A 288,358-nucleotide genomic window follows, 5' to 3' on the forward strand; every position below is an offset into this window, starting at 1 on the left:
AAATGTTTATAGAGAGGATGTCCTTGTGGGGTTCCCACTGTTGCTGCTGCACTTGTGGTTACTGCCCAGTTTTTATGTCTTTTATGTGTCTCTCAATAAAGTTTACATATTTTTAAATTACTCCTTGGTCTGGCACTTTACAGACAAACAGTGTCCCAGTGTCAGTGTGCTGCCAGGTGTGGGATGCATCATACTCACTTGTAGGCCGTAGGCCTCCACTGTCTTCAGGTTTCCATCCTCAGGAGCCACTGCACAATTCAGGGGACACCAAGTTCTTTACAACAAGCAAACGTTTACTAGTTATTTCAAGTCTTCTGTCCACTTCTTTCCACTTCATCATGCACCCGGTCACCTGCCCCCCACATAATTCCACATTCACTGACCTTGAGGTGTTAGAATACCAGGCCCACTCCTTGTTACTTGGCCCAAGCCCTAAGATCCAGATGTTACAGGAATGGGCATCAGGGATATCAATTCCCAATACCTCCAATGATTGGCCCATGCTGTCCCTAGCAGCCCACTGCACCTGAACTTGGCCTTGACCCTGCAATTCTCTAACCACGCACTAGCAGGAAGTGCCCCTTTTATTAACACTAGTTCCCACCCACTGGGCTAGTTATATTATTAACTGTTTCCTATCCTAAAGACTAAACCTATTGCTCTTTTCCTCTGTCCTATACTGTTGCTAAACCACTTACTATATAAACCATACTTAGGCTATCCTAAGCTAGTCCTAGGCTTACCCTGCACAATATACACTACTCATATTGTACATTCAGGCTATGTGCACACGCTGCGGACTGGTGTGCAGATTTTTCCGCACTGATTTTGATAAATGCGCAGGGCAAAAACACTGCATTTTTCCTGCGGATTTACCGCGGTTTTTGTGCAGATTCTACTGCGGTTTTACACCTGTGTTTTTTTAATATTGAGCAGGTGTCAAACCGCTGCGGATTCCGCACAAAGAACTGACATGCTGCGGAAAATAAACCGCAGCATTTCTGTGCGTTTTTTTCCACAGCATGTGCACAGCGGTTTTTGTTTTCCATAGGTTAACATGGTACTGTACACCGCATGGAAACTGCTGCGGATCCGCAGTAAAAACCGCAACGTGTGCACATGGCCTAACACTTTACATGACTTACATGCTGTACATTACCATAGCACAATATGTAAGACGCACATCACTATTGCATGTAGAACAGCATGGCTCTATACACACATGTTGTCTTCAGTAACAGGTTCAGTTTATGCATCTTTTTTTAAAAAAAATACAAATCTTGCAATTTGCACACTGACCATTGGGGATTTATAGACTAACTTTCTGCTTTAAGAAAACTTTTTCTGAAGCTTCATTATAATCAGAATCAGGATAGAATGACTGATAACACCTCTATATACAGTAGATAACACAGGATCCACCATTCACAATAGATGATGTCACAGCTCACCTCCTCCTCCTGTACAATGACTGATAACACCTCTATATACAGTAGATAACGCAGGATCCACCATTCACAATAGGTGATGTCACAGCTCACCTCCTCCTCCTGTACAATGACTGATAACAGCTCTATATAGAGTAGATAACACAGGATCCACCATTCACAATAGGTGATATCACAGCTCACCTCCTCCTGTACAATGTCTGATAACACCTCTATATACAGTAGATAACACAGGATCCACCATTCACAATAGGTGATATCACAGCTCACCTCCTCCTCCTGTACAATGACTGATAACACCTCTATATACAGTAGATAACGCAGGATCCACCATTCACAATAGTTGATGTCACAGCTCACCTCCTCCTCCTGTACAATGACTGATAACACCTCTATATACAGTAGATAACACAGGATCCACCATTCACAATAGGTGATGTCACAGCTCACCTCCTCCTCCTGTACAATGACTGATAACACCTCTATAAACAGTAGATAACACAGGATCCACCATTCACAATAGGTGATGTCACAGCTCACCTCCTCCTCCTGTACAATGACTGATAACACCTCTATATACAGTAGATAACACAAGATCCACCATTCACAATAGGTGATGTCACAGCTCACCTCCTCCTCCTGTACAATTACTGATAACACCTCTATATACAGTAGATAACACAGGATCCACCATTCACAATAGGTGATGTCACAGCTCACCTCCTCCTCCTGTACAATGACTGATAACACCTCTATATACAGTAGGTAACACAGGATCCTCCATTCACAATAGGTGATGTCGCAGCTCACCTCCTCCTCCTGTACAATGACTGATAACACATCTATATACAGTACATAACACAGGATTCACCATTCACAATAGGTGATGTCACAGCTCACCTCCTTCTCCTGTACAATGACTTAACACCTCTATATGGAGTGCCCCCACGTACAAGGGCAATGGGGTAACGAGGACACAAGGTTGCAGTCTCTTTACCTTTTACTGGAAGCTTCAGCATCCACAGTCCTGGGTACAGACCACAGGGTAGGCAGAGTCCGGCCGGTCCGAAGGCAAATCCAGAGTCCCCCTATCCAGGTGGAAATCAGTAGCCTTACTACTAGCGCCTGTGTGTTGTAGTACCTCCCTGCTGAGCTTCCCGGTAAGGTCCTCACAACTTTCGTGGATGTTCTAGATGTTATTTCTTCCTCTCTGGCCCCCAGATGGTATGGATAGGACAAACCCATATGACTGATGGCCTGAGGCTTGTTTATAGGGACCCTAGAGACGCTCCGACCCCCACAATTTGCCACTGTGTCTTCATAGGTATTTAGGTCGGGCAGCCAACTTGGAATTGACTGTTCTGCCGGTCTCTGAAGTAAAGCGTAGAGACAATTACTCCCTCGGTGTTCCGGCCACCGGCTATGCGCCTCGGAAGGAGGCAGCCTACCTCAGGGCCAAACTCCTCCCGGTGTTTTCTCCTAGTGCTGTGATTTCATTCCTCACTCTCTACAACACAGTTCTCTTTGTGTCCTTTCTTAAGATGCTGCCGCACGTGGGGCAGGCGCAGCTCCGTAGCTTTCTATCCCACTAGGCCTCTGTCAGGATCCCATCCCTGACAGGGACCCTCTGTCTGCAGCTCAGATGTTCCTCCTTCTCCCCCTATCTGCCTGACAGGTCCTCTCTGGGTCAAACCCAGTCTGCTTCTCCCTAACTTCCTATCCAAACCACCAGTTTTACCCTTCTGTGAGGAGTGTCCTAATAGATAGGAGCATGGCTCCCCCTGGTGGATTGGAGTGTGAAGTGTGGTGTATGTTTGGCGATACCTGGAAGGATGGACTCCTTTCTTATCTTCGGACGTAATATCACTCCCCCTGGTGGGAGAATGACATTACTGCAATGACCAGGACTCTGGGGCGCTGCCCCCCCCCCCCCCCCCCCCGTTAAGTCCATCACTCCCGGGCCGGGAAAAGAATACAACAATACATCAGCAAAAAGACATACAAAATTTTGGAATGCTGTAAAACAGAATAATATAACAATGCTTCCCTTTATGAGAGGTGAGGACACTTGAACGTTGCAAACAAAAACATATTTACATTGTGCGTATGACTTTAAATAACAATTATTAACTAACTACGAACGACCACTACCCATACGGGTATACTATCGATTAAGTGCAAGTATAAAACAGTATTTCTCTTTCTTTAAGTGCAGGTGCCCTCTAAGGGTATACTATTAAACTTCAACGTATAAATTTACATTTTCTTTATTCTCTTCTTTCACTTTCACATATGCAGGACTATCTATCTACCCCGGGCTCACAGCATTTTTCTTCAGTTTACTTCAATTTTATTTATTAACATTTCCTATTCTTGGCTACATACTATCAGCTATGTATAAACATTATTACTATTTAAGTTCTTAAGGCAACATTGTTTAATAACATTCCCTTTAAGGGAAAACCCAAGTATTTTTGAGGTAGCGCAAAACAATCACATACAAGTCAGTTTAAAGGTGACGTGATGCAAGATGAGGGACCCGTTAGGAACCCCCGAATGTTGGTCTTGGGTGGGCTACAAGACGTGTAATCCTGACCCGGAATTCTGCCACACCAACGGGTTTTTCTTCAGGTCTGTAAGGCAAAGCAGTTATTTTCACAGCATAATTAACAGCAGTTTCTGTTAAGAGGCAGTCTCTGTAAAAGCCTCCTATGTAAAACCAGTAGAGAGCACCTTTAAGAAGGTGCAAACTATTTACAGCAACAGTTTGTGAACCATTCACCGTCCAGGATTCAGTAGTTCTTTTTGTAAAACAATGATGAACTTTGTGCAAAACTTGAAACAACAGAGATCCCGGGTAAATAAAGGGATCCCTTTAAGTTAACCCTAGACGGGTTTGAGCAGCAGGAAACAGTTAACTATTTACATTTTCGTTTTTTTTTAGGTTTATTTGGACGGCTTCCAGGGCTGCACCTGGCACATAACCCTTCTTGGTCTGGGAAGGGTGAGGTCCAGGGTTACACCTGGTGCTGGATAAACGCCGTTAGTCCGTCTTCCATGTACGGTTAAGTCATGCGCAGCGATGGAGGTCTGCGTGGTTTGGTGGTGAGTATTTGTTACAGCAGGGGCTGCTGCAAGATCAGTCACTGGAACCGAGTCAGTAGCGGTGGCACAAGCAGTTGCAGGAGTGGGGTCGGTCACCGGGGCAGGGTTGTTCCTCATACCTGCTTCAGATGTGGTCCCTCCAGTGCTGGTCTGCTCCGTCTCCGCTATGGTCTGGAACTCTGGTTGCAGGGCCTTGTGCTGCGGTGCTGTCATCTCTGTTTGCAGCATCTCGCTTTCCGGCAGGGCCTTGCTTTCTGGCTTCAGAGCGCTGGAACTTCTTTCTTGCTCCGGACCAGATGAGGCTGCCGACAGACGTCTGGTGAGGCTCCCGATGAAGGTCTTCTTCCGCCTGGCCTCAGTGTTCAGCTGCATCCGCAGGAGTTGGTTGTTGAGCTTTTCCATGCCGGCCGGCAGGAAGTCAGGGCCAACGGGTGATGCCGGGCCATGGTGTCTCTCCAGGCGGCTGGGGGAGTCCTCTGCTCCGACCCCATGCTCTGGTCCTGGGCAGCTGGCCAAGGCGTCTCCCACTTGGCTGGCTCCTTCCTGGTAATTTTTCCGCTCTCTCCTTCTGGGGCGGTTTCGCTTTCGTTTTCTCCGCCCGCCATTGAGGATCAGGAGGCGGATCTCGGCTGCTGACGGACACGTCCTCCAGGTACAAAGGTATTTAGACTGGGCGGCCATTATTTTTCGCGCTTCTCAGTTCGTTCACGCCCACAACTCCACGCCCTTCTTCTTCTTCTGCGCTCCTCGTGGCGCTGTAATGGCGGCGATTTTGGTGGGAATCTTTGGTGGCAAATGGCAATACACAGTCTTTAACCCCTTCCCGACATGTGACGGTATAGTACGTCACATGTCGGGACCCCTGCTTTGATGCAGGGCTCCGGCGGTGAGCGCACATCAAAGTCGCGACATGTCAGCTGTTTTTTACAGCTGACATGTGCGCGCAATAGCGGCGGGTGAAATCGCGATCACCCGCCGCTATTAACTAGTTAAATGCCGCTGTCAAACGCAGACAGCGGCATTTAACTACCGCATCCGGCCGTGCGGCCGGATATGAGCGCATCGCCGACCCCCGTCACATGATCGGGGGTCGGCGATGCTTGTACATTGTAACCATAGAGGTCCTGGAGACCTCTATGGTTACTGATCGCCGGTGGCTGTGAGCGCCACCCTGTGGTCGGCGCTCACAGCACACCTGCATTTTAGCTACATAACAGCGATCTGATGATCGCTGTTATGTAGCAGAGCCGATCGGGCTGTGCCTGCTTCTAGCCTCCCATGGAGGCTATAGAAGCATGGTAAAAGTTAAAAAAAAAAGTAAAAAAAAATGTGAAAAAAATAAAAAAAAATATAAAAGTTTAAATCACCCCCCTTTCGCCCCAATCAAAATAAATCAATAAAAAAAACCCCCAACCTACACATATTTGGTATCGCCGCGTTCAGAATCGCCCGATCTATCAATAAAAAAAAAAAGCATTAACCTGATCGCTAAACGGCGTAATGAGAAAAAAAATCGAAACGCCAGATTTACGTTTTTTTGGTCGCCACGACATTGCATTAAAATGCAATAACGGGCGATCAAAAGAATGTATCTGCACCAAAATGCTATCATTAAAAATGCCAGCTCGGCACGCAAAAAATAAGCCCTCACCTGACCCCAGATCACGAAAAATGGAGACGCTACGAGTATCGGAAAATGGCGCAATTTTGTTTTTGTTTTGTTTTTTGCAAAGTTTGGAATTTTTTTTCACCACTTAGGTGAAAAATAACCTAGTCATGTTAGGTGTCTATGAACTCGTACTGACCTGGAGAATCATAATGGCAGGTCAGTTTTAGCATTTAGTGAACCTAGCAAAATAGGCAAGCAAAAAACAAGTGTGGGATTGCACTTTTTTTGCAATTTCACTGCACTTGGAATTTTTTTCCCGTTTTCTAGTACACGACATGGTAAAACCAATGATGTCGTTCAAAAGTACAACTCGTCCCGCAAAAAATAAGCCCTCACATGGCCAAATTGACGGAAAAATAAAAAAGTTATGGCTCTGGGAAGGAGGGGAGCGAAAAACGAAAACGGAAAAAGCTCCGGGGGTGAAGGGGTTAAGCAAATCACAGTTCAAATACACTTCTGGCACGGTTCTTAGGCACACATGACCCGATTTTCAGGCTTAAGTAGATCCTGTTCGTGATGCCAAAGTTGGAGCGCCCCCACGTACAAGGGCAATGGGGTACTCGGCACCAGGTCCTTTGGTTCGGGGAATGTCACGGTGGCCTGACCCGGTTCGTGGCCCTTTGAGGGGTGTCCAATTAAAGGTGTAGTTTGTATAATGTTCGTGATGCCACCTGTGGTATTCGGTCAGGGCGACCGACGCTGCTTAGGGGTCCGCTGGGGTGATGTTATGGCAGCTAGATGGTTTACCTTCTCACAGGTGAAGTGTATCTCCAGGGCTTCCCAGAAGTGTAGGTGGTGATGGTGGATGATGTATGGCGCAGTGAATAACGAGGACACAAGGTTGCAGTCTCTTTAACTTTTACTGGAAGCTTCAGCATCCACAGTCCAGGGTACAGACCACAGGGTAGGCAGAGTCCGGCCGGTCCGAAGGCAAATCCAGAGTCCCCCTATCCAGGTGGAAATCAGTAGCCTTCCTCTAGCGCCTGGGTGTTGTAGTACCTCCCTGCTGAGCAACTCGGTAAGGTTCTCACAACTTTCGTGGATGTTCTAGATGTTATTTCTTCCTCTCTGTCCCCCAGATGGTGTGGATAGGACATACCCATATGACTGATGGCCTGAGGCTTGTTTATAGGGACCCTAGAGACGCCCCGACCCCCACAATTTGCCACTATGTCTTCATAGGTATTTAGGTCGGGCAGCCAACTTGGAATTGACAGTCCTGCCGGTCTCTGAAGTAAGGCGTAGAGTCAATTACTCCCTCGGTGTTCCGGCCACCGGCTATGCGCCTCGGAAGGAGGCAGCCTTTACAGGGCAGAACTCCTCCTGGTGTTTTCTCCTAGTGCTGTGATTTCGTTTCACACTCTCTACAACACAGTTCTCTTTGTGTCCTTTCTTAAGATGCTGCCGCACGTGGGGCAGGTGAAGCTCCGTAGCTTTCTATCCCGCGAGGCCTCTGTCAGGATCCCATCCCTGACAGGGACCCTCTGTCTGCAGCTCAGATGTTCCTCCTTCTCCCCCTATCTGCCTGACAGGTCCTCTCTGGGTCAAACCCAGTCTGCTTCTCCCTAACTTCCTATCCAAACCACCAGTTTTACCCTTCTGTGAGGAGTGTCCTAATAGATAGGAGCATGGCTCCCCCTGGTGGATTGGAGTGTGAAGTGTGGTGTATGTTTGGCGATACCTGGAAGGATGGACTCCTTTCTTATCTTCGGACGTAATATCACTCCCCCTGGTGGAAGAATGACATTACTGCAACGACCAGGACTCTAGGGCGCTGCATTTATACAGTAGATAACGCAGGATCCACCATTCACAATAGGTGATGTCACAGCTCACCTCCTCCTCCTATATAATGACTGATAACACCTCTATATACAGTAGATAACACAAGATCCACCATTCACAATAGGTGATGTCACAGCTCACCTCCTCCTGTACAATGACTGATAACACCTCTACACCTCTATATACAGTAGATAACACAGGATCCACCATTCACAATAGGTGATGTCACAGGTCACCTCTTCCTCCTGTACAATGACTGATAACACCACTATATACAGTAGATAACACAAGATCCACCATTCACAATAGGTGATGTCACAGCTCACCTCCTCCTCCTGTACAATGACTGATAACACCTCTATATACAGTAGATAACACAGGATCCACCATTCACAATAGATGATGTCACAGCTCACCACCTCCTCCTGTACAATGACTGATAACACCTCTATATACAGTAGATAACACAGGATCCACCATTCACAATAGGTGATGTCACAGCTCTCCTCCTCCTCCTGTGCAATGACTGATAACACCTCTATATACAGTAGATAACACAGGATCCACCATTCACAATAGATGATGTCACAGCTCACCACCTCCTCCTGTACAATGACTGATAACACCTCTATATACAGTAGATAACACAGGATCCACCATTCACAATAGATGATGTCACAGCTCACCTCCTCCTCCTCCTGTACAGTGACTGATAACACCTCTATATACAGTAGATAACACAGGATCCACCATTCACAATAGGTGATGTCACAGCTCACCTCCTCCTCCTGTACAATGACTGATAACACCTCTCTATGCAGTAGATAACACAGGATCCACCACTCACAATAGGTGATGTCACAGCTCACCTCCTCCTGTACCTTTGTACCCCCTCATTCCATGATTCAGTATAAAATATATGGACGGGATTAGTGATTGGCCAGCAAGTACACCGCCATTTCAGAGAGCCAGCCACAGCGGCACAGAGGATGTCAGGAGAGCCAGTCCCAGCAGCACAGAGGATGTCAGGAGAGCCAGTCACAGCTGCACAGAGGATGTCAGGAGAGCCAGTCACAGCAGCACAGAGGATGTCAGGAGAACCAGTCCCAGCAGCACAGAGGATGTCAGGAGATCCAGCCACAGCGGCACAGAGGATGTCAGGAGAGCCAGACACAGCACACAGAGGATGTCAGGAGAGCCAGTCACAGCAGCACAGAGGATGTCAGGGGAGCCAGTCACAGCAGCACAGAGGATGTCAGGAGAGCCAGCTACAGCAGCACAGATGATGTCAGGGGAGCCAGTCACAGCAGCACAGAGGATGTCAGGAGAGCCAGCCACAGCAGCACAGAGGATGTCAGGAGAGCCAGTCACAGCAGCACAGAGGATGTCAGGAGAGCCAGTCACAGCAGCACAGAGGATGTCAGGAGAGCCAGTCACAGCAGCACAGAGGATGTCAGGAGAGCCAGTCACAGCAGCACAGAGGATGTCAGGAGAGCCAGTCACAGCAGCACAGAGGATGTCAGGAGAGCCAGTCACAGCAGCACAGAGGATGTCAGGAGAGCCAGCCACAGCAGCACAGAGGATGTCAGGAGAGCCAGTCCCAGCAGCACAGAGGATGTCAGGAGAGCCAGTCCCAGCAGCACAGAGGATGTCAGGAGAGCCAGCCACAGAGGCACAGAGGATGTCAGGAGAACCAGCCACAGCAGCACAGAGGATGTCAGGAAAACCAGCTACAGCAGCACAGAGGATGTCAGGAGAACCAGCCACAGCAGCACAGAGGATGTCAGGAGAGCCAGCCACAGCAGCACAGAGGATGTCAGGAGAGCCAGTCACAGCAGCACAGAGGATGTCAGGAGAGCAAGTCACATGAGCACAGAGAATGTCAGGAGAGCCAGCCACAGCAGCACAGAGGATGTCAGGAGAGCCAGTCACAGCAGCACAGAGGATGTCAGGAGATCCAGTCACAACAGCACAGAGGATGTCAGGAGAGCCAACCACAGCAGCACAGAGGATGTCAGGAGAGCCAGCCACAGCGGCACAGAGGATGTCAGGAGAGCCAGCCACAGCGGCACAGAGGATGTCAGGAGAGCCAGTCACAGCAGCACAGAGGATGTCAGGAGAGCCAGTCACAGCAGCACAGAGGATGTCAGGAAAACCAGCTACAGCAGCACAGAGGCTGTCAGGAGAACCAGCCACAGCAGCACAGAGGATGTCAGGAGAGGAAGTCACAGCAGCACAGAGGATGTCAGGAGAGCCAGCCACAGCAGCACAGAGGATGTCAGGAGAGCCAGTCACAGCAGCACAGAGGATGTCAGGAGAACCAGTCACAGCAGCACAGAGGATGTCAGGAGAGGAAGTCACAGCAGCACAGAGGATGTCAGGAGAGCCAGCCACAGCAGCACAGAGGATGTCAGGAGAGCCAGCCACAGCAGCACAGAGGATGTCAGGAGAGCCAGTCACAGCAGCACAGAGGATGTCAGGAGAGCCAGTCACAGCAGCACAGAGGATGTCAGGAGAACCAGTCACAGCAGCACAGAGGATGTCAGGAAAACCAGCTACAGCAGCACAGAGGATGTCAGGAGAACCAGCCACAGCAGCACAGAGGATGTCAGGAGAGCCAGTCACAGCAGCACAGAGGATGTCAGGAGAGCCAGTCACAGCAGCACAGAGGATGTCAGGAGAGCCAGTCACAGCAGCACAGAGGATGTCAGGAGAGCCAGTCCCAGCAGCACAGAGGATGTCAGGACAGCCAGTCCCAGCAGCACAGAGGATGTCAGGAGAGCCAGTCCCAGCAGCACAGAGGATGTCAGGAGAGCCAGCCACAGAGGCACAGAGGATGTCAGGAGAACCAGCCACAGCAGCACAGAGGATGTCAGGAGAACCAGCCACAGCAGCACAGAGGATGTCAGGAGAGCCAGTCACAGCAGCACAGAGGATGTCAGGAGAGCCAGTCACAGCAGCACAGAGGATGTCAGGAGAACCAGCTACAGCAGCACAGAGGATGTCAGGAGAACCAGCCACAGCAGCACAGAGGATGTCAGGAAAACCAGCCACAGCAGCACAGAGGATGTCAGGAGAACCAGCCACAGCAGCACAGAGGATGTCAGGAGAGCCAGTCACAGCAGCACAGAGGATGTCAGGAAAACCAGCTACAGCAGCACAGAGGATGTCAGGAGAGCAAGTCACATGAGCACAGAGAATGTCAGGAGAGCCAGCCACAGCAGCACAGAGGCTCTCAGGAGACCCAGCCACAGCAGCACAGAGGATGTCAGAGGAGCCAGTCACAGCAGCACAGAGGATGTCAGGAGAACCAGTCACAGCAGCACAGAGGATGTCAGGAGAGCCAGTCACAGCAGCACAGAGGATGTCAGGAGATCCAGTCACAACAGCACAGAGGATGTCAGGAGAGCCAGCCACAGCAGCACAGAGGATGTCAGGGGAGCCAACCACAGCAGCACAGAGGATGTCAGGAGAGCCAGTCACAGCAGCACAGAGGATGTCAGGAGAGGAAGTCACAGCAGCACAGAGGATGTCAGGAGAGCCAGCCACAGCAGCACAGAGGATGTCAGGAGAGCCAGTCACAGCAGCACAGAGGATGTCAGGAGAGCCAGTCACAGCAGCACAGAGGATGTCAGGAGAGCCAGTCACAGCAGCACAGAGGATGTCAGGAGAACCAGTCACAGCAGCACAGAGGATGTCAGGAGAGCCAGCGACAGCAGCACAGAGGATGTCAGGAGAGCCAGCCACAGCAGCACAGAGGATGTCAGGAGAGCCAGTCCCAGCAGCACAGAGGATGTCAGGAGAGCCAGTCACAGCAGCACAGGGGATGTCAGGAGAGCCAGCCACAGCAGCACAGAGGATGTCAGGAAAACCAGCCACAGCAGCACAGAGGATGTCAGGAAAACCAGCCACAGCAGCACAGAGGATGTCAGGAGAGCCAGCCACAGCAGCACAGAGGATGTCAGGAGAACCAGCCACAGCAGCACAGAGGATGTCAGGAGAACCAGCCACAGCAGCACAGAGGATGTCAGGAGAGCCAGTCACAGCAGCACAGAGGATGTCAGGAGAGCCAGTCCCAGCAGCACAGAGGATGTCAGGAGAACCAGCCACAGCAGCACAGAGGATGTCAAGAGAACCAGCCACAGCAGCACAGAGGATGTCAGGAAAAAACCAGCTACAGCAGCACAGAGGATGTCAGGAGAACCAGCCACAGCAGCACAGAGGATGTCAGGAGAGCCAGTCACAGCAGCACAGAGGATGTCAGGAGAGCCAGTCACAGCAGCACAGAGGATGTCAGGAGAGCCAGTCACAGCAGCACAGAGGATGTCAGGAGACCCAGCCACAGCAGCACAGAGGATGTCAGGAGAACCAGCCACAGCAGCACAGAGGATGTCAGGAGAGCCAGTCACAGCAGCACAGAGGATGTCAGGAAAACCAGCTACAGCAGCACAGAGGATGTCAGGAGAGCAAGTCACATGAGCACAGAGAATGTCAGGAGAGCCAGCCACAGCAGCACAGAGGATGTCAGGAGAGCCAGTCACAGCAGCACAGAGGATGTCAGGAGAAGCAGTCACAGCAGCACAGAGAATGTCAGGAGAACCAGTCACAGCAGCACAGAGGATGTCAGGAGAGCCAGTCACAGCAGCACAGAGGATGTCAGGAAAACCAGCTACAGCAGCGCAGAGGATGTCAGGAGAGCAAGTCACATGAGCACAGAGAATGTCAGGAGAGCCAGTCACAGCAGCACAGAGGATGTCAGGAGAGCCAGTCACAGCAGCACAGAGGATGTCAGGAGAGCCAGTCCCAGCAGCACAGAGGATGTCAGGAGAGCCAGCCACAGCAGCACAGAGGCTCTCAGGAGAACCAGCCACAGCAGCACAGAGGATGTCAGGAGAACCAGCCACAGCAGCACAGAGGATGTCAGGAGAGCCAGCCACAGCAGCACAGAGGATGTCAGGAGAGCCAGTCCCAGCAGCACAGAGGATGTCAGGAGATCCAGCCACAGCAGCACAGAGGATGTCGGGAGAGCCAGTCCCAGCAGCACAGAGGATGTCAGGAGAGCCAGCCACAGCAGCACAGAGGATGTCAGGAGAGCCAGTCACAGCAGCACATAGGATGTCAGGAGAGCCCGTCACAGCAGCACAGAGGATGTCAGGAGAGCCAGTCACAGCAGCACAGAGGATGTCAGGAGAGCCCGTCACAGCAGCACAGAGGATGTCAGGAGAGCCCGTCACAGCAGCACAGAGGATGTCAGGAGAGCCAGCCACAGCAGCACAGAGGATGTCAGGAGAGCCAGTCAGAGCAGCACAGAGGAGGTCAGGAGAGCCAGCTACAGCAGCACAGAGGATGTCAGGAGAGCCAGCCACAGCAGCACAGAGGATGTCAGGAGAGCCAGCCACAGCAGCACAGAGGATGTCAGGAGAGCCAACCACAGCAGCACAGAGGATGTCAGGAGAGCCAACCACAGCAGCACAGAGGATGTCAGGAGAGCCAGCCACAGGAGCACAGAGGATGTCAGGAAAGCCAGTCACAGCAGCACAGAGGATGTCAGGAGAGCCAGCCACAGCAGCACAGAGGATGTCAGGAGAGCCAGCCACAGCAGCACAGAGGATGTCAGGAGATTCAGTCACAGGAGGACAGAGGATATCAGGAGAGCCAGTCCCAGCAGCACAGAGGATGTCAGGAGAGCCAGTCACAGCAGCACAGAGGATGTCAGGAGATCCAGTCACAGCAGCACAGAGGATGTCAGGAGAACCAGCCACAGCAGCACAGAGGATGTCAGCAGAGCCAGTCACAGCAGCAGAGGATGTCAGGAGAGCCAGTCACAGCAGCACAGAGGATGTCAGGACAGCCAGTCACAGCAGCACAGAGGATGTCAGGAGAACCAGCCACAGCAGCACAGAGGATGTCAGCAGAGCCAGCCACAGCAGCACAGAGGATGTCAGGACAGCCAGTCACAGCAGCACAGAGGATGTCAGGAGAACCAGCCACAGCAGCACAGAGGATGTCAGGAGAGCCAGTCACAGCAGCACAGAGGATGTCAGGAGAGCTAGTCACAGCAGCAGAGGATGTCAGGAGAGCCAGTCACAGCAGCACAGAGGATGTCAGGACAGCCAGTCACAGCAGCACAGAGGATGTCAGGAGAACCAGCCACAGCAGCACAGAGGATGTCAGGAGAACCAGCCACAGCAGCACAGAGGATGTCAGCAGAGCCAGTCACAGCAGCAGAGGATGTCAGGAGAGCCAGTCACAGCAGCACAGAGGATGTCAGGACAGCCAGTCACAGCAGCACAGAGGATGTCAGGAGAACCAGCCACAGCAGCACAGAGGATGTCAGGAGAGCCAGCCACAGCAGCACAGAGGATGTCAGGACAGCCAGTCACAGCAGCACAGAGGATGTCAGGAGAACCAGCCACAGCAGCACAGAGGATGTCAGGAGAGCCAGCCACAGCAGCACAGAGGATGTCAGGAGAGCCAGTCACAGCAGCACAGAGGATGTCAGGAGAGCCAGTCACAGCAGCACAGAGGATGGCAGGAGAGCCAGTCACAGCAGCACAGAGGATGTCAGGAAAACCAGCTACAGCAGCGCAGAGGATGTCAGGAGAGCAAGTCACATGAGCACAGAGAATGTCAGGAGAGCCAGCCACAGCAGCACAGAGGCTCTCAGGAGAACCAGCCACAGCAGCACAGAGGATGTCAGGAGAACCAGCCACAGCAGCACAGAGGATGTCAGGAGAGCCAGCCACAGCAGCACAGAGGATGTCAGGAGAGCCAGTCCCAGCAGCACAGAGGATGTCAGGAGATCCAGCCACAGCAGCACAGAGGATGTCGGGAGAGCCAGTCCCAGCAGCACAGAGGATGTCAGGAGAGCCAGCCACAGCAGCACAGAGGATGTCAGGAGAGCCAGTCACAGCAGCACATAGGATGTCAGGAGAGCCCGTCACAGCAGCACAGAGGATGTCAGGAGAGCCAGTCACAGCAGCACAGAGGATGTCAGGAGAGCCCGTCACAGCAGCACAGAGGATGTCAGGAGAGCCCGTCACAGCAGCACAGAGGATGTCAGGAGAGCCAGCCACAGCAGCACAGAGGATGTCAGGAGAGCCAGTCAGAGCAGCACAGAGGAGGTCAGGAGAGCCAGCTACAGCAGCACAGAGGATGTCAGGAGAGCCAGCCACAGCAGCACAGAGGATGTCAGGAGAGCCAGCCACAGCAGCACAGAGGATGTCAGGAGAGCCAACCACAGCAGCACAGAGGATGTCAGGAGAGCCAACCACAGCAGCACAGAGGATGTCAGGAGAGCCAGCCACAGGAGCACAGAGGATGTCAGGAAAGCCAGTCACAGCAGCACAGAGGATGTCAGGAGAGCCAGCCACAGCAGCACAGAGGATGTCAGGAGAGCCAGCCACAGCAGCACAGAGGATGTCAGGAGATTCAGTCACAGGAGGACAGAGGATATCAGGAGAGCCAGTCCCAGCAGCACAGAGGATGTCAGGAGAGCCAGTCACAGCAGCACAGAGGATGTCAGGAGATCCAGTCACAGCAGCACAGAGGATGTCAGGAGAACCAGCCACAGCAGCACAGAGGATGTCAGCAGAGCCAGTCACAGCAGCAGAGGATGTCAGGAGAGCCAGTCACAGCAGCACAGAGGATGTCAGGACAGCCAGTCACAGCAGCACAGAGGATGTCAGGAGAACCAGCCACAGCAGCACAGAGGATGTCAGCAGAGCCAGCCACAGCAGCACAGAGGATGTCAGGACAGCCAGTCACAGCAGCACAGAGGATGTCAGGAGAACCAGCCACAGCAGCACAGAGGATGTCAGGAGAGCCAGTCACAGCAGCACAGAGGATGTCAGGAGAGCTAGTCACAGCAGCAGAGGATGTCAGGAGAGCCAGTCACAGCAGCACAGAGGATGTCAGGACAGCCAGTCACAGCAGCACAGAGGATGTCAGGAGAACCAGCCACAGCAGCACAGAGGATGTCAGGAGAACCAGCCACAGCAGCACAGAGGATGTCAGCAGAGCCAGTCACAGCAGCAGAGGATGTCAGGAGAGCCAGTCACAGCAGCACAGAGGATGTCAGGACAGCCAGTCACAGCAGCACAGAGGATGTCAGGAGAACCAGCCACAGCAGCACAGAGGATGTCAGGAGAGCCAGCCACAGCAGCACAGAGGATGTCAGGACAGCCAGTCACAGCAGCACAGAGGATGTCAGGAGAACCAGCCACAGCAGCACAGAGGATGTCAGGAGAGCCAGCCACAGCAGCACAGAGGATGTCAGGAGAGCCAGTCACAGCAGCACAGAGGATGTCAGGAGAGCCAGTCACAGCAGCACAGAGGATGGCAGGAGAGCCAGTCACAGCAGCACAGAGGATGTCAGGAGAGCCAACCACAGCAGCACAGAGGATGTCAGGAGAGCCAACCACAGCAGCACAGAGGATGTCAGGAGAGCCAGTCACAGGAGCACAGAGGATGTCAGGAAAGCCAGTCACAGCAGCACAGAGGATGTCAGGAGAGCCAGCCACAGCAGCACAGAGGATGTCAGGAGAGCCAGCCACAGCAGCACAGAGGATGTCAGGAGATTCAGTCACAGGAGGACAGAGGATATCAGGAGAGCCAGTCCCAGCAGCACAGAGGATGTCAGGAGAGCCAGTCACAGCAGCACAGAGGATGTCAGGAGATCCAGTCACAGCAGCACAGAGGATGTCAGGAGAACCAGCCACAGCAGCACAGAGGATGTCAGCAGAGCCAGCCACAGCAGCACAGAGGATGTCAGGACAGCCAGTCACAGCAGCACAGAGGATGTCAGGAGAACCAGCCACAGCAGCACAGAGGATGTCAGCAGAGCCAGCCACAGCAGCACAGAGGATGTCAGGACAGCCAGTCACAGCAGCACAGAGGATGTCAGGAGAACCAGCCACAGCAGCACAGAGGATGTCAGGAGAGCCAGTCACAGCAGCACAGAGGATGTCAGGAGAGCTAGTCACAGGAGCACAGAGGATGTCAGGAGAACCAGTCACAGCAGCACAGAGGATGTCAGGAGAGCCAGCCACAGCAGCACAGTGGATGTCAAAAGAGCCAGTCACAGCAGCACAGAGGATGTCAGGAGAGCCAGTCACACCAGCACAGAGGATGTCAGGAGAACCAGTCACAGCAGCACAGAGGATGTCAGGAGAACCAGTCACAGCAGCACAGAGGATGTCAGGAGAGCCAGTCACAGCAGCACAGAGGATGTCAGGAGAACCAGTCACAGCAGCACAGTGGATGTCAAAAGAGCCAGTCACAGCAGCACAGAGGATGTCAGGAGAACCAGTCACAGCAGCACAGAGGATGTCAGGAGAACCAGTCACAGCAGCACAGTGGATGTCAAAAGAGCCAGTCACAGCAGCACAGAGGATGTCAGGAGAACCAGTCACAGCAGCACAGAGGATGTCAGGAGAGCCAGTCACAGCAGCACAGAGGATGTCAGGAGAACGAGCCACAGCAGCACAGAGGATGTTAGGAGAACCAGCCACAGCAGCACAGAGGATGTCAGGAGAACCAGCCACAGCAGCACAGAGGATGTCAGGAGAACCAGTCACAGCAGCACAGAGGATATCAGGAGAGCCAGCCACAGCAGCACAGAGGATGCCAGGAGATTCAGTCACAGGAGGACAGAGGATATCAGGAGAGCCAGCCACAGCAGCACAGAGGATGTCAGGAGAGCCAGTCACAGCAGCACAGAGGATGTCAGGAGAACCAGTCACAGCAGCACAGAGGATGTCAGGAGAACCAGCCACAGCAGCACAGAGGATGTCAGGAGAACCAGCCACAGCAGCACCCACAGAGCCAGTCACAACCTGTTTAATCACACACAAAGATAGCCTTCTCAGCACAAGGTGCAAACAAACTGAAAATAGTCCATATAGCACTGTGGGTCTGCCTGGTCAGGGTCTTTAGCAACACACACTGGAGGTCTCCACACCTCTATCCACAGACACTGAATGAGACTCGGCCTCCATTTTATCTGCCAAACCACGCCCCTGGGTTGGGATATGTGAGCAGCAGTCATTCCCACCCATCTGTTATGACCGCTCGACCCAGCCCTGGAACAGCCCAAACAACTCTCTCAGCACTATACATGCTGGAGCATGCTTCCGAGCTCACATCACTGCAGCTAATAGGCGCAATGACACAAATCTCCTGTCCAGGACTCGTCCGGCGGCAATCTTACACTATTATCTATCTACTGTATTATCATCTATCTATCATCTATTATCTATCTATCTATCTATCTATCTATCTATCTATCTATTATTGTGGCACCCCAAGAGTTTAGGTACCACAGTGGTGCTGCCTTCCTCTTGGGGAGGGTGATGCTATGCCTGGAAATGAGAAGAATCCCTTTGACAGGTAATCTGTTTATGCAACACTTTCTGACTCCAGGTCAGAAGGGGGAGCTCTAAACCCGGTTTCAGGGGAGCTTCCCTAGATTGATATACATTCTGGTCTGGAGGAGGAGTTAGGTAGATTGTGTAAGACAGTGGAAGAGGAAGGAGAGCTGGGGCGCTGGAGGGGAGCCATGACTAGGCTCCTTCCAGGCTGAGGCGCGGAAGCTGGGCACTGGGAGCCCGAGGCTGTGTGGAACTACAAGTCCCACCGCAGAACCGGAGGGCAGGAAATTTGAAGTGACTTGTCCATGAAGTGCCCCCAGACGCAGGGCCGTGGGGTACTCGGTACCGGGCCTCTCTGTCTCGGTCCTGGGGTTGTCACGGTGGCTAGACCCGGTCCGTGATCCTGCTAAGGGGCGTCCAATGAAAGGTGTGATGGTGCGTGGTGCAAGTCGCGATGAATAACGAGGACACAGGGTTGCAGTCTCTTTACCTCCTTACTGAAGGCTTCAGGATCCGCAATCCAGAGCACTGCTAACAGGGCTGGCTGAGACCGGCCGGTCCGAAGGCACATCCAGAGTTCCCTTTGCAGGCAGAAATCAGTGCCCACCTTCTAGCGCCTGTGTGTTGTAGTACCTCCCTGCTGAGCACCACGGGATAGTCCTCACAACTGTTGTGTCTGTTTCTGATGTTCTTTCTCACAACTCTCGTTTCTGTTCTGATGTTCTTCTCCGTCCCCCAGATGATATGGCTAGGACGCACCCGTATGACAGGTAGGCCTGGAGTTCTTCCGGGACCCTAGCGTCGCCCCTCTCCCACAATTGCCTCCTATGTCTGCTTAGGTGATTTAGGTGAGACAGCCAACCTAAAGTCAACTGCCCTGCCGCTGTTTGAAGTAATGCGTAGAGCCTATTACTTCCTCGGCGTTCCGGCCGCCGGCTACGCGCCTCAGAAGGATGTTGCCGATCTCGGGGCACGACTCCTTCGCTTTGTGTCCTTTCTTAAGATGCCGCCGCAATGAGGTGCAGGGACGGCTCCGTAACGATCTGTCCTTTGCTAGGCCTCTGCCAGGATCCCACCCCTGACAGGGACCCCCCTGAATCTTCCCAAGTAACGCTCTTCTCTCACTAGATGTTACCTGGGCAAAACCCAGTCAGCTTCTCTCTAACTTCCTATCCAACCCCCAGTTTTACCAGAGTGTGAGGAGTGGCCTAATACATAGAACCTTTTGCTCCCCCTGGTGGCCAGAGTGTGAAGTGTAATGTGTGACTGTGATACCTGGTCAGGTGAACTCTTTTAGTGCAATCAGACGTACCATCACTCCCCTTAGCGGCAGAGCGACGTTACTGCCAGGTCTCTGGGGCGCTGCAACTATGCCTTACATTCTTTACAAACGGTACTGGGCTGACTCTGATATTACCCGTGGCCCAGATAGTGATTTGACAATAGTAGCCAGTAATGGTCAGCCTTTGCCACAAGTGACGTAGAAGGAGGTAACTATTAAGGTGGTAGAATTGAAGGACCAAGTACTGGTGATTGTCGATATTGACTGGCGAGAATGTAACCCCATGATGACCTTAGGTACTAATGTCATAGAAAACTGTCTTGCCGAGGTCATTGTCTTGTTACAACAGGTGGTCGAAACTGCTGGTTCCAGTGAGCAAGGAGTCCTGCAAAAAGAAATCAGAGCCCTGATGCAGAGACAACAGGTAGAATTGTTTGGTGGAGAAGTTGGCCATGTCACAGTGAGTTATCCAATCCCCATTGCAATACCCCCAGGAGTAAAATGTTTATCTGGTGTTGGGCAGCAATAGGTCTCAGAGGTAAAGACTACCAGGCCCTGGTAGAACTTGTGTATTCAGACAGTAGGCCCACCATCCTGACAGCCAGACGGGTGGTTGACATCCGCAAGGGGAGGGTACCAGTACATGTCCTTAATTGTGGAGAGAAAGAGGTCCACTTACCCAGATATGCCACACTTGCTAAACTGTTCACTGTTAATGATAATGCAATAAAAGCAACAGAACCCTTGGTCCTGTCCGACCAGGCGGGGGACAATGGCTCTGCAGGACAGTTGGAGAATTGGTGCCAGAAGTTACACATGGGCACTGACTCTACCCCTTCATACCAAAAACAGAGGGCTTAGCAGGTGGTCCATGAGTATGAGCGGGTATTCAGCAAACACCCACTAGATTTGGGGCAGTAAAAGGGGTTTGAGATCATATCCCCACTGGAGGTCATCCGCCCATTAAAGAGAGGTACCAGCCTGTTCTTCCAGCTCACTACCAATGTGCCAAGAGTTTGATGCGAGAGATAAAGGAGGCTGGGGTAATCAGAGACAGTTGTAGCCCCTGGGCAGCTCCTTTAGGCCTTGTTAGAAAGAAGGATGGTACAATGAGGATGTGTGTTGTCTACAGGCAGATAAACCATATTACACACAAGGATGCCTACCCGTTGTCCAGAATTGAAGAGTCATTAGCTGCTTTAAAATCTGCTAACAATTTCTCCACCTTAGATCTCACTAGTGGGTATTGGCAGGTTCCCGTGGCAGAGGCGGATAAAGAAAAGACTGCCTTCGCGACACTGATGGGCCTCTCTGAATTCAACTACATGCAATTCGGACTTTGCAACGCACCAGGGACATTCCAAAGGATGATGGGGTGCTGTCTCGGGCACAAGAATTTTGAAACCGTCCTGTTGTACCTGGATGATGTCATCATCTTTTCCAAGACATATGAAGACCACCTGAAGCACCTGGCCGAGGTGTTTGAAGCTCTGTCTAACTTTGGCCTGAAGGTAAAACCGTTCAAGTGCCACGTGTTAAAGCCCAAAGTACAGTACCTGGGCCATGTGGTAAGTGCTGAAGGAGTGGCACCAGACCCTGACAAGGTCATTGTAATCAATGACTGGCCGGAACCCATCAATGTCCACAAAGTCAGGCAGTTTCTCGGGTTGGTAGTGTCAGGACTCTGAACATTTTTTATTATCTTTTTGTGCATTACTGCCCTTTTCCAAGATGGCGTCTTTGGACTCATGTGCACTGTGTCTTCCTGCTATAAAACTCCACCCCAGCCTTCAGTCTGTGCTAGAGTATTCTGCCTTGCATCCAGCTCCTGACCTCTGGTGACTCCCTGGCTATATACCTGCTCCTGTGAACCTGTGGGGTTATCCTGCTACTCTGCTCTGAGTTCCTGCTGCATACACCAGTTCCAGTAATCCTCCTTCATCTGCTGCTCGTGTTTACTTCCATCTGCATTTGCTGGACATGTAAGCTGATGCTGCTCTGCAAGAACCTGAGACTATTACCCAGACCTCCCTGGTTAAGCTAAGATATTATTTGAACTGCCTTATAAGCATATCTATCTGTGTTTTGGACTAAGCAAGGACTTATTCATGTCAAGTATCCTCAAGAATAATTGTGCTTCATAGACTTTCTGCGTGATTGCATTTTCCTCTGAAGTTTCCTATAGACTGCTTTTGATATTTGCACCAAGTGTTGTGGACTTGAGTTTCTCTCTGCACCTGTTTGAATCACCGTGTGATAATATAGACTTTACCACTTATAAAACTGTGTCCTGTAGTTGTCTTGTTCCACGGAAAGAGTCTCCTGAGTTATCCCCTATAATTATTACAGGATACTCTAGCCTAAAAAAAAAAAGGAGACTGCTAGAACAATGTCTGCAGAAAGCAGACTAGAGCAGGTGTTTTCCATAATTAGATCACTGCAGAAAGATGTGGAAGGTCTGCAAAAGAAGTTTGGAAGCTTTGAACACAATCAACAAGTGTTTGGACAGACTTTGCAGGACTTAAGCACCCGCATGGCAGCCCAGGAAAACAAACTTGCTGGCATAGAGTCCCAGTATGGACGGGCTTTTCAGGACATAAGCACGCAAATAGCTGCACAAGCGACTTTTCTCTCTGGGCAACCGCCACCAGCTAGCCCACCTAAATTGCCCCCATTCAGATTTAATGGTGATCGCGACAAATTTCGTGGCTTTGTGAATCAATGTATGCTATATTTTGATGTGCATGCTGACCGTTTTCCTAATGATAGAGCCAAAGTATTGTGTGTAATAATGCTGCTGACCGCACGAGCGCTCGCCTGGGCGAATCCGATGATTGAGTCTCGTGACCCATGGTTAAACAACTTGGATGATTTCTTGGCCGCTATGGCATTAATATTTGATGATCCTAATCGCCATGCAACCGCTGAATCTGCTTTATTGTCTTTACGCCAGGCAAAACGTTCTGTTATTGAGTATGCCACTGAATTCAGGAGATTAGCGGTAGATACCAATTGGGACAGTTATGCACAATTGCCTATGGGGTCTGTCTAGTATTGTAAAAGATGAACTAGCTCGCTCTGAGTCACCACAAGAGCTAGAGACATTTATACAGCATTGTGTGCTCATTGACATTCGCCTTACTGAGCGTAGGCAGGAGAAGTTTGCTGCATATAACCGTATTTCTAACTTTTCCCTTCCTTCCAAAGAGCCTGCAGGTAAAACATCTCGGAGGTGGAGGAGGTGCCCATGCAAATTGATTCCATTCGAGATCAATGAGCGCCGGGAGCATCGCCTTCGTGAAAGTCTATGTTTCTACTTCGGCCAGTCTGATCACTTCTTGATCAATTGTCCTAAGTGTCCTAGACGGCCTAACAAGGTGCTAGCAGCAGTAGGGGAGTATGACAACTGTGATGATGAATCTGACATCTCTGAATGTAGCCTGCCTTTAAACGCTGTATTCCATTCACTTTCTATGACTTCACCCCCCAAGGAGCTTAAGGAAAAGAACTCTCACTGTTCTCTCCCTATTAAGATCCTGTGTTCAGGACAGTGGATTTCCAGTGCAGCTATGATTGACTCTGGTGCAGGTGGCAATTTCATGGATATCGCATTTGCCAAGGAACATGGTATTGAAATTCAGCAAAGAGCCTCTCCAATTACCATGGAAACAGTGGATCGGTCACCTTTAATCTCTGGGCCTGTGGATCAGGAGACCATACCCCTTGAAATTTTGTTGGAGCCTAATCATCAGGAGCAACTTTCTTTCTTGCTAATTTCTTCTCCTCATTTTCCTGTGATTTTAGGCATTCCTTGGTTGCGTTCTCAGAACCCAATTATCAACTGGGAGACCAAGGAGATTATCTTTCCAACAAGGAGCAACTCAGCGTTAACAGAAGCTGTCCCTGAGTCCACGGCTACGGAACCACATGTACAGGTATTTTCTTTACCTCCAGCATATAAAGAGTTCTCTGACATCTGTGACAAGAAGAATGCAGATCAGCTTCCTCCACACAGGCATTATGACTGTCCCATTGAGTTGCTTCCTGGGGCAGCTATTCCTTTTGGTAACGTGTACCCTTTGGCGGCACCTGAGATTCAAGCCTTAAAGGAGTATATTAATGAAAATCTGGCCAAAGGCTTCATACATCCTTCTTCCTCACCAGCAGGGGCACCTATCTTTTTTGTAAAGAAGAAGGATGGGACCCTGAGACCCTGTGTTGACTATCGGGAACTCAATAAGGTAACCGTACGAAACCATTACCCTTTGCCTCTGATTCCCGAATTACTGGAAAGAGTCCGCCATGCTAAGGTGTTCTCTAAACTGGATCTTCGTGGGGCTTATAATTTGGTGCGTATTCGTCCAGGGGATGAGTGGAAGACAGCATTCAGATGCCGGTATGGACTGTGGTGTAGTGACCCCTGTGGCAGCTAGGGGGTGCTGTGTGTGCTCCTTGGGATATGCATGGAGGCATATTTGTCATTATAATCGTGGTGAAACAGTGACTAGCAGTGTTGTGAATGGCCGATATGTGTCGCAGAGGGAGTCTGCGTGGTAAGTCTGATGCAATGTTGTTGTTCTGGGACCTTTAGTCCCTCAAGAGTGTGTATATCTATGGTGTAGTTGTTAGGGAGACTTATTAGGCTAGTTGTGTGAGATGGGTGGGACAAACTAGCCACACAAACGTACTCCCATCTAGGGGAGTGGTTGGTAGCATATAATGTGACTAAGGCTGGTCACATGGGCTCTGAGTGTGGATCTGAATGGTCTGTGCTGGAAGGTCCTGGAGAGAGCCCCATGTGTTGGGAGTGTCGGCTCCCTGAAGAGCACATGGCGGGGGCTCTGGACCTCGCACAGACCAGGCTGTGGAACGGATGGAGATCCGTGTTTGTACTGACCGGGGTCAGAGTGAGAATGTCGGAAGGATGCCTCTAGTGAAGAGAGGTATCCGAGAACCTGTGCAGCAATGGCAGGTAACGAATGGAGGTTCGTGTTGTACTGACCGGGGTCAGAGAAAAGGAAAGACTGAGTGTGAACATCTGAAGGATGCCTCTGGTGGAGAGAGGTAACCGAGAACCTGTGCGGCACCAACAGGTAACAAATGGAGATTCGTGTTGTACTGACCGGGGTCAGAGTGAAAGAAAGAGAGAGACATTGTGTCTGGGGCACCTCTGAGGCAAAGAGGTGTCCAGGAACCCGTGAAGGTTGCCAACGGGTAACGGTCTGAAAACCGTGTGTAATGCTGACCGGGGTCAGAGACGAACTGTGGTAAAGTTGAATATGTCCAGATACTGTTCAAGCTGTTACTAAGTTCCTGTGGATGTGGTTTATGTTGTGCGAAATAAACCTAAGAGACTGTGTTTTTGATAGAAAACCGTGCCCGAGTGAGTTAATCCCGTGCCAAGCGAGTGTCCCCCAAGACATGTAGTAGGCGCTATGCTACAGGACACTTTGAATCTCTTGTGATGCCCTTCGGGATTTGTAACGCCCCTGCAACGTTTCAACACCTTGCTAATGACATTTTCAGAGATTTGTTGGACCAGTTTGTGGCGATCTATTTGGACGATATACTAATCTTTTCTGACTCTCTACAGGAACATGAAGAACATGTCAAAACTGTTTTAAGACGTCTGAAAGAGAACCATCTGTATATTAAGCCGGAGAAATGCGAGTTCCATCGTTCTGAGATACAGTTCTTAGGTTATATCATCTCTCCCCAGGGGCTGAACATGGAATCTGGTAAGATGCAGGCTATGCTTGACTGGCCGGTACCCAAGAACGTTAAGGAGGTCCAACGTTTTATTGGTTTTGCAAATTTCTACAGACGCTTCATTCAAAATTTTTCTGATATTGTCCGTACCATTACTTCCTTGACAGAGAAGGAAAAGCCCTTTATGTGGTCATCACAGGCTCAAGAAGCTTTTGATCGGCTTAAGATCTGTTTCACATCAGCACCGCTGTTGATACACGCAGATCCAACACTTTCTTTCATTGTGGAGGTGGACGTGTCTGATAATGCTTTGGGGGCTATTCTCTCCCAAAGAACTGGAGATAAGGGTCTGCTACATCCTTGTGCTTTCTTTTCCCGTAGACTAACCTCAGCAGTAGTGTTGAGCATTCCGATACTGCAAATATCGGGTATCGGCCGATATTCGCTGTATCGGAATTCCGATACCGAGTTCCGATATTTTTGTGATATCAGAAATCGGAATCGGAAGTTCCTATAAGCTCCCAGGCGTGTGCGGTGCGTATGGTTCCCAGGGTCTGGAGGAGAGGAGACTCTCCTTCAGGCCCTGGGATCCATATTCATGTAAAAAATAAAGAATAAAAATAAAAAATATGGATATACTCACCCTCGGACGGCCCCTGGACCTCAGCGGTGCAACCGGCAGCCTCCGTTCCTAAGAATGCAGTGAGTGTAGGACCTGCGATGACTTTGCGGCTTGTGATTGGTCGCGTGAGTGGTCACATGAGCGATCACGCGACCAATCACAAGCCGCGACGTCATCGAAGGTCCTTCACTCTGCATTCTTAGTAACGGAGGCAGATGCTTTCAGCGGTGACAGCCAGTGCTCGTCCGAGGGTAAGTATATCCATATTTTTTATTTTTATTCTTTATTTTTTACATGAATATGGATCCCAGGGCCTGAAGGAGAGTTTCCCCTCCTTCAGACCCTGGGAACCATCCAGGATCACTTCCGATATTTGTGTCCCATTGACTTGTATTGGTATCGGGTATCGGTATCGGCGATATCCGATATTTTTTGGATATCAGCCTATCCAATCCGATACCGATACTTTCAAATATCGGAAGGTATCGCTCAACACTACTCAGCAGAGAAGAATTACGATGTGGGAGACAAGGAATTGCTGGCTATTATTGCGGCTTTCAAGGAAGGGAGGCATCATCTGCAAGGAGCTGCACAACAGATCAAATTCCTAATTCTAGGAATTTAGGACCTGAGAATTACGTCACGGCTTGTGATTGGTCGCGTGGCGGTCACATGGGCGGCCGCGACCAATCACAAGCCGTGACATCATCTAAGGCCCTGAACGCGCTCATTCTTAGGAAGGAAGGCTGCCGGAAAGAAGCCGAGGGTGAGTATATTCCTATTAGGTATATACTCACCCTCGGACGCGCCCTGCTTCTTTCCGGCAGCCTTCCTTCTTAAGAATGAGCGCGTGAAGGGCCTTAGATGACGTCACGGCTTGTGATTGGTCGCGGCCGCCCATGTGACCGCTCACGCGACCAATCACAAGCCTTGACGTAATTCTCAGGTCCTAAATTCCTAGGATGAGGAATTTAGGACCTGAGAATTACATCACGGCTTGTGATTGGTCGCGTGGCGGTCACATGAGCGGCACGCGACCAATCAGAAGCCGTGACGTCATGGAAGGCCGTAAACGCGCTCATTTTAAGCAAAGAAGGCTGCCGGTTACCAGCGGCGATGTCCAGGGGCTTCCGGAGAGGTGAGTATATCAATATTTTTTATTTTAATTCTTTATTTTACACTTAAATGTGGATTCCGATACCGATTTCCGATATCGCAAACATATCGGAACTCGGTATCGGAATTCCGATACCAGATTCAGAAGATCGCCGACCTCATGGCCGACCCCACACAGGGGTCGGGTCGGGTTTCATGAAACCCGACTTTGCCAAAAGTCGGCGACTTCTGAAAATGGCCGACCCGTTTCGCTCAACCCTAATGGTGGTAGTTGATCGCCTGACTAAAGCTGCTCATTTTGTTCCGTGCAGCGGCCTCCCCTCAGCTAAAGATACAGTGAACTTGGTTATACAGAATGTCTTTCGGTTGAATGGGGTTCCGGATGAGATCATCTCTGACCGTGGAGTGCAGTTCACTTCAAGATTCTGGAAGGGGTTTTGCTCTGCACTCAATATTAATGTCTGTCTCTCTTCCGCTTACCGTCCCCAGATAAGTGGTCAGACTGAGCGTACCAACCAGACGCTGGAACAATATCTAAGATGCTATGTCAGCCATATCCAGGATGATTGGTTGGAGTTGCTGCCGTTAGCCGAATTTTCATATAACAATTCTCAGAGCGCCTCCACTAAATTTACACCTTTCTTTGCCAATCTGGGTTATCATCCGTGTATCTTACCTAGGTCTCCAATTAATTCTCCGGTTCCGGCAGTGGAGGAAAGGCTGACTGCGATGAGGCAAAATCTGGAGGTTCTGAAGGAATCCCTGACCACAGCTCAAGAACTTTATAAAAGATAGGCTGATAGATTCCGTAAACCTGCTCCCATGTTCAAGGTAGGAGATTCCGTGTGGTTAGCAACTAAGAATCCGAAGTTAAACGTTCCTTCACAAAAACTTGGACAGAAATTCATTGGCCCTTTCAAGATCAACGGTATTGTGAGCTCTGTGGCCTGCCGGCTGACGCTGCCTAGGACTATGAAGGTACACCCAGTTTTTCATGTATCTTTACGAAAGCCTGTATCTCCTAATACCTTCCAGGGACGTGTTGTGCCACCTCCGCAGCCTGTGGTGATTGATGGGCAAGAACAATTCGTAGTGGAGGAAATTGTTGATTCCAGGATTCACAGGAATCGGCTCCAATATCTGATAAGATGGCAGAGATATCCCCCTGAGGAAGACTCTTGGGAACCTGTGGAAAACATCAATGCCCAACAGAAGATTTCTCGTTTTCATCAGAGATTCCCTGAGAAACCAGGTCCAGGATCGTCCTGAGGCCACTTCTAAGGAGGGAGTAATGTCAGGACTCTGAACATTTTTTATTACCTTTTTGCGCATTACTGCCGTTTTCCAAGATGGTGTCTTTGGTCTCATGTGCACTGTGTCTTCCTGCTATAAAACTCCACCCCAGCCTTCAGTCTGTGCTAGAGTATTCTGCCTTGCATCCAGCTCCTGACCTCTGGTGACTCCCTGGCTATATACCTGCTCCTGTGAACCTGTGGGGTTATCCTGCTACTCTGCTCTGAGTTCCTGCTGCATACACCAGTTCCAGTAATCCTCCTTCATCTGCTGCTCGTGTTTACTTCCATCTGCATTTGCTGGACATGTAAGCTGTTGCTGCTCTGCAAGAACCTGAGACTATTACCCAGACCTCCCTGGTTGAGCTAAGATATTATTTGAACTGCCTTATAAGCATATCTATGTGTTTTGGAATAAGCAAGGACTTATTCGTGTCAAGTATCCTCAAGAATAATTGTGCTTCATAGACTTTCTGCGTGATTGTATTTTCCTCTGAAGTTTCCTATAGACTGCTGAGCTGCATTTGATATTTGCCCAAGTGTTGTGGACTTGAGTTTCTCTCTGCACCTGTTTGAATCACCGTGTGATAATATAGACTTTACCACTTATAAAACTGTGTCCTGTAGTTGTCTTGTTCCACGCAAAGAGTCTCCTGAGTTATCCCCTATAATTATTACAGGTAGGCTACTACCGAAGGTTCATTAAGGACTTCACTAAGATAGCTGCACCCCTTCAAGACCTGTTAGTGGGCCAATCCAAGAAGACCAAGAACAAGGGTCATCTACTTGAGTGGAACAACAGGCTGGAAGGATACTTCACTTGGTTGAAGTTGGCTCTCACGGGAGATGAGGTACTGGCCTACTCTGACTATGACACAGACGCCAGCAACGTGGTATTGAGAGCAGTATTGTTTCAGGTGCAGAAAGGCAAAGAAAGAGTAATTGCCTATGCCGGCAAGAAGCTTCGTCCCACTGAAAAGAACCCCGAAAACTACAGTTCCTTCAAGCTGGAGTTCCTCGCTATAGTCTGGGCAGTAACAAAGCGATTCAAGCACTATCTGGCTTCAGCAAAGTTCACTGTTTTCATGGACAACAATCCGCTGACCCACATGGAAATGGCAAAACTATGTGCATTGGAGCAGCGATGGATGGCCCGGTTGTTCAATTATGAGTTCACCATCAAGTACCGTGCGGGGCACAAGAACGCAAATGCTGATGCGCTGTCCAGGATGCCCCATTTACCTGAAGTGGGAGAAGGTCCGGAAGCACTCGAAGAGATTGAGTTACCAGCCTTCCACCGTCATGAGGTGAGTCAGTATTCCCATCATGTGAAGAACAAGCGCAATGACAGGCGAGAAGCCATGCTGAACCCATTGCCCCACCTGTTATGATCCTTAGTGGTTGAGGATCACAAATTACTCCAGCTAAGTAACAAACATAGGACAAGCTCTAGGGAGGTGGCAAGCTGGACTGACCGCAAATCTGAACCTAACCAAACACACTAGAAGTAGCCGGTGAACGTGCCTGAATTCCTAGACGTCTCGAGCCAGCCTAAGGAACTAACTACCCCTAGAGAGAAAGAAAGACCTCTCTTGCCTCCAGGGAAATAATCCCCAAAGATATAGAAGCCCCCAACAAATAATAACGGTGAGGTAAGAGGAAGGCACATACACAGGGGTGAAAGCAGATTCAGCAAATGAGGCCCACTAATACTAGATAGCAGAAAATAGAAAAGGGAATCTATGCGGTCAGTAAAAAACCCTTACAAAATATCCACTCTGAGATTTCAAGAACCCCCACACCAACTAACGGTGTAGGGGGAGAAACTCAGTCCCCTAGAGCAACCAGCAAGCGAAGAAATCACATTTTAGCGAGCTGGACTAAAAACATAATGAACACTGATAATCAAAAAATGATCAAACAAAAACTTAGCTTGTCTTGGAGAGACTGGGAGCAAGGTAGACACACGGAATCTGAAGAGCACTGAATACATTGATAGCAGGCCAGGAACTGAGTATCCAGGTGGGCTAAATAGAAAACCAACCAAGGATAACGAACCAGCTGATGAAGCCAACCTGCAGAAAGACAACACTACACAGTACCGCTTGTGACCACTAGAGGGAGCCCAGAAATAGAGTTCACAACAGTACCCCCCCTTGAGGAGGGGTCACCGAACCCTCATCAAGACCCCCAGGGCGATCAGGACGAGCTGCGTGGAAGGCGCGAACCAAATCGGCCGCATGAACATCAGAGGCGACTACCCAGGAATTATCCTCCTGACCATAGCCCTTCCACTTAACCAGATACTGAAGTCTCCGTCTAGAGATACGAGAATCCAAAATCTTCTCCACCACGTACTCCAATTCGCCCTCAACCAGCACCGGAGCAGGAGGCTCAACAGAAGGAACCACAGGCACCACATAACCTCCTCCGACCTATGGAACACATTATGGATGGCAAACGATGCCGGGAGATCCAAACGAAAAGACACCGGGTTAAGGATTTCCAAGATCTTATAAGGACCGATGAAGCGAGGCTTAAACTTAGGAGACGAGACCTTCATAGGAACATACCGAGAAGACAGCCACACCAAATCCCCAACACGAAGTCGGGGACCCACACCGCGGCGGCGGTTGGCAAAGCGCTGAGCCCTCTCCTGTGACAATTTCAGATTGTCCACCACATGGCTCCAAATCTGCTGCAACCTATCCACCACAGAATCCACCCCAGGACAGTCAGAAGACTCAACCTGACCCGAGGAAAAACGAGGATGGAAACCAGAATTGCAGAAAAAAGGCAAAACCAAGGTAGCAGAACTAGCCCGATTATTAAGGGCAAACTCGGCCAAAGGCAAAAAAGTCACCCAATCATCCTGATCAGCAGAAACAAAACATCTCAAATAAGTCTCCAACGTCTGATTAGTTTGCTCGGTTTGGCCATTAGTCTGAGGATGGAAGGCCGACGAAAAAGACAAATCAATGCCCATCTTAGCACAAAAAGTTCGCCAAAACCTGGACACAAACTGGGATCCTCTATCAGACACAATATTTTCAGGAATGCCGTGCAAGCGAACCACATTCTGAAAAAATAGAGGAACCAAATTGGAGGAGGAAGGCAGCTTAGGCAAGGGCACCAAATGGACCATCTTGGAAAAACGATCACACACCACCCAGATGACAGACATTCTCTGAGATACTGGCAGATCCGAAATAAAATCCATGGAGATGTGCGTCCAAGGCCTTTTCGGGACAGGCAAAGGCAAAAGCAACCCGCTGGCATGAGAACAGCAAGGCTTAGCCCGAGCACAAATCCCACAAGACTGCACAAAGGAACGCACATCCCGCGACAAGGAAGGCCACCAGAAGGACCTAGCCACCAAAACTCTGGTACCAAAAATCCCAGGATGACCCGCCAACACCGAAGAATGAACCTCGGAAATAACTCTGCTGGTCCATCTATCCGGGACAAACAGTCTCTCTGGTGGACAACGGTCAGATCTATCCGCCTGAAATTTCTGCAGCACTCATCGCAAATCTGGAGAAATGGCAGACAAAATCACTCCCTCTCTAAGAATACCAGCCGGCTCAGAAACTCCCGGAGAGTCAGGCACAAAGCTCCTAGAAAGTGCATCAGCTTTCACGTTCTTCGAACCAGGCAGGTATGAGACCACAAAATTGAAACGGGAGAAAAACAACGACCAACGAGCCTGTCTAGGATTAAGGCGCTTGGCCGACTCGAGGTAAATCAGATTTTTGTGATCAGTCAGGACCACCACACGATGTCCCTCGAGCCAATGACGCCACTCCTCAAATGCCCACTTCATAGCCAACAACTCCCGATTACCAACATCATAATTTCGCTCGGCAGGCGAAAACTTTCTTGAAAAGAAAGCACACGGCTTCATCACAGAGCCCTCAGAACTTCTCTGTGACAAAACAGCCCCTGCTCCAATCTCGGAAGCATCAACCTCGACCTGAAAGGGGAGAGAGACATCTGGCTGACATAAGACTGGAGCTGAAGAAAACCGGTGTTTAAGCTCCCGAAAGGCCTCCACGGCTGCAGGAGACAAATTAGTCACATCAGAGCCCTTCCTGGTCAAATCCGTCAAAGGTTTAACCACGCTAGAAAAATTAGCGATGAAACGACGGTAAAAATTAGCAAAACCCAAGAACTTCTGAAGACTCTTAACAGACGTGGGCTGAGTCCAGTCATGAATAGCCTGGACCTTGACTGGGTCCATCTCCACAGCAGAAGGAGAAAAAATAAAACCCAAAAAGGAGACCTTCTGTACTCCGAAGAGGCATTTTGAGCCCTTCACAAATAAAGCATTGGCACGCAGGACCTGAAACACCATCCTGACCTGCTTCACATGGGACTCCCAATCATCAGAAAAGACCAAAATGTCATCCAGATAAACAATCATAAATTTATCCAGATATTCACGGAAAATGTCATGCATGAAGGACTGAAACACAGAAGGAGCATTAGAGAGTCCAAAAGGCATCACCAAGTACTCAAAATGGCCTTCGGGCGTATTAAATGCTGTTTTCCATTCATCTCCCTGCTTAATGCGCACAAGATTATACGCACCACGGAGATCTATCTTGGTGAACCAACTGGCACCCTTGATCCGAGCAAACAAATCAGATAATAGTGGCAAAGGATACTGAAATTTGACTGTAATTTTATTCAGAAGGCGATAATCTATACACGGTCTCAAAGAACCGTCCTTCTTGGCCACAAAAAAGAATCCTGCACCAAGAGGGGAAGAGGATGGGCGAATATGTCCCTTCTCCAAAGACTCCTTTATATAACTCCGCATCGCGGCATGCTCTGGTATAGACAAATTAAAAAGTCGTCCCTTAGGGAATTTACTACCAGGAATGAAATTTATAGCACAGTCACAATCCCTATGAGGGGGCAGGGCACCGGACCTGGGCTCATCAAATACATCCTGGTAGTCAGACAAAAACTCAGGGACCTCAGAAGGAGTGGAAGAAGCAATAGACACCAATGGAGTAACAGACAAAATAAACTTAGGCTGTATAGTACCAATGGTGACAGGTTTAGCGACCTTTTTTAAGCATTTAGAGCATGCTGAGATAACATGAGCAGAATCACCACAGTAAAAGCACAACCCATTTTGACGTCTATGACTTTGTCGCTCAATTCTGGTCAGAGTTCGATCACATTGCATAGACTCAGGTCTCTGTTCAGAGAACACCGCCAAAGGATGAGCAGATCTGCGCTCCCGCAAACGCCGATCAACCTGAATGGCTAAAGCCATAGAATCACTCAGACTTGTAGGGGTGGGAAACCCCACCATAACATCCTTAATGGCTTCAGAAAGACCTTCTCTGAAATTTGCAGCCAGGGCACACTCATTCCATTGAGTAAGCACTGACCATTTCCGAAATTTTTGACAATACACCTCTGCTTCATCCTGCCCTTGAGAAAGGGCCAGCAACGCTTTTTCTGCCTGATTCTCAAGACTAGGCTCCTCATAAAGCAGTCCAAGAGCCAGAAAAAACGCATCCACATTAAGCAATGCAGGATCTCCTGGCGCCAGAGAGAAGGCCCAATCCTGAGGGTCGCCACGTAACAAGGAGATAACAATCTTTACTTGCCGAGCGGAATCACCAGAGGAACGAGGTCTCAGAGATAGAAATAACTTACAATTATTCTTAAAATTCTGAAACCTAGATCTATCTCCAGAAAACAACTCAGGAATGGGTATCTTTGGTTCTGACATAGGGCTACGAGTAACAAAATCCTGAATACTTTGCACCCGTGCAGCAAGATGATCCACACTAGAAGTCAGAGTCTGAACATCCATGTCTGCAGCTGAGCTCAAAACCACCCAGAGTACAAGGGGATGAAAGAAGCTAAACAGACTGCAGCAAAGGAAAAGCGGGAGGAAGGAAAAAAAAAATAAAAATGTACTCAGGTCTTCTTTTTATCCCACTTCTGCGATGCATTAAACACTTTTTGGCCTGCTATACTGTTATGATCCTTAGTGGTTGAGGATCACAAATTACTCCAGCTAAGTAACAAACATAGGACAAGCTCTAGGGAGGTGGCAAGCTGGACTGACCGCAAATCTGAACCTAACCAAACACACTAGAAGTAGCCGGTGAACGTGCCTGAATTCCTAGACGTCTCGAGCCAGCCTAAGGAACTAACTACCCCTAGAGAGAAAGAAAGACCTCTCTTGCCTCCAGGGAAATAATCCCCAAAGATATAGAAGCCCCCAACAAATAATAACGGTGAGGTAAGAGGAAGGCACATACACAGGGGTGAAAGCAGATTCAGCAAATGAGGCCCACTAATACTAGATAGCAGAAAATAGAAAAGGGAATCTATGCGGTCAGTAAAAAACCCTTACAAAATATCCACTCTGAGATTTCAAGAACCCCCACACCAACTAACGGTGTGGGGGGAGAAACTCAGTCCCCTAGAGCAACCAGCAAGCGAAGAAATCACATTTTAGCGAGCTGGACTAAAAACATAATGAACACTGATAATCAAAAAATGATCAAACAAAAACTTAGCTTGTCTTGGAGAGACTGGGAGCAAGGTAGACACACGGAATCTGAAGAGCACTGAATACATTGATAGCAGGCCAGGAACTGAGTATCCAGGTGGGCTAAATAGAAAACCAACCAAGGATAACGAACCAGCTGATGAAGCCAACCTGCAGAAAGACAACACTACACAGTACCGCTTGTGACCACTAGAGGGAGCCCAGAAATAGAGTTCACAACAGTACCCCCCCTTGAGGAGGGGTCACCGAACCCTCATCAAGACCCCCAGGGCGATCAGGACGAGCTGCGTGGAAGGCGCGAACCAAATCGGCCGCATGAACATCAGAGGCGACTACCCAGGAATTATCCTCCTGACCATAGCCCTTCCACTTAACCAGATACTGAAGTCTCCGTCTAGAGATACGAGAATCCAAAATCTTCTCCACCACGTACTCCAATTCGCCCTCAACCAGCACCGGAGCAGGAGGCTCAACAGAAGGAACCACAGGCACCACATAACCTCCTCCGACCTATGGAACACATTATGGATGGCAAACGATGCCGGGAGATCCAAACGAAAAGACACCGGGTTAAGGATTTCCAAGATCTTATAAGGACCGATGAAGCGAGGCTTAAACTTAGGAGACGAGACCTTCATAGGAACATACCGAGAAGACAGCCACACCAAATCCCCAACACGAAGTCGGGGACCCACACCGCGGCGGCGGTTGGCAAAGCGCTGAGCCCTCTCCTGTGACAATTTCAGATTGTCCACCACATGGCTCCAAATCTGCTGCAACCTATCCACCACAGAATCCACCCCAGGACAGTCAGAAGACTCAACCTGACCCGAGGAAAAACGAGGATGGAAACCAGAATTGCAGAAAAAAGGCAAAACCAAGGTAGCAGAACTAGCCCGATTATTAAGGGCAAACTCGGCCAAAGGCAAAAAAGTCACCCAATCATCCTGATCAGCAGAAACAAAACATCTCAAATAAGTCTCCAACGTCTGATTAGTTTGCTCGGTTTGGCCATTAGTCTGAGGATGGAAGGCCGACGAAAAAGACAAATCAATGCCCATCTTAGCACAAAAAGTTCGCCAAAACCTGGACACAAACTGGGATCCTCTATCAGACACAATATTTTCAGGAATGCCGTGCAAGCGAACCACATTCTGAAAAAATAGAGGAACCAAATTGGAGGAGGAAGGCAGCTTAGGCAAGGGCACCAAATGGACCATCTTGGAAAAACGATCACACACCACCCAGATGACAGACATTCTCTGAGATACTGGCAGATCCGAAATAAAATCCATGGAGATGTGCGTCCAAGGCCTTTTCGGGACAGGCAAAGGCAAAAGCAACCCGCTGGCATGAGAACAGCAAGGCTTAGCCCGAGCACAAATCCCACAAGACTGCACAAAGGAACGCACATCCCGCGACAAGGAAGGCCACCAGAAGGACCTAGCCACCAAAACTCTGGTACCAAAAATCCCAGGATGACCCGCCAACACCGAAGAATGAACCTCGGAAATAACTCTGCTGGTCCATCTATCCGGGACAAACAGTCTCTCTGGTGGACAACGGTCAGATCTATCCGCCTGAAATTTCTGCAGCACTCATCGCAAATCTGGAGAAATGGCAGACAAAATCACTCCCTCTCTAAGAATACCAGCCGGCTCAGAAACTCCCGGAGAGTCAGGCACAAAGCTCCTAGAAAGTGCATCAGCTTTCACGTTCTTCGAACCAGGCAGGTATGAGACCACAAAATTGAAACGGGAGAAAAACAACGACCAACGAGCCTGTCTAGGATTAAGGCGCTTGGCCGACTCGAGGTAAATCAGATTTTTGTGATCAGTCAGGACCACCACACGATGTCCCTCGAGCCAATGACGCCACTCCTCAAATGCCCACTTCATAGCCAACAACTCCCGATTACCAACATCATAATTTCGCTCGGCAGGCGAAAACTTTCTTGAAAAGAAAGCACACGGCTTCATCACAGAGCCCTCAGAACTTCTCTGTGACAAAACAGCCCCTGCTCCAATCTCGGAAGCATCAACCTCGACCTGAAAGGGGAGAGAGACATCTGGCTGACATAAGACTGGAGCTGAAGAAAACCGGTGTTTAAGCTCCCGAAAGGCCTCCACGGCTGCAGGAGACAAATTAGTCACATCAGAGCCCTTCCTGGTCAAATCCGTCAAAGGTTTAACCACGCTAGAAAAATTAGCGATGAAACGACGGTAAAAATTAGCAAAACCCAAGAACTTCTGAAGACTCTTAACAGACGTGGGCTGAGTCCAGTCATGAATAGCCTGGACCTTGACTGGGTCCATCTCCACAGCAGAAGGAGAAAAAATAAAACCCAAAAAGGAGACCTTCTGTACTCCGAAGAGGCATTTTGAGCCCTTCACAAATAAAGCATTGGCACGCAGGACCTGAAACACCATCCTGACCTGCTTCACATGGGACTCCCAATCATCAGAAAAGACCAAAATGTCATCCAGATAAACAATCATAAATTTATCCAGATATTCACGGAAAATGTCATGCATGAAGGACTGAAACACAGAAGGAGCATTAGAGAGTCCAAAAGGCATCACCAAGTACTCAAAATGGCCTTCGGGCGTATTAAATGCTGTTTTCCATTCATCTCCCTGCTTAATGCGCACAAGATTATACGCACCACGGAGATCTATCTTGGTGAACCAACTGGCACCCTTGATCCGAGCAAACAAATCAGATAATAGTGGCAAAGGATACTGAAATTTGACTGTAATTTTATTCAGAAGGCGATAATCTATACACGGTCTCAAAGAACCGTCCTTCTTGGCCACAAAAAAGAATCCTGCACCAAGAGGGGAAGAGGATGGGCGAATATGTCCCTTCTCCAAAGACTCCTTTATATAACTCCGCATCGCGGCATGCTCTGGTATAGACAAATTAAAAAGTCGTCCCTTAGGGAATTTACTACCAGGAATGAAATTTATAGCACAGTCACAATCCCTATGAGGGGGCAGGGCACCGGACCTGGGCTCATCAAATACATCCTGGTAGTCAGACAAAAACTCAGGGACCTCAGAAGGAGTGGAAGAAGCAATAGACACCAATGGAGTAACAGACAAAATAAACTTAGGCTGTATAGTACCAATGGTGACAGGTTTAGCGACCTTTTTTAAGCATTTAGAGCATGCTGAGATAACATGAGCAGAATCACCACAGTAAAAGCACAACCCATTTTGACGTCTATGACTTTGTCGCTCAATTCTGGTCAGAGTTCGATCACATTGCATAGACTCAGGTCTCTGTTCAGAGAACACCGCCAAAGGATGAGCAGATCTGCGCTCCCGCAAACGCCGATCAACCTGAATGGCTAAAGCCATAGAATCACTCAGACTTGTAGGGGTGGGAAACCCCACCATAACATCCTTAATGGCTTCAGAAAGACCTTCTCTGAAATTTGCAGCCAGGGCACACTCATTCCATTGAGTAAGCACTGACCATTTCCGAAATTTTTGACAATACACCTCTGCTTCATCCTGCCCTTGAGAAAGGGCCAGCAACGCTTTTTCTGCCTGATTCTCAAGACTAGGCTCCTCATAAAGCAGTCCAAGAGCCAGAAAAAACGCATCCACATTAAGCAATGCAGGATCTCCTGGCGCCAGAGAGAAGGCCCAATCCTGAGGGTCGCCACGTAACAAGGAGATAACAATCTTTACTTGCCGAGCGGAATCACCAGAGGAACGAGGTCTCAGAGATAGAAATAACTTACAATTATTCTTAAAATTCTGAAACCTAGATCTATCTCCAGAAAACAACTCAGGAATGGGTATCTTTGGTTCTGACATAGGGCTACGAGTAACAAAATCCTGAATACTTTGCACCCGTGCAGCAAGATGATCCACACTAGAAGTCAGAGTCTGAACATCCATGTCTGCAGCTGAGCTCAAAACCACCCAGAGTACAAGGGGATGAAAGAAGCTAAACAGACTGCAGCAAAGGAAAAGCGGGAGGAAGGAAAAAAAAAATAAAAATGTACTCAGGTCTTCTTTTTATCCCACTTCTGCGATGCATTAAACACTTTTTGGCCTGCTATACTGTTATGATCCTTAGTGGTTGAGGATCACAAATTACTCCAGCTAAGTAACAAACATAGGACAAGCTCTAGGGAGGTGGCAAGCTGGACTGACTGCAAATCTGAACCTAACCAAACACACTAGAAGTAGCCGGTGAACGTGCCTGAATTCCTAGACGTCTCGAGCCAGCCTAAGGAACTAACTACCCCTAGAGAGAAAGAAAGACCTCTCTTGCCTCCAGGGAAATAATCCCCAAAGATATAGAAGCCCCCAACAAATAATAACGGTGAGGTAAGAGGAAGGCACATACACAGGGGTGAAAGCAGATTCAGCAAATGAGGCCCACTAATACTAGATAGCAGAAAATAGAAAAGGGAATCTATGCGGTCAGTAAAAAACCCTTACAAAATATCCACTCTGAGATTTCAAGAACCCCCACACCAACTAACGGTGTGGGGGGAGAAACTCAGTCCCCTAGAGCAACCAGCAAGCGAAGAAATCACATTTTAGCGAGCTGGACTAAAAACATAATGAACACTGATAATCAAAAAATGATCAAACAAAAACTTAGCTTGTCTTGGAGAGACTGGGAGCAAGGTAGTCACAAGGAATCTGAAGAGCACTGAATACATTGATAGCAGGCCAGGAACTGAGTATCCAGGTGGGCTAAATAGAAAACCAACCAAGGATAACGAACCAGCTGATGAAGCCAACCTGCAGAAAGACAACACTACACAGTACCGCTTGTGACCACTAGAGGGAGCCCAGAAATAGAGTTCACAACACCCACCATGGATGGGCAGAGAAGCAGGATAGCGACCCAGCAGTCCATCTGGTAAAAGAGCTGCTAACACAAGCCGATTCATACCCTGGTTCAGATGCTCCACAAGAGACTCAGCAGTTGTAGAAGGAGAAGCTCAAATTGTTTATCTATGACGCTAAGCTGTGTCGGAGAAATATTGACCAACACACGCACGAGGTGGTCTGACAAGTGGTAGTCCCGAGACAAGATGTGCCAATGGTTTTTGAAGCGTACCGCTATGAAGCAGGACACTTCGGATGGCAGAAGTTGGAAGTCCTACTTTGTGGGCGGTTCTATTGGATTAGCATGAGAAGAGCCATTGAAAAGTGGTGCTGAGAGTGTGGCCCATGCAACCTGCGCAGAAAGGACCATGACAGCCAGAGGGAACCTCTACTGTCCATAGTCACCAAGCAGCCACTTGAATTGGTTGCTTTGGATCATGTGAAGCTAACCCCAAGCCGGCCAGGCTATGTCTATGCTTTGACCATAGTGGATCATTACTCCAGATTCCTGATAGTCGTGCTTGTTAAGGACCAGACAGCGAAGACGGCAGCCAAGGCATTCCAACAACACTTTTGTCGACTATATGGTTACCCTGAAAAGGTACTCACTGACCAAGGCCCAGCCCAGCCGTTGAAGCAGAAGTATTCCAGGAGTTCTGTCACCTGTACAGATGTAAAAAGATCAGGACAACACCGTACCATCCACAGACAAATGGTATGTGTGAGAGGATGAATCAGGTGGTAATCGACTTACTGAAGACTTTGCCATTGGAAGAGAGAAACTTATGGCCAGAGAAGTTGCCGGACTTGGTAGATATGTATACAATGGTAGATATGATAGATATGTGTACAATCATATCCCGGTGAATTCCACCGACTGCACTCCAGCTTACCTAATGAGAGGAAGACCTAGCAAATTACCTGTTGACTTTGATATGGGAGTCCTAACACCAGAAACAACCTCACCAGATGCAGATTGGGATACTGAGCTACAGCAGAAATACCAAGTACAAGAATGTGTGGAAAGAAATTTGTCCCTGGCAAGACAGAGACAAGACAGAAACTATAATCAACGTGCCCCTGCAATTCCCTTGTCACCAGGTGAGCAAGTTCTAAAGCGGAAAAGAAGGATGTACAAACTTGATGACCAGTGGGAAGCAGAACCATATACCATTCTACCCTCAAACTTTGATAACTCTAAAGTGTGTCTCATAAGCAAAGATGGAGGAAAAACCTCGACTGCGGTATCAAGGAATCATCTTAAAGTGTGCCCTGACTAACTGAGAGACAAGGAGAAAGACCCAGGTACTTCTCAACCCCCAGAAGAAGAAGAAAAGAAAATCCATACCGTTCTTGGAGATTTTCCCCAGTCATGGACTCAGGTAAATCAAGCAATAGTGGTGCCTGTTTTGACTTTTCCCCAGTTGGAAATACCAGAAGGAGATGTGACTCAAAGCCATCCTGAAGCAGAAGAGACTCTACACCAGCGGGCTCAAGCAGCAGATGTCACAGCAGCATCGGAGCCAGAGAATCCACCTCCTGTTGTCGGTGAATCTGCCATGCCCACAGTGATCAGAAGTACTCTTAGTAGATCAAGTACACCTGTGCTACCTAGAATCCCCAGTAGCATAGCCATCAGAGAGTGCATAACACCAGTGATAGCAAGCCTAGTGAATCTGGTCAGATCACCCTCAGTGCCTGTGCTGCGTAGATCTACCCGTAGCACCAGAGGTCAGATCCCAGCCCGTTACAGGGACTAAAAATGTAAAATGTCAATAATTGGTGTTACATGTTTAAAAATGTTTGCTAATGCTTACTGAAAATTTTAGATGGACAATAGGGTAATGGACGGTGAATTGCCCAAAAACTTTACTGTAAATAGTTGGCACCTTCAAGGTGCACATTTTGGTTCTACCCACATTGCCAGCCAGGGTAGGGCCTTGTTCGCTCCCTAAGACAGAAGAAAAACCATCTGGCGTGGCTGAAAACCAGGTCTTGATGATATGCCTTGTTGCCCACCCAAGACCTACATTGGGGGTTTATGACGGGTCCCCCGCATCATTACTATGGTTTATGAACAAGGACACCCTGGTATAAGACCAGTCGTACTTATATAAATTTTGTTATATAACGTTTAAAGCCAAAGTGCCTCCCGTAAGGGAAGAAAAAGTTTGTACCTGTTTAAAACTGTTGAAATGTTTCAAAAACCTTTGCACATTTCCTGACCTGTGTTGTTTGTGTGACTTGTCCACATTACACCTGAGGTACAGCAACATCTAGAGGCCGGAGTCACCGTGGATAGAGACCCCAAGGAAACGGCTCCAGTTGCCTACAGTGCAGGTACTGTCCCAGGACAGGAGAGAAAGAGGACCTTGTCAGGAAGCCACAGGCCGCAAGTGACTAATATTCAGTGCATAGTGGAAGGCTCCCAATCTGACCTGGCAAAGGGGGTTCAATTCATTTCCAGGAAGCCTGGACTCCACCGTCACCTGTTGCCGGTACCCTGGACTGAGACTGTCTACCAACAGTAAACCAGGTAAAGAGACTGCAGCCCTGTGCCCTCCGTGTATTTCCGGCACAATACCATCCTTGCCCAAACACACCAGGAGCCCTGGAGACCCAGTTTCACCTTTGGGAAGCGATACCATCTTTGCTGCAGTACTATCACCCCCAGAGGCCCCCTTTAAGCAGCGTCGGTCACCCCTGACTGAGTACCACAGGTGGCGTCACGAACATTTCCTATTTCTACAAACTTTATTCAAATCCCTTTTAAGACCATCCCTTTTACTTGGGCGCCCAGGGCCACGGACCGGGTCGCCGCCACCGTGACCACCCCCTTAATAACGACCGGACGCCATACCGAGTAATCCACGGCCCTGGCGGGCATCCCATTATCTATCTATCTTCTATCTATCTATCTATCTATCTATCTATCTATCTATCTATCTATCTATCTATTATCTATCTACCTATTATCTATCATCTATGTATCTATTATCTATCTTTTATCGATCTATCATCTATCTATCTATCTATCTATCTATCTATCTATCTATCTATCTATCTAGTAAAAAAGGAACAGCACAATAGTTCACAGCAGGTGCCAGGCGTCCAGGCAAACAGTCTAATACTTGCCAAACTAAACAGAAGAAAAAAATGAAGGCAGCACTCCAATTGTTTCAGGTGGAAAAAAGTGAAAAAACTTTATTCTGCCCAGGATGAGTGGGGCAGAATAAAGTTTTTTCACTTTTTTCCACCTGCAACAATTGGAGTGCTGCCTTCATTTTTTTCTCCTATCTATCTATCTATCTATCTATCTATCTATCTATCTATCTATCTATCTATCTATCTATCTATCTATCTATCTATTCTATCTATCTATTCTATCTTCTATCTATTCCCAGCGTTCTGGCTGTGAATTTACTGTAGTTGGCTGAGGTAATTTCCAGGGTCCTTTGAGATCCATCCGTCCGTTTTTTTCTTGCACCCATTGACTTGCATTGACGAGTCTCGTCCAATATACGCAGCATGTTGCAGTGCCTCATTTAATAACATTGGTCGGAGTGCACTGCGATTTTTTATCTCATCGCACTCATCCGATTTGTACACTTGTGTGAGCGAACCCTAAAAGTCATACATGGATTAAAAGCAAAAACTTAATACACAATTTATTTTTTAAGTGATTTATTTCGATTGGAGGGAATGGAGGGATCAACATCTTTCCAACCAAATTCCCCAAAAATATATATATCTCTGAATTCAAAAGACTCACCTCCGAAACATGATCAGACAACAACAATGAATAAATACATTGAAGACTGAACACTCCGACCTCTTCTTGGCCGCACAACCACAGAAAACCTTCACTGTGTTCCGCAAATCATTTAAGCGACAAACCAAATAAATTATTCAAAAAAAAAAAAACTAAAAAAAAAAATAAGCTTCACATGGTAATGGTAAGAAAATCAGTCCAAACCTAAAATTCCTGAGTGTTTAGGCACAAAAGCCACCTATATGAACCCAGACAATAAAAGGCGACGAGGTACAAGAGGGGCGAGAAAAATTGCATGTAAATTTCACTAATTTTAATTATGCCATTTAGCAATATTGTTCAAGCCCAATCTTTACCTACAAGTTCTGATGCCTCAACCACTTGAACACCAGATTTCAAGATGGTGGCAAGTGACTGCCCATTATTTCAATAGCCAAGTCAGCCCCCTTCCCTGTCTATATATCAGCAGTCACAAAAAAGGGGGCTGGCTTACCTATTAAAATGGACAAAAAGAGTGGAGGCGCCCAGATTAGAGCTTCAACTTCTACTCTGTGTCTGTTCTTTCACTGTTCCAGGACCTCCGGTGGACACAGGCAGGAGAGGCCCCTGTGCAAGATTAAATGGACCCTTTACCGTCCAGTAGCTTACACCTGCTTTGGATGTAGAAGTGGCCCCTATACATCTTGGACCCCTGTTTCATGCACAAGTTGCACCAGTGATATCTCTGCCCCTGGCCAGGACCCTTCTCATGCTAGTTAGGTTACTGGTTTAACTCATACATTTCTATGAGGCTGCCTAGTTTTGGTCAGGAGACCTACGTCCCAGTCCATGAATCGTGCTCCGTATTCAGACTGTGAAAATGGATGGGTTAATGTAAGGTCCTGTGCACATTGCCGTTATAGGGATCTCTGTAGGACAGTTCTGTAACATGGCGCCTCTAGCTTGTCTCGGCTACAATTGATGAAAATCGATACTCGGCCCCATCCGTCGGCCTCGTCAGTAACCGGTGGCGGTTGGATCAGAGCCTTGAGAACTGCTTTTTACCTGATGGCATCCATTGCTCTTCTTTTGATTACCCAGCCTGGCGGGACATCATCTTCGAAGGCATGATGAACATATAATGTAGCGCCTCACGGCTAATCAAAAGAGAAGTCGTGGATATCGTCAGGTAAGTGGTGGTTCTCAGGGCTCTGGTCCAACGGCCACAGATTACTGATGGGTGCAGCATATTGATTCTTAACAACTCTACTTTCTTTGATAGAAACACCATATGGCGTCACTTGTTCCATCTCTGCCGCCATATGGTTCCACGCAACCACCATTTTTCTCTGACCACAATTCCCCTTGAAGCTAGCCAAAGACACTCCAAATGCTTCATCAATGGATGGATAGTCCAGGTTCATAAACTTCAGTTAGTCGAGGACCAGGATTCATCACAAACTGGAAAGTTTTATTGCATTTATCTTAAAAGTGGACGTACTCCCCTGAACATCGTTTCATCCTAGTCCCCAAATTTTGTGCTTATTCATACATCAATAATTCGGTCTGAGCGCTGTTTTTTTGTTTTCCTGGTACAAAGCTCCAATTCCCTTGCACGGTCATAGAGATGCATAGAAAATAAATTGGCTACAAGCAGCTTCCACATGAAGGAACTTAAAGCAGTGTCCTGAGACTAATTTATGACCATTTCTTGGAATCGGTCTTCAATATTCGATGGGTGAAGGGTGAAGGTCCAGCTCTTGGACCCAACGATCAGATAATTGAGGGGATCGTGCCCAACTCATTGGGCATTTTTATGTGCCATGATCTCTTCAAAGAGTTGATCAACATGGCTACCAGGAGATGGGCCTCCACCAAATCAGATAAATGATGATCTACACCTGGAAACGTTCCTCAACCATTTTATGTCCCATGACATACTATTTGTCATGTAGCCTGTTCCACGCAAAACAGTTGTGTTATACAACCGGCAGAGCCAACTCCGATCACTGCTGATGTCTTTTGAAATTTTTGCGACCCCCACTCTCCTTCCGATCATGGAGAGCCGATGGTTCGCCATCGCCTCCATACTTTGGTGCTCCTGAGAAGCCCAGCCATGGGCTGTGCTTCATAGAAAATCAAGATTTTAACTATATACTGAAAAATCAAAGTCTTGCAATATGAAGTAAAAATGTTCAAAGTTTCAAGTCCACTAGGGAAGTCTAAAAAATATAAAGCGCAAATAAAAAATGTATATATTTCAAAATATTAAGTTTGAATCACTCCCTTTCCCACCTTAAGGCTATGTGCACACGTCAGGATTTCTAGCAGAAATTTTCCTGACAAAAACCGGACATTTCTGCTAGAAATCCGCATGCGGTTTTTTTTTGCATTTTTTGACGCGTTTTTGACGTGTTTTTTCATGCGTTTTTTCCAAATGCATAGAATTGCGGGAAAACGCGGAAAATCCGCAAAATGAATGAACATGCTGCTTTTTTTACCGCGATGCGTTTTTTTCGCGGAAAAAAACGCACCATGTGCACAAAACATGCAGAATGCATTCTAAATGACAGAATGCATAATGCATGCGTTTTTAATGAGTTTTTATAGTGTTTTTATCGCGAAAAAATGTGAAAAAATCTGAACGTGTGCACATACCCTAAAACTAAATGACCAAAACACTGTAAAAAAATAAATATACAGTGTATAATATCGCTACATCCATAGAAGTCCGATCTCGAAATATAAAATAATTTAAGCCTAAAATGAAAACACTTCTTCCAAAAAATGCAATACAAAATATCATGTGTACCCCAAAATGGTACCAATAAAAACTACAGCTTGGTACGCAAAGAACAAGCCCGCGCCCGGCTCCATACACGGAAAAATAAATTAGTTCAGAGTCTCGGAAAATGGCGACAAAAAACACTTTTTTTTTTAAAGTTCTGATTTTTTTAAGATACTAAAATAATAGTAATAAAAAACATACAAGTTTGGTATCTCCATAATGGCACTGACCTGGAGAGTCATGTTGCAGGGTCATATTTACTGCAGAATGAATGCCGTGAAAACAAGCCCCCATAAAAATAAACAGAATTACATTTTTTCTCTATTTTACCGTACTTTTATTCCCCTTTTTCCAGTACATCGTATGATAAAGTGAACAGTGTCGCTCAAAAATACAACTCGTCCCGCAAAAAAACAAGTCCTTGTATTGGGAAAAAAAAAATTATGTTTCTTGCAAGAAGAGGAGGGAAAAACGAAAGCGCAAAGATAAAAATTGGCATCACTAAATACTTACAGTATATTGATTGCTGAATGCAATAATTAGTCTGTTGAAATCGCCCCTAGAGGAGGCTGAGAGTAGCCAAAATGTTGACATTTACCTTTATGTTAAAGGGAACTTGTCAGCAAATTTTTGCTATGTAATTTTAGACCAGCATAATGTAAGGGCACAGAGAGTGATACTTATTAGGCTGTGTGCTGTAGTTTAAATACAATCAGTGTTTTATCAGCAAAAGATTATCACTGCAGGACTAATTGTCCTGTGCCAGGCAGTCCAGCTAATCTGTGTAACCCCACCCCCTCCATTGATTGGACAGTATACTCAGGAAGCTGCCAATCAGGGGTGTGGGCGAGGTTATACACAGCTCAGTATTTATAGCACTGCTATATCTACAGCAGAGAAAACAGTGATTCTATCAAAACTGCAGAAAGCTGCCCAGTAAGTGATACATCGCTGGAATCAGGCTCTCTGACCCTACATCATGCTGCTCTTAGATTAAGTATAAAAAAATGTGTTGACAGATTCCCTTTAAAGCAGAGGATTTGGAGCTATGTGTTAGAAAAATGGAGCTCTGACTTTGAGCAAAGTGTTCTTCTCCCCTCCAGGGGTCAGGGTACGTTGCTTGTGCAATATTTCTCTTTTATGCTGTCGCTACATATAATTTCCCGCTTTCTCTGGAAGTTTAAAGGCAGCGACCAGAGCTTAATACTGGTATAAAATAATACAGAGAATCTCCCATTGCCTGCAATGGATCGAAGGCGACAATAAATATACAGTATTGTCAATTCTTACATTAAAAAAATTCTGCCCTGTACAGAAACTGCCGACTGAGGAAATACAACAATTTCCTACCTAAAATCCTCCCAAAATCGCAGGAATTTTTTTTCCATTATTCCCATTTCTAGAAAATCTGTCTGACTACAAATATGGCTTTCATTACCGCTTCCTAAAAAGTTGTCACCCCGCTTTCTGCCCGGTAAAGCAACAATATGGGATAGAAAATGGATCCTACAGAAATTTGGGGTGAAGACCCCCTCGTTACCACTGTGACTGGCCATAATGGTCGTCACCCAGCCTTCTAAAAACAGATATAATGCCTTACTAATATTTTAGAAGATTTTTTTGATTATAAAGACCTAAATTTTGTAGCAAGATGGGCGGGTGTGGAGGATTTTGGGGGGGATGTCCTGAGTTATGGCATTAAGGGGGTTGTAAAGGATTAGAAAAAACATGGCTGCTTTCTTCCAGGAACAGTGTTACTCCTGTCATTGGTTGTTTTTGGGATTGCAGCTCGGCTAGACTCGAGTGAATAGAGCAGATCTGCAATACCACATGTGACCTGTGGACAGGGGTGGCGCTGCATCTGGAATAAAATGGCATTTGTATCTAATCCTGGATGACCCCCTTTGGTCGCACATGTAGGAGGCACATACTGTGCCAATATGGAGCCCCGTCATCCTCCGCAGTGGTTCTGTGATATCTACAATGCCCCTGAAAATGAAAGCAGCAGACGGCATCCAGGAGTGAGCGCTATAAATAAAGCTTCAACAGTGTGAGGAAGGAGGGGTATATTAAAGGACAGGTCCGCCATCTTGGATCTCCTTAAAGGGAGTTATAGCTGCCATGTGACCAGAACACAGCATGATCCAGATAGTCTCCAATATTCCGAATTGATCTCACCGCTTATGGGTTAAGTCGGAATTAAGGCAAGGCAATAAAATATTTGAAATTGCTGTTTTGATTGTTGGCGGAGGTCTGCAGTGCGGCAGCTGATCACTCCGGGGGTCTTCAACCTTGGTACAGCGTCAATAGCCGCAATATACACAATACTCCACAGGAGGCAGGACGGCTTTCTCTCACCACATGTAAAAGCCCCCAAATATCTACGCAGCAGTGGGGACACCCTGAGTCTGATGGGAGGTGCAGAATTCACAATGGAGTCCTCCACTTAAGTCTTTCACCACGCCTTCCCGCACCAAGGACTTCAGCAGCTTCCTCTCCTTGCTGACGTCGTGCATGGGCTGACGGTTCATCACGTTCATGCACATGTTGTCAAAGTAATGTAAGGGTGTGTCCGGCTGACTCATGTCGTAGCCGAAGCCGGCGATGCTCACTTCATCACACAAATGGGTGGCCATGACCATGGCTATGGCTCCAATGGTGGGGACGTTCTACAAGGAAAACAAGAGCAAAGTTACAAACGTTGGAGCCGTTCATTTCTCCATCACAATCCATAAGTTTTGTTCAGGTTGGTCAGACTACAGAAGGACAGAGACCATTAATTGCCCCATACTTGGCTGAGCGTGCATGTGTCATCAATATTTTTCCCTCGAACCACCTCTTTTGTGTCCACCATCGTAGCTTCATTCATTTTATTAACAGTGCTCAAGACAGCAATTATTTCCCCCAACCCTCCCCATACATATGTACTCTGACTCAACCGAGCGTGCACGTGTTCCTAAAAGGGGAGACTGGAGAAATGCACAGACACATCTGACGGCTAACTACAATTGGATTCAACATGACCGATCGTCATCCCTTTTTACTCCTAACGTTTACCATTAAGAAAAAGTCATGATGCCTACATGGCTAGTCCCATCTAAATGATTCCGCTCAGTCAAATGTGTATGCCCAGCATTAGATTGTAAGCCACCATTGGTCTTCACCTCCCACTATGAAAAAAATAACTGATATGTCCACCATATAGTCCCCGCATCAGTGTAGTCTGGTGCCAAATGGTGGGCATTGCTCTCAGTCCGTGACTATGCAGCACGAGGACTGTAGTCGTCACCCGTGAGGTATAGGGGTCAGGCCACCAGCTTTTGGGACAGCTGCATGACAACCATAGAAATAACGATAGAACTTGTCTTTTTACTGGTGTTAACATAACACAAGTTTCTTGTAAAGACCCCCACGCTTATGTCAACAGGAGGCCGAGCAGCTGAAAAACTAGCATCACCACGGCCTGAGAAGTGGGCAGCCTCCCCATCGCTTCAAGGATAATTGATGCCAAGGCTTTCGAGAAGCCACTCATTATAGTCTATGACTTCCTCCACTTCGTCAGTCAGTATACCTTGTCCCAGCCCCACCACTTCTGCCGAGGGGGAAGAAATTGCAGGATATCCATGGCTGTCTCTTTGACTATGAGTGGATTCAGGATCCGGATCTGGTGAGGTTTCAGAGGTAGTTTTTCCGTGACGCTCTTCCAGAAAAATAACCTGTTCCAGGTAGACTGCAAAGAAGAGCAAAGTACGATATTAATCAGGTACCAAGTTCATCGATCCTCATCTATCCCAGCAGAAGCGGTCACATCCTACTCCTGCTGGTGAAAAAGAGAGACCCCAGCGGCTTTCATACATGGAGCTTCTCCTGCTTCAATCCCTGAGACTACAGACCAATGCACTAAGCGATCCGCTGGGTATATGACTGGAGAACGCATATCTTGGGAGAGCAGTTCATGGGTGCGGACCTGGGAAACTACTGTGTGGGGATAGAGGTGCCCTGTTATCCTGCTACTATCCTTCCATGTGAGGTTAGGTGGTTGGGAGATGTCTTAATGGGAAACAATGCTAAGCAAAGGTGGGAAAGGTGGGAAACAAAGCTAGACGAGGGTGGGTGAGGTGGGAAACAATGTTAAGAAGAGGTGGGCCAGGTGGGAAACAATGCTAGGAAGCTGTGGGCCAGGTGGAAAACAATGTTAATCTTGGAAAGGCCAGAGAGAAACAATGTTAGGGGAAGATGGGTGAAGTGGGAAACAATGTTAAGAAGAGGTGGCCCAGGTGGGAAACAATGTTAGAAAGAGGCGGGCCAGGAGGGAAACAATGTTAGGAAGAGGTGGGCCAGGTGGGAAACAATGTTAGGAAGAGGCGGGCCAGGAGGGAAACAATGTTAGGAAGAGGTGGGCCAGGTGGGAAACAATGTTAGTGCAGCGCCCCAGAGTCCTGGTCGTTGCAGTACTGTGGCTCCGCCACTAAGGGGAGCTATGGTACGTCTGATGGCACTGAAGGAGTTCACCTGACCAGGTATCACAGACACCAATACATTTCACAGCCGGGCCTCCAGGGGGAGCTAAGGGTTCTATTCATTAGGCCACTCCTCACATACTGGTAAAACTGGGGGTCAGGCAGGAAGTTAGAGAGAAAGCTGACTGGGTTGGAACCAGGCAATACCTTGTGGCAGAGGGTGTTGTGGGGAAAGATTCGGTAGGGCCCCTGTCGGGGGTGGGATCCTGACAGAGGCCTGGCAACTTGAGAGAACGTCACGGGACCGTGCCTGCTCAGCATAGCGGCGGTGCCCAAGGAAGGATTAGAAGCGAGATAGATTGTGCTGAGTGAGAAACGAGATCAAAGCAACAAGGAGGATACCAGTAGGAGTCGTGCTGTGAGACCGAGGCAACATCCTACTGAGGCGCACAACCGGCGGCCGGAACGCCGAGGAAGTATTCATAAATCTAGCTTCAAGCAATACTTCAAACCAACGGCAGGACAGTCAGTCATAGGCGGGCTGTCTCACCTAAATCACCTACGAAGACATAGGGGGCAACTTGTGGAGAGGGGCGACTCTAGGGTCCCGGAAGAGCTCTGAGCCTACCCGTCATACGGGTGCCGTCCTAACCGTAACATCAGGGAGGGACGGAAGATTAGCAGAACATCATCTAATCGAGTTGTGAGGGAACTTAAGAAACAGACACAACAGTTGTGGGGACTTTCCGTAAGCACAGCAGGGAAGGACCACAACACATAGCGCTAGCAGGAAGGCACAGATTTCCACCTGCAAAGAGAACTCTGGAGGTGCCATCGGACCGGCCGGACTTGCGCAGCCTGGTTAACCGTATTCCGGATTGAGGACCCAGAGATCTTCAGTAAAGAGGTAAAGAGACTGCAACCTGGAGTCCTCATTATTTACTGCGACCGGCATATCACAACTACACCATTATCCTCCACTCTTTCTCCGGACATCCCCCTGACAGGCAGGGCCACGGACCGGGCCTAGCCACCGTGACAACCCCAGAGCAGAGACTCAGAGGCCCGGTACCGGGTACCCCTCGGCCCTGTGGCAGTGGGGGCGCTCCATTAGGAAGAGGCGGGCCAGGAGGGAAACAATGTTAGGAAGAGGCGGGCCAGGAGGGAAACAATGTTAGGAAGAGGCGGGCCAGGTGGGAAACAATGTTAGGAAGAGGCGGGCCAGGAGGGAAACAATGTTAAGAAGAGGTGGCCCAGGTGGGAAACAATGTTAGGAAGAGGCGGGCCAGGAGGGAAACAATGTTAGGAAGAGGTGGGCCAGGTGGGAAACAATGTTAGGAAGAGGCGGGCCAGGAGGGAAACAATGTTAGGAAGAGGCGGGCCAGGAGGGAAACAATGTTAGGAAGAGGCGGGCCAGGAGGGAAACAATGTTAGGAAGAGGTGGCCCAGGTGGGAAACAATGTTAGGAAGAGGCGGGCCACGAGGGAAACAATGTTAGGAAGAGGTGGGCCAGGTGGGAAACAATGTTAGGAAGAGGCGGGCCAGGAGGGAAACAATGTTAGGAAGAGGTGGGCCAGGAGGGAAACAATGTTAGCAAGAGGTGGGCCAGGTGGGAAACAATGTTAATCACAGAAAGGCCAGGTGGGCTGGGTGGAAAACTGTAGTGGGAGGAGGCCACGTACTATAATTGACAGCCGAGGAGGGGTGGTGGATGAGCGGTAATCACTCAGAAGGTGGATATGACTATAGGGGTGGAGGGGAAGCTACTCTGACTACCAATAATGATTTATCAGATTAGTTCAATGTTGGTCGAACCTGCTGAAGTTAGCATGACCAGCCTACCATCTAATGTGTATGGGACCTCCACGCTGGCAGCAGCTTACTTCCTTCTCTAGATTCAGAATATGTGAGCCTTCAGCAGAAACGAGTGTGCATACGTATGGGAGGTCAGGAGTGATTGATAGAAGACCTTCCTGTACACTATCTGCACTCCAATAGTAATCACATTGAAGGGCCGCAGCCTGGGAGCAGCACTTAGTAGCACTACATACAGCTCATCGGTCAGTAAAGCTTTACACACTCACCAGAGTCTCATTCTTCAGAATAGCCTGAAGCCACAAGAAATCCACATGTTTGAAGAGGACGGTGACAAATAGACTATTTCTGCCATACTCCTGCTCTGATACTGGCGCCCCCTCTGGATACGTCATCCTTATAGTGGTCTTGCTCCCCGCATCTTGCTCAAAGCCATGAACTGGAGCATTGTTCAATCTGCAGGGAACACAATGGAATCATCACATGAGGAATATCTAATTCACTTACTCAATACTTAGCACTTGTGTTTTTTCCATGGATGTCCTCCAGACATGACTTGTCAGGGTTCCATCAGGCCTGGATTGGAAAACATAGGTCTAATTCATTATTACTTCCTACTTGCTGTCAGCAATCATTAATCATTTGGATTTCCTAAGACTATTCCAGAAATGACCGGCTGACAGCAGTTATCTTCCCAACTCCCAACTTTCTTGTGCAAGGATCTTCTTAAGTCACCTATCGCGCACAATCGAATCAGTCACCATCCATATGAACATCTACACTTTATCAGAATTGAATAGTGGACCATCAGCATGAATTACTTGGTGACGGTGACACCTCTCCAGAATCTTCCAGGATTTCTTTTGAATATTAAATGCCCCTGGAGCCCCAAGCTCAACGCTATAGGAACACTGATTACACTACCAGGACATGAGAAAAAGAGGAAACAGTCAACATATTCCTGAGGAGGTTAGTGTTCAAAAACCCTCAAGTGACTGGAAAAAAATCCAACACAAGATCTGGAGGCAGCAGGTAAGGTGCATACTAAATGCTAAAGGTCTCCATAAACGGACTCCAAGACATCACCTTAACAGAGTATGGAGGCGGCTCCTTTTGTGCTTTCGGTTCAGCAATGGAGAGATGAAACAAAAGTGAAACATTTCACACCTTTGGATCAGGGTTATGTCTGGAGAAGGAAGAATGAAGCATGTGCTGAAAAGAACACCCCAACTACAGTAAAGCATGGTGGTGGCTCGGTGATGCATACAGTGAAACATGGAGTAGGCTTGAATATTCACGCAATGAAGCATGGAGGAGGCTCAGTGATGCCTACAGTTAAGCATGGAGAAGGTTCGGTGATGCCTAGCATGGAGGAGGCTTGATGATGCCTACAGTGAAGCATGGAGGAGGCTCTGATGTCTACAGTGAAGCATGGTGATGCTTGGTGATGTCTACAGTGAAGCATGGCAGGAGTTCTGTGATGCCTACAGTGATGCACGGCAGGGCCTCAATAATGCCTACAGTGAAACCTGGAGGAGGCTCGGTGATGCATACAGTGAAGCAAGGAGGAGGATCGACAATGCCTACAGTGAAGCATGTAGAATTCTTGGGGATGCCTACAGTGAAGAATGGAGTAGGCTCATTGATGCCTGCAGTGAAGCATGGAGGAGGCTCAGTGATGCCTACATTGAATCATGGAGGAGGCTCAGTGATGCCTACATTGATTCATGGAGGAGGCTCGGTGATGCCTACAGTGAAGCATGGTGATGCTTGATGATGTCTACAGTGAAGCATGGTGGGGGCTCAGTGATGTCTACAGTGAGGCATGGAGCAGGCTCGGTGATGCCTACACTAAGGCATGGTGATGCTTTGTGATGTCTACAGTGAAGCATGGCGGGGGTTTGATGTTGCTTATAGTCAATCATGGTGGAGGATTGGTGATGTCTAGAGTGAAGCATGGTGGGGCCATGGTGATGGTCTGGGACTGCTTTGCTTCCTCTGTCTCTGAAAAGTTGCAAAGTATAGATTAAGTATTTGGAAATACTAGAAGAAAATATGTCTTCAATGAGGAAACTAAAACTTGGGCTTATTTGACCATGCAGCAATTCAATGATCCCTGCCATACCTCAGCGTCCACCAAGGATTGGTTTTGGCAGTAGTCCTTGTAAATGGCTGTCACAGTTGCGTGCCTTGAACGTTGAACCCCATAAAAAATCCGTGGTTTGATGTGAAGAAAGCTCCTGTATCCAAATCCAACAACTTTAGTGATCTGGAGGCCACTGTCCATGAGGAATGGACAAATGTTCCTCAAGAACGTGGCGAGACGCGGTTTATATCAGGTTCTAACAGCCAGAGGGGCTTTCCTAAGTTCTAAAGGCACTGGTCATGAAGGGTTGAATAATTCTGAGACTAAAGGCGTTTTGTGTAGAATTTAGAGAAGCCACTTGTTATATTAGTTGTGTTCAACTATTTTCATTGTTCCGGTTTTATTGGTTTATTGCAAACAGTGGAAAGTTTGTAAATTTTGCTAATAAACCGAATCTGCAATGTGGGGATTTTTATTGCAACTGTATCCATCTACAGTGGAATGTAAAAGTTTGGGCACCCCTGGTCAAAATTACTGTTAATGTGAACAGTTAAGCAAGGTGAAGACTAAATGACTTTGAGGGGCCTATATGAAGAAAATACCCCAAAGTGACACCATTCTAAAAACTGCACCCCTCAAGGTGTTCAAAACCACATTCAAGAAGTTTATTAACCCTTCAGGTGCTTCACAGGAATTTTGAGAATTCAAATGTAGAAGATGAACAATTAACTTTTTGTCACAAAAATTTTACTTTAGACCCAATTTTTTTTTATTTTTGCAAGCTTAACAGGAGTAAATGGACTCCAAAATTGTTTGTGCAATTTCTCCAGAGAAGCAGAGTTAGGCTGGGATCACACATGCGCGATATACGGCCGAGTCTCGCAGGTGAAATCCCTCCTCTGACGCCGGCACTTGGGAGCGGAGCATGCAGCCGCACAGCAACACATGGAGCTGCACGCTCCGCTCCCAAGTGCTGGCGCCAGAGAAGGGATTTCACCTGCGAGACTCAACCGTATCTTGCGTATGTGTGGTCCCGGTCTTACTCTTGACTCTGTTCAGCAGGGTCCTTTTTTCAGAGGTGCATAAAACCGTGCACGACGGCACTTTCATGCTCGCTTAAAAAGATGGACACTGACGGATCACAGGTCAGACAGCGTCTACAGTGCCTCCACCTGCCTCATTAGGGCTCATACTCACTTGCGAGAAACTCAGGTGAGTCTCATACGTCAATATCCGACACTGCACCTGGCAGTCAGGAGCAGAGTGTGCGGCCGCATAGCACTACATGAAGCTGAACGCTCCGCTCCTGATTGGCGGGTGCAGTGCCGGGTATTGACGTGCGAGACTCATCCAAGTTTCTCGCAAGTGAGTATGAGCCCTTATAGGGAATCTTCTGCCAGAGCTTCCGTTTGAATCACGTATTTCAGAAACTTACATATAAACTCCGGTGTAAGTGCTCAGTGCAGAGCACAGGATAAGTGTGCGCCGAGCCTTACTGCGATCTTTGGGAGGCAGAATGAAAAAATCAACAGCATGTGAAGAATTGGTTTTATTTTTTACGCCGTTTCTCCTGCGGTATAACTGATTAGGCGACTTTATTCTTCTGGTTGGGGCGATTCCAGAGATACCAGATTTATACCGGGTTTTTATGTTTGGCTGCTGTCACACACTAAAAGAAGCTTTTATTTTAAAAAATAAATAAAATTTTGGATGGCCATATTTTGACAGCTATAACTTTTCCATATTTAGGACGACAAAGTCATGTGATGGCTTATGTTTTGCGGGCCAAATTTACGCTTCTATTGGTAACATTTTCAAGATCATAACATTTTTGGATCGCTTTGTATTCTGATTTTTGGGAGGTAGAATAAACAAAAAACAGCAATTCAGGATTTTTTTTTATGACCTTCCGTGTGTGGTAAAATTGATAAGGCAGCTTTATTCTTTGGGTCAGTTCGATTACAACGATATCACATTTATATAGTTTTTGTTTTTATGTTTTGCCACTTTTCCACAATAAAAACTATTTTTAAGAAAAAATAATTATTTTTACATCACTTTATTCTGAGAGCTATAACTTTTTTATTTTTCGGCTGATGGAGCTGTATCGTGGCCTGTTTTTGTGGGACAAGATGGCGTATTCAGCAATACCAGTTTTATTTACATTTGTTTTTTTATTCGCGTTTTATTACTTTTTGTTCGCCGGTATGATGATAAAGCATTGTTTTTTGCCTCTTTTTTTGTTTACGGTGTTCACTAAAGAGGTTAACTAGTGGGACAGTTTTATAGGTTGGGTCATTATTGTTTTTTTCATAATAATATTTATTTATGGGTACAGTATAGACCGTATATATTTTTAATTATTATTTTGTTGTTTTTTAAAAAAATATTTTTAGAACTTTTTTTTTTTACTTTTTTACTTAGTCCCACTATGAGACTTTCACTTTCTGCAGTGTGATCACAGTTATAAGGTATAGCGGTGCAGGAGCATTGCTGTACCTTATAGCCTGTCAGCGCTGCAGACACAAGTAAGGTAGATCATGCACTGCGCATGATCTAACTAACTTGCTAGTGCCTGGTGACCTGGATGTCATCATGACGACATCTAGTCACCATGGCAACGATCGGGTCTCCAATCAAAGGTCAGAGAGGCTTTTTTCCCTCTGCCTGCTCGCTAAATGCTGCGATCGCAGCATGTAGGGGCGTTAAGTGCCAGGAGCGGTGTGTCAAATCAGTTAACACCCGGCGGCGATCGCGCACGCACAGTCTCTGTGAGCGCAAAATCACCTAGACGTAACCATACATCCAAGGTCAGAAAGCACCTGGACGTATGGATAAGTCTAAGGTCGGAAAGGGGTTAAAATGTAAAAGATGAAAATATATAAATATTTTTGCCTAAAATGCAAAGCAAATGTGTCATCTTAAACTTTAGGCCTTTTGGAGATCATCTCATCTTCAACTTACTAAACTGTTCACAATAACATTAATTTTGACCAGGGGTGCCCAAACTTTTACATGCCACTGTATTGATCTCATATTTAAGGTTCATTCAGTCCGACATCAGACCACTAATTCGGAGACTGTCCACAGCTCTCCCGACTTGAGCAAGACAGTACCATAGAAATACATGAAGCTGTCACTCTCGGATCTGGAGACCCTTCGCCAGTCCGTGCATTAGTGGTCCAGTCTCAGATTGATGTAAATGTTCATTAAAATAGAGAAATTGCCCTTAAAGGGAACCTGTCATGTAAAATAAGGCTATTAACCTGCAGATATGTGGTTAATCTGGAAGTTAACAACGTTTTGACACCGTTTGGTGCCGACACTGAGAGCCCCTCTGCCAGGAGGAAATTAACTTTATTCCCCCCGGCAGCGTTCGGCTTCGGCAGTATTCAGCTATCAACCTGCAGATTAACCCATATCTGCAGGTTATTAGGGTTATTTTATAACATACTAGATGTCTTCTCCTTGTGATAATTACCTGATGACGACGTCATGCTCATCGATGATGTGTCCCAGCTGCAGACCATGGAGGATTCCTCCGCTTCCTATGACAATGCAGCGCTTGCATTTTTTCGGACTTGGTCCCATAGGCAAATCGTCATCAGTCATAAGTTCCAAAATGTCATCAAGTTCCTCGAGGAACTGTCGGAACCCAAATGGAGGGCCGTACTGGTACATGGATTCGTTCAGGGCCATGCTCTTCTTCATGAAGCTTTCCAGGCCCATGTTGAATTTGTTTGGGAACAGGCGATCCATTTCCTTCTTAGCAAATCCCGGCTTGCACTCCTCCTTCAAGACGCCATTGGCAAACGTGTGGGAATTCTGAGGAGACAGAAGATACATGGTTACAATACAAATACCCAAGGAGGCTACAGACAATATTACATTCCAAGGACAACCTCAAAAGTCCATTTCTTGGGAAACTCCTAATTTGTTGGGAAACCCAAGACACAACTGTTCAATATTTTTTCAGAACATAAGAATTAGAGTAATGCAGAACAGGACAAGCCAACGATAGATAGAGACGCTCTTTGTTAAAGGGATGGTCTATGATATTATTAGACGCAGTACTAGAGTTGAGCAAAAAAGAAATTGGGCTGCTCTAGTGCTAAGTCCAGTCTTGTCCTCCATTTCAGCCGGACCCAGGCAATTTTGAAGCGAGCGCCCTCGGTGTCCTTGGCATTTACTAGGCCCTGCGACATCACACGGCCAAGTATACTGGTCATTATAGCTGAGCAAAAGGACTGTCAGGACCCTGGTGAAGCACTCATGTCTGTAGTCCTTGACCACCATACCAAAGCCCTACAATCTCCTCCTCATTAGTAGGCCTGGCACAAGATCATGCATGCACTGGGCCTACTAATAAGAAGCAGTGCTGGGGATGTTGGTAGTTCTTTTTGCTCAACTTTTCCAGCCATAGAAGTGAAGATTGCCCTAGTCCGACTGCAAAGGAGGACCAGACTGGACAACATACTAGGGCATCACAAAACTTTTTGCTTAACTCCACCAAGAACTGTGCCTGTAACAACGATGTAAGCCCATCCCTAATGGGCTTACATCTTTGATACCCAGGATTCTTTATGGTAAGAGCAGTTAGACTATGGAAGTCTCTCCGAGAGTCAACTATCAAAGTTAATTCATTATAAAAGTTCAACAGGAGCCCGGATGCCTTTATAGAAAAATATAATGTTACTTGTTATGGGCACTAGATTTCTGTACATTGGTCACTGACCCGAGACATTTTTTCTGATTGCCATATATAGAATCAGGAAGGATTTATTTTCCAATAAGAGGAAGGAAATTTCGTTTTGCCTCTTGAGAGTTTTGGAACCCACTGGGTCAATATCACACGAAAATAAGCGAACATGGACGGACATTCCCTACTTCTAACTGGTTTCGAAGTTGGTGACCACTGGAAGTTAGCAGAGATAAAGATCAAGAAGATTTTCCGACTTGTGGTCCAGTACTCTGTTGGAGAAGAACTTCCCTTCTGCAGCCAACATCCTTGATCCAGAATCTCCTGGATGTCTCTTTTGCGTCCTGTGGATATCTTGTAAGGTCTCATCTTTTAAGTCCTCACACAAGGTCATGACATCACAGCGCAGAGGAAGCAACAAAGGCATCCAGGAGACACCGGGCCATATCTGGCTGCAAGAGAAGACTCGGGAAGAAGCAGACGTCTTCCCAGCCATCATCGGGGCTATGACCAGAACTGGATGTCTACAACGACGCGTCCATTCATTGCTATGTGAGCAGTAATGAACATTGTAATGGCCCATTCGGGTATATGTCGCCCCCTGATGACTTCCTTCTGCGGATTTTGATGACACACACCGGCAGATGGGATTTTATTACTTAATATAATGCTAACCATTGGTTACTGTTGGATATTAGCAGTCTGTTTACTCGAGTGTCCCATGGCACAAACTAGCAGGGCTAGGCCGAGTGTAATCATATCCTATGTCACGTAAAGATGAGAGAGATCCCATTTCATACACGCAAACCAGGAGAGCGCTCTATTGTCTTCAGCTGTCATACCACTGCACTAACAGGCAAATATGGACACATAGGAGAACACACATGTAGCACTGGATCTAGAGAATCCAAGCAATGCAAATAAGACTGTAAGCAAATGAGCCAAAAACAGCCGCCCTCAATACACAGAAAATCAGCAGGTTGAGCCCTGGCACATGAGATTGGCAACAGTCACCATTGGCACTGGACCCGCTTTATGCACAGAGGAGCGGCATGAAGAACTTTATTAATTTCCAGTTAGTTTATGGCACTTTTCAACATGCTAAAACTTTGGTGATTTATTATTTATACTATTCATGTTTCACATTTTCACACCTAATAATCTGATGAAATAATTCTTACATAGACTCAGACTCCTATAAATATACGGTTATTATTTTAGGGTTTTTTATTACAGCATTATCTTAATATATACTGTGAGGCTGTGACCCGTTACAGCTAGGGGGCGCTGTTTGTGCTCCCCAGAATGCGCACGGAGGCTTATGAAGGCCGTAGGTGTACATGGCAATCGCAGGTGTAGCTGTGATTGCAATGTGTGGCAGTGACTCGTGTCACAGGTAGGGGTCGCTGTGTGTTCTCCCCAGGTTGTGCATGCAGACAGATGAAGTCCATAGGTGTGCATGGGAGTCACGGATTTCCGGTCTGGGTTTTCCATGTGGCTTAAGGCCACAGGTTTGTGTGTGTTAAAAGCCTTGCAGTATGGGGTATGGGTGTGTCAGGTGTGAGTTGCAATGTCAGTGTCAATCTGGTGTGTGTTGGTGTGCAGAGCAGAGGCCTGCAGAGCGCTGGCTGAGTGCATGAAGGCACAGGCCAGTGGAGCCAGCACCTAGGCCAGCTGAATAGCCTGGCACCCGCAGCGTATACAGCGATGCAAGTTGTCTATGGTAGGTACTGATCTTGGATGTGGACAGTCCTGTGCCCGAAGGAGTTGGATGATGGAAGTCCTGTGCCTGGAGGTGGATGTCCTATGCCAGAAAGAGGACTAGCATGTGTAAGGATTGCAAACAGGTGGATATGGTGCACGGCTGCTATCCGGAGAATATCCTTGGCTGTGTACGGCTGTGTGAGTAGAGACTGTAATACAGCGATGCAGCACACCCACGGGAACTAGTTGGAGGGGGCTGGCGTGTGAAGTGTCTGCAACATATGGGGTTGTGTGTATGGAGACTGTAATATAGCATGCGGTTGCCCAGGGAAACTGGACAAGGGAAGTCTGGCCTGTTTAGGGACTGCAAATCTAAAGCCATATGATATGTATTGCTATGAACTGGTGTAAACTGAATACTGATAATATACACTGAAGTTATATGCATTTGTGTGAATTGGACTTTAATGCTGTGAGGAAACACATTAAAGAGACTTTTTTGTTGGAACTTTGTGAGTCACTACCTCTTCACTGCGTACGATGCTACTGCAGCCTTACAATACTTACCTTGTAATGTCTTCACATCCTGTTCCATCCAGATGTGTCTGGATCCCAGAATTCCAAGCGGTTGAAGTTCACCGACCTCCATATTGGGACACCCAAGTGATGGGTGTTGCAATATGGAAACTGCTGGTGGTACCAGCCTCTCGCGCGGTACCACCAGCGGAACACCGTCGCACCACACACACTGTACATGTCATATGCACCACACACACATACACACTCACTGTATATGCCGTACGCACCACATATACACACTGAGCCTCTTGCGCGTTACCACCAGCGGAACACCGTTGCGAACATGACACCGCCGAGATCAGCTGAATGATTCACTGACTGCTGTCATCTGTGTAAAGGAGGAGCGCATGTGCAGTTTTAATGTGACAGCCGCTATCTGTCTGCACAAAGATGGCAGCGGTCTGATTTACTGCGCCTGCGCAAATTTCGCACAGGCACAGTGAATCATTCGGCTGATCCCGGCGGCAGATACGCAACGTGTCGGTCACATTAAAGGGGTTTTCCCACGAACCAAAGTTAATTTTAAAAACTGTCTGTGTCTCACCGTGTTCGGAGCATATCACATCTCCTGGGCAGGGGAGGAAGCAAAAGACAATACTGACATTACAGCAGGGGTTCACAGAGGATTTCTTTTGTCAGGTAAAATATTTAACTGACTGTTTTTAAACAATATTTTACCTCGTATCCACTGTGATCTCCTGCTGTAGTGTCAGTATTGTCTTTTGCTTCCTCCCCTGCCCAGGAGCTGTGCTTGTGCTATGTTCTCTACACATGAGAGGAGAAGACAGCAGATGGGGGAGAGAGAAAGAAAACAGGGGTGAGAGAGACAGAGCACGGGGGGAGACAGCTGAAACAGGACAGCACATGAGGGGAGAACACAGTACAGGAAGGAGAGAGAGAGCAGACAAGGGGGATAGCACATGGGGTAGACAGGTCAAAGAAGAGAGCACAGACGGGAGAAGTCAGCACATGGGGAAAGAGAGAGTGGCTAGGTGTGTGAGCACATTGGGGGGAGAGATTCTCAATGCTGCAAAGCCTGCCTCCATCATGACATTACCGCACTCCCGATGCCATAGCATCGGGCCTCCATCTAGTGTGTGTGTGTGTCTATATGAATACCACATCCTAGATATCTCTGAATGAAATATTCCAGTTGAAAATTTTTATTCATTGCATAGTGGAATGTGTTCAGAACAATGAAACATAACAATTATCAATGTAAATCAAAATGAATATCCCATGGAGGTCTGGATTTGGAATGATACTCAATATCAAAGTGGAAAAGCAAATTACAGGCTGATCCAACTTCAGTGGAAATGCCTCATGACAAGGAAAAGATGCTCAGTATTGTGTGTGGCCTCCACGTGCCTGTATGACCTCCCTACTGTACAATGCCTCGGCATGCTCCTGATGAGGCGGCGGATGGTCTCCTGAGGGATCTCCTCCCAGACACCTGGACTAAAGCATCCTCCAACTCCTAGACAGTCTGTGGTGCAACGTGACGATGGTGGATGGAGCGAGACATGATGTCCCAGATGTGTTCAATAGGATTCAGGTCTGGGGAATGGGCGGGCCAGTCCATAGCTTCAATGCCTTCATCTTGCAGGAACTGCTGACACACTCCAGCCACATGAGGTCTGGCATTGTCCTGCATTAGGAGGAACCCAGGGCCAACCGCACCAGAATATGGTCTCACAAGGGGTCTGATGATCTCTTCTCGGTACCTAATGGCAGTCGGGCTAACTCTGGCGAGCACATGGAGGGCTGTGCGGCCCTCCAAAGAAATGCCACCCCACACCATTACTGACCCACTGCCAAACCGGTCATGCTGAAGGATGTTGCAGGCAGCAGATCGCTCTCCACGTCATCTCCAGACTCTGTCATGTCTGTCACATGTGCTCAGTGGGAACCTGCTTTCATCTGTGAAGAGCACAGGGCGCCAGTGGCGAATTTGCCAATCCTGGTGTTCTGTGGCAAATACCAAGCGTCCTGCACGGTGTTGGGCTGTGGGCACAACCTCCATTTGTGGACGTCGGGCACTCAGACCATCCTCATGGAGTCGGTTTCTAATCGTTTGTGCAGGTTCTGGCAGTGCTCCTCCTGTTCCTTCTTGCACAAAGGCAGAGGTAGCGGTCCTGCTGCTGGGTTGTTGCCCTTCTACGGCCCCCTCCACGTCTCCTGGTGTACTGGCCTGTCTCCTGGTAGCGCCTCCAGCCTCTGGACACTACGCTGACAGACACAGCAAACCTTCTTGCCACAGCTCGCATTGATATGCCATCCTGGATGAACTGCACTACCTGAGCCACTTGTGTGGGTTGTAGAGTCCGTCTCATGCTACCACGAGTGTGAAAGCACAACCAACATTCAAAAGTGACCAAAACATCAGTCAGAAAGCATTGGTACTGAGACGTGGTCTGTGGTCCCTACCGGCAGAACCACTCCTTTATTGAGGGTGTCTTGATAATTGCCAATAATTTCCATCTGTTATCTATTCCATATGCACAACAGCATGTGAAATTGATTGTCAATCAGTGTTGTTTTCTAAATGGACAGTTTGATTTCACAGAAGTTTGATTTAAAGTTATATATATTCTGTTGTTTGTGTTCCCTTTATGTTTTTTTGAGCAGTATATATATATATATATATATATATATATATATATATAAAAATATATATATATATTTGTATATACAGTATATCTATCTATATAACCCCCTGTACTGTCTCTCTGCAGCCCACCGCCCTGTCCCTCTGCAGCCCCTCACCACACTATCCCTCTGTAGCCCCCTCCACACTGTCCCTCTGCAGCTCCCTCTGCGCTGTCACTCTGCAGCCCCCTCTGTGCTGTCACTCTGCAGCCCCCTCTGTGCCGTCATCCTTCAGTATCCCTACACTGTCCCTCTGTAGCCCCCCTGCACTGTCACTCTGCAGTCCCCTCTGCATTGTAATTTTGCAGCCCCCTCTGCGCTGTCACTCTGCAGCCCCCTCTGCGCTGTTACTCTGCAGCCCCTATGCGCTGTCACTCTGCAGCCCCCTCTGCGCTGTCACTCTGCAGCCCCCTCTGCGCTGTCACTCTGCAGCCCCCTCTGCGCTGTCACTCTGCAACCCCCTCTGTGCTGTCACTCTGCAGCCCCCTCTGCACTGTCCCTCTGCAGCCCCCTCTGCACTGTCCCTCTGCAGCCCCCTCTGCACTGTCCCTCTGCAGCCCCCTCTGCGCTGTCCCTATGCAGCCCCCTCTGCACTGTCCCTCTGCAGCCCCCTCTACACTGTAACTCTGCAGCCCCCTCTGCCCTGTCCCTCTGCAGCCCCCTCTGCGCTGTCCCTCTGCAGCCCCCTCTGCACTGTCCCTCTGAAGCCCCCTCTGCACTGTCCCTCTGCAGCCCCCTCTGCACTGTAACTCTGCAGCCCCCTCTGCCCTGTCCCTCTGCAGCCCCCTCTGCGCTGTCCCTCTGCAGCCCCATCTGAACTGTCCCTCTGCAACCCCCTCTGCGCTGTCCCTCTGCAGCCCCCTCTGCACTGTCCCTCTGCAGCCCCCTCTGCACTGTAACTCTGCAGCCCCCTCTGCGCTGTCCCTCTGCAGCCCCCTCTGCTCTGTCCCTCTGCAGCCCCCTCTGCACTGTAACTCTGCAGCCCCCTCTGCGCTGTCCCTCTGCAGCCCCCTCTGCGCTGTCCCTCTGCAGCCCCCTCTGCGCTGTCCCTCTGCAGCCCCCTCTGCGCTGTCCCTAGGCAGCCCCTCCATGTAACGATGGTAGTTTAGCAGCAGACACCACTAGCCTTTTCTCTTTCTTCTCTAAGGCCGGGGCCATTATTATTTTGCCTCCTCCACAGATCCCGAGGGGCAAAAGAAAGGTCTTAATTATATAAATGGCAACAATAAAGATGTTACTGTGTCACACAAGACGGTTCTCCTTAATGCATCTGCTGGGATCCACCTCAGTGATGACAAACAAGCAATCCCTGAGGACGGGTTCCAGTTTCACGCTGAGGACAGAGTCACTGGTCCGTGTTGTGTTACAGAACAGTTGGCAGCAGACATGTTTTTTCTTTTTCCTGACAATTCTTCCTTTTATCCGTACGTTTATTAAGGTGGATGGACCGACGCATAGTCCGTAGGTATAATGGACGGCATGATTCCCACTGCGTTATCCACCTCCTCCCATATCCCTTCACACCTTCCTTATACTCTGTCACGCATGGTGGCTCCAAGGGCGGCCGTACTGGTTGTGCCACCATTCAGGCATCCATACAATATGGAGGTACGTAGAGGTGGGGGAGCCCCAAAGATCGCTCTCAGCTGATGCCCATCTCCCCGATTTCCCCAGTCGTGCGTCCATGTGTTCTCCATGGGCACAGCTGCTACTATTGTCCACAGCTGCTACTTGCCCTAATTGCCCCCTTTTGATTTGTCCCGATAATGATGGTTAGTTGCATCACGTAATCAGCAGCCCACCTTTAAATGATTGGGGTCCACGACTCGGAGGTCGCACGTCTGGGCGTCCAGTCCCACCTTGCAGATATACAGGATGCATGTCATGAAGCCGACGAATAACAGAAACCTAAGGGCAGACAAGAAGAACAATATAATGCACGCAACTGCAACGATGAACGTAACGTAGAAACTGTCAGCAAGCAGGTGCCCGACAATGACCCACCTACAAGTTGCCATGTTCCCAGGAATTTCTCCCTATGTGTTATATGAAAAAAGCAACAAATGAATACGCAAAGGGTGGATACTCGCCCTACAACCAGAGAAATGTCTGGTCTTAGGCACCAGATGGTTGGCTCTGTCTTGTAGGGCTCCTTTTCTCCATGGTTTAGGTATGTGCACCTGTTATATGGGGAGGAAGACAGGACTTGTGTGGGTGTACAGTCGTGCATCTATACTAGTCCTTTCTTTTTCGCCATATTACAGGTGCACATTCCCAAACCTTGGAGAAAAGGAGCCCTACAACATAGGTGCTCACACCGGTACCCGAAACCCTACAACACCCGGTTCCCTGAGATCTTATACCGTGCATTATAAAGCGGAGAGCTGCATCTTTCAACCGATAAACTTAGAAATGAAAAGCCTGAAAACAAACCATGACACCCCCTGATGGGGCACAGGGACCTTCTTGGCTGTGGAGTGATGGCAGTCTCTGCCCCCTGACGGCCATACCTGGTTCTCAGAATGTACTTTGCTGCAGGGGCCGCACCGTCTCGTGTATCCAGGATTAGGCAATCGGCTATTTTAAGCTTCTGCCAGTTAAAATTATCTACGAGTTTTGGGAGTGGTACAAAATGCTCCTCCGATGAGATCACGATGGTTTCTCCTATTATATGAGACTCCTAGTATGATGTTTATTTTGGGGAAATCTCATTGAAAACAATTTAAAAGGAGAGTGCACCTAACCAAAACCCTACAGAAAATCCCTACCAGGCGATCACCATCATCATCATCACATAGCGCCAGTGCTGAGAACCTCCAGAGCCATTAAGACATACTGATATTTGCCGCTGGTTTGGTATCGCTCATGCGCTCACAGGTAGTATGCAAATTAGGCAGAGAGTGCACTGGGGGCGTGTCGATGCACTTGGAGTTGACACACCCCCTCCGTCCCCAATGCACTGCCAGGCTAATTTCCATGTGGTTTCAAAGCTCCATTTCTCACTGTATTAGTTTGTGTCGCCATTTTCCAAGACCCGAGACGTCTTTGTTTGCCCTGCCGAACTGTAGTACTTAATCGTCCCATATTGGGGAACGTATAATATTTTAATCGCTTTTTGTGAGAGGTGCAAAGACCGAAAAAGGGTAATTCTGAGTTTCTATTTCTTTTTATTTATGGGTTAAATAATTGAATATTTTTGCAGATGCAACGATATTGGATACGCTTATTTTTTTATATCTTTTTTTTTGCTTGGAGAAAAATGGGGGTGATTCAAAGTTTTTATTTTTGAATACCCTTGTTTACAGACCCCTCAAAGTACTTGAACCTGTTATCGTGTGACCTTTACGGCCATTCCACTAGTTCCAATTGTGAAATAGTTCAGACTGGCTTCCCTTTATCAGCTGCATTCATTTATGGCTCATTTAAGAGTTTTAACTTTTATTTCAGAAATCAATAATGCACGTAAAAATAAGAAACTTTGTACTATTTCTTATCACAGAAATCTGCTCCTTTCTCCTCCTGGACTGATCAGTCACTCTCAGCTCATGGGTAAAATCTGTATTCAGCGAAAACAGATTTTCCCATTATTGAGATAGCAGATGACAGTTGGTGCTCTTAAAGTTCCATGGAGAGGGGAGGAGCTAGCGGAACACACAGACATTCTACTGCAAATTCTCCATAGAACTGTCATCTTCTATCTCAGTAATGGAAAAATCTGAACACATTTTACCCCTGAATTGCGAATTTTGAGAATGTAAAATCAGTAGGAGAAAGAAGCGGATTTATCTGATAATATATATATATATATATTCTTATTTTCATGTGTACTATTGATTTATGAAAAATGCAAAAATGAAAACGATGGTTACACTTTAGAGGAAATCTGTCAGGCTAGATACAGTGGAGGAAATACTGCAGCACAGGATGTATGTTCCATGTAGATAACGGTGGGTTTTGGCCCCATGTGGTTAGAAGCACCAGGTGTCTGCTCTACGAAGCGTGTAGTAGTGCCGCCTGGCCGTGCACATCACACTTTTGCGCTCCTCCGGTTGCATTTTTGTTCCAGCACTTGGGATAGTAATTGTTAGAAAGCTACTTTACCAATAAACTGATGGTAAAGTGTCCCACTTCAAGAAGACCCTGCGATCGATCTGGAGATCGGGCAGTAAGTGCTCAATTTGCCTGCAGCACCACCGCAGGAGAAATGAAGTATTACACTTGCTCAAAGCAGGAAGGGATGGGAGTCGCTCTTTATAACCAACTTTGACCCATGACTTTCATACAGGTTTTTCCTCTCCCGGCCAAGCACAAATGCAGAGTGACAGGTCGGATCACGTCCCCTGAGCTCTGGATGCTCCCACTATACAATTACAGTTTGTCATTTATCTAAACCCTATAAACTAAGCGAAGGATTAGTCTCTGACTGGCTTATAGCATCTAATGTTGGAGTTGGAATTACCGCCCTGTATTGTTTCAGCCTGGGAGAATCTGAGAGATTTTCTTTCATGTATTTTAAAAAATTCATTTTTGCAATCAGATTTCCTTAACAGGAATCTGTCAGTAGGATCAACCCTCCTAAGTCGTCTATATGGACACGTAGGTCAGAGGAAGCCGAATAAAATGACACCTTGATATCTGCGATCCGATGTTTTATTCTGCAGAAATCCACATTTTTCTCAATATGTAAATGAGCTGTTCAGATCTATGGGCGGGACATAGATCTCCCTGAGAATCTGACTCCTGAGCTTAATTTAGATGAATGGGGGCATTAGTAGTGTGAGACATGTAATGGCTAACTATCTGTTCTCCTGATCTACATGACTCACACTGGTTTCATGCAACATAAGCTCTGGTGGCAGATTCTCAGGGAGATCTACGTCCGGCCCATAGATCTTAACAGCTCATTTACATATTAAGAAATAAAGTGGATTTCTCTGCAATAAAACATCGGATCGCAGATATAAAGGTATAATTTTATTCAGTTTCCTATGAACTATATGCCCATATAGATGCTTAGGAGGGTTGATCCTACTGACATGCCCTTTAAAGGGAACCTGACTGTAGATTCAGGTCTCTCCTTATGAGTGCACATAGACCTGTCAGTTTAGGGGAACGGGGCAGGGAGAAGCCACCATGGACCAGCCTTGTACTATTCATCTGAGTTGCATAGTGACCGGATGACTTTACAAAGTATACTTTGTCAGAAATGCACAGAGTTTCAGAATAAAAACATATACGGCTCGCAGATGGGTTCTGATTTGTGCTGTCAGTGGTTTGGGCAGCAAGAATCTGATGATGGTTTCCCTTTAAATATTTTGTACCGCTTAGCTTCTGCATCATAATATATAACTGACTGTGGAATGAGTTACCAGGAAATCAGTCAGGGAGCACAAAAATGCCCCCAAAGGTGTCCATAAAGATAAGACTGTGGAATCTGTACTAGGTTTATGACGGTAGACATACGGAGCAATCCCGTTATCTCATGTTGTACAGATAATAGGTGAAAGTCGACCGATAAAATATGGCTGGGAAGATCGTGGCAATCATGCGTTGATATTTAAACTGTGCAGAAGTTTCACCTCTAGAAGTTACTAGGTCATAAAAAAAAGTTGAGTTCAGTCTATTTTCACCTTTACAACCATTTTTTTTTGCATTGCTGCAATGCGACTGGAATAAAACAAAAAGCAACATTGCAAATAGTTTCCTATTGCCATGATTGGGGATGACAGTTGGTGCTTTTAAAGTTCTATGGAGAGGGGAGGAGCTAGAACACACAGACATCCTAGGGAGGAGGTAGAAGAACACACAGACATTCTAGGGAGGAGCTAGATGAACATACAGACATTCTAGGGATGAGCTAGAGGAACACACAGACATTCTAGGGAGGAGCTAGAGGAACACCCAGACATTCTAGGGAGGAGCTAGAGGAACACACAGACATTCTAGGGAGGAGCTAGAGGAACACAGACATTCTAGGGAGGAGCTAGGGGAACACAGACATTCTAGGGAGGAACTAGAGGAAAACACAGACCTTCTAAGGAGGAGCTAGAAGAATACAGACATTCTAGGGAGGAGCTAGAGGAACACACAGACATTCTAGGGAGGAGCTAGAAGAACACAGACATTCTAGGGAGGAGCTAGGGGAACACAGACATTTTAGGGAGGAACTAGAGGAACACACAAACATTCTAGGGAGGAGCTAGAGGAAAACACAGACATTCTAAGGAGGAGCTAGAAAAACACAAAGACATTCTAGGGAGGAGCTAGAGAAACACAGACATTCTAGGGAGGAGCTAGAAGAACACACATTCTATGGAGGAGCTAGAGGAACACAGACATTCTAGGGAGGAGCTAGAGGAACACAGACATTCTAGGGAGGAGCTAGGGGAACACACAGACATTCTAGGGAGGAGCTAGAGGAAAACAGAGACATTCTTAGGAGGAGCTAGAGGAGCACACCGACATTCTAGGGAGGAGCTAGAGGAACACACAGACATTGTAGGGAGGAACTAGAGGAACACAGACATTCTAGGGAGGAGCTAGAGGAACACACAGACATTCTAGGGAAGAGCTAGAGGAACACACGGACAGTCTAGTGAGGAGCTAGAGGAACACAGACATTATAGAGAGGTTCTAGAGAAACACAAACATTCTAGGCAGGAGCTACAGGAACACAGACATTCTAGGGAGAAGCTAGAGGAACACAGACATTCTAGGGAGAAGCTAGAGAAAGACACAGACATTCTAGGGAGGAACTAGAGAAATACACAGACATTCTAGGGAGGAACTAGAGAAATACACAGACATTCTAGGGAGGAGCTAGAGGAACACAGACATTCTAGGGAGGAGCTAGAGGAACACACAGACATTCTAGGGAAGAACTAGAGGAAAACAGACATTCTAGGGAGGAGCTAGAGGAACACCCAGACATTCTAGGGAGGAGCTAGAGGAACACAGACATTCTAGGGAGGAGCTAGAGGAAAACAGACATTCTAAGGAGGAGCTAGAAGAACACAGACATTCTAGGGAGGAACTAGAGGAAAACACAGACATTCTAAGGAGGAGCTAGAAGAACACAGACATTCTAGGGAGGAGCTAGAAGAACACAGACATTCTAGGGAGGAGCTAGGGGAACACAGACATTTTAGGGAGTAACTAGAGGAACACACAAACATTCTAAGGAGGAGCTAGAGGAAAACACAGACATTCTAAGGAGGAGCTAGAAAAACACAAAGACATTCTAGGGATGAGCTAGAGGAACACAGACATTCTAGGGAGGAGCTAGAAGAACACACATTCTATGGAGGAGCTAGAGGAACACACAGACATTCTAGGGAGGAGCTAGAAGAACACAGACATTCTAGGGAGGAGCTAGGGGAACACACAGACATTCTAGGGAGGAGCTAGAGGAAAACAGACATTCTAAGGAGGAGCTAGAGGAGCACACACATTCTAGGGAGGAGCTAGAGGAACACACAGACATTGTAGGGAGGAACTAGAGGAACACAGACATCCTAGTGAGGAGCTAGGGGAACACACAGATATTCCAGGGAGGAGCTAGATGAATACACAGACATTCTAGGGAGGAGCTAGAGGAACACACAGACATTCTAGGGAAGAGCTAGAGGAACACACGGACAGTCTAGTGAGGAGCTAGAGGAACACACAGACATTATAGAGAGGTTCTAGAGAAACACACAAACATTCTAGGCAGGAGCTACAGGAACACAGACATTCTAGGGAGAAGCTAGAGGAACACAGACATTCTAGGGAGAAGCTAGAGGAAGATACAGACATTCTAGGGAGGAACTAGAGGAACACACAGACATTCTAGGGAGGAGCTAGAGGAACACAGACATTCTAGGGAGAAGCTAGAGGAACACACAGACATTCTAGGGAGAAGCTAGAGGAACACAGATATTCTAGGGATGAGCTAGAGGAACACACAGACATTCTAGGAATGAGCTAGAGTAACACAGACATTCTAGGGAGGAGCTAGAGGAACACACAGACATTCTAGGGGGGAGCTAAAGGAACACACAGATATTCTAGGGAGGAACTAGAGGAACACACAGACATTCTAAGGAGGAGCTAGAGGTACACAAAGACATTGTGCTGCAAGTTCTCCTGAAACAACAGATTGTTCTCCATATAACTTTATTAGCGCCAGCTGTCATCTCCTGTCTCAGCAATGGAAAAATCTGTCTTCGCTAAAAACACACAAGCAGATTTCTCTCATAAGATCTATTACAAAGTTATTTTTTATTTTCACGAGTACTATTGAGTTATAAAACATAATTTAAAACAATGAGATCATAGAATTTGTAGATTTGGGTTGCATTACATTTATAAAAATGCATCCATGTTTTTCTAATCCTTGACAATGTCTTTAAATACCGTACCCATTGGAGATATAAACAGAGTCACTTTCCAGTAAATGTTTGTGGGGACCAAAGCTTCATGCATTTTTGGCATTCATTTTTCCAATTCACTTTTTCTTGCAGTGCAATCATGAGGGGTGACCAGGATTACATGGTCAGTTGTACTGCTTGTTCAGGCAGCCCTAAACAGTTACTAGGCTAGCGATTGTTAAGGGCCATCAGGCCATTGGGTGTATAAGTGGCGCTGTACCTTTAAATCTGTGACCCCAGCAGAATCTGTAGTATGCACACTTTGCATGGCTTCTTGCTGTGCGCCAGAGAGGAGAATGCGATTCAGAAGAGTGATAGCACTGTAGGAAGGTGCTGCATGATGGGACTGTATCTGGGGGCTGAGAGCAGCAATGTACTGCAATATGGGGCTCTCTATAGAGGAATGATGTACTATATGATGTGGCTGTATATTGATGGAGCTGAACATTAGTGATATATTACTTTATGAGGCTGTGCATGGGGGTTGAGAGGAATGTTACTCCAGGACGGGACTGTGTACAGAGGGACTGAGAGGAGGGATTTAATGCAGGATGGGACTGTATATACAGGGGCTGAGAGGAGTGATATAGTGCAGGATGAGGCTGAGTACAGTGACGTACTGCAAGATAAGGCTTTATATAATGAGATGAGAGGAGTGATGTGCTGCATAATGGAGGTATATATGGAGGCGTAGATAGGAGTAATGTACTATAGGATGGGGCTCTATGATGGGGACGTATCTAGAGTGGATGAGAGGAGTGATATACTCCAGAAGGGAGCTGTATATGCAGGGGGTTGAGAAATGTGATCTACTGCAGGAGGGGGCTGAGAGGAATGATGTTCTGCATCATAGTATAGAGAGCTGAGAGGCGTAATACACTGCTGAACGACACGGACAGCGCCACCTCTTTCTATAACGCTACCCTCACATCAGCCATACACTCAGTCGCCCCTCTCATGCATGGCAAAGTGCGACAAATCAATAGGCAACCCAGGCATAACAATCTCACCAAAAAACTTCGACAAGCATCCAGGGTCACGGAGCGGCGTTGGAAGAAAACACGCCTTTCATATGACTTCACTGCCTTCAAACAAGCTACATTTGCTTTCAAATTAGCCCTCACCTCTGCTAAACAGACCTATTTCACTAACCTTGTATCTTCATTATCCTACAACCCAAAAACAACTGTTCAGCACATTCAACTCTCTCCTCCGCCCGCCACTGCCACCTCCAACTCCCCTCATCTCTGCCGAGGACTTTGCAATCTACTTCAAAAATAAGATCGACCAAACAAGGCAAACCTTTACTGTTCCACCTCCCCAACCACTCCATATACCAGACCACTGCCCTTCGCTAATAACTGCCCTCTCCAACATCACTGAAGGAGAACTTACTCGCCTCCTTTCCAAATCACACCTCACCACCTGTGCACTGGACCCCATCCCTTCCCACCTGCTCCCCAACCTCACTAACATGCTCATTCCAGCCCTAACCCATCTCTTATCACTTATCGCTGTCTTCTGGTACCTTCCCTTCTGCCTTCAAACATGCCACCATCACACCTATCGTCAAAAAACCTAACCTTGACCCAACTGCTATGCCCAGCTATCACCCCATATCTTTGCTCCCATTTGCTTCCAAACTCCTTGAGCAGCATGTCCATGCTCAACTTTCCTCCCACCTCTCATCTAACTCTCTCCTTGACAACCTCCAATCTGGCTTCCGCCTCCACCACTCCACCGAAACTGTCCTGACAAAATTACTAAGTAATAACTTACTCACAGCCAAAGCTAACAGACAGTTCTCCATCCTCCTCCTTCTCGATCTGTCCTCTGCCTTCCACACAGTTGACCACTGTCTACTGCTACAGATTCTTTCTTTCTTTGGCATCAAAGACCTTACCCTGTCCTGGATTGCCTCATACCTTTCCGACGGCACATTTAGCGTTTTCCACTTCCACACTACCACCTCATCCTGCCCTCTCTATGTTAGAGTCCCTCAAGGCTCTATCTTGGGGCCCCTACTTTTTTCCACCTATACCCTTGGCCTAGGACAACTCATAAAGTCCCATGGCTTCCAGTACCACTTGTATACGGACAACATTCGGATCTACCTCTCTGGCCCAGATGTCACCTCTCTGCTGTCTAGAATCCCGGAGTGTCTATCAGCCATATCCTCCTTCTTGACCTCTCACTTCCTGAAACTCAATGTAGACAAAACCAAACTCATCATCTTTCCTCCATCTCATGTATTCCCCCTACCTGATCTATCTATTATGATAAACGGCATCACGCTCTCTCCATCACCTGAAATCCGCTGCCTCAGAGTAACTCTCGATTCTGCCTTGTCCTTCAAACCACACGTCCAAACTCTTGCCACCTCCTGTTGCCTCCAACTCAAAAATATTTCCATAATCCGTCCCTTCCTCAGCCCTCAAAAACTAAAACCCTTGTGCATGCCCTCATCATCTCCCTCCTCGATTACTGCAACACCCTCCTCTGTGGCCTCCCCACTAACTCTCTTGCACCATTCCCGTCTGTCCTCAACTCTGCTTCCCAACTAATCCACCTCTCTCCTCGCTACTCCCCTGTTTCTCCCCTCTGCAAATACCTCCACTGGCTCCCAATTCCCCAACGAATCCAGTTCAAACTACTAACACTGATCTACAAAGCCATCCACAACCTGTCCCCTCCCTATATCTCTGTACTAATCTCCCAATATCTTCCCTCACGTAATCTTCGATCCTCACGAGACCTCCTACTCTCCTCCACACTTATTCGTTCCTCACACAACCGCCTCCAAGATTTCTCCCCAATATCCCCCATCCTCTGGAATTCCACGCCTCAACACGTCTGATTATCTAGCACCCTCGGATCCTTCAGACGGAACCTGAAAACCCATCTCTTCAGAAAAGCCTACAGCCTGCAATAATCACCTCACCACCACCCGAGCTGCTGCCTCACCAACACCAGAGCTGCTGCACCCCCGACCTTCTGTCTCTTCCCCATTATCCCGTAGAATGTAAGTCCGCAAGGACAGGGTCCTCTCCCCTCTGTACCAGTCTGTCATTGTAAAATGTATTTACTGTAAATGATATCTGTAACTCTGTATGGAACCCCTTTCTCATGTACAGCACCATGGAATTAATGGTGCTATATAAATAAATAATAATAATAATGGAGTTTTATATAATTGGGCTGAGGAGCGATACTGTAGGATGGAGCCAAGAGAAGTTATATATTGCACAATGGAGCTATATATAGTGGTGACTGAGAGGAGTAAATAATCTGTGGTTGCATCACATTCTGGATGACACATCCAAGCAGCAGGATGGCTCTGGGATACTGTATATACCGTAATTGTGGATGGCTGGCTGTGACGCCAGGCGAGATTGATTACTCATCTCATAGTCATACAGTAGTACTCAGGTTGTTGATTGCGGCTGTGAGTCGGCCTCTGGTTTGTACGCTTCTTGCTGCTTCATGCTCAATTAATTGTCTATGGAACTGACAGAAGTAGGCGAGCGCTGTGCTCAGGAGTCCCAAAGACAATGTAGGTAATAAAGCCTGAGCATGAGCTCCACTGCTCCATTCACAAAGGGCTGCAGAGCCCCGCTCTCAGTATCGCTGTGGGGTCCCATCAATCAACAAGTTCTCCCCTATCCTTTGAGGGATAACTTCATTTTTTTGGACTAAACCTTTAAGAATTATACTACAGGGGGTATGTGATTATAATCCCAGGGGGAGGGGAATGATTATTGCAGGGGGTATGTTACAGTCCTGGGGGTGAGTAATAATTTTACTACAAGGGGTATGTGATTATAATCCCAGGGGGAGGGGAATAAATATTGCAGATGGTATGTTACAGTTCTGGGGGGGTGATTAATAATTATACTACAGGGGGCATGTGATTAGAATCCAAGGGGGGAATGATTATTGCAGGGGGTATGTTACAGTCCTGGGGTGATGATTAATAATTATACTACTGGGGGAATGTGATTATATTCCCAGGGGGAGGGGAATAAATATTGCAGGGGGTAAGTTACAGTTCTGTGGGTGATTAATAATTATATTACAAGGGGTATGTGATTATAATGCCAGGGGGAGGGGAATGTATATTGCAGGGGGTATGTTACAGTTCTGTGGGTGATTAATAATTATATTACAAGGGGTATGTGATTATAATGCCAGGGGAAGGGGAATGTATATTGCAGGGGGTAAGTTACAGTTCTGTGGGTGATTAATAATTATATTACAAGGGGTATGTGATTATAATGCCAGGGGGAGGGGAATGTATATTGCAGGGGGTATGTTACAGTTCTGTGGGTGATTAATAATTATATTACAAGGGGTATGTGATTATAATGCCAGGGGGAGGGGAATGTATATTGCAGGGGGTATGTTACAGTTCTGTGGGTGATTAATAATTATACTACTGGGGGTATGTGATTAGAATGGCAGGGGGAGGGGAATAAATATTGCAAGGGGTATGTTACAGTCCTGGGTGAGTAACAATTAGACTACAAGTCATATGTGATTATAATCCAAGGAGGAGGGGAATGAATATTGCAGGGGGTATGTTACAGTTCTGTGGGTGATTAATAACTATACTACTGGGGTTTCTTTTATTATAATCCCAAGGGGAGGTGAAAGATTAGAATGTAAGCCCGCAAGGGCAGGGTCCTCGCCCCTCTGTACCAGTCTGTCATTGTTAGTTTGTTTACTGTAAGTGATATTTGTATTTTGATGTAACCCCTTCTCATGTACGGGATTTGGATGTTTCGCCCCCAGCAGTTCTTCCCCAGCAGGCCCCCAGGATGCTTAGCACCCGCACATTTCACACCCGCACATTTTGCCCCCAGGAGTTCGCCCCCGGATGTTTCGCCCCCGGATGTTTCACCTACACCTACAGCATTTTGTCCCATTGCTGGGGGTTCCTGTGGCTGCCTTAGCTCAACCAGAGTCTCTTTTGGCTGGCCTTAAAGGAGTATTATAACCCTAGAACAAAAAAAAACTGACATACTTACCTGTCGCAGCTGCAGCTCCTTGGGTCACGGAGTGCAGTCTAGCGGTTCCCCGTGACGTCTTCTCCTGCTTCTTGCTGACTTTTCATCTTGCCTGGATCACTGATCCTTGAAGCATGATGAATGCCGCGGCAGTGAGGCTGAATGTCTCCTGGCTGCTCACTCCTGCCCCATTCGTCAATCCAGGGGGCAGGATGCCTCTCCTGTAACCAAGACACTGATGCGCATGCGCAGTGCCGCGATGAGATCAGGCAGAAGAGGAAGCTGGGAAGAAGGAGAGGACTCGTGGTGGCCTCCGGATCCAGCATAGCGATCGATCGCCAGCCCATACAGCCAGGAGAAAATCAGGCAAAGATGAGCAGAAGAAGACCTCCGGGGGCAAACTGCTGGGGGCGAAATGGGCAAACTGCCGGGAGCGAAATGTGCGGGGGCGAAACATCCTGGGGGCCAAATGCTGGGGACGAAATGTGCGGGGGCAAAATGTACTTGGGGGGCGAACTGCTGGGGGCGAATCATCCTATAACCCTCATGTACAGCACCATGGAATAAATGTTGCTATATAAATAAATAATAATAATAAAAGATTATTGCAGGGAGTATGTTACTGTCTTGGGGGGTGACTAATGATTATGCCACAGGGGGTATATGATTATAATCCCAGGGGGAAGGGAATGGATATTGCAGGGGGTATGTTACTGTCTTGGGGGGTGACTAATGATTAAGCTACAGGAAATGTGTGATTATAATCCCTGGGGGAGGGAATGGATATTGCAGGGGGTATGTTGCAGTCCTGAGGGATGATTAATAATTATTCTACAGGGTTTGTGTGATTATAATCTGGGGAAGGTTCAGGGAATTAGGTTTTTAATTTGGGTAGAAGGATTCATTTCTATTCTACGACTGATCATTGCAGGGGGATATGGAATTATAATTGGGGGCAGGGCCGGCGTTTGGCACAGGCAGACCAGGCAGACGCCTGGGGCCCCCACGTACAAGGGGGCCCCCTGCATCTGCAACCCCTGTATGAAGTGCCCAGAGGGTTTTCAGCAGTGAATAATGCTGTGCATTGCTCTGTAGTCCCAGAAGTCCTGGAGCTCTGTGCTGATTGCTGTAGGATCAGGTTTCACAGTCACATACAGCAGCCATCAGCATAGGCTCTGACCACAGTCACTGAATCACTGCTTGTAATCTGACAGGGCGACCTGCTGTCACTACTGTCTGGATGACATAAGACAGGAATATTGTCTGCTGAATCAGGGCATTTATTATATAGAAATAAATGAATTTCCACGTGAAATAATAAGGGTAAATTATACACATATAGTACAGGTGTGCATAGGAATCAGCGTTTTTGGTGCATTTTTTTTGCAGCCACGACATGCTCTCTTGGCAGTAAAAACACTGCTTTCAAAGCACCCATTTTTTAGGGTACGTGCAGAGGATCCGGAAATGGCAGCACTTTGGATGCAGCGGACAAGTGCTGCGTCCAAAGTACTGCCATGTTTTGAACACAGGTGATTCTGCGTGTGTTCATTGATCTGTGCGGAATCCCTCCGTCCTATACATTGCAGGGGTGAAATTTCTCTGGTGGAGACTCCCGTCTGCGCCAGATAAATTGGAATGCTGGGGTCTGGAGAGACGTGCCACATGTCCGTCTCCCCAGGTGAGGTGCGTGTGTCGGTGCGCGCATAGTAGAGATGGAATTCCTTGAAATCCCATCCACTACCCTGTAACATCTGGCCGCTGTGGGTTGGACGCTGCACAAGTACACAGCAGCCGACCCGCAGCGTTTACTGATTGTGGACACACACCCTTAGAGATTTTGCTGTTTGTTTTTTACAGTCTGCATTTTGTCTACAGTACACGTTTAATAAAGTTAGTGTTATTCACAAAAAACGCAGCGAAAAACAACGTTGCAACATTTGTAGCATTTGTTAAACTTTTTCATTGCTTTCTACAGGTGAAAAAAATTGCTGAAAGTGACACGCTGCAGATTTAAAAAACGCTGCAGTTGTGAAATTCAGTCAGGGGAAAATAAAAGGGTGTGCAAGAGATTTCTGAAAATCTCAGTTTTTGCTTGTGCTGTAAAATGCTGTAAACTTAATTGCAAAAGAAAAAGCTGCAAACATTCTGCATATGAACATGGCGAAAAGCTACTTTTCAAAGTGCCAGCAAAACATAGGAGATTTCCGAAATCTCCTGCAGGTGCTTGTTTGTTTTCTGACTGGATTTCAGATCTGTAGCGCTTTTTAAATCTGCAGCGTGTCACTTCTTTCAGTGAGTTTTCACCTGTAGAAAGCAATGAAAGAATAAAAAAGCTGCAGATATTGCAACGGCATTTTTCACTGCAATTTTTTAAGTGGTTTTGGTGAATTAAACTATTAGGTCTCGTTCACATGTTCAGTATTTCACATCAGTATTTGTAATGCAGAAACAGCAGTGGAACAATGAGGCTATGTGCACACGTTGCGGAATCTGCCGCGGATTTTTCCACGCAGATTCCTAAAATTCAGCAGGTAAAATGACCTGCGTTTTACCTGCAGATTTACGGCGGAATTACCGCGTTTTTTGTGTGGTTTTCAACAGCATTTTTACACCTGCGGATTCCTATTATGGAGCAGGTGTAAAACGTTGCGGAATCTGCACAAAGAATTGACATGCTGCAGAAAATACAATGCAGCGTTTCCGTGCGGTATTTTCCGCAGCATGTGTATGGTGGATTTTGTTTTCCATACGTTTACATGGTGCTGTACAACGCATGGCAAACTGCTGCAGATCCACAGCAAAATCCGCAACATGTGAACAAACCCTGAGAAACACGTCACCACTTCTGTATTTCTCACCCTCCTGGTTTTGGCTTGCACATACTGATGTGAAATACTGACCAAATACTGATCATATGAATGTGGTCTTAAACATACTGTAGACAAAGCAAACATCCTCACTCCAAAAAAAAGCTGAAAAAGTGTGAAGAACACCACAAAACAAGATGAGAAACAGGTGCTTTGAACGCAACGTTTTTACTGCTAATAGAAAAGGTTTTGGCTACTGAAAAAAATGCTGCATGTGAACATAGTCTTACTCTGAAATGCTATGTCTATCTGTGGTGTTACATAGGACTGCATGTGACAGCTACTAAATTATCTGTACTCAGAGAGTTATCACTGTATTATCTGTGGTGTTAAAAAAAAAATTAAGAGGGGGTTGGGGGCAACTCTTTGTCTTGGGGCTTGGGCCCCCAATCTTTTCTGACCCTAGCAATGCCCCTGCATACAGCTAATAGTGGCAGACCTATTGGCCGATATAAGGCCCCTAAATCATAGCTCCCAACCGTCCCTTATTGTGCAGGACTGTCCCGGTTTTGAGCCTTTGCCCTGCTGTCCAGCACAGGATGCTCTGCTTCCCGCAGACAGCAGAAGCAGCTGACACGCCCCGTTGTGTTAAGCCATGCCCCGGGCCCTTACCCTTCCTGGCTGCCTGCTTTCTGTGCACAGGACCTGTGATGAGGTCACAGGAGGGGAGGAGTCAGGGGTCACATGATCGGGACCTCCGTGGATTGCTGGAATCGGCTGCCTGTGCTGGTTGCCAACTTGCCACATGGTGCTGCAGCTGCAGGATAAGGTAAGTAATGCCTTGTGTGGGGTCAGGAGGTGTACAGTGTGGATGTAGCAGAGCCATGTGTGTACGAGGTGTATGGAGTAGAGTCGTGTGTGTGCAAAGTGTACAGAGCGCAGCCGCGTGTGTAGGAGTAGCTATGTGTGGCCATTATATGGTACAAAGTATCATGTGCGGCCAATATACAGTATGGAGCATCATGTGCGGTCATTATACAGTATGGAGCATCATGTGTGGTCATTATGCAGAATGGAGCATCATGTGCGGTCATTATACAGTATGGAGCATCATGTGGGGCCATTATACAGTATGGAGCATCATGTGCAGCCAATATACAGTATGGAGCATCATGTGCGGTCATTATACAGTATGGAGCATCATGTGCGGTCATTATACAGTATGGAGCATCATGTGTGGTCATTTTACAGTATGAAGCATCATGTGGGGTCATTATACAGTATGGAGCATCATGTGTGGCCATTATACAGTATGGAGCATCATGTGCGGTCATCATACAGTATGGAGCATCATGTGCAGTCATTATACAGTATGGAGCATCATGTGTGGTCATTATACAGTATGGACCATCATGTGTGGTCATTATACAGTATGGAGCATCATGTGCGGTCATTATACAGTATGGAGCATCATGTGTGGTCATTATACAGTATGGAGCATCATGTGCGGTCATTATACAGTATGGAGCATCATGTGGGGTCATTATACAGTATGGAGCATCATGTGGGGTCATTATACAGTATGGAGCATCATGTGCAGTCATTATACAGTATGGAGCATCATGTGCGGTCATTATACAGTATGGAGCATCATGTGCGGTCATTATACAGTATCGAGCATCATGTGCAGTCATTATACAGTATTGAGCATTATGTGGGGTCATTATACAGTATGGAGCATCATGTGCAGCCAATATACAGTATGGAGCATCATGTGGGGTCATTATACAGTATGGAGCATCATGTGGGGTCATTATACAGTATGGAGCATCATGTGGGGTCATTATACAGTATGGAGCATCATGTGCAGTCATTATACAGTATGGAGCATCATGTGCAGTCATTATACAGTATGGAGCATCATGTGTGGCCATTATACAGTATTGAGCATCATGTGGGGTCATTATACAGTATGGAGCATCATGTGCAGTCATTATACAGTATGGAGCATCATGTGTGGCCATTATACAGTATTGAGCATCATGTGCGGTCATTATACAGTATGGAGCATCATGTGGGGTCATTGTACAGTATGGAGCATCATGTGCGGTCATTATACAGTATTGAGCATCATGTGGGGTCATTATACAGTATGGAGCATCATGTGCGGTCATTATACAGTATGGAGCATCATGTGCGGTCATTATACAGTATGGAGCATCATGTGCGGTCATTATACAGTATTGAGTATCATGTGGGGTCATTATACAGTATGGAGCATAATGTGCGGTCATTATACAGTATGGAGCATCATGTGCGATCATTATACAGTATGGAACATCATGTGCGGTCATTATACAGTATGGAGCATCATGTGGGGTCATTATACAGTATGGAGCATCATGTGCAGTCATTATACAGTATGGAGCATCATGTGCGGTCATTATACAGTATGGAGCACTCTGTGGTCATTATACAGTATTGAGCATCATGTGGGGTCATTATACAGTATGGAGCATCATGTGCAGTCATTATACAGTATGGAGCATCATGTGCAGTCATTATACAGTATGGAGCATCATGTGCAGTCATTATACAGTATGGAGCATCATGTGCGATCATTATACAGTATGGAGCATCATGTGCGGTCATTATACAGTATGGAGCATCATGTGCGGTCATTATACAATATCGAGCATCATGTGCGGTCATTATACAGTATTGAGCATCATGTGGGGTCATTATACAGTATGGAGCATCATGTGCAGCCAATATACAGTATGGAGCATCATGTGCGGTCATTATACAGTATTGAGCATCATGTGGGGTCATTATACAGTATGGAGCATCATGTGCGGTCATTATACAGTATGGAGCATCATGTGCGGTCATTATACAGTATTGAGTATCATGTGGGGTCATTATACAGTATGGAGCATCATGTGCGGTCATTATACAGTATGGAACATCATGTGCGGTCATTATACAGTATGGAACATCATGTGCGGTCATTATACAGTATTGAGCATAATGTGGGGTCATTATACAGTATGGAGCACTGTGTGGTCATTATACAGTATTGAGCATCATGTGGGGTCATTATACAGTATGGAGCATCATGTGCGGTCATTATACAGTATGGAGCACTGTGTGGTCATTATACAGTATTGAGCATCATGTGGGGTCATTATACAGTATGGAGCATCATGTGCAGTCATTATACAGTATGGAGCATCATGTGCAGTCATTATACAGTATGGAGCATCATGTGGGGTCATTATACAGTATGGAGCATCATGTGCGGTCATTATACAGTATGGAGCATCATGCGGGGTCATTATACAGTATGGAGCACTGTGTGGCCATATTTTTTGTTTATAATTATTGTATATGAAACAGTGTGATCAGCAGTTCTAAATGGGTGTGGTTGGGACGTGGATATGGGTGTGACTAATTATGAATGGGTGTGGTCAGAGGCGTGGCCTAAAATTTGACGCAAACTTTGTCCCTCTTTCCCATCTTCAAAAGTTGGGAGGTATGCCTAAATATGGGGGCCACAGTGTGAGCACTGGCTCCAGGCCCCTCCACCAACTGTATCCGCATCCTGCTCATGTAATGTAACTTAATTGTTTGTGTGATTTTACAATGTTAGCATTTGGGGCCTCACTTTAAATTTTTGCCTAGGGCCCCACTTTGTCTAAAACCGGCCCTGATTGGGGGGATGATTTATTTTACTTATTGGTGAGATTATTGCTGGAAGGAGATCTGAATGAGGAAGACGATCAAAATCGCAGCGTCTTTCTACTGTTTAATTAGTAAAAAGCTGTACATTTCTTGCTTATTGTTAATGACCACATGATTTTGCAGCCATTAACGACCAGTAAAGCATTTGTGGTTAATTTCTAATGACAGAGAAGAAAGGAGATTATCTTTAATGGATACAATGGTGCAAAATCTCATTCTCTAGAGGTTAGAATTAAAGGGGTTTATCCATGAAGATGATACTGATGGCCCAGCCTTAAAGTCTGGTGCAGATGACGGTATTTTTACACAATGGAGAAGGTGGAGAAATTCTTTTCTCCATCTTCTCCTCATCACACTCTGATCACGCTCTAATCAAATTGTCATCTGCACAATTTCTCGGATGAGAGAACAAACGCTGATGTGACCCAAGGAAAATTCAGTAGCATCAAAGTCCAGGACAACCCCTTTAAACATGGATATTTTCATACACTATCAGCAAACAGTATAATGCTCAATACTGTATAATGACTGCACATGATGCTCGATACTGTATAATGACCGCACATGATGCATGATGATATTACAAAAAAGACCACAAGATTTGAAAAAGAAAAGTATATCTGAATGTTGCAGAACTAATCGTGATGCAAAAATTAATCCCTTCAGTAGCCAATTTTCATTTTCACAATTTCATTTTTCATAACTTTTTTAAAAAATTTTCCACCCACATGGCCGTATGAGGACATTTTTTTTTTGCCGGGTATTGATGCCTATTGGTGAAAAAATAACTTTGCAATTCCACCATTGGGTTCTGTTCTTGTGTAGTTCATTGTGGGGTAAAAAAGGACCTGGTGACATCATGCTGCAGGTCAGTGCGACTATGGCGAAGACAAACTTGTATGTTTTTTTAATATTTTAATGGTTATAAAAATTCATAACTGTAAAAAAAATATAATCAGAGAACTTTTTGCTATTTTTTTGTGGATGGAGCTGTATGTGGGCTTCTTTTTTTTTGCATGGTTGGGACCACTAGTGTGGAATCTCTGGAGCAACAAGGGATTAAACAGGTCACTATCGGTGGGGGGTAGAGTTTAGGATTAGGGATGAGCAGACCTATAGAAGTTTGGGTTCTGGTACTCGACCCAAACTTTTTTAAAAAGTTTGGTTCGGGTAGGAGAACTGTACCAGAACCCAAACCCCATTGAAAACAATGGAGATCTGAATTTTTGAGCTGGAAATTTTTCTCTCTCACTCTCCAGAACTCCAATCATTGCAAATAAAGTCCATGTTCGGCATTTGCCACCGAACACTAACCGTCCGATACGAACCCCGAACTTTTAAATTTGAGTTTGCTCATCTCTATTTAGGATATCTGGCTGGGAGGAAAGTTTCTTCAGCAGATATCTCCCACATCTTCCAGGCCAAGTTAATGCTAAAGCCCTCCTGTTCCAGCCAGAAAGAGGTCCAGGACCCCCTGTTCCTCCATTTTGTTTTTGCTTCTAGGGCTCACAGGACTTTTTTATTTTTAAATTTCAAGGTTTAATGCTCCTTTAATAAAAACACTGGCGTATGCTTGTCACGGGTTACGCAACTCATAGCTGCAGGCGCTGAGGTTATTGGCAGCTATAACAGGAGGCACAAGGGAACATTGTACATAAGGACGGCAGTAATATAACATTAACCCCATGATGTCCACACCAGACGATCAAGATGACCTCGCAAGGCATTAAAAAAAAAAAGCAAGAAAAAACGTAAAAGAACTGACCTGAAAAAGATCCTGCAACAGAATTTACAGGTCGGCCTTTTCATCTTCCGCCCCTCTGATGGACATTACCGGCAGGTTGGAGGGCACCGCAAGGGGGACGGCGGACGTTCTTCAACACTTCCACGGCCAGACCTGCAAGTGGCACAAGTAAAGAGATGAGGAGGAGATGCAACCTCAACTGCTGCATATTCATGTCGCCATCTAACCTATTTGTGTGGCCGGCACTCCCTGTACAGTGAGCAAACCTGAAATATTCTACTATACGATCACATGTAGGAAGTGGTGGCTGTTTACGCTTTTTCGCCTGCTGCTCTGAAAATATACTGATATAGCATGCGCAGCGGTTTTGTCACTTAACTCTTTATTAGTTGCAGCATTGTCAGAGCGGTGCAACGCGCCAAACACCAGACACCGTAGACCCAGTGAGCACTGAAGGTCAATGGAAGAAGATAGACGTTTCGCGAAAGACCAACGCTCCTTGACGGCACAGAGGAGGATTCGGTGCAGAACAGATAGTAACAGCAACTAACAGTCCACACTAGAGATTGACCACTTCCGTCACAGTGTCCATCACTTTGATGGGTAAAATAAAACTGCTTGGCGAGAATAACAGAATGCGCTACAATGCAAAAACCTGGGGGGGTATTTTATAGAAATGTATCGCTATGACCACATTCACAATAATTGAATTTTTTTGCAATTTCTTCTTTATTTGTTTCCATATTTCATATTCTTTTTTTATCTATATTTGTTCCAACTTCTTAAAAGTTTTTGCAAAGTTTCAGAAACAAGAGTAAGGGCTCATGCAGAGGGGAGAGTATGAATCAGACATGGGCTGAACTAGATGAACTTAAAGTCTTCCTTCAACCTTAATAACTATGTTACTATGTGCTTTTGGATTCTTAATCGGACAGCACACTGACCCATGGTGTTCAATAGTGTTGTTCAGATGAATTAATTTTTTTTCTCAATTTCTCAAAAAATTGCACCATGCACTACTTTCATCCGAGTCTTGGATGGGACTTACCCATTGAAATCTTTGGGCGCATGAAAAAAAAAATCTGACCCCACATTCACCATTAAAGTGGCATCAGATCTTTACGGATGAATTTCTATTATAAACCTAAGAAACTGCATGTGTTTATATACATGTCTTAATCGCACATGGATGGAAAGAAAAAATGGACACACATGGCATATGCATGAAAATCTGATGAAAATTAGAAAAAAAAATCATCCGAGTCTTCTGGATGAAACTCGGAAAATTTTTCAGGCACTCTAAAATATATAAAATGCAACAAAATCCGAACATGCAAATTTTTCGAATACGGTTTCAAGTGCATACTAGAAAATACTAAATACTGCATAAATAATGTGCAAAATGAGAAAGCAACCATTGAAATGCATTGGCAACGGATTTCAATAAGAAAAGCAGTAGCAATACTAGCCCTACCGTAAAGAAAAACCACCTACTCGGCCCCGCTGTGTCCGATGCTTTCAGCTCTCCTATGTCCTATTTCCGCACTTCGTCGTCGGTGATGGGGAAGGCAGATTTTCTGGAAAACATTACTTTCTAAAAAGCTTCTAATTTTCAAAATGCTGCAGGGGGAACTTTTCTACTACGGCGAGAATTAAGCCCCAAGTGATGAAAGAGTCAACATTCACCAACATATCCTTATTGTGTTCATTTCATAGAAACGAATCCTAGAAACCGGTACCAAAACGCGTTACATTATCCGAGAGGATGCCATGATCCACGCTGTTCACACCGTCGTCAGAAGCTTCGAAAGAAGTCGAATTTCTGGGATGGATAGGAATATTGGCACATTTTCCAGACTAAACATTTCTCCATGTCCTGGGAAAGTCTTCTAGCTGAAATCACCTTGTTGTGGCTGCTCCGCCTCGCTCCACATTCTCTCTGCTGAGTGATGGTCATGAGGAGGATCAGATGGTTGTAAGAGGAGAAGGGAGGTGGAGAGAGGCCCGGTGTGGGAGGAAGGACGGATCATTTTCTCCTGCCACTCTTCTGTTTCTGCTTTGCCAGCTGTGACTGTGCTCATTAAGGACCTACGTCACATCTATACTCTAGGACTCAGCTTTCCTTCCTTTAGAAAAATGTGTCCTTCGGGAATGTTAGTCAAAAAATAGCTTCATTCCCCTATAAACTGCACATGAATCCTCGAAACTCTCGAAACCTCTCCTTAATAAACTTTACTCCAAGGGTTTCTGCACGCTTAGTTTTTTGAGACAGTTAAAAAAGTTTTGGGTTTGTGTAGACAGAGTCTTTTTGCTGACTTTTTGGAGCAAAAACTAAGAAGAAACTCCAAATTTTTGAGTTTTGCATTTTTGAGAAAGATTTTGGAAAGTTTCCACTTTGTGTACACAACGGAAACGTATTCAGGAAATTCTCCTTCTTTGGAGAAGTTTTTCATTTTTCATTTCCTAAAGCAGTTTTTTTTCCTTAAGTGTTTTTTTTAGCAGTATTTTGGTTGGATAGTACTTAGTTTGGAGCGAATTTCATCAGGAGTAAATTCATAGAAGGGATATTCACCTTCTTTTGTCCCATCACAAATTTTTCACAACCTTGAAGCAGAAGAAAAGTGCTCTAAAGACTGAACATGTGAACAACAAAAGTTTTGCAATAGAAATAGCCTTTCAGACATTTTTTAGAGCGTACCTGCTCCCAAAAACTCAGTGTGCACATACCCTAAGAGCTAATCAATTCCTCTGTCGTAAGCCTAGATCATGCAAGTGGGTCTTGAAAGAAGATTGCATCTTCTCAAACGTACTGCCTTGACGGGTTAAAGCCCTTTCCAACAGAAACAAAATCCAAATGAGATTCACAATTTACTGTTAAAGAATTAGCCAAGGCAATAAATCAACTGAATTTGTGTAACATCCCAGGGCATTGGAAATCTCTATCCTGAAGTGCTATAATTCAATTTCCGACACAATTCATTTTTTTCCAAAGGAAGCCAATCTCCAGTGATGGTTCTGATCTCTAACGAGGAGGAAGGATTCTTATTCACGTGGAAGTTACTGTTCAGGATGACTTATTATCACAGATATAAACCAGTTTTGCAAATACAATTGTAAACAAGTTGAATTCTAGAATTCCTTGGCATAATTCAACCACGTTCGTTCAGGTTTCTTATTGAGATGCAAATTAAAGAATAACAAGATTAAGGTCTTTTCATTAATTGAATTATTCCCGAAAAATGGGACAGAATATAATTTTTGACAATAGGTGATGAATCGGCCTTCAATAGGCTCAGTTGGAGATTCTTGTTTTCGACTTTAGGTTAGCTTGGGCTCTAAAATTAGGGCAAAATTTCTTAAAAATACAAAAACTTTGCAAGAATTCAATCTTTTCCTCCCTTTGACTGAACTACTTCAACTCTCTATTAATCGATTTCCCTCTTTCTAAACCCTCCCATTTCCAATCCATCTTGAATGCAACAGCCAGAGTCATATTTCTGTCCAGTCACTACACCGGAGCCTCTACCCTGTGCCAGCCATTGCAATGGTTACCCATTAGCTACAAAGTACAATACAAATGTATCACTCTCACCAACTTTCCGCAGTTCTGCACCACCCTATACCTCCTCCATCATCTCTGTCTACCACGCTACCCATGCTCTCTGGTCCACTAATGACCTAAGACTGACTTGCTCTATAATTCAAAACTCGGACTCACATCTCCAAGACTTTTCTCTTGCTGCAACAGCTCTCTGGAATGCACTACCTTGGACAATTCAGTTAATTCCCAGTATCCAAAATTTTAAGGGTGCCCTAAAAACACCTTTCTTTAGACTGATCTATCACCTGACCTTGCTAATGTAAATATTCCCTGTTCTCCCTTCCTAAAGCTTCCTGAGAATCTGGTTGCATCATTTGGTTCCACACCCTCATTTCATTGAATAATACTTTGCACCTCTACTTAGTCACTTGCTGGAAACCAGGTCATGCATGTTATTAGGATGTCCCAATTTATTTATTTTTTGGCATAGCTGCGCCTTTCAGGTTTGAACATGGGTAGTAAGAAAATACAAATTTCCTTCTTACATGGACGATTTGTTAGTACTTACGGTATATCTCAAGCTAAAACTTCACTACCAGTTGGAAGCCTTTGGTTTTTTAGACTTAATTTATCAAAGGGAAAAAAACTAAACTTGTCGGCCCCATAGCAAAATTTGGGCCCTCCAGGATCATTTTTCCTAATATATATGTGCCTTAAAACACAATTTCATGGCAATTTTCAGAAATGGAGAAAAATTAAAAAATATCCATGGTTTGGTAGAATAAACTTGATTAGGATATTAATCCTTCTAAGGTTTGTGGGGTTTTTTTGTTTCCCACAGCTGTTAAAGTGAAGCCATCATCAGAAAATGATCTATTGTTTAAATTATTTTTTTGTGTTATGCTGGGGCTTATTTTAGACTCATACTTCCTAACCTTTCAAGAAGAGTTTTCAGCAGACTCCTTATCAGCAGAGGCATGATTGCAATAACAGGTAATACCTCTGTACACAGCTGATAACAATGGATCCACCAACCACAATAGGCAATGTCGCGGCTGACCCTGCTCCTCCTCCCTTAACAATGACCTTTGCTCACACGTATTAGACACTTTAAGATAAAATTAGGTTGGGGTCTGTTTATTGCAGCCTTTGACATATGTTGTTTTCTAAAACAGGAAGTCACTGAATCACCCTGTTCTTCAGAAATGCCACAGATGTTTGTTTTGGATCATTGTCATGTTGGAAAACTGAACGTCTACCAGGAGCACGGAGTGATGGAGATCTTCTCTTTCAATATAGAGCAGTACATTTGTGAACTCATGATACCATCAATGAAATGTATCTCCTCAACACCAGCAGTGCTGGTAACCATGACCTCGGCATTGACTGACAGCCAGCTTCAATGCAGAGCGACTGTCAGTCAGGGCTGGGGGATCAGTTACAGCCACCACTCTTCATTCTCAGATCGGTGACTGGACAAGCAGCGGCGCTGCCCCCATGACTGAAACCTGAACGCTACAGAGGGAAAAAAGTTGATTTTCTCCCTCAGTTTTTGGCTAAGTGCGGGGCGCTGAGCAGATTAACCACATATCTTCAGGTTAATAGCATTTTTTTCTGGTGACAGGTATGATTGACATCGGTGTCTCTGTGAGATGGTGTCATGGGAAGCCTAGGTGGGCAAGAGTTAATAACCCGGGCCCCTGCAATTTCCCTCAGACTAGGGAAATCCTGACTGACCCTCTACCTAGAGTTTACACTGATGGTGTGCATGTCTAGGCCTCCACCCTCACCCTGTCTGTTACAACCCTAGGCTGAAACCACCACCCAGTGAAGAGATCATACACCAATACCCACAGTTAGCACAGACAAGGATAAAGGAAAATATACACCATGCCGCAGTCACTCAGGAATACACTATAAATGCACAGGGCAAAATAAATACAAATATAGGAAGGAGTAAATAAGACAAAGGGAAATACACCACCAGATACGACACTCCAACTCCTAGCTCACCACTCCAGACCGAGATAACCAAGCACTAGACAGAAGCTATAATCGGCGATGCCCAATGTTCAGAAGAACTATTTAAAGGCCGTGGGCATGGCCCAGCTTCCAATCCGAGCACCAGCTAAATTAACCCCGGACCAGCTAGATAAAATCTAGCCGATGCCACTGAGCACATAGTGGACAAAAGCGGAATTACCGCTGTCTGTCGAACGCCCTGGTATGAACAGCGTCTGACATGACAGTACCCCGCCTTCTATGAGGGACCCCAGGGCCCTCACGGCTTATAGGACCGGATGACGGCGGTGAAACATACTGACCAGCCGGTCCGCGTGAACGTCCGAGGCTGGTACCCAGGACCTTTCCTCAGGCCCATAACCACGCCAGTGTACCAAGTACTGTAAAGTACGACGCACTACACGAGAGTCAACCACCTTGGAGACTTCGAATTCCAAATTACCATCCACCAAGACTGGAGAAGGCATAGGTGTCGCGTCCACAAGACCCACCATCTTTTTTAGCAACGATCTGTGGAACACGTTGTGTATCTTATACACCGTAGGAAGCTCCAATCGGTATGCTACAGGGTTAATGACGGCGGCGACCCTAAATGGACCAATAAACCTTGGACCCAATTTAAGGGATGGTATCTTGAGTCTTATGTTTTTTGTGGATAACCACACCCAGTCATCCACACTCAGGTCCGGACCTGGCACACGCCTACTGTCAGCCACATGTTTGTACCTAGCACCCACACTCAACAGGCGCTGTTTAACTCTCCTCCAGACTGATGACAATTGTGCTCCTAACTGATCCTCCTCCGGAACACCGGAAGAGGCCCTCTGACTCAAAGTACAAAATTGAGGATGTAGCCCGTAAACACAAAAAAACGGAGACTCCACAGATGACTCCTGGCGGTGATTATTGATGGCAAACTCAGCCAAAGGAAAGAACGTAGACCACTCCTCCTGGTTATCAGAGACAAAGCAGCGTAAGTACTGTTCCAAATTTTGGTTCATACGCTCAGTCTGACCATTTGACTGAGGATGAAACGCCGAAGAATGAGACAACTTGATCCCCAGCCGTGAGCAAAATGCTTTCCAAAATTTTGCCACAAACTGAGTACCCCTATCAGACACGATGTCAGACGGAACCCCATGAAGTCTGACCACCTCCTGCACAAATACCTGAGCCAGAGTCTTAGCGTTAGGCAACGAAGGCAAAGACACAAAGTGCGACATTTTTGAAAACCGATCAACAATCACCAAGATGACCGTGTTCCCAGCTGAGGAGGGCAAATCAGTGATGAAATCCATGGAGATTTCCGTCCATGGCTTACTAGGTACCTCAAGAGGAAGTAGTGTGCCAACAGGACGGGAGCGGGGCGTCTTAGCCCTAGCACACATGGTACAAGCTGACACGTATGAGACCACGTCCTGTCGGATCTTGGGCCACCAAAACCGACGTGACACCAACTCCAAGGTACCTCTAACCCTTGGGTGGCCAGCCAGGACAGCATCATGATGCTCCGCCAAAACCTTTAAGCGGAGATGAAGCGGTACAAAAGATTTGTTGATGGGAAGCTCAGATGGTACCTCCTCCTGAGCCTCGGCAATCTCAGCCTCAACCTCGGTAGTGAGAGCCGAAACCACAACACCCTTTTGGAGGATGGGTACTGGATCCTCCCGAGGTTCTCCCCCCGGAAAACACCTGGACAGAGCATCCGCCTTAGTGTTTTTAGACCCCGGTCTGTAAGTGACAACAAAGTTGAACCGCGTGAAAAACAATGCCCAGCGAGCCTGCCTGGGAGACAGACGCTTGGCAGACTCCAAATAAAGCAAATTCTTATGATCGGTAATAACAGTAACCTGATGAACCGACCCCTCCAAGAAGTGTCGCCATTCCTCAAAGGCCAACTTGATTGCCAACAGCTCCCTGTTACCGATATCGTAGTTACGTTCGGCGGGCGACAGTTTCTTGGAAAACTGGACGCAAATCACGCAAAGATGAGCCTTGTGATAGTACCGCCCCCACACCAACCTCAGACGCATCGACTTCCACCACAAAAGCTTTTGATACGTCTGGCTGCACAAGAATGGGGGCCGAAACAAAACTGTTCTTAAGAAATTCAAATGCGCGCACCGCAGCCTCAGGCCAAACGGAGAAATTGGTACCCTTTTTAGTCATGTCAGTTAGCGGTTTAGCAATGATGGAAAAATCCTTGATAAATTTCCTATAGTAGTTAGAAAACCCAAGGAACCGCTGAAGTGCTTTCAGGTTATCAGGACGTTCCCAACGCAGCACCGCCTGCACCTTAGCGGCGTCCATTTTAAAACCAGAAGCAGACACAATATAACCCAAGAAAGGCAACTCTTGAACAGAAAATACACATTTCTCAAGTTTAGCATACAGCTTATTCTCTCTGAGAAGCTGTAACACCTGCCTGACATGATCTAAATGAGTACCACGGTCGCAAGAATATATGAGAATGTCATCTAGGTACACGATAACGAATTTCCCCAAAACATGCGAGAACACATCATTAATGAAATGTTGGAACACTACAGGTGCGTTAGTCAACCCAAATGGCATCACCAAATTTTCAAAATGACCCTCAGGGGTATTAAAAGCCATCTTCCACTCATCACCTTGACGGACTCTTATGAGGTTGTACGCCCCCCTGAGGTGAAGCTTGGTAAACCACTTAGCACCTGCCACCTGATTGAACAAATCCAGTATCAATGGCATAGGGTATGGATCACGAACCGTAATCTGGTTCAACTCCCTGAAATCCAAACACGGGCGTAATCCGCCATCTTTCTTCTTCACGAAGAAGAACCCTGCTGCCACAGGCGAGGATGAAGGCCTGATGTGCCCTTTGCTCAAACTTTCAGCAATGTAATCCTTTAAGGCTTGTCTATCCGGACCGGAGATGTTAAACATCCTTGCTTTAGGCAATTTGGCCCCTGGTTTAAACCTGATAGTACAGTCATAGGGACGATGTGGTGGCAACTCTGAACAACCCTTCTCAGAGAACACATCCACAAAATCCAGAAGTGACTCCGGAACGCTTGAAGTCACAGCAGACACACATGCGGCCAGGCAATTCTCCTGGCAGAACTCGCTCCACTGAATTATGTCCTGAGTTTTCCAGTCAATAACCGGGTTGTGCATAGACAACCATGGAAAACCCAAAACCACCTGAGCAGGAAGATTCCTGAGCACCTTACATGTAACCTGCTCCGAATGTAGAACCCCAATGTGGAGTTTCACCTCAGCCACAAACTCAGTAATCTCCCCCTGTGAGAGAGGAGCAGCATTGATGGTGACCACGCGGATAGGATGAGGCAGTTTTTCAATCCTAAAACCTGCTGTGCGCGCAAACTCCTCATCAATGAGATTTGTGGCTGAACCAATATCCACAAAAACAGTAATTGGCAGCTCACTGCCAGCGATAATAACCTTAGCAGGGAGCATGCATTGAGAAACCACCATGGAGGATATACATAAGCTCAGATTGGCCTCCTCCACACCCTCTGAGCTTAGAAGTTTTCCGCCGTTGCGTTTTTCTTAGACAGCAGAGGACAGATGTTAATAAAATGACCAGTTTTACCGCAGTAAAAACAGGCCTGAGCTCAGGGGCTCAACGCTTCACATGTGACACCCCTGCGATTTGCATAGGCTCCGTGGGCTCACCTGCAGCAACCTCACGTGAACCTAAACGCTCTCCCATAGGCGGCGTCTCATGCTCCCCCTGACGCAAACGGCGATCAATGCGGACAACCAGACTCATAGCGGAATCTAGAGAAGCAGGAGTCTCGTACATCAGAAGGGCTTTTTTAACCCTTCCAGAAACCCCATGAATAAACTGACTCCGCAGCGCTGGATCATTCCACTGAGTGTCGACCGCCCAGCGACGAAATTCAGAACAGTAATCCTCTGCAACTCGCTCCCCCTGGCGAATAGTGCGTGTCTTAGATTCTGCTAGAGCCATTCTGTCAGGCTCATCGTAAATGTTTCCAAGAAAGGAAAAAAAACTCTCCACAAGTCAAATGCAGCAGAATCAGATGGCAAAGAAAACGCCCATGCTTGGGGATCCCCGTTTAACAATGACAACACCAGGCCCACACGCTGAGCCTCATTACCCGAGAAGATCAGGCGCATGCGGAAATATAGTTTGCAAGCTTCACGAAAAGAAACAAATTTACTGCGTTCCCCAGCAAATTTTTCAGGCAAAGGAAACTTAGGCTCAGCAACTCTACCTGTCGCTCCAGCTTGCACATTAGATACTGCTAGTCCCTGTTGCTGCACTGCCCCCCTCAACTCAGTGACCTGTAGGGACAGCGCCTCCAACTGGCGGGTTATGGAAGTCATGGAATCCATGACAAAACAAAAAAAAAGGAAACCCTTTATTTTATTTTTTTTTTCTAAGGCCGATTACAATGTCACGGGAAGCCTAGGTGGGCAAGAGCTAATAACCCGGGCCCCTGCAATTTCCCTCAGACTAGGGAAATCCTGACTGACCCTCTACCTAGAGTTTACACTGATGGTGTGCATATCTAGGCCTCCACCCTCACCCTGTCTCCTGTTACAACCCTAGGCTGAAACCACCACCCAGTGAAGGGATCATACAACAATACCCACAGTTAGCACAGACAAGGATAAAGGAAAATATACACCACGCCGCAGTCACTCAGGAATACATTATAAATGCACAGGACAAAATAAATACAAATATAGGAAGGAGTAAATAAGACAAAGGGAAATACACCACCAGCAACGATACTCCAACTACTAGCTCACCACTCCAGACCGAGATAACCAAGCACTAGACAGAAGCTATAATCGGCGATGCCCAATGTTCAGAAGAACTATTTAAAGGCCGTGGGCATGGCCCAGCTTCCAATCCGAGCACCAGCTAAATTAACCCCGGACCAGCTAGATAAAATCTAGCCGACGCCACTGAGCACATAGTGGACAAAAGCGGAATTACCGCTGTCTGTCGAACGCCCTGGTATGAACAGCGTCCGACATGACAGATGGTTGCAGTTCCTTCTTTGTTAGGTTACTTTCCCATGATCAGTAAGTAGCAATGCTGTGGACGCTGCATTCTAATCACGCAGGTAAATTCGCATGTGTTCACTGAGCGGAATGCGGATTTACCATATCCCGTACATTCTATTGTGGAAATTTCTGTTACGGAGACTAGTGTCTCTGCAACAAAAATTTACATATTGCGGCTCATAAATCCGCACCGTGGGTGAGTTTGTGCAGCGTCAAAAAGAAGCACAGTGGGCATGGGATTCCTATAAATCCCATCCACTGTGCTTGTAACCTAGAACGCAGCATTTTGAACACAGCACAAGTGCACTGCGTCCAAAACGCTGATATTCCAGGTCGTGGCCACGCTCCTTTACATTTTTGTATCAGTTTTGCTACAGTATTCTGACTGATCAGTAAAGCTTTGCTGAGCTTCATGTGTTCTTCATCTTTCTTGTGTAAATAAATCATTTTCTCTTTCTTGTGACATTTCTCTTCTATGTGGTGCCATTGCTGACAGTTTTTTGTTAAGTAACTGCCTTTTATAGTCAACTGTCTGTTGGACACCAATTTAATGACTAAATAGGGTAAGCAAGTTCCTATATATCTAATATTAAAATATAACTTTTATTCTATTAAAGCCTAAAAAAGTGCAAACATATAGTGCTGACAAAAGGTGCTAGGTGCATACATACAACAAGAAGACACATATAGAAACGTATCACCGCCAGAGAATTATAGTGAACTAATAGTAGCTCGTCTCTAATATATATCAAAGTAGAGATGTATAACTACCGAAAGAAGGACAATCAGTCCTGATATTCTGAACACATATATTCTCTAATGGTCAGGTAGGATAGAGTAGCTATAAAATATCATAATTGTAGCTATATACTGATATGAAAAAGAGGGTCCTTTCCTCTCGGGTACCCACCCTTACAGTACTTCCATATACCTGGCGGTGGAATGATAATGATGTGCAACCTTCTGGGTGGGTTTTAACCCGTTTCTGGAGCTATACTTAATCCTCGAGCCATGGAGGCGTCGGTATATAGATATGGTTGGTTTATCTGCATGTGCCATTTTTAGAGACTCGGGAGAAAGAGAATTGCTCCCCCTGTTTATAAGATGAAATACAGCAGTACAGGATATGGTTGAGTGATGGCTGTCCCACCTCTTGTATTGCATAGAGCGCAATGCGCTGGCACACATTACCATTGACCGGGCGGTACACAAGTGGAAATCCCCGCCCACCGGATATGACGTTACGGCATGTTTTGCCAACGTCTTTGTGTCCGGAACTAATGTGCGCACCGTAATTCAGGGTGCACGTGCAGCGCCCCAGAGTCCTGGTCGTTGCAGTACTGACGCTCCGCCGCTAAGGGGAGTGATGGTACGTCTGATGGCACTTAAGGAGTTCACCTGACCAGGTGTCACACTTTACACTTCACATTCTGGCCACCAGGGGAGCAAAGGGTTCTATGTATTAGGCCACTCCTCACAATCTGGTAAAACTGGGGGCTGGATAGGAAGTTAGTCAGAAGCTGACTGGGTTGGATCCAGGCAACATCCTGTGGCAGAGGGTGTTGTGGGGGAAGATTCAGGGGGGTCTCTGTCAGGGGTGGGATCCTGACAGTGGCCTAGCGAACAGAACAGAACGTTACGGAGCCGCGCCTGCACTTGAATGCGGTGGCATCCTAAGAGAGGAAAAGAAGCAAGGTTTATTGTGGAGAAGTGAGAAACGAGATCGCAGCAAAAAGGAGATAAAGCCAGTAGGAGTCGTGCCGTAAGATCGAGGCAACATCCTACTGAGGCGCGTAGCCGGTGGCCGGAACGCCGAGGAAGTATTAGGCTCCAAGCAATACTTCAAACAGCGGCAGGACAGTTAATTTTAGGTTGGCTATCTCACCTAAATCACCTAAGCAGACATAGGGGGCAATTGTGGGAGAGGGGCGTCACTAGGGTCCCGGAAGAACTCCAGGCCTACCTGTCATACGGGTGCGTCCTATCCATATCATCTGGGGGACGGAGAAGAACACCAGAATCAGTTGTGAGGGAACATCAGAAACAGACACAACAGTTGTGAGGACTATCCCGTGGTGCTCAGCAGGGAGGTACTACAACACACAGGCACTAGAAGGTAGGCACTGATTTCCACCTGCAAGGGAAACTCTGGATGTGCCTTCAGACCGGCCGGTCTCAGCCAGCCCTGTTAACCGTACTCTGGATTGAGGATCCTGAAGCCTTCAGTAAAGAGGTAAAGAGACTGCAACCCTGTGTCCTCGTTATTCCTCGCGACCTGCACCATGCACCATCATCACATCTCTCATTGGACGCCCCTTAGCAGGGTCACGGACCGGGTCTAGCCACCGTGACAACCCCAGAACTGAGAGAGAGAGGCCCGGTACCGAGTACCCCGCGGCCCTGCGTCTGGGGGCGCTCCACACGCATCCGAATACACTGGAAGTCGGGCTCCCGGCGTCCGGAAGCACGAGATTGCTAACGCCGGTGAGTAACATATATAAGAAGGCGGAGTACAGACCGCTTTAGCGATATGCTCATCTATTATGCATGAAGGTGACACAATCCCCTGATGATTACAAGCCATATGAAATGCGTTGGGAGGCACTATTCAGCAAGGTGGACCTATAGGGAATGATGCGGTTACATTCAGAGAGCCACTCTAATGGTCCACAACAACTCAAGCTGCACTAAGTCCAGATGATGACCGTGAGAAGGCAGATGAGTATAATACTTGACCATATATGCATGCGATGACGTATAATAAGGCATGCACTCTCTGAGATTGAACACGGAATAGGTTCACATTGCCGTACGATCGCTGTTCTTATATGAGCATTTTTGTAAATTATCATTTCACCGCCAGGTATATGGAAGTACTGTAAGGGTGGGTACCCGAGAGGAAAGGACCCTCTTTTTCATATCAGTATATAGCTACAATTATGATATTTTATAGCTACTCTATCCTACCTGACCATTAGAGAATATATGTGTTCAGAATATCAGGACTGATTGTCCTTCTTTCAGTAGTTATACATCTCTACTTTGATATACACTCACTGGCCACTTTATTAGGTACACCTGTCCAACTTCTTGTTAACACTTAATTTCTAATCAGCCAATCACATGGCGGCAACTCAGTGCATTTAGGCATGTAGACATGGTCAAGACAATCTCCTGCAGTTCAAACCGAGCATCAGTATGGGGAAGAAAGGTGATTTGAGTGCCTTTGAACGTGGCATGGTTGTTGGTGCCAGAAGGGCTGGTCTGAGTATTTCAGAAACTGCTGATCTACTGGGATTTTCACGCACAACCATCTCTAGGGTTTACAGAGAATGGTCCGAAAAAGAAAAAAAATCCAGTGAGCGGCAGTTCTGTGGGCGGAAATGCCTTGTTGATGCCAGAGGTCAGAGGAGAATGGGCAGACTGGTTCGAGCTGATAGAAAGGCAACAGTGACTCAAATCGCCACCCGTTACAACCAAGGTAGGCCTAAGAGCATCTCTGAACGCACAGTGCGTCGAACTTTGAGGCAGATGGGCTACAGCAGCAGAAGACCACACCGGGTACCACTCCTTTCAGCTAAGAACAGGAAACTGAGGCTACAATTTGTACAAGCTCATCGAAATTGGACAGTAGAAGATTGGAAAAACGTTGCTTGGTCTGATGAGTCTCGATTTCTGCTGCGACATTCGGATGGTAGGGTCAGAATTTGGCGTAAACAACATGAAAGCATGGATCCATCCTGCCTTGTATGGAGCATCTTTGGGATGTGCAGCCGACAAATCTGCGGCAACTGTGTGATGCCATCATGTCAATATGGACCAAAATCTCTGAGGAATGCTTCCAGCACCTTGTTGAATCTATGCCACGAAGAATTGAGGCAGTTCTGAAGGCAAAAGGGGGTCCAACCCGTTACTAGCATGGTGTACCTAATAAAGTGGCCGGTGAGTGTATATTAGAGACTAGCTACTATTAGTTCACTATAATTCTCTGGCTGTGATACGTTTCTATATGTGTCTTCTTGTTGTATGTATGCACCTAGCACCTTTTGTCAGCACTATATGTTTGCACTTTTTTAGTTTTTAATAGAATAAAAGTTATATTTTAATATTAGATATATAGGAACTTGCTTACCCTATTTAAGTATTTCCTGGTTCCTTCTAAACCTAGAGTCTAGCTGGTATTTGTTCAATTTAATGACTAATTAAACTTTCTTGTGGTTGAATTCTGGACATATATACTGTATGGTCATGAAAGCTTTGTCATACCTATGTTTATTTCCTTTGGGTGTATTGGAACAACACAAAAAATGAGAAAAAATAGGAACATAATTTCACACAAAACCCCAGAAATGGGGAAGGACAAAATTGTTGGCACCTTTCCAAAATTGTGGGTAAACAACTTTGTTTCAGGCATAGATAAAAAAAAAAGAAGAGCGCAATACGGTCTTATCCTAATACAGTTGTGCTCAAAAGTTTACATACCTTGGCAAAATTTTTGCTTTCTTGGCCTTTTTTTTCAGAGAATATGAATGATAACACCAAAACGTTTTCTCCGCTCATGGTTAGTGGTTGGGTAAAGCCATTTGTTGTCAAACTACTGTGTTTTCTCTTTTCAAATCATAATGACAACCCAAAACATCCAAATGACACTGATCAAAAGTTCACATTCCCTGGTGATTTTGGCCTGATAACATGCACAGAAGTTGACACAAATGGGTTTGAATGGCTACTAAAGGTAACATCCTCACCTGTGACCTGTTTGCTTGTAATCAGTGTGTGTGCATAAAAGCTGAGTGAGTTTCTGGGATCCAGACAGACTCTTGCATCTTTCATCCAGCCACTGAAGTTTCTGAATTGTGAGTCATGGGGAAAGCAAAAGAATTGTCAACGGATCTAAGAGAAAAGGTAGTTTAACTGTATAAAACAGGAAAGGGATACAAAAGGATATCCAAGGAATTGATAATGCCAGTCAGCAGCGTTCAAACTGTGATTAAAAAATGGAAAATCAGGGGCAATGTAAAAACAAAACCGTGGTGAGATAGACTAACAAAAATGTTGTCCACAACTGCCAGGAAAATTGTTCAGGATGCAAAGAAAAACCCACAAATAATCAGCTCAAATACAGGACTCTCTGAAAACTAGCGGTGTGGCTGTTTCAAGATGCACAATAGGGAGGCAGATCAAGATCCGTCTGCTAAAGCGTCTTGTGGACAGAAAAGACCAATAAAGAGCTTTTTGGTAAAGCACATTATTCTACCTTTACCAAAATGGAGCGAGTGCTACAAAGAATAGAACACAGTACCTACAATCAAATATGATGGAGGTTTAAGGATGTTTTGTGATTGTTTTTCTGCCTCTGGCACTGGGTGCCTTGACTGTGTGAAAGGCATCATGAAATCCAGGTACGGACTGGGGCTGAAATTCAGCCCTGGCATTTGAAATCACACAGGCCCATGTTGTCCCCATCTCCATGAACCAGATGGGATATATTACTAATATTACCCTGGATGGAGGAAAGGAAGATTTTCTACAAGACCAATATTTCTTATGATACCCATGGCCTGCAGGAGTGACTGAGTCAGCGACTTTGTGCTCCATCACAAATCTTCACAGTATGAGTGTCTTCAGAAAACCGATCCTGTTAACAACTTAGCATCAAGGCAGCCCATGACTAGACTGGCCTTTCTGGCATTTGCCAGATGGCCAATCCGGCCCTGATGAAATCTGAAGATTACCAATGGATTTTGAGTCGCAATGTAGTGCCCATTGACAGAAAACTGGATTTAATTCCTAGGTCATGGGTCTTCCAGCAGGACAATGACCCCAAACATACTTCAAGAAGCACCCAGAAATGAAAGGAAACAAAGCAGTGGAGAATTCTGAAGTGCACAGCAATGAGTCCAGATCTAAATCCAGTTGAACACCTGTGGAAAAACCTCATAATTGATGTTGGGAGAAGGCACCTTCAAATATGAGAGACCTGGAGAACTTTGTAAAAAAAGAGTGGTCCAAAATGGCACTTGAGAAGTGTATGAAGGTTGTTTATTGATATAGGACGCGATTGATTTCAGTGATTTATTCCAAAGGGTGTACAACCAAATATTAAGTTCAGTGTCCCAACAATTTTGTCCCGCCCATTTTTGAGTTTTTGTGTGAAGTCTAATTTGCCTTTTTTTCTTTGTTTTTTTTTGTGTTGTACCAATACACACAACAACAATAAACATGTGTATAACAAAACATGAGTAACTGCAACAATTTTCTGGGAGAAATACTTGATTTTTTGGAACAATTTCAAGGGTGCCAACACTTTCGGCCATGACTGTATATATATATTACACACATACAGTGAACCTGTCTGCTGACTCATGGATGGGTTCTCACCAGAATGTCATAGTAGAACTACTCCTTTAATGGTGTGCTCTACAATATGCACAATTTACAGCAATTTCTTTCAGGCATCGCATCCTTGGCAGGATTACTAGCTGTGCCCTCCATGCTCCAGGCTGAACACAATGTCATTTTAGATTAAACATGACCCATAAAGGTACACAGTACTCCTCTGTTCGGTGGGAGCAGGCACACAGAGGCGCTTTGTGATGTTCCTGGTATATTGTCTCTGCGTCTGGACACGCAATTGCCCAAGTGCTCTTCTTATGTAAACTCGAAGGGAAATGTCGACAGAATCAATTGTCAATGAAACAATTCACTGTCTGTGAGATTAAGAAATGATATTGTGCTTTATTTAGTGTTGGACATTATTAGACATTGTCATTTATTTGCTGCTTCTGTCAATAACCAAGATCTCAGGAATAGTCATTATGAGGAGCTCCTAGAGATCTTGGGAAACATGATATTGAAGGGATCTCACTATGTGCATACAACCACAGTCCCAGACATCTACACCATGTACATACAATCACAGTCCCTAAGATGTCCACCATCTGCATACAACCACAGTACCTGAGATCTCCACCATCTGCATACAACCACAGTCCCTGAGATGTCCACCATCTGCATACAACAACAGTACCTGAAAACTCCACCATGTCCATACAATCACAGTCTAAGTGATCCACACGATGTCCATAAAACATAGTCCAAGCGACCTCCAATATGTCCATACAACCACAGTTCCAGATATCTACACCATGTACATACAAACATAGTACCTCCGTCATGTCCATACAACCACAGCCCAAGTGATCTCCACCATGTCTATACAATCACAGTTCCAAGATCTCGATCATCTGCATACAACCATAGTCCCAGAGATCTACACCATGTGCATTCAACCGCAGTACCTGAAAGCTCCACCATGTCCATAAAACATAGTCCAAGTGATCTTCACAATATGGGTGCAACCACAGTCCAAGTGATCTCCACTATGTCCATACAACCACAGTCCAAGTGATCTTCACTATGTCCATACAACCACAGTCCCAGATATCTACATCATGTACATACAAACATAGTACAAGTGATCTCTGTCATGTCCATACAACCACAGCCCAAGTGATCTCCACCATGTCTATACAATCGCAGTTCTTAGATCTCGATCATCTGCATACAACCATAGTCCCAGAGATTTACACCATGTGCGTTCAACCACAGTACCTGAAAGCTCCACCATGTCCATAAAACATAGTCCAAGTGATCTTCACAATATGGGTGCAACCACAGTCCAAGTGATCTCCATTATGTCCATACAACCACAGTCCCAGATATCTACACCATGTACATACAAACATAGTACAAGTGATCTCTGTCATGTCCATACAACCACAGCCCAAGTGATCTCCACCATGTCCATACAACCACAGTCCAAGTGATCTTCACTATGTCCATACAACCACAGTCCCAGATATCTACATCATGTACATACAAACATAGTACAAGTGATCTCTGTCATGTCCATACAACCACAGCCCAAGTGATCTCCACCATGTCTATACAATCGCAGTTCCAAGATCTCGATCATCTGCATGCAACCATAGTCCCAGAGATTTACACCATGTGCGTTCAACCACAGTACCTGAAAGCTCCACCATGTCCTAGAGATCCCCACCACAGTCCCACAGATTTCCACAGTGTCTATACACCTGAGTCCCAAAGATCTCCACAATGTCCATATTTCTAGAGATTTTCACGATAAAATTAAAGTCTGCACAATCTCAGACTGTACGATTTAAAATAAAGGATTTGGGGTAAGAGACTTTATATACAAATCCTGGAAAACCCTTCAGATGGTGGAAGGTGCGATCTCACATGTTCACAAGTACCATCTCTAGCGAGTCCCTGACGACGCTCAATTTCCTTGCACTTCTACCTAATAACTCAGGAAGCTGCTTGCAGAGTGCATCCAGCTGTATTCAGAAGTCATATTGTGTCTCTGTGGTTTGGTTTGGAGCCCCAGGGCTTATCAACCATCAAGTGACTGTGCAGTTTTCAGGCACACCTCATTACTCGTGACAGCTCGTGTCATGTGAACCTATGTCTATAAGACCTTTTGAAGGTCAGGTTGAGCCAGTATGTTATGTATTATTGAACACTCTGGGATTCAACCTGCACGAGATACAAGATGCGAAGCTTTAAGGCTCCTTGGTCGCAATGTAAAAGCTTCACCTGTATTTCTTCAAGTACAGTGGCATCATATAGCATGGGATATCAGATTATTTCAAGTTCCTTCAAAAGTGTTGTATGAGCCTGAAAGAATGCCACTCTAGTCCGTAGACTTTAGTATTGCAGCACGGCCCCTTTTTAAGTTAACGCTGCGATACCAGACACAGCCACAAGACAAGAGTGGCGCTATTTGTGAAAAAAGAAAACTGACCACTTTTTCTACTCTCATGATGTCATCATGTAGGTCTTGTATGTTGTTAACCTGTTTCACGTGCCTGATGGAAGAGCCTATAGAATAGGAATAGGTCATCCATACACAAGTCCTGGACAACCGCTATGACACATTCCTCCAAACACCTACTCACCTGTTCCCATTACACCGGGTGCATAGATTGCATACAAACCTGGCACTGTTCTCCAGAGACCCTTTGCAACATAAAGGGTCTGAGCAACACCGGCAGAGCTGTAGTCATTCCCCCACCAAAGGTCTATGGTAGGAAAAAACCCTCTAAGACTATGCATATTGAGTTTTTCGAGAATTTTGTGAAAGAGAAGAAGCTGAGCAGAAAATGCTCCAAATCTCAAAACTTCTCAAAAACATTGAGTTTCTGCTCTAAAAACTCAGCAAACAGTCTCCTGTGTGCACAGCCTTTAGGCTATGCTCCTACGATGAGTATTCAGTGAATTTTTGATGTTGCAAATTTTCTCTAGCATTTCTGCGCCCATTAGGTAAAATTAGGTTACTTGCATTTTTTTTCATTGCGTTTTGACGCTGCAGTTTTTGTCTCTTGGGTTTTAAATAAAGTTACTTTTGTTTTTGATACTTTTTGGTATTTCGCTTTGACAAAACTTTATTGATAATCATTTCTGGATCGCATATGTTTTTAGTGCGTTTTTACAGTGGAAAGGCTATAAATTCGCATTTTGGGTTTTTTTTTTACCTGCGGGTTTTCCACTTCTATTGCAACTCTATGGGCAAGAGAAACTAACATGTTGCGGATTTTAAAAATGCGCCGCAGCATAAAAAAAAAACACTGTGGGAATGAGATTTCTATAAATCCCATCCATTTTGCTGGAAATGTACGAATCGGGATTTTTTTTTTGTGCAGCACAAATGCAAAACATCAAAAACTCATCATGGGAACTTATCCTAAAGAAAACCCATCTCTGAAAAAAATGTTATTTAAACTGTATATCTCCTTTAATTGCCACTGCTCCTCTAATTCTGGAACAATTGTTTTTCTTCTATGCCCAGACATCCAAAATTATGCCATCAAGTAGTAATGGTGCAAGTTTTCCCTTCAACCTCCTGGGCGTATATCAAAGAACTTTTCTATGGGTGTGGCCTTGTTTTGATTGGCCAGCATCAGAGGATTAAATGCAGACACGCCCACGAAGAGAAGTTCTGCGGTATACGCCCAGTTGGTTGGATGGAAAATCATCCAGGTGGCATAACTTTGGATATTGTTTCTGATTTCTTCAAAATCGGCTTTTGGAAGTGGCTTTGCCATAACATCAGCTATCATCTGATCAGTCTTGCAATAAACAAACTCAATTATGCCAGATTCTATGAAATGACGTTCTATGAAGTGACGCAGAAGATGATATTTAACGTCAATGTGTTTGGCTCTTGCATTAATCTTCTCACTGCATGCAAGTTTAATGAATCCTTGTTGTCTTCATAAATCACCATTGGATGAGTTGGTGGCTTACCAAAATCACCTGATAATTGGTTTAACCAAATTACTTCTTGACATTGCCTGGGCTGCAGACACATACTCTGCTTTTATAGATGACAAGGCTACAGACACCTGTTTTCTGCAAGAGTAAGAAATTGGCCTTTCTTCAATCTTTAACAAATATCTGCTTGTCGATTTACGATCACTTAAGTCACCGGCGCAGTCTGCATCCACATGGCCTATGAGTTTTAGGTCTCCTGTTGCAGATCTCCTTAAATTTAGGTCTTCGATCTCTTTCAAATATCGACCTGGACTCCAAGATAATATGTCACATAATCACATAATCCACATATAAGAGAATATGCATCTACTTGCCCTCTATACATTTTGTGTATAAACACGGATCTGCTTGACGTCTTTTCAATCCTTCTTCCAATAAGACTTTGTTTATTTTGGTGTTCCATGCTCTTGCCAATTGCTTAAGACCATGGAGAGATTTTTGTAGTCTGCAAAAGAGATTTTCTTTACCCTCTGTAATGTAACCTTCAGGTTGAGTCATGTACAAGTCCTCTTCAATGTGACCATTTAAAAAGGCGGTTTTGATGTCCAAATGTCTGACAAACATCTTTTATGCTACAGCTATAGACATTAAGAGTCGTGAATGTGGTCTTCTTAGCAACTGGAGAAAATGTGGCATCATAATCTTCACTATATTTCTGAGAATATCCTTTTGTGACTAATCTTGCTTTAAATCTGGGAATCTTGCCTGCCTTCAAAGTCTTACTTGGTCTTTAAAATTCATTTGTATTTGATCGCTTTCTTGCCTTGTGGTAGTTTGGTGACTTTCCAAGTTTGAAGTTGATGAAGGAACTTCATTTCCTCATTGTCATGCTGTGAATGTCTTTGGTAAGGAAGGGGGGCTTCAAACTGTCACTGAAACTGGGACCCTAACTATCCCTGCCCCGGGCTACACTTGAAGGTTGAGAGGCCCCAGTGTCTGACCTTACTATGATCCTGTTAAACCCTGATCTGTCCCCTCCCCCACCACATGAGGCATGGGACAGTAATCTAAGACACAAAGACAAAACAGGGATAGCTGAAAATCCCTATCACACAAAAGCACTAACCAGCAATAGGGAGGAGGATAGGGACAGGGAGGAATAAACTAAATGGGAATAGGGACCAGGAGATAAACACACACATACCACAGTAAACTACAGATTACTACTACAACTCTACTCCAAACGCTTTAGCACACAGTACAGGAAGACAAGTATTTCACCAGCATGGACAAGAAGGTCTGGCCAGTTTTTATAGGAAGAGACAATGACCAGATCAGAAGCAGCTGAAATAGAGCTGCGTGTTTCTGACCAGCATAGAAAAGGTTGCTTACCTTTTCAATACCAAAGGAAATCAAATCCATTTATTATGGGACACCAATCACACCATCTCTAAAAAGACCTGTGATTTATTACCCAACGTGACAGTCTAACTCCAGGTCTTCCAAGTAGACCTGTCACTCTCAAGACACTTATTAGCAGCATTAATCCACTTCAGTTTTTCATGGACAGGTAGTTGTTGTATCTCATCCCATGATTGCAACTCTGACTCAGATAGTGCTTTGACAAAGTAGGATAGACGCTTAGCTGCTATACCCTTGTTAGATCTCAACGATCTCCTGACTTCAGGTGCACCTGATTTTTCTCTTGCTTCTTCAATGGTTGAAGAACCTAAACAAAGTTCTACATCCTTTTTCCATTTTCTTTGGGAATATATATAAATACTTTACTTTCAGATATTCGGATGGGTTGCAGTTCAGGCTTCTTGGCGTTCCATTGCTGTTTTCTCAGTAGCTTTACCTGGTAGTCTGTTTTGAAGATATCAAGCTGTTATGATTGCTTCACCCCAATATCTTGCTGGCAAATGTGCGTCAAATAGCATACTTCTTCCACTTTCACAAAGTGTCCGGCTTCTTCTTTCTGTGCCACCATATTGTTCAGGGTTGTATGGTACAGTTGTCTGAAACACGATTCCCCTTATCCTTAAAATGCTTTGTGTCTCATTACCTGTATATTCAGTTCCATTATCTGCATGCAGAATTTTTGTCATTCTTCCACATTTTTTAGATCCTTCAGCAAGATATATTTCCGGTTTCTCTGGAACTTCATCTTTGTTGTAAAGCCAACTCTATGTCTTGAATAACAATAAAAAAATGTGTGAAAATATCTCTTGCTTCCAGAAGTTTGAGTACTTGTTGGACCACAAACATCTGTGTGTATTAAGTCCAGAAGCTGTTCTGATGTTGTAGCAATGTTCTTAGGAAAGGATTTTCTTGACATTTTCCTTAAAGACAGCTACTACATTTTATTGTCTAAGGTTGGTTTCACATTTGCGTCTCTGTGTGCAGCGTACGATCCACATAGACCAGCATGCGTCATGCGTACCTATCTTTAACATGGTGTACGCATGGACATGCGTTTGTATGCGTTCACATGCTTTTGCGTACGAATGCGTTTTTCGCGGCGACGCAACATGTTGCATTTTTGGAAGCGTCAAAAATCAGTAAAATATGTGCAGAAATGCGCATGCGGATGAGTGCGTTAAAAAGACGCATTACAGTCTATGGGAACGAATGCGTAAGCATGTTCTTGCATAAGCATGCGCTCGATGCGCTTGCATACTTTGGACTGCGCATGTCCAGGAACCGATTGAGACACGCCCTCCTGGAAATATCGAACGCATGTGCAGAAAAATGCAAACGCAAGCAAAAATGCATGCAAACACTGAGTTTTTGCCATCATGCGTAAGCTGATGCAGATAACACGCTTGCATGCATTTTTGCATGCGGTTGCGGTTGATGATACGCTGCGCACATAGACGCAAATGTGAAACTAGCCTAATTACATGGATTGACTGTAATACCATCAGCAAGTTGTTTTTGAACTTACTTATTGCTTCTGGGTCTCTATGTACAAGACGCTTGTGCCATACATGGATACAATTCTTGTGCTGTTCATGTATAGCAGTGTATACACTTTTCTTGTATTTTAGCTGGTACAACTCATCTTTGATTTTTTCTTCTGAATTCATATACTGACCATTAGATAAGATCACTTCCTCTGACTTACTTTGGTCAAGATTAGAGAAGAAGCTTCTGTCATTAGTCATATGACTAGTAGCCCCAGCGTCTAAACACCCTGCATGCTGTGATGTACTTGCATTAACAGCAAACTCAGCTTCAGTGCTTGAAGTAACATATTCCTCAGTAATGGCACTTTTATCCCTGATTTCTTGCAGTCAAAAAACTCTCGTGTTTCCTTCAAATGACTTATTTTTCAGTAGATCTTGGGTTTTTAAAGCGGATTCTTTTTTAGATACCCCACTGCTGCTTTCACTTTGTATCTTTCGCTTATACTCGTCTACAAGCTTTCCTCTGACATACTCCAATGAAAGCTCGTAATCAGGGTGCACATTTAGTGCAGTTACAAGTGTTTCATAGCTTTGTGGTAGACCACTTAGTAGTAGTGCAGCAGCATGGAAATCCTTTAGATCTTCCCCAATGCCCCTCAGGTGCTCCACAATTTCTAGAGTATTTATGTAATTCTGCATATCTTAGCCTTTATTAGGCTTAGACTGATACAGATTTCTCCTTAAATAAGAGTTTATTGCTGAGATTTATCCTTTCATGCACTTTTTGCAGCTGTTCCCACATTCCCCCAAATGGGGAAGGTTATGATAATGTGTGGAAAGTGATGGCGCAATATAAGCAAAGCATAAGGTATATAATAAAAAACACTGTTGGCAGAGGATTAATCTCTGCACTGTCCAACTGGTCAAACATAAATATATATTTATTCAGGAACAAAAATAACACAGCTTACAACTGGCATTTCTTATAGCTTAGGATGTTAGTATCTTGTCTGTCAGCTTGAAAAGTGAAAGTAAAATGTGCTCCAGCTACACACACAGTGAACATTTTCCATTTTTGTGCTTTTGTTTTTTGCTCCCCTTTTTCCAAGAGCTATAACTTGATATTTTTCCATCAATATGGCCATGTGAGGGCTTGTTATTTTGCAGGACAAGTTGTGCTTTTGATTGACATCATTGATTTTACCATATAAAGTACTGGAAAACGATAATAAAATCCCAAGTGCGGTGAAATTGTGAAAAAAAAGTGCAATTCGATAATTGTTGGGTTTTTTTATGTAGCATGTTGACTAAATGCTAAAACTGATGATTCTCATCCAACATGTATAAGTTCTTTTTTTATTTAAATGCTGAAAAAAAAATATCGAAATTTGTAATAAAATGTTTTTTTTTCTCATGTCATTTTGTGAGACCTGTAGCATCTCCATTTTTCGTGATATGTGCCTGGGTGAGGGCCTTTTTTTATGTGCCAAGCTGAAGTTTGTATGGGAGATGTAAAATGTTTTGTTCATCCGTTATTGAATTTTATTGCTGTGGCAGACAAAAAACATAATTCTGAAATTTCGATCTTTTCTTCCTCGGGGTGATTTGAACTTGTGTTCTTTTATTTTTTAAATATTTTTGAAAACTTTTATTTTACTTTTTACTTCCTTCAATAGTCCCAATAGTAGACTTGAAGTTGCGATCATCCGATCACCTGTGCTACACTTGTAGGGCTTCAGCACTGCTGTGTAAAGCAGAAATTACGATCACTTATGAATGCCGACCACGATCCGGCATTCATAGTAGATTCACAGTGACAGGCACGAGGGTCTTCTGCAGACTCCCGGCTGTCATAACAACACATCTCATGACAGGGCCGCCAATGTTCGGGATTTGTGATGTGCTTCCGGCTGGCGCATGTTAAATGCCGCTGTCAGGTATTTAACTGGTTAACAACCGTGGGAGAACCTCGGATCCAGCCGCGGCTGTTAGCGACACATGACAGCTAATCAGATCAGCTGCCATGTGTGGGGAAAGATGCCGCAGCAACATCAAAGGTCGTGAAGGAGTTAAACAGCAGTAAAAAGTAGTTGATGCAATGTATACAATAATAAGCAGTATTCCATCAAGGAACTTTAAAAGAAAATAGTCCTTCTAGACAGTCACAACATGCCCAGCATCTAGAAGAAATTCCGCAAAACTTCATCCTTTTACAATCCGGTCGTTGTTAGATGCAAAACTCAAAGATCCCACAACTTCTGCTATAAGTGTTCTCAGCGGATGTCCCCAGCAGAACATTGACGAAACAATGTAAAGGTGTGTGCACGCATAAAGTATTCTATAAAGCTTCTAAAAATAAAAAGGGGAAACACTGGCGCTACAGGCAGTTGCTGGTGAAGAGACAATTGCTTACTGTAGAATGCTGCTGGTGAATACAACAGGTTCTGTGTGGACCTGTTAGAGAAGTAGTATAGATACTTGGAAAGAAATATATATAGGGTTCACCTGCGCTGTCTACATTACATAAGCAAATCAAAATAAATGTGTATAGTAAAGTGGATATACGTTCAAAAAGCACTTACTCATTAGATCATTATTGCTGATGAGGTAGATTTTTTGATAAACCCTTATAGGTGCTGGTAGAATCTTTTAGAGGATAGGAGAGAAAAAAGCGGATGCTTTTATGTTAATCAAATTCATAAATATAGTAGAATAGTGGGATATAGAATTTCTACTCACTTAGGTACTGAATGGCGATATGCGGTTGGGGACCGTGATTCTTTTGTGTCCACAATTATTACTGGTGTCGTGATGGCTAAAAGTGCTTTTTCCAAGGCTGAGCGGTTCCTCCTGCTTAGAAGGATATGCACCCTTTTAGGCTGGGGTCACACTTGGCGTAAGACAATACGCCACGTATTATACGTCCGTACTACGGCCGTAATACGGAGAAATGTTCCCAAAATAGTGATCCGTAGTCAGGGTGTGTCAGCGTATTTTGTGCATGGCATCCTCCGTATGTAATCCGTATGGCATCCGTACTGCGAGATTTTCGGGCAGGCTTGCAAAACCGACATCTAATGGATTTATGTGCTCAAATGTTCGGGAAAACATATATACAGTATATATATATATATATATATATATATATATATGTCATTGAGACACATATATATATATTCTGTATTTAGATTTCATTCAGCGCGATATCTGTGAACAGCCGGTAATTCAATTGCCGGCTTTTCATTTCTCCTGCACAAACCCGACAGGATATGAGACATGGTTTACATACAGTAAACCATCTCATATCCCCTTTTTTTTTGCATATTCCACACTACTAATGTTAGTAGTGTGTATGTGCAAAATTTCAGCGCTGTAGCTGCTGAAATAAAGGGTTAAATGGCGGAAAAATTGGCGCGGGCTCCCGCGCAATTTTCTCCGCCAGAATGGTAAAGCCAGTGACTGAGGGCAGATATTAATAGCCAGGAGAGGGTCCATGGTTATTGGCCCCCCTGTGGCTAAAAACATCTGCCCCCAGCCACCCCAGAAAAGGCACATCTGGAAGATGCGCCTATTCTGGCACATGGCCACTCTCTTCCCACTCCCTGTAGCGGTGGGATATGGGGTAATGAAGGGTTAATGCCACCTTGCTATTGTAAGGTGACATTAAGCCAGATTAATAATGGAGAGGCGTCAATTATGACACCTATCCATTATTAATCCAATAGTACTAAATGGTTAATAAAACACACACACATGATTTAAAAGTATTTTAATGAAATAAACACAGCGGTTGTTGTAATAATTTATTGCTCTCTCAATCCATTTCCAGGCCCTTGCTTGGCAAAATAATAAACGCACAAGATACATACCTTCTGATGTCAGATCACGTCCAATGAGGTAATCCATCTGAAGGGGTTAACTAATATTACAGGCAGAGCTGCGATAAACCACTCGCTCGTCCCTGTAATCCCCGGGTGCTGAAAGGAAAGCTGGATCTGTACTTACATTGAGTCGCGGTGATGCGCCCCTGCTGGATGTTCTCAAGAACTGCAGGCTGGGAACTTTTTCCCACGCTCCAGGTCATATGAGGACATCCACCAGGGGGCGCATCACCGCGACTGAAGGAAATGTAGGTCAATGACCTACATTTCATTCATTCGCCGGGGAATTACAGGCACGAGCGAGTGCATTAGCAGGGCTCCTGCCTGTAAAATAATTAACCCCTTCAGATGGATTACTTCGTGGGACATGACGTTTCAGCAGAAGGTATGTATCTTGTGCGTTTATTATTTTGCCAAGCGAGGGCCTGGAAATGGATTGAGAGAACAATAAATTATTACAACAACCACTGTGTTTATTTCATTAAAATACTTTTAAATCATGTGTGTGTGTGTTTTTTAACCCTTTCAAACAATTGGATTAATAATGGATAGGTGACATAATTGACGCCTCTCCATTATTAATCTGGCTTAATGTCACCTTACAATAGCAAGGTGGCATTAACCCTTCATTACCCCATATCCCACCGCTACAGGGAGTGGGAAGAGAGTGGCCAAGTGCCAGAATAGGCGCATCTTCCAGATGTGCCTTTTCTGGGGTGGCTGGGGGCAGATGTTTGTAGCCACGGGGGGGGGGGGCAATAACCATGGACCCTCTCCTGGCTATTAATATCTGCCCTCAGTCACTGGCTTTACCACTCTGGCGGAGAAAATTGCGCGGGAGCCCACGCCAATTTTTTCCGCCATTTAACGCTTTATTTCAGCAGCTACAGCGCTGAAATTTTGCACATACACACTACTAACATTAGTAATGTGGAATATGCAAAAAAAAAGGGGATATGAGATGGTTTACTGTATGTAAACCATGTCTCATATCCTGTCGGGTTTGTGCAGGAGAAATGAAAAGCCGGCAATTGAATTACCGACTTTTCACTAACACCGCTGCGTATTTCTCGCAAGTCACACTGCTGGTCCGTGTGGAATCCGTATTTTTCTCGCCCCCATAGACTTTCATTGGCGATTTTTTTGCGCAATACGCTGACAAACGCAGCATGCTGCGATTTTGTACGGCCGTAGAAAGCCGTATAATACTGAACCGTAATATACGGCTAATAGGAGCAGCCCCATTGAGAATAATTGTGCCGTATGTTATGCGAGTTTTACGGACGTAGTTTCTGCGCTCTTACGTCCGTAAAACTCGCATGTGTGACCCCGGCCTTACAAGTGTGATTCTAAATGTGTGTGATCCAGTTCTCACAGTGTTGAGTATACTTACTACTGATAACGTCAGGAGTGGAGCAAGGTTTCGTTGGTGATGAGTATGTAAGTTGCCGTCAGGTGGTGTTTGAAGTAGGTTACTTTAAATAGAGATAGTTACCCGTGCATAAAGAATGAGTGGCAATCTTCCTCCAGTGAGGCAGTTAATAGTACTGATATATTGCGGCTTATGCATGCATATGTAATTGGGCAGTACTCACTGTCTCGCTGGTATAGAGAGGAGCAGTTCCGAGGGATCTGTGTAGCCGCTGTACCACCACCGTAGCAGGATGGTGGGTTAGGACGATAGATGCGGCAAGAGCCACAAGACCGCGAAACCTCGCGTGCCCCGGCCAGAAGCACCGCTGAGGTAGCGGTCAGAGAGGTGGGCGGAGATACAGGTGACGTCACCAAGCTACGAGGCCAGAGAGAGCAGGCGTGCTAGAGCAGCTAACAAACCAACGTGTTGCTCTAGCCCTCTTCATCAGGGTTATACCGTGTTGGTTAGCTGCTCTAGCACACCTGCTCTCTCTGGCCTCGTAGCCACAAAGTATCTCGCCTACAATACGCAAAGCAGCACAGAGAGAAGCCTCAAAACTTCTGTAACAAGGTAATTTGGAGTGATGAGACCAAAATTGAACTTTTTGTCCACAACCATAAACGTTACATTTGGAGAGAGGTCAACAAGGCCTATGATGAAAGAAACACCATTCCTACTGTAAAGCACTGAGGTGGATCGCTGTTATTTTGGGGATGTGTGAGCTACAAAGGCACAGGAAACTTGGTCAAAGGTTGAAGGAAAGATGAATGCAGCCAGTTATCAGCAAATACTGGTGACAAATTTGCAATCATCAGCCCGGAAGCTACACATGGGAAGTACTTGAACATTCCAACATGACAACGATCCAAAACACAAGGCCAAGTCGACCTGTCATTGGCTACAGCAGAACAAAGTGAAGGTTCTGGAGTGGCCATCTCAGTCTGCTGACCTCAATATCATTGAGCCACTCTGGGGAGATCTCAAGCACGCAGTTCATGCTAGACAGCCCAGGGATTTTCAGGAACTGAAGGTTGTTTGTCAAGAAGAGTGGGCAGCTTTACCATCTGAGAAAATAAAGAACCTCATCCATGACTACCACAAAAGACTTCAAGCTGTCATTGATGTTAGAGGGGGCAATACACAGTATTATGAAATGGGGTATGTAAACTTTTGATCAGGGTCATTTGGATGTTTTGAGTTGTCATTATGATTTAAAAGAGAAAACACTGTAGTTTGACAATAAATGGCTTCACCCAACCACTAACCATGAGTGGAGAAAAAAGTTTTGGTGTTAGGGCAGCACGGTGGCTCAGTGGTTAGCACTGCAGCCTGGCACCGCTGGAGTCCTGGGTTCGAATCCCGCCAAGGACAACATCTGCAAAGAGGTTTGAATGTTCTCCCCGTATTTGCGTGGGTTTCCTCCGGTTTCCTCCCACATTCCAAAGACGTACTGATAGGGAATTTAGATTGTGAGCCCCATCGGGGACAGCGATGATAATGTGTGCAAACTGTAAAGCGCTGTGGAATATGTTAGCGCTATATAAAAATAAAGATTATTATTATATCATTTATATTCTCTGAAAAAATGCCAACAAAAGCAAAAATTCTGCTGGGGTATGTAAACTTTTAAGCACAACTGTATAGGATTTGACGAAGCACTGTAAGATTGTGTGCACACATATAGAATTTGATAAAGCACCGTAAGGGTGTTTACATAGATATAGTATTTGATAAAGCACCGTAAGGGTATGTACATAGATATAGTATTTGATAAAGCACCGTAAGGGTATGTACACAGATATAGTATTTGATAAAGCACCGTAAGGGTATGTACACAGATATAGTATTTGATAAAGCAACGTAAGGGTATGTACACAGATATAGTATTTGACAACGGATCGTAAGGGTGTGTGCACATGTAAGGAGGTGACAGAGTCTGTCAGGTGTCTGTCCCCCTATGGATTCTGTACACCTGTCTTACGTGCGGTACATTGTCTTTTATTAATGTTATTGCAATGTGCTGTATTATAATATGATGTGCGGTGTTTTAGCTTAGGGAAAGAGTGGGATATAGAGGGTTAAATAGTTGGGAGGAATTAGAGGAGAAGGGTGCAAAGCCCCAGGGATATAGAGAAAGGACTTCCTGTATAGAGAGCAGAGCCCGGGCAGGCTTGCCCAGGGCGAGACATGCACAACAGTGAGAGCAGAGGGTTCCCCGGATGTGGGGATAAAAGACTGCCCTGGACTGACGGGCAGTGAGGATGGGCACGGGCTCGTCGGGATCATCCCCAGGAGAAACTTGAGATCCCAGACCAGGATGGCAGCTGGTGGCGGGTAACATACAGAGACAGCAGGGAAAGTGCAGGAAAACATTACCTGGTTTGTACCGTGTCACGGTTGCAACTGTTCAGTAAGGTTTAACCATTGAAACAGAACTGTGGCTTTGTGGTGTTTCCTGAGATTTGGTCCCCAGCAACCGAAGTGAACGTGACTCAGAGGTACCCGACCGTACCGCAGGACCGAGACGTCGCTTATCTCCAGATGTACAAGGTGCCGGGGTTCTCACTGACTGTGACTTAGTGAACTCCCCACGACTACCATCCCAGGTCGCCTTTGCTGCTACACACACATATAGTATTTGACGATGCACTGTAAGGGTGTGTGCAAACATATAGTATTTGACGAAAAAGTGTGAACAAGACCTTACAAAAATGATTATGCTTCATAATGACACCCGGGTAGCTATAGTCTGCTGATCTCTGTGCGTTTATCTCTAGTGACTTTTATTAAAAAAGCTGATTTTGTTAGAAAAAGAAAAAATGTAGCTTTTTGTGGCCGCCATTCAGATAAATGGGTCTGTAAATAAAACATGGACGGCTCAAGTCTGCCAACCCTTTCTAGGAAGTCGATATGCCTAACATGACACTTAGAGTGGGGTCTTCCAAATGTTGTCATTGGGTAGGTAATATACTGCAAGAAATTGCCTCCAGTTCATTGACAAGTGTATGAAAATAGTGGAAAAAAGTCATGAAGATATAATACAAAAGATAAACGAGTGCTAGATCAGCTACAAATCAGCTGATTGGCTGACGAACATTCTATGCGCACAGAACAAGGCAAACAATAGCTCTATGCCCATAGAAAATCATGCACATCAACAATTTACACGGGACATCGTGCTGCCGAGAATGATGACATAAAAATCATTGCACCTCGAGCACAAGCATTTTTCTCATGTGTTCAGTGATTTATGTTTTATCTTTTTTAATCGAGCAAAGGCTAGGTGCAGACAGGCATAGATTATCTCATCCGTGAGAATCGGGTCAATTATGCAAATAACACTATGATCAGCATGTCAGCATACTGCGATCTCGGATGTGGAGAAGATGGAGAAAAAAATTCTCTATGTTCATCATTGTATCAGTCTGTGGAAATCGGACTGCACTCAGATTTCATCCGAGTGCAGCCCGATGATTTCCATGGACTTTTTCACTTGCATGGCCGAGTGTAATCCAAATATCAGATCAAACTCAGATCGCACTTGAACTGAAAATATGGCCATATGCACAAGCCCTTACAGTCGGGAACAAGCTTTCATACAAACACTCATACCCCGATTATTGGCTTAAATGTGCCATAAGGTAGCACTAAAAATAAACAGTCTGTGGTCAAAAAAACCTTAGTTGGTTTCAATTCTACAGACCACTACCAAAATAAAAGAGGTATATACTGTCATATTTGCAAAGACAACTCATCTCATCTGCTTTGACCACATACAAGTTAATGTGTGACCAGACACATAGATTTGCTCCTGCTTGAGGCAGCAAAGAAAAATACGCTTACATTTATGGAACACAAAGGGTTTGAGATCAATAGTATATACATATATATGCACAAGAATATAGTACTACTTGTGAAGGAGCAGGAGGAAAAGTCCTGCACGACAGGTATGTGTCACTGAGGTTGCTAGCCTCGGTGATGTAAGTCCCAGAATTGAAGGTTCCAGCAACGATAGGTTGCTGACAAGGTTTTTATTGGGGCCGGATGTTGGGTCCGGGATTTAGGAATGACTAAAACAGTCTGGGTGGGAAAGGCTGCACCCATACCTCCAATCCTGGTTTTGCAGGTCCTACAAATGGCAGCTAAATTGGCCCAGGTGTGTCCAACATGTAGCAGCTGCAGTTTGGTGTTGGAACTGGAGAGTAACAGCTGAGCCTACAGTAAGACCTGAATTGATGTCTGGGTGAGATCCCGTTATTCCTTTGCCTTCGTTGAGAAAAGATTGTGATATTTGTTATTTGTCCTGTAAAAAAGCTGTTTTTCATTTAAAGAGATATGAAACTTTCTGGAATTCAATAGACCTGACACTGTTTTGACACAAGAATCCGGTACGGTGTGAACCCCTACATACTATATATCTACACTATTGACCTCAAACCGTGTGTGCTCCAGAAATGGGAGGCATGATGACTGAAACATGGGAAAGGGAAGCAAGGGAGACACAGCTGTCTGATGAACTAGCATAGATATGAAAAATGTATGGTCAGTCACACATAGCTTCTTCGTTTAGCCCAAATCCATTAGTGATCCAAGTAGTCAAAGTTCCCTGTTAAATTCATTACACATAAGGAGCAGAGATCTACTGGGTTCGCGGGACCCAGATACCAGCGCAACCTCTGAACCCTCTTGTAACATGACCCTCATTGATTTTCCTATTCTTACCTATTACAACCTGCCAGCTTGTGGTTATGTGTACTGCTCTGTAAGGACAGAAGCGCTCCGAGGTCGTGGAGCGGAGAACATTCTGGAAACACTTGAAGGATCAGTGTAGAAATCAGCACATCTCAGCATTGTCCCATCCGCCGGCTCCGCACTGCAGAACGTGCCCTTTCCACTACTAAGCATTTACCGTTCACACTTCATCTCTTCACAAATGCCGGTCACTAAATGCTCCTTTTTTTTAATGTTTAAAGGGAATCGGTCTCCATGTTTAACCTCTACTTTACCGCTTGTGTGCCCGTGCAAGTCAATGAAAGCTAAAAACATTGATACCTCTCCAGGAGTGGACACAGACAGAAGAGGGCCCTGTGCAAAAACAATATTTGGGCCCTTTGCAGCTCAAGAGCTCAACAGAATCCATAATTCCCCCTTTCTTTGAAGGTAAAAATGGGTCCCCTTACCTCTTGAGCCCCTGTGTAGCTGCACAGGTTGCACCAATGATATGTTTACCCTGTACCTCTCTATCTGCTGTCAGTTGCATTAATCTGGAAAAATACAAATATGGTGTTAGGTGCTTCAGCCCGCCCAGAGCACCTAAGTCTAAGTCTAGATCCCCAGGTCATTTGCATCCTTAGCACCTGCTTTCTTGATGATAGCTGATGTCAGGCAGGAAATTTTGCACTAGCGCGTGTCCTCACAATGACCGTATCGATACGAGCAGGTACAAGATTTCCTGCCTAGTGGCACATGACGTCAGCTATCAATTGCCATAAGGAAGCAGGTGATGTGGATATAAATGACGGAAAACTTTTCGATAGGTGCTCTGGTTGGGATGAAGCACTTAACAGCTCATTTGCATAATGATAAAATTATGGATTTCTCCGGGAATAATGCAAATGACATCAAGGCATTTATTTTTTAATGACCTACACAAGCGTCTAAACAGTTACACTTGGTGGCAGATTTTCTTTAAAGTGTAGCTTCTCCGCCATGATCACAATAAGATGTAAATATACAGAGCAGGGGTGTTCTATATTACACTCTTCATAGCAGACCCAGGTGGCTGGAAAAAGTTCTTTCAATGGGACCGATCAGCAGTACCAGATAGCCTTAGGTGTCATATAAACTCATAGAAAAGTCATAGAAAATAATATGCTGAAATGCTCTTTTTCTATTCTTCCTCTTAAAAGTGTACAACCATTGAAATGCAATGCAAATTTTGCTTCAAGAATAGATTTCCGAGACCAAAGCAGCATTTACGGGACTGATTATCTTTTTTTTTTCTTAAGGAAGTCTAAACAGAAAAGCCACAAAAAAATAAGAAAAAGTCCCTTGTTCTTTTTACTTTTTAATTCTCAATTGAAACTGAGAAACATGTAAAAAAAAAATAAATAAAAACTCTTTTCCGATTGTTTAAGGAGCTCCGCCATGTCCTCCCTCATTCTCCTCCCTGTCCTATTTCTGGCCATAAGACAACTGGCTGCAGCAGAAACCTCTCCTCCTCTGCTCTATATTAAGTAGGACAGAAATATTGCTGTTCCCCAGACAGAAATTTGTCGGATCCTGTAGAACTCTATTAAGTTGACATGCTATACGTGTGGTTAGTAATGGCTACCTGAAGAAATACATAGTTGTAAAGAGAAGAAAGGATGCTCTTACCGCTATATAACTGGTCATGTGGACCCCTGAGAAGACCTCCTGCCCTGCGGACTTGAAAGTATTATAAGTTGTTGAATGGTGACTGTGAGGACACTTTCATTTTTGACAAAAAAAAAATGTTGTAGGCCCAAAATTGACAAAATCTTCACGATTGTGTGAGTCGTATAAATATCTCCTCACATCTGAGCTGCCCGATAGATGCTGCATGACAGAAGGCAGGAAGAGGAAACCAACGATGCACACAACTTTCAGTAAGCAACACCCATCATCACGAGAATAGCAGAAACATTTTGTTAATAAATTTGGAATGTTTCCAAAAGACCCATATCTGCCGAAGAGGAGAAGCCACTGTCGGCTGCGATCATTAATGAGGCCAATCTGGATGGCTTGGGGTTGTCAGGATGAGACATCCCCTCCAAAATCGTCTGTCAAGATAGTCTGTCTTTGGCATTAAAATAACATGACCGGACAGTCCATTGCCTCCAAAAAGATAAGTCCTCAAATCTAACCAAACTACCAGGGATTAATAATACTGTGAAAGAAACCCAGAAAAGTTAGGATAATGTTGGTCAAACCCTACGGTTTCTGCAGGACCGACCAAGCTTCCCGATTGTCTCTCATGTATGATGTTGGGGGAGCTGTGACAGCCATGTTAGAATTTCAAGCGGTTGTCCTGGACTTTAACTTTTAGGGTAGGTCATCAATGTCTGATCGGTGTGGAGGTGACATCTGGCATCCCCGCCGATGGTGACCGGAATTGCACAGCTCCGTCGACAACTCCGTTCCACAACTGAGACATTTTGGCAGCTGACGACGCCGAGAACAGCTGATCGACAGGATTGCCGGGTGTCGCACCAATACCAATCAGACATTGATGACCTATCCTAAGGATCATCCATCAATGTTAAAGTCCAAAACAACCTATTTAACCTAGATGCACCTCTTCTGAAGTAGAAACCATCGAAACGCATGTCAAGGGGATACACTGGAACTCACTGGACTATCTATATATCTCTTGGCTTGGACTTATCCTTATATCTTTATATGATATTTGTTAGAATGTTAGTTTGTGACTATCCATCATTTTCTTGTGGAGTTCTGGCTGCTGGTCTTTTTCCTCTGGTGCTGGGTTTGTCTTGGGTCAGGTGTTTGTATCACTTTTTATTAACCAGCACCTGCCTCCCAGTCCTTGCTGGACAACAGTGATAATCTGCTTGAGCTCTGGCTTGGTGCTTTGCTTTGTGTTCTGTGTGTATTATTTGTGCAGTGCTGGTACCTCTGGTTCTGCTAGCCTGCTCTGTGTTTTCTACTAGGAGGTGACCCGTTTTTGTTCCCAGTCCTTAGTTCTTTTAGGGAGCCCTTTCCCCTTATGTATAGGTCTTCACTTGAGATTAACCCAGGATCGTTGGTGGGTCTATTCGCAAGGACGCCCACTCCATTGTAGGGTTTCAGCCTAGTCATAGTGCATTTGCTTACATAGGAATTTGAGTCCACTCTGCAAGGTGTTGTACTGTAAGCATAATGTATGGACACAACCCATCCATTTGTCCAGTGTTTGCTTTTTTTCATTTGCTGTATGGTTCGTTTACATGTCCATTTTTAATCTTTTAATTTTCTGTTTCAATATTATTGTTTTTTCTTTATATGGAGGACTTTTTCCTCTACATACAGGTGCTTCTCACAAAATTAGAATACCATCAAAAAGTTTGTTTCACTTCTTTAATACAACAAGTGAAACTCATATATTATATAGAGTCATTATAAACAGAGTGATCTATTTCACGTGTTTATTTCTGTTAATGTTGATGATTATGGCTTACAGCCAACGAAAACCCAAAAGTCATTATCTCAGTAAATTAGAATACTTTATAACATCAACTTGAAAAATGATTTTAAAATCTGAAATGTTGGCCTACTGAAATGTATGTTCAGTAAATGCACTCAATACTTGGTCGGGATCCTTTTGCATCAATTACTGCATCAATGCTGCGTGGCATGGAGGTGATCAGCCTGTGGCAGTACTGAGGTGTTATGGAAGCCAAGGTTGCTGTGATAGCAGCTAACCCCCTCAAGATATTTGAGAATGTCGAGAATGATTTCCTCGGTTGATAAGAGCACGTGCATTTACTTTCTGACTTGCCACGTGCGGTTACCAGAGAACGTTCACTTACACGCCTTTTCCTTTGTGTTCTCTCTAGATCCTTGTACAAACATAAAAAAACTAAAACGATATTGTTGGGCAATCAGTTGCGACAAGAATAGATGGAGGCATCCACAAGGTCGGAGCAGGTCAGGGTCCCCTGGCACACAACATAACACGTGCCCACCATCATACACATGGCCAATAGTCATCACAGAGGCGCATTGTCAGGATGAGGTCTGGGAAGATGACTACTGGCTGCGAGCGCAGAGCCAGACGGACTACAGCAATGTCACACTCCAATGCACAGAGGGCCAAAACTAAAAGCTTGGGAAAAGTCGCTGGACAACTCTGATATTTATTACTAAAGTCTACAATTGAGGAAGTTTTTCCTTATCATCAAATACAACGGGGTCGGCCGACGGACAAAGTATATTTTAATGAATAGATCTTAGAATACAATATTGGAATAATATAATATGTTATGCATGAGCAGTAAAATGCAGATGGCCTAATATAAATATGTAATAAAGGATAAAACAAAAACCCTGAATAATACAGATAATAAGGTATGATGCCAACAAAAGTGTCCGAAAACACAGTATGATACCCCCACAGTGAATTCCTGCACAGTACCCTTCACATGCATGGTATGATGACCTCCCTCAATCCCTCCAGCAAAATATGGCGAGCCCATCACAGTATGATTTCTCAGATGTAATCCCCACACCGCCCTACATCTATATATATAATTGTCTAAGGGTACTTCCGTGTTTCTGTCGGCAACTTCCGTCACGGAAATCCCGAGTCGCTGATTGGTCTCGCCGGCTGCCTGTCATGGCTGCCGCAACCAATCAGCGATGGGCACAGTCCGATTAGTCCCTCCCTACTCCCCTGCAGTCAGTGCCCAGTGCCCGCATACTCCCCTCCGGTCACTGCTCACACAGGGTTAATGCCAGCGGTAACGGACGGCATTATGCCGCGATGTAACGCACTCCGTTACCACTGCTATTAACCCTGAGTGTCCCCAACTTTTTACTATTGATGCTGCCTATGCAGCATAAATAATAAAAAGATCTAATGTTAAAAATAATAAAAAAAACAAAAAACCTGCTATTCTCACCTTCCGTCGTTCGACGATGCACTCGCGCCTGCCGCCATCTTCCGTTCCCAGAGATGCATTGCGAAATTACCCACAAGACTTAGCGGGACCGCTAAGTCATCTGGGTAATTTCGCAATGCATTCTGGGAACGGAAGATGGCGGCAGCCGCGCGCGCATCGCCAGAGCTTCGCTGGATCCCGGCGGGTGAGTATATAACTATTTTTTTATTTTAATTATTTTTTTTAACAGGGATATGGTGCCCACACTGATGTATACTACGTGGGCTGTGTTATATACTGCGTGGCTGCTATATACTACATGGCAGTGTTATATACTGCGTGGCCTGTGCTATATACTACGTCACCTGTGTGTCTGTGTTATATACTGCATAGCTGCTATATACTGCGTGGGCCGTGCTATATACTACGCGCCCTGTGTTAAATACTGTGTGGCCTGTGTTATATACTACGTCGCCTGTGTTAGATACTGCGTGGCTGCTATATACTGCGTGGGCTGTGTTATATACTGCATGGGCTGTGTTATATAGTACGTGGGCTGTGTTATATACTGTTTGGGCTGTGTTATATACTGCGTGGCCACTGTTATATACTGCATGGCCTGTATTAACGCATCGGGTAATCTACAATATGTATGTATGTATGTATGTATATAGCCGCCACATAGTATATAGCACAGGCCACGTAGTATTTGTCTGCTATATACTACATGGCTCCTATATACTACGTGGCCTGTGCTATACACATACATACATACATACATACATATTCTAGAATACCTGATGCGTTAGAATCGGGCCAGAATCTAGTACAATATAATTGCCACAACAACTGCTCCATACTGTGCAGGGTGGGCCATTTATATGGATACACCTTAACCCCTTCCCGACCTTTGACGCATACGCTGCATCATGAAAGTCGGTGCCAATCCGACCTGTGACGCAGCGTATGCGTCATGGAATGATCGCGTCCCTGCAGATCGGGTGAAAGGGTTAACTCCTATTTCACCCGATCTGCAGGGAGAGGGGGAGTTGTACTTCAGCCCAGGGGGGGTGGCTTTGCCCCCACGTGGCTACGATCGCTCTGATTGGCTGTTGAAAGTGCAACAGCCAATCAGAGCAATTTGCAATATTTCACCTATGAAAATGGTGAAATATTGCAATCCAGCCATGGCCGATGCTGCAATAGCATCTGCCATGGATGGAAATCATGTTCTGCCCCCCCCCCCACCGCCCCCGATCGCCTCCCCAGTCCTCCGTTCTGTCCGGTACCCCCCTCCGTCCCCCTGTCCGCTCCCCCGTGCTCCTGTCCGCTCCCCCGTCCTCCGATCCCCCACCCTGTGCTCCGATCCACCCCCCCACCACCCCCTCATACTTACCGAGCCTCCCGAAGTCGGTCCGTCTTCTCCCTCGGCGCCGCCATCTTCCAAAATGGCGGGCGCATGCGCAGTGCGCCCGCCGAATCTGCCGGCCGGCAGATTCATTACAAAGTACATTTTGATCGCTGTGGTAGGTTCTATCACAGCGATCAAAATAAAAAAATAATAAATAAACCCCCCCCTTTATCACCCCCATAGGTAGGGACAATAATAAAATAAAGAAAATATTTTTTTTTTTCTTTTTCCACTAGGGTTAGGGTTAGAACTAGGGTTAGAACTAGGGGTAGGGTTAGGGGTAGGGTTAGGGGTAGGGTTATGGCATGTGCACACAGTGCGGATTTCGCCGCGGATCCGCAGCGGATTGGCCTCGGATCCGCAGCGGATTGGCTGCGGATCCGCAGCGGATTGGCCGCGGATCCGCAGCGGATTGGCTGCTGTGAATTCGTAGCAGTTTTCCATCAGGTTTACAGTACCATGTACACCTATGGAAAACCAAATCCGCTGTGCCCATGGTGCGGAAAATTCCGTGCAGAAACGCTGCGTTGTATTTTCCGCAGCATGTCAATTGTTTGTGAGGATTCCGCAGCGTTTTACACCTGTTCCTCAATAGGAATCCGCAGGTGAAATCCGCACAAAAAAACACTGGAAATCTGCTGTAAATCCGCAGGTAAAACGCAGTGCCTTTTGCCGGCAGATTTTTCAAAAATCGTGTGGAAAAATCTCACACGAATCCGCAACGTGGGCACATAGCCTTAGGGTTAGCTTTGGAATTAGAGTTAGGGTTGGAATTAGGGCTAGGGTTGGAAATAGGTTTAAGATTAGGCTTGTAGTTAGAGTTACGGATAGGGTTAGGGGTGTGTTGGGGTTACAGTTGTGGTTAGGGTTGGGATTAGGGTTAGGGTTGGGATTAGGGTTAGGATTAGGGTTGGAATTAGGGTTACGGGTGTGTTGCGGTTAGGGTTGTGGTTAGGGGTGTGTTGGGGTTAGGGTTGTGATTAGGGTTATGGCTACAGTTGGGATTAGGATTAGGGGTGTGTTGGGGTTATTGTTGAAGTTAGAATTGAGGGGTTTCCACTGTTTAGGCACATCAGGGGTCTCCAAACGCAACATGGCGCCACCATTGATTCCAGCCAATCTTGCGTTCAAAAAGTCAAATGGTGCTCCCTCCCTTCCAAGCCCCGACGTGCGCCCAAACAGTGGTTTACCCCCACATTTGGGGTACCAGCGTACTCAGGACAAACTGGGCAACAACTGTTGGGGTCCAATTTCTCCTGTTACCCTTGCAAAAATAAAAAATTACTTGCTAAAACATAATTTTTGAGGAAAGAACAATTATTTTTTATTTTCACGGCTCTGCGTTATAAACTTCTGTGAAGCACTTGGGGGTTGAAAGTGCTCACCACACATCTAGATAAGTTCCTCCGGGGGTCTAGTTTCCAAAATGGGGTCACTTGTGGGGGGTTTCTACTGTTTAGGCACATCAGGGGCTCTGCAAACGCAACCTGACGCCCGCTGAGCATTCCATCAAAGTCTGCATTTCAAAACGTCACTACTTCCCTTACGAACCCCGACGTGTGTCAAAACAGTGGTTTACCCCCACATATGGGGTATCCGCGTACTCAGGAGAAACTGGACAATTTCTCCTGTTACCCTTGGGAAAATAAAAAATTGTGGGCTAAAAAATCATTTTTGAGAAAAGAAAAATTATTTTTTATTTTCATGGCTCTGCGTTATAAACTTCTGTGAAGCACTTGGGGGTTCAAAGTGCTCACCACACATCTAGATTAGTTCCTTGGGAGGTCTAGTTTCCAAAATGGGGTCACTTGTGCGGGAGCTCCAATGTTTAGGCACACAGGGGCTCTCCAAACGCGACATGGTGTCCGCTAATGATTGGAGCTAATTTTCCATTCAAAAAGCCAAATGGCGTGCCTTCCCTTCCGAGCCCTGCCGTGCCCCCAAACAGTGGTTTACCCCCACATATGGGGTATCATCGTACTCAGGACAAACTGGACAACAACATTTGGGGTCCAATTTCTCCTATTACCCTTGGGAAAATAAAAAATTCTGGGCTAAAAATCATTTTTGAGGAAAGAAAAATTATTTTTTATTTTCACGAATCTGCGTTATAAACTTCTGTGAAGCACCTGGGGGTTATAAGTGCTCACTATGCATCTAGATAAGTTCCTTGGGGGGTCTAGTTTCCAAAATGGGGTCACTTGTAGGGGAGCTCCAATGTTTAGGCACACAGGGGCTCTCCAAACACGACATGGTGTCCGCTAACGATTGGAGCTAATTTTCCATTCAAAAAGTCAAATGGCACGCCTCCCCTTCCGAGCCTTGCCGTGCACCCAAACAGTGGTTTACCCCCACATATGAGGTATCGGCGTACTCAGGAGAAATTGCCCAACAAATTTTAGTATCCATTTTATCCTGTTGCCCATGTGAAAATGAAAGAATTGAGGCTAAAAGAAATTTTGTGTGAAAAAAAGTACTTTTTCATTTTTGCGGATCAATTTGTGAAGAACCTGGGGGTTTAAAGTGCTCAATATGCCTCTAGATAAGTTCCTTGGGGGGTCTAGTTTCCAAATTGGGGTCACTTGTGGAGGAGCTCCAATGTTTAGGCACACAGGGGATTTCCAAACGCGACATGGTGTCCGCTAACGATGGAGATAATTTTTCATTCAAAAAGTCAAATGGCGCTCCTTCCCTTCCGAGCCTTACCATGTGCCCAAACAGTGGTTTACCCCCACATGTGAGGTATTGGTGTACTCAGGAGAAATTGCCCAACAAAATTTAGGATCCATTTTATCCTGTTGCCCATGTGAAAATGAAAAAATTGAGGCTAAAATAATTTTTTTTTGAAAAAAAAGGACTTTTTCATTTTTACGGATCAATTTGTGAAGTACCTGGGGGTTTAAAGTGCTCACTATGCTTCTATATAAGTTCCTTGGGGGGTCTAGTTTCCAAAATGGGGTCACTTGTGGGGGAGCTCCAATGTTTAGGCACACGGGGGCTCTCCAAACGCGACATGGTGTCCGCTAAAGATTGGAGCCAATTTTTCATTCAAAAAGTCAAATGGCACTCCTTCCCTTCCGAGCCCTGCCGTGCGCCCAAACAGTGGTTTACCCCCACATATGAGGTATCAGCGTATTCAGGACTAATTGGACAACAAGGTCCGTGGTCCAGTTTCTCCTTTTACCCTTGGGAAAATAAAAAAATTGTTGCTAAAAGATCATTTTTGTGACTAAAAAGTTAAATGTTCATTTTTTACTTCCATGTTGCTTCTGCTGCTGTGAAACACCTGAAGGGTTAATAAACTTCTTGAATGTGGTTTTGAGCACCTTGAGGGGTGCATTTTTTAGAATGGTGTCACTTTTGGGTATTTTCAGCCATATAGAACCCTCAAAATGACTTCAAATGTGAGGTGGTCCCTAAAAAAAATGGTTTTGTAAATTTTGTTGTAAAAATGAGAAATCACTGGTCAAATTTTAACCCTTATAACTTCCTAGCAAAAAAAAAATTTGTTTCCAAAATTGTGCTGATGTAAAGTAGACATGTGGGAAACGTTATTTATTAACTATTTTGTGTCACATAACTCTCTGGTTTAACAGAATAAAAATTCAAAATGTGAAAATTGCAAAATTTTCTAAATTTTCGCCAAATTTCCGTTTTTTTTCACAAATAAACTCAGAAATTATCGACCTAAATTTACCACTAACATGAAGCCCAATATGTCACGAAAAAACAATCTCAGAATCGCTAGGATCCGTTGAAGCGTTCCTGAGTTATTACCTCATAAAGGGATACTGGTCAGAATTGCAAAAAACGGCAAGGTCATTAAGGCCAAAATAGGCTGGGTCATGAAGGGGTTAATAAAATGGGAATGGCTGGTGATATCAACTTCCTGTTTGTGGCACGTTAGTATATGGTTAGTACAGTATATTAGTATATTGACAATCCAACACAATGGGCAGCACTTTGAACATATTTTATAAGTGGTCATAAACTTGTAAATAACTTATGAAAGAATAAAGTTACTTTAAAACCAAGCGCTCCATTGTTTTTCTTGTGAAATTCTCAATAAGTTTGATGTGTCACATGACCGTCTTCCCATTGGAAAAAATAAAGTTGGATCCAAAATGGCTGACTTCAAAATAGCCGCCATGGTCACCACCCATCTTGAAAAGTTTCCCTCCTCCCATATACTAATGTGCCACAAACAGGAAGTTGATATCACACCAACCATTCCCATTTTATTTAGGTGTATCCATATAAATGGCCCACCCTGTATAATGGGCCCAAATAGTGCTCCATACAGTATAATGGGCCCCATATATTGCTCCATACAGAATAACGGTCCCCATATAATGCTCCATACAGAATAATGTACCGCATATAGTGCGCCATATAGAATAATGGGCCCCATATAGTGCTCCATACAGAACAATGGACCTCATATATTGCTCCATACAGTATAATAGCCCTATATATTGCTCCATACAGTATAATGGACCCCACATAGTGCATCACACAGTATAATGGGCCCCATATATTGCTCCATACATTATAATGGGGCCACATAGTCCTCCATACAGTATAATGGGCTCCAGAAAATCATCTATATAGTATAATGGGGCCCATATATTGGTCTATACAGTGTAATGGCCCCACATACTCCTCCATACAGTACAATCCTCCCCAGCAAAGTATGATGACCCTATCACAGTACACACAGCCCTCCATACAGTATTATGGACACAACTGCTCCATACAGTATAATGGGCCTCATATATTGCTCCCTACAGTTTAATGGGCCCCACATAGTCCTCCATACAGTATAATGGGCCCCACATAATCCTTTATACAGTATAATGGACTCCATTTATTGCTCAATACAGTATAATGGCCCCATATAGTCCTCTATACAGTATGATGGCCCCACATAGTGCTCCATACAGTCTAGTGACCACAAAAACTGATCCATACAGTATAATGGGCCCCACACAGTGCTCCATACAGTACAATGGGCCCCACATATTGCTCCATACAGTATAATTGACCCATATATTGCTCCATACAATATAATGGGCCCTGCATTGCCTTCCGTACATAATAGCCCTACATAGTCCTCCATACAGTATAAAGGGCCAAAAATACTCACCCTGTGGGTCAGATTTGACCCACAGCCCAGAGTTTGACATATGTGCCTTAAAGCCATGTTCACAAGTTTAGTGTTTGGTCAGTATTTGTTCCACTCCTGGTTTTGGCTTACAAATACTGATGTAAAATACTGACCAAATACTACTAGTGTGAACGTGGCCTAATAATCCAACTCTATATGGCCCGGGTGGGCTGTATGACCCACTTTTGACCTCTATTAAACCCCGGGTTAATTTTTGCTTTTACGCTTTTTTTCTTTTTCCTCCTCTCCTTCATCCAAGAGCCATTTTTTTTAACATAAACATAGCTGTATGTGGAGAAGTTTTGTTTTGTTTTTGCAGGACGAATTGAAGTTTTTAATGACATTTCTCAATCATGTAACATATCATGTACTGAAAAATAAAAAAAAATAAAAGTGGAGTGAAAGAGTGAAATCAACATCATTTTTTTTCAGGTTTTGTTACATGGTGCTGAAAAAAACCCTGGAAACAACATGGTTCTCCAGGTCAGTAAGAATATGGCGACACAATACAAGTTTGGAATGTATATATATATATATTTAAAATGGAAAAAAAAATCAGTTTGAAAAAAAGGGTGTTTTGAGCCATGCAAGAGCTTGTTTCTTGCGTGGCTTTTTTTTTTTTTTTACATTTTACATTACCTACTATCGTTTGATCGCTCTTTATTGCATTTTTTAAGGAAAGCGTGGTGATGCCGTAAATCTGCTGTTCTGATTGTTCCTTTTTCCGGCAATAACTACATGGATACAATATATGGAACCCAAAGAACACATTTTATGTTGGAAAAGGGTTAAAAGAGTTTTCCCAAGAAAGATGCCGGTATAGGTAATGAATGTTTGATACCTGGGGGGTCCTTGCACTACGGAACCCTTGATCACTACAATGGGGGGTCTCAATTCTAGTATGACCACTGCCACCCCATTCAGTGCATATGTGAGCCTAGGAGTGAATATAATATTTGGGACAATTGGTCTAACTTCATAACTAGATGAATACATTACTATGGAGCAGGGACCTTCCAGATATCCTGTAGATGGAATTTTTGGGCACTCAGGTTTCTTAGGCTAGGTTCACATTGCGTTAGGGCAATCCGTTTAGCGCTAGCGGATTGCGCTAACGCACTGTTTTTTTAGGGGCCGCGTTAGGGGTCGCGTTAACGTCCCCGCTCTCGCAGATCCCCGATCTGCGAGAGCGGGGAACGGACCTCGGGCGCGCCGCGGACGCTGCAAGCAGCGTCCGAGGCGCGCTACAAAAGAACGGCACATCGCTAGCGCGAGCCGAAAAAAGGCACGCGCTTGCGATGCGCTAGAGGGAAACTTCACATTGCTGTCAATGGGCACGCTAACGGACCCGTTGCATGGCGTTAATTGCGACATTTTCGCCGTGCAACGCTGTCCGTTAGCATGCACACATTAACGCAATGTGAACCTAGCCTTAGTATTAGAGCTGGTTCACACGTAGCATTTTTATGCAATTTTCTTCCCCAGCACATTTTACAGTATCAGAAACACGAATAAACCTTCAGTTCTTTCAGATTTTTATTTGCAGTTTTTACCCTGCTGAGATCAAAAGGGCTGTGCACAAAAAAACACGTAAAAAACCTTCAGAAACCATATCAAAGATGCCACAAAAACGTTCAACATCGTTTCTGCTATGGTTTTCTGGGTTCTTTTTTTCCATGTAGAAAACAAATAAACTGTGCGTGAACATACGCAAAGTGTGCACATAGCCTAATTCTCCAACCTCTACATTTATGTTGTGGTTTTAACATTTCAGCAAAATAGTAAATAATCTAAAAAATAAATAATAAAAATAATTTAAAAAATAATAACACATTTATGCATTATTTTGACATTTGTAGAAAATTTGGAGGATATTAATCTCGCCTTGATGTTCTCTTAGATGCATCATCTATATCATGTAACGCCCTACAGGAAATGTCTGGCAATGTATGTAGAGAGGAAACTGGGTGGTGGGGGGCACGTGATAGCAGAGTGTAAGTGGATTATATACCGGTATATATATATTTACTGTATATATATGCCATATATAGCAAAATGTATCTGCAGACACTGTAGTACTGCTCCTTAAAGAGTCCTACTGAGCGGGACAAGTATTTCTCGGAGGATTACATAATTAATCTGCAGCAAATCCACAAGGAAATCAACATTTTTACAAAATAAAAAGGGACAATAATACTGTAGTATTGTTCTTTTTTATTTTTGCATGCTATCTCATGATTCTTCCTCAGTAGGTTCTTACCTTGTTGCTTCTTTCTTTCCCCCTTCTTTCTTTATTGTTCACTTTATGCTATTGATTTGCATTATACTCTGTGTATCTCTCTGTATTTGGATAGAATACAATAGTACCGGTGATAAATGGCAGGGTTCCATGACGGGGACTTGGTTTCCACATTATATTACCTATTTGGTCTCCAACAATATGGCCGCCAATAGTGCGCATGCGCTGTGTGACTACCCGACATTGTCTCTCTATCTGACGTCTATTGTACCTGCGATGCGCATGTTTACTGACGTCATAGGGTGCTGGGTCCCCCGCATGCGCAGTGCACGTTGACGGCAGTGGGGTACACTTTATGTTATGTGCGGGGTCATGTGCACATGCGCCATCAATAATTGGCGAGTCTGGGCTCTATAAATGGTGCATTAGAGATAGGACAACTATACTACTTCCCCTTTGAGAAAGCGGGCACACGAAACGCGCGTCAGGGGTTGTGAGGAGATTGTTTTCCGGTCTGGATTCACGATGGGTAAGCATATAACTGTATGAAATGTATCTCTGCATCTCCTGAGAATCCAACTTGACTGAAAATATCCAAACAGTCTAAGCTGGACAAGAAAAAAACAATGAATAGCACTGAATTGTAAAGCACACCGCATGTGTGCAGCAGAAACAAAACCAGACACTTATCTTGGCTGATTTGGCCGCAGGGCAGGAGGAACCAGACAGAGATGAATAACCTCTGTTATGACCTGGTGGTTACGGAGCGGTACTGAGATGACCTGGTGGGTAAAACCAATCATGAACAAGCTCAGAGGAGGTGGCAGCTCCACAGACAGAAATCACTGATATGACCTAGTGATTACGGAGCAGCACTGAAATGACCTGGTGGGAAAAACAAATAATGAACTAGCTCTGAGGAGGTGGTAACTTTACTGACCGCAATTCCTACTCCTAACACCAACACTAGAAATATGTTATGATCCTAGTGGTAGAGGATCTCAGAAGTTCCAGCTAAGTCCGCAAACACAAAAACCAGCTCATAGGGAGGTGGTAACTTGGCTGACCGTATATCTGATCCTAGCGCAACAACTAGAAGTAGCCAGGGAACGTACCTACGTTGATTCTAGACGTCTCGCACCAGCCGGAGAACTAACTAACCCTTTCAGAAAAAATAAGACCTCGCTTGCCTCAAGAGAAAGAACCCCAAAGTTATGATACAAGCCCCCCACAAATAATAACGGTGAAGTAAGAAGAAAAGACAAACGTAAGTATGAACTAGATTTAGCAAAGAGAGGCCCACTAATTAATAGCAGAAAATAGGAAGAGAACTTATGCGGTCAGCAAAAACCCTACAAAAATATCCATGCTGAATATCCAAGAACCCCCGCACCGACTAACGGTGTGGGGGGAGAATATCAGCCCCCTAGAGCTTCCAGCAAAAATCAGGAATCACATTGTAACAGGCTGGAACAAAATAGCAGCAATGCGAATAAACAAAAATAAGAAAGCAGGACTTAGCTTATCTTGCAAAAAGCAGGAGACCAGGAGTCAGGAGCAAACAGACATAGACTGACTACATCGATTCCAGGCACTAGACTGAGTTTCCAGGAAGTCTAAATAGGAACACCCAAGGCCTAACGAACCAGGTGGGTACCAACCTGGAGAAAGACAATCCAAGTGTCATACCGCTAGTGATCACAAGAGGGAGCCAAGAAATACAGTTCACAACAGTACCCCCCCTTTAAGGAGGGGTCACCGAACCCTCACCAAGACCACCAGGGCGATCAGGATGAGCAGCGTGAAAGGCACGAACCAAATCATGCATTTTATGCAGAACAAGAAAACGAATCACCTCCCGATGTTCAGGAGTCATGCACATGGTCACTTGTGTCCAATACTGCGGTTTATTCTCCGCCAATGGCGTAGCATCAATTCCTCTAAGAGGAATGGGATTTTTTAAAGGCTCCAGGACAAAACCACAGCGCTTGGCAAACGACAAGTCCATAAGACTCAGGGCTGCACCTGAATCCACAAATGCCATAACAGGGTAGGAAGACAATGAGCAAATTAGAGTTACAGACAAAATAAACTTAGGATGCAAATTACCAATGGTGACAGGACTAACCATCTTTGTTAGGCGTTTAGAGCATGCTGAGATAACATGTGTAGAATCACCACAGTAAAAACACAACCCATTCTGACGTCTATGATTTCGTCGTTCAGTTCTAGTCTGAATTCTATCACATAACATTGAGTCAGGTGTCTGTTCAGACAACACTGCCAGAGGATTAGCAGATTTGCACTCCCGCAAACGCCGATCTATCTGAATGGCCAGAGCCATAGAATCACTCAGACTTGTAGGAATGGTAAAACCCACCATCACATTCTTAATGGCTTCAGAAAGGCCATTTCTGAAATTTGCGGCCAGAGCACACTCATTCCATTGAGTGAGCACGGACCATTTCCGAAATTTTTGGCAATACACTTCAGCCTCATCCTGGCCCTGAGAGATAGTCAGCAACGCTTTTTCTGCCTGAATTTCAAGATTGGGCTCCTCATAAAGCAATCCGAGCGCCAGAAAAAACGCATCAATATTTGCCAATGCCGGATCTCCTGGCGCCAATGAAAAAGCCCAATCCTGAGGGTCGCCACGCAAGAAAGAGATAACAATTTTAACTTGCTGAGCTGAGTCTCCAGACGAACGAGGTCTCAAAGATAGAAACAATTTACAATTATTACTAAAATTCCTAAATTTAAATCGATCACCAGAGAAAAGCTCAGGAATAGGTATCTTAGGCTCTGACATAGGAGTACTAGTAACAAAATCCTGACTGCCCTGCACTCGTGCAGCAAGCTGATCCACACTAGTAATCAGAGTCTGAACATTCATGTCTGCAGCAGAGCTTCAAGCCACTCAGAGGAAAAAGGGGAAGAAGAAAAAAAACAAAAAAAAAACCTCTAACTTCTTTTCTTTTAATCCCGCTTCTGCAATGCATTAAATATTCACTTTATGGCCTGGAATACTGTTATGATCCTAGTGGTAGAGGATCTCAGAAGTTCCAGCTAAGTCCGCAAACACAAAAACCAGCTCATAGGGAGGTGGTAACTTGGCTGACCGTATATCTGATCCTAGCGCAACAACTAGAAGTAGCCAGGGAACGTACCTACGTTGATTCTAGACGTCTCGCACCAGCCGGAGAACTAACTAACCCTTTCAGAGAAAATAAGACCTCGCTTGCCTCAAGAGAAAGAACCCCAAAGTTATGATACAAGCCCCCCACAAATAATAACGGTGAGGTAAGAAGAAAAGACAAACGTAAGTATGAACTAGATTTAGCAAAGAGAGGCCCACTAATTAATAGCAGAAAATAGGAAGAGAACTTATGCGGTCAGCAAAAACCCTACAAAAATATCCACGCTGAATATCCAAGAACCCCCGCACCGACTAACGGTGTGGGGGGAGAATATCAGCCCCCTAGAGCTTCCAGCAAAAATCAGGAATCACATTGTAACAGGCTGGAACAAAATAGCAGCAATGCGAATAAACAAAAATAAGAAAGCAGGACTTAGCTTATCTTGCAAAAAGCAGGAGACCAGGAGTCAGGAGCAAACAGACATAGACTGACTACATCGATTCCAGGCACTAGACTGAGTTTCCAGGAAGTCTAAATAGGAACACCCAAGGCCTAACAAACCAGGTGGGTACCAACCTGGAGAAAGACAATCCAAGTGTCATACCGCTAGTGATCACAAGAGGGAGCCAAGAAATACAGTTCACAACAGAAATAGCCGTGGAGCGTTCCTATCTCTGCCTAGACGCCTCTTCACAGCCTAAGAACTAGCTACCCCTGAAGATGGAAACGGAAAACTATCTCGCCTCAGAGAAACCCCCAAAGGAAAGATAGCCCCCACATATATTGACGGTGAGTGGAGAGGGAAATGACAAACTCAGAAATGAAACTAGAATTTTAGCAAAGGAGGCCAACACTATCTAAATAGACAGAGATAGAAAAGGCTACTGTGCGGTCAGTATAAAAACTAAATGTCCACGCAGAGTTTACAAAAATAACCCCCACACCGACTCACGGTGTGGAGGGGCAAATCTGCAACCCCAGAGCTTCCAACTAGCCGGAATATTTCATAATGACAAGCTGGACAAAAGAGACATAACTTAAACTGAACAGAAGGTCATAAGCAGGGAAACACCCAAAAACTAGCAGAACTTATCTTGAGCTGAAATGGACTGGCCAACAGAGAACTTCCAGAAAAGGTCTGAATCCACAGGAGAACATTGACAGCTGGCATCAACTACAGCCAAAAGCCCAGTTAAATAACAAGGCCAGGGAACCGATTAGTGACAGCAGCTGCTAAGTTCCACTTGAAACCACCAGAGGGAGCCCAAGAGCAGAACTCCCAAAAATACCATTCGCAACCACAGGATGGAGCCCAAGAACGGAATTCACAACAAACCTCCAAGAACAATTGACAACTGGCAAGGACTAATGAATCCTGCACACCTAAATACCCCAGTCAGAGCTGCAATCAGCAGGAACACCTGCCTAGGATTGCAACCCAGGGACAACTGCATTACCACCAGCAACCACCGGGGGGAACCCAAGAGCAGAATTCACAACAACGTATATGGCACTTGGTATTATAATGTGGTTGTTAGTCTGCACCTGAGTGCTGCTGCCTTTGCTTGCTCACGTCATACTACTGACCGGTTACTCCTCCTCAGGGTACTGGCATTGTCTCCTCCTTATTTTATTTTACTGTTGATTTATTTTTTTTATATTTGTTTGTTTGTAAACTGATTCTATAAAAGAACTTTCTTTTATATCGTTTTGTAGTGTTTTTTCATGTACTCCTTTCTCTTGTATCCATAAAAAAAAGTAATGTAGAACTCCATATGTGAAACTTTTTCCAGGTTAAAAAGTTTGCATCGTAACCTCCACAGCTGAACCTACCCTTCCTTAGAGTTTTGGGAACAAAATATGAGAAAAAACTATAAAATCCTAATTTTTCCTCTCAGTGGCAAAGGCTTCAGCCGAACCCAACGAGTTTTTTGAAGCAGAAGATTCAGGAAACTCTGAACTGTGTTTTTTGGATATTCTTTTGGGGGGAGGGTTTTGTACAGTTTTATTTGGTCTTTTTTTTTCCACCTCTTTGAATAATGAAGAAAACACTATTTTTTAAAGCAAAAACGATGACAAAATGCTCCAAAACAACATCTAATTGTCTTTTGAGTTTTCCCACTGACTCGGAAGAAAAATGCCAGGAGATTGGACTGATAGGTCACTTCTTTTAATCGCTTGGTGTTTTTAGAAACCTGAAGAGGTTCAAAGATGTTGAAAAGTCTGAACATAAGAACAGAAAGTAGTTTCTATATCTTCATGAAAAAGACACTGTGGGCACAAAGCCTATGAGCAAAAACTTTCCAAATCCTCCTCAAAAACTTTTGAGGTTTCCACTTAGATTCTGCTACAATACCTCAGCAAAATGACTTAAGTGTGCAAAAAAAGGCTGATTTAATAGATCTTCCCTACAGTGTCAGATTGAGTGGTAAAGAAAAATGTCACCCACAACGCTGATACTCTCCCACCCAGTGCATTTTCGGTTGCTGCTCGTGGGAATGTACCCCAAGAATCTAGTCTTTGATTTCACATTTCCTACGCACCTCTGGTTCATGTGAACATACGCAGAAAATATCAGGCACTATGTGAAAGTTTTACATGATCATCTCATGAACTCGTGAGGACTGAGTAAAGGCGAAACGTCAGCGGAATGTCTGCAGAAGAAGTCACTTGTGTAAACTTCACCTGAGAAACTCATGATCTGACTTGTACTAGAGGCGATACATTGTTTACTATTCATCCTATATCCCTATTATACGTTTTATACCAGAAGTCTAATATTTGCACATACACCGAGACCCATATTTATTAAAATAATCGCAGAATTTGCACCAAATCTTTAGTTCACTTCAGTGTTGCACCTCGCTGATAAAACTGTCACAAGACACGTTAGCAGAAACTTCTTAAGCATGGTTACAGCTAGATAAGAGCCTGACACCAATGTTTCAAATGTCGCACATTAATGTAGAATTTTGCAGGTCTTTTTAAGCAAGAAATGGACATCGCTTAAATATATTTGTTCCGCGTCTTTCCTGCGACTGATCTGCCCCGTCTAGAACATGCAACTTGTTGTAGAAACACAATCAGAAATATGCCATACTTTGTGCCGAATAATGAACAATTCTCCTTTTCGGATAATTTTTAACTTCTGACGCAGGTACTAAAAACTGGTGTTACACAAAAGGAAAACTGATAAATCTGGCTTAGGGTTTTACAACAAAGAAATGAATTTGAACAAAATAATGCTGGCGGAAACGCAATGAGAAATGTCCTCCATCGTAGCGTACATTTAGGTTACTTTGTAATATAATAGTTAGATGCAGGATCGGATCTGAAATGCAACAGGCACCACTGGCGTCAGAAGGTTCCCATGAATGTATTAGTGTTAATAGAGGTTTCTCAGACTGATTTTACTACTTTTCTCATCGCATATGATAAATAATCTGAATGCGGCCTCACTGCAATCCCATGTAAAGCCACAAAGCCAATATGAAAAGCAAAAAAAACAGATCTTCTGTACCCACAAAAAATTCACCATCCAAACTCAGCATCGCCGCAGCAAAGTCCATCCAAACTCATTGTTGCCACTAAGTCCGTCCAAATTTAGTATCGTCCCTGCTAAAGCTTTCTAAACTCTGTGTCGTCGCTGTTAAGCCAAACTCAGCATCATCGATAAGTCCGTCCAAACTCAGCGTCGATAGTAAATCCATCAAAACTCAGTGTCTCAGTTAAGTCCGTCCAAACTCACTGTCGCCAGTAGTCCGTCAAAACTCAGCGATGCCTGTAAGTCCATCCAAACACAGCGTCACCAATGCCAAGTCCATCCAAACTCAGCGTCGCCGGTAAGTCCATCCAAACTGAGCGTCGCCGGTAAGTCCATCCAAACTCAGTGTTGCCGGTAAGTCCTTTCAAACTCAGTGTTGCTGGTAAGTCCGTCCAAACTCAGTGTTGTCAGTAAGTTCATCCAAACTCAGTGTTGCCGGAAAGTCAGTTCAAAGTCAGTGTTGCCAGTAAGTCTATCCAAACTCAGTGTCACCTATAAGTCCGTCCAAACTCAGTGTCACCTGCAAGGCTGTCCAAACTCAGTGTCGCCGGTAAGTCCATCCAAACTCAGTGTCACCGGTAAGTCCATCCAAACTCAGTGTCACCGGTAAGTCTGTTCAAACTCAGTGTCGCTGGTAAGTCTATCCAAACTCAGTGTCACTGGTAAGTCCGTCCAAACTCAGTGTCACCGGTAAGTCCGTCCAAACTCAGCATCACCGGTAAGTCCATCCAAATTCAGCGTCACGGGTAAGCCTGTCCAAACTCAGTGTCGCTGGTAAGTCCATCCAAACTCAGTGTCACCGGCAAGTCCGTCCAAACTCAGTGTTGCTGGTAAGTCCGTCCAAACTCAGTGTTGCCGGTTATTCCGTCCAAACTCAGTGTCACCGGTAATTCCATCCAAACTCAGTGTCACCGGTAAGTCCACCCAAACTCAGTGTCGCCGGTAAGTCCATCCAAACTCAGCATCACCGGTAAGTCTGTCCAAACTCAGCATCACCGGTAAGTCCATCCAAATTCAGTGTCACCGGTAAGCCTGTCCAAACTCAGTGTCGCTGGTAAGTCCATCCAAACTCAGTGTCGCTGGTAAGTCCGTCCAAACTCAGTGTTGCTGGTTATTCCATCCAAACTCAGTGTCACCGGTAAGTCTGTCCAAACTCAGTGTCGCTGGTAAGTCCGTCCAAACTCAGTGTCGCCGGTTAGTCCGTCCAAACAGTGTCGCCGGTAAGTCCATCCAAACTCAGTGTCACCGGTAAGTCCACCCAAACTCAGTGTTGCCGGTAAGTCCGTCCAAACTCAGTGTCGCTGGTTAGTCCTTCCAAACTCAGTGTCCAGGTAAGTCCACCCACACTCAGCATTACTGGTAAGTCCGTACATACTTAGTGTAACCACTGGAAGGTCTGTCCAAACTAAGCGCAGCTGCTTTATCCCACCACACACAACTCTGCTGCACATGACAAAATAAATATTACCTGTATCTAATAAAAGCTGCTCTTTTGTATCCAACAAACTCGGCTCTCTATACTTTGCTGTATCCAAGCAGACTCAGCTCTGCTGTATCTGTATGTGACGGATAAACGCCGCACTTGGCACAGGGCCTTTTCTTTTTATAGTCACATCCAACCCAGACCAAGGCGCATGGGAATGTGGAGACCACTCCAGCCCCCAAATCTATACAGAACTAAAACTTTTCCAAGATCAGAAGAGACACCAGTAAACTCACATGGATGCCAGGAGTCTGTGCTTCTGCTGGGACTTCACATCCAGGTATGAGGGGGAGATGGGAAAGTGCTGGAGGTCACAGAGAAAGCCTGGAGGAGTCACATCGCAGAAAACACAGCAGCAGCATGGAAGGAGGGAGGAGATGAGAGGAGGGAGCAATGTGCCTGGTCAGTCAGCATCACAGGACAAAGTTCTGGAGGGAGACGACCAAACAATGGAGGCCGGAAGGAAGGAGAAAGACCCCCTACTGAAGTGAGGGTCTCGCCTGCATGGAGTGGGGGAAAACAAGTAGCAGATTTTAGGCTGTATACCATATCACAAGACTTTTCCCACAGGAATGTGTAGGTAATTATAAGGCTCAGCAACTATCATCCGTAACATTAATATCTGCCTAAGATCTAATAATGAGGAGTATCCGATAATTATGGCGTGTCTAAAGTGGGGTATCCGACAGTGAGGGGATGTTCGGTGTGTATTATTGGAGGGTGATACATATGAATACACCCCGAGGACATATAGTTACGGTGATGGACCGAAATGTGAGGTGCAAGCACCGCTTATCTGAACTCCCCAAATGCCCCTAAGAACCAGTGACAGATTCCTGACAGGTTATTATATCAGCAAACCTGGATTTCTGCAAACCTGATTCAGATAACTGCAGCAGAATTTTTTCTTACACTCCTGATATTGCTCATATATTGGAGTGATCACAGAACCAGCAAAGTTTTGAGGCAAAAAGTCACCAGGCTCATAAAAAAAGGTGTGAAGAAAAAAAGCAGCTCAATAATGGCCAAAGATACGAGAAGTATAAATCGTGAAGACAACAGGAAGCCATTATCCTCCAGTGCTGCCATATCCCAGAACTGCAACCTCCCTGTAGGCTAGAAGTACAAGATGTTCAGTGCTCAGAGACACGACCAAGGTGAGGAGGCTGAGCCCGACCAACACTGAGCAAGACACAGAAGTACAAGGTGTTCAGTGCTCAGAGACATGGCCGAGGTGAGGAGGCTGAGCCCGACCAACACTGAGCAAGACACAGAAGTACAAGGTGTTCAGTGCTCAGAGACACGGCCGAGGTGAGGAGGCTGAGCCCGACCACCACTGAGCAAGACACAGAAGTACAAGGTGATCAGTGCTCAGAGACATGGCCAAGTGAGGAGGCTGAGCCCGACCACCGCTGAGAAAGACACAGAAGTACAAGGTGTTCAGTGCTCAGAGACACGGCCGAGGTGAGGAGGCTGAGCCCGACCACCACTGAGCAAGACACAGAAGTACAAGGTGATCAGTGCTCAGAGACATGGCCAAGTGAGGAGGCTGAGCCCGACCACCGCTGAGAAAGACACAGAAGTACAAGGTGTTCAGTGCTCAGAGACACGGCCGAGGTGAGGAGGCTGAGCCCGACCACCACTGAGCAAGGCACAGACGTACAAGGTGTTCAGTGCTCAGAGACATGACCAAGGTGAGGAGGCTGAGCCTGACCACCGCTGAGAAGGACACAGAAGTACAAGGTGATCAGTGCTCAGAGACATGGCCAAGTGAGGAGGCTGAGCCCGACCACAGCTGAGAAAGACACAGAAGTACAAAGTGTTCAGTGCTCAGAGACACGACCAAGGTGAGGAGGCTGAGCCCGACCAACACTGAGAAGGACACAGAAGTACAAGGTGATCAGTGCTCAGAGACATGGCCAAGTGAGGAGGCTGAGCCTGACCACCGCTGAGAAGGACACAGAAGTACAAGGTGATCAGTGCTCAGAGACATGGCCAAGTGAGGAGGCTGAGCCTGACCACCGCTGAGAAGGACACAGAAGTACAAGGTGATCAGTGCTCAGAGACATGGCCAAGTGAGGAGGCTGAGCCCGACCACAGCTGAGAAAGACACAGAAGTACAAAGTGTTCAGTGCTCAGAGACACGACCAAGGTGAGGAGGCTGAGCCTGACCACCGCTGAGAAAGACACAGAAGTACAAAGTGTTCAGTGCTCAGAGACACGACCAAGGTGAGGAGGCTGAGCCCGACCACCACTGAGCAAGACACAGAAGTACAAGGTGATCAGTGTGTAGCAGTGGTGGGGGCTGATAGATTGCTTCCTGACACTCCAAGCGTTAAAAGCATTTGATGGTCATGTATGTTATAAAGGGATGATGTCTATTGAGCGCAGGTGAATCCATATGAGATCACTGAACCGTGCGGATTCACCACATCCAATACATTGCATAGGTGAAATTTAAGTTGCAGATATTTACATCTCCGCAAGATAAATAGACATGCTGCGGACTGGAGAGACACGCCACATGTCCGTCTCTGAGGGTGAGCTTCAGGCGTCTGTGCATTTTTAAAAATCCCATCCACTATGCTGAAATATCTGGATGCTGCACAAGTACGCAGCGTTCAACCCGCAGCATCCAACCCTCATCGTTTACTGACCATGTACACATGCCTTTACTCCGGCTGAGGAAGAATGATTCTTTTTTATTAAATTTGCAAAAATGTATACATTACTGTTTGTTTTTCAGTCAAGATGGGGTGCAGAGTGTAGAAAAAAATGAACTTTTTTGAATTTACCGAATGGCTGCAATGAAACAATGAGTGAAAAATGTAAAGGGGTCTGAATATTTTCCATACCCACTGTATATTTATAATCCCACCATAAAAGTACGGAGCATAAGTATACTCCCATGTAGTCAAATTATGGAGATTACACAATAAGGCCACGTTCACACTTTGCGGGTTCCTCTGCGGGTTAATCCCGCAGCGGAATTGATAAATCTGCAGGGCAAAACCGCTGCGGTTATCCCTGCAGATTTATCGCGGTTTGTTCCGCGGTTTCCGCTGCGGGATTACTCCTGTACTATTGATGCTGCATATGCAGCATCAATAGTAATGTAAAAAATAATAAAAATTGGCTATACTCACCCTCTGACGTTGCGATCTCCCCGGCGCTGCAAGCGGCTGTGCCGACAAGGACCTTCGTGACGTCACGGTCATGTGACCGCGGCGTCATCACGGTCATGTGACCGCGACGTCACCACAGGTCCTGTTCGGCACAGCAACTGAGACCGGACGCCGCGGGCAGCGCTGAGAGGTGAGTATAGCATTATTTTTTATTTTAATTCTTTTTTTTACACCAAAATATGGTTCCCAGGGCCTGGAGGAGAGTCTCCTCTCCTCCACCCCGGGTACCATCTGCACATTATCCGCTTAACTTCCCGCAACGTGGGCACAGCCCCATGCGGGAAGTTAGCGGATCAATGCATTTCTATGGGTGCAGAATCGCTGCGATTCTGCACCAAGAAGTGACATGCTCCTTCTTTTTTTCCGCAGAAAAGCCGCGCGGCTTTTTCCGCGGAAATCCGCAGCATGTGCACAGCGGGTTTTGTTTTCCATAGGGTAACATTGTACTTTACCCTGCATGGAAAACTGCTGCGGATCCGCAGTGTCAAATCCGCTGCGGATCCGCGGCAAAACCCGCAAAGTGTGAACATAGCCTAAAGATTAGAAGAAGCCAATAGCAAAATAATATTAAATATAATACTTTATTGAAACAATATTAACAAATATAAAAAAATGTCACAATATGTAAGATCTGTTAAAAGACATACAGAGACAGCAAGGCAGCGTTGAAGGCCCCGTAAACCCAAAGTAACGGTTAGTGCCTAGGAAATCTAGGTTGAAGAAATATTTAAGCTTTAGAAGTACTACTAACTTATAACTGATGTCTGTCCAAAAAGGGACAATTATATGAAGTGAGCAGGCTTATGGCAGCACTAGTAATAGATGCAATGATAAGCAAATAGAATAAGATAATTTACCATAGTCCGGATCTATTTGACATAGCTATTAAGCAAAAAAACTCTTATGATTAAAGTGCCTATAGAACCAACTCATGCAAGTATAGTTAACATCATCATACTGAAAATAGAGGTAAATAAATTGTTAGTATATACGTTAAGTCATATCTCCTATGCAAGTGGGGTAAAAGTGCAATGCAGAATCGTGCTCAGCTGCACCTCGACGCGCGTTTCACCCTCCGGGCTTCGTCAGGAGGCATGGTAAGTAAAATAAAAGGTTCCTTATGTAGTGAACATGAATAATGATGATAACTGTCATCTGCGGGAGATGCCGTCCGATGACGTGGCCAGGACTACCAAGTGTAGCGAGGGTGGATCACCACGCATCAGTGGGGAAGATCACGTGCCCTAATTAACATAATGAGTGAGTGATAGCGAGGGAGGGAGGGAATTGTCGTCCTAAATAGTTGGGAGTGACTGTGTATAATTGCACCAATCGGCGCACACTGCCGTGACGCAGGGCCTCCAGAGCTGACGTCAGTTTGCGTGCAAACAACTCCAGATCTTTCACAAAATAAGTAAAATAGTCGAATTTACCTGTTGGGGAAAAGGATAATCCTTTTGAAAGAACCTCATATCGTGCTTTCGTTAAAATATGATCAGAAAGATTAATGACCTATAATACTTCTGAGATTGTCGCTCCTTACCTTTCCGTACACCCAGACGCACTTCTGCCGTGCGCTGCCTAACACTAGTGTCTGACACGGCGTCCGGTTGCTGTGGCGATCAATGGGATGCTCTGACGATCCTTCAGCCAATCACGTGCGACGCCGGCCGCTGACGTCAGCCCTGGAGTCGCGGCATCACGGCACAGGTTAGGTTGTGGAAGACACAGCAACAAAACACAAGGTAGTCATACTCAGGGTCGGACTGGGGTGTCTGGGGCCCACCAAGGGCATGGACTCTAGGGGCCCACCCTGCAGCTATATGCAAATATCTGTCAGTCGTTATCCCCATTATAGTGGAGCATTGGCTGTAAAACACAGGGGGCTCCTGCACATCTTCTGTGCGCCCCCATAACTGGGATGTATAATTACGGTATTTTACATTAAAGGTTCTATGGTTATCACCGATCCATGGGCTCCACAGGATAGGTGATCGCTTAGGTCCGACCATAAGAAACTGCACCAAACGGAAGAATGGGGAAGTTTTATCCATGACTGGACACTTATCTCCATTTTAAAATGCAGCAGCAGTTCAGATGTCTGACCGCAGCTCCATTCGTTCTCTTTGGGCTTCCAGAAAAAAACAAGAGCATCCACTGAGGGAATGAATGGATCAGTGGTCAAGTCAGATATACCGCTCCAGTCTAATGGGGATAAAAGTTCCACATTCTGCCTACTGGGTCCCAGCAGTCAGACCCCCACCACCACCAATCAATACGTTATCACTAGTGTTGAGCGATACCTTCCGATATTTGAAAGTATCGGTATCGGATTGGATCGGCCGATATCCAAAAAATATCGGATATCGCCGATACCGATACCCGATACCAATGCAAGTTAATGGGACACAAATATCGGAAGTGATCCTGGATGGTTCCCAGGGTCTGAAGGAGAGGAAACTCTCCTTCAGGCCCTAGGATCCATATTCATGTAAAAAATAAAGAATAAAAATAAAAAATATGGATATACTCACCCTCGGACGAGCCCTGGCTGTCACCGCTGCAACCGGCAGCCTCCGTTCCTAAGAATGCAGTGAGTGAAGGACCTTCGATGACGTCGCGGTCACGTGAGCGGTCACATGAGCGGTCACGCGACCAATCACAAGACCGCGACGTCATCGCAGGTCCTACACTCACTGCATTCTTAGGAACGGAGGCAGACGCTTGCACCGGTGAGGTCCAGGGTCCGTCGGAGGGGTGAGTATATCCATTTTTTTTTTTTTAATTCTTTATTTTTTACTTGAATATGGATCCCAGGGCCTGAAGGAGAGTCTCCTCTCCTCCACACCCTGGGAACCATATGCACCGCACACGCCTGGGAACTTATATGAATTTCCGATATCACAAAAATATCGGAACTCGGTATCGGAATTCCGATACAGCGAATATCGGCCGATATTTGCAGTATCGGAATGCTCAACACTAGTTATCACTAATTCTATGGAGAGGTGATTACTTTTTTCACAGGAGAACCCCTGTAAGTGCATCTCTGATGCTGTGATCCAAGTATCTAATCTCTAATAGAAATAAGGAATCTTCTCCTAATTAATATCAGAGAGAACAGATGACTGCCATATACAACACAATCCACTATACCAAGGCCAATAATACCCCATAGAGGGAAGAAATGCCACCACACCATGGACAGATCACATAGTGACCGAATAACACCACATACTACCAGCATATAGGCACCAAACAATACCACATACAAGGAGAAATACCACCACACCATAACTAGACTACATATTCCACCACATAGTGACCAAATAATACCACATATTGGGGATATATAGCACCACACCATGACCAGACCACATATTACCATCACATAGTGACTGAATAATACAATACTGATCATGAATACAAACCACAATACTAACAACACTGTTATTACCACCAGTGACATTATACACAAGAGTTCTGTATATTCTCTCAGTGTACAGGTAATACAGGGGTCACCAGTGACATTATGCACGGGAGCTCTGTAAATAGTGTCAGTGTACAGGTAATGCAGTGATCACCAGTGACCTTATACACTGCAGCTCTGTATATAGTATAGTGTATATAGTATAGTGTCCGTGCACAGGTAATACAGTGATCACCAGTGACATTATACACAGGAGCTCTGTATACAGTGTCAGTGTACAGGTAATATGGTGATCACCAGTGACATTATACACAGGAACTCTGCACACGGTGTATAGTGTGCATGTACATGTAATGCGCTGACTCACCGGTGACGTCTCTAGTAGATGTCCTTCTTCACTTTTCTTCTTCAGCCAGCACAGACCGCCATCACTTCTTCCAGCCAGGACTCACCTCTGCAAAAAATAACACAGTCATCAATTGCTGATCGCTTCCAGAGCACTTTCCCCACTTTTTCCCTGACTTCTATACTATGTCAGATGAAAAAAAAGTGACATAGTGCCGCCCTGCACAGTAACAGGACCTCCCTTTTGTTTCCTCCATGGAAAACAGTTTCCTAAAAAGTAAATTATATTACAGTAGTAATAATGTCCTTAATTGGACCCTAAAGAATTTATGCTCCCCACTTGTCACCATAAACTAATATAGCATGTTCCTCATTCTGGCCCCCAAACAGTAATTAAGTCCCTCATCCTGGACCCCTTTATTTAATAATCTCGCCCAGCCTGACAGCCTTTATTTAATAATCTCGCCCAGCCGGGCCCCTTTAATTAATTATCTCACCCAGCCTGGCCCCCTTCATTTTATAATATGCCACAGCCTGGCCCACCATAGTTCCTGGTGCAGCCTGGCCCCCAGCTATCCATCCTGACCCCCAGCTATCCATACTGGCCCCCATATGTCTCTTGTCCTGCCCCCCCATATATCTCTCCTGGATCCCCATAAATCCATTCATCCTGGGCTCCCCCATATAAAACCATCCTGGCTGCCCCATATATATATCCATCCTGCCCCCCCCCCCCATATATATCCATGCTGGCTCCCCCATATATAACCATCCTGGCTGCCCCATATATATATATCCATCCTGGCTCCCCGATATATATCCATGCTGGCTCAACCATATATATCCATGCTGGCCTCCATATACATGCATCCTGGTCCCCCCATATATGCATCCTGAATCCCCGATATGTATGCATCCTGGTCCCTTGTCCTGCCCCCCATAAATCCATCCTGCCACCCCCTATTATCGATCCTGGCCCCCCATATATATGCATCTTGGCTCTACCATATATCCATCCTGGTCCCCCCATAAATATCCATCCTGGCTTCACCATATATATCCATCCTGGCTTCCCCATATATATCCATACTTGTCCTGCCCCCCATATATCATCCTGGCCCCCCATATATATCCATTCTGGCCCCCCCATATATATGCATCTTGTTCTTTTGTCCTGCCCCCCCAATATATCCACCATGGCCCCCCATATATCGATCCTGGGCCCCATATATATGCATCCTGGCTCTACCATATATCCATACTGGCTCCCCCATATATCTGCATCCTGGCCCCCCATATATATATGCATCCTGTTCCCTTGTCCTGTCCCTCCTATAAATCCATCCTGGCTCCCCATATATATCGATTCTACCCCCCCCCCCCCCATATTTATCATCCTGGCTCTACCATATATCCATCCCGGTCACCCATATATCTGCATCCTGGCCCCCCATATATATATGCATCCCGGTCCTTTGTCCTGCCCCCCATACATATATCCTGGCCTTCCCATATGTATCCATATTGGCTCCCCGTGCCCCATATGTATCCAACCTGGCCCCTCATATGTATCCATCCTGGTCCTTTGTCCTGCCCCCCATACATATATCCTGGCCTTCCCATATGTATCCAACCTGGCCCCTCATATGTATCCATCCTGGTCCTTTTTTCCTGCCCCCCACATATCCATCCTGCCGACCCCTTATATCCATCCTGGTCCTTTTTTCCTGCCCCCCATATATCCACCCTGCCGACCCCTTATATCCATCCTGGTCTTTTTTTCCTGCCTCCCTCATATTTCCATCCTCACGCCACCCCCCCCCCTTCCCCCTTCATATATCCATCCTGGTCCTTTTTTGCTGCCCCCAGATATCCATCCTGCCGCCCCCCTTATATATATCCTGGCCCTTTTTTCCTGCCCCCATATATCCATCTTGACCCCTTATCCTGGCTTCATGAAGAGACCGAGACAGAGAGAGAAAAAAAAGATTACTTTTACCTTCCTGCGCTCCCAGCATCAGGCGGCATCCTCCTCCGCCTCTGCAGCTCCGGCGTGCACATAGTAAAATGGCCGCCGACCTAGCAGAGGTCGGCGGCTGATGTGCGCCCGTCGCATGCAGTTCATGACACGGACGTCATACGCCGGTGACGACGGGCGCACACTTGACAGATACGATCGGGACGTGCGACCCCGCGGTTCAGATAATGACCTCTGCACGCGCTCGCCCCTGCACTTTCTCTGTCTGCGCACCCCTAAAAACCGCAAAGCCACAGACTTTTTTTTTCTTTTTCTCCTCCTCTCCTTCTTCCCACTGCCGATACCCCACTAGGCCAGACCGACCCTGGTCATACTGCATCAGTAAGGTGTCTCCCAGATTTCAAAGAAGACTGAGGTTCCATATGTAATGTTCAAGCTTTTGAAGCACCAAGAAATAGACAGTTTTGAGGACCTTAGATGCAGTGGTCAGCCAAGGAAATGAAAGAAGCATCATGCTTATAGTTTCATAGTTTTTAAAGTTGAAAGTAGACAAGTCCATTGAGTTCAAACTATAACCTAACATGCCTTATATTAACCCCTTTACCCCCGAGGGTTGTTTGCACGTTAATGACCGGGCCAATTTTTACAATTCTGACCACTGTCCCTTTATGAGGTTATAACTCTGGAACGCTTCAACGGATCCTGATAATTCTGACATTGTTTTCTCGTGACATATTGTACTTCATGATAGTGGTAAAATTCCTTTGATATTACCTGCGTTTATTTGTGAAAAAAACGGAAATTTGGCGAAAATTTTGAAAATTTCGCAATTTTCCAACTTTGAATTTTTATACAATTAAATTACAGAGATATGTCACACAAAATACTTAATAAGTAACATTTCCCACATGTCTACTTTACATCAGCACAATTGAATGGAACTAAAAAAAATTTTTGTTAGGGAGTTATAAGGGTTAAAAGTTGACCAGCAATTTCTCATTTTTACAACACCATTTTTTCTTAGGGACCACATCTCATTTGAAGTCATTTTGAAGGGTCTATATGATGGAAAATACCCAAGCGTGACACCATTCTAAAAACTGCACCCCTCAAGGTGCTCAAAACCACATTCAAGAAGTTTAATAACCCGTCAGGTGTTTCACAGGAATTTTTGGAATGTTTAAATAAAAATGAACATTTAACTTTTTTACACAAAAAATTTACTTCAGCTCCAATTTGTTTTATTTTATCAAGGGTAACGGGAGAAAATGGACCCCAAAAGTTGTTGTACAATTTGTACTGAGTACGCCGATACCCCATATGTGGGGGTAAACCACTGTTTGGGTGCATGGCAGAGCTTGGAAGGGAAGGAGCGCCATTTGACTTTTCAATGCAAAATTGACTGGAATTGAGATGGGACGTCATGTTGCGTTTGGAGAGCCACTGATGTGCCTAATCATTGAAACCCCCCACAAGTGACACCATTTTGGAAAGAGGACCCCCTAAGGAACTTATCTAGATGTGTGGTGAGCACTTTGACCCATTAAGTGATTCACAGAAGTTTACAATGCAGAGCCGTAAAAGTAAAACATCATATTTTTTCACAAAAATGATCTTTTCGCCCCCAATTTTTTATTTTCCCAAGGGTAAGAGAAGAAATTGGACTCCAAAAGTTGTTGTCCAATTTGTCCTGAGTACGCTGATACCTCATATGTGGGGGTAAACTCAGTGTCCAGGTAAGTCCACCCACACTCAGCATTACTGGTAAGTCCGTACATACTCAGTGTAACCACTGCTAGGTCTGTCCAAACTAAGCTCACTGCTTTATCCTACCACACACAACTCTGCTGCACATGACAAAATGAATATTACCTGTATCTGATAACAGCTGCTCTTTTGTATCCAACAAACTCGGCGCGCTATACTTCGCTGTATCCAAGCAGACTCAGCTCTGCTGTATCCGTATGTGACGGATAAACGCCGCACTTGGCACAGGGCCTTTTCTTTTTATAGTCACATCCAACCCAGACCAAGGCGCATGGGAATGTGGAGACCACTCCAGCCCACAAATCTATACAGAACTAAAACTTTTCCAAGATCAGAAGAGACACCAGTAAACTCACATGGATGCCAGGAGTCTGTGCTTCTGCTGGGACTTCACATCCAGGTATGAGGGGGAGATGGGAAAGTGCTGGAGGTCACAGAGAAAGCCTGGAGGAGTCACATCGCAGAAAACACAGCAGCAGCATGGAAGGAGGGAGGAGATGAGAGGAGGGAGCAATGTGCCTGGTCAGTCAGCATCACAGGACAAAGTTCTGGAGGGAGACGACCAAACAATGGAGGCCGGAAGGAAAGAGAAAGACCCCCTACTGAAGTGAGGGTCTCGCCTGCATGGAGTGGGGGAAAACAAGTAGCAGATTTTAGGCTGTATACCATATCACAAGACTTTTCCCACAGGAATGTGTAGGTAATTATAAGGCTCAGCAACTATCAACCATAACATTAATATCTGCCTAAGATCTAATAATGAGGAGTATCCGATAATTATGGCGTGTCTAAAGTGGGGTATCCGACAGTGAGGGGATGTTCGGTGTGTATTATTGGAGGGTGATACATATAAATACACCCCGAGGACATATAGTTGCGGTGATGGACCGAAATGTGAGGTGCAAGCACCGCTTATCTGAACTCCCGAAATGCCCCTAAGAACCAGTGACAGATTCCTGACAGGTTATTATATCAGCAAACCTGGATTTCTGCAAACCTGATTCAGATAACTGCAGCAGAATTTTTTCTTACACTCCTGATATTGCTCATATATTGGAGTGATCACAGAACCAGCAAAAGTTTTGAGGCAAAAAGTCACCAGGCTCATAAAAAAAGGTGTGAAGAAAAAAAGCAGCTCAATAATGGCCAAAGATACGAGAAGTATAAATCGTGAAGACAACAGGAAGCCATTATCCTCCAGTGCTGCCATATCCCAGAACTGCAACCTCCCTGTGGGTCAGAAGTACAAGATGTTCAGTGCTCAGAGACATGACCAAGGTGAGGAGGCTGAACCTGACCAACACTGAGCAAGACACAGAAGTACAAGGTGTTCAGTGCTCAGAGACACATCCAAGGTGAGGAGGCTGAGCCCGACCACCACTGAACAAGACACAGAAGTACAAGGTGTTCAGTGCTCAGAGACACGTCCAAGGTGAGGAGGATGAGCCTGACCACCACTGAGCAAGACACAGAAGTACAAGGTGTTCAGTGCTCAGAGACACGGCCGAGGTGAGGAGGCTGAACCCGACCACCACTGAGCAAGACACAGAAGTACAAGGTGTTCAGTGCTCAGAGACATGGCCGAGGTGAGGAGGCTGAGCCCGACCACCACTGAGCAAGACACAGAAGTACAAGGTGTTCAGTGCTCAGAGACATGGCCGAGGTGAGGAGGCTGAGCCTGACCACCACTGAGCAAGACACAGAAGTTCAAGGTGTTCAGTGCTCAGAGACATGGCCGAGGTGAGGAGGCTGAGCCCGACCACCACTGAGCAAGACACAGAAGTACAAGGTGTTCAGTGCTCAGAGACACGGCCGAGGTGAGGAGGCTGAACCTGACCACCACTGAGCAAGACACAGAAGTACAAGGTGTTCAGTGCTCAGAGACATGGCCGAGGTGAGGAGGCTGAGCCCGACCACCACTGAGCAAGACACAGAAGTTCAAGTTGTTCAGTGCTCAGAGACACGGCCGAGGTGAGGAGGCTGAACCTGACCACCACTGAGCAAGACACAGAAGTACAAGGTGTTCATTGCTCAGAGACACGGCCGAGGTGAGGAGGCTGAACCTGACCACCACTGAGCAAGACACAGAAGTACAAGGTGTTCAGTGCTCAGAGACATGGCCGAGGTGAGGAGGCTGAGCCCGACCACCACTGAGCAAGACACAGAAGTACAAGGTGTTCAGTGCTCAGAGACATGGCCAAGGTGAGGAGGCTGAGCCCGACCACCACTGAGCAAGACACAGAAGTTCAAGGTGTTCAGTGCTCAGAGACACGGCCGAGGTGAGGAGGCTGAGCCTGACCACCACTGAGGAACACATAGACGTACAAGGTGATCAGTGTGTAGCAGTGGTGGGGGCTGATAGATTGCTTCCTGAAACTCCAAGCGTTAAAAGCATTTGATGGTCATGTATGTTATAAAGAGATGATACCCCTCTGGGTCTGCAGTTAGCTGAGATAGGGTTAACAGTGGCCGGCCCAGTTTGGGAGGGGTAACTTCCAGTTGGTAGCAAGGCCAGGAAATGTGGGGACAGCAGTGAGTGAAGTAGCAGGCCTTGGACACAAGGCTGCTAGGGACAGAGTGGGCCTAATACTCGGGGCAGTGGATTGCAGAAAATGCTCTTCCGTGCGATTCCGTCTAATGGCCTGGGGAAACCTCAGCTTGTGAAGCTACAGGGAAAGATGGACTCAGACTACATGGGGTGGAAAGTAATGCAATCCGAATATACTGCTAGTGGTGGAGAAGACTCCCTAGGGTAGAGAGACATTCTACCTATACCGAGAACCAGGGCTTAAGTTGTAACCAGTACCTGTGGGAAAGATGACAACTCATTGGGCCTTATCTTCTACATCTGCCTGTAAATACTGTACATACTGCTATTCACCAAGTAAAAGTTTGGTTGTTTTTAAGAACCATGTGTCTCCTGGCAGGGCCAGTTTTAGACAAAGTGGGGCCCTGGGCAAAGGTTTAAAGTGGGGCCCCAAATGGTCACATATTGCACCATCACACAGAAACGTTTCTGTTGTACTAACAAGCGCTGAGTTCAGGCCGGTAAACGAACGTGATCGACAATATTAAAATCGTTAAACGCTTGTGTCCCGGCTTCTTTTGGGTAAGTGCACGTTCAGTAATTTGCACAGCACTTTGGACGCAGCACATGTCCGCTGCATCCAAAGCACTGCTGTCTATTCAACGCAGGTGAATCCACATGTGATCACTGAACCGTGCGGATTCACCACGTCCAATACATTGCATAGGTGAAATTTAAGTTGCAGATATTTGCATCTCCGCAAGATAAATAGACATGCTGCAGTCTGGAGAGACGTACCACATGTCCGTCTCTGAGGGTGAGCTGCAGGCGTCTGTGCATTTTTTTAAATCCCATCCACTATGCTGAAACATCTGGATGCTGCACAAGTACGCAGCGTTCAACCCGCAGCATCCAACCCGCATCGTTTACTGACCATGTACACATACCCTTACTCCCGCTGAGGAAGAATTATTCTTTTTTATTAAATTTGCAAAAATTACTACATTACTGTTTTTTTCCGTCAAGATGGGGTGCAGAGTGTACATTAATGAGAAAAAAAATTAACTTTTTTGAATTTACCAAATGGCTGCAATGAAACAATAAGTGAAAAATGTAAAGGGGTCTGAATACTTTCCGTACCGACTGTATATTCATAATCCCACCATAAGGGTACGGAGCATAAGTATACTCCCATGTAGTCAAATTATGGAGATTACACAATAAAGATTAGAAGAAGCCAATAGCAAAATAATATTAAATATAATACCTTATTGAAACAATATTAACAAATATAAAACATTTTCACAATATGTAAGATCTGTTAAAAGACATACAGAGACAGCAAGGCAGCGTTGAAGGCCCCGTAAACCCAAAGTAACGGTTAGTGCCTAGGAAATCTAGGTTGAAGAAATATTTAAGCTTTAGAAGTACTACTAACTTATAACTGATGTCTATCCAAAAAGGGACAATTATATGAAGTGAGCAGGCTTATGGCAGCACTAGTAATAGATGCAATGATAAGCAAATAGTATAAAATAGTTTACCATAGTCCGGATCTATTTGACATAGCTATTAAGCAAAAAAACTCTTATGATAAAAGTGCCTATAGAACCAACTCATGCAAGTATAGTTAACATCATCATAGTGAAAATAGAGGTATATAAATTGTTAGTATATACGTTAAGTCATATCTCCTATGCAAGTGGGGTAAAAGTGCAATGCAGAATCGTGCTCAGCTGCACCTCGACGCGCGTTTCACCCTCCGGGCTTCGTCAGGAGGCATGGTAAGTAAAATAAAAGGTTCCTTATGTAGTGAACATGAATAATGATGATAACTGTCATCTGCGGGAGATGCCGTCCGATGATGTGACCAGGACTACCAAGTGTAGCGAGGGTGGATCACCACGCATCAGTGGGGAAGATCACGTGCCCTAATTAACATAATGAGTGAGTGATAGCGAGGGAGGGAGGGAATTGTCGTCCTAAATAGTTGGGAGTGACTGTGTATAATTGCACCAATCGGCGCACACTGCCGTGACGCAGCGCCTCCAGAGCTGACGTCAGTTTGCGTGCAAACAACTCCAGATCTTTCACAAAATAAGTAAAATAGTCGAATTTACCTGTTGGGGAAAAGGATAATCCTTTTGAAAGAACCTCATATCGTGCTTTCATTAAAATCTGATCAGAAAGATTAATGACCTATAATACTTCTGAGATTGTCGCCCCTTACCTTTCCGTACACCCAGACGCACTTCTGCCGTGCGCTGCCTAACACTAGTGTCTGACACGGCGTCCGGTTGCTGTGGCGATCAATGGGATGCTCTGACGATCCTTCAGCCAATCACGTGCGACGCCGGCCGCTGACGTCAGCCCTGGAGTCGCGGCATCACGGCACAGGTTAGGTTGTGGAAGACACAGCAACAAAACACAAGGTAGTCATACTCAGGGTCGGACTGGGGTGTCTGGGGCCCACCAGGGGCATGGACTCTAGGGGCCCACCCTACAGCTATATGCAAATATCTGTCAGTCGTTATCCCCATTATAGTGGAGCATTGGCTGTAAAACACAGGGGGCTCCTGCACATCTTCTGTGCGCCCCCATAACTGGGATGTACAATTACGGTATTTTACATTAAAGGTTCTATGGTTATCACCGATCCATGGGCTCCACAGGATAGGTGATCGCTTAGGTCCGACCATAAGAAACTGCACCAAACGGAAGAATGGGGAAGTTTTATCCATGACAGGACACTTATCTCCATTTTAAAATGCAGCAGCAGTTCAGATGTCTGACCGCAGCTCCATTCGTTCTCTTTGGGGCTTCCAGAAAAAAACAAGAGCATCCACTGAGGGAATGAATGGATCAGTGGTCAAGTCAGATATACCGCTCCAGTCTAATGGGGATAAAAGTTCCACATTCTGCCTACTGGGTCCCAGCAGTCAGACCCCCACCACCACCAATCAATACGTTATCACTAGTGTTGAGCGATACCTTCCGATATTTGAAAGTATCGGTATCGGATTGGATCGGCCGATATCCAAAAAATATCGGATATCGCCGATACCGATACCCCATACCAATGCAAGTCAATGGGACACAAATATCGGAAGTGATCCTGGATGGTTCCCAGGGTCTGAAGGAGAGGAAACTCTCCTTCAGGCCCTAGGATCCATATTCATGTAAAAAATAAAGAATAAAAATAAAAAATATGGATATACTCACCCTCGGACGAGCCCTGGCTGTCACCGCTGCAACCGGCAGCCTCCGTTCCTAAGAATGCAGTGAGTGAAGGACCTTCGATGACGTCGCGGTCACGTGAGCGGTCACATGAGCGGTCACGCGACCAATCACAAGACCGCGACGTCATCGCAGGTCCTACACTCACTGCATTCTTAGGAACGGAGGCAGACGCTTGCACCGGTGAGGTCCAGGGTCCGTCAGAGGGGTGAGTATATCCATTTTTTTTTTTTTAATTCTTTATTTTTTACTTGAATATGGATCCCAGGGCCTGAAGGAGAGTCTCCTCTCCTCCACACCCTGGGAACCATATGCACCGCACACGCCTGGGAACTTATATGAATTTCCGATATCACAAAAATATCGGAACTCGGTATCGGAATTCCGATACAGCGAATATCGGCCGATATTTGCAGTATCGGAATGCTCAACACTAGTTATCACTAATTCTATGGAGAGGTGATTACTTTTTTCACAGGAGAACCCCTGTAAGTGCATCTCTGATGCTGTGATCCAAGTATCTAATCTCTAATAGAAATAAGGAATCTTCTCCTAATTAATATCAGAGAGAACAGATGACTGCCATATACAACACAATCCACTATACCAAGGCCAATAATACCCCATAGAGGGAAGAAATGCCACCACACCATGGACAGATCACATAGTGACCGAATAACACCACATACTACCAGCATATAGGCACCAAACAATACCACATACAAGGAGAAATACCACCACACCATAACTAGACTACATATTCCACCACATAGTGACCAAATAATACCACATATTGGGGATATATAGCACCACACCATGACCAGACCACATATTACCATCACATAGTGACTGAATAATACAATACTGATCATGAATACAAACCACAATACTAACAACACTGTTATTACCACCAGTGACATTATACACAAGAGTTCTGTATATTCTCTCAGTGTACAGGTAATACAGGGGTCACCAGTGACATTATGCACGGGAGCTCTGTAAATAGTGTCAGTGTACAGGTAATGCAGTGATCACCAGTGACCTTATACACTGCAGCTCTGTATATAGTATAGTGTATATAGTATAGTGTCCGTGCACAGGTAATACAGTGATCACCAGTGACATTATACACAGGAGCTCTGTATACAGTGTCAGTGTACAGGTAATATGGTGATCACCAGTGACATTATACACAGGAACTCTGCACACGGTGTATAGTGTGCATGTACATGTAATGCGCTGACTCACCGGTGACGTCTCTAGTAGATGTCCTTCTTCACTTTTCTTCTTCAGCCAGCACAGACCGCCATCACTTCTTCCAGCCAGGACTCACCTCTGCAAAAAATAACACAGTCATCAATTGCTGATCGCTTCCAGAGCACTTTCCCCACTTTTTCCCTGACTTCTATACTATGTCAGATGAAAAAAAAGTGACATAGTGCCGCCCTGCACAGTAACAGGACCTCCCTTTTGTTTCCTCCATGGAAAACAGTTTCCTAAAAAGTAAATTATATTACAGTAGTAATAATGTCCTTAATTGGACCCTAAAGAATTTATGCTCCCCACTTGTCACCATAAACTAATATAGCATGTTCCTCATTCTGGCCCCCAAACAGTAATTAAGTCCCTCATCCTGGACCCCTTTATTTAATAATCTCGCCCAGCCTGACAGCCTTTATTTAATAATCTCACCCAGCCTGGCCCCCTTCATTTTATAATATGCCACAGCCTGGCCCACCATAGTTCCTGGTGCAGCCTGGCCCCCAGCTATCCATCCTGACCCCCAGCTATCCATACTGGCCCCCATATGTCTCTTGTCCTGCCCCCCCATATATCTCTCCTGGATCCCCATAAATCCATTCATCCTGGGCTCCCCCATATAAAACCATCCTGGCTGCCCCATATATATATCCATCCTGCCCCCCCCCCCCCCATATATATCCATTCTGGCTCCCCCATATATAACCATCCTGGCTGCCCCATATATATATATCCATCCTGGCTCCCCGATATATATCCATGCTGGCTCCCCCATATATATCCATGCTGGCCTCCATATACATGCATCCTGGTCCCCCCATATATGCATCCTGAATCCCCGATATGTATGCATCCTGGTCCCTTGTCCTGCCCCCCATAAATCCATCCTGCCACCCCCTATTATCGATCCTGGCCCCCCATATATATGCATCTTGGCTCTACCATATATCCATCCTGGCCCCCCCATAAATATCCATCCTGGCTTCACCATATATATCCATCCTGGCTTCCCCATATATATCCATACTTGTCCTGCCCCCCATATATCATCCTGGCCCCCCATATATATCCATTCTGGCCCCCCCATATATATGCATCCTGTTCTTTTGTCCTGCCCCCCCAATATATCCACCATGGCCCCCCATATATCGATCCTGGGCCCCATATATATGCATCCTGGCTCTACCATATATCCATACTGGCTCCCCCATATATCTGCATCCTGGCCCCCCATATATATATGCATCCTGTTCCCTTGTCCTGTCCCTCCTATAAATCCATCCTGGCTCCCCATATATATCGATTCTGCCCCCCCCCCCCCCATATTTATCATCCTGGCTCTACCATATATCCATCCCGGTCACCCATATATCTGCATCCTGGCCCCCCATATATATATGCATCCCGGTCCTTTGTCCTGCCCCCCATACATATATCCTGGCCTTCCCATATGTATCCATATTGGCTCCCCGTGCCCCATATGTATCCAACCTGGCCCCTCATATGTATCCATCCTGGTCCTTTTTTCCTGCCCCCCACATATCCATCCTGCCGACCCCTTATATCCATCCTGGTCCTTTTTTCCCGCCCCCCATATATCCACCCTGCCGACCCCTTATATCCATCCTGGTCTTTTTTTCCTGCCTCCCTCATATTTCCATCCTCACGCCACCCCCCCCCTTCCCCCTTCATATATCCATCCTGGTCCTTTTTTGCTGCCCCCAGATATCCATCCTGCCGCCCCCCTTATATATATCCTGGCCCTTTTTTCCTGCCCCCATATATCCATCTTGACCCCTTATCCTGGCTTCATGAAGAGACCGAGACAGAGAGAGAAAAAAAAGATTACTTTTACCTTCCTGCGCTCCCAGCATCAGGCGGCATCCTCCTCCGCCTCTGCAGCTCCGGCGTGCACATAGTAAAATGGCCGCCGACCTAGCAGAGGTCGGCGGCTGATGTGCGCCCGTCGCATGCAGTTCATGACACGGACGTCATACGCCGGTGACGACGGGCGCACACTTGACAGATACGATCGGGACGTGCGACCCCGCGGTTCAGATAATGACCTCTGCACGCGCTCGCCCCTGCACTTTCTCTGTCTGCGCACCCCTAAAAACCGCAAAGCCACAGACTTTTTTTTTCTTTTTCTCCTCCTCTCCTTCTTCCCACTGCCGATACCCCACTAGGCCAGACCGACCCTGGTCATACTGCATCAGTAAGGTGTCTCCCAGATTTCAAAGAAGACTGAGGTTCCATATGTAATGTTCAAGCTTTTGAAGCACCAAGAAATAGACAGTTTTGAGGACCTTAGATGCAGTGGTCAGCCAAGGAAATGAAAGAAACATCATGCTTATAGTTTCATAGTTTTTAAAGTTGAAAGTAGACAAGTCCATTGAGTTCAAACTATAACCTAACATGCCTTATATTAACCCCTTTACCCCCGAGGGTTGTTTGCACGTTAATGACCGGGCCAATTTTTACAATTCTGACCACTGTCCCTTTATGAGGTTATAACTCTGGAACGCTTCAACGGATCCTGATAATTCTGACATTGTTTTCTCGTGACATATTGTACTTCATGATAGTGGTAAAATTCCTTTGATATTACCTGCGTTTATTTGTGAAAAAAACGGAAATTTGGCGAAAATTTTGAAAATTTCGCAATTTTCCAACTTTGAATTTTTATACAATTAAATTACAGAGATATGTCACACAAAATACTTAATAAGTAACATTTCCCACATGTCTACTTTACATCAGCACAATTGAATGGAACTAAAAAAAATTTTTGTTAGGGAGTTATAAGGGTTAAAAGTTGACCAGCAATTTCTCATTTTTACAACACCATTTTTTCTTAGGGACCACATCTCATTTGAAGCCATTTTGAAGGGTCTATATGATGGAAAATACCCAAGCGTGACACCATTCTAAAAACTGCACCCCTCAAGGTGCTCAAAACCACATTCAAGAAGTTTAATAACCCGTCAGGTGTTTCACAGGAATTTTTGGAATGTTTAAATAAAAATGAACATTTAACTTTTTTACACAAAAAATTTACTTCAGCTCCAATTTGTTTTATTTTATCAAGGGTAACGGGAGAAAATGGACCCCAAAAGTTGTTGTACAATTTGTACTGAGTACGCCGATACCCCATATGTGGGGGTAAACCACTGTTTGGGTGCATGGCAGAGCTTGGAAGGGAAGGAGCGCCATTTGACTTTTCAATGCAAAATTGACTGGAATTGAGATGGGACGTCATGTTGCGTTTGGAGAGCCCCTGATGTGCCTAATCATTGAAACCCCCCACAAGTGACACCATTTTGGAAAGAGGACCCCCTAAGGAACTTATCTAGATGTGTGGTGAGCACTTTGACCCATTAAGTGATTCACAGAAGTTTACAATGCAGAGCCGTAAAAGTAAAACATCATATTTTTTCACAAAAATGATCTTTTCGCCCCCAATTTTTTATTTTCCCAAGGGTAAGAGAAGAAATTGGACTCCAAAAGTTGTTGTCCAATTTGTCCTGAGTACGCTGATACCTCATATGTGGGGGTAAACTCAGTGTCCAGGTAAGTCCACCCACACTCAGCATCACTGGTAAGTCCGTACATACTCAGTGTAACCACTGCTAGGTCTGTCCAAACTAAGCTCACTGCTTTATCCCACCACACACAGCTCTGCTGCACATGACAAAATGAATATTACCTGTATCTGATAACAGCTGCTCTTTTGTATCCAACAAACTCGGCGTGCTATACTTCGCTGTATCCGAGCAGACTCAGCTCTGCTGTATCCGTATGTGACGGATAAACGCCGCACTTGGCACAGGGCCTTTTCTTTTTATAGTCACATCCAACCCAGACCAAGGCGCATGGGAATGTGGAGACCACTCCAGCCCCCAAATCTATACAGAACTAAAACTTTTCCAAGATCAGAAGAGACACCAGTAAACTCACATGGATGCCAGGAGTCTGGGCTTCTGCTGGGACTTCACATCCAGGTATGAGGGGGAGATGGGAAAGTGCTGGAGGTCACAGAGAAAGCCTGGAGGAGTCACATCGCAGAAAACACAGCAGCAGCATGGAAGGAGGGAGGAGATGAGAGGAGGGAGCAATGTGCCTGGTCAGTCAGCATCACAGGACAAAGTTCTGGAGGGAGACGACCAAACAATGGAGGCCGGAAGGAAAGAGAAAGACCCCCTACTGAAGTGAGGGTCTCGCCTGCATGGAGTGGGGGAAAACAAGTAGCAGATTTTAGGCTGTATACCATATCACAAGACTTTTCCCACAGGAATGTGTAGGTAATTATAAGGCTCAGCAACTATCAACCATAACATTAATATCTGCCTAAGATCTAATAATGAGGAGTATCCGATAATTATGGCGTGTCTAAAGTGGGGTATCCGACAGTGAGGGGATGTTCGGTGTGTATTATTGGAGGGTGATACATATGAATACACCCCGAGGACATATAGTTGCGGTGATGGACCGAAATGTGAGGTGCAAGCACCGCTTATCTGAACTCCCGAAATGCCCCTAAGAACCAGTGACAGATTCCTGACAGGTTATTATATCAGCAAACCTGGATTTCTGCAAACCTGATTCAGATAACTGCAGCAGAATTTTTTCTTACACTCCTGATATTGCTCATATATTGGAGTGATCACAGAACCAGCAAAAGTTTTGAGGCAAAAAGTCACCAGGCTCATAAAAAAAGGTGTGAAGAAAAAAAGCAGCTCAATAATGGCCAAAGATACGAGAAGTATAAATCGTGAAGACAACAGGAAGCCATTATCCTCCAGTGCTGCCATATCCCAGAACTGCAACCTCCCTGTGGGTCAGAAGTACAAGATGTTCAGTGCTCAGAGACATGACCAAGGTGAGGAGGCTGAGCCCGACCAACACTGAGCAAGACACAGAAGTACAAGGTGTTCAGTGCTCAGAGACATGGCCAAGGTGAGGAGGCTAAGTCTGACCACTACTGAGCAAGACACAGAAGTACAAGGTGTTCAGTGCTCAGAGACATGGCCGAGGTGAGGAGGCTGAACCTGACCAACACTGAGCAAGACACAGAAGTACAAGGTGTTCAGTGCTCAGAGACACATCCAAGGTGAGGAGGCTGAGCCCGACCACCACTGAACAAGACACAGAAGTACAAGGTGTTCAGTGCTCAGAGACACGTCCAAGGTGAGGAGGATGAGCCTGACCACCACTGAGCAAGACACAGAAGTACAAGGTGTTCAGTGCTCAGAGACACGGCCGAGGTGAGGAGGCTGAGCCTGACCACCGCTAAGAAAGACACAGAAGTATAAGGTGTTCAGTACTCAGAGACACGGCCGAGGTGAGGAGGCTGAACCCGACCACCACTGAGCAAGACACAGAAGTACAAGGTGTTCAGTACTCAGAGACACGGCTGAGTTGAGGCTGAGCCCGACCACCACTGAGCAAGACACAGAAGTACAAGGTGATCAGTGTGTAGCAGTGGTGGGGGCTGATAGATTGCTTCCTGACACTCCAAGCGTTAAAAGCATTTGATGGTCATGTATGTTATAAAGAGATGATACCCCTCTGGGTTTGCAGTTAGCTGAGATAGGGTTAACTGTAGTGGCCGGCCCAGTTTGGGAGGGGTAACTTCCAGTTGGTAGCAAGGCCAGGAAATGTGGGGACAGCAGTGAGTGAAGTAGCAGGCCTTGGACACAAGGCTGCTAGGGACAGAGTGGGCCTAATACTCGGGGCAGTGGATTGCAGAAAATGCTCTTCCGTGCGATTCCGTCTAATGGCCTGGGGAAACCTCAGCTTGTGAAGCTACAGGGAAAGATGGACTCAGACTACATGGGGTGGAAAGTAATGCAATCCGAATATACTGCTAGTGGTGGAGAAGACTCCCTAGGGTAGAGAGACATTCTACCTATACCGAGAACCAGGGCTTAAGTTGTAACCAGTACCTGTGGGAAAGATGACAACTCATTGGGCCTTATCTTCTACATCTGCCTGTAAATACTGTACATACTGCTATTCACCAAGTAAAAGTTTGGTTGTTTTTAAGAACCATGTGTCTCCTGGCAGGGCCAGTTTTAGACAAAGTGGGGCCCTGGGCAAAGGTTTAAAGTGGGGCCCCAAATGGTCACATATTGCACCATCACACAGAAACGTTTCTGTTGTACTAACAAGCGCTGAGTTCAGGCCGGTAAACGAACGTGATCGACAATATTAAAATCGTTAAACGCTTGTGTCCCGGCTTCTTTTGGGTAAGTGCACGTTCAGTAATTTGCACAGCACTTTGGACGCAGCACATGTCCGCTGCATCCAAAGCACTGCTGTCTATTGAGCGCAGGTGAATCCACATGTGATCACTGAACCGTGCGGATTCACCACGTCCAATACATTGCATAGGTGAAATTTAAGTTGCAGATATTTGCATCTCCGCAAGATAAATAGACATGCTGCAGTCTGGAGAGACGTACCACATGTCCGTCTCTGAGGGTGAGCTGCAGGCGTCTGTGCATTTTTTAAAATCCCATCCACTATGCTGAAACATCTGGATGCTGCACAAGTACGCAGCGTTCAACCCGCAGCATCCAACCCGCATCGTTTACTGACCATGTACACATACCCTTACTCCCACTGAGGAAGAATTATTCTTTTTTATTAAATTTGCAAAAATTGCTACATTACTGTTTTTTTTCAGTCAAGATGGGGTGCAGAGTGTACATTAATGAGAAAAAAAATTAACTTTTTTGAATTTACCAAATGGCTGCAATGAAACAATAAGTGAAAAATGTAAAGGGGTCTGAATACTTTCCGTACCGACTGTATATTCATAATCCCACCATAAGGGTACGGAGCATAAGTATACTCCCATGTAGTCAAATTATGGAGATTACACAATAAAGATTAGAAGAAGCCAATAGCAAAATAATATTAAATATAATACTTTATTGAAACAATATTAACAAATATAAAAAAATGTCACAATATGTAAGATCTGTTAAAAGACATACAGAGACAGCAAGGCAGCGTTGAAGGCCCCGTAAACCCAAAGTAACGGTTAGTGCCTAGGAAATCTAGGTTGAAGAAATATTTAAGCTTTAGAAGTACTACTAACTTATAACTGATGTCTATCCAAAAAGGGACAATTATATGAAGTGAGCAGGCTTATGGCAGCACTAGTAATAGATGCAATGATAATCAAATAGTATAAGATAATTTACCATAGTCCGGATCTATTTGACATAGCTATTAAGTAAAAATCTCCTATGATTAAAGTGCCTATAGAACCAACTCATGCAAGTATAGTTAACATCATCATAGTGAAAATAGAGGTATATAAATTGTTAGTATATACGTTAAATCATATCTCCTATGCAAGTGGGGTAAAAGTGCAATGCAGAATCGTGCTCAGCTGCACCTCGACGCGCGTTTCACCCTCCGGACTTCGTCAGGAGGCATGGTAAGTAAAATAAAAGGTTCCTTATGTAGTGAACATGAATAATGATGATAACTGTCATCTGCGGGAGATGCCGTCCGATGACGTGGCCAGGACTACCAAGTGTAGCGAGGGTGGATCACCACGCATCAGTGGGGAAGATCACGTGCCCTAATTAACATAATGAGTGAGTTATAGCGAGGGAGGGAGGGAATTGTCGTCCTAAATAGTTGGGAGTGACTGTGTATAATTGCACCAATCGGCGCACACTGCCGTGACGCAGCGCCTCCAGAGCTGACGTCAGTTTGCGTGCAAACAACTCCAGATCTTTCACAAAATAAGTAAAATAGTCGAATTTACCTGTTGGGGAAAAGGATAATCCTTTTGAAAGAACCTCATATCGTGCTTTCGTTAAAATCTGATCAGAAAGATTAATGACCTATAATACTTCTGAGATTGTCGCCCCTTACCTTTCCGTACACCCAGACGCACTTCTGCCGTGCGCTGCCTAACACTAGTGTCTGACACGGCGTCCGGTTGCTGTGGCGATCAATGGGAGGCTCTGACGATCCTTCAGCCAATCACGTGCGACGCCGGCCGCTGACGTCAGCCCTGGAGGCGCGGCATCACGGCACAGGTTAGGTTGTGGAAGACACAGCAACAAAACACAAGGTAGTCATACTCAGGGTCGGACTGGGGTGTCTGGGGCCCACCAGGGGCATGGACTCTAGGGGCCCACCCTACAGCTATATGCAAATATCTGTCAGTCGTTATCCCCATTATAGTGGAGCATTGGCTGTAAAACACAGGGGGCTCCTGCACATCTTCTGTGCGCCCCCATAACTGGGATGTACAATTACGGTATTTTACATTAAAGGTTCTATGGTTAAAACAAGTTATCACCAATCCATGGGCTCCACAGGATAGGTGATCGCTTAGGTCCGACCATAAGAAACTGCACCGAACGGAAGAATGAGGAAGTTTTATCCATGACTGGACACTTATTATTTTAAAATGCAGCAGCAGTTCAGATGTCTGACCGCAGCTCCATTCGTTCTCTTTGGGGCTTCCAGAAAAAAACAAGAGCATCTACTGAGGGAATTAATGGATCAGTGGTCAAGTCAGACATATCACTACAGTCTAATGGGGATAAAAGTTCCACATTCTGCCTACTGGGTCCCAGCAGTCAGACGCCCAGCACCACCAATCAATATGTTATCACAAATTCTATGGAGAGGTGATTACTTTTTTCACAGGAGAACGCCTGTAAGTGTATCTCTGACGTTGTGATCCAAGTATCTAATCTCTAATAGAAATAAGGAATCTTCTCCTAATTAATATAAGAGAGAACAGATGACTGCCATATACAACACAATCCGCTATACCAAGACCAATAATACCCCATACAGGGAAGAAATGCCACCACACCATGGACAGATCACATAGTGATCGAATAATACCACACATTACCAGCATATAGGCACCAAACAATACCACATACAAGCAGAAATACCTCCACACCATAACTAGACTACATATTCCACCACATAGTGACCAAATAATACCACATATTGGGGATATATAGCACCACACCATGACCAGACCACATATTAACATCACATAGTGACTGAATAACACAATATTGATCATGAATACAAACCACAATACTAACAACACTGTTATTACCACCAGTGACATTATACACAAGAGTTCTGTATATTCTCTCAGTGTACAGGTAATACAGGGATCACCAGTGACATTATGCACAGGATCTCTGTATATAGTGTTAGTATACAGGTAATACAGTGATCACCAGTGACCTTATACACTGCAGCTCTGTATACAGTGTCCGTGTACAGGTAATACAGTGATCACCAGTGACATTATACACAAGAGTTCTGTATATTATCTCAGTGTACAGGTAATACAGGGATCACCAGTGACATTAGGCACAGGATCTCTGTATACAGTGGGGCAAAAAAGTATTTAGTCAGTCAGCAATAGTGCAAGTTCCACCACTTAAAAAGATGAGAGGCGTCTGTAATTTACATCATAGGTAGACCTCAACTATGGGAGACAAACTGAGAAAAAAAAATACAGAAAATCACATTGTCTGTTTTTTTATCATTTTATTTGCATATTCTGGTGGAAAATAAGTATTTGGTCAGAAACAAAATTTCATCTCAATACTTTGTAATACATCTTTTGTTGGCAATGACAGAGGTCAAACATTTTCTGTAAGTCTTCACAAGGTTGCCACACTGTTGTTGGTATGTTGGCCCATTCCTCCATGCAGATCTCCTCTAGAGCAGTGATGTTTTTGGCTTTTCGCTTGGCAACACGGACTTTCAACTCCCTCCAAAGGTTTTCTATAGGGTTGAGATCTGGAGACTGGCTAGGCCACTCCAGGACCTTGAAATGCTTCTTACGAAGCCACTCCTTCGTTGCCCTGGCGGTGTGCTTTGGATAATTGTCATGTTGAAAGACCCAGCCACGTTTCATCTTCAATGCCCTTGCTGATGGAAAGAGGTTTGCACTCAAAATCTCACGATACATGGCCCCATTCATTCTTTCATGTACCCGGATCAGTCGTCCTGGCCCCTTTGCAGAGAAACAGCCCCAAAGCATGATGTTTCCACCACCATGCTTTACAGTAGGTATGGTGTTTGATGGATGCAACTCAGTATTCTTTTTCCTCCAAACACGACAAGTTGTGTTTCTACCAAACAGCTCCAGTTTGGTTTCATCAGACCATAGGACATTCTCCCAAAACTCCTCTGGATCATCCAAATGCTCTCTAGCAAACTTCAGATGGGCCCGGACATGTACTGGCTTAAGCAGTGGGACACGTCTGGCACTGCAGGATCTGAGTCCATGGTGGCGTAGTGTGTTACTTATGGTAGGCCTTGTTACATTGGTCCCAGCTCTCTGCAGTTCATTCACTAGGTCCCCCCGCGTGGTTCTGGGATTTTTGCTCACCGTTCTTGTGATCATTCTGACCCCACGGGGTGGGATTTTGCGTGGAGCCCCAGATCGAGGGAGATTATCAGTGGTCTTGAATGTCTTCCATTTTCTAATTATTGCTCCCACTGTTGATTTCTTCACTCCAAGCTGGTTGGCTATTGCAGATTCAGTCTTCCCAGCCTGGTGCAGGGCTACAATTTTGTTTCTGGTGTCCTTTGACAGCTCTTTGGTCTTCACCATAGTGGAGTTTGGAGTCAGACTGTTTGAGGGTGTGCACAGGTGTCTTTTTATACTGATAACAAGTTTAAACAGGTGCCATTACTACAGGTAATGAGTGGAGGAAAGAGGAGACTCTTAAAGAAGAAGTTACAGGTCTGTGAGAGCCAGAAATCTTGAATGTTTGTTTCTGACCAAATACTTATTTTCCACCAGAATATGCAAATAAAATGATAAAAAAAAACAGACAATGTGATTTTCTGTATTTTTTTTTCTCAGTTTGTCTCCCATAGTTGAGGTCTACCTATGATGTAAATTACAGACGCCTCTCATCTTTTTAAGTGGTGGAACTTGCACTATCGCTGACTGACTAAATACTTTTTTGCCCCACTGTATAGTGTCAGTGTACAGGTAATACAGTGATCACCAGTGACCTTATACACTGCAGCTCTGTATACAGTGTCCGTGTACAGGTAATACAGTGATCACCAGTGACATTATATACAGTAGCTCTGTATATAGTGTCGGTGTACAAGTAATACAGTGACCACCAGTGACATTATACACAGGAGCTCTGTATATAGTGTCAGTGTACAGGTAATACAGTGACGACCAGTGACATTATACACAGGAGCTCTGTATATAGTGTCAGTGTACAGGTAATACAGTGATCACCAGTGACATTATACACAGGAGCTCTGTATATAGTGTACAGATAATACAGTGATCACCAGTGACATTATACACAGAAGCTCTGTATACAGTGTCAGTGTACAGGTAATACAGTGATCACCAGTGACATTATACACAGGAGCTCTGTATACAGTGTCAGTGTACAGGTAATGCAGTGATCACCAGTGACATTATACACAGGAACTCTGTGCACAGTATATAGTGTATAGTGTGCATGTACATGTAATGCACTGACTCACCGGTGACGTCTCTAGTTGATGTCCTTCTTCACTTTTCTTCTTCAGTCAGCACAGACCGCCATCACTTCTTCCAGCCAGGACTCACCTCTGCAAAAAAGAACACAGTCATCAATAGCTGATCTCTTCCAGAACACTTTCTCCACTTTTTCCCTGACTTCTATACTACATCAGATGAAAAAAAAGTGACATAGTGCCGCCCTGCACAGTAACAGGACCTCCCTTTTGTTTCCTCCATGGAAAACAGTTTCCTAAAAAGTAAATTATATTACAGTAGTAATAATGTCCCTAATTGGACCCTAAAGAAATTATGCTCCCCACTTGTCACCATAAACTAATATAGCATGTTCCTCATTCTGGCCCCCAAATAGTAATTAAGTCCCTCATCCTGGCCCCCATTATTTAATAATCTCACCCAGCCTGGCCCCCTTTATTTTAGAATATGCCCCAACCTGCCCCCCTATGTCCCTTGTGCAGCCTGGCCCCCAGATATCCATCATGCCCACCAGCTATCCATACTGGCCCCCATATGTCTCTTGTCCTGCCCCTCCCCCCCCCCCCCAATATATCTCTCCTGGATCCCCATAAATCCATTCTGGTCCATTGTCCTGGCCTCCCTCCCATAAATCCATCCTGGCTCCCCCCATATATCCATTCCGGTCCCATTTATATATGCATCCTGGCCCCCCATATATATGTATCCTGGCTCCCCCATATATAACAATCCTGGCTGCCCTATATATATATATATATATATATATATATATATATATATATCCATCCTGGCCCCCCCATATATATCCATGCTGGCTGCCCCATATATATATCCATCCTGGCTCACCGATATATATCCATCCTGGCCCCCCCATATATATCCATGCTGGCTCCCCCATATATATCCATCCTGGCTGCCCCATATATACCGTATATCCATCCTGGCTCGCCGATATATATCCATGCTGGCTCCCCCATATATATCCATCCTGGCTGCCCCATATATATATATCCATCCTGGCTCCCCGATATATATCCATGCTGGCTCCCCCATATATATCCATCCTGGCCTCCATATACATGCATCCTGGTCCCCCCATATATGCATCCTGGACCCCCGATATGTATGCATCCCGGTCCCTTGTCCTGCCCCCTCATAAATCCATCCTGCCCCCCATATATTGATCCTGGTCCCCCAGATATATGCATCTCGGCTCTACCATATATCCATCCTGGCCCCCCCATAAATATCCATTCTGGCTTCACCATATATATCCATCCTGGCTTCCCCATATATATCCATCCTTGTCCTGCCCCCCATATATCCTCCTGGCCCCCCATATATATCCATTCTGGCCCCCCCATATATATGCATCCTTTTCTCTTGTCCTGCCCCCCCAATAAATCCACCATGGCCCCCCATTTATCGATCCTGGGCCCCATGTATATGCATCCTGGCTCTACCATATATCCATACTGGCTCCCCCATATATCTGCATCCTGGCCCCCCATATATATATGCATCCTGTTCCCTTGTCCTGCCCCCCACATAAATCCATCCTGACTCCCCATATATATCGATTCTGCCCCCCCCCCCCCCCATATATATGCATCTTGGCTCTACCATATATATGCATCCCGGTCCTTTGTCCTGCCCCGCATACACATATCCTGGTCTTCCCATATGTATCCACATCGGCTCCCCGTGCCCCATATGTATCCATCCCGGTCCTTTTTTCCTTCCCCCCATAGATCCATCCTGCCACCCCAACCCCCCCCCCCCCCCCCATACCTTATATCCATCCTGGTGCTTTTTTCCTGCCCTCCATAGATCCATCCTGCCACAACCCATCCCCCCTATATCCATCCTGGTGCTTTTTTCTTGCCTCCCTCATATATCCAGCCTACCGCCACCTCCCCCCCCCCCCCCCATATATCCATCCTGGTCCTTTTTTACTGCCCCCATCCAACCATCCTGCTGCCCCCCACATATCTAACCTGCCAGCCCCCCCCCCCCCCCCCTTATATCCATCCTGGCCCTATTTTCCTGCCCCCATATAACCATCTTGACCCCTTATCCTGGCTTCATGAAGAGACCGAGACAGAGAGAGAAAAAAAAGATTACTTTTACCTTCCTGCGCTCCCAGCATCAGGCGGCATCCTCCTCCGCCTCTGCAGCTCCGGCGTGCACATAGTAAAATGGCTGCCGACCTAGCAGAGGTCGGCGGCTGATGTGCGCCCGTCGCATGCGGTTCATGACACGGACGTCATACACCGGTCTCGACGGGTGCACACTTGACAGATACGATCGGTACGTGCAACCCCGCGGTTCAGGTAATGACCTCTGCACGCGCTCGCCCCTGCACTTTCTCTGTCTGCGCTTTTAAAGGGCCCGCACCCCTAAAAACCGCAAAGCCACAGACTTTTTTTTTTCTTTTTCTCCTCCTCTCCTTCCCACTGCCGATACCCCACCAGGCCAGACCGACCCTGGTCATACTGCATCAGTAAGGTGTCTCCCAGATTTCAAAGAAGACTGAGGTTCCATATGTAAAGTTCAAGCTTTTGAAGCACCAAGAAAGGCCGGCGTCACACTAGCGAGTTTTACGGACGTATGAGCACAGAAAATACGTCCAGAAAATACACATTACACACGGCCCAATGATTCTCTATGGGGCAGCTCCTATCTGCCGTATATTACGCATCCGTAATATACGGTATGTTACGGGCGTAGAAAATCGCAGCATGCTGCGTTTGTCAGCATATTGCGCAAAAAATACACCAATGAAAGTCTATGAGGGCGAGAAAATTACGGATTGTACACGGACCAGCAGTGTGACTTGCGAGATATACGCAGCGGTGTTCTATAGAAAAGCCGGCAATTCAGTGCGGTGTACAGTAAAATCACACTGACAGAATAGAATAGGTAGAATAAATGTGTACACATAGAATAGAATGTGTGTATACTGTATATATATATACAGTACAGACCAAAAGTTTGGACACACCTTCTCATTTAAAGATTTTTCTGTATTTTCATGACTATGAAAATTGTACATTCACACTGAAGGCATCAAAACTATGAATTAACACATGTGGAATTATATACTTAACAAAAAAGTGTGAAACAACTGAAAATATTTCTTATATTCTAGGTTCTTCAAAGTAGCCACCTTTTGCTTTGATGACTGCTTTGCACACTCTTGGCATTCTCTTGATGAGCTTCAAGAGGTAGTCACCGGGAATGGTTTTCACTTCACAGGTGTGCCCTGTCAGGTTTAATAAGTGGGATTTCTTGCCTTATAAATGGGGTTGGGACCATCAGTTGTGTTGTGCAGAAGTCTGGTGGATACACAGCTGATAGTCCTACTGAATAGACTGTTAGAATTTGTATTATGGCAAGAAAAAAGCAGCTAAGTAAAGAAAAACGAGTGGCCATCATTACTTTAAGAAATGAAAAATTTTGTCAGAAAAATTGGGAAAACTTTGAAAGTGTCCCCAAGTGCAGTGGCAAAACCCATCAAGCTGTCATGATTCTCAATGGCGAGAGAACATAGCCCAGCATATATGAGAACTAGCTCTTGGAAGATGGAAACTATACTGACCATGAACTAAACCTGCCGCACAACTAGAAGTGGCCGGGTAGCATGCCTACGTTTTTTAACCCTAGATGCCCAGCGCCAGCCGGAGAACTACCTAATCCTAGCAGAGGAAAAGACAGTCCTGGCTCACCTCTAGAGAAATTTTCCCAAAAGGCAGACAGAGGCCCCCACATATATTGGCGGTGATTTTAGATGAAATGACAAACGTAGTATGAAAATAGGATTAGCAAAATCGAGGTCCGCTTTCTAGATAGCAGGAAGACAGAAAGGACACTTTCATGGTCAGCAGAAAACCCTATCAAAACACCATCCAGAAATTCCTTTAAGACTCTAGCATTAACTCATAACACCAGAGTGGCAATTTCCGATCACAAGAGCTTTCCAGACACAGTAACGAAACAGCAGCTGTGAACAGGAACAAAATGCAAAAACACACAAGGACCAAAGTCCAACTTAGCTGGGAGTTGTCTAGTAGCAGGAACAAGCACAGAAGGCTTCTGATTACATTGTTGACCGGCAAGAAACTGACAGAGGAGCAAGGTTATATAGCGACTCCCACATCCTGATAGGAGCAGGTGAACAGAGGGGATGATGCACACAAGTTCAATTCCACAAGTGGCCACCGGGGGAGCCCAGAATCCAATTTCACAACAGTACCCCCCCCTCAAGGAGGGGGCACCGAACCCTCACCAGAACCACCAGGGCGATCAGGATGAGCCCTATGAAAGGCACGGACAAGATCGGAGGCATGAACATCAGAGGCAGTGACCCAAGAATTATCCTCCTGACCGTATCCCTTCCATTTGACCAGATACTGGAGTCTCCGTCTGGAAACACGAGAGTCTAAGATCTTTTCCACAACGTACTCCAACTCACCCTCAACCAACACCGGAGCAGGAGGCTCAACGGAAGGCACAACCGGTACCTCATACCTGCGCAACAATGACCGATGAAAAACATTATGAATCGAAAAGGATGCAGGGAGGTCCAAACGGAAGGACACAGGGTTAAGAATCTCCAATATCTTGTACGGGCCGATGAACCGAGGCTTAAACTTAGGAGAAGAAACCCTCATAGGGACAAAACGAGAAGACAACCACACCAAGTCCCCAACACAAAGCCGAGGACCAACACGACGACGGCGGTTGGCAAAAAGCTGAGTCTTCTCCTGGGACAACTTCAAATTGTCCACCACCTGCCCCCAAATCTGATGCAACCTCTCCACCACAGCATCCACTCCAGGACAATCCGAAGATTCCACTTGACCGGAGGAAAATCGAGGATGAAACCCCAAATTACAGAAAAACGGGGACACCAAGGTGGCAGAGCTGGCCCGATTATTGAGGGCGAACTCCGCCAAAGGCAAAAAAGCAACCCAATCATCCTGATCCGCAGACACAAAACACCTCAAATATGTCTCCAAGGTCTGATTAGTCCGCTCGGTCTGGCCATTAGTCTGAGGATGGAAAGCAGACGAAAAAGACAAATCTATGCCCATCCTAGCACAGAATGCCCGCCAAAATCTAGACACGAATTGGGTCCCTCTGTCAGAAACGATATTCTCAGAAATACCATGCAAACGAACAACATTTTGAAAAAACAGAGGAACCAACTCGGAAGAAGAAGGCAACTTAGGCAAGGGAACCAGATGGACCATCTTAGAGAAACGGTCACACACCACCCAGATGACAGACATCTTCTGAGAAACAGGCAGATCCGAAATAAAATCCATCGAGATGTGCGTCCAAGGCCTCTTCGGGATAGGCAAGGGCAACAACAATCCACTAGCCCGAGAACAACAAGGCTTGGCCCGAGCACAAACGTCACAAGACTGCACAAAGCCTCGCACATCTCGTGACAGGGAAGGCCACCAGAAGGACCTTGCCACCAAATCCCTGGTACCAAAGATTCCAGGATGACCTGCCAACGCAGAAGAATGAACCTCAGAGATGACTCTACTGGTCCAATCATCAGGAACAAACAGTCTACCAGGTGGGCAACGATCAGGTCTATCCGCCTGAAACTCCTGCAAGGCCCGCCGCAGGTCTGGAGAAACGGCAGACAATATCACTCCATCTTTAAGGATACCTGTGGGCTCAGAATTACCAGGGGAGTCAGGCTCAAAACTCCTAGAAAGGGCATCCGCCTTAACATTCTTAGAACCCGGTAGGTACGACACCACAAAATTAAACCGAGAGAAAAACAACGACCAGCGCGCCTGTCTAGGATTCAGGCGCCTGGCAGACTCAAGGTAAATTAAATTTTTGTGGTCAGTCAATACCACCACCTGATGTCTGGCCCCCTCAAGCCAGTGACGCCACTCCTCAAAAGCCCACTTCATGGCCAAAAGCTCCCGATTCCCAATATCATAATTCCGCTTGGCGGGCGAAAATTTACGGGAAAAAAAAGCACAAGGTCTCATCACGGAGCAGTCGGAACTTCTCTGCGACAACACCGCCCCAGCTCCGATTTCAGAAGCGTCGACCTCAACCTGAAAAGGAAGAGCAACATCAGGCTGACGCAACACTGGGGCGGAAGAAAAGCGGCGCTTGAGCTCCCGAAAGGCCTCCACAGCATCAGGGGACCAATCAGCAACATCAGCACCCTTCTTAGTCAAATCAGTCAATGGTTTTACAACATCAGAAAAACCAGCAATAAATCGACGATAAAAGTTAGCAAAGCCCAAAAATTTCTGAAGACTCTTAAGAGAAGAGGGTTGCGTCCAATCACCAATAGCCTGAACCTTGACAGGATCCATCTCGATGGAAGAGGGGGAAAAAATGTATCCCAAGAAAGAAATCTTTTGAACCCCAAAAACACACTTAGAACCCTTCACACACAAGGAATTAGACCGCAAAACCTGAAAAACCCTCCTGACCTGCTGGACATGAGAGTCCCAGTCATCCGAAAAAATCAGAATATCATCCAGATAAACAATCATAAATTTATCCAAATAATCGCGGAAAATGTCATGCATAAAGGACTGGAAGACTGAAGGGGCATTTGAAAGACCAAAAGGCATCACCAAATACTCAAAATGGCCCTCGGGCGTATTAAATGCGGTTTTCCACTCATCCCCCTGCTTGATTCGCACCAAATTATACGCCCCACGGAGATCAATCTTAGAGAACCACTTGGCCCCCTTTATACGAGCAAACAAATCAGTAAGCAGTGGTAACGGATATTGATATTTAACCGTGATTTTATTCAAAAGTCGATAATCAATACACGGCCTCAAAGAGCCGTCTTTCTTAGACACAAAGAAAAAACCGGCTCCTAAGGGAGATGACGAAGGACGAATATGTCCCTTTTCCAAGGACTCCTTTATATATTCTCGCATAGCAGCGTGTTCAGGCACAGACAGATTAAATAAACGACCCTTAGGGTATTTACTACCCGGAATCAAGTCTATGGCACAATCGCACTCCTGGTGCGGAGGTAGTGAACCAACCTTGGGTTCTTCAAAAACGTCACGAAAGTCAGACAAGAATTCAGGAATCTCAGAGGGAATAGATGATGAAATGGAAACCAAAGGTACGTCCCCATGAGTTCCTTTACATCCCCAGCTTAACACAGACATAGCTCTCCAGTCGAGGACTGGGTTATGAGATTGCAGCCATGGCAATCCCAGCACCAAAACATCATGTAGATTATACAGCACCAGAAAGCGAATAACCTCCTGGTGATCCGGATTAACACGCATAGTCACTTGTGTCCAGTATTGTGGTTTATTACTAGCCAATGGGGTGGAGTCAATCCCTTTCAGAGGTATCGGAGCCTCCAGTGGCTCCAAATCATACCCACAGCGTTTGGCAAAGGACCAATCCATAAGACTCAAAGCAGCGCCAGAGTCGACATAGGCGTCCGCGATAATAGATGACAAAGAACAAATCAGGGTCACAGATAGAATAAACTTAGACTGTAAAGTGCTAATTGAAACAGACTTGTCAGGCTTCTTAGTACGCTTAAAGCATGCTGATATAACATGAGTTGAATCACCACAATAGAAGCACAACCCATTTTTTCGTCTAAAATTCTGCCGCTCGCTTCTGGACAGAATTCTATCACATTGCATATTTTCTGGCGTTTTCTCAGTAGACACCGCCAAATGGTGCACAGGTTTGCGCTCCCGCAGACGCCTATCGATCTGAATAGCCATCGTCATGGACTCATTCAGACTCGCAGGCACAGGGAACCCCACCATAACATCCTTAATGGCATCAGAGAGACCTTCTCTGAAAATCGCCGCCAGGGCGCACTCATTCCACTGAGTAAGCACAGACCATTTGCGGAATTTTTGGCAGTATATTTCAGCTTCATCTTGCCCCTGAGACAAGGACATCAAGGCCTTTTCCGCCTGAAGCTCTAAATGAGGTTCCTCATAAAGCAACCGCAAGGCCAGAAAAAACGCATCCACATTGAGCAACGCAGGATCCCCTGGTGCCAATGCAAAAGCCCAGTCTTGAGGGTCGCCCCGGAGCAAGGAAATTACAATCCTGACCTGCTGTGCAGGGTCTCCGGCAGAGCGAGACTTCAGGGACAAAAACAATTTACAATTATTTTTAAAATTTTGAAAGTGAGATCTATTCCCCGAGAAGAATTCAGGCAAAGGAATTCTAGGCTCAGACATAGGTGCATGAACAACAAAATCTTGCAAATTTTGTACCTTTGTGGCGAGATTATTCAAACCTGTAGCTACACTCTGAAGATCCATTTGAAACAGGTGAACACAGAGCCATTCAAGGATTAGAAGGAGAGAAAGAGAGGAAGGCTGCAGTATAGGCAGACTAGCAAGTGATTCAATTAAGAGCACACTCAGAACTAGAGAAAAAAAAAAAAAAAAAATTGTAGCAGACTTCTTTTTTCTCTCCTTTCTCAGCCAGTAATTTAACCCTTTTTTGGGCCGGTCAAACTGTCATGATTCTCAATGGCGAGAGAACATAGCCCAGCATATATGAGAACTAGCTCTTGGAAGATGGAAACTATACTGACCATGAACTAAACCTGCCGCACAACTAGAAGTGGCCGGGTAGCATGCCTACGTTTTTTAACCCTAGATGCCCAGCGCCAGCCGGAGAACTACCTAATCCTAGCAGAGGAAAAGACAGTCCTGGCTCACCTCTAGAGAAATTTTCCCAAAAGGCAGACAGAGGCCCCCACATATATTGGCGGTGATTTTAGATGAAATGACAAACGTAGTATGAAAATAGGATTAGCAAAATCGAGGTCCGCTTTCTAGATAGCAGGAAGACAGAAAGGACACTTTCATGGTCAGCAGAAAACCCTATCAAAACACCATCCAGAAATTCCTTTAAGACTCTAGCATTAACTCATAACACCAGAGTGGCAATTTCCGATCACAAGAGCTTTCCAGACACAGTAACGAAACAGCAGCTGTGAACAGGAACAAAATGCAAAAACACACAAGGACCAAAGTCCAACTTAGCTGGGAGTTGTCTAGTAGCAGGAACAAGCACAGAAGGCTTCTGATTACATTGTTGACTGGCAAGAAACTGACAGAGGAGCAAGGTTATATAGCGACTCCCACATCCTGATAGGAGCAGGTGAACAGAGGGGATGATGCACACAAGTTCAATTCCACAAGTGGCCACCGGGGGAGCCCAGAATCCAATTTCACAACATCAAGCGCTACAAAGAAACTGGCTCACATGAGGACCGCCCCAGGAAAGGAAGACCAAGAGTCACCTCTGCTTCTGAGGATAAGTTTATCCGAGTCACCAGCCTCAGAAATCGCAGGTTAACAGCAGCTCAGATTAGAGACCAGGCCAATGCCACACAGAGTTCTAGCAGCAGACACATCTCTACAACAACTGTTAAGAGGAGACTTTGTGCAGCAGGCCTTCATGGTAAAATAGCTGCTAGGAAACCACTGCTAAGGACAGGCAACAAGCAGAAGAGACTTGTTTGGGCTAAAGAACTCAAGGAATGGACATTAGACCAGTGGAAATCTGTGCTTTGGTCTGATGAGTCCAAATTTGAAATCTTTGGTTCCAACTACCGTGTCTTTGTGCGACGCAGAAAAGGTGAACGGATGGACTCTACATGCCTGGTTTCCACTGTGAAGCATGGAGGAGGAGGTGTGATGGTGTGGGGGTGCTTTGCTGGTGACACGGTTGGGGATTTATTCAAAATTGAAGGCATACTGTACCAACATGGCTACCACAGCATCTTGCAGCGGCGTGCTATTCCATCCTGCTGGATTAACTCATATGAACTAGAGCGTGGGAACTTTTCAGAATATTTTCCCACACTCGAGTTCATATGAGTTCATCCAGCAGAGGGCGCATCACCACGACTCGAGGTAACTACAGTTCATTCCCCTGCACTCCATTCATTCACCAAGTTTTACAGCCAGGAGCACAGCTGCATTAGCAGAGCTCCTGGGTGTAAAATGATTTAACCCCTTCAAATGGATTTACAGCGTGGGACAAAAACTGTAACGACGGAAGGTATGGAATATTGTTGTTTTTTTATTTTAACTTTGTTTCAGGTGACAAGGGTCTTCAGGTGGATTAAGAGTATAATAAAATATTACAACACCATGTGTCTTTATTTCATTAAAATACTTTTTAATAATGTGTGTGTGTTTTATTAACCATTTCATACTATTGGATTAATAATGGATAGGTGACATAATTGACGCCTCTCCATTATTAACCTAGCTTAATGTCACCTTACAATAGCAAGGTGACATTAACCCTTCATTACCCCATATCCCACCGCTACAGGGGAGTGGGAAGAGAGAGGCTAAGTGCCAGAATAGGCGCATCTTCCAGATGTGCCTTTTCTGGGGTGGCTGGGGGCAGATGTTTGTAGCCAGGGGGGGCCAATAACCATGGACCCTCTCTAGGCTATTAATATCTGCCCTCAGTCACTGGCTTTCCCACTCTGGCGGAGAAAATTGTGCGGGAGCCCACGCCAATTTTTTTCTGGGATTTAACCCTTTAATAGCTAGAGCCCCAAAATTTTACACAAAGACACTTCTTACATTAGTAAAGAGGAATATGTAATAAAAGAAGGGATATGAGATGGTTTACTGTACAGTATGTGAACCATGTCTCATATCCTGTCGGGATTGTGAAGGAGATAGCAAAAGCCGGCAATTGAATCACCGGCTTTTCTGCTATCTAGCGCTGTATTAAACATATGTATATATATATATATATATATGTGTCTCACTGACACATATATATATATATATATATATATATATATATATATATAAACTGTATATATGTTCTTAAGAATATTTGAGCCGATGGATCCATGATATGTCCATTTTGCAAGCCTGCGAGAAAAAATCGCCGTACGGAAGCCATACGGGTGACACACGGATAAATTTGTGCGTAAAAATCGCATCCTCGCATTGAATACGTAACAGTGTTTTGGGACAATTACTGCGTATTACGGCCGTAAAAAACGGACCGTATTTACTTACGCCTAGTGTGACGCCGGCCAAATAGACAGTTTTGAGGACCTTAGATGCAGTGGTCAGCCAAAGAAATGAAAGACACGTCATTCTTATAGTTTCATAGTTTTTAAAGTTGAAAGTAGACAAGTCCATTGAGTTCAAACTATAACCTAACATGCCTCATATTAAAACGAAAAAATGTCTTCCTGACTCCTCTAACAGCAATCAGACTAGTTCCCTCGATCACATACCATTACAGGATCCATCACCCATAACCCTGTAATATTATATTATTCAAGAAAGAAAAGACCCTCCTTAACCCCTTCACCCCTGGGCCATTTTCCTTTTTTGCGTTTCTGTTTTTTGCTCCTCTGCTTCCCAGAGCCATAACTTATTAATTTTTCCGTCAATATAGCCATGTGAGGGCTTATTTTTTGCGGGACGAGTTGTTTTATTTTAAATGTGGTGAATGGGGGGGTAATATAATTTTTTTTTTTTAATACTTTTAAAAACTTTTTTTTTTTACTTTTTACTTCCTTCAATAGTCTCCATGGGACTAGAAGCTGCAATCATCCGATCGCTTGCGCTACATAGAGCAGGTCTGCAGCCCTGCTCTATGTAGTAGAAATGCTCACTTGCTATGAGCGCCAACCGCTGGGCTGCACTCATAGAAATCCGGCAATGACAGCCACAGGGGTCTGCTACCGATCCTAGGTTGTCATGCCAACCCATCGGAGACCCGCAGTCATGTGACACGGGGGCTGATGGGCGGGATTAGTGACGCACTTTCGGCGCAATCACATTAAATGCCACTGTCAGAGATTGACAGTGGCTTTTAGCAGGTTAACAGCCGCTGGTGGATAGCAATTCCACCCGCGGATGTTAGGGTCACATGTCAGCTGTTCAAATCAGCTGACATGTGCTGGGAAAGATGTGGGCTCAGTGTCCGAGCCCACCACAAAGGGAGAGACCAGACATGCTGCGTACATGTACAGCGCATGTCGTGAAGGGGTTAAATCAACCATTACAACATCCTGTGGCATAAGTTCTCACTGCTCTTATAGTAAAAAATCCATAGTCTCCCAGCTTAAACCCTAGAGAATCCATAGTCTCACACTGTAAAGAATCTAAAGTCTCACTGCTCATACAGTAAAGAATCCATAGTTTCCCTGTTCATACAGTAAAGAATCCATAGTCTCACTGCTCATACAGTAAAGAATCCATAGTCTCACTGCTCATACAGTAAAGAATGAATAGTCTCACCGCTCTTACAGTAAAGAATCCATAGTCTCACTGCTCATACAGTAAAGAATCCATAGTCTCACTGCTCTTACAGTAAAGAATCCATAGTCTCACTGCTCTTACAGTAAAGGATCCATAGTCTCACTGCTCATACAGTAAAGAATCCATAGTCTCACTGCTCATACCCTAAAGAATCCATAATCTCACTGCTCATACAGTAAAGAATCCATAGTCTCACCGCTCTTACAGTAAAGAATCCATAGTCTCACTGCTCATGCAGTAAAGAATCCATAGTCGCACAGCTCATACAGTAAAGAATCCATAGTCTCACTGCTCTTACAGTAAAGAATCCATAGTCTCACCGCTCATACAGTAAATAATCCATAGTCTCACTGCTCATACCCTAAAGAATCCATAGTCTCACCGCTCAAACAGGAAAGAATCCATAGTCTCACCGCTCATACAGTAAAGAATCCATTGTCAAACTGCTCATGCAATAAATAATCCATAGTCTCACTGCTCTTATAGTAAAGAATCCATAGTCTCACTGCTCTTACAGTAAAGAATCCATAGTCTCACTGCTCATACAGTAAAGAATCCATAGTCTCACTGCTCATACAGTAAATCCATAGTCTCACTGCTCATACAGTAAAGAATCCATAGTCTCACTACTCACACAGTAAAGAATCCATAGTCTCACTGCTCATACAGTAAGGAATCCATAGTCTTATTGCTCATAAAGTAAAGAATCCATAGTCTCACTGCTCATACCCTAAAGAATCCATAGTCTCACTGCTCTTATAGTAAATAATACATAGTCTCACTGCTCTTACAGTAAAGAATCCATAGTCTCACTGCTCATACCCTAAAGAATTCATAGTCTCACTGCTCTTATAGTAAAGAATCCATAGTCTCACTGCTCATACAGTAAAGAATCCATAGTCTCACTGCTCATACAGTAAAGTGTCCATAGTCTCACTGCTCATACAGTAAAGAATCCATAGTCTCACTGCTCATACAGTAAAGAATCCATAGTCTCACTGCTCATACAGTAAAGAATCCATAGTCTCACTGCTCATACAGTAAAGAATCCATAGTCTCACTACTCACACAGTAAAGAATCCATAGTCTCACTGCTCATACAGTAAGGAATCCATAGTCTCATTGCTCATAAAGTAAAGAATCCATAGTCTCACTGCTCATACCCTAAAGAATCCATAGTCTCACTGCTCTTATAGTAAATAATACATAGTCTCACTGCTCTTACAGTAAAGAATCCATAGTCTCACTGCTCATACCCTAAAGAATTCATAGTCTCACTGCTCTTATAGTAAAGAATCCATAGTCTCACTGCTCATACAGTAAAGAATCCATAGTCTCACTGCTCATACAGTAAAGTGTCCATAGTCTCACTGCTCATACAGTAAAGAATCCATAGTCTCACTGCTCATACAGTAAAGAATCCATAGTCTCACTGCTCATACAGTAAAGAATCCATAGTCTCACTGCTCATACAGTAAGGAATCCATAGTCTCATTGCTCATAAAGTAAAGAATCCATAGTCTCACTGCTCATACCCTAAAGAATCCATAGTCTCACTGCTCTTATAGTAAATAATACATAGTCTCACTGCTCTTACAGTAAAGAATCCATAGTCTCACTGCTCATACAGTAAAGAATCCATAGTCTCTCTGCTCATACCGTAAAGAATCCATAGTCTCACTACTCACACAGTAAAGAATCCATAGTCTCACTGCTCATACAGTAAGGAATCCATAGTCTCATTGCTCATAAAGTAAAGAATCCACAGTCTCACTGCTCATACAGTAAAGAATCCATAGTCTCACTGCTCATACCCTAAAGAATCCATAGTCTCACTGCTCTTATAGTAAATAATGCATAGTCTCACTGCTCATACAGTAAAGAATCCATAGTCTCACCGCTCTTACAGTAAAGAATCCATAGTCTCACTGCTCATGCAGTAAAGAATCCATAGTCGCACAGCTCATACAGTAAAGAATCCATAGTCTCACTGCTCTTACAGTAAAGAATCCATAGTCTCACCGCTCATACAGTAAATAATCCATAGTCTCACTGCTCATACCCTAAAGAATCCATAGTCTCACCGCTCAAACAGGAAAGAATCCATAGTCTCACCGCTCATACAGTAAAGAATCCATTGTCAAACTGCTCATGCAATAAATAATCCATAGTCTCACTGCTCTTATAGTAAAGAATCCATAGTCTCACTGCTCTTACAGTAAAGAATCCATAGTTTCACTGCTCATACAGTAAAGAATCCATAGTCTCACTGCTCATACAGTAAATCCATAGTCTCACTGCTCATACAGTAAAGAATCCATAGTCTCACTACTCACACAGTAAAGAATCCATAGTCTCACTGCTCATACAGTAAGGAATCCATAGTCTTATTGCTCATAAAGTAAAGAATCCATAGTCTCACTGCTCATACCCTAAAGAATCCATAGTCTCACTGCTCTTATAGTAAATAATACATAGTCTCACTGCTCTTACAGTAAAGAATCCATAGTCTCACTGCTCATACCCTAAAGAATTCATAGTCTCACTGCTCTTATAGTAAAGAATCCATAGTCTCACTGCTCATACAGTAAAGAATCCATAGTCTCACTGCTCATACAGTAAAGTGTCCATAGTCTCACTGCTCATACAGTAAAGAATCCATAGTCTCACTGCTCATACAGTAAAGAATCCATAGTCTCACTGCTCATACAGTAAAGAATCCATAGTCTCACTGCTCATACAGTAAAGAATCCATAGTCTCACTACTCACACAGTAAAGAATCCATAGTCTCACTGCTCATACAGTAAGGAATCCATAGTCTCATTGCTCATAAAGTAAAGAATCCATAGTCTCACTGCTCATACCCTAAAGAATCCATAGTCTCACTGCTCTTATAGTAAATAATACATAGTCTCACTGCTCTTACAGTAAAGAATCCATAGTCTCACTGCTCATACCCTAAAGAATTCATAGTCTCACTGCTCTTATAGTAAAGAATCCATAGTCTCACTGCTCATACAGTAAAGAATCCATAGTCTCACTGCTCATACAGTAAAGTGTCCATAGTCTCACTGCTCATACAGTAAAGAATCCATAGTCTCACTGCTCATACAGTAAAGAATCCATAGTCTCACTGCTCATACAGTAAAGAATCCATAGTCTCACTGCTCATACAGTAAGGAATCCATAGTCTCATTGCTCATAAAGTAAAGAATCCATAGTCTCACTGCTCATACCCTAAAGAATCCATAGTCTCACTGCTCTTATAGTAAATAATACATAGTCTCACTGCTCTTACAGTAAAGAATCCATAGTCTCACTGCTCATACAGTAAAGAATCCATAGTCTCTCTGCTCATACCGTAAAGAATCCATAGTCTCACTACTCACACAGTAAAGAATCCATAGTCTCACTGCTCATACAGTAAGGAATCCATAGTCTCATTGCTCATAAAGTAAAGAATCCACAGTCTCACTGCTCATACAGTAAAGAATCCATAGTCTCACTGCTCATACCCTAAAGAATCCATAGTCTCACTGCTCTTATAGTAAATAATACATAGTCTCACTGCTCTTACAGTAAAGAATCCATAGTCTCACTGCTCATACCCTAAAGAATTCATAGTCTCACTGTTCTTATAGTAAAGAATACATAGTCTCACTGCTCAGACAGTAAAGTATCCATAGTCTCACTGCTCATACAGTAAATAATCCATAGTCTCACTGCTCATACAGTAAAGAATCCATAGTCTCACTGCTCATACAGTAAAGAATCCATAGTCTCACTGCTCATACAGTAAAGAATCCATAGTCTCACTGCTCATACAGTAAAGAATCCATAGTCTCACTGCTCATACAGTAAAGAATCCATAGTCTCACTGCTCATACAGTAAAGAATCCATAGTCTCACTGCTTGTACAATAAAGAATCCATAGTCTCACTGCTCTTATAGTAAAGAATCCATAGTCTCACTGCTTGTACAATAAAGAATCCATAGTCTCACTACTCATACAGTAAAGAATCCATAGTCTCATTGCTCATATAATAAACCAAGAAGGGGCATATAATAACAAGCTCCGCCATAGAAAACTGGGAAGATAACCAAAGGAAAATGGACAACTGAGCTAAATCAACAAATAATTTTTATTCACAAAATGTAAAAGAAAATAAATAAATACAATCAATACAGAAACAATTAAAAACAGGAGACGACACCATAGTGCCACATCCATGCAGGAAAAGCATATCCGTCATATAGGAACAGTCCATCCATAATGCTAGATAACTTAATCAAATAAATATATATTGAATATAAATGCTGGTATTTTGAAGTAGGCAACATTGAGAGAAGTATTCCAAGGAAAGTTTTAAAGGAGAATATATAGTCACAGTGACACAATACTATTCAGTATACAAATACAACCAATAAAAGAAACCTACGTAGGTGGAATACTCACAAATTACCACTACACTCTTAATATGAGGTGCCTAGTGCCATAGTGCAGCAAAACCTGATCATCTTGGCAGGAAAGAAGCGGTTTTTGCCACGTTTTTGGTGCGGTTTTTCATGCGTTTTTTTTTTCTCTTTGTCCATGCCAATAAAATTGAGTACACACAGAAAAAAAAAAACAACTTCCTGTAGATAGAATAGATACATAGATAGATCGATAGAATGAATAGATAGAATAGATAGATAGAATGAATAGATAGATAACAGATAGATAGAATGAATAGACAGATAGATAGATAGATAGATGATAGATAGATAGATAGATAGATAGATAGATAGATAGATAGATAGATAGATAGATAGATAGATAGATGACCTGTGGTATCCTTTTCCCCGGCATTTTCCCACGATGCAGAGGTTACCTCAGGTCAGGCTGTGAGCGGGTGCAGGCTGGGTGACGTCACCGCTCGTTACTGACCCTGCTCCCGCTCCGTCTCATTCATTCCCCAGTCGCTTACAGCGGTCACATTAGCAGCGCTCCCGGTGCTTTATCTCCCCCAGATACATCGTGGGACACTCGGTATATCGGACTACGACGGATCAGAGAGTATACTTTTGCTTTTTTATTTTATTTTTATTACAGAAGATCGATGGCTTCACTTTGGAATGGCAGAACAATAAAAAGATTGCAGAACTGTGTGGTGTTTTATTTCATTAAAATACTTTTTTCTGCATGTGTGTGTTTATTTAACCTTTTAATTAACATAGGATTAGTAATGGATAGGTGTCTTATTGATGCCTCTCCATTACTAAGCCAGCTTAATGTCACCATACAATAGCAAGGTGACATTAACCCCTCATTACCCCGCTTGCCACCCCTGCAGGGCAAGTGGGAAGAGCGAGGCAAAGCACCAGAATTGGCTTATCTAACTATCTAATAGATGTGCCTTTTCTGGGCAGTTGCGGGCTGCTATTTTTATATCAATGGGCCCTTACCAGCCTGAGAATAGCAGCTCCCAGCTATGAGCTTTAGCAAGGCTGGTTGTCAAAAATGGGGGCGACCCCACGCCGTTTTTTTAAAATTATTTATTTAAATAATTTGAAAAAGCATGAGGACCCCTCTATTCTTGATAACCAGCCTTGCTGAAGCTGACAGCTGGAGGTTGCAGCCCCCAGCTGTGAGTTTTGTCTGGCTGGTTATCAAAATTAGGGGGGATCCCACTCCGTTTTGTTTTTTTTAACTATATTATTATAGCGCAGGAGCGGCAGATAAAAACTCCCATCCGCTGCTCCTGCTCTCACTGTAATTAGCGGCTGTAGGTGTCAGATGATGGGAGCAGTAGTGCCATCAGCTGATACCGTGATCGGAGGTGAAGTTTACACCTCCGATCACAGCTGAGCGCTCCTGCTGTCTTCTGAGGAGGATTTCTCCACCAATCAGAAGCGGTGTTTGCCGCGCTGTCATGCTTAAGACAGCGTGTCAATCACTGTAATGTCAGACCCCCATTCAAGTGAATGGGGTTCGGGTCTGCTCTGTTGGATGATGGGCAGTATGGATGCATCATGCAACCTGCCATCTAGATGTAGCAGAGCCGAGTGTGACATCACATCCGGCTGTCTTTGACTTTTCTGCAGCAAATACTTCAAAAAAACTCAACTCAACTCAACCTTGAGTATTTGCAGTATATTTTCACCATCCATTCAAGTCAATGGATGTAAAACGCTGGAAAAACGTTGAAAGAAGTGACATGCTCTATGGAAAAAAAATGCTGCAAAGCACAAAATACTGATCTGATCACACAAGAAAGCCAATGTGTGCGCATGAGATTTCTGAAAATCTCATAGGCTTTGCTGGTGCTGTAAAAAGCAGATGAAAATTAGCATAAAAAAGCAGCAAAAAACGCAGCAAAAACGCCCAGTGTGAACTTACCCTAAGTCTTTCCTTTTCCAAGTTTAATAATCTCTCTTGGTGCCGTCCCCCCATTCCCTTAATAACCTTGATTGTCCTTCACTATAGTGTGGCCGCACTTGTAAGGAGAAAAAACTATGTTCTTGTCATGGGCATCTATTAGCGATGAGCGAGCATGCTCGGCACTGCACGATACTCGATCAATCGTCGTTGTTACCGGGCATGCTCACTACTCGATCAAGTATTGCAGGTGCTTGGCGCCTGTTAGACAGCCAATAAACATGCGGGGATTGCCTGACATAAGCGGTAATGCCATAACCATGTTGGGGTACTGGTATTACTGGGATTGGCTGGCCGCATCGCGTCATGGGGACTTATATAAGACTCAGTGACTCAATGCACGGCACACTGTCCTCAGGAAGCAGTTCAGGGACATTTGTTATAGGAGTGAGTTTATTTAAAAGCAGGCATATAGGTTTAATATTGCTATTGCAGTACTTGCATACTGCTGCCTCACCATTAAAAGAAAAGCTTGCAGGCATATAAATATATACCTAATTTTAAAATGATCAAGGCGTGAAGTAAGGAACGAGGAAGTGGATGTGCTGCTGATGTTGCACACAGAGGCCAGACCTCGGGCCAGGTGAAACTGTGCCTGCTGTGGGAGCACAACAATCACATTCATCCACGAGGCCTAGTTTCATGTCCCACTTTGAAGGAGCACTGGAATCCACTCTTGAAGCCAGAAAAGTGCAAACAGTTGGTCGGTTGGATAGCATATAATGCTTCTAGAATGTTTCCCAGCACCACCCTGTCTTCCACACGGTCCAGTCTCACGAGCCAAGAGTCTTGACCACATAATCCTCATCCTTATCTTTATTCCTTCCACCATGGCAAGTCCCAGGAGACAAGTGATCCCACACACCGAGAAGTTCCAATTATTATTATTTAGTGAGCGATTACTAAAGTACTGGCACAATACTGTAGTTTTATTGATTTATGCACAGAAATAGGAGCACAACTCATCCATCATGGACCTCCAGCAACAATTGGATAAGTAATAATACTTATGTGATGATTCATTCATACGTGCTCATTCAGGGATTTTTTTTTCTTTTCTCTTTCTCTTTCAAAATGACTTTTTTTCAACAGTATTTACACAAGAAAATCCCATGGCAGCCAATATGATCAGTGATAAAAAAAAATTCCCCATTAAGTGTCACCTGCTTAACCCAGCAGGAAGTACAGCGGCGTTTAAAAATCACTAAAATTGACAAATCTCCCGGCCCACATGGGATACACCCCGGAGTACTGCAGGAACTAAGTACAGTCATTGATAGACCATTATATTTAATCTTTAACCCCTCTGTGACCTTGGACGTACTATCCCGTCGAGGTGACCTGGGCCTATCTGACCCTCGACGGGATAGTACGTCATAGCCGATCGGCCGCGCTCACGGGGGGAGCGCGGCCGATCGCGGCCGGGTGTCAGCTGACTATCGCAGCTGACATCCGGCACTATGTGCCAGGAGCGGTCACGGACCGCCCCCGGCACATTAACCCCCGGCACACCGCGATCAAACATGATCGCGGTGTACCGGCGGTATAGGGAAGCATCGCGCAGGGAGGGGGCTCCCTGCGGGCTTCCCTGAGACCCCCGGAGCAACGCGATGTGATCGCGTTGCTCTGAGGGTCTCCTACCTCCCTCCTCGCCGCAGGTCCCGGATCCAAGATGGCCGCGGCATCCGGGTCCTGCAGGGAGGGAGGTGGCTTACCGAGTGTCTGCTCAGAGCAGACGCTTGGTAAGCCTGCAGCCCTGCACAGCAGATCGCAGATCTGGCAGAGTGCTGTGCACACTGCCAGATCAATGATCTGTGATGTCCCCCCCTGGGACAAAGTAAAAAAGTAAAAAAAAAAATTCCCCACATGTGTATAAAAAAAAAATAAAAAAAATATCCTAAATAAAGAAAAAAAAAAAAACATTATTCCCATAAATACATTTCTTTAGCTAAATAAAATAAAAAAAATAATAAAAGTACACATATTTAGTATCGCCGCGTCCGTAACGACCCGACCTATAAAACTGGCCCACTAGTTAACCCCTTCAGTAAACACCGTAAGAAAAAAAAAAAAAAAACGAGGCAAAAAACAACGCTTTATTACCATACCGCCGAACAAAAAGTGGAATAACACGCGATCAAAAAGACGGATATAAATAACCATGGTACCGCTGAAAACGTCATCTTGTCCCGCAAAAAACGAGCCGCCATATAGCATCATCAGCAAAAAAATAAAAAAGTTATAGTCCTGAGAATAAAGCGATACCAAAATAATTATTTTTTCTATAAAATAGTTTTTATCGTATAAAAGCGCCAAAACATAAAAAAATGATATAAATGAGATATCGCTGTAATCGTACTGACCCGACGAATAAAACTGCTTTATCAATTTTACCAAACACGGAACGGTATAAACGCCTCCCCCAAAAGAAATTCATGAATAGCTGGTTTTTGATCACTCTGCCTCACAAAAATCGGAATAAAAAGCGATCAAAAAATGTCACGTGTCCGAAAATGTTACCAATAAAAACGTCAACGCGTCCCGCAAAAAACAAGATCTCACATGACTCTGTGGACTCAAATATGGAAAAATTACAGCTCTCAAAATGTGGTAACGCAAAAAATATTTTTTGCAATGAAAAGCGTCTTTCAGTGTGTGACGGCTGCCAATCATAAAAATCCGCTAAATAACCCGCTATAAAAGTAAATCAAACCCCCCTTCATCACCCGCTTAGTTAGGGAAAAATAAAAAAATTTAAAAAATGTATTTATTTCCATTTTCCCATTAGGGTTAGGGCTAGAGTTAGGACTAGAGTTAGGGCTAGGGTTAGGGCTAGGGTTAGGGTTAGGGCTAGGGTTAGGGCTAGGGTTGGGGCTAGGGTTAGGGCTAGAGTTAGGACTAGGGTTAGGGCAAGGGTTAGGGCTAGGGTTGGGGCTAGGGTTAGGGCTAGAGTTAGGACTAGAGTTAGGGCTAGGGTTAGGGCAAGGGTTAGGACTAGGGTTAGGGCTAGGGTTGGGGCTAGGGTTAGGGCTAGGGTTAGGGTTGGGGATAGGGTTAGGGCTAGGGTTAGGGCTAGGGTTGGGGATAGGGTTAGGGCTAGGGTTAGGGCTAGGGTTAGGGCTAGTGTTACGGCTAGTGTTAGGGCTAGTGATAGGACTAGGGTTATTGCTAGGGTTAGGGCTAGGGTTAGGGTTGGAGCTACAGTTAGAGTTGGGGCTAAAGATAGGGTTAGGGTTTGGATTACATTTACGGTTGGGAATAGGGTTGGGTGTGTCTGGGTTAGAGGAGTGGTTAGGGTTACCGTTGGGATTAGGGTTAGGGATGTGTTTGGATTAGGGTTTCAGTTATAATTGGGGGGTTTCCACTGTTTAGGCACATCAGGGGCTCTCCAAACGGGACATGGCATCCGATCTGAATTCCAGCCAATTCTGCGTTGAAAAAGGAAAACAGTGCTCCTTCCCTTCAGAGCTCTCCCGTGTGCCCAAACAGGGGTTTACCCCAACATATTGGGTATCAGCGTACTCAGGACAAATTGGACATCATCTTTTGGGGTCCAATTTCTCCTGCTACCCTTGGGAAAATACAAAACTGGGGGCCAAAAAATAAGTTTTGTGGGAAAAAAAAGATTTTTTATTTTCACGGCTCTGCGTTGTAAACTGTAGTGAAACACTTGGGGGTTCAAAGTTCTCACAACACATCTAGATAAGTTACTTTGGGGGTCTAGTTTCCAATATGGGGTCACTTGGGGGGGGTTTGTACTGTTTGGGTACATCAGGGGCTCTGCAAATGCAACGTGACGCCTGCAGACCAATCCATTTAAGTCTGCATTCCAAATGACGCTCCTTCCCTTCCGAGCTCTGTCATGCACCCAAACAGTGGTTCCCCCCCACATATGGGGTATCAACGTACTCAGGACAAATTGGACAACAACTTTTGGAGCCCAATTTATCCTGATACCCTTGTGAAAATACAAAACTGGGGGCTAAAAAATCATTTTTGTGAAAAAAAAAAGAATTTTTATTTTCACGGCTCTTCGTTATAAACTGTAGTGAAACACTTGGAGGTTCAAAGTTCTCACAACACATCTAGATAAGTTCCTTGGGGGGTCTAGTTTCCGATATGGGGTCACTTGTGGGGGGTTTGTACTGTTTGGGTACATCAGGGGCTCTGCAAATGCAACGTGACGCCTGCAGACCAATCCATTTAAGTCTGCATTCCAAATGGCGCTCCTTCCCTTCCGAGCTCTGTCATGCGCCCAAACAGTGGTTCTCCCCCACATATGGAGTATCAGCGTACTCAGGACAAATTGATCAACAACTTTTGGGGTCCAATTTATCCTGATACCCTTGTGAAAATACAAAACTGGGGGCTAAAAAATCATTTTTGTGAAAAAAAAAAAAGAATTTTTATTTTCACGGCTCTGCGTTATAAACTGTAGTGAAACACTTGGGGGTTCAAAGTTCTCACAACACATCTAGATAAGTTCCTTGGGGGGTCTAGTTTCCAATATGGGGTCACTTGTGGGGGGTTTGTACTGTTTGGGTACATCAGGGGCTCTGCAAATTCAACGTGACGCCTGCAGACCAATCCATTTTAGTCTGCATTCCAAATGACACTCCTTCCCTTCCGAGCTCTGTCATGCACCCAAACAGTGGTTCCCCCCCACATATGGGGTATCAGCGTACTCAGGACAAATTGGACAACAAAGTTTGGGGTCCAATTTATCCTGATACCCTTGTGAAAATACAAAACTGGGGGCTAAAAATCATTTTTGTGAAAAAAAAAAAATAATTTTTATTTTCATGGCTCTGCGTTATAAACTGTAGTGAAACACTTGGGGGTTCAAAGCTATCAAAACACATCTAGATAAGTTCCTTAGGGGGTCTACTTTCCAAAATGGTGTCACTTGTGGGGTTTTTTAATGTTTAGGTACATCAGGGGCTCTCCAAACGCAACATGGCATCCCATCTTAATTCCAGTCAATTTTGCATTGAAAAGTAAAATAGCGCTCCTTCCCTTCCGAGCTCTGCTATGCGCCCAAACAGTGGTTTACCCCCACATATGGGGTATCGTCGTACTCAGGACAAATTGCACAACAACTTTTGTGGTCTAATTTCTTCTCTTACCCGTGGGGAAATAAAAAAATGGGGGCGAAAAGATCATTTTTGTGAAAAAATATGATTTTTATTTTTACGGCTCTGCATTATAAACTTCTGTGAAGCACTTGTTGGGTCAAAGTGCTCAACACACATCTAGATAAGTTCCTTAAGGGGTCTACTTTCCAAAATGGTGTCACTTGTGGGGGGTTTCAATGTTTAGGCACATCAGGGGCTCTCCAAACGCAACATGGCGTCCCATCTCAATTCCAGTCAATTTTGCATTGAAAAGTCAAATGGCGCTCCTTCCCTTCCGAGCTCTGCCCTGCGCCCAAACAATGGTTTACACCCACATATGGGGTATCAGCGTACTCAGGACAAATTGCACAACAATTTTTGGGGTCCAATTTCTTCTCTTACCCTTGGGAAAATAAAAAATTGGGGGCGAAAAGATCATTTTTGTGAAAAAATATGATTTTTTATTTTTACGGCTCTGCATTATAAACTTCTGTGAAGCACTTGTTGGGTCAAAGTGCTCACCACACATCTAGATAAGATCCTTAGGGGGTCTACTTTCCAAAATGGTGTCACTTGTGGGGGGTTTCAATGTTTAGGCACATCAGGGGCTCTCCAAACGCAACATGGCGTCCCATCTCAATTCCAGTCAATTTTGCATTGAAAAGTCAAATGGCGCTCCTTCCCTTCCGAGCTCTGCCCTGCGCCCAAACAATGGTTTACACCCACATATGGGGTATCAGCGTACTCAGGACAAATTGCACAACAATTTTTGGGGTCCAATTTCTTCTCTTACCCTTGGGAAAATAAAAAATTGGGGGCGAAAAGATCATTTTTGTGAAAAAATATGATTTTTTATTTTTACGGCTCTGCATTATAAACTTCTGTGAAGCACTTGTTGGGTCAAAGTGCTCACCACACATCTAGATAAGATCCTTAGGGGGTCTACTTTCCAAAATGGTGTCACTTGTGGGGGGTTTCAATGTTTAGGCACATCAGGGGCTCTCCAAATGCAACATGGCGTCCCATCTCAATTCCAGTCAATTTTGCATTGAAAAGTCAAATGGCGCTCCTTTCCTTCCGAGCTCTGCCCTGCGCCCAAACAATGGTTTACACCCACATATGGGGTATCAGCGTACTCAGGATGAATTGTACAACAAATTTTGGGGTCTATTTTCTCCTGTTACCCTTGGTAAAATAAAACAAATTGGAGCTGAAACAAATTTTGTGTGAAAAAAAGTTAAATGTTTATTTTTATTTAAACATTCCAAAAATTCCTGTGAAACACCTGAAGGGTTAATAAACTTCTTGAAAGTGGTTTTGAGTACCTTGAGGGGTGCAGTTTTTAGAATGGTGTCACACTTGGGTATTTTCTATCATATAGACCCCTCAAAATGACTTCAAATGAGATGTGGTCCCTAAAAAAAAATGGTGTTGTAAAAATGAGAAATTGCTGGTCAACTTTTAACCCTTATAACTCCGTCACAAAAAAAAATTTTGGTTCCAAAATTGTGCTGATGTAAAGTAGACATGTGGGAAATGTTACTTATTAAGTATTTTGCGTGACATATGTCTGTGATTTAAGGGCATAAAAATTCAAAGTTGGAAAATTGCGAAATTTTCAAAATTTTCGCCAAATATTCGTTTTTTTCACAAATAAACGCAAGTTATATCGAAGAAATTTTACCACTATCATGAAGTACAATATGTCACGAGAAAACAATGTCAGAATCGCCAAGATCCGTTGAAGCGTTCCAGAGTTATAACCTCATAAAGGGACAGTGGTCAGAATTGTAAAAATTGGCCCGGTCATTAACGTGCAAACCACCCTTGGGGGTGAAGGGGTTAAAGAGTCCATAATAACAGGGTCTGTACCACAGGAATAGGCGTATAGCAAATGTGGTGCCAATATTCAAAAAGGGGACAAAAACTGAACTCAGTAATTATAGGCCAGTAAGCTTAACCTCTACTGTGGGTAAAATCCTGGAGGGCATTCTAAGGGATGCTATGCTGGAGTATCTGAAGAGGAATAACCTCATGACCCAGTATCAGCACGGGTTTACTAGGGACCGTTCATGTCAGACTAATCTGATCAGTTTCTATGAAGAGGTAAGTTCCGGACTGGACCAAGGGAACCCAGTAGATGTAGTGTATATGGACTTTTCAAAAGCTTTTGATACGATGCCACACAAAAGGTTGATACATAGAATGAGAACAATGTGGATAGGGGAAAATATGTGTAAGTGGGTTAAGAGCTGGCTCAGGGATATGAAACAAAGGGTGGTTATTAATGGAGCACACTCGGACTGGGTCGCAGTTAGCAGTGAGGTACCATGGGGGTTAGTATTGGGCCCTCTTCTTTTTAACATATTTATTAATGACCTTGTAGGGGGCACTCAGAGCAGAATTTCAATACTTGCAGATGACACTAAACTGCAGAGTAATCGATACAGAGGAGGACAATTTTATATTACAGGATTTATGCAAACTGGAAGCTTGGGCTGATAAATGGCAAATAAGCTTTAATGGGGATACATGTAAGGTCATGCACTAGGGTAGAGCAAATAAGATGTATAATTATGTGCTTAATTGGAAAACACTAGGTAAAACCGTCAATGAAAAAGACCTGGGTGTATGGATGGACGTCAAACTCACATTTAGTGGCCAGTGTCAGGCAGCTGCTACAAAGGCAAATATAATAATGGGATGCATTAAAAGAGGCATAGATGCTCATGAGGATAACATAATTTTACCTCTATACAAGTCACTAGCTCGACCAGACTTAGAATACTGTGTACAGTTCTGGTCTCCGGTGTATTATTAATATTACTTGCACTCCCTCACCTCTCTCTTTCAATTGTGCCCTTTGGAATCCACGGTCTGTATGTAACAAGCTTCCTTTCCTGCACAACTACTTTCTGAACAACTCTCTAAATCTGTTGGCCCTCACTGAAACCTGGATCCAGGACTCTGACACTGTGTCCCCCGCTGCCATTTCTCATGGTGGCTTACAATTCTCCCATTCCCCGAGACTCACAAACAGACCTGGTGGTGGAGTCGGCATATTCCTGTCCCCACAATGCACTTTCCAGGTTATACCCCCAGTTCCAACACTCTCATTCCCTTCTTTTGAGGTCCACACCATCAGGCTCTTTCGTTTCCTCTCCCTCAGAGTAGCGTCATATACCGGCCCCCAGGCTCACCCACCCACTTCCTGGACCACTTCTCAGCCTGGCTGCCGCACTTCATGTCCTCAGAACTTCCAACCCTTATCCTGGAAGACTTCAACATCCCCATTAACAGCCCCACTTCCACATCTGCATCCCAGCTTCTATCATTAACCACTTCTCTAGGCCTCTCACAGCTCTCAACCTCTGAAACACCTAAAGACGGTAATACCCTGGACCTGGTGTTTGTCCGGCTCTGTTCAATTTCCTTACCTAGATAACTCACCGCTTCCCCTCTCTGACCACAACATTCTATCCTTCACACACACAATTCCTCCCCCACCCCAGCACTCTCCTACCTACAACACATTCAGAAATCTACATGCCATTAACCCTCATACACTTTCAGACTCCCTACACTCATCTCTGTCCCCAATCTCTTCTTTTTCATGTCCTGATCTGGCTGTACATCACTACAACGACACTCTTAGAAGCACCCTAGACCAAGTAGCTCCCCTCACCCTCAGAACCTACAAACACAGAGTGAAACAGCCCTGGCTCACATCGCAAACCCGATTTCTCCAGCGATGCTCTAGGAGTGCTGAACGCTTATGGAGGAAAACACGCACACCAGAAGACTTCACACACTTCAAATTTATGTTAAGAAGAACCTATAACTCTGCCCTTCTCCTCGCCAAACAGACCTACTTCACCACCCTGATCTCCTCACTATCCAGCAACCCCAAGAAACTTTTTAACACCTTTCACTCCCTCCTCAGGCCAAAAGCACAAGATCCTATCACAGACATTTGTGCTGATGACCTGGCCTCCCATTTTATAGAGAAAATAGACAATATCCGTCAGGAAATCCGCTCCCAGATACCAAGTGCAATGACTCCCATCCCTCCCTGCATCTCCCCTGTCTCACTCTCCACATTCAATCCCATCACAGAAGAAGAAGTCTCCAAGCTCCTCACCTCTTCTCGTCCGACTACATGCACCACCGACCCCATTCCCTCACACCTCCTCCAGTCTCTCTCTCCAGTCGTCACAACTCACCTAACCACAATCTTTAATCTCTCCCTCTCCTCTGGCATTTTCCCCTCCTCCTTCAAACACTCTATCATTACTCCATTACTAAAAAAACCCACCCTCGACCCATCCTGCACAAACAACTTCAGACCGGTCTCCAATCTCCCCGTCATCTCTAAACTCTTGGAGCGCCTGATCTACTCCCGCCTTACCCGTTACCTCTCCACTCATTCCCTCCTAGACCCTTCACAGTCCGGTTTCCGTCCCCTACATTCGACAGAAACTGCACTCATCAAGGTGACCAATGACCTTCTGACAGCAAAATGTAACGGTGACCACTCTCTGCTCATTCTTCTTGACCTTTCTGCAGCTTTTGACACTGTTGAACACCCTCTGCTACTCTCTAGGCTCTAGTCACTAGGCTTTAAGGACACTGCTCTCTCCTGGTTCTCCTATCTTTCTGACCGCTCCTTCAGTGTTCTGTTCTCTGGTTCCACTTCATCTCCTCTTCCTCTCACTGTCGGGGTACCCCAGGGCTCAGTCCTTGGCCCCCTTCTCTTCTCCCTCTACACAGCCCCAATTGGACAGACCATCAGCAGATTTGGCTTTCAGTACCATCTTTATGCTGATGACACACAACTATACACGTCAGCCCCTGACTTTACCCCCGCTGTACTACAGAACGCCACTGACTGTCTGCAGTCTCCAACATCATGTCCGCTCTATATCTGAAACTCAACCTCTCCAAAACTGAACTTCTTCTGCTCCTGCCATCTACTAACCTCCCTAAATCTGACATTTCCCTCTCTGTGGGTGGCACCATAATAACAACCCGGCAGCAGGCGCGCTGTCTGGGTGTTATGTTTGACTGATCTCTCCTTCACCTCCCATATACAATCTCTTGCCCGCTCGTGCCGCTTACACCTAAAGAACATCTCTAGAATCCGCCCTTTTCTTACCATGGAGACAACAAAAACCCTCACTGTCCCCCTGATCCACTCCCGCCTGGACTACTGCAATGCTCTATTAATTGGCTTCCCCCTTACTCGACTTTCCCCTCTCCAGTCCATCCTTAATGCAGCAGCCAGGGTCGTCCATCTGGCTAATTGTTACTCAGATGCATTCGCTCTTCGCCAGTCATTACACTGGCTGCCCATTCATTACAGGATACAATTCAAAGTTCTTGCTCTCACCCACAAAGCTCTCCACAGTGCGGCACCCCCTTACATCTCCTCCCTCATTTCTGTCTATCGGCCTAACCGACCTCTGCGCTCTGCAAATGACTTTCGACTAACCTCGGCATTAATCCGTACCTCCCACTCCCGACTCCAACATTTCCCCCATGCTGCGCCAATCCTCTGGAATGCTCTACCCCAAGATATTAGGACCATCCACAACTTGCATAGTTTTAGGCGTTCCCTCAAAACACATTTGTTCAGAGCTGCCTACCACATTAACTAATCAAGGTCATTTTATGTTTGTGTGTGTGTGTAGCCCTTTCACTATCTCCATCTATCCCCCACCCCCTGAAGATGGCTGGACCATCATTGTAAATACATAATTGTAAATACACACCTGTACTTTGTATCTCCCCCACCTCATTGTAGATTGTAAGTTCTCACAAGCAGGGGCGGCTTATTTTGCTTTATTATTGTATTGCTAACATTGTTACCTATGATTGTTGTTTGAAACTGTTAAACTGTAAAGCGCTGCGGAATATGTTGGCGCTAATAAATAAAGATTATTATTATTATTATGAGAAAGAAATAGCTGAACTAGAGCGGGTGCAGAGAAGAGCGACCAAGGTTATTAGAGGACTGGGGGGTCTGCAATACCAAGATAGGTTATTACACTTGGGGCTATTTAGTTTGGAAAAATGAAGACTAAGGGGTGATCTTATTTTAATGTATAAATATATGAGGGGACAGTACAGAGACCTTTCTATTGACCTTTTTACTCGTAGACCTGAGACGGGGGCAAGGGGGCATCCTCTACGTCTGGAGGAAAGAAGGTTTAAGTGATTCATTACTAAAATTTAAGAAGTGATTGGATACCTTTCTTGAAAAGTATAATGTTGCAGGTTATATACACTAGTTTCCTTGATAGGGCGTTGATCCAGGGAACTAGTCTGATTGCCGTATGTGGAGTCGGGAAGGAATTTTTTTCCCCATGGTGGAGTTACTCTTTGCCACATGGGTTTTTTTTGCCTTCCTCTGGATCAACATGTTAGGGCATGTTAGGTTAGGCTATGGGTTGAACTAGATGGACTTAAAGTCTTCCTTCAACCTTAATAACTATGTTACTATGTTACTTTTCAGTTGATTTTTACAACAAGAGAATCGAAATGCCTTATCTCAATCACTCCGCCTGATTCAGCGGAAAATGAGTTGAATAATATCCTCTGTCACATATAGAGGACCACACCTAATAGAACCCCTCATCAATCAGGGACTTATTTATATCCCTTATACTCAATTACTCACCTCTCATCTCATTCAGAGGTTCTCATAGACATAAATACAAGGTTCGCATCGCCTGCCTATTTTGCACTTTGGAATTAACACAACTTGTGTAACTACAGCAGTGTCCACTGACACTCTGAGAGCACCAAGACCAAACAACAGAAACCACAGCTGTATACAAAATACAGCTTCATATGGTGTACTGCCAATCCAAAATGACCAAAACAACAACACTGCACAGAGTCTATCCCAGCTCTGTACTACACACTACACAACCAGTTAGTATATTAACAGAAAATACAGATAACAATTATCATCTTATTACTCTATTATTAAACACTCATACGGACATAAACAGACAAAACACAAAACTCACTGGTGATGTTGGTTCTTTGAACTGTGTTTGCAGCCTTCAGCCAGAGATATGAAGAGACCCAGAGAGATTGCAAGTGCAAAACAATGTGTGAGAATAAAATTTCTCACCTTGCTGCATCTGGGTTTTGCATGTCCAATCTCCCAGGAAGCTCCCACATACGGATTCCGAATAGTCTAGTTACCACGGCCCCACGTTGGGTGCCAAAATTGTCATAGCTGTTTGCGTTCTGACCCAATGTCAGATATGCCAGATCACCAGTGAGCCCAAATCAGGAGATTACACCCTTCATTGACCAGCGCGCTTGGAGAAAAAGGAAACTGCACACATGTTGTGAGCAAAATCACTTTATCTGATCTAATGGATTAAGAGGCAGTATTTTATACCATTTAAAACAAATGTAACTCAATGTCATTCATGTAGGGGGGCTGACCTTTATTTAACATGTTCCCAGAACATGTTGTGGCTGACTATTGAGAACATATATGATAAGAAGTATAGTCTCCTTGAAGAGACTACCAGACTGCTGCATCATGAGAACAAATTCTAGCAATTCTAGCAATTAAAGGCAAAAGGCCCCCACATGTACTTATGCTGGCTAACAGATGTAAATCATTCAGCTGTGGCAGGAAAAACTAAATCTCCGAGCACTAAAAAATACTCGGAGGACCCCCGAGCGTGCTTGAGAACTCTTGAGTAATGAGTATATTCGCTCATCATTAACCCCTTCATCCCCAAGGGTGGTTTGCACGTTAATAACCAGGCCAATTTTTACAATTCTGACCACTGTCCCTTTATGAGGTTATAACTCTGGAACGCTTCAACGGATCTTGGCAATTCTGACACTGTTTTCTCGTGACATATTGTACTTCATGATAGTGGTAAAATTTCTTCAATATAACTTGCGTTTATTTGTTAAAAAAACGGATATTTGGCGAAAATTTTGAAAATTTCGCAATTTTCCAACTTTGAATTTTTATGCCCTTAAATCACAGACATATGTCACGCAAAATACTTAATAAGTAACATTTCCCACATGTCTACTTTACATCAGCACAATTTTGGAACCAAATTTTTTTTTTGTTATTGAGTTATAAGGGTTAAAAATTGACCAGCAATTTCTCATTTTTACAACACCATTTTTTTTCAGGGACCACATCTCATTTGAAGTCATTTTGAGGGGTCTATATGACAGAAAATACCCAAGTGTGACACCATTCTAAAAACTGCACCCCTCAAGGTGCTCAAAACCACATTCAAGAAATTTATTAACCCTTCAGGTGTTTCACAGGAATTTTTGGAATGTTTGAAAAAAAGTTAAATGTTCATTTTTATTTACACAAAATTTATTTCAGCTCCAATTTGTTTTATTTTACCAAGGGTAACAGGAGAAAATGGACCCCAAAAGTTGTTGCACAATTTGTCCTGAGTACGCTAATACCCCAAATGTGGGGGTAAACCACTGTTTGGGCGCATGGCAGAGCTCGGAAGGAAAGGAGCGCCATTTGTCTTTTCAATGAAAAATTTACTGGAATTGACATGGGACGCCATGTTGCGTTTGGAGAGCCCCTGATGTGCCTAAACATTGAAACCCCCCACAACTGACACCATTTTGGAAAGTAGACCCCCTAAGGAACTTATCTAGATGTGTGGTGAGCACTTTGACCCAACAAGTGCTTCACAGAAGTTTATAATGCAGAGCCGTAAAAATAAAAAATCATATTTTTTCACAAAAATGATCTTTTCGCCCCCATTTTTTTATTTTTCCAATGGTAAGAGAAGAAATTAGACCACAAAAGTTGTTGTGCAATTTGTCCTGAGTACAACGATACCCCATATGTGGGTGTAAACCATTGTTTGGGCGCAGGGCAGAGCTCGGAAGGGAAGGAGCGCCATTTGATTTTTCAATGCAAAATTGACTGGAATTGACATGGGACGCCATGTTGCGTTTGGAGAGCCCCTGATGTGCCGAAACATTGAAACCCCCCACAAGTGACACCATTTTGGAAAGTAGACCCCATAAGGAACTTATCTAGATGTGTGTTGAGCACTTTGACCCAACAAGTGCTTCACAGAAGTTTATAATGCAGAGCCGTAAAAATAAAAAATCATATTTGTTCACAAAAATGATATTTTCGCCCCCATTTTTTTATTTTCCCAAGGGTAAGAAAAGAAATTAGACCACAAAAGTTGTTGTGCAATTTGTCCTGAGTACGACGATACCCCATATGTGGGGGTAAACCACTGTTTGGGCGCATAGCAGAGCTCGGAAGGGAAGGAGCGCTATTTTACTTTTCAATGCAAAATTGACTGGAATTAAGATGGGACGCCATGTTGCGTTTGGAGAGCCCCTGATGTGCCTAAACATTAAAACCCCCCACAAGTGACACCATTTTGGAAAGTAGACCCCCTAAGGAACTTATCTAGATGTGTTGTGAGAACTTTGAACCCCCAAGTGTTTCACTACAGTTTATAACGCAGAGCCGTGAAAATAAAAATTCCTCTTTTTTTCACAGAAATGATTTTTTAGCCCCCAGCTTTGTATTTTTACAAGGGTAACATAATAAATTGGACCCCAAAAGTTGTTGTCCATTTGTCCTGAGTACTCTGATACCCCATATGTGGGGGGGAACTACTGTTTGGGCACATGACAGAGCTCGGAAGGGAAGGAGCGCCATTTGGAATGCAGACTTAAATGGATTGGTCTGCAGGCGTCACGTTGCATTTGCAGAGCCCCTGATGTACCCAAACAGTAGAAACCCCCCACAAGTGATCCCAAATTGGAAACTAGACCTCCCAAGGAACTTATCTAGATGTGTTGTGAGAACTTTGAACCCCCAAGTGTTTCACTACAGTTTATAACGCAGAGCCGTGAAAATAAAAATGATTTTTTTTTTCACAAAAATGATTTTTTAGCCCCCAGTTTTGTATTTTCACAAGGGTAACAGGATAAATTGGACCCCAAACGTTGTTGTCCAATTTGTCCTGAGTACACTGATACCCCATATGTGGGGGTAAACCACTGTTTGGGCGCATGGCAGAGCTCGGAAGGGAAGGAGCGCCGCTTGGAATGCAGACTTAGGTGGATTGGTCTGCAGGCGTCACGTTGCATTTGCAGAGCCCCTGATGTACCTAAACAGTAGAAACCCCCCACAAGTGACCACATATTGGAAATTAGACCCCCCAAGGAACTTATCTAGATGTGTTGTGAAAACTTTGATCCCCCAAGTGTTTCACTACAGTTTACAACGCAGAGCCGTGAAAATAAAAAATCTTTTTTTTCCCACAAAACTTATTTTTTAGCCCCCAGTTTTGTATTTTCCCAAGGGTAACAGGAGAAATTGGACTCCAAAAGATGTTGTCCAATTTGTCCTGAGTACGCCGATACCCCATATGTTGGGGTAAACCCCTGTTTGGGTACACGGGAGAGCTCTGAAGGGAAGGAGCACTGTTTTACTTTTTCAACGCACAATTGTCTGGAATTGAGATCGGATACCATGTCCCGTTTGGAGAGCCCCTGATGTGCCTAAACAGTGGAAACCCCCCAATTATAACTGAAACCCTAATCCAAACACACCCCTTACCCTAATCCAAACGGTAACCCTAACCACACCCCTAACCCTGACACACCCCTAACCCTAATCCCAACCCTGTTCCCAACCGTAAATGTAATCCCTAACCCTAGCAATAACCCTAGCCCTAACCCTAGCCCTAGCCCTAACCCTAGCAATAACCCTAGCCCTAACCCTAGCCCTAACCCTAGCAATAACCCTAGCCCTAACCCTAGCCCTAACCCTAACCCTAACCCTAGCAATAACCCTAGCCCTAACCCTAGCCCTAACCCAAGCCCTAACCCTAGCCCTAACCCTAACCCTAGCCCTAACCCTAACCCTAATGGGAAAATGGAAATAAATACATTTTTTTTATTTTTTTATTTTTCCCTAACTAAGGGGGTGATGAAGGGGGGTTTGATTTACTTTTATAGCGGGTTATTTAGCGGATTTTTATGATTGGCAGCCGTCACACACTGAAAGACGCTTTTTATTGCAAAAAATATTTTTTGCGTTACCACATTTTGAAAGCTATAATTTTTCCATATTTGAGTCCACAGAGTCATGTGAGGTCTTGTTTTTTGCGGGACGAGTTGACGTTTTTATTGGTAACATTTTCGGGCACATGACATTTTTTGATCGCTTTTTATTCCAATTTTTGTGAGGCAGAATGATCAAAAACCAGCTATTCATGAATTTCTTTTGGGGGAGGCGTTTATACCGTTCCGCGTTTGGTAAAATTGATAAAGCAGTTTTATTCTTCGGGTCAGTACGATTACAGCTATACCTCATTTAAATCATTTTTTTATGTTTTGGCGCTTTTATACGATAAAAGCTATTTTATAGAAAAAATAATTATTTTGGTATCGCTTTGTTCTCAGGACTATAAATTTTTTATTTTTTTGCTGATGATGCTGTATGGTGGCTCGTTTTTTGCGGGACAAGATGACGTTTTCAGCGGTACCATGGTTATTTATATCTGTCTTTTTGATCGCGTGTTATTCCACTTTTTGTTTGGCGGTATGGTAATAAAGCGTTGTTTTTTGCCTCGTTTTTTTTTTTTTTTCCTCACGGTGTTTACTGAAGGGGTTAACTAGTGGGACAGTTTTATAGGTTGGGTCGTTACGGACGCAGCGATACTAAATATGTGTACTTTTATTGTTTGTTTTTTTTTATTTAGATAAAGAAATGTATTTATGTGAATAATATTTTTTTTTTTTTCTTTATTTAGGAATTTATTTTTTATTTATTTTTTTACACATGTGGAAAATTTTTTTTTTTACTTTTTTACTTTGTCCCAGGGGGGGACATTACAGATCGGTGATCTGACAGTGTGCACAGCACTCTGTCAGATCGGCGATCTGCTGTGCAGGGCTGCAGGCTTACCAGCGCCTGCTCTGAGCAGGCACTCGGTAAGCCACCTCCCTCCCTGCAGGACCCGGATGCCGCGGCCATCTTGGATCCGGGACCTGCAGCGAGGAGGGAGGTAGGAGACCCTCGGAGCAACGCGATCACATCGCGTTGCTGCGGGGGTCTCAGGGAAGCCCGCAGGGAGCCCCCTCCCTGTGCGATGTTTCCCTATACCGCCGGTACACCGCGATCATGTTTGATCGCGGTGTGCCGGGGGTTAATGTGCCGGGGGCGGTCCGTGACCGCTCCTGGCACATAGTGCCGGATGTCAGCTGCGATATGCAGCTGACACCCGGCCGCGATCGGCCGCGCTCCCTGTTGTGAACTCTATTTCTGGGCTCCCTCTAGTGGTCACAAGCGGTACTGTGTAGTGTTGTCCTTCTGCAGGTTGGCTTCATCAGCTGGTTCGTTATCCTTGGTTGGTTTTCTATTTAGCCCACCTGGATACTCAGTTCCTTGCCTGCTATCAATGTATTCAGTGCTCTTCAGATTACGTGTGTCTACCTTGCTCCCAGTCTCTCCAAGACAAGCTAAGTTTTTGTTTGATCATTTTTTGATTATCAGTGTTCATTATGTTTTTAGTCCAGCTCGCTAAAATGTGATTTCTTCGCTTGCTGTTGCTCTAGGGGACTGAGTTTCTCCCCCCACACCGTTAGTTGGTGTGGGGGTTCTTGAAATCTCAGAGTGGATATTTTGTAAGGGTTTTTTACTGACCGCATAGATTCCCTTTTCTATTTTCTGCTATCTAGTATTAGTGGGCCTCATTTGCTGAATCTGCTTTCACCCCTGTGTATGTGCCTTCCTCTTACCTCACCGTTATTATTTGTTGGGGGCTTCTATATCTTTGGGGATTATTTCTCTGGAGGCAAGAGAGGTCTTTCTTTCTCTCTAGGGGTAGTTAGTTCCTTAGGCTGGCTCGAGACGTCTAGGAATTCAGGCACGTTCACCGGCTACTTCTAGTGTGTTTGGTTAGGTTCAGATTTGCGGTCAGTCCAGCTTGCCACCTCCCTAGAGCTTGTCCTATGTTTGTTACTTAGCTGGAGTAATTTGTGATCCTCAACCACTAAGGATCATAACAGCTCCCCCCGTGAGCGCGGCCGATCGCGTATAACGTACTATCCCGTCGGTGGTCATACGGGCCCACCCCACCTCGACGGGATAGTACGTCAGATGTCAGAAAGGGGTTAACCAGGAAGTAAAAGAAATGCTATCACAGATGCTAAGTAGTGGAGTAGTGCGGGAGAATCAGAGTCCATGGGCCACATCGATAGTTCTCATCCAAAAGAAGGTCGGATGCTTGAGATTCTGGGTTGACTATCGCAAGTTGAATAGTGTCACCATACGAGAAGCTTACCCTTTGCCTAGAGTGGAAGAGTTCCTGACGGTGCTTCGACAGGTCAAATATTCTCCACCTTAGATCTGGCAAGTGGCTACTGGCAGGTTCTTGTGGCTGAAAGAGACAAGCCCAAGACAGCTTTCATTTCATTTGGCCTGTACGAGTTCAATAGAATGCCTTTTGGACTCACCAATGCACCTGGGACATTTCAGTGGTTAATGGAGAGGTGAATTTTGAATCCATCTTGATCTATCTGGACAACGTCATCATTCATGCACCCACCTTTGAGTAACATCTACTAAACTATGACAAGTACTGACCCATCTACAGGCCCACGGGACTGAAGCTGAAACCTCGAAAGTGTAGGTGTTTGTTTAAATCACTGCAGTGTTGTTATGTATCTGGCATTCAACGGCCCTGAACTATTGCGCCTGGGGCCCAGCAAGCATAAACAAAGAGAGAGGGGCCTGGGCTGCCAGTGTGTCTGGGCCCCTCCTTTTATGTTACTGCTCACTGGGCCTCATACAGTAGTGAACAACATGCTTCGCCCCTATCGTTCCATCGACCCCCCCTCCCCGAGACAATGTCAGCCTGGGTCCAGCAGGAACAGCACATCCCTAGTGGAAGATTACGGTGATGATGAATGGTGGACTGTACCAGTCACGCTGAGCTTAATAGACAGTACAGCTCTGGCACCTGATCCACAGCTGCAACTACAGAGGGAGAGGGAAACTGAGGGCACTATAGAGTCCTTGAACCCTGCTGTCTTGCTTAGGTTGGAGCATTCAATAGCGGGTGTCCTCCACAAAGATACCTCCAAAATTACTTTGAGTGGGGCCAGATCTCGGTGCTGTTTTTGCCAAGCTGTCAAAATATTTGAGGGATGGAAGGTAAGGGTTAATCACAGTTTACTGTCTTGTTGTAGATTTGTGATGTAATATATGATCTGGCCGGTAAATAGCAGTGGTGAAAGGCCGGAGTTGGAGCGTGGGGAGTTTTGGCAGTTGGTGGGTGGTTGGGAGGAGTTAAAGGAGAGTCTGGGTGGAAGTGAAGCGGTGGATCCTTAGAGAAAGTCTGGGTATGGCAGTGCAACTCTGGATCTATTGTTGGTGACTCGGGTGCGTTGTTCAGCTTGACATGAGACGACTTTGTGAGGGTAACCTAGTACACAACATTTTGGGCTAGGCCACATGAGGCATTATCTCTAGGGACTTAGGCAAGCTCTGCATTGGAGAGATCGGCATACCCTAAGAGCTTTAAGATGGCGTTTCTAACTCTAAGGAGTTGGAGAGATCGGCATTCCCTATGAGCTTCAAGATGGAGTTTCTGATTATTCAGGACTCAAAACAGCAAGGACTCTTCTCCTTTACTTTCAGGACATACTGATATCATCTTACATCTGAATATATATGCGTATATATAAATAGCCTTAAAGAGTTTCAGTTAGGAGAAAAGGCCTCTTCAGTAAGAGACACTTTGAAAACTGCTCTGTACTAAAGTATTGGCATAATACTGTCGTTTTATTGATTTATGCATAGAAAGGGTTGATCGTGTTGTATTTTTCTCGCATATACTGTAAATGTTCATTCTGTTAAAGTATACCTGTGCATACTCTTAGTCAGTATTATTGAGATTAACTGCTGTCATTGTATTTGTTACTTATACACTGTTTCCCTTCCATCCTTTCCTTTATTTTATAAACTAGTTAGTAAATATTCATATTATTTTATCTAATCTTTGTACGTAACTGATGGTTGTTGCTGTACCCCTCGTCCTATAGCCATCCCTCGTTCACGTTTCATAACAACCAACACATGGACAAGTGCTTGTGGCCAGTAATGGTACATTTCCATGATAGTACACTAGGTGAACCGTGTGGAGGGCAGGTCCGAGCCACACCCTGGGATGGCACACGTGCTACTGACGCCCAGGATTGCGGGCCCTAGTTCCACCAGGGTTTCCTCCACTAGCTTCACCAGTTCCTGCACCCTTTCCTCCTCATCCTCTATCTCTGAATTGTTATATCGGAGCACGTTGTCCATATTAGTGACAAGCTGGAAGCACTGCCTCAGCGAAGTGGCTATAGGCTGTAGCTAATTTGTTTAGGTGTAAAACAGCAGACTGCCCCAGAGTTGAGGAAAGATCTGTGGCTCTTGCTGCTGAACCTACAATCAGGCATGGATGTGTGATAATGGCTGTAACTTGGTGGTGGCTCTGAAGCTTAGCAAGCTCGTACCATACCTGACCCAAGTGCACAACTTAGTCTTTCAGCTGTTTCTGAAAACCTACCCAGATTTGCCTGAGCTAGTTGTGAAGGTACGCCGTGTGTGCACCCATTTCCGCTAGCCTGGCAGTGCTGTAGCGGCGCTTCCAAGTGCCAGTTCACCGTCTGGTGTGCAATGTGACTACACACTAGGACTCCACATTACACATGTTAGTAAGTCTTTGTAAGCAGTAGAGAGCAGTAGTTGAATACCAGCTACAACATGCCCATCCTAATTCCAGTCAGCCCCCGTACATAACAACCAACGAGTGGGCATGGATGTCTGACATCTATGAGGTTCTACAAAGCTTTGAGGAATCAACCAAGATGGTGAGTGGCAATGACACCATAATCAGCGTAACCATCCCGCTTCTGTGTCTACTCAAATTCTCACTGCTCACAATTAAAGAGGAAGCTTTGCATGTAGACCAGGTGGAGATGAAGGAAGGAAGTACATAGGGTGATACTACCCAACCCAGTCTTGTCTCATCTTGTCAGCGTAGATTGGGTGATACTGAGGAAGAGGAGGCTGAGGAGGAGGAGGAGGAACAGGAGATGGTTGCCTGCGCTTCAGAGGGTACTACCCACACCAACTTCATCCTGTCTGGTCAGTGTGAATGGGCTGAAGAGGAGGAGGATAGAGAGAAGAGATGTCGAGTCGTCCTGCTGGTGGGGACAGGTACGTCTCGCTTGTTGGATGTCTGACACCAGTGTCGGACTGGGGTTCCAAGGGCCCACCAGTAACCAACTCCAGGGCCCCACTTTTTAGCTACATGCAAATGTGACATTATCCTCAACCATACATTTATATAACAATGAGCTGGGTAGATTGATAAATAAATAAGATGCCGCCTTTGCCTGTACATAGTAGTTCAATCATATTGTGCCAAGTACTGCTCATGTAAGAAGGTAGTGGCCCATTCTTGCACAGGGGCCGACCGGAGGATTCTCCTGCTCTCCTGTGTGCCAGTCCTAGCCTGTCTGACACACATGGCTGACTTTATGTCCCGCTGCCTTTCCAGTGACCATCACGTTATACGCATTTTGGCCAACAGTGATTACTGATTGTTCACCCTTCTCTACCCATGCTACAAGAAGAACTTCCATCTCTCCTCCCTGTAACGGAAAGGGCTAGTAAAATGTTGCAGTACCAGAAGGCACTAGTCGAACACTTAATACAAAAATTCCCATCTGACAACACTGGAGGCAGAAGTCATAGATCCGTGAAAAACCAAGGAGCAGAGATGAGGGAGACACACACCAGGTCCAATAGACACAGGGGAACACTGTCATTGATCTGAGACAGTTTCATTAGACTCTATCCTCTGTATGGTGTCATGATTATGCCGTTACATTTATGTCTTTTTAATTAGTGGCACTGTCACTTTATTAAACCACCTATTTGAATAATAAGGATCTTTTCTGGTGTCTGTGCTTGTGGTGCCACACTACAGCGTGATGCACCCGTGATCTGTAATTAATAGCTCTGTCATTGATACAATTCTGCTATGTATGTATTGTTCTGTATACTATGAAATATTGATTAAAAGTAAATATATATGTTTTCATAATTTCTTTGTGGTCTATATGCTCCATTTTTTTCCGTATATTCAGAGTAAATCTCGCTCTATAATTACCTGGTCACTGCTGGGGGGCCCTACTTCAATGGAGATGAGAGTGTCAGCTGTCTTTCTCTCACACTTCTCCTGTTTTCATTTGTTTCTCTATTCCGTGGATATAATTAGTTCCATATGTTCAATGTGAGATCCGAAGATCTCTATATGGATTTAAATTTTTCGCTATCACAGTTTGCCCTCTACCAGGTCACTAATAAAAAATGTTAAAAAGAAGAGGGCCCAGTACTGATCCATGTGGTACCCCACTCTTAACTTTGACCCATTTGTTCCATTAATAACCACCCTCTGTTTCTTATCACTGAGCCAGTTGTTAACCCAATGTCACATATTTTCCCCTAGTCCCATTATTCTCATTTTTTTTGTACCAACCTTTTGTATTGCACTGTATCACATGCCTTTGAAAAGTCCATATAGTCAACAACCACGGCGTTACCCTGGCTCATTCTAAAGCTTACCTCCTTTTGGAGGCTGACCAGATTAGTTTGACAGGACTGATACCTCATAAAACCAGTTGGCATTGGGTGAGATAACAGAGGATAGCATCTCTTCAACGACCATCAAGGTAAAAGATAAACTTACCGGCCTATAAGTTCCAGGCTCAGTTTTTGTCCCCTTTTTGAACATTGGCACCACATTTGCTCTGCTCCAGTCCTTTGGTACAGACGCTGTTATTATCGAGTCTTTGAATATTAAAAATAATGGTCTCTCTTTTGCAGCAGTTTTTCCACACCTGCCTAAAACTTGTGCACAGTACTGTGCATATAAACAAATGCCGTACATACACTGTGTGATGGAGGGAACACTGACTGCTAAATCCTCAAAGCCATTGTTAGACTTTACGTTGGTGCAATGGACCCTGGGTTCCTTATGGTGCAGGACAATGCCTGGCCTCACGTGGCCAGAGTATGTAGCAGTTCCTGGATGGTGAAGGCATTGAAGCCATTGACTGGCCCTCACGCTCTGGGTCATCTTTTGGCATCAGTGAACAGGAAGCTACCAAGTAGCACCACCGACAGGCCAAGAGCCACCGCTGTCCTGATCAAGGTCAGGGAGGAGATTCACCAGGACGCCATCCACTGTCTAATCAAGAGCATGCCCACAAAAAGTCAGGAGTCCAAATAGGCACACGGGCATACGCCCTACTAAGTCACATTATGATTGGCTGTGATGAAATTCATAGAAATTGGATCCATCTGTGATTTTATTTTTTTATTTGGAATCCAGCCCCTCAGTTGGCTAATGATTGTGGTTTCCATTTACTGTTGACAAGTCATTTTGTTCTCAACTAATTGTACAATTTATATCAGCAAAAATGTTGAACTTTAATATATATATATATATATATATATATATATATATATATATATATATACAGTATATAATGTTTAAGTGTTACATTGTTGAGCAATAATTCATCCTGGAATGTTTGTTTTACCATTAATAAGTAACTGAGCAATAAATATAATAGTATCGAATATGTTAATAGGTTAACGCATTTCGCAGATCCAATAAATCTGTTCTTTGTTCCGGTTAATATTCTTCTGTCTAATACAGATCTATGGGGTCACATAGAAGAAGCAAACTAGGCTAAAATGTAAATTCACTTGCAGCAAATTTGCTGGAAAAAAAAAATCAGCAACTTGTCCTAAGCATCTGAATTGTGCTCGCGTAAGCCATCCCTATAACAGACCCTACATTGGTCTGACGGAAGCTGCGTTACACTTCAAAAGTGATGGAAATGCAGACTGAGACCCAAATGCAGGTGTGAATATTGCACTAGAAGCAGAATAGTTGTACCCCTGCAATCAATAGCTGGAGTGTGGCTGTGATTGACAGCTCTATTCTAGGGGCTGCGGTAAGAGAAGACTCCAATATTAGCAGCTTAGCCTCTAAAGCATAGTGATCAATGCTGATGGAGGGGCGGTAATACAGAGAGAGGACTAAAAAAATAAATGTTAAATTACCACATTATTCGGATTATAAGATTCACTTTTTTCCCCAAAAATTTGGGGGGAAATGGGGGTGCATCTTATAATTTGAATATACCTTACTGGCTGCGGTGGAGCAGGATCCCAGGGTCGCTGCTGGAGGAGTCAAGAGTGGAGCGTTGCTGCAGGCCACAGACTAGCATGAGGGGGTGTTCGGATGTGCGGCGCGCTGCTGCTGGTGTTCGGTGCTGCGGGGGCAGTAATTGATGCAAAAGGAGCCCCGATCAAGTATTGAGCACATTTACTGAACATACATTTCGGTAGGCCAACATTTTGGATTTTAAAATAATTTTTTCAAGCTGGTGTTATAAAGTATTCTAATTTACTGAGATAATGGCTTTTGGGTTTTAACTAGCTGTAAGCCATAATCATCAACATTAACAGAAATTTTGTTTGTAATGACTCTATATAATATATGAGTTTCACTTTTTGTATTGAAGAACTGAAATAAATTAACTTTTGGATGGTATTCTAATTTTGTGAGAAGCACCTGCAGTACACTATGTACTAATGGACAGTAATGGACAGGGCTATAAAATACAAAATAGTACACTATTTACTAAGGGACCATGCTATACATAATAAGTGAGCACACTATATACTAAGGGACCGTACTATACATAATAAGTGAATACTCTATACACTAAGGAGCTGTGCTATACATAATAAGCGAGTACACTATATACTAAGGGACTGTGCTATACATACGTGAGTACTCTATATACTAAGGAACTGTGCTATACATAATAAGTAAGTACTCTATATACTAAGGGACCGTGATATACATAATAAGTCATAATAATAAATGAGCACACTATATACTAAGGGACCATGCTATACATAATTAGTGAGTACTCTATACACTAAGGAACTGTGCTATACATAATAAGTGAGTACACTATATACTAAGGGACCGTGCTATACATAATAAGTGAGTACACTATATACTAAAGGACTTTGTTATACATAATAAGTGAGTATTCTATATACTAAGAGACTGTGCTATACATAATAAAGCTACATTCGTGTATCTGTAGGAAGTGTCAGTGTGCTGTCCGATTTTTTCTTGGACAGCGCACAGACCGATTGAGTATGTCTTATTCTGACCCTAAAAATCAGATCAGAATAAAGCATACTCTGCTTCCCATTGATCTCAATCTCAGATTTGTGATGTGTGTGATCCTTGAAACTCTATGGGTCCGTGTGCCGTCTGATAATAAATAAACTGTCAGCACACGGACATTTCATTTCACAAAAACGTCTAAATGTAGCCAAAGGGAAGTTGCTTTATAACAAGAGCATCTGACAACTTTTCTGATTAGAGTCATTTTCTGTTATTTCTTCTTCATCTGGTCAGACTTTCATGGTGACATTTTCCAGCCACGACTCATCTTGCTGTACTGATCATCTCAGCTCTGAAAATAACAAGGCCACATATATTATATACATATGTATTATAGAGCAGGACTAGTGTTCCTGCTGCCACAGCATTAACCAGGGCCATGCTTAGGGCAAGACAGGGACTTATCAATGTGATTACCGCACAGAGTGAAAGAACACACCTAGGGACGTCAGGGAGCCCCGGATTGTGCAGGGCAAGATTCTGTGTTGTCTCTCTAATCTTTCCCTATTTGCAGTGCTTCCCTTCCTATCCATCTCACCATGCTCTATCTGGCTCCTGAGTGGCGTGTGATAATAGGACCCTGTCCTTTCCCATTCTGCAATTCATTATATTTCCCTGATAGCTTCCTCCCTCACACCCAAGTTCATTATAAGCCCTTGTTATTAAGCATCCTTCCCCATCTTCTAATTCTTTATAAGTTCCTTATTACTTCCTTCCCCTCCACCCAATTCATTACAAGTCCCTAACAGCATACCATCCCCCCAAGTAATTATGAGTCCCTGTTAGCCTCCTCTCCTACCCCCTAATTCAGTATATGCCCCTGATAGCATCCTCCATGTAATTATGAGTCCCTGTTAGCCTCCTCTCCTACCCCGTAATTCATTATATGCCCCTGATAGCATCCCCCATGTAATTATGAGTCCCTGTTAGCCTCCTCTCCTACCCCGTAATTCATTATATGCCCCTGATAGTATCCCCCAAGTAACAATGAGTCCCTGTTAGCCTCCTCTCCTACCCAATGCAGTATATGCCCCTGATAGCATCCCCCAAGTAATTATGAGTCCCTGTTAGCCTCCTCTCCTACCCCCTAATTCATTATACGCCCCTGATAGCATCCCCCAAGTAATTATGAGTCCCTGTTAGCCTCCTCTCCTACCCCCTAATTCATTATACGCCCCTGATAGCATCCCCCCATGTCATTATGAGTCCCTGGCAGCCTCCTCTCCTACCCCGCAATTCATTATACGCCCCTGATAGTATCCCCCAAGTAACAATGAGTCCCTGTTAGCCTCCTCTCCTACCCAATGCAGTATATGCCCCTGATAGCATCCCCCAAGTAATTATGAGTCCCTGTTAGCCTCCTCTCCTACCCCCTAATTCATTATACACCCCTGATAGCATCCCCCAAGTAATTATGAGTCCCTGTTAGCCTCCTCTCCTACCCCCTAATTCATTATACGCCCCTGATAGCATCCCCCCATGTCATTATGAGTCCCTGGCAGCCTCCTCTCCTACCCCGCAATTCATTATACGCCCCTGATAGCATCCCCCATGTCATTATGAGTCCCTGGTAGCATCCTTTTTTTCAGCCCAATTCATTCTAAGTCCCCAATAGCATCCTCCTCGACCTCCAAATCATTATGAGCCCCTATAACATCCCCCAATTCATTATAAGTCCATGATAGCCTCCTTCATCCTCCTAAATCATTACAAGTCCCTTATAACATCTTCTCCTACCCCCAATTCATTTACAGTCCTTCTGTAGCATCTTTTGCAACCACTAAATTCATTATAAGTCCTGATATAACGCTCTGTCCCGATTCATTACATAGTGTTCTATCCTTGTTTTCCCCCATTGTTCTCTCCCTGCTGTGTTAAAAAATCTAGCACTAATCACTCATCGCTCCAGAGCATCCTCTGCTGCATTGCTCCTTTCCTCTTCTGGACGGGTAGCTTGTAGATGGTGCAGACGTGCTGATGACATACAGGTACGTCCATATATATTTGGACAGAGACAACATTTTTCTCATTTTGGTTATAGACATTACCACAATGAATTTTAAACAAAGCAATTCAGATGCAGTTGAAGTTCAGACTTTCAGCTTTCATTTGAGGATATCCACATTAAAATTGGATGAAGGGTTTAGGAGTTTCAGCTCCTTAACATGTGCCACCCTGTTTTTAAAGGGACCAAAAGTAATTGGACAGATTAAATAATTTTAAATAAAATGTTAATTTTCAGTACTTGGTTGAAAACCCTTTGTTGGCAATGACTGCCTGAAGTCTTAAACTCATGGACATCACCAGACGCTGTGTTTCCTCCTTTTTGATGCTCTGCCAGGCCTTCACTGCGGTGGTTTTCAGTTGCTGTTTGTTTGTGGCCTTTCTGTCTGAAGTTTAGTCTTTAACAAGTGAAATGCTGCTCAATTGGGTTGAGATCAGGTGACTGACTTGGCCATTCAAGAATATTCCACTTCTTTGCTTTAATAGACTCCTGGGTTGCTTTGGCTTTATGTTTTGGGTCATTGTCCATCTGTAGTAGGAAACGACGACCAATTAGTTTGGCTGGATCTGAGCACACAGTATGGCGGCTCTGAATACCTCAGAATTCATTCGGCTGCTTCTGTCCTGTGTCACATCATCAATAAACACTAGTGACCCAGTGCCACTGGCAGCCATGCATGCCCAAGCCATCACACTGCCTCCGCCGTGTTTTACAGATGAGGTGGTATGCTTTGGACCATGAGCTGTACCACGCCTTCGCCATACTTTTCTCTTGCCATCATTCTGGTAGAGGTTGATCTTGGATTCATCTGTCCAAAGAATGTTCTTCCAGAACTGTGCTGGCTTTTTTAGATGTTTTATAGCAAAGTCCAGTCTAGCCTTTTTATTCTTGATGCTTATGAGTGGCTGCACCGTGCAGTGAACCCTCTGTATTTACTTTCATGCAGTCTTCTCTTTATGGTAGATTTGGATATTGATACGCCGACCTCCTGGAGAGTGTTGGTCACTTGGTTGGCTGTTGTGAAGGGGTTTCTCTTCACCATGGAGATTATTCTGCGATCATCCACCACTGTTGTCTTCCGTGGGCGCCCAGGTCTTTTTGCATTGATGAGTTCACCAGTGCTTTCTTTCTTTCTCAGGATGTACCAAACTGTAGATTTTGCCACTCCTAATATTGTAGCAATTTCTCGGATGGGTTTTTTCGGTTTTCGCAGCTTAAGGATGGCTTGTTTCACCTGCATGGAGAGCTCCTTTGACCGCATGTTTACTTCACAGCAAAACCTTCCAAATGCAAGCACCACACCTCAAATCAACTCCAGGCCTTTTATCTGCTTAATTCAGAATGACATAACAAAGGGATTGCCCACACCTGTCCATGAAATAGCCTTGGAGTCAATTGTCCAATTACTTTTGGTCCCTTTAACAACAGGGTGGCACATGTTAAGGAGCTGAAACTCCTTAGACTAGTTTCACACTAGCGTTTGTAGCAGCTGCGGATGGCTGCGGACTTCCTCCGTGAAGCCCCGCCCTCAGCCGCACCTCCGCCGCTAGCTCCGCCTATTTCTGCATGCGGCCTGTGTACCTATCTTTAACATTAGGTATGCAGGTCATGCGGCTGTATGCGGATGCTTCCGCATGCATCGTTTTGACGATGCAGAAAAAAAAATTGCTACAAGCTGCGTTCTACGCTGGTCGCCGCATCGTCAAAACGACTCATGCGGAAGCATCCGCATACAGCAGCACGACCTGCGTACCTAATGTTAAAGATAGGTACACAGGCCGCATGCCGGCCACATGCAGAAAACGGCAGAGCTAGCGGCGGAGGTGCGGCCGAGGGCGGAGCTTCACGGAGGAAGTCCGCAGCCATCCGCAGCTGCTACAAACGCTAGTGTGAAACTAGCCTAAACCCTTCATCCAATTTTAATGTGGATACCCTCAAATGAAAGTTGAAAGTCTGAACTTCAACTGCATCTGAATTGTTTATTTTTTAATTCATTGTGGTAATGTCTATAACCAAAATTAGAAAAATGTCGTCTCTGTCCAATATATATGGACGTAACTGTAACGTCATGAACACCTGCGTCATATAGATAGCGCTGGACAGGAAGCTGATGATGGTTTCCAGCTTCTCTGCTGCCATCTTCTGCTGTGGGCAGTGTAGCTGTAGAAACGCTCTCTTTCCGGTGCGCAGCTATTGATAAGGGCAATCTGCCCATGGGCCCCCCAGAACATCGGGCTACGGGTGACAAACGAGATTGCCCTTATTATAAGCCACCACTAAACAGGCCCCTTCCACCTCTGGGCCCCAGTACAGCTGCAAGGGTAGTATGTCCACCCCTGCATATTAGACATTCTTCTTGACCGGTCAGTTCCCTAGTACAAGTCAAGTGTTAAGCTCAATGCGAGATGTATGGAAAAGCCATGACCAATAATATGGCAGGGAGATGTTTTAAAAGCAAAAATGCTGCCACCCAACATCACTCTGCAAACAGTTCAGTGACTACAATACTGATCGGCCTCAGAAACAGAACAAACAATCATTCAGCGACTGGTGACGTCTTTTTTTGTTTAGAGTCGTTGTCTTCCCTTTTTTTTCATCTTGCCTAAAAAGCGGTGACAATATTTTCTGGTTGTGGCCACTCTCTGCCATGTGTTCTTTTTTATTTTACAGCATCCTCTAGAGCTCCACAAAGTAGTTAGGGCACCATATAGTGTGCACTCTGAATATAATCACTAATACTGCCACTGTATAATCCAAATATAATACTGCCACACACTGTGTAATCCAAACATAATACTGCCTCACACTGTGCTCGTGAATATAAACTCTCTTTCTGAATATACTTCCACTGTGTAACCCAAATATTATACTCATAGAATCATAGAATAGTAGAGTTGGAAGGGTTCTTCTGGGTCATCTGGTCCAACCCCCTGCTCTAAGCAGGATTAACTAAATCATCCCAGACAATGTGACAGCCCTTGAGATATTTGTAGACAGCTATTAAGTCTCCTTTCAGTCTTCTTTTTTGCAAGCTAAACATTCCCAAATCCTGTAAACGTTCCTCCTAGGACATGGTTTGCAGACCGGTCACCATTCTGGTCGCTCTTCTCTGAACTTGCTCCAGTTTGTTGATGTCTTTTTTAAAATGTGCCCAAAACTGGACACAGTATTCCAGATGAGGTCTGATCAAAGAGGAGTAAAGGGCAATAATGACTTCATGTGTATGCTTCTGTTAATACATCCCAGAATTGCATTTGCCTTTTTTGCTGCTGCATCACACTGTTGACTCATGTTCAGTCTGTGATCTATTAGTATACCCAAGTCTTTTTCACATGTGATGTTGCTTAGCCCTATTCCCCCCATTCTGTATATGCTTTTTTCATTTTTATTGCCCAGATGTAGTACTTTGCATTTTTCCCTGAAAAAAAAATCATTCTGTTAGTTGCTGCCCACTGCTCCAGTTTATTTATATCTTTTTTAATCCTCTTCTCTAGTATTAGCTATCCCTCCTAGCTTTTTGTCATGAGCAAATTTAATCAGTTTACTCTCAATTCCTTCATCTCAATCATTGATAAGGATGTTGAACAATACAGGGCCCAGGACAGAGCCCTGTGGTACCCCACTTAAGACATTCTTCCAACTGTATGAGCAGCCATTTACGACCACTCTTTGGGTCCAATCACTAAGCCAGTTATGAATCCACCTAACAGTTGCCTTGTCCATTCCATACTTAGTCATTTTTTCAATAAGGATGGTGTGAGATACTTTGTCAAATGCTTTGCTGAAGCTGAGATATGCTGTATCTGCAGCATTTCCCTGATCCACCCAGTATTATTGGTTACAAATCCTGCTGGCTCTGGTTAATCACTTCATTCTTATCCAGGTACTTATATACATGTTGTTTAATAATTTGTTCAAAGATCTTTTCTGGTATGGAGGTCAGACTCACCGGCCTATAGTTCCCTGGGTCCACCTTCTTCCCCTTTTGTACTGACATACACTCTGCCCCAAGAATATAACACTATACACTGTAACCTCTGAATATTATACCACCAGACCCTGTGCCCCTAAATATAACAACACTGTAGCGCCCCCACTGCTGCAGGGCCGAGGGGTACCCGGTACCGGGCCTCTGAGTCTCTGCTCTGGGGTTGTCACGGTGGCTAGACCCGGTCCGTGACCCTGCTGAGGGGCGTACAATAATAAATGTGGATGGTGGTGGAGGTGCGGTGCAGTAAATAACGAAGACACCAGGTTGCAGTCTCTTTACCTCTTTACTGAAGGCTTCTGAGTCCTCAATCCGGAATACGGTTAACAGGGCTGCGCAAGTCCGGCCGGTCCGATGGCACCTCCAGAGTTCCCTTTGCAGGTGGAAATCTGTGCCTACCTTCCTGCGCTTGTGTTGTGGTCCTCCCCTGCTGTGCTTACGGGATAGTACCCCACAACTGTTGTGTCTGTTTCTCGTGTTCCCTCACAACTCGATTCTAATGTTCTCCCTCTACGTCCCCCTGATCTTACGGTTGGGACGCACCCGTATGATGGGGAGGCTCGGAGCTCTTCCGGGACTCCAGCGTCGCCCCACTCCTGTTGTTACCCCCCCCCTGTGTCTTCCTGGGTCTGGGTGAGACAGCCCGCCTGTAACTGACTGTCCTGCCGTAGGTTTGAAGTTTGGCTTGGAGCTCTATACTTCCTCGGCGTTCCGGCCACCGGTTATGCGCCTCAATAGGATGTTGCCTCGTCTTACAGCACGACTCCTACTGGTATTCTCCTTGTTGCGTTGATCTCGTTTCTCACTCAGCACAATAAATCTCGCTTCTTATCCTTTCTTGGGGTACCGCCGATATATCGTGCAGGCGCGGTCCCGTAACGTTCTCTCTGTTCGCTAGGCCTCTGTCAGGATCCCACCCCTGACAGGGACCCCTCTGAATCTTCCCCTAAAACACCCTCTGCCACAAGGTGTTGCCTGGTTCCAACCCAGTCAGCTTTTCTCTTTTAACTTCCTGCCTAACCCCCAGTTTTACCAGATTGTGAGGAGTGGCCTACTAAATAGAACCCTTAGCTCCCCCTGGAGGCCAGACTGTGAAATGTATTGGTGCCTGTGATACCTGGTCAGATGAACTCCTTCAGTGCCATCAGACGTACCATAGCCCCCTTAGTGGCGGAGCAACAGTACTGCAACGACCAGGACTCTGGGGCACTGCACTCCCCCCCGGTTAAATCCAGTACTCCTGGACTGGGAAGAAAACAACAATACATGTCAGCAAAAAGACATACAATTTTGAAATTGCAAGTACAAGTAAACTTTTTAACAGAGCTTCCCTTTATGGGAGGTGAGGACACTTGAACGTTACAAACATGGTTAAATATTTTAAATAACTTTTCTTACCCAACCGGGTATTCTACTAAGTGCAAAATCTTTGAACAATAATTTAACATTGCCTTTAAGGACGTACTCGCTGGATCCACTAAAGACCTTCTTATATCACATATAAGGCTAATTAACTTTTATGCATTCTCCTTCTTTATGTCTGCAGGACCGCCTGTCCTAACTGCTCCAGACCTACTGCCTCTCCTTTCTGTACAGGACCGCCCCTTTCCGCCCGGGCCTACTGTCCTTCCACTACTATACACAGTATAGAACATATCATTTTTCTTTCAGTTCAAGATCACTGAGCCATCTCTATATGGCTCCTAAGAGGACTCACCACTAACCCCTACAGGTTCACTTCCTGTCCTCATTCTTCTATTAACATTATTAAACATTTCTTACAATCAACCAGTTAGCTACATATAACTTTTACATATCAGCATTATCAGTACTTTCTTTCAAAACATCATCATTCTTTAAGTGCTTTTGATGAACATCCCCTTTAAGAGGGGACCAAGTCTCTATGAGGTACTGCAACTTCTCAAGCTGCAAGTCTATTTGCAGTAAGGACTCCGATGCTGGTTCTGCGACCAGTGTCTTTGCAAAGAGTCCTTTCGCTTATAAAACCAGTAGAGAGCACCTTTAAGAAGGTGCAAACTATTTACAAGATCAGTTTTTGAATCATTCACCATCCATGATTCGGCAGTCCTTTGATAACTGTGCAAAAATAGAAAACAAACAAAAAGCAATAGGGATCCCGGGTCAACAAAGGGATCCCTTTAAGAGTTAACCCTGGACGGGTTTTAGCAGCAAAACAGTGAAAACAATTAACTATGTACATTTGCAGAGGGTTAGAATATTTACTGGAACCACTCAGGAGGCAGCACCGGCGGAGGCAACCCCCTAGGGTATTGCGCACCGCCTGGTACTGCATAAGGGGACGTGTTGTCCCATCTGGGGGTCAGCGTACCCACTGTCTTCAGTTCTGGAGCAGCGCGGGCACCACCCACCTGAAGAGGTGCCTCCTTGGCCACAAGGGTGGTGGAGGTGACAATGCTGCAGGTCGTGGTCTTGACCATAGTGCACGTTGGGGTGATCTCGGTGGTCCTGGTAATGACCATAGGCTGACCACAAGGGGGCACCTTTGCTACAGGGGTCAGCTTCACTGGCACCTTAATCGGGGGTACCACAGGGTTCTGCCTCTTGTGGACATTCAGGGCAAACCACCCCTTTTCCCCAAAGTGCCTGGTGTAACTGACTTCGTCCCCCGGGTAGAGATCCCGGTCTGGGTGGCCCTCTCTGAGATGCGACTCCACGTCCCGCCGGTTAACGAAGACTTCGGCGTATAGGCCCGGCTCCTTAATAAAGCCCCAGCCCCCGCGGAGCTTGAAGGTGGTGATGGTGCCCTGCCTGCGCGGGGCCTGGTGAGCGGCGGGGTCCTTGCGGGCTCGGTCCTTGACCGCCAGGTCTTTTTGATGGTGGGCCTCCAGCCTTGCCTGGTACGCCTCCTCCTTATCCTCCCACTGCTGTTCCAGCTGGGCCTGGTATTCCTCCCAGCTCAGGGCTTGCACCATCTCCCCTTCCTGTGTCTTCACCCCGGGGAACCCCATGAGGTTGGATCCTGGGTTCACCCAGCGGCATACTGTGCGCTCTGCATGGGCTTCACACAGCAGGGTAGTGGGCAGAATCGGGGCCTTCAGGAGGTGCTCCATACCTGTCCTCTCCTCCCATGGTAACAGTCGCTGGCGTCTATGGGTCCCAGGGAGAGGGGGTGCTGCAACGGGGCCTACTAACAAGCCCTCTGCCAGCGGGACGGGGTCGGCGGACTCACCGGTCAATGCAGGCTCTTCCTCTGCGGCGGGTTCCGCTGGCGGTGTCGGTGAGGGCCTCAGTAGCAACTCCGTTAGTGGTACAAGATCCGATGCCAGAGATCTTCCTTCCGGCGCCACCTGGTGCGGAGCCTGGGCCTTCACGTTCAGCTGAAGGAGCTGGTGGATCAAGTCTCCCATCTCAGCCTGCAAGAAATCAGCGCTGTCCGTGGAGAATTGGCTGCGGTGCTCGTCCGGGTAGTTGGGGGAGTCTTCTGCTTCCACCCCGCGTTCGGGTCCCGAGCTGCTGGCCATGGCGTCCTCCACGTGGGTCACTTCCTGATCCTTTTCCCGCTCTCTCCTTCGTGGGTGGTTTCGCTTTCTCTGTTTCCGCCCACCATTTAGAATCAGGAGGCGGATCTCGGCTGCTGACGGACACGTCCTCACGGTGCAGAAATATTTAGACTGGGCGGCCATTGTCCTTCGCGCTCTTCAGCTTGTCTACGCCCACTTCCACGCCCCTCTTCTTCTCCTGCGCTCTCCTCAGCGCTGTAATGGCGGCGGATTTTGGCGGCAAGTGGCACAGCACAGTCTTTGCAATAAGTCACAGTCCAAGTATAATAAATCACAGTTCCAAGGCACACATGACCTGATTCTTCAGGCTTAAGTAGATCCTGTTCGTGATGCCAAGTTGTAGCGCCCCCACTGCCGCAGGGCCGAGGGGTACCCGGTACCGGGCCTGTGAGTCTCTGCTCTGGGGTTGTCACGGTGGCTAGACCCGGTCCGTGACCCTGCTGAGGGGCATACAATAATAAATGTGGATGGTGGTGGAGGTGCGGTGCAGTAAATAACGAAGACACCAGGTTGCAGTCTCTTTACCTCTTTACTGAAGGCTTCTGAGTCCTCAATCCGGAATACGGTTAACAGGGCTGCGCAAGTCCAGCCGGTCCGATGGCACCTCCAGAGTTCCCTTTGCAGGTGGAAATCTGTGCCTACCTTCCTGCGCTTGTGTTGTGGTCCTCCCCTGCTGTGCTTACGGGATAGTACCCCACAACTGTTGTGTCTGTTTCTCGTGTTCCCTCACAACTCGATTCTGATGTTCTCCCTCTACGTCCCCCTGATCTTACGGTTGGGACGCACCCGTATGACGGGGAGGCTCGGAGCTCTTCCGGGACTCCAGCGTCGCCCCACTCCTGTTGTTACCCCCCCTGTTTCTTCCTGGGTCTGGGTGAGACAGCCCGCCTGTAACTGACTGTCCTGCCGTAGGTTTGAAGTTTGGCTTGGAGCTCTATACTTCCTTGGCGTTCCGGCCACCGGTTATGCGCCTCAATAGGATGTTGCCTCATCTTACAGCATGACTCCTACTGGTATTCTCCTTGTTGCGTTGATCTCGTTTCTCACTCAGCACAATAAATCTCGCTTCTTATCCTTTCTTGGGGTACCGCCGATATATCGTGCAGGCGCGGTCCCGTAACGTTCTCTCTGTTCGCTAGGCCTCTGTCAGGATCCCACCCCTGACAGGGACCCCTCTGAATCTTCCCCTAAAACACCCTCTGCCACAAGGTGTTGCCTGGTTCCAACCCAGTCAGCTTTTCTCTTCTAACTTCCTGCCTAACCCCCAGTTTTACCAGATTGTGAGGAGTGGCCTACTAAATAGAACCCTTAGCTCCCCCTGGAGGCCAGACTGTGAAATGTATTGGTGCCTGTGATACCTGGTCAGATGAACTCCTTCAGTGCCATCAGACGTACCATAGCCCCCCTTAGCGGCGGAGCAACAGTACTGCAACGGCCAGGACTCTGGGGAGCTGCACCACCACACCCTGTGCCCTAAATATAATGCTACCACACACTGTGTACTTAAATATAATACCGCCACACATCGTACCCCCTGAATGTAATACTGCTACACACTGTGCCCATTAAATATAATTCCGCCACACATTCTGTCTTCTGAATATAATTCTGCCACATATTGTACCCCCTAAATAAAATACCACCACACATTGCCCCATGAGTATAATACTTCTACACATTGTACCCCTGAATATAATTCAATCATACAATGTGCCCCATGAATATAATACCGCAACACATTGTGCCCCTGATACAAAACTGCAACGCTCTGTGCCCCTGAATATAATGCCGCCACACACTGTGCCATATCGATATAATGCTGCCACACACTGTGCCTTCTGAATATAATGTCACCACACACTATGCCCCTAAATATACCACCACACACTGTGCCATATAAATGTTATGCTGCCACATACTGTGTCCCTGAATATAATGCCGACACACACTGTGTCCCCTGAATATAATGCCGCGACACACTACGCCCCTAAATATACCACCACACACTGTGCCATATTAATATAATGCTGCCACACACTGTGCCTCTGAATATAATGCCGACACACACTGTCTCCCCTGAATATAATGCCGACACACACTGTGCCATATGAATATAATGCTGCCACACACTGTGCCTCCTGAATATAATGCCACCACACACTATGCCCCTAAATATACCACCACACATTGTGTCATATAAATATAATGCTGCCACACACTGTGTCGCTCAATATAATGCCGACACACACTGTGCCATATGAATATAATGTTGCCACACACTGTGCTCCTGAATATAATGCCGACACACAGTGTCCCCTGAATATAATGCAGCCCAACACTGTGCCCACTCAATCTAATACTGTCACAAACTGTGTCACGTAAATATAATACCGCCACATAATATTCCAACTCAATATAATGCCAGTAGACACTGCTGCCTGAAAAAAATGCCCCTAGAAATATCTGCATCACACGCAGGGCCCTCTGAAACTTGCACTGGCACCACCTGAAAATAGTTCTGCACACATTTCTTTATCAGTAAATCAGTGCTCCTGTGAAAATAGTAGTCTCCCGAAACCACATATCGTAGTGTCCCCTAGGGACTCACATATTGCTGAGAATCAGTCAATTAGCGATAAGTGAGCGTGCTGGAATAAGGTGTTATCTGAGCATGCTCGTGTCCTAACCTAGAGTCTTTGGGGTGCTTGAATAATATGTTTGAGTCCCCGCGCCTCTGGAATGCCCGCCAGGGCCTAGGGGTACTCAGTACAGGGTCCGGTACTTAAAAGGATCTGTCACGGCGGTGGCGACCCGGTTCGTGGCCCTGGGTGCCCATGTAAAAGGAAAAGGACTTTAAGGGATTGTTTGAAAAAAGTTTGTTCATGACGCCATCTGTGGTATTCGGTCAGGGATGACCGACGCTGCTTAAAGGGGTCCTCCGGGGTGATGTTGTGGCAGCAGGGATTGTATGGCTTCCCACAGGTGAAGCTGGGTCCCCAGGGGTCCCGGTGTTGTGGATAGGGATGATGCAGAAAGAAACTGAGGACACAGGGTTGCAGTCTCTTTACCTTTTTACTGAAGGGTTCAGGCATCCACAGTCCAGGGCACCAGATCACGGATGCAGGTGTGGTCCAGCCGGCTTGGAAGCGAGTTGGAAATCCCCCTTACCAGGTTGGAAGCCTTCCTTCTAGCGCTGTGTTGTTGTAGTCCCTTGTGTTGTGAATTTGGATTCTGGGCTCCCCCGGTGGCTACTGGTGGAATTGAACTGGTGTCTTCATCTTCTCTGTTCACCTGTTCCCATCAAGATGTGGGAGTCGCTATATAACCTTGCTGCTCTGTTAGTTGCTTGCCGGTCAACAATGTTATCAGAAGCCTCTCTGTGCTTGTTCCTGCTCCTAGACAACTACTAGATAAGTTGGACTCTTGTCCATGTTTGTTTTTGCATTTTTGTTCCAGTTCACAGCTGTAGTTTCGTTACTGTGTCTGGAAAGCTCTTGTGAACAGGAATTGCCACTCTGGTGTTATGAGTTAATGCCAGAGTTTTAAAGTAATTTCTGGATGGTGTTTTGATAGGGTTTTCAGCTGACCATGAAAGTGTCCTTTCTGTCTTCTGCTATGTAGTAAGTGGACCTCAAATTTGCTAAACCTATTTTCATACTACGTTTGTTATTTCATCTTAACTCACCGCCAATACATGTGGGGGGCCTCTGTCTCCTTTCGGGGTATTTCTCTAGAGGTGAGCTAGGACTAATATTTTCCTCTGCTAGCTTTATTTAGTCCTCCGGGTGGTGCTGGGCATCTAGAATCAACGTAGGCATGCTACCCGGCCACTGCTAGTTGTGCGTTAGGTTTAGTTCATGGTCAGCTTAGTTCCCATCTTCCAAGAGCTAGTTTCTATATATGCTGATGCTATGTTCTCTTGCCATTGAGATCATGACAGTTTGACCGGCCCACTAAAGGGTTAAAATCCTTGGCTGAGAAAGGAGAGAAATAAGTAGTCTGCTGAAATTTTTATTTTTTTTTTCTCTCCTTCTAATCTTTGAATGGCTCTGTGTCCACCTGTTTGTAATGGATCTTCAGAGTGTAACTGCAGGTTTGAATAATCTCGCCACGAAGGTACAAAATTTGCAAGACTTTGTTTGTCATGCACCTGTATCTGAGCCGAGAATTCCTTTGCCGGAATTTTTCTCGGGGAATAGATCTGGGTTTCAGAATTTTCGAAATAATTGCAAATTATTTTTGTCCTTGAAATTTCGCTCTGCTGGAGACCCTGCACAGCAGGTCAGGATTGTGATTTCCTTGCTCCGGGGCGACCCTCAAGACTGGGCTTTTTCATTGACACCAGGGGATCCTGCGTTGCTCAATGTGGATGCGTTTTTTCTGGCCTTGGGGTTGCTTTATGACGAACCTCATTTGGAGCTTCAGGCAGAAAAAACTTTGATGTCCCTATCTCAGGGGCAAGATGAAGCGGAAATTTACTGCCAAAGATTCCGTAAATGGTCTGTGCTTACTCAGTGGAATGAGTGCGCCCTGGCGGCGACTTTCAGAGAGGGTCTCTCTGATGCCATTAAGGATGTTATGGTGGGGTTCCCTGTGCCTGCGGGTCTGAATGAGTCCATGACAATGGCTATTCAGATCGATAGGCGTTTGCGGGAGCGCAAACCAGTGCACCATCTGGCGGTGTCCACTGAGAAGTCGCCAGAGAGTATGCAGTGTGATAGAATTCTGTCCCGAAGCGAGCGGCAGAATTTTAGACGGAAAAATGGGTTGTGTTTCTATTGTGGTGATTCTACTCATGTTATATCAGCATGCTCTAAGCGCACTAAAAAGCTTGATAAATCTGTTTCCATTTGCACCTTACCGTCTAAGTTTATTCTATCTGTGACCCTGATTTGCTCTTTGTCATCTATTACCACGGACGCCTATGTCGACTCTGGCGCCGCTTTGAGTCTTATGGATTGGTCCTTTGCCAAACGCTGTGGGTATGATTTAGAGCCTTTGGAGACTTCTATTCCTCTGAAGGGGATTGACTCCACCCCATTGGCTAATAATAAACCACAATACTGGACACAAGTAACTATGCGTATTAATCCGGATCACCAGGAGATTATTCGCTTTCTGGTGCTGTATAATCTACATGATGATTTGGTGCTAGGATTGCCTTGGCTGCAATCTCACAACCCAGTCCTCGACTGGAGAGCTATGTCTGTGTTGAGCTGGGGATGTAAGGGGGCTCATGGGGATGTACCTGTGGTTTCCATTTCATCATCTATTCCCTCTGAAATTCCTGAGTTCCTGTCTGACTATCGTGACGTCTTTGAAGAATCCAAGCTTGGTTCGTTACCTCCGCACCGAGAGTGCGATTGTGCCATAGATTTAATTCCGGGTAGTAAATACCCAAAGGGTCGTTTATTTAATCTGTCTGTGCCTGAACATGCTGCTATGCGAGAATATATAAAGGAGTCCTTGGAAAAGGGACATATTCGTCCATCGTCATCTCCCTTAGGAGCCGGTTTTTTCTTTGTGTCAAAAAAAGACGGCTCTTTGAGACCATGTATTGATTATCGGCTTTTGAATAAAATCACTGTTAAATATCAATACCCATTGCCGTTGCTTACTGATTTGTTTGCTCGCATAAGGGGGGCCAAGTGGTTCTCTAAGATTGACCTTCGTGGGGCGTATAATTTGGTGCGAATCAGGCAGGGGGATGAGTGGAAAACCGCATTTAATACGCCCGAGGGCCACTTTGAGTATTTAGTGATGCCTTTTGGTCTTTCAAATGCTCCGTCAGTTTTCCAGTCCTTTATGCATGATATTTTTCGCGATTATTTGGATAAATTTATGATTGTGTATCTGGATGATATTCTGATTTTTTCGGATGACTGGGACTCTCATGTCCAGCAAGTCAGGAGGGTTTTTCAGGTTTTGCGGTCTAATTCTTTGTGTGTGAAGGGTTCTAAGTGTGTTTTTGGGGTACAGAGGATTTCCTTTTTGGGATATATTTTTTCCCCCTCTTCCATTGAAATGGATCCTGTCAAGGTTCAAGCTATTTGTGATTGGACGCAGCCCTCTTCTCTTAAGAGTCTTCAGAAATTTTTGGGCTTTGCTAACTTTTATCGTCGATTTATTGCTGGTTTTTCGGATATTGCTAAGCCATTGACCGATTTGACTAAGAAGGGTGCTGATGTTGCTGATTGGTCCCCTGATGCTGTGGAGGCCTTTCGGGAGCTTAAGCGCCGTTTTTCCTCTGCCCCTGTGTTGCGTCAGCCTGATGTTGCTCTACCTTTTCAGGTTGAGGTCGACGCTTCTGAGATCGGAGCTGGGGCAGTGTTGTCGCAGAAAAGTTCTGACTGCTCCGTGATGAGGCCTTGTGCCTTCTTTTCCCGTAAATTTTCGCCCGCTGAGCGGAATTATGATGTTGGGAATCGGGAGCTTTTGGCCATGAAGTGGGCTTTTGAGGAGTGGCGCCATTGGCTTGAGGGGGCCAGACATCAGGTGGTGGTATTGACTGACCACAAAAATTTGATTTATCTTGAGACCGCCAGGCGCCTGAATCCTAGACAGGCGCGCTGGTCATTATTTTTCTCTCGGTTTAATTTTGTGGTGTCATACCTACCGGGTTCTAAGAATGTTAAGGCGGATGCCCTTTCTAGGAGTTTTGAGCCTGACTCGCCTGGTAACTCTGAGCCCACAGGTATCCTTAAGGATGGAGTGGTATTGTCAGCCGTTTCTCCAGACCTGCGGCGGGCCTTGCAGGAGTTTCAGGCGGATAGACCTGATCGTTGCCCACCTGATAAACTGTTTGTTCCTGATGATTGGACCAGTAGAGTCATCTCTGAGGTTCATTCTTCTGCGTTGGCAGGTCATCCTGGCATTTTTGGTACCAGGGATTTGGTGGCAAGGTCCTTCTGGTGGCCTTCCCTGTCACGAGATGTGCGAGGCTTTGTGCAGTCTTGTGACGTTTGTGCTCGGGCCAAGCCTTGTTGTTCTCGGGCTAGTGGATTATTGTTGCCCTTGCCTATTCCTAAGAGGCCTTGGACGCACATCTCGATGGATTTTATTTCAGATCTGCCTGTTTCTCAGAAGATGTCTGTCATCTGGGTGGTGTGTGACCGCTTTTCTAAGATGGTCCATTTGGTTCCTCTGCCCAAGTTGCCTTCTTCTTCCGAGTTGGTTCCTCTGTTTTTTCAAAATGTTGTTCGTTTGCATGGTATTCCTGAGAATATCGTTTCTGACAGAGGGACCCAATTCGTGTCTAGATTTTGGCGGGCATTCTGTGCTAGGATGGGCATAGATTTATCTTTTTCGTCCGCTTTCCATCCTCAGACTAATGGCCAGACCGAGCGGATTAATCAGACCCTGGAGACATATCTGAGGTGTTTTGTGTCTGCTGACCAGGATGATTGGGTTGCTTTTTTGCCATTGGCGGAGTTCGCTCTCAATAATCGGGCCAGCTCTGCCACTTTGGTGTCCCCGTTTTTCTGTAATTCGGGGTTTCATCCTCGATTTTCCTCTGGTCAGGTGGAATCTTCGGATTGTCCTGGAGTGGATGCTGTGGTGGAGAGATTGCATCAGATCTGGGGGCAGGTGGTGGACAATTTGAGGTTGTCCCAGGAGAAGACTCAGCTTTTTGCCAACCGCCACCGTCGGGTTGGTCCTCGGCTTTTTGTTGGGGATTTGGTGTGGTTGTCTTCTCGTTTTGTCCCTATGAGGGTCTCTTCTCCTAAGTTTAAGCCTCGGTTCATCGGCCCGTATAAGATATTGGAGATTCTTAACCCTGTTTCCTTCCGTTTGGACCTCCCTGCATCCTTTTCTATTCATAACGTTTTTCATCGGTCATTATTGCGCAGGTATGAGGTACCGGTTGTGCCTTCCGTTGAGCCTCCTGCTCCGGTGTTGGTTGAGGGTGAGTTGGAGTACGTTGTGGAGAAGATCTTAGACTCTCGTGTTTCCAGACGGAGACTCCAGTATTTGGTCAAGTGGAAGGGATACGGCCAGGAGGATAATTCTTGGGTGAATGCATCTGATGTTCATGCCTCTGATCTGGTTCGTGCCTTTCATAGGGCCCATCCTGATCGCCCTGGTGGTTCTGGTGAGGGTTCGGTGCCCCCTCCTTGAGGGGGGGGTACTGTTGTGAATTTGGATTCTGGGCTCCCCCGGTGGCTACTGGTGGAATTGAACTGGTGTCTTCATCTTCTCTGTTCACCTGTTCCCATCAAGATGTGGGAGTCGCTATATAACCTTGCTGCTCTGTTAGTTGCTTGCCGGTCAACAATGTTATCAGAAGCCTCTCTGTGCTTGTTCCTGCTCCTAGACAACTACTAGATAAGTTGGACTCTTGTCCATGTTTGTTTTTGCATTTTTGTTCCAGTTCACAGCTGTAGTTTCGTTACTGTGTCTGGAAAGCTCTTGTGAACAGGAATTGCCACTCTGGTGTTATGAGTTAATGCCAGAGTTTTAAAGTAATTTCTGGATGGTGTTTTGATAGGGTTTTCAGCTGACCATGAAAGTGTCCTTTCTGTCTTCTGCTATGTAGTAAGTGGACCTCAAATTTGCTAAACCTATTTTCATACTACGTTTGTTATTTCATCTTAACTCACCGCCAATACATGTGGGGGGCCTCTGTCGCCTTTCGGGGTATTTCTCTAGAGGTGAGCTAGGACTAATATTTTCCTCTGCTAGCTTTATTTAGTCCTCCGGCTGGTGCTGGGCATCTAGAATCAACGTAGGCATGCTACCCGGCCACTGCTAGTTGTGCGTTAGGTTTAGTTCATGGTCAGCTTAGTTCCCATCTTCCAAGAGCTAGTTTCTATATATGCTGATGCTATGTTCTCTTGCCATTGAGATCATGACACCCTTGCTGCTAGGCCTCTCACAAGGTCCTCACGTTTCCTCTCTGTCCCCCTTGTTGGTAGGACATTACCCGTACGACAGGTAGCTCAAGCCTTTTTACAGGATCCCTATCACAACCCGGGCTCTATCTGCTACTGTGTCCTCAGGTGTCAATGGTGGACAGGTAACTTGCAATCTGCTGTCCTGCCAGTTTCTGCTGGGAGACGTACAGTACTGCACAACCTCGGTATTCCGGCTACCGGTATCTGCGCTCAGCATGGAGGAAGCCCAGTCGCAGCTTCTTTCACCAGCTCCTCACTCTCCTGTGCTTCACTTCCCCTTCACGCTCTCTACAATTTGTTCTGCTTCCCTTTCTCTCTTTCCAGGAGCTGCAGCACCTCTCGTGGCTGCATGGCCCCTCTCTTACTCTCTCAGACTCTCTGCCTCAGACTGCTCCAGTCTGCTGTCTGGCACTCACTAACTAACTTCCTCTCCATACCAGAATATTTATAGGGGAGCCACCCACAAATTGGATCAGGGCTCCCCCTTCTGGCCTGGAGTAAGAACATGTTGCATGTTTGTGAATACCTGATAAAAGGAATCCTTCATCGCTTCCAAGCATGACATCACTCTCCCTGTGAGGAAAGCAATGCCACTATAACAACCAGGAACCTGGGGTGTTACACTTGCATGTCTCATTGCTGTTCCCTGCCAAACAGCCATGAGACATGCAGGCGGCATATTTGCACATCTGGTACAACATGAGCCCTCTCCGATGCTGCCTTATTTGTCAGCTTTGCTTCTTCAGCATTGAAGGATTCAGGTGGCGCTAAAGCTGGCTGGATTATTCGCTCCAGACAGGCGGGTCTTCGCTCCCACTCCCTGGAGTGACCAGTCTCTCCCTACAAGAATATACAGGGAGAGACCTGTCAATCACTGGAGAAGTTGCAGGGGACCCTCCTGTTCCACTAGTCTCCCATGAGGCCCAGTCCCATGTGACTTTTTCTCTGAAAGTTTCAGAGGTAATCACACATGGCTGAAATGGAACAAACAAGCCCAATTCATTATTTGTACTTGTTTTCTGTCGAGTTTTTATTGTTTTGTGCCTTTTTTTTGCCATATTCAGCTGTTTATTTGCACCATTTTTATGTCTATCCTTTATGTGTTCACCATTTTTTTTTATTTGCCCCTGTGGACAGAGTTTGATTTTCCAGATGTTTCTCGCCAAACTCATATTTTGCAATTTAAAAAAAAAATATTGGTCCCAAATGTACTCCGATCCCCTCCAATATGATTTTATCTATGCAGGGTATTATGGTGCAATTTTTGCACCATATTGTGAAACATATTATTATTATTATTATTATTTATTGTTATAGCGCCATTTATTCCATGGCGCTTTACAAGTGAGGAGGGGTATACATAATAAAAACAAGTACAATAATCTTGACTAATACAAGTCATAACTGGTACAGTAGGAGAGAGGACCCTGCCCGTGAAGGCTCACAATCTACAAGGGATGGGTGAGAATACAGTAGGTGAGGGTAGAGCTGGTCATGCAGCGGTTTGGTCGATCGGTGGTTACTGCAGGTTGTAGGCTTGTCGGAAGAGGTGGGTCTTCAGATTCTTTTTGAAGGTTTCGATGGTGGGCGAGAGTCTGATGTGCTGTGGTAGAGGGTTCCAGAGTAGGGGTGATACGCGAGAGAAATCTTGTATACGATTGTGGGAAGAGGAGATAAGAGGGGAGTAGAGAAGGAGATCTTGTGAGGATCGGAGGTTGCGTGTAGGAAAGTACTGGGAGATGAGGTCACAGATGTAAGGAGGAGACAGGTTGTGGATGGCTTTGTACGTCATGGTTAGGGTTTTGTACTGGAGTCTCTGGGCAATGAGGAGCCAGTGAAGGGATTGACAGAGGGGAGAGGCCGGAGAATAGCGGGGGGACAGGTGGATTAGTCGGGCAGCAGAGTTTAGAATAGATTGGAGGGGTGCGAGAGTGTTTGAGGGGAGGCCACAGAGCAGAAGGTTGCAGTAGTCAAGGCGAGAGATGATGAGGGCATGGACTAGGGTTTTTGCAGATTCTTGGTTGAGGAATGAACGGATTCGTGCAATATTTTTGAGTTGAAGTCGGCAGGAAGTGGAAAGGGCTTGGATATGTGGTTTGAAGGAGAGATCAGCGTCAAGGATAACCACAAGGCAGCGAGCTTGTGGGACTGGGGAGAGTGGGCAGCCATTTACTGTAATGGATAGGTTCGTTGGGGGGGTCACGTGAGATGGGGGAAAGATGATGAATTCTGTTTTGTCCATGTTAAGTTTCAGAAATCTAGCGGAGAAGAAGGATGAAATAGTGGACAGACATTGAGGGATTCTGGTTAGTAGGGAGGTAATATCTGGTCCAGAGATGTAGATCTGTGTGTCATCAGCATAGAGGTGATACTGAAAGCCGTGAGATTCTATTAGGTGTCCCAGGCCAAAGTTGTAAATGGAGAAAAGCAGGGGCCCAAGGACTGAACCTTGTGGGACTCCGACAGATAGGGGGCGAGGTGAGGAGGTGGTGTGTGAGTGGGAGACGCTGAATGTCCGGTCTGTTAGGTATGATGAGATCCAGGATAGGGCCAAGTCTGTGATGCCAAGGGATGAGAGGGTCTGTAATAATAGGGAATGGTCCACTGTGTCAAAGGCAGCCGACAGGTCGAGGAGGAGGAGAACAGAGTAGTGTCGCTTGCTCTTGGCGGTTAAGAGGTCATTGGTGACCTTAGTTAGGGCAGTTTCAGTGGAATGGTGTGACCGGAAGCCAGATTGTAAGCGGTCAAAGAGGGAGCAAGAAGAGAGATGGGAGGACAGTTCAAGGTAGACGTGTTGTTCCAGTAGTTTTGAGGCATAGGGGAGAAGTGATATAGGGCGATAGCTAGATACAGAGGATGGGTCAAGAGAGGGATTTTTGAGGATAGGTGTGATGGAGGCATGTTTAAAGCTTGAGGGGAAAACACCAGTTGTTAGTGATAGGTTGAAGAGATGGGTTAGGGTTGGGATGAAGATTGTGGTGAGGTTTGGGATGAGGTGGGATGGGAGCGGGTCAAGTGCACAGGTGGTGAGATGTGATCTTGAGAGTAGAGTGGCGAGTTGATCTTCTGTAATGGTGGAGTAGTTGGTTTTGGAGGTGGAGGGTAGGGAAGTTGGGAGGAAGGGCTCTGGGGCTTGTTGACCAAAAAAATATGACTTTATTGCTCTAAAAGGTCCCCCAAAAAGGTAAAAGACAAAAAATAATGACCATTTTTGACTTCGAGAAAATTTCATGAACCACATCGGCCATTTTGAATTTTGAAGGATTTGGTGCAAAATAAAAAAATTGAATACTAGAATACAAAAAAAAGAAAAGTTACTTAATAAAGAAAAACGCTTGTAATGAATCAATCCCCTTGTGCTCAGGACAATGCCCGAAGCACTTTGCCATACTCTTTGATATTTTCAAAAGTGATAATTTTTTTACCGCCGAGTTGCTCCATTGTCGTCAAGGATTGAAAACCCCCAAGACCCTTTTCGCAAACTAAGTCACAAAAAACCAAAATCTCACCTTCCTGATAGCCCTTGTTGGGAGGGTCCAAGTTGGACTCCTGGTGCTCTAGTGCAACATATTGCAATGCTTTCACAGGGTCCATGGCTGGGTATCGTCAGTGATTGGCTGCAGTGGTCAGGTAATGGTACATCATCTGATTCCGCCGTTAAAGTCCCCTGAACTCTGCAAACAATCAAAGGCACAAAATGGTCAGATGACCACAAAATGGTCTTCCTGGCGGAAAGTTGAGTCTCAACTATTTTACACCCTTAACCTCGTTCAGTTTAGGTTGGACAACCTCTTTAAGTTTTGAGAGGAGTTATGCTTGAATATTAATCTAGAAAATACAAGTTCGTCACCTGTCTGTGCAATTCCCACAGCTATCAGTCAGGATGAACTGGTTATACAGTTCTGTAACCGCCGTAGAGAAGAACTGTGTGCTGAGCAGAAAAAAATGCCGCGTTACTGAGCCGATATTATTACAGAACTAAAACAGAGGTGTGGGAAAAATGTGTTATTTCTTAGCATAACATACTCCCAACAATCATAAACTAGTGAGGAAAAATAAGTACACCCTATCTACTTCCACAGTCATTTAGCTAGTAATGAACAGACAGGGAATACCAATTAAAGGACAAATCTCGTGAAGATAAATATGTGGAAAACTCACTAGAGTGTGAAAAAAGTATATATGTTTTTGCAGTATACAGTTGTGCTCAAAAGTTTACATACCCCGGCAGAATTTTTTCTTTCTTTGCCTTTTTTCAGAGAATATGAATGATAACAACAAAACTTTTTTCTCCACTCATGGTTAGTGGTTGGGGAAGCCATTTATTGTCAAACTACTGTGTTATCTCTTTGTAAATCATAATGACAACCCAAAACATCCAAATGACCCTGATCAACAGTTCACATACCCCATTTCTTAATACCATGTATTGCCCCCTCTAACATCAATGACAGCTTGAAGTCTTTTGTGTTAGCTGTTTCTGAGGTTCTTTATTTTCTCAGATGGTAAAGCTGCCCACTCTTATTGGCAAAAAGCCTCCAGTTCCTGTAAATTCCTAGACTGTCTAGAATGAACTGTGTTGTGAACTCTATTTCTGGGCTCCCTCTTGTGGTCACAAGTGGTACTGTGTGAGTGCTGTCTTTCTGCAGGTTTGTGACTGGCATCAGCTGTCTCGTTATCTGTGGGCTGGTTTTCTATTTAAGCTCACTTGGACTCTCAGTCTATGCCTGCTGTCGTTGTATTCAGTGCTATTCTGATTGCTCCTGTCTACATTCGTAATCAGTCTCTCCATGAGAAGCTAAGTTCTGTTTGCTTATTCTTGCTCATCTATGTTCAATATGTTTCTTAGAATATTATGAGTTTTGTCCAGCTTGCTAATATGTGATTTCTCTGCTTGCTGGTAGCTCTGGGGTGCTGAGTTGCTCCCCCCACATCGTTAGTTGGTGTGGGGGTTCTCGCATTCTCTGCGTGGATATTTTTGTATAGGGTTTTTTACTGACCGCACAGATCCCTTGTTATTTTCTGCTATCTAGTGTTAGCGGGCCTCATTTGCTTAACCTGTTTCATCTCTGCGTTTGTCGTTTCCTCTTAACTCACCGTTATTATTTGTGGGGGGCTGTTCTATATCTTTGGGGTTATTTCTCTGAGGCAAGTGAGGTCTTACTTTATCTCTAGGGGTAGTCAGTTTCTCAGGCCGTGAAGAGACGTCTAGGATTTCAGGAAACGTTCCACGGCTACCTTTAGTGTGTTTGGTTAGGATCAGGTTTTGCGGTCAGTCCAGTTACCACATCCCCAGAGCTTGTCCTATTTTTCTCTTACTTAGCTGGTTAGATTTGAGATCCTAAGCCACTGGGATCATAACAGTACAGCAGGCCAAAAAAGTGTTTAATGCATCGCAGAAGTGGGATAAGAGAAGCCCTGAGTACAATTTTTTTTTTCCTCTCCCTTTGCTGCAGTCTGTCCAGCTTCTCTCATCCCCTTAATCTCTGGGTGGCTTTGAGTTCAGCTGCAGACATGGATATTCAGAGTCTGACTTCTAGTGTGGATCATCTTGCTACAAGGGTGCAAAGCATTCAGGATTTTGTTGTTCACAGTCCTATGTCTGAGCCAAAAGTACCTATTCCTGGGTTGTTTTCTGGAGATAGATCTCGGTTTCTGAATTTTAAGAATAATTGTAAATTATTTCTTTCTTTGAGACCTCGTTCCTCTGGTGATTCCGCTCAGCAAGTTAGAATTGTTATCTCCCTGTTATGTGGCGACCCTCAAGATTGGGCCTTCTCCCTGGCGCCGGGAGATCCTGCATTGCTGAATGTGGATGCGTTTTTTCTGGCGCTTGGATTGCTTTATGAGGAACCTAATCTTGAGAACCAGGCAGAAAAGGCCTTGCTGGCTCTCTCTCAGGGCCAGGATGAAGCTGAGGTGTATTGTCAAAAATTTCGGAAATGGTCGGTGCTTACTCAATGGAATGAGTGTGCCCTGGCTGCAAATTTCAGAGAAGGTCTTTCGGAAGCCATTAAGAATGTTATGGTGGGGTTCCCCACGCCTGCAAGTCTGAATGACTCAATGGCTTTGGCCATTCAGATTGATCGGCGTTTGCGGGAGCGCAAATCTGCGCACCATCTGGCGGTGTTTTCTGAACAGAGACCTGAGTCTATGCAATGTGACCGAATTCAGACCAGAATCGAGCAGCAAAATCATAGACGTCAAAATTGGTTGTGCTTTTACTGTGGTGATTCAACTCATGTTATCTCAGCATGCTCTAAGCGCGTAAAAAAGATCGCTAAATCTGTCAACGTTGGTACTATACAGCCTAAATTCATTTTGTCTGTTACTTTAATTTGTTCTTTGTCATCCTACTCGGTTATGGCTTTTGTGGATTCAGGTGCTGCCTGAACCTGATGGATTTGTCGTTTGCCAGGCGCTGTGGTTTTGTCCTGGAGCCTTTGGAATTCCCTATTCCACTGAGGGGTATTGATGCTACACCATTGGCTGAGAATAAGCCTCAGTATTGGACTCAAGTGACCATGTGCATGACTCCTGTGCATCAGGAGGTGATTCGCTTTCTTGTGCTGCATAATCTGCATGATGTTGTCGTTTTGGGTCTGCCATGGCTGCAGGCCCATAATCCAGTTCTGGATTGGAAAGCTATGTCTGTTTCAAGTTGGGGTTGCCAGGGGATTCATGGCGATGCTCCTTTGGTGTCAATTGCTTCTTCCACTCCTTCTGAGGTCCCTGAGTTTTTGTCGGACTACCAGGATGTATTTGATTAGCCCAGATCAGGTGCCCTGCCTCCTCACAGGGATTGTGATTGTGCTATAAATTTGATTCCTGGTAGTAAGTTCCCTAAGGGACGACTTTTTAATTTGTCTATACCAGAACATGCCTCAATGCGGAGTTATATAAAGGAGTCTTTAGAGAAGGGACATATTCGCCCGTCCTCCTCCCCTCTTGGTGCAGGATTCTTTTTTGTGGCCAAGATGGATGGTTCTCTGAGACCTTGTATAGATTATCGTCTTCTAAATAAAATCACGATCAAATTTCAGTATCCTTTGCCATTATTGTCTGATCTGTTTGCTCGCATTAGGGGGTCTAGTTGGTTCACCAAGATAGATCTTCGTGGTGCGTATAACCTTGTGCGTATTAAGCAGGGGGATGAATGGAAAACAGCATTTAATACGCCCGAGGGCCATTTTGAGTACTTGGTGATGCCTTTTGGACTCTCTAATGCTCCTTCTGTGTTCCAGTCCTTCATGCATGACATCTTCCGAGAATATCTGGATAAATTTATGATTGTGTATCTGGGTGACATTTTGGTCTTTTCTGAGGACTGGGAGTCCCATGTGAAGCAGGTCAGGATGGTATTTCAGGTCCTGCGTGCTAATGCCTTATTTGTGAAGGGCTCAAAATGTCTCTTCGGAGTACAGAAGGTTTCCTTTTTGGGTTTTATTTTTTCTCCTTCTACTATTGAGATGGACCCAGTCAAGGTCCAGGCTATTCATGACTGGACTCAGCCTACATCTGTTAAGAGTCTTCAGAAGTTCTTGGGTTTTGCTAATTTTTACCGTCGCTTCATCGCTAATTTTTCTGGCGTGGTTAAGCCCTTGACGGATTTGACCAAGAGAGGTTCTGATGTGACTAATTGGTCTCCTGCGGCAGTGGAAGCCTTTCGGGAGCTGAAGCGCTGGTTTTCTTTAGCTCCAGTATTATGTCAGCCTGATATCTCTCTTCCTTTCCAGGTCGAGGTGGATGCTTCTGAGATTGGAGCAGGAGCTGTTTTGTCGCAGAGAAGCTCTGATGGCTCTGTGATGAAGCCTTGTGCCTTCTTTTCAAGAAAGTTTTCGCCTGCCGAGCGGAATTATGATGTTGGTAATCGGGAATTGTTGGCTATGAAGTGGACATTTGAGGAGTGGCGACATTGGCTCGAGGGAGCTAGGCATCGTGTGGTGGTCTTGACTGATCACAAAAATCTGATTTATCTCGAGTCTGCCAAGCGTATGAATCCTAGACAGGCTCGTTGGTCGTTGTTTTTCTCCCGTTTCGATTTCGTGGTCTCGTACCTGCCTGGTTCGAAGAACGTGAAGGCTGATGCCCTTTCTAGGAGTTTTGTGCCTGACTCTCCGGGAGTTTCAGAGCCGGCTGGTATCCTCAAAGAGGGAGTGATTTTGTCTGCCATTTCCCCAGATTTGCGACGAGTGCTGCAGAAATTTCAGGCTGAGAGACCTGACCGTTGCCCACCAGAGAGACTGTTTGTCCCAGATAGATGGACCAGCAGAGCTATTTCCGAGGTTCATTCTTCGGTGTTGGCAGGTCATCCTGGGATTTTTGGTACCAGAGATTTGGTGGCTAGGTCCTTCTGGTGGCCTTCCTTGTCGCGGGATGTGCGTTCCTTTGTGCAGTCCTGTGGCATTTGTGCTCGGGCTAAGCCTTGCTGTTCTCGTGCCAGCGGTTTGCTTTTGCCTTTGCCTGTCCCGAAGAGGCCTTGGACGCACATTTCCATGGATTTTATTTCAGATCTTCCAGTATCTCAGAGAATGTCTGTCATCTGGGTGGTGTGTGATCGCTTTTCCAAAATGGTCCATTTGGTGCCCTTGCCTAAGTTGCCTTCCTCCTCAGATTTGGTTCCTTTATTTTTTCAGAATGTGGCTCGCTTGCACGGCATCCGTGAAAATATTGTGTCTGACAGAGGATCCCAGTTTGTGTCCAGATTTTGGCGGATTTTTTGTGCTAAGATGGGCATTGATTTGTCTTTTTCGTCGGCCTTCCATCCTCAGACGAATGGCCAAACCGAGCGAACTAATCAGACCTTGGAAACTTATTTCAGATGTTTTGTTTCTGCTGATCAGGATGATTGGGTGACTTTTTTGCCATTGGCCGAGTTTGCCCTTAATAATCGGGCTAGTTCTGCTACTTTGGTTTCTCCTTTTTTCTGCAATTCTGGTTTTCATCCTCGTTTTTCCTCGGGTCAGGTTGAGCCTTCTGACTGTCCGGGGGTGGATTCTGTGGTGGATAGGTTGCAGCAGATTTGGAACCATGTGGTGGACAATTTGAAGTTGTCACAGGAGAAGGCTCAGCGCTTTGCCAACCACCGTCGCGGTGTTGGTCCCCGACTTCGTGTTGGGGATTTGGTATGGCTGTCTTCTCGGTATGTTCCTATGAAGGTTTCCTCTCCTAAATTCAAGCCTCGCTTCATCGGTCCTTATAAGATTTTGGAAATCCTTAACCCGGTGTCTTTTCGTTTGGACCTCCCAGCATCGTTTGCCATTCATAATGTGTTCCATAGGTCTTTGTTGCGGAGGTATGTGGTGCCTGTGGTTCCTTCTGTTGAGCCTCCTGCTCCGGTGCTGGTTCAGGGCGAATTGGAGTACGTGGTGGAGAAGATCTTGGATTCTCGTATTTCCAGACGGAGGCTTCAGTATTTAGTTAAGTGGAAGGGCTATGGTCAGGAGGATAATTCCTGGGTTGTCGCCTCTGATGTTCATGCGGCCGATTTGGTTCGTGCCTTCCATGCGGCTCATCCTGATCGCCTTGGGGGTCTTGATGAGGGTTCGGTGACCCCTCCTCAAGGGGGGGGGTACTGTTGTGAACTCTATTTCTGGGCTCCCTCTTGTGGTCACAAGTGGTACTGTGTGAGTGCTGTCTTTCTGCAGGTTTGTGACTGGCATCAGCTGTCTCGTTATCTGTGGGCTGGTTTTCTATTTAAGCTCACTTGGACTCTCAGTCTATGCCTGCTGTCGTTGTATTCAGTGCTATTCTGATTGCTCCTGTCTACATTCGTAATCAGTCTCTCCATGAGAAGCTAAGTTCTGTTTGCTTATTCTTGCTCATCTATGTTCAATATGTTTCTTAGAATATTATGAGTTTTGTCCAGCTTGCTAATATGTGATTTCTCTGCTTGCTGGTAGCTCTGGGGTGCTGAGTTGCTCCCCCCACATCGTTAGTTGGTGTGGGGGTTCTCGCATTCTCTGCGTGGATATTTTTGTATAGGGTTTTTTACTGACCGCACAGATCCCTTGCTATTTTCTGCTATCTAGTGTTAGCGGGCCTCATTTGCTTAACCTGTTTCATCTCTGCGTTTGTCGTTTCCTCTTAACTCACCGTTATTATTTGTGGGGGGCTGTTCTATATCTTTGGGGTTATTTCTCTGAGGCAAGTGAGGTCTTACTTTATCTCTAGGGGTAGTCAGTTTCTCAGGCCGTGAAGAGACATCTAGGATTTCAGGAAACGTTCCACGGCTACCTTTAGTGTGTTTGGTTAGGATCAGGTTTTGCAGTCAGTCCAGTTACCACATCCCCAGAGCTTGTCCTATTTTTCTCTTACTTAGCTGGTTAGATTTGTGATCCTAAGCCACTGGGATCATAACAGAACTGCGCGCTTGAGATCTCCCCAGAGAGGCTCAATGATATTGAGGTCAGGAAACTGAAATGGCCACTCCAGAACCTTCACATTGTTCTGCTGTAGCCAATGACAGGTAAACTTGGCCTTGTGTTTTGGATTGTTGTCATGTTGGGACATCCAAGTATGTCCCAATGCGCAGCTTCTGGGCTGATGATTGCAAATTTGCCTCCAGTATTTGCTGATAACGTGCTGCATTCATCTTTCCTTCAACTTTGACCAAGTTTCCTGTGTCTTTGTAGCTCACACATCCCCAAAACATCAGCGATCCACCTCCGTGCTTTACAGTAGGAATGGTGTTCCTATTATCATAGGCCTTGTTGACCTCTCTCCAAATGTAATGTTTATGATTGTGGCCAAAAAGTTCAATTTTGGTCTCATCAATCCAAGTTACCTTGTTCCAGAAGTTTTGAGGCTTGTCTCTGTGCTATTTTGCATATTGTAGGCAAGATATTTTGTGGCATTTGTGCACTTATGGCTTTCTTCTGGCGACTTAAGCATGCAGCCCATTTTTCTTCAAGTGCCTCTTTATTGTGCATCTTGAAACAGCCACACCGCTAGTTTTCAGAGAGTCCTGTATTTCAGCTGATATTATTTGTGGGTTTTTCTTTGTATTCTTGTTGGTCTACCTGACCGTGGTTTTGTTTTTACAGAGCCTCTGAATTTCCATTTGTTAATCACAGTTTGAACGCTGCTGACTGGCATTATCAATTGCTTGGAAATCTTTTTGTATCCCTTTCTTGTTTTATACAGTTCAACTAACTTTTCCCGTAGATCCGTTGGCAATTCTTTTGCTTTCCCTGTGACTCACAATCCAGAAACGTCAGTGGCTGGATGAAAGATCCAAGAGTCTGTCTGGATCCCAGAAACTCACTCAGCTTTTATGCACACACACTGATTACAAGCAAACAGGTCACAAGTGAGGATGTTACCTTTAGTAGCTATTCAAACCCATTTGTGTCAACTTCTGTGCATGTTATGAGGCCAAAATCACCAGGGTATGTGAACTTTTGATCAGGGTCATTTGGATGTTTTGGGTTGTCATTATGATTTACAAAGAGAAAACACAGTAGTTTAACAATAAATGGCTTCACCCAACCACTAACCATGAGTGGAGAAAAAGTTTTGGTATTATCATTCATATTCTCTGAAAAGGCCAAGAAAGCAAACAAGCACAACTGCATATACATTAAAAAATAGTCTCAGGTTTTGTAAACATGTAAACAAACACATTACATTTTGTATCTATCATCATGTCCCATGCTGGGTCTTCCATGTCTGGAGTGTAGGACAAGCTACAGTGGTGGACACACATGCTCACTAGCTTTCCTAGTATATCACTTATCAACAGTAATCCAACAGGGAAGAGGAGGAAGCAATGTGATAATGTGGGAAAGAGATAGATAGATAGATAGATAGATAGATAGATAGATAGATAGATAGATAGATAGATAATAGATACTGTAGAGCAGCGGTGTTCACACTGTGCAGTGATGAGGCCTGGAGGGAGTGACCTGCCCAACTACCATCCTGTAGATCGCGCCAAAAATAAAAGCCCATGCCGGGTTTTCTTAAATCTGCCTTGGGCAAATATCTTGCCCAAGACCAAACTTACTTTTATTTTGCTCTGCAATCACAGCTATGCCTGTGACTGCAATGCTCTCCAGCGGTCTTAATACGCTTTTATGCGCATACTGGGGGATACATAGTGACCCTCGCATATAACACCTGTCACTGCCTCAAAATAGATAGATAAAATATAGATAATAGATAGATATTGGATAGATATATAATAGATAGATAATAGATAGATAGATAGATAGATAGATAGATAATAGATAGATAGATAGATAGATAGATAGATAGATAGATAGATAGATAGATAGATAGATAGATAGATAGATAGCAAATTGTTCAAATTCACCTGGTTCAGTGATGGTTTCAATAATCTCTAGTGATTTTTTGAAAAGCCTTTGGCAATTTGGAGTTTGGTTGGTAATAAGATATGTACGGGTATAAATTACCTGCTCAGACCAATTTCTTAATAAGATTCTTCTGATATAGTATAAAATCTGATTGAATTTACAGAGATTAAGATATTTGCTATTTCCTAATGAATATACGGTATCATTGAGGCAAACACCTGGTATGTTTACTTGAGGTATCTCAAATTTACACTGTGATACAAGCTAAGAAATATAAAACATCTGTTTATGCATGCCAAATTTAAAAACTATGGACATTATTGACATGGAAATATTTTTTACATATGTTAGTGATGACCTTTAATTGATGAAACTGGATTAAGTTTCAAATTGCAATCTTCATTACTGCATTAATTTTCAGCCCATTTGATATTCAGTTTGCAGCTTTATTCAAGTTTCCGTTTTTTATTGTGAGAATATCTCTCCTAGTAATACTGGTTGAAAATGAGGCATCTGGGGTGCTGCTGTCTTTATTAGCTCATATATCAGCTCATATACTGTATCTATAGCCTTTTTTCTGCCCTCCATGAGACTGTAGAGACTTCCCTTCCACCTGTTTCTGCAATTTCAATGTTAAGGACATATGTAGATAGATAGATAGGTAGATAGATAGATAGATAGATAGATAGATAGATAGATAGATAGATAGATAGATAGATATGTCCTTAACATTGAAATATATATATGTCCTGCACATTTATGTTCTATATATTCATTCATTGCATTTGCATTGAGACTGACTTTTCTACCATGATGAGAGTTGTTTCTATCAGGTTTGTCCACATTTTATGGCAAATCTGGCTTGGGGACTGTGGTGTACCCAGGTCCAGAATGGCTGATGACTTTGTTGTGTCCTTTAACCTCACTGCATGTTGGGATATATGTGGATAGCTGGAGTTACCTCTGCCCTCCTATGATCTATAGAGTTACACAATACATAACTATTCTAATCCTGCATATACCTGTTTAAACCGAGTTCAAGTGAGTGCAGTGGACTTTTCCTCTTTGAAGTGTAATATTTTTGCCTTACACTATATGGATACTCAATATTATACAATCTGTTAAGTATTTTTACATATATCTGGGGATTTAAAAGGTTTTGGGGCAAATGTCTTAAAATTGCAGGTGTCTGCTTAACTTGTTTCCCATTTCTAAATTTTCAATACAACTGTCCGTGAATGTCCGTCAATGTGTGAGCAATAATTTTGTCTAGCCATTATGTTTATTGCAGTACTTTGCTCTTGAATGATATATACATAACACAGTTTTATCGGGAATGTGTGCAGCAAGTTGTGTGACATGATGTGTCATCTCCAAAGGCGTCACCTTTCCATGAATTGTCCACAGCCCAACACGAGTTCACGACTGACATGACTGTAAACATTACAGAGCAAGAGAAAATGCAGTCACCTCTCACCTAAAGTACAAAGTTATAGATCAATTCCAATAAAAGCTAAAAGTGGAAAGTAGAGCTGAAAAGTAGAGAGTTGGGGTTAGAGTTGTAAAGTGAACAGCAGAGCTGTAAAGTAGAGTAGAGTAGAGTTGTAAAGTGAAGAGCAGAGCTGTAAACTAGAGAGTAGAGCTGTAAAGTGAAGATTAGAGCTGTAAAGTGGAGAGCAGAGCTGTAAAGTAAAGAGTACAGCTGTAAAGTAGAGAACAGAGTTGTAAAGTAGAATTTAGAGTTGTGAAGTGAAAAGCAGAGCTGTAAAGTAGAGCTGTAAAGTGGAGAGCAGAGCTGTAAAGTGGTGGGTAAAGCTGTAAAGTGGAGAGCAGAGCTGTAAAGTGGAGAGTAGAGCTGTAAAGTGGAGAGCAGAGCTGTAAAGTAGAGAGTAGAGCTGTAAAGTGGACATGAGAGCTGTTAAGGTGAGAGAATAGAGTTGTAAAGTAGAGTAGAGCTGTAATGTAGTGAGTAGAGCTGTAAAGTAGAGTAGAGCTGTAAAGTAGAGAGTAGAGCTGTAAAGTAGAGTAGAGCTGTAAAGTAGAGTGTAGAGCTGTAAAGTAGAGTAGAGCTGTAAAGTAGAGAGTAGAGCTGTAAAGTAGAGAGTAGAGCTGTAAAGTGGACAATAGAGCTGTTAAGGTGAGAGAATAGAGTTGTAAAGTAGAGTAGAGCTGTAATGTAGTGAGTAGAGCTGTAAAGTAGAGTAGAGCTGTAAAGTAGACTGTAGAGCTGTAAAGTAGAGTAGAGCTGTAAAGTAGAGTGTAGAGCTGTAAAGTAGAGTAGAGCTGTAAAGTAGAGAGTAGAGCTGTAAAGTAGAGTAGAGCTGTAAAGTAGAGTAGAGCTGTAAAGTAGATTGTAGAGCAAAAATGTAGAGAGTAGAGCTGTAAAGTAGAGTAGAGCTGTAAAGTATAGAGTAGAGCTGTAAAGTAGAGTAGAGTGTAAAGTAGAGAGTAGAGCAGTAGAGTAGAGCTGTAAAGTAGAGAGTAGAGCTGTAAAGTAGAGTAGAGTGTAACATAGAGAGTAGAGCAGTAGAGTAGAGCTGTAAAGTAGAGAGTAGAGCTGTAAAGTAGAGTAGAGCTGTAAAGTAAAGAGTAGAGCTGTAAAGTAGAGTAGAGCTGTAAAGTAGAGTGTAGAGCTGTAAAGTAGAGAGTAGAGCTGTAAAGTAGAGTAGAGTGTAACATAGAGAGTAGAGCAGTAGAGTAGAGCTGTAAAGTAGAGAGTAGAGCTGTAAAGTAGAGTAGAGCTGTAAAGTAAAGAGTAGAGCTGTAAAGTAGAGTAGAGCTGTAAAGTAGAGTGTAGAGCTGTAAAGTAGAGAGTAGAGCTGTAAAGTAGAGTGTAGAGCTGTAAAGTAGAGTAGAGCTGTAAAGTAGAGTGTAAAGCTGTAAAGTAGAGAGTAGAGCTGTAAAGTAGAGAGTAGAGCTGTAAAGTAGAGTAGAGCTGTAAAGTAGAGTGTAGAGCTGTTAAGTAAGAGAGTAGAGCTGTAAAGTAGAGTAGAGCTGTAAAGTAGAGTGTAGAGCTGTAAAGTAGAGTAGAGCTGTAAAGTAGAGAGTAGAGCTGTAAAGTAGAGTAGAGCTGTAAAGTAGTGTGTAGAGTTGTAAAGTAGAGTAGAGCTGTAAAGTAGAGAGTAGAGCTGTAAAGTAGAGCAGAGTTGTAAAGTAGAGTAGAGCTGTAAAGTAGAGAGTAGAGCTGTAAAGTAGAGCAGAGTTGTAAAGTAGAGAGTAGAGCTGTAAAGTGGATAGTAGAGTTATAAAGTAGAGAGTAGAACTGTAAAGTGCAGAGTAGAGCTGTAATTTGGAGAGAAGAGCTGTAAAGTGGAGATTGATGTATATGGAGAGTAACTTTAAAAGAAACCCAGAAGTCTAGCAGTATAGGCCTAAGTCTCAAAAAAGAAAAAAAAAAACAATAAAAAATTTCCAATTCCCAGCCTAACCAAGCTGGTCATTTTTTGAGGACCTGATGAATAAAAAAAAATAACTCCGGCACACTATGTGCACACATTCAGGATTTCTTGCAGAAAATTCCTGAGAAAAACCTGAAATTTTCTGCAAGAAATCTGCATGCGTTTTTTGCGCGTTTTTGGTGCGTTTTTTTCCGGAAATTTCCCAATGCATTTTATAGTGGGAAATCCACAAAAAAAAAAAGCAAAATTAATGAACATGCTGCGTTTTTACCGCAATGTGTTTTTTTCGCGGAAAAAAACGCATCATGTGCACAAAAATTGCGGAATTCATTCTAAATGATGGGATGCATATTGTATGCTGTTTTTTGCGGTTTAATAGCGTTTTTATCACAAAAAAACGCAAAAAAAACGCAAAAAATCAGCAACGTGTGCACACAGCCTAAGAGTTCCAAAAAATTATACAATTTATTATCAATACTCGGTAGCCAAACGCTGCAAGTATAATCACAGGTCCGTGGTGGTCACCATGGAAACTCGTACTTTTTAAGGTACCTGCTATCTTTCTATTTGTGGACCTTTCTGGGACCCCCTGCATCTGTATTCAAATGGAGATATTTAGCACAATTTTAGCGCTTTCATTTATCAGCATTCCATGCGATGCATATGTGCACTTACCATACACAATGTATGTATATGGGCATCTATATGACCCCTGGCATTTATACTAATTTTGATATATATACAGCACTTTATTGGCACTTCTCTTGACCAGCACAACCAAACACACTTACCCTTATGCGGGCATTATTAATACATCTTGCATATGTTCACAAAATAATTTTTCTGTATAATGTGACATTTATAGTCTAGTTTGACCTAGTTTATGATGGATGTGACACCCATATTTCCTGAAAATCCTGATATTTCTATAAACGTTGATATATCTGTTTTTAATTATTTTTTATTACCCTTTTTATTGTTTTTTCTTTATATGGATTTGTTATATTATGTAGGACATGTGATTAAACCTACAAGCAAATTATAATGACCTTATTTTTGTCATTGCACATACAGGTATTTCGTGAGAAAGGCTTGATTAAGCAGAAACGTTGATTTACGTACCTGTCTTACTTGCATCCTTTGGCTATATCAGAATTGTTCACGTACTAAAGTGTGGTTTATTCAACGCGTTTCAAGGTACAATGACCTCTTCATCAGGATATATCACATACATACTGGTAGAGGGTACATTGAGGCTTTAAATAGTCGAGAATTTCAAATTTCGGCGCCAATGTGATCATATTGGCGCCGAAATTTGAAAATTCAAAAGCTACAATAGGCGTCAAAATCACATACTATAACACCAGGCACTACGACAGAAGTGTTGATGATGAACCTTAGTCAAATCAAACAACATCTGTGTAGTAACAGGGCGCCTTCTTTGTAAACGTCCTTAAGCTTTTCAATAACTCTTTACTAGTAAATTAGCCATTTAAAGGCTTTAAACCTGTTAATACACAAAAAAAAGAGCTAAAACCTTATAATCTGCTTATGCACCCAAGCCTTCCTCAATTAAACAACACATGAAAGAAAGCAATAAAGCAAAATCAAAGTTAAAGAACCCCACGTCATGGCCGAAAGAACAGAAAGAACGCCCTTTATTCCAACCTGACGCATAATCATTCCAGGTACAAGCTACTAAAATCTTCTTGATGTAATAACAATCTATCCTAAATAAAATTCCAAAAGAAATCCAGACACCGGATGCCCTCTTTCAAGAAATTGAAGATTCCCACAAAACATATCTAATAACCAAGATCTTAGTAATCTAACAACTAATTGTGAATAAAACACCACTATTATCAGTATATCAAATGGTCCACTCACTCCACGTAACTTCAAAGGAATATTTTTGGCTAAAAGTATTGTCCAGATCTGAGGATATTGATGACCTATCCTAGTTAGACTAGGTCACCAATATCAGATTGGTGGAGTCCAACATGATTCCCCACCGATCAGTTGATGTCGATGCACTTCAGCTCTATACACTTTGGAGTGGCGAGTGGTTTTGTTGTCCACTTCTATGACAAATAAAACACAGGACTGAGTGGATCAGGACACAGAGACGCTAAGCTTTTCCAAACCTGACCTCGGAGGTTGGAATATTGAAGCACGCAAGATTGGCACCCCAATCACCGTCGTCTAACTCTGGCATCCTTTACGGAAATCATTGGATCCTTTCATTGCACTGTATCTTGATCTACTCAGTCCTGTAGTTTATTTTGCATAGTATTGGATCACAAAACCACCCAGGCCAACATTATTTGCATATTTCAGAAACTTTTTGTGATATTTTTGCTTCTAATTGTGATAAATAAAGGTTACCTCATCAGTCTTACCATGGTGTTTTTTTTATCCGCGTTGACTACTTTCCTTGACGATTGAAGCAAAGACATGATATCAACATAAGACCACAATTTTTTTTTTTAATATTGATGAATAAATGAAGCCCAATAGGTGATTTTTCACATATCAGTGCCTCTCTACTCTAGGACCTTTTTCCAACATCGGTTTAGAATCAATAAAGAAAATATTTAAACTGATATTCTTATCATACTTAATGTAGGCACCAAAGCCATCTGCCTACATGACTCACCTGCTTCCAACCAATTACCTGCTCCACAGGCCCCTACATCCTCTCCATCCGTGATCCAGCTAGATCAGAAGATCTGACCAATATGCGCCTAGGATAGGATCGACAGCTCCGTTCTCTCTTATTGCTGCCCATAGGGTTAGGGTGTAGGCTTACCAATTCTTTCTGTTCCTCTTTGAATGGTGCTTCCCCTTCTAACTTGTTGACCCTTTCCAATGTGATGATGGTTTTTCTGTCCTGTTCCAGTGCTGTTCTATCAGAATTGGTGAACCCGTCTGTTTGAGAAGAAGACAGCTGAAGTTTCTCCTCCAAGCTTCTCCAACTTGTTCAACAACTCTTCGATGTACTGCTCACTGTTCTCCTCTAGTGTAGATCTCAGCGACAGGTGGTAGCGAGCCCTTTATAAAGATCATATTGCTGTCCCCAATGGATCATCCATTCCAATAATGTTTAGGTTCCTAACAGAACTGCCTAAGTCAACCACTGGATACCTGATGCAATGGAACCTATGAATGTCAGTAGATGTAGCTAAAATCAGGCCATATGGCATCAATGAGACGTTGGAAGATTTACTATATATATGTACACGACTAACATTACCATTGTTGGCAAACTCGTCCTGTTCGTACACAGGATTTACATGGCTGCAACCAGCATCCTTGCAATCTTGGTTCTGTGTTACCACTAGTAACTTGAAGACCTTCTTCTGCGTTGGTGGAGGCTTGGCACTAGAGCATCCCAAGTAACCCTGTCCTGTACTTGCATCATTTTTATACTGTTTGGTGGCATCCAATTACGTGATGTCTCTTACCATAAAAGCATACGCTCTACAGAAGAGATGTCCCATAAACGCATACTCTCTACAGCAGAGATAACCTTTAGAACCTACAAGATACTACAGGAGACACTATATGTCCTTGCCCATAAGAACTTGCACTTTACAGGAGAGACGTTCCTGCCCACAAGAGAGGACCCTGTCCATAAGAGCCAATGCTATGCAATTGAAAAGGTCCTGCTCAGAAGAACTTACACTTTATAGGAGAGAGGAACTTACAGTCTTCAGAGGAGAGATCTCTGCCCAGAAGAGCTCATATTCTACAAGAAAGGGAACACAACCATAAGAGCTTATTATCTTTATCCTATTCATGAGAAAGGACTCTACCGGTAATAGCCCAGGAGAGAGGTTTTTTCCCATGAGAATTTTCTAAATTGGAATTGGAGGAGTATCACAATAGGCACAAGCTACTTATTTTGTCCATGGAACCTTCTTTAAGAATGAGTTATCAAGACACAGTAAAGACTGGAAAAAGGCAACTCTGGTAAGGCCATAGTTCCACAAAATTGGAGTAGCACTGGAAGAGTCCTGGAGATGAAAATGTGAAAAAGTTAAAAAAAATGCTGTATACATAAAGTACAAATCATGCATAGGTTTATCGATAGGCCAAGGTAACAACTAAAGTGGGGTTTGTGGTCATTGGGGGTCATGTGGCTTTTACTGGTAGCAATATAGCTGTTAGCTGAGGCAGTGTTGAAAGTTCTGTGGCTGACACTGGGGCATGTATTGCAGATACATTACCATCCCATTGGATGTCCACACTGCCTACATATAGTGTTACCTTTAGATGTCTGTTACGACCAGTGGGCCAATGGTGCCACCTCTGCATTCTCTATAGGTATGGACATTATTATTACTGGATTTTAGATGGCTTACTCTGGCTAGCAATAGTTGGCACCCATTACACTGCTAGGCGCCAATTTGTTAATATTGACCAATTGACAATACCGCAAATACAAACATACACTGTGAGATTTCATGTAGAACTTAATACAAAGGTGTCACCATCACGTTATGTCGATGAACGTCAGAAACAGACTATTGACTGGATGTGAGACAGACAGAATCATTGTGGCAAGACCAAGATCAATTTACATTCCATTCCACATGTACTATTCAACATTCCAACACAGAGCTAGAAAACAAAGGCGTGACTATGTAATGTGTCACCTTCTCTCCATAAATATATACAGTATATATACTGTATATATGCACACATATACAGGTGCGTCTCACAAAATTAGAATGTCATAAAAAAGTTAATTTATTTCAGTTCTTCAATACAAAAATTGAAACTCATCTATTATATAGAGCAGTGTTTCTCAACGTCAGTCCTCAAGACCCACCAACAGGTCAAGTTTTCATGATTTCCTTAGTCTTGCACATGTGGTAATTTCATCACCTGCTCAAGCACTAATTTCATCACCTACGCAATACTAAGGAAATCCTGAAAACATGACCTGTTGGTGGGTTTTAAGGACTGGAGTTGACAAATTGTGATATGGAGTCATTACAAACAGAGTGATCTATTTCAAGTGTTTATTTCTGTTAATGATGATGATTATGGCTTACAGCCAATAAAAACCCAAAAGTTATTATCTCAGTAACTTTGAATAAATAACAAAAAACACCTGCAAAGGCTTCCTAAGTGTTAAAAAGGTCCCTTAGTCTGTTTCAGTGGGCTCCACAATCATAGGGAAGACGGCTGACTTGACAGATGTCCAGAAGGCAGTCATTGACACACTCCACAAGGAGGGTAAGCCACAAAAGGTCATTGCTAGAGAAGCCGGCTGTTCACGGAGTGCTGTGTCCAAACATATTAATGGAAAGTTGAGTGGAAGGAAAAAGTGTGGTAGAAAAAGGAGCACAAGCAACCGGGAGAACCGCAGCCTTGAAAGGACTTGGAAGAAAAGGCCATTCAGAAATTTGAGGGAGATTCACAAGGAGTGGACTGCTGCTGGGGTCATTGCTTCAAGAGCCACCACACACAGACGTATCCAGGACATGGGCTACAAGTGTCACATTCCTTGTGTCAAGCCACTCATGACCAATAGACAAAGTGTCTTACCTGGGCCACGGAGAAAAAGAACTGGACTGTTGCTTAGTGGTCCAAGGTGTTGTTTTCAGATGAAAGTACATTTTGCATTTCATTTGTAAATCAAGGTCCCAGAGTCTGGAGGAAGAGTGGAGAGGCCACAATCCAAGCTGCTGGAGGTCTAGTGTGAAGTCTCCACAATCATTGATGGTTTCGGGAGCCATGTCATCTGCTGGTGTAGGTCCACTGTGTTTTATCAAGACCAAAGTCAGCGCAGGCATCTACCAGGAAATTTTAGAGCACTTCATGCTTCTCTCTGCCGACAAGCTTTTATGAGATAGAAATTTCATTCTCCAGCAGGACATGGTACCGGTCCACACTGCCAAAAGTATCAATACCTGGTTTACAAACAACGGTATCACTGTGCTTGATTGGCAGCAAACTCACCTGACCTTAACCCCATAGAGAATCTATAGGGTATTGTCAAGAGGAAGATGAGACACCAGACCCAACAATGCATAGTAACATAGTAACATAGTTACATAGTTATTAAGGTTTAAGGAAGACTTTAAGTCCATATAGTTCACCCCATAGCCTAACCTAACATGCCCTAACATGTTGATCCAGAGGAAGGCATAAAAAACCCATGTGGCAAATACTAAGCTCCACATTGGGGAAAAAAATTCCTTCCCGACTCCACATACGGAAATCAGACTAGTTCCCTGGATCAAGGCCCTATCAAGGAATCTAGTGTATATAACCTGTAACATTATACTTTTCAAGACAGTCATCCAGTTCCCTCTTAAATTTTAGTAGGGAACCACTCATTACAACATCATACGGCAGAGAGTTCCATAGTCTCACTGCTCTTACAGTAAAGAATCCGCGTCTGTTATTATGCTTAAACCTTCTTTCCTCCAGACGTAGAGGATGCCCCCTTGTCCCTGTCTCAGGTCTATGATTAAAAAGATCATCAGAAAGGTCTTTGTACTGTCCCCTCATATATTTATACATTAAAATAAGATCACCCATTAGTCTTTGTTTTTCCAAACTAAACAGCCCCAAGTGTAATAACCTATCTTCGTATTGCAGACCCCCCAGTCCTCTAATAACCTTGGTCGCTCTTCTCTGCACCCGCTCCAGTTCAGCTATGTCTTTCTTATACACCGGAGACCAGAACTGTACACAGTATTCTAAGTGTGGTCGAACTAGTGACTTGTATAGAGGTAAAATTATGTTCTCCTCATGAGCATCTATGCTTCTTTTAATGCATCCCATTATTTTATTTGCCTTTGTAGCAGCTGCCTGACACTGGCCACTAAATGTGAGTTTGTCATCCACCCATACACCCAGGTCTTTTTCATAGAAGGTTTTGCCCAGAGTTTTAGAATTAAGCACATAGTTATACATCTTATTATTTCTGCCCAAGTGCATGACCTTACATTTATCCCCATTAAAGCTCATTTGCCATTTATCAGTCCAAGCTTCTAGTTTACATAAATCCTCCTGTAATATAAAATTGTCCTCCTCTGTATTGATTACTCTGCAGAGTTTAGTGTCATCTGCAAATATTGAAATTCTACTCTGAATGCCCCCTACAAGGTCATTAATAAATATGTTAAAAAGAAGAGGGCCTAATACTGACCCCTGTGGTACCCCACTGCTAACTGCAACCCAGTCCGAGTGTGCTCCATTAATAATCACCCTTTGTTTCCTATCCCTGAGCCAGCTCTCAACCCACTTACACATATTTTCCCCTATCCCCATTATTCTCATTTTATGTATCAACCTTTTGTGTGGCACCGTATCAAAAGCTTTGAAAAGTCCATATACACTACGTCCACTGCATTCCCTTGGTCCAGTCCGGAACTTACCTCTTCATTGAAGCTGATCAGATTAGTCTGACATGAACGGTCCCTAGTAAACCCGTGCTGATACTGGGTCATGAGGTTATTCCTCTTCAGATACTCCAGTATAGCATCCCTTAGAATGCCCTCCAGGATTTTACCCACAGTAGAGGTTAACCCCTTTAACCCCAAGGGTGGTTTGCACGTTAATGACCAGACCAATTTTTACAATTTTGACCACTGTCCCTTTATGAGGTTATAACTCTGGAACGCTTCAACGGATCCCGGTGATTCTGACACTGTTTTCTCGAGACATATTGTACTTCATGATAGTGGTAAAATTTCTTTGATATTACCTGCGTTTATTTGTGAAAAAAATGGAAATTTGGCGAAAATTTTCAAAATTTTGCAATTTTCCAACTTTGAATTTTTATGCAATTAAATCACAGTGATATGTCACACAAAATACTTAATAAGTAACATTTCCCACATGTCTACTTTACATCAGCACAATTTTGGAACCAATTTTTTTTTTTGTTTGGGAGTTATAAAGGTTAAAAGTTGACCAGCAATTTCTCATTTTTACAACACCATTTTTTTTTAGGGACCACATCTCATTTGAAGTCATTTTGAGGGGTCTATATGATAGAAAATACCCAAGTGTGACACCATTCTAAAAACTGCACCCCTCAAGGTGCTCAAAACCACATTCAAGAAGTTTATTAACCCTTCAGGTGTTTCACAGGAATTTTTGGAATGTTTAAATAAAAATGAACATTTAACTTTTTTTCACACAAAATTTACTTCAGCTCCAATTTGTTTTATTTTACCAAGGGTAACAGGAGAAAATGGACCCCAAAAGATGTTGTACAATTTGTCCTGAGTATGCCAATACCCCATATGTGGGGGTAAACCACTGTTTGGGCGCATGGGAGAGCTCGGAAGGGAAGGAGCGCCGTTTGACTTTTCACTGCAAAATTGACAGGAATTGAGATGGGACGCCATGTTGCGTTTGGAGAGCCAGTGATGTGCCTAAACATTGAAACCCCCCACAAGTGACACCATTTTGAAAAGTAGACCCCCTAAGGAACTTATTTAGAGGTGTGGTGAGCACTTTGACCCACCAAGTTCTTCACAGAAGTTTATAATGCAGAGCCGTAAAAATAAAACAAACATTTTTTCCCACAAAAAAATATTTTTAGCCCTCAGTTTTGTATTTTCCCGAGGGTAACAGGAAAAATTGGACCCCAAAAGTTGTTGTCCAATTTGTCCTGAGTACGCTGGTACCCCATATGTGGGGGGGAACCACTGTTGGGGCGCATGGGAGGGCTCGGAAGGGATGGAGCGCCATTTGGAATGCAGACTTAGATGGAATGGTCTGCAGGCGTCACATTGTGTTTGCAGAGCCCCTAATGTACCTAAACAGTAGAAACCCCCCACAAGTGACACCATTTTGGAAAGTAGACCCCCTAAGGAACTCATCTAGATGTGTTGTGAGGGCTTTGAACCCCCAAGTGTTTCACTAAAGTTTATAACGCAAAGCCGTGCAAATAAAAAATATATTTTTTTCCACAAAAATTATTTTTTAGCCCCCAGTTTCGTATTTTCCCAAGGGTAACAGGAGAAATTGGACCCTAAAAGTTGTTCTCCAATGTGTTCCGAGTACGCTGATACCCCATATGTTGGGGTAAACCCCTGTTTGGGCACACGGGAGAGCTCGGAAGGGAAGGAGCACTGTTTTACTTTTTCAACGCAGAATTTGCTGGAATTGAGATCGGACGCCATGTCGCATTTGGAGAGCCCCTGATGTGCCTAAACAGGGGAAACCCCCCAATTATAACTGAAACCCTAATCCAAACACACCCTAACCCTAATCCCAATGGTAACCCTAACCACACCTCTAACCCAGACACACCCCTAACCCTAATCCCAACCCTATTCCCAACCGTAAATGTAATCCAAACCCTAACCCTAACTTTAGCCCCAAACCTAACCCTAACTTTAGCCCCAACCCTAACTGTAGCCTTAACCCTAGCCCCAACCCTAGCCCCAACCCTAACCCTAGCCCTAACCCTAACCCTAGCTCTAACCCTAGCCCTAACCCTAGCCCTAACCCTAACCCTAGCCCTAACCCTAGCCCTAACCCTAGCCCTAACCCTAACCCTAACCCTAATGGGAAAATGGAAATAAATACATTTTTTAAATTTTTTAATTTTTCCCTAACTAAGCAGGTGATGAAGGGGGGTTTGATTTACTTTTATAGTGGGTTTTTTAGCGGATTTTTATGATTGGCAGCCGTCACACACTGAAAGACGCTTTTTATTGCAAAAAATATTTTTTGCGTTACCACATTTTGAGAGCTATAATTTTTCCATATTTGAGTCCACAGAGTCATGTGAGGTCTTGTTTTTTGCAGGACGAGTTGACGTTTTTATTGGTAACATGTTCAGACACGGGAGATTTTTTGATCGCTTTTTATTCCGATTTTTGTGAATGACCAAAAACCAGCTATTCATGAATTTCTTTTGGGGGAGGCGTTTATACCGTTCCGCGTTTGGTAAAATTGATAAAGGAGTTTTATTCTTCGGGTCAGTATGATTACAGCGATATCTCATTTATATCATTTTTTTATGTTTTGGCGCTTTTATACGATAAAAACTATTTTATAGAAAAAAAAATTATTTTGGCATCGCTTTATTCTGAGGACTATAACTTTTTTATTTTTTTGCTGATGATGCTGCATGGCAGCTCGTTTTTTGCGGGACAAGATGACGTTTTCAGCGGTACCATGGTTATTTATATCCGTCTTTTTGTTCGCGTGTTATTCCACTTTTTGTTTGGCGGTATGAGAATAAAGCGTTGTTTTTTGCCTCTTTTTTTTTTTTTTCTTACGGTGTTCACTGAAGGGGTTAACTAGTGATATAGTTTTATAGGTGGGGTCGTTACGGACGCGGTGATACTAAATATGTGTACTTTTATTATTTGATTTTTTTTTTATTTAGATAAAGAAATGTATTTATGGGAATAATATATATTTTTTTCTTTATTTAGGATTTTTTTTTTCTTCTTTTTTTACACATGTGGATTTTTTTTTTTAAACTTTTTTACTTTGTCCCAGGGGGGGACATCACAGATTGCTGATCTGACAGTTTGCACAGCACTCTGTCAGATCACCGATCTGAGTTCCAGTGCTGCAGGCTTACCAGAGCCTGGTCTGCACCCGGAAGTAATCCCTGCAGGACCCGGATGCAGCCCCGCGGCCATTTTGGATCCGGGGCCTGCAGGGATAGGAGGTAAGAGACCCTCGCAGCAACGTGATCACATTGCTTTGCTCCGGGGGTCTCAGGGAAGCCCGCAGGGAGCCCCCTCCCTGCGCGATGCTTCCCTGTACCGCTGGCACACCACAATCATGTTTGATCGCGGTGTGCCGGGGGTTAATGTGCTGGGGGCGGTCCGTGACTGCTCCTGGCACATAGTGCCGGATGCCAGCTGCGATAGGCAGCTGACACCCGGCCGCGATCGGCCGCGCTCCCCCCGTGAGCGCGGCCGATCGTGCTGGACGTACTATTCCGTCCTTGGGAATTAGGGCCCACCCCACATGGACAGAATAGTACATCCAATGGCAGAAAGGGGTTAAGCTTACTGGCCTATAATTTCCGAGTTCAGTTTTTGTCCCCTTTTTGAATATTGGCACCACATTTCCTATACGCCAGTCCTGTGGTACAGACCCTGTTATTATGGACTCTTTAAAGATTAAAAATAATGGTCTATCAATGACTGTACTTAATTCCTGCAGTACTGGAGGGTGTATCCCATCCAGGCCCGGGAATTTGTCAATTTTAGTGATTTTTAGACGCCGCCGTACTTCCTGCTGGGTTAAGCAGGTGACATTTAATGGGGAATTTTTGTTATCACTGATCATATTGGCTGCCATGGAATTTTCTTGAGTAAATACTATTGAAAAAAAGTCATTTAGCATATTGGCTTTTTCCTCATCCACCATTTCACCCAGCCTATTTTTAAGGGTCCAACACTATCATTTTTTAGTTTCTTACTATTTATGTAGTTAAAGAATATTTTGGGATTATTTTTACTCTCTCTGGCAATGAGTCTCTCTGTCTCAATCTTTGCTGCCTTGATTTGCTTTTTACAGAGTTTATTTAATTTTCTCTATTTGTTTAATGCCTCATCACTACCTACTTCCTTTAATTCTCTAAATGCTTTCTTTTTGTCACTTATTGCTCCCCTTACAGCTCTATTTAGCCATATTGGTTTCCTCCTATTTCTAGCATGTTTATTCCCACGAGCTGAAGGCTGCTATCAAAGCAACCTGGGCTTCCATAACCCCTCAGCAGTGCCACAGGCTGATCGCCTCCATGCCGCATTGATGCAGTAATTGATCCAAAAGGAGCCCTGACCAAGTATTGAGTGCATTTACTGAACATACATTTCAGTAGGCCAACATTTCGGATTTTAAAACCCTATAAGATTCTTACATTTTACCAATTGGTGGATTGTCCTGTGTGAACTATGCCACAAAAAGCTTTTACCTCTTATTATTTCTTATTTTTCCTTACGTTAAAGGGGTCACAGGATTTTTTTGGGGTAAAGCATAGTATCAGTCTGTCAGTACATCAATTTTTCTACAGGGGTAACTTGATGCTCGGGGACCTCAATAAATATGTGCACAAGGCCATCTTCCAACGATCATGCATCACTTGTTGCATTGATTTCTGTTATGACCCCAATGGCGAGGGTCTCAGAGGAACAAGTAAGTCTGCAAAGTACAAAAATCCAGCTCATAGGGCAGTGGTAACTGGGTTGACCATATATCTACTCCTAACGCCAACACTAGAAGTAGCCGGGGAACATGCCTACGTTGGTCGCTAGATGTCTCGCGCCAGCCGGAGGACTAACTACCCCTAGAAGAGGAAAACAAAGACCTCTCTTGCCTCCAGATAATAGACCCCAAAAGTTGGATACAAGCCCCCCACAAATAATAACGGTGAGGTAAGAGGAAATGACAAACACAGAGATGAACTAGGTTTAGCAAAGAGAGGCCCACTTACTAATAGTAGAATGTAGTAAGATAACTTATATGGTCAACAAAAACCCTATCAAAATTCCACACTGGAAATTCAAGAACCCCCGAACCGTCTAACGGCCCGGGGGGAGAACTCCAGCCTCCCTAGAGCTTCCAGCAAGGTTAGGATACAGATTATGTACAAGCTGGACAAAAATGCAAACAAAAACAAATAGCAAAAAGCAAGAAAGCAGACTTAGCTTAATCTAGCAGGAACCAGGATCAGTAGACAAGAGCACAACAGATTAGCTCTGATTACAACGTTGCCAGGCATTGAACTGAAGGTCCAGGGAGCTTATATAGCAACACCCCTGAACTAACGGCCCAGGTGAGCATACAAGGGATGACTGACATACCCAGAGTCAAATCACTAGTAACCACTAGAGGGAGCCAAAAAGCAAATTCACAACAGTACCCCCCCCCTTAGTGAGGGGTCACCGAACCCTCACCAAGACCACCAGGGCGATCAGGATGAGCGGCGTGAAAGGCACGAACCAAATCGGCCGCATGCACATCAGAGGCGACCACCCAGGAATTATCCTCCTGACCATAGCCCTTCCACTTGACCAGGTACTGAAGCCTCCGCCTGGAGAGACGAGAATCTAAGATCTTCTCCACCACATACTCCAACTCGCCCTCAACCAACACCGGAGCAGGAGGCTCCGCAGAAGGGACCACAGGCACAACGTACCGCCGCAACAAGGACCTATGAAATACGTTGTGAATGGCAAACGACACCGGAAGATCCAGGCGAAAGGATACAGGATTAAGGATTTCCAATATCTTGTAAGGACCAATGAAGCGAGGCTTAAATTTGGGAGAGGAGACCTTCATAGGAACAAATCGAGAAGACAGCCATACCAAATCCCCAACGCGAAGTCGGGGACCCACACCGCGGCGGCGGTTGGCAAAACGCTGAGCCTTCTCCTGTGACAACTTCAAGTTGTCCACCACATGACTCCAGATCCGCTGCAACCTATCCACCACAGAATCCACCCCAGGACAGTCAGAAGGCTCCACATGTCCCGAGGAAAAACGAGGATGGAAACCAGAGTTGCAGAAAAATGGCGAAACCAAGGTGGCGGAACTAGCCCGATTATTAAGGGCAAATTCAGCCAACGGCAAGAAGGTCACCCAATCATCCTGATCAGAAGAGACAAAACACCTCAAATAAGCCTCCAGAGTCTGATTAGTTCGCTCCGTTTGTCCTTTAGTCTGGGGATGAAAAGCGGACGAAAACGACAAATCAATGCCCATCCTACCACAAAAGGATCGCCAGAACCTGGAAACAAACTGGGATCCTCTGTCCGACACAATATTCTCAGGAATGCCGTGCAAACGAACCACGTTCTGGAAGAACACAGGAACCAGATCAGAAGAGGAGGGCAGCTTAGGCAAAGGAACCAAATGGACCATCTTGGAGAAACGATCACATATCACCCAGATGACAGACATGCCCTGAGACACCGGAAGATCAGAAATGAAATCCATAGAGATGTGTGTCCAAGGTCTCTTCGGGACAGGCAAGGGCAAGAGCAACCCGCTGGCACGAGAACAGCAAGGCTTAGCTCGAGCACAAGTTCCACAGGACTGCACAAATGACCGCACATCCCTTGACAAGGAAGGCCACCAAAAGGACCTGGCCACCAGATCTCTGGTGCCAAAAATTCCCGGGTGCCCTGCCAACACTGAGGAATGAACCTCGGAAATGACTCTGCTGGTCCATTTAGCAGGCACAAACAATCTGTCAGATGGACAAGAGTCAGGCCTACCAGCCTGAAATCTCTGCAACACACGCCGCAGATCAGGAGAAATAGCTGACAAGATAACTCCTTCCTTAAGAATACCCACAGGTTCAGCGACTCCAGGAGCATCAGGCACAAAGCTCCTAGACAGAGCATCGGCCTTCACATTCTTAGAACCTGGTAAATACGAGACCACAAAGTCAAAACGGGAGAAAAACAATGACCAGCGGGCCTGTCTAGGATTCAGGCGTTTAGCATACTCGAGATACATCAGATTTTTGTGATCAGTCAAGACCACCACACGATGCTTAGCACCCTCGAGCCAATGACGCCACTCCTCAAATGCCCACTTCATGGCCAACAACTCCCGATTGCCCACATCATAATTTCGCTCTGCCGGCGAAAACTTCCTGGAGAAAAAGGCACAAGGTCTCATAGTAGAGCAACCAGGGCCTCTCTGCGACAAAACGGCCCCTGCCCCAATCTCCGAAGCATCCACCTCCACCTGAAAGGGAAGTGAGGTGTCAGGTTGGCACAAAACAGGCGCCGAAGTAAATCGGCGTTTCAACTCCTGGAAAGCCTCCACGGCAGCAGGAGCCCAGTTAGCTACATCAGAGCCTTTCTTGGTCATATCCGTCAATGGTTTAACAACGCTAGAAAAATTTGCGATAAAACGACGGTAGAAGTTAGCAAAACCCAAGAACTTCTGAAGACTCTTAACTGACGAGGGTTGAGTCCAATCATGAATAGCTCGGACCTTGACTGGGTCCATCTCCACAGCAGAAGGGGAAAAAATGAACCCCAAAAAGGGAACCCTCTGTACACCAAAGAGACACTTTGAGCCTTTAACAAACAAAGAATTTTCACGCAAAATCTTAAAAACCATCCTGACCTGCTCCACATGCGAGTCCCAATCATCAGAAAAAACCAGAATATCATCCAGATAAACAATCAAAAATTTATCCAGATACTTCCGGAAAATGTCATGCATGAAGGACTGAAAAACTGAAGGTGCATTAGAGAGCCCAAATGGCATCACCAAGTACTCAAAATGACCTTCGGGCGTATTGAATGCGGTTTTCCATTCATCGCCTTGCTTAATGCGCACAAGGTTGTACGCACCACGAAGGTCTATCTTGGTGAACCACTTGGCACCTTTAATCCGGGCAAACAAGTCTGACAACAGCGGCAAAGGATACTGAAATTTGACAGTGATCTTGTTTAAAAGCCGATAGTCAATACAAGGCCTCAAAGATCCGTCCTTTTTGGCCACAAAAAAGAATCCCGCACCAAGAGGGGAAGAAGAAGGACGGATATGCCCCTTCTCAAGAGACTCCTTGATATATGAACGCATCGCGGTATGTTCAGGTACCGACAAATTAAACAGTCTCCCCTTAGGAAACTTACTGCCAGGAATCAAATCTATTGCACAGTCACATTCCCTATGAGGAGGCAGTGCACTGGACTTAGACTCGCTGAAGACATCCTGATAATCAGACAAATACGCCGGAACTTCCGAAGGCGTAGAAGAAGCAATAGACAAGGGCAGGGAATCTCCATGAATTCCATGGCAGCCCCAACTTGACACCGACATTGCCTTCCAGTCCAAGACTGGATTATGGGTCTGTAACCATGGCAAACCCAAAACAACCAAATCATGCATCTTATGCAGAACAAGAAAACGTATCACCTCCCGATGTTCGGGAGTCATGCACATGGTAACCTGTGTCCAAAACTGCGGTTTATTTTTTGCCAAAGGCGTAGCATCAATACCCCTAAGAGGGATAGGATTTTCTAATGGCTCCAGAACAAAACCGCAGCGCTTGGCAAATGACAGATCCATAAGACTCAGGGCAGCACCCGAGTCCACAAACGCCATGACAGGATACGATGACAGTGAGCAAATCAAAGTTACAGATAGAATAAATTTAGGTTGCAAATTACCAATGGCGACAGGACTAACAACCCTAGTAAGACGTTTAGAGCATGCTGAGATAACATGTGTAGAATCACCACAGTAGTAACACAAGCCATTCTGGCGTCTATGAATTTTCCGCTCATTTCTAGTCAAGATTCTATCACATTGCATTAAATCAGGTGCCTGTTCAGACAACACCATGAGGGAATTTGCGGTTTTGCGCTCCCGCAACCGCCGGTCGATTCGAATTGCCAGGGCCATGGAATCATTCAGACCTGTGGGAATGGGAAAACCCACCATCACATTCTTAATGGCTTCAGAAAGGCCATTTCTGAAATTTGCAGCCAATGCACACTCGTTCCACTGGGTCAGCACGGACCATTTCCGAAATTTTTGGCAATACACTTCAGCCTCGTCCTGGCCCTGAGACATAGCCAGCAAGGCTTTTTCTGCCTGAATCTCAAGATTGGGTTCCTCATAAAGCAAACCGAGCGCCAGAAAAAACGCATCAATATCAGCCAATGCCGGATCTCCTGGCGCCAGCGAGAAGGCCCAATCCTGAGGGTCGCCCCGTAAAAAAGAAATAACAATTTTCACTTGCTGAGCGGAGTCTCCCGATGAACAGGGTCTCAGGGACAAAAACAATTTACAATTATTCCTGAAATTTCTAAATTTAAATCGGTCTCCGGAAAACAGTTCAGGAATCGGTATCTTAGGTTCTGACATAGGATTTCTGATAACATAATCTTGTATGCCCTGCACACGAGCAGTAAGCTGGTCCACACCTGTAATCAAGGTCTGGACATTCATGTCTGCAGCAAACACAAGCCACTCAGAGGTAAAGGGGAAAAGAAAAAAAAAAATGAGAAAAAGAAAAAAAAAAACTCAGAATTTTCTTTCTTATAATCCCGCTTCTGCAATGCATTTAACATTTAATACTGGCCTGGCAAACTGTTATGACCCCAATGGCGAGGGTCTCAGAGGAACAAGTAAGTCTGCAAAGTACAAAAATCCAGCTCATAGGGCAGTGGTAACTGGGTTGACCATATATCTACTCCTAACGCCAACACTAGAAGTAGCCGGGGAACATGCCTACGTTGGTCGCTAGATGTCTCGCGCCAGCCGGAGGACTAACTACCCCTAGAAGAGGTAAACAAAGACCTCTCTTGCCTCCAGATAATAGACCCCAAAAGTTGGATACAAGCCCCCCACAAATAATAACGGTGAGGTAAGAGGAAATGACAAACACAGAGATGAACTAGGTTTAGCAAAGAGAGGCCCACTTACTAATAGTAGAATGTAGTAAGATAACTTATATGGTCAACAAAAACCCTATCAAAATTCCACACTGGAAATTCAAGAACCCCCGAACCGTCTAACGGCCCGGGGGGAGAACTCCAGCCTCCCTAGAGCTTCCAGCAAGGTTAGGATACAGATTATGTACAAGCTGGACAAAAATGCAAACAAAAACAAATAGCAAAAAGCAAGAAAGCAGACTTAGCTTAATCTAGCAGGAACCAGGATCAGTAGACAAGAGCACAACAGATTAGCTCTGATTACAAAGTTGCCAGGCATTGAACTGAAGGTCCAGGGAGCTTATATAGCAACACCCCTGAACTAACGGCCCAGGTGAGCATACAAGGGATGACTGACATACCCAGAGTCAAATCACTAGTAACCACTAGAGGGAGCCAAAAAGCAAATTCACAACATATTTCCTCAAATGGGACACAAGTATATTTTGGGCCCCTCAGGCTGCGAGACCTGGGTGAATACACAATGTCTTCTCTGGCAACACCTGTTGTCACGGATGTGTCAGAGGCTGCAGACCGTTACACTGCATCTGTCTTCAGAAGGTCTCAGTTGTTTGCTTTGCAGACTAGTGGCCACCTGCCCTGGTGCTAATGACCACATCTGGACCTGGGTGTTTATAACTCCCTACTTCCTGTTGGGGGGTGCGGGTGATATTTCCTGTTTTCACTTCTCTGTTGAGACTTGGAGCTATAGCAGTCTGCTAGTGCCCTCTTGCTGTTTGGAGAGCATCGGCTACTTGAGCTAAGTGCCCCCTTGTTGCATTTATCCTTGCTGTCTTTAGTGTTAGTGGGATTGACTAGCGGACATCCTGTCCTTCCGGGTAAGGGCTTATTGCCAGAGTCACACAGGGATTAGGTATCCTGCTCGGCGATAGGTTCGGAACCTATATAGGGACGGTAGGACAGACAGGGTGACCTTAAATCAGTTCAGGGGTCTCCACTTCCCCCTTCCTTAGTGTTTGGTTCCCCTTCCCTTATCCCTTTGTGTTGTACTTAGTCTGTCCTACACAGTGCGTGACACCTATATTTCCAGTCCCAATGAATGGAACGGAGGTGCAAATGATCAACCAGTTGCAAATACTTCAACTACACAACTCTGTTCTTGGGACTGGTGGAGATCCCATCTCTTAGTAGGGGATAACATATACTTAGTACAACCACTTTAAGTGACATGATGAGCTCTCTAGGAAACACAGATAAGAAACATGGGGAGAGTACATAGAAAAGAGTGAGCCTCATAGTAAAAATCAAACTATTATGGTCACTTAGCCCTCTTCCAACCCTTTCCATCAGCATCAATCCAGGACAGTTTCCAAGTCTTGCACAGGTAGCAAAAGATGATAACTCCAATGATGGCTGCCCTCCCCCCCTCTGCAAAGACCTCTTTCTTTTCAAGGGCCACATAGTCTGCCTCTATAGCAAGTATGGCCTTCACGTACCCATATTAAAAGGATTTTTCCAATAGTTCATCATATTAACCTTGGGACACTCTTGTTTGATAGGACCATTATTTTGTCAAAGCATGGTTCCATCAGAGGATCCATTAGGCCTTTCGAGTCCTTTGATTTCCATTCTCCTATGAATCCTATAGAGAGCAGTGTCTATGGGACTATATGTACTTAGATACCCCATAAATATGTACATAGTAGAGGTCAGCAAAAAAAGATTCCCAGTACCCTGGTCCGGCATCCACCTGTTAATCTATGGCAGTTGGACTAGGGACGTGCAAATATTTTCAATAAGAATGCTGAGCGCCTATTGTGATTAGTAGACCCCCACCATGTAATGGCATTGCATTGCATGTCATGACATCCCGGAGGACTAGTAATCGTAATAGTTGCTCAAGTGCCAAGGAGTTCACTGCCCTGATCTGGCTGCCATGGAGTACCATCATGGACGCTGGACCAAGGTCCTATGAATCTTTTTTCTCAACACTAAAAAATAGTCAAAATATTTAAGTAATTTTCATAAAGAATATTAATGGGTGGGACTCCTCTTCTAAAAAAATGATTTATATGTTATTTTAGAATGTGATAAATCTCCATATTTTTTTCCAACAGAGCTACAATTACAAAACCAACCTGTTATAAATGTGCCCGTCAGCCCCTTGTACTTACAAACCTTTGACCCAAGCTTAGAGCAATGAGATAATAGTTGTAATGCTTTATAGCCTAAAGATAATTAGTCTAATCTCTGACCACAGTACAACTAATATGGTTCACATTCGTCAAAGAATTCTATTGAGAATGATCAGAGAGCTTTATTCTTGTACTTAAAAGGACTCCATTGCGTAAGGACACAATGACCTACAGTTCAATTATGGTGGCGGTGACTATCTAAAAGTAAACCCCAAGTCCTTGGATTTTGTTTATGGACTCTCAGGACTTTCAATCCCTCTTTTCTAAGCCATAAAGAAGATAGATTGAACAATACGGGTTAGATGGACGTCATTATAGGGGTGCAAGTTGCCCCCTTCTATATCAGACTCCATGGTTCCTCCCCCTCCCCCCTTTTTTTTTCATCCTCTCTCCTCCCTCATATTCCTCTTCTTAGTCTCATTCTTTCCGTTCGTGTTTATACCATTATTACTTGGAGTGACCTAGCTCCTCTTGTTTGGGTCGCTCTCTTTCAGAGGATACCTCATATGTATCACCAAAGGTCCTACAGTCTCCCTGGATAGGGGATACCTACATCCGCCATGGATTTTTTTTTTCTTTTCAGATCTTGTTGGACTTGATTGAAAATGATTTTGACCTGAAACTATTTCGGGACTTGTTGGTTACAGGTCTTGATATACAGTTGTATATGAGATTTCTTTTTCTACTCAATACTTTTTATGTTGTTGAATCCTTTGTTCCTTGTTTGTTTTGAAGTTCTTTTCAATAAAAACCAGATTAAACATAAAAGTAAACCCCAAAAAGCTACTCGGCTTACTTTACCATATATAGGAGGGGAATGAGGTGCTGTATTGAGATTGGTGGGAGTCCCATCAGGTCAAACAAATGTTGATAGCAAATACAGAACTTGGCTATAGCAACTAAACAATTGGTGTTATGTCCAACGACATCTTGGTTGACTCTTCCCCATGGCCAGCAGAATTATGAAAGCAGGTTTGGAGTATAAATGCTTTAACTGAGCATCTCTTAAAAGTACTTACACATTTACTGAATGTTTTAGTGAAAATGTATTAAAATGGTGCAAAACAAATTAAGGCTGGGACTTACGTGGCAACTTTGGCCATGGCACAAGCTGTGCGGCAAAAAAGACCTACGGTTGTTTCTACATCACAGAGTAATAGAGTGAATGCGGTCACATTGCACCTTACAGAGTAACAAGTTAAAAATCTAAAGGGTTCCAAATTTTTATCACTTTCTTGTGGTAGTACAACCCCTTTCGCCTGCAATGTTACAGCGGCATAAACGATCATTGACTTCAATACCTGTGCTGCAACCAAAGGCGCCATGGACCCCAAACTTAATCCTATTTGTAAGCAAAAGATGCTACAGAGCTCCTTGTCTGCTTTACGGATTAGAGGGGCTCTCCAGATCTTACATATTGATGACCTATCCTTAAGTCATCAATATGTGATCGGTGGGGGTCCGACAACCAGTACCAAGAACTACACATCTGGCCATTATACAATGTATGAAGCTGTGGTGTTCCGCTCTGTATAGGCTTTATATCCTAGACTAGTGATGAGCAAACGTGCTGGGATAAGGTGTTCTCCTAGTATGTTAGGGTACTAACCAAGTGTCTTCGGCAGGCTCGAAAAATATGCTTGAGTCCCCGCAGCTCCATGTCTCGTAGCTGTTAGACAGCCGTAACACATGCAGGGATTGTTATTTTGTTAGGCAATCCCTGTTTGTGTTGCGGCTGTCGAACAGCCGCGAGACATTGAGGTGCAGGGACTCGAACATATTTTTCGAGCACGCCGAAGACACTCGGTTACCACCCAAGCATGGCGGATAACACCTTATCCGAGAACGTCCTCTCATCACTAATCCAGACCATGACGGAAGTTGGACCCCATCGATCTCACCTACAGATAAGTCATCAATATATAAACGGCAGACAACCCCTACAACGTTGTGAGTAGTGATGATTTCGGCTGACGTTATGCCCATAACATTGATAGTTGGCTTGTTTGCTTAGATTAGGTCTGTTTTATGATCTTGACTATGTCTGTATCATGCAGTCTCTTAGGTCACGCTATCTGCTTCCTGTTATTAAGACATGGTACCGAAGTTCCCATGAAATGATAAAGAGGAACAAGACTGATAAGTTGGGACTGGGGTATGATATATAGCCTCCAGTTACCACTGGTTCTAGATATCTTCTCCTGCCTTGTCCTCAATTTCTTCATTGAGATGAGGGTGTATTGCAGCCAATAATCAAAACTAAGGGGGCAGTTACTTTTTCACCTGGTTGACATTAACCCCTTCCACCCAATTTTTGCCTACGAGGACTTGGCTTTTGTGGGATGAGTTGAAATTTTAAATGTCTTCATTTTACTACATAATGTATTGAAAAAATGGTGAATAAAAAATCCAAGTGCGGTGAAACGGTGAAAACAATTTAGTTTTTCTGTTATTTTTCGGGTGGTTTTTTTAAAGCAATGCTTATTTATTGACCTGGCAAACAAAAGTTTGTTAAAAAAACAAGCCAAATTTTTTTGTCACCATATTCTTTCGATAGAGCTGTAGAATGGCTTTTTTATTTTGCACAACGAGTAGCGACCAGTGAATCGATTCCCAGGACCCAAGACCAGGTCATTATTCCAAGACCACGGACTACTGACCTGGCCAAGGATCCTGTACATTTCTTCATCCATCTCTGTTGGCACGTTGACATTGGTACCATTTTGGGGTGCATTCAAAATATTAATTTCTTTTGCATGTTTTTGTGGGATGTTCAGTGCTTGAAAGCAACGATTCATTTAGAATTTTTTTTACGCAACTTACCGTCATCAATAGATCAAACTTTTACGGAATTTTTTTATCTCCTTTAAAGGACTTGAATCTGTGATCGTTTCATCGCTTGTACTACATACAGTAATACATTAGTATTGCAGAACATCAGTGAAAATCACAGTATTCTGAGAATCCTAGAATTTGGTTGGCCTTCAAAGGCAACCGTATTAGCACTCAATGCCTTCAACTCAGGGACAGGCAAAGCAGAATGACCCCAGGATCGCATACCTTAAATACCGCTAACATAGACTGACAGCGGAATCTAAGGAGTTCCACAGCAGCGATTGGAGCCAGCTCCTGTCGCTGCTTTTAGAGGCAGGTGCCGGCTGTATAACACAGCCGGTACCTGCCATGTGTTTACCCATACCAGAAGTGTATATGTGACCAAAGGGGTTAAAAGACTTGAAATTAACAAAATCAACCTCAGTTACCACCAGCGTCACCTGTGCCACCTGTCTGTGTTTACATGACATCATGTGACCACTGCTGCCAATCAGTCACTCGCTCAGCTGGGATGCCGCAGTAGACACCCCTCTATGGCCTCCATGTGCCCTAATAGAGCATATGGAATAATAGATGTAGTTGTAGAAGTCCTGTGTAATGTCTATGACTACCAGGTGGACCCACTGTGCCATTAGCAAAGCTCATATTTCCTGATGATGGCTATGCTTCCAGATATGGTGAGTGGTCACTAGGAGCAGGGACCCCCTTGCTATAGGCTTATCATTGTAGGACCTTTACAAGGAGCGTTCAGACCTCTAAAGAAACTCACAACATAATGTATTTTTATGTATTTATGATCGGATGTGCAGTCATTCTGGGGCGCTAATCAGGCAGGACTTCTCATTTGTTAAAACCACAGCTGGTTCAATCCAGGATTGAGATAGCCTATAACGGCTGTTGTGAGTTAAAGAGTAACTATGCCTCTCTTTTTTTCCATAAATCAATAGTACACAGGAAAAAAAATAAACTTTACAATATATCTTATCAGAGGAATCTCCTTCCGGATTGATCTTTCATTCTTAATTTTCAATTCAGGGGTAAAGTCTGTATTCAATAGCGATGGAGACTCAATGTTGGACCTGGGAAGGGTGAGTAAGAAACAGGGCTTTTTTTTCCCCAACAAACTGCAACTGAGGAACAAAGAGTTTTATGAACTCATAAAACCCTATTAATCATTGCTTTTAAGTATAAAGGTCAGGAACAGGATCTAGAGGAATACTTGGACTGGTTAGATAAACTCTGGGTAAAGTCCTGATGATGACTCATGTGGTTTGGCATGGACAATGTTTCTAGACACCAAACACAAATATAAAGTTGATTGTGAAATTTTCTCTCAGTCATGTAATGGACAAATAGTAAACTCTCCATTATTTGATATTACATGACCAGAAAAAGCCTCAGGGCAACAGCACAAAGGGCACTAAGATACAGGTGCTTCTCACTAAATTAGAATATCATCAAAAAGTTAATTTATTTGAGTTCTTCAATAGAAAAAGTGAATCTCATATATTATATAGAGTCATTCCAAACAGAATGATCTATTTAAAGTGTTTATTTATGTTAATGTTGATGATTTTGGCTTACAGCCAATGAAAACCCAAAAGTCATTATCTCAATAAATTAGAATATTTTATAACATCAGCTTGAAAAATGATTTTAAAATCCGAAATATTGGCCCACTGAAATGTATGTTCAGTAAATGCACTCAATACTTGGACATTTTGCATCAATTACTGCATCAATATGGTGTGGCATGGAGGCGATCAGCCTGTGGCGCTGCTGAGGGGTTATGGAAGCCCAGGTTGCTTTGATAGCAGTCTTCAGCTCGTCTGCATTGCTGGGTTTGGTGTCTCTCATCTTCCTCTTGACAATACCCCATAGACTCTCTACGGGGTTAAGGTCAGGCGAGTTTGCTGCCAATCAAGCACAGTGATACTGTTGTTTGTAAACCAGGTATTGGTACTTTTGGCCGTGTGGACAGGTACCAAGTCCTGCTGGGGAATGAAATTTCTTCAAAAAGCTTGTCGGCAGAGGGAGGCATTAAGGGCTCTAAAATTTCCTGGTAGACGGCTGCGCTGACTTTGGTCTGGATAAAACTCAGTGGACCTACACCAGCAGATGACATGGCTCACCAAACCATCACTGATTGTGGAGACTTCACACTAGACCTCCAGCAGCTTGGATTGTGGCCTCTCCACTCTTCCTCCAGACTCTGGGACCTTGATTTCCAACTGAAGTGCAAAATTTATTTTCATCTGAAAACACCTTGTACCACTGAGCAACAGTCCAGTTCTTTTTCCCCTTGGCCCAGGTGAGACTCTTCTTATATTTGTTATGGGAGGCTTGACACAATAAATGCGACATTTGTAGCCCATGTCCTGGATACCTCTGTGTGTGGTGGCTCTTGAAGCAATGACTCCAGCAGCAGTCCACTCCTTGTGAATCTCATCCAAATTTTTGAATAGTCTTTTCTCAACAATCCTTTCAAGGCTGCAGTTATCCCGGTTGCTTGTGCGCCTTTTTATACCACACTTTTTTTCTTCAACTCAACTTTCCATTAATATGCTTGGACACAGCACTCTGTGAACAGCCGGCTTCTTTAGCAATGATCTTTTGTGGCTTCCCCTCCTTGTGGAGTGTGTCAATAACCGCATTCTGGACATCTGTCATGTCAGCAGTCTTCCCCATGATTGTGGAGCTACTGAAACAGACTAAGGGACCTTTTTATACACTTAGGAAGCCTTTACATGTGTTTTTTGTTAATTATTCTAATTTACTGAGATAATGACTTTTGGGTTTTCCTTGGCTGTAAGCCATAATCATCATCATTAACAGAAATAAACACTTGAAATAGATCACTCTGTGTGTAATGACTCTATATAATATATGAGGTTCACTTTATGTATTGAAGAACTGAAATAAATTCACTTTTTGATGATATTGTAATTTTGTGAGAAGCACTTATATGTGCAAACACTAAAAATCAGGATAATTTCAAAGTACATTACTGCTATATTTGCTATACTGCTTGCAATAGTTTTCTTATACGGCAAGAAGCAAGAAAAGGTCAAGCAGCCGAGCAAGCGGATAATATAATTTATGCAACCATAGATTTATAGACTTTGAACAATTCCTTTATGTTAGAAGGGCCTCTCCCATAATCAATTCTGATAGTATCCCACTGCTGGGACCCCAGATATCAGCTTTCACCCCTTGATGAACAGATTGTTTTAGCTCCAAATGACCAGATTTAGCGGTTTTGTGCACTTCGTGGTTTAGTGGCCATTGTTTTGTTTTTTTTTAAATTAAAATGATCATTCTGGTACTTTTTTGTAAAATGTGATTCAGTTTTTTTTAATTATTGTTATTATAATTAATATTATTTTTATTTGTTAGTTCTTTTTCCAAATTTCACTGTAAAATGTAAGAAAGCCAAGTTTAACCCTGTCCCCCGGCTGCAGTTTGATTTGATAAAAAACAAGCTTGCTTTACTCCCTCACCCCGGGTTTAGCGCCCACTCTCCACTGCTGCTCTCAGTGATTGTTAGGCCATGTTCACACGTCCAGTATTTGGTCAGTATTTTACATCAGTATTTGTATGTAGGGATGTGAAATGTTTATTGTCCCTTCTTCTTCCCAAACCCTTTTAAGTGTATATTATGCTATTTATGGACTGTAAATATATATTTATATATACCCAATGGCACTGCTACACATTAGGTGTATTACTCGTTGTGTATTTAATGTTATTCACATTGTGCATGTTATGTTTAGGGAAAGTGTTATGTCCCGGGTCGGCCAATAGATGGGGGCATTATAGGATTCCTCTCACAGCACAGTGGCAGTTATGTTAGGAAACAGTTAATGTAAGAGGGGCACGGTGAGGATAAGGTATTGAGGTCTTCCTGGTCTAGTCAGTTGGGGCCTGGGTGCCCGCATAGCTCAGACAGGGCTGGCTAGCCCAGGGCACATAGTGCCCCGTAATGTTGTCTAAGAAGTTTGAGCCCAGCAGAGGAGCATCCAGGGGCTAGAGAGTAGCAGGAGCTACAAGCAGCAGAAGTGGCAGTGCAGAATTAGTGGGTCTGCAGCTGACACGAGGAGAAGGCTAAGCAGCACAGGAACAGGACACTCACAATGTGGCAGGTCTTTGTGTGGGCGACGGTTCTAAGAGCCAGGTTGAAGCAGTGGAGAGCACCCCCACAGGAGGCAAGATTACTGGACAGTGGGTACGTTAAGGGACTGCAGGATCCGGTCCGTCCCGGGGACAAGCTTAGCGCAGGAGAGAGCAGGTAAGGGACAGAGAAAGGATTGTCCAAAGAGAATGCCTGTGTGTTGATGAAAATTGACCTGGATGATGTGCTGAGTAAAGGCGTTAATGTTGAAAAGTTAAAGCTGGACTGTGACTCTTAGTTTGCAGAACCGTCTGTAGAGAAACAATCTCCGTATCGGGCAAGTCCAGATGGTGCAGAGGAGCAGCACCAAGGTACTCAGAATGGAATACGTGTCTCTATGCAGGAGGGGGTCCAGAGAGTGATACAGGGATTGCTGTCGGCCATGGCTACCCCCCTGGCTCCCCCTTCCTTCATGTACACCAAAATGAGGAGTGGAACAATCAGAGGAAAAGTATAGTAGGAACATATGCACCACTTCTGTATTTTTCACCCACTCCTGGTTTTGGCTTATAGATATCGATGTGAAATACTGATCAAACACTGACCGTGTGAACCTGGCCTTACCGTCTGCAGCACTGACATCACATTCAGAACAACCAGGGAGTTTAGTGGCTCGTGCTATCGACTTGGGCTCACTGATTAGCTGCAGCACTGTTAACGCGATGTCAGAGGGGCCGACAATAAAACATGCTGGGAGCAGTCATGGCGAATCTGCTCTGGACTGGGGGAGCGTAGTCTTACAGTCTTATATACAGTGTGTCCATAAAGTCATGGGGCACTTTTGAGCAGTCACAGGATCTATTTATAGTTTACATTTTGGCACCCTCTCTCTGGCCCAATCATATCAGACCTGTTCATGAGGAGAGATAACAAGAACCAATCAAACACAAACTCATTTAAGCTGTTGCTGAGCCCCCAGTCAGATTAACCCCTGATAAACTGAACTCTGGTAATACACTGCCAGGTCTGTGACATCATGCCACCACAAGCTTATGCCAGCTGTGTGGTTTTCAATGCCAGTCGAGAAGTGGACGGTACAGAGGAAAGTTCAGTGTGTTCTGTGGCTCGCTAAATTCGAATCCATGACCAAAGTGCTACGTGAATATCAGTGCGTTTATAACGAAGCGCCACCACATAACATTACTCAGTGGGATAAGCAGTTGAAGGAAACCGGCAGTTTGGTGGAGAAACCCCGTTCTGGTAGGCCAACATGTATCTTGGCATGTTGGAATTGTATGCAGTGCCAAAATTTCCAGAAAGTGTCATCTTTCAACAGGACGGCGCTCCTCCACACTACGCCACCATTGTTTTTGAGTTTCTGGATAGAACTTTCCCCCGGCGGTGGACAGGCAGGGGTTCTGTCAAGCCATGGCCACCACGATCCCCAGATCTGATGCCCTTAGACTTTTACATTTGGGGTTATGTGAAGCAACATGTGTACATTGAACCTATCAGCAACATTAATCACTTAAAACAGAGAATCACAGACGTTATTCACTCTGTTACACCAGACGTCCTTACCCGTGTGTGGCAATAACTTCATTATCGTTTGGATGTGTGTAGGGCAAAAAATGGAGCCCACATCAAACTGCACTGAATACAGATGAAACTGGGAGAGTTTTTCTTTTATCTGGAGCAGATTTCACATTTCTATTGTTTTTTGCTGCTTTCCAGTGACTGGTCAAAAGTGCACCGTGACTTTACGGACACACTGTATATATATTTATCTCTGTATATACAGCAGGTGAAATAAGTATTGAACACATCACCAATTTTCTAAGTATATATATTTCTAAAGGTGCTATTGACATGAAATTCTCACCAGATGTCAGCAACAACCCATCCAATCCACACAGGCAAATAAATCACTATAGATGTCCATAATTTACAGTATGTGTAATAATGAGAAATGACACAGGGAAAAAGTATTGAACACACTTCCTGAAATGTATTTTTTTTTTACTCAAATAAAACATTTCACATTAAGACATAAATTTCCATTTTCCCCACTCTTAACCCCCCTTACCCAACCCACCCCCCTCCTTCCCTATTAGACAGCTCACGCTTTCCTCTTAACATATCCTGTAGTATTATATGCGTTAACATATACAATAGCTTTTATTTGTAAACGAATACACCGTAAATATATAGGCGAACCCTCCTCAGGCCTAACTTCTCTTAGCCTCCCCTAGCCTAGTTCCAACCAAGGCGTCCACAATTTTTCGAACAGACCCATCTTCCCTCTTTTCTGATATACACCCTTTTCCAGGGTAATGACCTGCTTTACATATTTAAGATATTCTCCCCTCGAGGGAGCTTCCTCTTTGATCCAATTTCTGGCTAGGACCTTCCGAGCCATGTATAGTAGTCTGGCGATTGCTATTTTCAGCTTGTTATCCACAGCTATCTCTTCCACGTACCCCAGCACGCACACCAAAGCTTCTCTCGGAATTACACATCTGTATGCCCCTTCTATCCGGCTTACAACCACCAACCAAAAAGCAGTCAATCTCGGACACGACCATAACATGAAACATTCCAGCATTATCATTCCTACTATTCAGTGATAGTTTCGCTATCTATTCTAATACAGATTCCCACGTTTCATCCTCTAAACGACCCAGCTCTCTTTCCCACTTAGCCCTCGTGCTAATCAGATATCCCAATAGGTGAGTGTGAAGTAGATCCTTATTTAAAGATAAATAGCGCCCCTCGTTGTCCCCACTCCACAGATGTAGTCTAATACTAAGTCGTTTTGAACTTGGAAACAATCCCCCTCATTCTGGGCCACAAATGCATGTCGTACTTGTGCATATTGGAACCCCCCAGATGTCCTAAGACCAAAATCTGACAGGCATACTGGATCCCCCTGGCTTGCCATTCTGGTATATGTCCCATCGCCAAAAACTCCGGTAGATAATAATAATCTTTATTTTTATATAGTGCTAACATATTCTGCAGCGCTTTACAGTTTTGCACACACTATCATCGCTGTCCCCGATGGAGCCCACAATCTAGAATCCCTATCAGTATATCTTTGGTAGATTATTATTAAACCACAGCAGAGAAAACCTGGTCAGACAAGTAACCCTGCGAATTTGTTTAACTCTCCCCCATACTTTATATATCAGAAATAATGTTGGGTATTTCTTCCCCAGTATCCCTAGGGATCCATCTTCCAGACACTGTACCGCCGGACTTCTCTTCACCACCCTTTCTATCAAAAGTTGTGCTACATTGGAAGACGACTCATGTTCCAAGCCCTTTAAATGCTGACATTGGGCCGCCAAGAAATATATTTCAGGGTTAGGTAAAGCCAAGCCTCCCGCGTCCTTAGGGCGTTGAAGCGTCTCCAATCTAATTCACGGGTGTTGCCTCCCCCACACCAGGACTGAATTGTATTTAATACTTTGTACAAAAGCCTTTGTTGGTGATGAGCCTTCAAGATACCTCCTGTATGGAGAAACTAGTCACAGGCATTGTTCAAGTGTGATTATGGCCCATTCTTCCACACAAACACTCTGCGAATCTTGAAAGTCCCATGTGCTCCTTCTATGAATTCTGAGCCTTAGTTCCTCCCATACATTTTCTATTGGATTCAGGTCTGGTGATCGGCTCAGCCATTCTAGTAGCTTTATTTTATTTCTCTGACTCTAATTGAGCGTTTCCTTGGCTGTATGTTGGAATCATTGTCTTGCTGAAATGTCCACCCTTGATTCATCTTCATCATCCTGTATGGCAGCAGATTTTTATCAAAGAATGCCTCAGTACATTTGTCCATTCATCCTTCCTCTATATGAGGTTTTCCAGTGCCGTGTGCTGAAAAACAGCCCCACACCATGATGTTCCCTCCTCCAAACCTCACTGTTGGTATGGTGTTTGTGCAGTAATATGCAGTGAATTTTGGCCTCTAAGCAAGGTGTGTATTATGGCTTCCAAAGAGTTCAATTTTGGTTTCATCTGACCAGACTATATTTTTCCAGTACTTCACAGGCTTGTCTAAATGTTGTTGAGCAAACTGTAAACGCACTTGAACATGCTGTTTTTTCAGCTATGGAGCCCTGCATGGTGAGCGTGCATACAGGCCATGGAGGTAGAGTGCATTGCTTGTTGTACCTGCTGATTCCAGGTCTTTCTGTAGCTCTCCACAGATGGTCCTTGGCTCTTGGACAACTCTTAAAATTCTTTTCACTCTGTCTGAAATCTTGTGGGAAGCACTTGGCCGTGGTCATTTTATGGTGAAGTGATATTCTTTCCACTTCTGGATTATGACCCCAATAGTTCTCACTGGAACTTTTAGTCATTTTGAAATTCTTCCATAAGTAATGCCATCAGTATGTTTTGCAACAATAAGGTTGCAAAGGTATTGCAACAGCCCACTGGTTTTACCCATCATGAGAAGTTTCTTGTGTGGCACCTTGGTAATGAAACACCTTTTTATAGGCCATCAGTTGAATCAGCTGATATTATTTTTCACATAGTGTCAGGATTGCTTTTTATACATTTCAGTTTAGCATGGTGTTATGGACAGTTTGTTTTTTTATTTACATTTTTTTATTTTTTACTTAATTTTTTAAATCCTGTTTTTTAAAATAATTTTTAGCAACAAAAGACAAAGGACTTGCACAGCACATCTCAGAGCAAACGGAAATAAGTTTGACAAGGGACCGTTCTTATAAAAACAGAGATGAGAAATGGATTTTTGAAGCATCATCCTGGTATGGGCGATCAATGCAACAAAAAGAATAAACTTCTGATTAAAGTGCAAGTCAGAAAACAAATCTGGAGTGGACATCAAATGCATAAATATCAGTAAATTACAAATTTGCCAAATATTAAGATCCCGATGCCGCACTAGGAGCCTGTGTTTGGTGAGGAGGGGCAAACGGTGGTTGAGGAAGCCTCCCGTAGATCCATTGCTGCACTGTTGGTTTGGACAAGAGCTGTCAGCCATCTTGGTTCCAACGTGACCTTCTGGAGAACTTGTGGTGGGCAGCATGGTCCCTGGCAAGGACTGTTCATGTGCCAGTTTTTTAGCCATTAATCCTCTGTACCACTTCAAATTACTGCAACCACTAAGCTTGATAACTCTGTGAGAAGTGCAACAAGTCAGTGGAGCGCCTCCCTCATACATAGAAATGCATTTAGGTGGCTAGATTTAAAAAAAAAGCAACTACTAATATTGTAAGTGGCACATTGTAGGTGTACCATACTATGGCCCCAGTGGCTTCGGGATACACAGCTGCCTTTTTTTTTTATCCATCCTTCATTCCTGTAAGATGTCATAAAGAATATTCTGAATAGGTCAGATACTAAAAAACAAAAACATTTTAGGTCCTAGACTCAGCAATTTCACTCCGACTAATTAACGTGTCATTTAATTATTTATTTAATTTTTTTAATTGTATGGGGTCATTAAGGTTACTGGCTTACTACTGGGTAGATATTGAGTTATAGACAGCCATCACTTATGACCTGGGTGTCGGCCGTGACATTTTGTACAATATGCGTATAGCTATTGTTATGTACTTGAAAATTTGTAGACTTTCTTGTCACATTGTAGTGAGATTGAAAGAAAAAAAATCTGTAAAAATCCAGATCACGTTCAAACCTGTAAACCCAGTGGAGCAACAATAGCAAAAATGCTGTATATGATTCAAAACAGAACTTTAAGGGTTCAATTATTGGGATTTTATGTTTCTCCAATCCTGACTTCTTATGTCTACAGTAACTTCTCGCGCATAGCAAGTCTTTACAGTTGTAGTTCAGAAAAAAGAAAGTTGTTGTTTTAATAAAAGTTTGTGAGCTCTTTTCTATATTTCTGTATAACTTTGATTTAAAACAACATTAGATTTTCACACAAGTCCAAAAAGTAGATAAACCGAACCCGGCCAAACAAATTTGCCAAAAATATTAGACTTTGTAATTTTTTCTTATATTTCGAAAAATCATCATCAGCTATGGGAATGACAAAATGATGTGAACCTGTGCTTCCAGTCTTTGATGGGACCCTCTTGTGCAATAATAACTGCACCAAAATGTTTCCGGTCATTGTTGCTATCCCGCCATGAACACCGTTGCTGTTCAGTGTTCTCCTGATAGTGGAGTTAGTATTAGGTATTGTGAGAGAGGCCTTTAGCTGCTTAGAGGATATCTTGGGTTCCTTTGGGACTTTGCAGTTTATTATACACCTTGCTCATAAAGTAATCTTTGTTGGTTGACCACTCCTGGGGAGCGAAATAATGGTCTTGAGCAGAGGTGTCAAACTGCATTCCTCGAGGGCCGCCAACAGGTCATGTTTTCAAGATTTCCTTAGCATTCCACAAGGTGCTGGAATCATTCTGTGCAGGTGATTAAATTATCACCTGTGCAATACAAGGAAATCCTGAAAACATGACCTGTTGGCGGCCCTCGAGGAATGCAGTTTGACACCTCTGGTCTTGAGTTTCCTCCATTTGTACAAAATCTGTCTGTTTGTTAATTAGTGGAGTCCATACTTTTTAGAAATGGTTTTGTAAACTCTTCCAGCTTCATGAGCATTAGTAACTCTTCTTTTGAGGTCCTCGGAAATCTCCTTTATTCGTGCCATGATACATTTCTACAAATATGTTGTGAGGATCAGATTTTGACAGATCTTGTTTAGATAAAACAGGTCGCTCACTCACACGTGATTATCATCCCATTGATTAAAAACACCTTATGCTATCTGCTAATCCTAAAGAATCACATACTTTTGCACTCACAAACCTGTGAGTTTCTTCCATACATGGTGTTTCATGGTGGTTTACATGATGAGTGACATGAGGTCGGTTCTTGCTATAACTTTGCATTTGTTTACTGCTGAAGAACAATTATCTTCTGTTCTCCACAGACAAGATATGATGAGCCAAGAAAACATTTGAGTTCCAGTCATTACTGACGCACTTTAGAGACTAAAGCAAATTCCCAGTCTCTGGTGATCAAGGGGTAACGTTTATAATCATTACAGAGCGGGCTGGTGTCACATGGGGTTAATATTGCATGAATTTTTTTAAAAAGTATTCAAATAAGGCTTTATTGGGGGCGGCAGAAGGTCTTAATTGAAGATCTGGGAGACTATTTGGACTAATTAAGGATATGCTAATACAGGGTAATTTTCTGTGGATTTTTTTACCTGTTGTTGCTTTGACTTTTGATGCTGTTTTTGTATGTGGAGCACTTTTTACACTTCATTCGATTCAAGAGACATATTTGGACCGTTTTTTCAGTCTATTCTCTTCTCCTGCACTTTATTCCCTTCTCCTTCAGTCTATTCTCTTCTCCTGCACTTTATTATCTTCTCCTGCAGTGTGGTACGGTACTGATACCCGGGCTATAGCGTGTGGTTCGGTACTGATACAACCTCCCTATTCTTTTCACTGGTCAAATACATCTATGTGCACATGGTGCTATATATTTTCTTTGCATGTTGAAAAAGGAGCAACATATCAACCGTTGAAAGGATTCTGTTTAGAAAAAAAAACGGTCCAGATATGTTCCCTGAAGCAAATGAAGAGTAAAAAGTGCTCCACATACAAAAACAGAAACAAAAGTCAAAGCAACAACAGGTAAAAAAATCCACAGAAAATTACCCTGTATTAGCATATCCTTAATTAGTCCAAATAGTCTCCCAGATCTTCAATTAAGACCTTCTGCCGCCCCCACTAAAGCCTTATTTGAATAATTAAAAAAAAATCCATGCAATATTAACCCCATGTAACACCAGCCCGCTCTGCAATGATTATAAACGTAGCCCCTTGATCGGTGAGGACGGCATGGCTTGTGTACTTTCCAATGTCAGGGTTGTATTTTATCTCTTCTGTTACTTTATCTATGGTTTTTGTTTTATTAAATCAGATGTGTATTTGCCCAATTGAAACTGTGCAGTATAAATACTTGTCTGACAACCATCATATATAGCAAATAACATGAAAGTGACGGGAAAGGTTTCATTGTAATGAAACGCTAATCCAAACATCAAGAACAAAAGTCTTCTCTCAGTCTGGATAAAGAGTGTTCAATCATGTGCAATGCCAGGCAGTGGGCCAGGAAGGGAGAGGAAGCAGCCATGGCAGATTAACTGTACTATAGGCCCTGGTCTGCAGCCATCACATTAGGCTGGGACTTGTAGTTGGATTGTCACAGGTGCTGTCCTGGGAACAGGACTGCAATACATAATTCTCCTTCAGCCATGCTTTCTCTTCCTTCCTCCGCTCTGCCCTTAGTGATGTCTAAAGGATGTGGTGGGGCAGCTGGCGATTTGAGAAGCTTGTTTCATCTGTGGTCAATCAGACTTGTCCTCTGAGGTTGAGATCCACTATTCTGCTCTATAACTAAAGGGCTTTCTATGATTCAGTATTAGCTCACTGCCCTGCCCAGTATATAAATAATAAAATATGGTAACCCACGTAGGTCCAACACTATCGATCAATGGTGATGTCGACAAAGGAGGCGAGGTAATCGGTGTGAGATGTCGGCGGCCATGTGCTCTGCAGTTGTGATGTCACTGTTGCTGCCGCCAAAAAACACCTGGGACAGCAGCAGAAAGGCAGCACTAGACCTAAAGTGTGTGTGCAATGATTAATAGATTTAACTCTACGCTCTTTCATCCACAGTATATGCACTGCCTGACTGCGCTTGCACTTTATTATCTTCCCCTGCACTTTATTCTTCTCCTACAGTTTATTACCATCTCCTGCAGCTGGTTTTTGGTCATTCTACCTCACAAAAATCGGAATAAAAAGCTATCAAAAAATGTCACATGCCCAAAAATTGTACCAATAAAAACGTCAACTCGTCCTTCAAAAAACAAGACCTCACATGACTCTGTGGACCAAAATATGGAAAAATTATATCTCTCAAAATGTGGAGATGCAAAAACTATTTTTTGCAATAAAAAGCGTCTTTTAGTGTGTAACGGCTGCCAATCATAAAAATCTGCTAAAAAACCCGCTACAAAAGTAAATCAAACCCCCTTTATCACCCCCTTAGTTAGGGAAAAATAATAAAATTTAAAAATATATATATTTCTTTCCATTTTCCCATTAGGGTTAGGGTTAGGGTTGGGGCTAAAGTTAGGGTTAGTGATGGGGCTAAAGTTAGGGTTAGGGTTGGGGCTAAAGTTAGGGTTGGGGTTAGGGTTAGGGTTGGGGTTAGGATTGGGTTTATGGTTAGGGTTGGGGTTGGGGCTAAAGTTAGGGTTGGGGCTAAGGTTAGGGCTAGGGTTGAGGCTAAAGTTAGGGTTTGGATTATATTTATGGTTGGGATTAGGGTTGGGATTAGGGTTAGGGGTGTGGTTAGGGTTATGGTTGGGATTAGGGTAAGGGTTGTGTTTGAGTTAGGGTTTCATTTAGAATTGAGGGGTTTCCATTGTTTAGGCACATCAGGGGCTCTCCATACGCGACATGGCGTCCGATCTCAATTCCAGCCAATTCTGCGTTGAAAAAGTAAAACAGTGCTCCTTCCCTTCCAAGCTCTCCCATGCGCCCAAACAGGGGTTTACCCAACATATGGGGTATCAGCGTACTCACGACAAATTGGACAACAACTTTTGGGGTCCAATTTCTCCTGTTACCCTTGGGAAAATACAAAACTGGGGGCTAAAAAATAATTTGTGTGGAAAAAAAAATGATTTTTTATTTTCACGGCTCTGCGTTATAAACTGTAGTGAAACACTTGGGGGTTTAAAGTTCTCACAACACATCTAGATAAGTTCCTTGGGGGGTTTAGTTTCCAATATGGGGTCAATTGTGGGGGGTTTCTACTGTTTAGGTACATCAGGGGCTCTGCAAATGCAACGTGAGGCCTGCAGACCAATCCATCTAAATCTGCATTCCAAACGGCGCTCCTTCCCTTCCGAGCTCTGCTATGCGACCAAACGGTGGTTCCCCCCACATATGGGGTATCAGCGTACTCAGGGCAAATTTTACAACAACTTCTGTTACCCTTGGGAAAATAAAAAATTGGGGACAAAAAAATCATTTTTGTGAAAAAATATGATTTTTTATTTTTACGGCTCTACATTATAAACTTCTCTAAAGCACTTGGTGGGTCAAAGTGCTCACCAAACATCTAGATAAGTTCCTTAGGGGGTCTATTTTCCAAAATGGTGTCACTTGTGGGGGGTTTCACTGTTTAGGCACATCAGGGGCTCAATGCCAGTCAATTTTGCATTGAAAAGTCAAATGGCGCTCCTTCCCTTCTGAGCTCTGCCATGCACCCAAACAGTAGTTTACCCCCACATATGGGGTATCAGCGTACTCAGGACAAATTGGACAACAACGTTTGGAGTCCAATTTCTCCTGTTACCCTTGGTAAAATAAAACAAATTGGTGCTGAATAAATTTTTTGTGAAAAAGTTAAATGTTCACTTTTTTTTTAAACATTCCAAAAATTCCTGTGAAACACCTGAAGGGTTAATAAACTTCTTGAATGTGGTTTTGAGCACTTTGAGTGGTGCAGTTTTTAGAACGGTGTCACTTTTGGGCATTTTCCATCATATAGACCCCTCAAAGTGACTTCAAATGTGATGTGGTCCCTAAAAAAAAATGGTGTTCTAAAAATGAGAAATTGCTGGTCAACTTTTAGCCCTTATAACTCCCTAACAAAAAAAAATGTTGGTTCCAAAATTGTGCTGATGTAAAGTAGACATGTGGGAAATGTTACTTATTAAGTATTTTCTGTCACATATCTCTGTGATTTAAGGGCATAAAAATTCAAAGTTGGAAAATTGTGAAATTTTCAAAATTTTTGCCAAATTTCAATTTTTTTCACAAATAAACGCAAGTAATATCAAATAAATTTTACCAATATCATGAAGTACAATTTGTCATGAGAAAACAATGTCAGAATCATCAAGATCCGTTGAAGCGTTCCAGAGTTATAACCTCATAAAGGGACAGTGGTCAGAATTGTAAAAGTTGGCCCGGTCATTAACGTGCAAACCACCCTTGGGGGTAAAGGGGTTAATCATTGCACAAGCAGTTTAGCTCTAGTGCTGCCTTTCTGCTGCTGTCCCAGGTGTTTTTTGGTGGCAGCAACAGTGACATCACAACTGCAGAGCACATGGCCGCTGACGTCTCGCACTGATTACCTCGTCTCCTTTGTCGACATCACCATTGATCGATAGTGCTGGACCTACGTGGGTTACCATATTTTATTATTTATATACTGGGCAAGGTAGTGAGCTAATACTGATTAATCATGGAAAGCCCTTTAGTTATAGAGCAGAATAGTGGATCTCAACCTCAGAGGACAAGTCTGATTGACCACGGATGAAACAAGCTTCTCAGATCGCCCGCTGCCCCACCACATCCTCTAGACATCACTAAGGGCAGCGCGGAGGCAGGAAGAGAAAGCATGGCTGAAGGAGAATTATGTATTGCAGTCCTGTTCCCAGGACAGCACCTGTGGCAATCCAACTACAAGTCCCAGCCTAAGGCTGGTTTCACATTTGCGTTTGTTGCCGCAGCGTTTGTACCACATATAAACGCATGCGTCGTGTTTTCCGTGTTTTTTTGTTCGCGTTTTGCCGCGTTTCACGACGCATGCATCGTCTCATTGTTTGCGGCTTGGCGCGGAAATGCAACATGTAGTAATTTCTAGAGGCGTCTATTTGCCGCCATGAAAAGCATGCGGTCGATTGCGCAAGGATTGCGGCAAAAAAAACGCATTGCTGTCTATGTAAACGCATGCGTTTTTTTGCACATGCGTTTGGTTGCGTTTTTGAACGCATGCGTTTGTAGCGCCCCCACTGCCGCAGGGCCGAGGGGTACCCGGTACCGGGCCTCTGAGTCTCTGCTCTGGGGTTGTCACGGTGGCTAGGCCCGGTCCGTGACCCTGCTGAGGGGCGTACAATGAAGGGAGTGGATGGAATGATGATGATGTGGTGCGGTGCAGTAAATAACGAGGACACCAAGTTGCAGTCTCTTTACCTCTTTACTGAAGATCTCTAGGTCCTCAGTCCGGAATCCGGATAACCAGGCTGCGCAAGTCCGGCCGGTCCAATGGCACCTCCGGAATTCTCTTAACAGGTGGAAATCTGTGCCTTCCTTCTAGCGCTATGTGTTGCGGTCCTTCCCTGCTGTGCTTACGGAAAGTCCCCACAACTGTTGTGTCCGTTTCTTAAGTTCCCTCACAACTCGATTAGATGATGTTCTGCTAATCCTCCGTCCCTCCCTGATGTTACGGTTGGGACGGCACCCGTTTGACGGGTAGGCTCGGAGCTCTTCCGGGACCCTAGAGTCGCCCCTCTCCACAAGTTGCCCCCCAAGACTGCATAGGTGATTTAGGTGAGACAGCCCGCCTTAGACTTACTGTCCTGCCGCTGTTTAGAGTATTGCTTGAAGCTGAATATTGTAATACTCCCTCGGCGTTCCGGCCGCCGGTTGTGCGCCTCAGTAGGATGTTGCCTCGGTCT

General features: G+C 44.8%; 1 protein-coding gene across 5 annotated transcripts; it reads right to left on the reverse strand.

The window, feature by feature from the left end:
• Positions 1-43,468: 43,468 nt before the first annotated feature.
• On the reverse strand, positions 43,469-163,605 carry ST3GAL5 (ST3 beta-galactoside alpha-2,3-sialyltransferase 5). Of its 5 annotated transcripts, none has more exons than XM_077280224.1 (7): positions 87,542-87,996; positions 86,069-86,200; positions 66,135-66,240; positions 58,183-58,526; positions 52,885-53,071; positions 49,912-50,070; positions 43,469-49,009 (listed from the first exon to the last, which is right to left on the reverse strand). In XM_077280224.1, exons 2-7 carry the CDS (start codon positions 86,110-86,112, stop codon positions 48,722-48,724), a joined length of 1,128 nt encoding a protein of 375 aa, XP_077136339.1. In that variant the 5' UTR covers positions 86,113-86,200; positions 87,542-87,996; the 3' UTR covers positions 43,469-48,721. The 5 variants fall into 5 exon arrangements, with proteins under 5 accessions (XP_077136339.1, XP_077136341.1, XP_077136342.1 ...); XM_077280226.1 differs by lacking the exon at positions 87,542-87,996 and adding an exon at positions 163,447-163,605 and having other exon boundaries at positions 46,509-49,009; XM_077280227.1 differs by lacking the exon at positions 87,542-87,996 and adding an exon at positions 141,997-142,122 and having other exon boundaries at positions 46,509-49,009.
• Positions 163,606-288,358: the final 124,753 nt, after the last annotated feature.

The sequence above is a fragment of the Ranitomeya variabilis genome, chromosome 1 (genome assembly GCF_051348905.1).
Source record: "Ranitomeya variabilis isolate aRanVar5 chromosome 1, aRanVar5.hap1, whole genome shotgun sequence".
Lineage (NCBI taxonomy): Eukaryota > Metazoa > Chordata > Amphibia > Anura > Dendrobatidae > Ranitomeya > Ranitomeya variabilis.

Coding starts and splice junctions, on each gene's coding strand:
- ST3GAL5 (XM_077280224.1), bottom strand. CDS start 86,112: ATGAAAAGGCCGACCTGTAAATTCTGTTGCAGGATCTTTTTCAG. Junction 66,241..86,068: donor TGTTGCAGGATCTTTTTCAG/GTCAGTTCTTTT, acceptor GTCTGCCCTTAG/GTTTCTGTTATTCGTCGGCT. Junction 53,072..58,182: donor GAGCATGACGTCGTCATCAG/GTAATTATCACA, acceptor TGTTCCCTGCAG/ATTGAACAATGCTCCAGTTC.